The sequence below is a fragment of the Heloderma suspectum genome, chromosome 3 (genome assembly GCF_057233095.1).
Source record: "Heloderma suspectum isolate Gila_16-S chromosome 3, 16-S_ref, whole genome shotgun sequence".
Taxonomy (NCBI): domain Eukaryota; kingdom Metazoa; phylum Chordata; class Lepidosauria; order Squamata; family Helodermatidae; genus Heloderma; species Heloderma suspectum.
In genome coordinates, this window is record NC_139460.1 from 200,929,210 (window position 1) to 201,173,002 (window position 243,793).

Here is a 243,793-nt window from a genome sequence, read left to right on the forward strand (position 1 = left end):
GCACGCAAACTCAACTGCGTTAAAAAGTGTGGTTTTTTGAGGTCATTTCAAGTGGTGTGTGAGTTCTATCTGTGCTGTTAAATGCATGATTTTTCTCATGGCAATGGCTGCTGAAGTCATCAGGGGCTGAACATGCATCTGTGGAACAGCCTCTCAAGACGGCTGTGCCTAGAGATGGGGCAGGTGAGGTGTGAAGTGCGTGAGGTCAGTGGTGCTGGCATGGCGGGGAAGAGCTGTGTAAGTACCATGACCGAGAAACCAGCGTGATGCCTTGGCTGTGATTCTGGCCTTGAATAAGGGAGATCTGTGTTTAAATCTGAATAGACTTCTGGCTTGTTATTTTAATACCTCTCCTTTTTGTGGTTGTGTTTTATGAAATGGGGTTTCAGCAATTTGATGGTTATTTAGGTCATCTTTTGTAAGCCGCCTTGAGTTCACTTAATTTTTTTAAAAGGCAGGGCATAAGGCTTTTAAATAAATGAACAAACAAATAAAATCCCTCCTTTAGGCATGAAGTTCAGTGGGTGGCCTTAGAAAAGCCTCTCTCTCTCATATATAGACATAAATGCATAAAAGTTAATCGGCTGTTAATCTGCTGCATCTACTTTTGGTTTTGCCAGAACTGAAATCTGAGCACCGCATGAAGAGTGTTCCTTTCCTGCTTTTTCTTTACATAAATTCTAAGTGGCCCTGTGGTATAGCAGAATAGCACGAATACACAAGAGGAAGTCGTGCTTTCTTTCACTTTCACAGTTAAATGCTGCATTTTCCCTGCTCTAAAAAAAAACTCTCTGAAAGTGCTGGTTAAACACAGAAGCAAAACTGGAGGGTCACAATGTCAGCTAAAGAACCCATAAGCAACCATGAGTGGGGAATGATGAGCAGAGCACATGATAAATGCCTCATGTAGAAAAGCCCTTAGTTCCAGAGTGGCTGGTCATACATGCACATCACTGAATGCTACGGTCATGGTAATGCACATCCAAGTGCAAACCAGCCCCAAGGTTGAACACATGTATTTGTGAATCAGCCCTGCTGTACCAATGGTTCCTATGTCGGCCCATTGTTGTCCAATAACCCATCAAATGTAGTGCTCCACAATCATGGGCAGAGATCACTGACACCAAAATTGCCACCTTAGATCCTTTACTCCAGGTTTACCCAACCTGGTGCCCTCCAGATGTTTTGGACTACAATTCCCAGTATTTCTGACCATTGGTGATGCTGGCTGGAGCTGTTGGAAGTTGAAATCCAAAACATGTGGAGGGCACCGGGAAGGGGGATGCTGCTGTGCACACTTTCCTGGGAATAAGCCCCACTGAACACAGTGGGACTTACTTCTGGGTAAAGCTGCACAGGATGGCACTGTGATACTCTACCATTAAGCTACAGCCTGTCCATAGCTTTGCATCCATTTTCTCACCCTTATGTCCAAGAGCTCCTGATACAACCATGGTTTTCAACCATGGAGCTTTTTTTTCTTTTCTTTTTTCCCTGCATGAAAGGAAAAGTCATTCAGATCCCCATGAGAAAGAACAAGCTGGTTCAGAGATGAATGCCAGAATGTATTGCCAACCCTTTAAAAAGATGAAATCTTCATTAAAGATGTTAAGTACAGGAGCTTTTAAGGAAATGAGCATTCTGAAGATACCAAGGACCTTAAGCTGATGAATCATGACGTGTCCTTAACAAGAAAACTTTTCCCCTTACTGTGCAAGAAAGATCCTTAGCTAACTTACAATTGCCTCCCGGGAAATCTGCATCCAGGGCCAGCATCAAGGGTAGGCATAGCTGGGCACCTGCAGAGGGCCCAGACCCCAACACAGCTCCACTGACAAGAGCCCCCTGGAGTTGCTCCTCCTGTTCGCCATTGCAACCTGCTGGTTCCCCAGACAACCATGGTGGCGGGAAGGAGGAGCAGGAGATGCCACGGCCTGCTTGCTCCCTGGCTCTCTGCCTGGCAAGCAAGCAAGTGGTGTCAATGGTGAGAAAGATGGTGAGGAGCAATCGCAGCTGGGGACAATGGTGGTGAGAAGGTAGTATCACTGAGGGAGGGGGCCCACTGAGGGTGCCTTGCCCAAGAGCCCTCCTAGACTGGCTCCACCTGTTATTCTGCTATGTATCATGCATCTCTCCAAGGCACAGGAGCCCTGCCAGATCAATATGGTTGGCAATGCCGTGCAGCTCTTACTTTCAGAACTCAATCCATTTCTGATGCTGCCCCATAAAATTGCTTTACAGCAGTTAAAAACAGCTGTTTGTGTGTGGCAGTGAGGGTAGCACAGCCTCCCCCAACCTAGTAGCCTCCAGATGTTTTGAACTACCACTCTCAGAATTCCTGACCATTAGCCATGCTGGCTGGAGCTGAAGTCCAAAGTATCTGGAGGGTACCAGGTTGGAAAAGGTTGGGGTAGCAGATGGGGAACTTTCCTCACCACCATCGCTGCCATGTTACTCACCTTTGCTGCCTTCAGGATGGAGCCCCAGCGGGTTCCCCACTCCTACACCCCATCCGTGCTCATGAACTACATCTTATCCACATGCTGAGTGGCACCAAGAAAGCTAAGGGGGCAGACTCCTTACAGCTCACATTCCCCTAGGGCATTGCTGATGGGATGAACCATGCTACTGGGCTGCAGGAAGTGGAGGTGGGAGCCAGGGAGAGATGGACAACAGGGTCTGCTAGATCAGTCAGCAGCAAGCTGCAGGAATAAAGCAAACACACATGAAAGGAGATCTGGCTGGGTGGAATGAAGGGGGCAGGACAAATGATAGGCAATCTGAGTCAGGGAAGAGCTAGGTGACTTGGATTCCTGCATTGAGCAGGGGGTTGGACTTGATGGCCTTGTAGGCCCCTTCCAGCCCTACTATTCTATGATTCTATGATTCTAGGTAATGAACTAACTCCCTCTGATGGGTGTGCCTACATGGGTGGGTCTCCTCCCAGCACTTCTTTTTGAGTGCCTGCATCCAGGGTTCAACCCTATGCCCTCATGTGTGTTGAATGTGTGATGTTCCAAAAGACAATGACCGGGTTCACACGTAACAACAACCCAGAGTACAGGTTGATTATGGGTTGAGTACAGGTTGTTGAATTATGGGTTCTTTTCCTGGGTTGTTCATGGTATAGTTAAACCATAGTTTGCATGTAATGGCAACCCACGATTCAACAACAACCCATGATTCAACAATAACCTACACTCAACCTGTACTCTAGGTTGTTGTTATCTGTGAACCAGGACCATCTACAACCCGCACACACACCCCACCTTGATCCCAGTTTCTTTGACAGGTTCCATCCATGGGTAAGATGCCTGGGGTATAACAAGGGCATGCCTTTCTCCCAGGATCAGCCTAAGACATTTTGCTACCTGAGGCAAAGGACAACACAGCACCCACCCACCCCTCATTCCACGTACAGAAGCCTCCTCCAGACTGGTGGCCTCCAGAAATTTTGGCCCAGGGAGAATCCAAAGGTCCAGATTAAGAGACCTGAAGAGCCACATTTGGCCATGTGCCAGTGGTTCCCCACCCTGCAATATAGCCTTCTCTTGGGCAGCACATGGGTTCTCTGTGTGCGCTTCCTCTTACGTGAGCTCTGCTGCTGACTGAGCTTTGGGATGGGATGTCCATTCTTTCTTCCCTGTCTTTCCACCACAGTATTGTGCCCTGCTAAGGGCATGGTGGTGTCCGTGTGGCAGCCAGGCCTTGTGTCTGCTGGGGTTTGTGATGCCATGGAGGCATTCCACCAATGCCATCTGGGGATTAGTTCATTCCATGCTTGATTATGGCATTTGCCACAGCATGCTGTGATCGGTGGAGATTGGCGATGCTGCTACGGATGCTGTGGGAGTGCCCATCAGTGTCAGTTTTTGCATAACTGAGCTGAGATTCATCTCCAGCATTTGGACAAAGAGTAGAGAATCTCATGAGATCTTCATGAGATTTGCTTAGCTGTTCACCTAAGCCTTAGGTCAGATGTGGGCCGAATGTGGAACCTCTATCAGCCAGATTAGACACCTGGGGTGGAGGTTCCGCACCCCTGACCTAAGGGAATGGGCAAAATTCAACACAAAAATGCACACTCATGGAAATCTCTCTTGCCTAGATATAAAAAAGAGCTTGCAAATAGCCTTTTGGTGGTTGTCTGTGGCGAGTGACAGCCAACTTCAGGTGATCATGAAATGAAGCTTCACAAAAGTGTTTTGGGGGTGGAGAGTCTTTAGACCATGAATGACTGACAAAGAAATTTTGGGGGTAGTTTCTTCTTTTTTAAAATGTTGGTCAGTAACTTTCACAGATTTATTTGCAAGGACAAGAGAACATTTTAATACAAGTCCTCATCTCTATTACGAGACCACACAAGGCAATGCTGGGAATGCACTTTACTGACCCTTTTTAAAAGAACAATTTTCAACTGTGAAGCATCTTTGTTGATTTGATTTTTCCTTCCAAGGTATTTCAATGGCGCCAGCAGGGCCCCAGAGGACAACTGCAGCAACTTGTCTGGGGTCGCCGCAAAGCCACCCCCCCCCATCTCAGGTCCACCGTACATTGTTGGCCCTGCACATTGCTCTCCAGGGCCCCACAAACACAAACCCAGGCCCCTTCAACCTTGTGGGTCATGTTGCCAAGGTCCCCTTCCTTATGCCCACTCAATGAAGTCCACATAAGAATGACTCATCCATCGTCTCTAACCAAATCAGCTGATTTGATTTAGTAAGAAGGCTAAATTTATTATGCCCCTCTTAGCAAATGTAATCCCAGCTTCTCCTTGCTAAGAATAAGAATAATAAATGTCATCTCAGTTCCCTTGAGACGGGAGAAGCAGCCTCAGCGTTCTCCAGACACGACCTGCCCCGCTTCAAACCCACCCTCCCAACTCGGACATATTCCATTTTCATGATGGGAAATGGCTTTCTCTTTGATTAAAAGCGAAGCTGTAATCAAATAGAGTGCATTGTCAAGCAGGGGCCAAGATTCCAGCACTCTTGGCTGCAGCTCAACAAGAAGGCAGAGCCAATGTCTCCCCATCCTGCTGCCTCAGCCACAGACCCATTGCCGCTTATTGCAAACGTGACCTGCATCTCAACCACGGAGGGCGCCATTCACCGGTCTTGCTCTTTCCAGTGTCCTCTTGGTTTCTTCTTTGTTTTCTTGCTTGGAAGCTTCCTGGGTGATGCCTCCAGAGCACCTCTTCTTAAAAGCCCCAGTGTCACTTACTCATCCCCCAAGGGTCTGGAAGTATTGCTATAGATGAGGGCTCTGTACCTTTGTCGTGGTGTCCATGGCCAGACACTGGTAAAGGAATGCAGTGTTTGAGAAAAGGATGGGACTGACAAGATGTGGCAGCAAACACTAGTTTAGATCTTGTAGGATAGATCTAATGCAGGGCTGGGGAACCACAGGCCTGGAGGCCAACGCCGGCCTCCCAGGGCTCCCTGGATGGCTATGCCCCCTTCCCCTGGCACCAGCCCCAGTCTCCCAACCACCCTTGAGTTGTTTGTTTCCCAATTTTTGTGCAGTTTTTGTCCCTATACTAAAATGTTCACATGCCATTCCTAAGGCTTAATAGCAGTAAAAGCGTTAAGCTACAATATGCGGATATGTTTTGTGTTTTGGTCCCGCCCCCTTTTTCCCATTGGTCCCGCCCACCACTGGAATCCAGCCCCCGACAGCTTCTCTGAAATTGAATTCACCATTCACATCCACCAATTTGGAGGGCTTTAAAAGGGGGTGGACAAATTCCTGGAGAAAAAGGCTATCAATGGCTACTAGTCTTGATGGCTATGTGCTACCTCCAGTACCAGAGGCAGTGAGCCTATGTACACCAGTTGCTGGGGAACATGGGTGGGAGGGCACTGTTGCTTGTGGGTTCATAGTCATCAGCTGGTTGCCCCTGTGTGAACAGAATGCTGGAGTAGGTGGACCCTTGCTCTGATCCAGCACGGCTCTTCTTATGTTCTTAATAGGTCTGTGCATGGACCCCCAAACCGACTCGGAAGCCGCTTCGGGGCTTCCAAAGCAGGCCCAATTTGCTTCGGGCTGTTTCAGGGGGCCCCCGATCTGCCTCGGCCCTGAACCCAAAGCTCCTTACATGGGCCCTCGGGACGTGTGCCAGCAGCCATGACAAGGAGTCACCAACGACATCGCCGCCACCACCTCTGCCACCACTGTTGCCTCTGCTGTCTCCACCTCCACTATCGCCACTGCTGCTATCACCGCCACTATCGCCACCGCCACCATGATCGCCGACGTCACCTGCCGACGCCAGCTCCCAAGCCCTAGACACACGCCTGCTCTTGTTGCAGGGAGTCGCCATTTTTAAAATGGCAACTTCCAAGAGCCAGGGTGCATCCAGAGCTCAAGAGCTGGCTGCTGTGGCGATGATGGCGGCGGCGATAGCAACAGCGATAGTGGCAGCAGTGACAGCGGAGGTAGAGGCGGCAGAGGTGGAGGCAGCAGCAGCAACAGCGACAGCGGTGGCAATGACGACAATGGGGACTCCTCCTCGTGATGGCTCAGGTAAGGAGCTGGAGGCACCCGCACAGCCCGCTTTGACTCGGGCTTTGGGCCTCAGACTGAAGCAGTGCACAGCCCTAGTTCTTATGTTCTTCATTCAGCCCTCAGGCTGAAAGAGGTTCCCTACCTCTGATCTAATGTTTTCTTTCTTTATTGATTGACTGACTGACTGATTGATTCTGATATATACCTGCCTTTCAGTTCAAAGAATTCATGTGGCACCTTCCAATCACAAAACAAAAATGAATGCATCATTATAAAATATTGACTCAGTAGAACAGCAGATAATATAGGAGCACAATAGCAATGGCAGTAATAAAACAGACCTCATTATCTGTTAAAAGGCTGGGGAAATAAATCAGTTTTATCCTGGAGTCTAAAACTCAGTAAAGTAGCACCAGGTAAACATCACTGGAGATGGTTTTCCATAGCTGGGGTGCCACTGTAGAGAAGACCCTATCTCCAGTCACCAGGCACTTTGCCTCTGGACAGATCATTTTAGCACAGCCTTCCCAGATGCTGGGTACCAAGATGCTGTTGGACTATGACCCTCTCATCCCCAGACAGCACAGACAGTGGTCATGGATGATGGGCACTGTACCCATTAACATCTGGGGATCCAAGGGTGGGGAAGGTTGCCTCAGAGCGAATGGACAAGTTCATATGGGAACAGACAGTTATTTATGCTCTTATGGTTCCTCAGATCACATAATAGTGCTCAGATCACATGGTAGAAATGTTCCTGAACTGTTCCAGTTCAAATTGCAGGGGGTGCATTTATGAATTCTGCGATTAATTTTTAAGGAAATCCTTGGTTACACAGAATGTGAATGTCAGCATCCCAAGCTAGAACACATTTTCCTGGTGTCTAGTCTTCTGTCTTCAGGGAGCTCTTCACATGAGGAAAGTCATGCAAATGCCCAACTGAAATCTGATGTGTTACTGTCCAACAGGAGCTGCATGGCATGACTGTGCTACTTGTGTAGTTTAGCTTTAATACTAGGCCAAATATGGCTGACTGACTAGTGCTGGGGTCTCCAACATGGTGCCCATGGGCACCAATGTGCCCACAAACACTGCTTTTGATGCCCACCAGTCTCCATGCCCCTCCTGATTTTTATTCTATTTTTAAAGGTATTTTATTTAATATTAAAATGTTTTTTTAGCTGGGAGGCTGGCTTTCTGCAAAGGGAAGTGCTGCCCTCCAGTGCCATCTTTATTTGGGTCCATAAGGGTGGTTTTGTGTTTTGGAGCTCAGACCCCCATCTCTGCCTTGTACTTAGATTCTTGGCAAGTTACTTCTCTTTTAGTCTCATCAGTCTGCCTCCTGGGAAATGAATGTTTTGTGACCAGCCATGCCCATCAAGGCAGCCATTTTATGAATGGGCGAGCCCCACCTCCATGGCAGCCATTTTGTGAGAGTGTCCATGCCACACTTCTGAAATTCCAAATGTGCCCACCCACTCGAAAAGGTTGGGAACCCCTGTGGCTCACAAATGAGATCTGGCTGGCAAAGCCATTTTATCTGGCCCACAGGAACCCTTGCCAAATATTAATCAAAGGTTCAACCAGGGGTCTTTATTCAGATTTTGCATGTGATGCCCAAGGCAGGGATCAGTGCATGTGCTATGCAACTGAAGCCTAACCACACACAAATGGGGATTAGGTTTTCTGGCAAAATATGCATCCAGCCACTGAATTGCTAGAGCGGCTCACTGAGAAGAAAAAAGCTGGCCATCCCTGGTCAAGACAGTTTTGTTTTAAAACAGCAGGCTCCTACTGCTGTCCAGACCAGCTGCTTTCTTTTTAGCCTCAGCAGACTGCCAATGCAAGCAAATGAAGATGGTCTGGACACCACACTAATGGGGGGTGGGGAAATGTAGCATTCACTGATAGGGCTAATTAATTCATTTTCAAAAAAATGATTGATTTTCCAAATACAAAAAAAAACAAAGAAAGAAAAAAATTGCATCAAATTTAAGTCTAGTTGTTGACAGAGAGTAGTACATTTAGCATATTTAATTAATTTCAACAGTATTTGTCAAAGGGTTTTCTTAAATTAACCTAGTCATACTTCTGCAGCATAAAAGAATAATTTACAGTTGTTGCTAGTATGTGCTCAGCATCCTCCATTATGTTCTATGACATTACTTTAGAGCAGGGTTGGGCAGAAAGTAGATCTCCAGATGTTTGGGACTTCAACACCCAGAAGCCCTTGCCAAGCATGACTACTGGTCAGTAATGCTGGGAGTTGAAGTCCAAAACATCTGGAGATCTACTTTCTGCCCACCCCTGCTTTAGAACATAGGATTTTGTTTAGCCATTTGCTTCCTCTCAGCACTAGGTTCTTAGGCTGCAATCCTTTGCACACTTACGTGGGAGTAATCCCAATGAATACAGTGGTACTTTCTTCTGAGTAAGCATGCATAGAACTCAAATAGATCTCACTGGATTTTTAGTGCTTCAAAACCTGCATAGCCTGTTTGACTAGAGACCACAATGGGCTTTAAAAAATGAATATATGTGTGCACCCATGGGTAATAATAACAGTCTCCTGTTGCCTTCAAGTTTTTGAAAAACTTTGCTGCTCGTTACTCAGTCCAATTCTGATTTAATATTGCTGAGAAATAACTACATTTCCATTCTGCTTGATTATGAGTTTTGTGTAACTCAAAAGTTTGCACAATCCTATGGTAAGGACTATCTTTTGCAAATTTTCAAAATTTGCATAAATATATTCATAACAATGAATAGGACTATCTTTTGCAAATTTCATACATGGGGACAGCTTGTTCCACAATTGACACGTACCCTAGATCAAAGCAATCAGAAGACGCCAATACATTTAAAGCACTAACATTTTAAGGCAAAATGCTGAATTCAAAGTGGGAAGTCAAGTTTCAGACCTGAACGTTCACATTCAAACTGTGAAAAGGCAAAACGTGGAATTTTGGCAAATATTTGCAAATATTCATCCCAGCTGTGATGTCAACCATAACCCCTTGCTAGGGATTAAATAGGAACATTTTCCAATAAAGAACTTCCAGCTTGTTGGCAGCATGGCTGAAGACCTAGGGTGTGGGAATCATACAAGTATTGTAAATTGACTGCCTAATTATTGTGGTCAAGTATTCCATGAACAGGAAAAGAAGAACAGGAAGGCACCAGTTGTAGGGAAGGAAGGGAGGAACCCTTCCAGAGCACAAAACTATGTTCATTGAGCCCAATGCATTTTGTTTTAAATCCTTCTTCCGGGGCACTCTTAGGCACAACCAACTTAAGTCACTGATGAAATTCAAATGTACTGTGTATAGTTCTGCGAAACTCAAATAATTTAAGCAATTGACATAAGCTATTTAAGTTAGCATTTTTTTTCAATCTGCTATTTGTCCATTCTCTGTTTATAGCTGCATGGCATTATAACAGAAAATCTCCATGCATGCAAATGGGCATGCGGTATCTACAGAGAACATACACAGTAGTTAAAAATCTGAGAAACTTCTTGGGTGATAATTGAAATTCCACATACAGTCATATTAATGAAAACCTCAGACCAAACTGAAATTTTACATCAACAAAATATGAATGAATGCTTTGCTGATTAAATGGTAACTTGACAAGCTAACAATTCATAAGCAACAAAGAGTCCTGGGGCACCGTCAATTAAAGACTAATGCATATATTATATGCATTATATGTATATTATGCATATATTATTGCATAAGGCACGCTTTCATGTCCACTTCATCAGATTCATGAAGCATTATCAGGAGTTCAGACTATAGTCCATGAAAACTTATGCCATAGTATATTTGTTAGCCTTTAAGATGCCACAAGACTCTTTGTTGTTTTTGCTGCAACACACTGACCCCTCTCGAAATTGAAAAGATTCATACATTTTGCAACAAGAAATATGAAACCAGCAAATGACAAATTCACCTACTTGTTTTTAATGCCCTGCCTTCATTTCAATGGTTGTGTCTCGCCCACAAACAGATGTGAGACCTTTATTTATATTAGACACAGTCCCATTCATCTCTGATTGAGTGTAGCACCAAACAATAGTTTGCATGTGTAAAAGAGCCATTCCAAAATAATTTCCACAAATGGAACGTTCCTATCATCAGAAATCAGCTCCAAAACAAAGCTTTTCAATGGAGACAATTCACGTGATTGGTCGAGAAGACTTGAGCGTTGAGTGACATCAAGTGATGTCCATGGGAACCACACCAGTTGGGGTGGGGTGGAGCACCTTTCCTCATTGCAAGTTTCCAAATAAACCCCATGTGTTCTGGGGAAACTATCCAGCTCTCCTTCTTCCTGGCTGCAGTTTTCTTCGACACACACACAGAGCCACAGGCACAAACACACACACACAATGCTCTGAGCTTAAGAATGACCCACTTTGCATTCATACTCAAAGCAGTTCCAACCTATTCACACTGGCAAAACACATACACGAACAGTGGCTATTTCCACAATCACATAATAATACCAAACTCCAAATAACATGGCATCTGTATAATAAATGATCACTCCTGTAGTTACATAAATGAATTAGATTTATTTATTTGTTTGTTTGTTTGTTTATTTATGTATGTATGTAAGCAGGGAAGTCATAATTTATTACACAGATGCCATGTTATTTGGTATTAGATATTATCTAGAGCTTATGCCATAATGCATATTTAGATATTATCTAAAGGGCTGCCCATTTTCTGACCTTTAATACCCCTGGCAACCATCTCATTCTGCCTAAAATCAAGGCTGACTCATTTGCAACCGGAGCAGCTGAATTCTGCATTAGTGGGCAATGGCAGCAAAAGGGGGAGCAGGAGAGGTTCTGGGGACCCCTGGCTAGATGTCAGTCCACTCACAGTGTTAACTGTGCAAATGCAGCCAAAACTTTGCTTCCGGTATTTGGATTCAAACTTTTTTTTCTTTCGAAACTTTCGTCCCTTGACCCAGCTTAAGAAAAGACAACTAAGGAATGTACTGCCAGAGCAATTATTATAAGAGAGTATGGAGGGAAACGAGATTCTTCAGCCCAACAGACTTGACTCTGTTCACCATTTCTAATCCTCAGGGACCATAGCAATGGGACAGAGAGAAGGGGAGCTGCACAGGCATGATCCCCAGCCATGATATTCCAGGACCCTTCCCTGAGTGTTTAGCTTTCTTTTTGTTTTGTTTTCACTTAAGTCTAACCCTTTTACAGCACAATTTTATAGGAGTCTGCTCAGAAGACAGTCCCATGGAGTTCACTGGGGCTTACTCCCAGGGCAAGTGGGGAGAGGATTGCAGCCTTACTGATGGAAATACAAAGGAAAATATGCAGTCATTATTCTGTACCCAATCATTCAGTCAAAAAAAAATTGCCCTAACCAGTGTACCAGCCTGTTTACTAGCCAGCCAATGAGTGCAAAGTGTACTAGCTAGTGAGTGCAAAGGGAGTGGGAGAATTGATAACACTTGATAACCAATATTATTAGCACTTTATATTTATTGTTGTTGTTAGCTGCCATTAATGCTTTTAATGGTTCGGATACAGGATATTGGATAAAATGCCTGCTGACGTATTCAACCCCCCCCCTCTCCAACCCTGAGATTATCAGAGGAGGCCCTGCTCATCATCATGCCTTCTTTCAGAAAGTTGGAATACAGGTGACAAGAACTCAGGGCCTTCTCTGCAGTGGCACCCATACTTTACAATTCAGCTCCTATCTAGGAAGGTACACCTAGTAAGTTCTCTCCTGGTTTTAAGAAACATTGTAAAGACTGCTCTCTTCAGAAGAGCTTTTGCAGAGGGGCTGTTGAGATATCTGTTGATTGTCGTCTCTGAGGCTGCTCTTTTGTGATGAGTTATGTTAAAATATTTTACAGCACAATCCTCTGCAGGACTAATCAGGAGTAAGCCCTGCTGAGTACAATGGGACTTATTCCCAGGTAAGTACATATGGGATTGCAGCCTTAATAATATTTTATTCTGTTTATACTGTAATGTCGTTATCCTGTTAGCCAAGAGCGCTATTTGGGAATAATAAGTGGGACACAAGTCTGTTGTTATCAGTAACAGTAGCAGTAGAAGCAGCAGTAGTGGTGGCAGCACTAGCACTTTTACAGCACAGTCCTATGTTCAGCGAGAAGGAAGTCCCACTGTGTTCAATGGGCTTTAATTGCTAATAAGTGTTTAAGATTTGTATTTAGGATTGCAACCTTAGAGTGCTTAAGATGTTCACATGCAATATACAAAACAATGGGCATTTTGTCATTATTTAATATGGGACTGTATGCAAGCAGAGCATTTGAATTCTAGAACTGTAAGGAGAAAAAAACAGAAGAGAAGACACCCTTTTCTACAGTCTCTATACACTGCTTATCTAGATGTTGTGCAAGGTTTAAAATCTAAAACAATAGGGCCCAGAGCTTAAACCTGCCTGGAAAGCACATCCTCTGCCCTGAGAGCCATACCACTAAGCACAGATGGGAGCTTTGAGTTGTGGTTACTCAGTGGTAATGGATTAGGCCCTCTGCACATATTCAAAGCCATTCTCCTCTTTGTTGGGACTTCACACCGTAAAAGGCTTCCCTTTCCCCTTCACCGAGCTCCAGCCCCAGCCAGCCAAAGTTGGAGCTGCGGAGAGGAGGAACTGAACAAGCCTGTTTCTTTGCTTGATTTCTATGGGGCAGAAGAAATAATCTCAGGGTATCTGGAACATTGCCTATCCCAGAGACATTTCTAATTTGAGAATTTCTAAATAAAAGTGGAATCAGATTCTCACACTGTACACTCCTTTTCCAAGGTTGATCTGCTTCTGCTAGAGAACAAAGCCAAACCAAAAGATTGCCTTGCTGGATCAGACGAAGGGTTCAGCCTAGCCCAGTGTCCAGTTTCCAGCAGTGAGCAATCACAGAAGTGGGGTTGGAAAGCAACAACCTCCCCCCACCTTTTTTTTTTGTTAATCCCTAGTTCTCAGTGGTGCAGTGCTTCTGAACCTGGAGGCTCCACTGAGCTAGCACAATTGGAGCCAGTATGGTGTAGTCCTTAGAGTGCTGGACTGGGACAGGGGACACCGGGGTTCTAGTCCCCCCTTGGCCATGAAGCTCATGGGGTGACTTTTGGGCCCATCGCTGACTCTCAGCCTAACCTACCTCACAGGGTTGTTGAGAGGATAAAATGGAAGGAAGACCATGTGAGCCACGTTCTTTGCAAGAGGGAAGAGGGTGTGGTGAAGAAGGAGGAGGTCTTTCTGCCCGCACGCGCACTGTCCCTTTTGTGGCTCACACGCTGTGTACCAGCCGGGTCCTGCGGACCGGACGGTGCCTTTCCGTGCTTCCCCGTTCCAGCGGCCGCCTCCCCACTGTCTGCCGAGCAGCGCCCAGCAGCTCTGGAATCACCCCGCACAGACACACTCGGCCCGTTCTCCGAGAGGGGCTGCTTGCTCTGGACTTCGGGCTGTCCTCTTAGCAGTTGGCTGTGACTCCTCTTACTCTCACGAGGAGGTCAGATCACTCTGTCCTAAAGGAAATCAACCCTGGCTGATCATTGGAAGGACAGATGCTGGAGCTGAAGCGCATATATGTATGTGTGTATACACTTTCCCAGTAGCAACGTGTGGCTGTGAGAGCTGGGCTGTAAGGAAGGCTGAGCGCCGAAGAATCGATGCCTTCGAACTGTGGTGCTGGAGAAGACCCTTACGAGTCCCCTGGACTGCAAGGAGGTCAAATCAGTCCATCCTAAAGGAAATCAACCCTGATTGGAAGGCCAGAGGCTGAAGCTGAAGCTCAAATATTTTGGCCACCTAATGCGAAGAGAAAACTCCCTGGAAAAGACCCTGATGCTGGGAAGGATTGAAGGCAAAAGGAGAAGGGGCCGGCAGAGGATGAGATGGCTAGATAGCATCACCGATGCAATGAATGTGGACCTGAGCACACCCGGGAGAGAGCGCAGGACAGGAGGGCCTGGCGTGCGATGGTCCATGGGGTCACGACGAGTCGGACGCGACTGAACGACTGAACAAGGACTCCTCCATGTGTTAAATTAGCATAAAGAGACGCAGCTGGCCAAGGGGCCCCTTGGGGACTGGAGCTGAACTGCGCGTCACAACGGGGGAAGGAGGGAGCAGAGGGAGAGGGAGCCGGCCTGGGGCGGGGGGGGGGGGAGCAAAGTCAGCGCCTGCCCCTCCGTCAGCGCCGATGGCGCCGAGAGGCAGCCGGCGTTTCCGCCCAGGCTCTCGGAGCCAGCCAAGGATGCTGAGCTGCGGAGGGGAGGAGGCTGCGAGCACGCCCAGATCCCCCGGGGGGGAGGGAGCGCGGGAGATGCTTGCCCCCTCTTTTCTGATTGGACTGACGGACGGGCAGCCCCCGGCGCCTGCCGCCTCCCCGCCTTAGCAGGGCTGCTGCTCGCAGACTGGGACGGAGGAGGAGGGGGCGGCAGGCAGAGCAGGACTCGCCCTCCTTACTGCCGAGGAGCGGCCCCGGCGCAGCTCGGCCGGGCGATGTGAGGAGAGGAAAGAGAGGAGGGAGAGGAGGGGTGGCGATCCAGGGATCGGGGAGGACCAGAGAGGAGGAGGGAGCAGGCGAGCGAAGGCCAGCGAGGGTCTGGAAGGGCGAGCGAGAAGTTAGTTCGCCCCAAGAGGGGCGGCGGCGGCGGCGGAGGTGTGGCTGGCAGCGGCGGGAGAGCAGTCCGTCGGGGAGCAGAGCTCGGGGGGTCGCGCGGCTCTCGGGGCGAGGAAGGCTCGGCGGAGGTTGTGGCGCGCAGCTGAAGGCGAGGAGGGCGAGCGCGGCAGGGGAAGGAGAAATGGCCCCACGGAAGGAGGAGGAGGAGGAGGAGGGGGAGGGGGAGGGGGGGTGTTCTTAAGAAGGGGAGGACGCGGGGATTGGCAGGGTCGCCGGGGAAGGACCGCTGTCAACGAGAACCCGGAAGGAGAGGCGAGGGTGTAGAGCCTGGGACATCAGAGCCGGAGGAGAGGGGATGGACGGGGCGGAGAACTGAAGAAAAGGAGGAAGGAGGAAAAGAAAGGAGCGGAGGAGTAGAGGGAGGGAGGCGGTGTCTACCGGCGACTGCTGGAGCGGGAGAGGCTGCGGTTGCTCGCCAAGGCTCGCCTGCCCCCAGCCGCCCAGCGCCCCATGCCCAGCTAGCGCCTGCGGCTTCATCTCCGGGCGTCCCGCGGCGTGAGAGGATGGAGCCAGAGGCAGCCGGCCCGGCGGGGCCCCGCTCGGCCGTGGAGAAGCTGTCGGAGGCGGTGGGCCAGCGCACCAAGGCGCTGAGCAGCGCCCTGCAGGAGTCGCACCGCCAGCGGCGCCTCCTGCTGGTGATCGTGTGCGTGGCGCTGCTCCTGGACAACATGCTCTACATGGTCATTGTGCCCATCATCCCGGTCTACATCGCCGCCGGGCGCCAGCAGCAGCAGCCCTCCTCAGCCGCCAACGGCAGCGGAGGCTGGCCCAACAGCACCAGCAAGCCACCGATACTGCAGCCCCACTACCGGACCGACAACGAGGACATCAAGATCGGGGTGCTGTTCGCCTCCAAGGCCATCCTGCAGCTGCTGGTCAACCCACTGAGTGGCACGTTCATCGACCGCGTGGGCTATGCCATCCCGCTCTTCATTGGGCTGTCTGTCATGTTCCTCTCCACCCTCATCTTCTCCTTCGCGGAGAACTATGGCACCCTCTTCGCAGCCCGCAGCCTGCAAGGTCTGGGCTCCGCGTTTGCCGACACATCCGGGATCGCCCTCATCGCCGACAAGTACACAGAGGAATCCGAGCGCAACCGGGCCCTGGGCATCGCCTTGGCCTTCATCTCCTTCGGCAGCCTGGTGGCACCCCCTTTCGGAGGCATCCTGTACCATTTTGCAGGCAAGCGGGTGCCCTTCCTGGTGCTGGCCTTTGTCTCCCTCCTGGATGGGCTCCTCCTGCTCTTGGCCATCAAGCCCTTTGGGGACAGGACTCGGGAGAACATGCCCGTGGGCACCCCCATCCACAGACTCATGATTGACCCCTACATTGCAGTTGTGGCCGGGGCCCTCACCACCTGCAACATCCCCTTGGCCTTCCTGGAGCCCACCATCTCCAACTGGATGAGCAATACGATGAATGCCAACGAGTGGCAGATGGGCCTCACGTGGCTGCCGGCCTTCTTCCCCCACGTCTTGGGAGTCTATGTTACTGTCAAGTTGGCCGACAAGTACCCCCACCTTCAGTGGTTCTATGGGGCCCTGGGCATGGCTACCATCGGGGCCAGTTCATGCATGGTGCCTGCCTGCAGGAACTTCTGGCAGCTCATGGTCCCCCTGTGTGGCATCTGCTTTGGCATTGCCCTGGTGGACACTGCCCTGCTGCCCACCCTCGCCTTTCTGGTCGACGTCCGGCATGTGTCAGTCTACGGCAGCGTCTATGCCATCGCCGACATCTCCTACTCAGTGGCATACGCCTTGGGGCCAATTGTGGCTGGGGAGATTGTCCACTCCTCTGGCTTCGTGCAGCTCAATTTGGGCATGGGCCTCATCAATGTGCTTTATGCCCCGGTCCTCCTCACCCTCAAAAATATTTGCCAGATGAAACCCTCGCACTCAGAGAGGAACATCCTTCTAGATGAGGGGCCCGAAGGACTCTATGATACCATCAAGATGGAAGAGCGCAGAGGCAAGGGTAGAAATCTCCAGCCTGCAGGGGGTGCTAAAGAGAATAGTGTAGGCTCTTACCATAGAGACTTCAGAGGGGTTTCTGAAGATGACTCTTCAGACTATGACTATACTTAGAGGGTGGGTTTCGTATTACAGTGGGGAGATGGAGACATCTTGGCTGTTATCTTTATGTCCCAATGTGCCAATATACTACACTTTCACCTTTGTCTTGATGTGATGGCATTCTTCTTGACTACTCTCTCTCTCTCTCTCTCAGTATTATCTTAAATACCCTGTCAAAATGAAAGCTCCAAATAATTATCTAACACATGAATGGTGCATTTGTATCGATCTGTGATGGTTCTCTCCAGTTAAAAAATGGGAGGGTGTCCCTCCCAAACTTCCTAACAAAGTCTGTGGTGCCAAGAGGTTTTCTTGTAATGTTGTGTCTGACTTTGGGCTGGTTCACACATGCATGTACATCACTTGATTTCTTTACATCCAGTAATGCTATATTTGGAACTGATTCAAACATGCATTGGTTTTTCTACATTTGATTATGGTACACTTGATGGTTGAATGTGTAAAATGACTCCATTGAAAAACATTAGGTTGGGTCCAGACTTAGTCATGGTTAGAGTAGACCCACTGAAATCAATGGGATTTAAATTAGTCATGATTAACTTGTTCCATAGGTTTCAGTGGGTCTACTCTGAGCATGGCATAATTGTCATCTGAAATAAGTATTTGTGGTATTACCTTTGTAAGGGTCAACTCACATAATCATCCTTAGATGTTCCAGCTACCAAGTGATGCATGTGTGAAGAACCAGCCTAACCTGTATAAATATTTGTTTTAAAAAACAACACTGAAGTATTTTTAAAATTAAACAAAAAAAGGAATAAGTTGCAAAATACAGATCCAGGGACTCAATGAATATTGTACATATATAGATAGGTAGCTCTGTGGAAACTTTCCATCAGTTTCATATTTTACTGCCAGCAATGGAAGGCACATTGTATTTTTTTCTCCTTGGGTGGTGGAGGGTGGAATGTGTAACCATTGTTTTTTCTGTTGTGCTGCTATTCTGGTAAATGCAATATACAGTGCCATATTTTAATCTGAACCTGCTACACTAACATGGAGCTGAATAAATGATGTTCCAGGGCAACTGTTGTCTTGGTTTCATTGTTTGCATGTCAAGGCTAAGAATACAGTCCTAAGCACACTTACAGTGTGCAGTCCAATGCATATCTACTCAGAAGCATGCCCACTGAGTACAATGAAGCCTACTCTTAGGTAAGTGCAGAAGAGATTGCAGCCTTACTTAAGGAGTAAGGCTGCAATCCTATACCAGCATGGGAGTAACTTGAAGTCAGTGGGACTCACTTCTAAGTAGTTATCTATAGCATTGTGCTATTAGCCCTATTGATCCTAGTAGGACTGACTTCTGAGTAAAAATCCTTTATGCTCTGGCTGCAGATAAACCATCAGATGAGTTCTCTTGGGAGTTTCAACTGCACTGATTTATAAGTGCCACTCAGTAAATTTATAGGAAATAAAACTTGCTAAGAAAGGAGGGATTTTAGAAACACTGCTACACCCCAAAATACCAACTAGTATCATTGACCTCTTCCCACCCATCCATCCCAAAGCCAAAATATTGCATCATAGGAAGCAACAAAGGGGGGCACTATCCAATCAAAGCTAAGCAATTTTTTTTTAAATCACTCCTATCAATAGGCAAGTTAAATGCGAGTTTAAGTCTCTCCCGTTGAACGTGCAGTCCCCTCCTATTCATGTTTACTCAGAACCAAGTTGCACTGAGTTCAAGAACACTTGCCTCCTGGTAAAGTATACATAGGATCGCAGCCGTAGAAATATTTAACTTCGGTTGGATCCTCTTGGTTAGTTTTTTCATTTAAAATACAGGATGGTGATGATTTTCCAAGAAAGATTTGAAGGCAATCGAATTTTCAGAAATGCACGTTTTGGCTAGTATATCACTGTCTAATACTTAGGCCAATGGAAGAAATACATATGACTCAGCAAAAGCGCTTCTATCGGCCTCAGCAGGGAAGGGAAAGGATACGGTGAAGGATCAAGGATCAGAAAAAACTTGGGTGCTGCCCCTGCCCAACCCGCATTTATTTCAACGGAACTTGCGCAGGATAATTGCCCGGTCAGATGGATCGTGCCCATTTCATCAGATGCTGAGGCTGCTATCCTAAACACACACACACTAGGAATAAGCCGCATTGAACGTCGTCTTCCTTACTTCTGGGTAAACATACACAAGATTGCGCTGCAATCCTGCGCCTCTTAGTATGCCTGCTAGGGAGAAAATCCTATAGAGACCGGTGAGACTTATTTCCGAGTAAACCCCCTTAAGATCCCGCTGCGCCTCTCCCTTGCTGCAATCCTGCGCATCTTTGGGGTGCTTAAGACTGCAGCCCTACGCTTATTTCCTGGGAGTAAGGCTCAACGAATTTACTGGGGCTTACTTCTGAGCAAATATTATTTAGGGGTGTGGCTGTTAATCCCATGGGCTTCCGTGGAAATTGTCAACAACACCCAGCTCTTGATTTCAGCTTCCTCTGTAAGTCCCTCTGAGTTCAAAGGGGCTTACTTTCTAGTAAGGGCACAGGCTTGCAACCCCTGTCTTCTCAAAAGGCTGCGCTTTTGACAAAAGGAAGCAACTTTGGAGCGTAGTTTGGTCAATTTCATTCCGCTTCGGAGAGGGGTGTTAACTCCTCGCTGTCAGTTTTCCCTCCTCGTGAAGGCTGGGCAACCTGGCACTCTCCAGACGTTTGGGACTACAACTCTCATAATCCCTGATCATTGGCCATGCAGGCTGGGATTTATGGACATTTTAGTCCAAAATACCTGGAGGGCACCAGGCTACCTAGCCCTTTCTCCCCTCCTTCTCCATTTCCCGATATTCACGGATACGTTCCTGGCCGTCTCCCATTAATTCACTCCGATTTCGGTACCTAGAGAAAGAAGGAAACGAGCACATCGAAATGAAGACGGCACCAAACTAACCATTCCTCACTTTCCGTTTTTAAACACAATAGATTGGGTTTTAGGGTGTGGCTGAACTCTCCCAAGGGGGGGGGGAATCTAGGTTTGAGTCACTCACAGCTGGTTTGCAGACATCATAGGAAAAGCCGGTTGGATGGATGGATGGATCTCTTTTCAGCTCGATGGTTTGTAATTGTCAAGCTAGACTAAAGCGTACTTACGTAACTGAACAGGTTAAGGATTAGAACTGTTGTGTCGCGTTTCCTTTTTGCTCGCCTTCCTGAGAATGGGTTGGATCCAGATTTAGAGTAGGCCCATTGAAGTCAATGGGACATAAGTTAGCCATGCCCCATTCGAGTCCTATTGATTTCAATGGGTCTGTTCTACGCGTGAGTGAGTCGTGATCGAACCACCCAATATCCATACAGGGGCAAGATCAGATCAAAGGTCTCTCAAGTCCCCTGGCAGGCCGGCACCTCCGGAAAGCCCACGAACAGAGCCCACAAAGCCCACGAACAGAGTTGCCCTCCTCAACGAGCGGCGTTGAGTAACATACTGGCCCTGAACGTGGAAGTCACATTTAACGATCATGGCTAATTGAGAGGCCCTCTTCCAAATCCCTTTGAGCCCGTTTTATTCTCAAGGACTCACGAAATCCGTTTTCATTCCGAAAAGACCTAAATATGTCTTCTCGGAAGCCAAACCAATCGACGTAAACAAATAGATCAGCAGAAGATTGCAGCCTTAGATCCCCTTTTCCAGTATCCAAACCTCTGTGTGTGTGTGAGGGGCGGGGGTGGGGTGGGATTGAGAAAGTCAACCAGCAAGCATATAGAATCTGGCCACTGACAGCTCAGTCAACTCAGAATTAAGTCTCATTGAGATTTAGTCCCAGGTGAGCGTGCATAGGATCTCAGCCTAGATTCATGTTCAAGCTTTAATTTCATTTCGGAGCCCCGGAAAACCAACTACTTCGTTTCCCCTAGGAGCGCGGGGTCTTACCCGGCTCAGGACCGCCCCGCGAGCTCTCCAGCCGTAGCTCGATGTGATTCAGTCATTGCTTCACAGATCTGCAGGTTAAGTATTTTCCCTGCAGCTCCGTTAAACAAGCATTCGAAGCCGACCCATTCCGGGCCGTGTGGAACACTTGCTGGGGTCTCTGAGGAGCTCTTTGAGAATGCATGTCCAAGCGCCCTTGACAATGAAGCGCGTTTGCTTGTTTGTTTTGATGATGCGGCCAAAGACCTAGAAGGCTGGGGAAATGGACTGAAAAAGAAAGTTCCGTCTTGAATGAAAGGAGAGAGAGAGAGAGAGAGAGAGAGCGCAAGCTGAGCGACGAAATTTCTGCTCCAGTTTATTATTTGATCAAAAGAAAGGAGTTCATCCAAGCGCTTGAGTACTATTACATCTAAGGCTGGAACCCAATCCACACTTACTCAGGAGTAGGTCCCACTCAACTCAGTGGGGCTTGCTGTCGAGTAAACATGCATGGGATGGTAGTGAGTGATCCAGTCTCTAAGGGAAGGCACGTCTCTAACTTCATTGCTGCTGATGAAAGAGACCGGAGGTTCCGGAGGTTTGGAAAGGCCATTCCGCTGGAATGAATGGAGTGCTTTCTTGATCGCGGTTTGATCATTCTGGGATCCGTTTTAGTGGCAATGGCGGCGTTAATCCCAGGTTTAGCAAAGGAGTGGGTGGATCTGGACCTGGGATTGGAACGGTGAGGAGAAAATATGACAGGCTGGAACAATCACATCGACGCCAATGCTTCAACCAGCTCTTCAACTCCTAGCCTCTATTGAACGTGCATGTTCCGAACACGGCCTGTTCTGAAACGGGATTTTGAGGACTACAATTTGTGCGGGAGAAGGAGGAAGGTCAGCGGGAGCATTCACACGTTTACTCGGAAATAAGTCCCACAGAGTTCAATGGGACTTACTCCCCAGTAAGTGTGCGCTGGTCCACCGCTTTAATCGTGGTGGTGGTAGCTGGTTTCGGACAAAAGAAATGACAGAACCGCCTCTCTCTGTTGTTGGACTTCTGGTTGGTGTGGAAGACAATTACGAGCGTTTGAAAGCAGCCCACACACAACAAGGAACGTCACAAAGACTGTGTAGCATTCTTCCCCCAACCTGGCGCCCTCCAGATGGGGGGACTATAAGTGCCATCATCCCCAGACAGCATGGTATTAGCCGTGCTGGCTGGGGATGATAGCATTTGCGGCTCAACATATCCAAAGGGCACCAGACTGGGGAGTGTGGCTATTGTCCCACTCAGCTACTCTATGTAGTCTGAGGTTCGGGGAGCACAGCGTTGGACTTAGAAGAACTTGGGCAGCGACTCATTGTGTAGCCTCGAGCAAGCTTCCTTTCCCCCAGCCTCACCGCTCCCTGGAGAAAAGGAAATATTCGTGACATAGGGGTGCAGAGAAGGAGGGAGGGCTGAGCCCAGTAAGAGACAGCAGAGATCTTTGCATAAGTGCTATATAAACTGTTACTGCAAGTTTCCATGTGGAGGCTGGTGGTTCTGATGTCAGCGGGGCTGTAAGTCCGGTCTGGGTTCCAATCAGAACTCTAAAGGAGCTGTCCAAAGTGTTAAACCTATTTTGGAGTTAGGGATTGGGTTCAGCACCTTGGATAGCTCCTTTAGGATTCTGGCTGAAACCCAGAGCGAATGCATAACCCTGCTGACATCGGAGCCACCAGCGTCCACTAGTTTCCTTTACATTTGCAAACGCCAGTATCTCGGAAATATGCGTATGAACTGGGATGTTGGGCGAAAGGGTGGGGAGACGTCTTGTTTCTATCTGAATCCACTCCCAGTCTTCCTATCTGGAACCACCAAGATACGCACTGCACATCTCAAGCCTTTGTATTGACGATGGCTTCCTCCAAAGCGCCACATGGGAACTGCAGTCTGGAGGAGTGGGTGCTGAGATTTCCGTGTTGGAACACCTCCCCCCCCCCCCCGTTGCTGGACAAGGTGGGGACCATAGCAGTGGAGGCTGGTGACTCCGATGTCAGTGGGGCAGTGCATCCGCTCTGGGTTACAGTCAGAACCAACCAGAGCCCCGAAGAGCTATCCAAGGTGCTGAAACACATCCCCAAATAGGTCCAGCACCTTGGATAGCGTCCTTAGCTTTTTGACTGGTTCTGTTTGAAACCCAGAGCACAGTCATCGCCCCACTGACATCGAAGCCAAAAGCCTCCCCTGGAGCATAGCAGTAAAGCAGGTAAGAAGGAACCCCATTCAAACGTGTGTGTAGACCTCGCCCTGTCTTTGCTGAGAAAGCACCACCTTTCCCATTCTGCCCGAGAGGAAGAATCCTGTTTCGGTCGGAAGCCGAACCTGCTCTTTTAACATCCAAAGAAGGGGGTCCGATTAAACGCACGCACGCACGCATACAACGGGGCCTAGCGTGGCGGCCTTTCCCAGACCCGTCCCCAAAAGCGAGACCCCGGCGGGACAAGAGCCTCCCGCTCGGACTGCCTTTGGCCGCCGTCGGGTTACCTAGTTTTGATCAGCCACCGCGTCCTCGCCCATCGCAGGCTGCGCGAATAGGGAGGGCGGGGGGAGGAGTTTCGACAGCCGGCTCCGGGGAGGTGGATCGAATCGGGCAAAGCCCTCCAAGCACTCGCGCGCGCCCGTGTCCAGAAGACGCGCCAAAGCGCAACAGGAGACGCCCGGGTACCATGGACAGCGCCGCTGGAGGCAGCTGAGCCGCTTCCTTCTCCTCGCCGAAAGCCCGAGTTTGTCGCCGGCGGCTTGGTTTTGCCACTGCTTCCGAGCCGCGGACGGATACTTTGCCTCTGCGATCGCGAGCCGTCGAGGTGCCCCAGGTAAGGAGGGACCTTCTGGGGGGCGGAGTGTTTCCAACTCATCCCTGCGCTTTGCGCTTCCAAGGGTTGCATCTAACGTTAGCCCTGCTTAGAGTAGACCCATTGAAACGAATGGGACTTAAGTTCAGTGGAGGCTGGTGGCTCCCATTTCGGAGGAGTAGCGAATCCATTCTGGGTTTCAGTTGGAACCAGCCAGAACTCTAAAGGAGCTATCCAAAGTGTTGACCCTCTTTTGAGGATGGGGTTCAGCGCCTTGGATAGCTCCTTTAGAGTTCTGGCTGGTTCCGACTGAAACCCAGGATGGATTTACAGCCCCACCGAAATCGGAGCCACCAGCCTCCACTGCTTAAGACTTTAGATCGTTGGATGCGATCTAAAAGATGCGCACCGAGCGGGATTGTTCCGTGCACTCTTGGGCAAGTAAGTCCCCACTGGAAACCATCATGTTTTAGGGTCGCTCTGAGAAGGCGTCCTTTGCGAAGCCACGCCATCCCTCCCTCGCATCTTTATCATCCCCCGCCCCCGCACATTTCGAAACACTTAACATCAAAGCTGCAATCCTATACAGGTTTACCTGGGAGCAAGTCCCACTTAGTTCTGAGTAGACACGTGACGGGGGCGGGAAGCACCGTTGAGTGTTTCCTGCCCCCGTCAGTTTTGAGTAAACGTGTATAGGATTCCATTGTAGCTGGATTTCAGCTGATTTCCGCGCTCTTTGGTTTCAGTGGGACTCGTCAGCTCAGATCGCCAGACTTTAACTTAAGTTGGTTGTGGATCCGACTCTGGTTTACTAACTAACGTCCGGGGTCGGGGAGCTGGGCAAAGCTTTTGGGTCACCTAGTTACATCATCCCCACCCCACTTCCACCATCGCCCGTGGTCAACTTGAGGTGGGGAGTGGTGTACGGAGAGGGGATACTGGCAACACCTTTACTCGTTGAATTGTGTGTGTGTGTGTGTGTGTGTGTGTGGCGGGGGGGAGTTTATGTGGGGCGACGAAATAATCAGATTTGAAGCCTAGTAATTCAGAACGCACTTTATAGGAGAAGTCCACGCCTGGAACCCAATGGAAACCCGATTTTGGCCTATACATCCTTATGCGGGAGTGAGTCCCATTGAGCACGGTGAGACTTATTTCTCAGGAAACGTGCATAGGATCACCTCGTGTTGCTACTCCTTCTCGGTCCCATCGCTCGAACTGCGAAAGGTTAGAGCTGGAAGGAGTGCAGTCCTCAAGGCGGTTGAGGCTGCAGTTCCCAAAGAGTTTATTCCGGAAGAGTAGCCTTGAAGCTAGAGGGAGTCAACCAGCCTCGTGGCTAAACCGCTTTTGGGATCTGCCGAAAACCTGCCAAAGCCATCACTTTATTATACCCTGTTCAATCCTCCACCGCCATCACACACACACACACACACACACACACCTCTAGACATTCATGGCAACTGTTAAGTCGCTCTACCACATCCTTTTCTATTTGCACTTCGCATCAGCCGAGCTACCTTCGGAAGTGGTCGTAGTAGATTTCCTTTTCATTTAACGCTCTGATCTCCCGAGGGAGGAAAAACCTGAGCAGAACAAGGTTTATTATAGGTAGATTCCACCACCACCCCTTGTTTCCGATCCTGCCCCCTCCCTCCTCCCACCGCCCAGTGCTGAACTTGAAAACCTTTATTTTTACGCGCCCGGAATCTCTCAGCCTGCACTTCAGAGGTCTGGGGCAGCAAAGGTATCTCTCCACCACCACCACCCGCCCTTCTCTCCTATCCCTTCCAAACGGCGACGCTTTCCCCAACGCTCCATCCCGGGGGAAACTGAGAGGCAGCCAGGGTTGATCAAAGAGCTGCTTGGCTCCTGGCGTCTCTTTCGTTCTCCTCGCGCAGTCGTTATCTCCGGGGCTTGCATTGCACTTTTCACAAGGGACTTGCTTGGGAGTAAACACTCTTGGGAATGGGCAATTAATGCAATGCTATTGGTGCCCTTGGAGCTATCTTTTCGCTGGGTAACTAGTTGTGGAAATTACATTCCATCTTATAGGCAGGAAAATGTTATTTATTGTGATTGATTGATTGATTGCAGCACAGTCAATATACATGATGCCTGAAAGCAGCCTTCAGCCCAACTTGGTGCCCTCTAGTTGTTTCGGACTACAGTTCCCTTCAGCCCCAGCCAGCATGGCCAATAGTCAGGAATGCTGAGAGTTGCAATCCAAAACGTCTGGAAGGCACCAGGTGGGAGAAAGTGGCTTTGCAGAATAACAGAAAACATGATTCCTGCTCCTAAGCGCTTACATTTATGCTCTAAAACAGCGTTCTCTAACCTGGTGCCTCCCAGATGTGTTGGACTACAGTTTCCAGCATCCCTGAACATCGGTCATGCTGGCTGGGAATGATGAGAGTTGCAGCCCAACACATCTGGAGGGCCATCAGGTTGGGGGAGTCTGTTCTAAAAGGACTGTTGCCAGGCAAAGTTGACAAGGAGAACTGACAAGATCTCAAGACACTGAGGTTAGGTAGTGCTGGATGCATTCTTTGGGTTACTACTGCTCTTGCCATTGCTGACACCTCTCTTGCAAATTACCATTAGCCACTCCACGAAGCAAAGGTAGGTTTCCAGTGACCTACAGGCTGCATTGGATTTAAGTACTGGTTTTTAAATGTGACTGGAAGGCCTGCTCTCTAATCTGAGGGGGCTGAACATGATTACTCAATTATGAAGGAAATTTACTCTGCACATGCCCAATAGCATCACCCTCCTTATTGTTGCTGAACATAAAAGCAAGGACTGAGTTTGCCTTGGTGAGCTCTATCTAGCTCAGCTTAGGTACTTTCTAGAGGTAAACAGTTACTGCTTGACGCAGCTACCAAGGGGGTAAATTACCTTGCATGCACAAGCACTGAAACCTAGGTGCACAATACACCAGGAGTTTCTTCCTTTTTCTTGCAGTACAACTTCTGTTTTCTTTTGCATCATGTTTTAATTCCTGCCTACTGCTGAAGGAGAGGAAAGAAAGAGGACAAAGGATGTACAGCTAGTCAAGATACATTGCGACTCAACGTACATAGGCAGATCAAATGCAGACTGAAAAAATATTGAATAAGATTATTGCATTCTCTCTCCTTGGCTGACAACAGACAGTAGCTGAAAGTATTATGAGAGAGACATCAGCATTGCCTTTGGTGTGCACACACATGTCTTTTTGCCTGACTATCATTTCTTGCCAACCAAGTTTGGCAGGTTTTTGAAGTGCTACATAAACCTGCAAAACCTATTTACCGCCAAAGCCACATTCACATATCAATTACAAGTTTTTCCACAGGTATTGTCAGCTAAGGAAAACTGGTCCAAACTTGAAAAGTTTGAGGTTTGGGAACCAAGATAGATGTCAATAAGTATTACCGAGTGATGAGGGCTACATTTATCACTTAATGCATATGTTCATGCAAATTGACCTTTTGTTGCTCAGCTTTGAAAATTCTGTCAATGATTCTTCAACTGACTTGTTATTTCTATAGTGTGGAGGCTGCCAAGAGAAGCATGGGGGGGGCTCTTATCCATGATGGGGTCCCACTGCATTGTTGATGTATCAAAGATGCCTACCATGTGGATCATTCAGATCACATACAATAGTTACTTCCCACACCAATGTCAGTGGCACTGGTGGAGATGTGATGCTAGTGTGAAGGAGCCACATGGTCTGGGAAAGCCATGTGATCATCATTGGCATTTTTATACACGAATACCATTGGGATGTACGTATGGGAGAAGCCATTGTCCCATGGCTTCCATACAACAGAAGCAACCTATGAACTGGACTGTTGATCAATAGAATTCTGGTTAATTGTACTACTGCAGTTTCCCTATCCCAGCATTATAGTGTGTGTGTGTGTGTGTGTGTGTGTATATACACACACACACACACCCCTACACCTTGCACAATCCTTTTAAATCCACTCGATAGAAGCTTATTCTTCCCCCCCTCCCTTTGAAGGACTTGTATTCCTATTTTTAAAATTGTAATATTAATAGGTGATTGATTTCAAGCATGTACACTATCTTTTGTATGAATCTTCCATTCTTATTTACACACGTGTTTCCTGAATACAACAACAAAAGAAACAACAGCAACAAATACCATCTAGACAGTCTTGTAAGATTGTGGTTGATTTTTAATGTGACCTCTACAGATGCAATCCTATGCATGTTTGAACAGAAAAAAGTCCTACAATTCCCAGCATGCCCTAGCCAACCATATTGGCTAGGGCACTGGGTGTGGTAGGACTATTTTCTGTCTAAACATGCATAGGATTGCACCCTAAAAGTCTCCTCCCCTCTGCAATCAACATTATAGCCATCAACTAACCAGCCTACTCTTAATTTAATTTCCTCTCCCCTCTCCCCATCCCCTGACCTTGGTTACAGAGCCCATACTTTCCATAGTTCAGATGCTGCTGCAGATCCATCAAGCGTGCAAACCCTGAGTCTACCTACAGCATAATATAGGGACAGATGGCAAGTACTCCAGGGTCAATGTTGACAAAAGGAAAGGAATTCATGTGCAAGCAACTGTGATACCAAGAGAATAACTCTACCATGCCATTTCTATTCTCTCTCTCTCTCTTTCTCACACACACACACACACACACACACCTCTTTTGGGTAAGTGGATGAGGACGTATGCCACATTAACAGAGATCCAGCAATATAATCATAAAATGGAGATATGGCTAAAGATATTCTACCTCTCAGAAGTTCAAAAAACATTCCAATTAAGTTCTTGTAAGCCATCACCCAGGGTTAGCCCAAGGTATTTTTCTACCGGAGGCAGAGCAGCAAATGCTGCCTCCCAGCTCCAGTGTCAAGATCCATAGTACCCAAAGCCAGTCAAGTTATTTTGGCACCTGAGTCAGAAGATCCCACAAGTAGGATCCCTTTCATTAGTGCAGGCTCTCCCTTCCCTGATTCAGGCACAAAGGAGGAAAAAATCCAGCTTCTGGGCTTCCTCTCCTGGCAACTGGCTAGGAAGGGAGAGAAAGAGAAATGGGGAGGTGGGTGCGCTCTGGTCCCATGATAGCCCCCCTGAGCTTCCCCTCCCACAGTGGATTTACCTGTATCTCCATGATGCCGGTCCTGCTCACATTTGGGGGGGGGGGTCACCAAAAGGGCAAAGTGGTCAGTTAGGCCCTAATGGAAGCAAAAGGCGGGATGAAACACTGCAAGGCTGAGGTAACTGAACATAGAAATGGCCCTAACATGGTGACAATTCTTTCTGCTAACAGCTGCTTTATGATGGCACAGCAGTTAGGATAAGGAGGTGTTAACCATCCAGTATTGATATCACAGTCGTCGTCATCATCATCTTGCGGGATATTTTAAACTGAAGGGAAATACACATGAACTTGAACTGAATTTGAATTGAAGGAGAAAGTGATCAGGGATCTCTTTGAATTAGGAATTAGTTAACCTGGGGAGGATCATTACCCCAGATAGCTTACCTATGTATTTGTATCCCTGTACACTACAAACAATAATCCCTAATGCAATTTTTGTTTTCCCTTTACTTTTCTGTAACCTTAAAGTCATTGTTAAATGCCTCTCTCTCTCCCCCTCTCCTTTGACTAGCAGTACCACCCTAGGCATGTTTCCTCAACAGGCCCCACCTACTCCTATGTAAATGTGCACAGGATAGTAGTCCGAATCTATTTGGTTCCAATCTCACATTATCAAAGTGCTTTTTCTTTTTTTCTTTTTTAACTAGTATTAGAGGGTTATGGCATTTTCTCACCGCCAAGAGCAGTTAATTTGAATCAAACAATGATTTAAAGTTCAGATCGATCTCTCCTGTCTGTATTGGAAAGGCTTCCTCAGTCCTCCTCCTTCACTGCAAATTACTGCCATTGCTTTGAAGAATGGTGAAAGCCACAGGATCCTTTAAATGTCAGTTTCCCCATCATGGGGTGAACTGAAGGAATGGAGCACTGCGTGTGTGTAGCCTGCCTGATCAAAGCAGCTGGCATTCGTTTTACTCCCAATGTCTCCCTGTTCCTTTAAATCACTTCGGCAGCTGGCTATAAAAGCCATCCATTGAATTGTTTCCATTTGGCATAATGAAGTCCTCCTTTTACAACATGAAGTACTCAAGAAAGGAGCTGCTATTTGACATTTTGGACTGAAGGTGTACATAGTGGAGGCTCCTGGCTCTGAGGCATGGGGCGATGATTCCGCTCTGGGTTTCAGTCAGAACCAGTCAGAACTCTGAGAGAGCTTTCCAAGGTGCCAAACCCTATCTCCAAACCAGGTTCAGCACCTTGGATAGCTCCTTTAAAGTTCTGACTGGTTCTGACTGGAACACCACCCCACTGGAATAGGAGCCACCAGTCTCCACTGGGTGTGGAGATGGGTAAGATGGGTCATGCAGAAGGTAGATTGGGATCTACCGGTGTGGCACACCAAGTGATTTTCTGTGGATCAGCAAGGGTTTCCCCTCCCAGTGGCTTAACAATAGACATAACAACAAAAAGCCTCTGTTTCTTTCAGCAGCTTAACTTTGGAGAGAATCAAGAAGAAAGCATGGGGTGGGGAAAATAGGAGTGGATTTGTGATCAAGCTCCAGTTCTGGTTCTGAAAACAAATTTGCGGGCTGCGCATGTGTTCAGGGGCATCTTAGAATCATAGAATAGTAGGGTTGGAAGGGGCCTACAAGGCCATCGAGTCCAACCCCCTGCTCAATGCAGAATCTTGTTCTGCAATCCTACGTCTGCCTTTTTCTGGAGCCACCATTTTGCACCTGGCTTCACTGGATGGACCTTGGGGTTCTAGTGAAAAACAAAGTAGGTCTAGTAAGCCCAAGTCAAGGTAGGAAACCTTTTTGGGCCCATGGGCACATTTGGCAATTTGAGAAACGGCTGTGGGCACAACCACAAAATGGCTACCATGGGAGGCGTGGCTAATCCAAAAGGACAAGGGACTTGCCCAAAAGAATGAGTACAAGGCAGAGATGGGTGTCTTGAGCCCCAACACATTAAACAACTCCTCTGAACCCAGTTTTCAGTGCCAACAGAAACCTGATGGCAAGGTCTCTCTCCACTGCCCCATCCTTCTGCCAGTGAACTAATTCCCCCCCATCTCATTTTCTCTCTCTCACTCTCAGGGGAGTCTCTTCCTTTTCTTGGCTGGGAGGCTGCAGAGGAAAGCACTGGCCTGCAGCCACCTGCCACCTTCATTTCTCAAGCCCCACATTTGGCCTATGGGAAATTAAGATGGCAGCACTTGGAGGCTCTCACTTTGCTTTGAAGTGATCCCTCTGGTAAGAAAATGGGTTAATTAAAAAAAATTGGGAGGAGTAGGGCACCTGGGTGGGTGCAAGTGGGGGCTGGTGGTTCCAATTATGGTTGGGCAATATAGCAGCCAGAACTCTAAAGGAGCTATACAAGGTGCTGGAACTATTTTGAGGATAGGGCTTAGCACCTTTAGAGTTCTGGCTGGTTCTGACTGAAAACCAGAATGGATTCACAGCCCCACTGAAACCAGCCTCCACTGGTGGGTGCCAGCATGAGCACCACGTTGCCTTCCCTGGCCTAAAGTCTGCCCAGCCCTGGTGTAAGGTGTAGCAATTACACTATCATCGATAACTCTTGTCTTCATTAGTAAAGGACTTCGGCGTAACTCACCCACTTGCTTGTTTGACATTCTCTGGGGAGGGGGAGTGTTGCAGGGAGGGGAGGCAAAGGCCCCCCATAGGACCCTTCTGCGAGTGGGCTCCCCTCCTCACCACTGTCACTGCTGCCTAGTCCACACAACCTCCCAGAGGAAGAGATCAAGGAAAATTGAGGATGCTTCTCCATCTCCTCACTCTCATCAATGCTTGTATGTTTGGAGAGGTCAAGTGAACCGACAGCAGCAACAAGGACCACTTGGAAGGGAAGGGGAGGAAATTCTGAGGGACAGCAGTGGGGTCCCTACAGGGATGGGGGCTTTGGAATGAGCCCAACCATGCTGACCCCTGATGCTGGCTGTACATATCTCCTTTGTTGTTTGTCATATTGAGATATGAGGATGAAATCTAGTAAAGTATTTTGCAATACAATATCTGCCTTAAATATCAGAATACTGGACTGAAAATACTCTGACTCTCAAGATCGAATCCCAGGACTACCCACCCCACCTTATACACACACTCACTATTTGGGAAGTGTTGGGAAAGGTGTAAAACATTTTTATTTGTTATTTTATATCTTTCTTCCAAAAATGGTGTTCAAAGTGCTTAACAATAATAAAATACAGATTAAAAGCACAACATAAAAACAAATAATTAACAACATAAAAACACAGTAAAACAGGGTATATAATATGTTCTCTCTCTTGATCATTGAGGTATGAAATTTGGTATGTACATTTCTGGCATAGTTTTTAACTTCCCACTCCAGTGAAATGGATCAGAAGGGAGAAGTGTGCAGAATGTGGATAACTGGAACATTATTAGAGAGATTTATGGAGTTCCAGCCATGTGCCAGGTGCTGTATAGAATTTAGAAATGATCCAATTCCTGTCCAGAGAGCCTTCAGTTTATGTAAGACAGGCAAACAAGGTATGGGAAGCAATGAGGAATTTATAATAAGTAATGTGGAGAAACGTTAGTTACGTCAGATAGCAAATGGAGGAATTAGTTAAGTACAGCTAGACTGATTCAGGGCAAGTTTGGTTAAAAGAATTCCACTGCTATGCTGCACAACTTCCAGGGAGTGGGACATAAAACTCAAGCTCACTCTGAGCATTCTGGGAATTTATGTTAGCATAAAGGAGAATGGATATTTGGCAACAACAATGCAGAGAATGGAGGGAAGCTGTTACTTGATGCATTAACCTTTCACCTTGGAATATCTGTTTCCACATCTTGAGCAGATGTATACCCACAATAATGGTTGTTGAATAAAGTGTGGAAAGATTTCTGAAGATTGAGTATCCATAGCATGAAGTATAGTACTAACAAAAAAAATTAAGTGGGGAGTTGATGTCATCTAGAAAGGCCTTACAGCTTCAGTGTTTGCATGGGACACATTATCAGTGTAGCCATGTGTTAAAACTAATAATCACACATATATTTTTCATTATTATAATGTTATCACAATAAAACTAATTAGTAAAATAATACTAACCATCCCCTCAAAGAGCTCAGCACATAAACATACATAAATCTCAGAAGAGAAAAAATAGAAAAGAAGAAAAGCCATATGCAGTAGTCTCCAAACTTATATTAAGTGTGTGTGTGTGTGTGTGTGTGTATCCCATGTAGAAAAATGTTCTTATTCCCAAAAGCTACACTTTGCTGCCATTTTCCCATCAATGCCATTTTCCCCCACATCCAAATATGTAATTGCAGTGAGTGTCCACATGAACACAATGTGCCAGACTTTCCAAAGCCACTGTTCAACAGATGGGTTTATTTCTGTTTTTTCTCTAATTATTTTCATTTCTCGACCTAAGGTGTATGATTCTGCAATCACCTGCAAGTGTTTTCAATTTTTGCTCTCCTTCAAAAGGACCAAAAGTGACACAAAGATGCCAATCCTAAAGAAAGCCACAGAGAAGAAAGAGAAAGACACTTGCAGCCAAGATGAAATGGTGAATTACTGTTTCTGGAAAATAACATCAGAATGGGATGTTGAATAAAGGGCAATTGCTATGGGGGAGGGGGGGTTTGCAGGGGCAGCAGGTATTCCTGGTAGTAGATGTGTCACTCTTCATAGCCATTCCAAACCTGGAAAGATACATAAGTTTGCATTTAAACAGTACAACATGTCACATGAGGGAGCAGGGGAGACTGGGACACAATATGGAATGTATTAAAGCATAAGCTGTCAATGAAGAATGCTTAACTAAGACATTATCTGTATTTTATGCAATCGTGCATAAAATACAAGTAAACATACAATCCTGAGCATGTTTACTCAGAGGTAAGTCCCACTGACTTAAATGGGTTTTACTCCAGAGTAAGTGTGGAGGTGTGCAGTTTAGGACTGCAGCCACAAACAATTAACCAACTACATTTTAAATAAGTTTTAAAATGTAGCAGTGCCTTTTTGCATGAAATGATTTACAACAGGGGTGGGAAACCCAAGGGCCAAATTCCATTTCAGAGAAGCTCTCAAAGGCTGCATTCCAGTGGTGGTCAGGGCTAAAGGTGAAGCGGATTTGAAAATGGACCAGAAACTTCAGCTTGCCCAAAACAGGGCAGCAAGACTGTTAATGGGGACCGGCCAATGAGATCATGTTATGCCAGTACTTCCCCAGCTGCACTGGCTGCCAGTCCCTTTCCAGGCCCAATTCAAAGTGCTGGTATTAACATTCAAAGCCCTAAACAGCTTGGGGCCATGTTACCTGAAGGATCCTCTCCTCCCAAATGTGCCTGTCCAGACCCTAAGATCATCTTCAGGGGCCTTCTCCAGCAGCCCCTGCCTAAAGAGGTAAGGCAAGTGGCTACCAGGAAAAGGGCATTTTCTGCTGTGGCACCCTGGTTGTGGAACAAACTCCCTAAAGAGGTTCGCCAGGTGCTGACACTGTACTCTTTTCAGTGCCAGATGAAGACCTTTCTATTTTCCCAGGCATTTTTAGCATTTTAGCATACCAGTTTTTTTTAGCTCTGATGTCTTAAATCTACTGTTGCATTTTAAATATCTGCACTGCTGCTAGGTTTTACTCTGGTTTTATTTTTATTCTGTAGTTTTAATCTATTATATTTTATATTGTATTTCTGTTGTATTTTTGTGGTTTTAATTTTGTGAACCATCCAGAGAGCTTTGGCTATTGGGCAGTATAAAATGAAATAAATAAAATTAAAATACCAGCATATTGTAAGCTAAAGTTCTTACTGCCAGCAACAAAGCCTTAGCAGCTTAGCATTTCAACCTTTTAGAATGGGAAAAAACTGCACAAAAGCCAGGAAACCACCAAATGGTCAGTGGTTGGGGAGGAAGGATGGGCCCGGGGAAGAGGCATGGCTATCTGGGGAACCTCAGAGGACCTGATTTGGCCCCCAGGCTTGAGGTTCCCCATCCCTGATTCACAATCCATTAAGCAAATCCTACCACTCATTGTTAGAAGGAAAATCCATCTCTCCAAAATGTTGTTTTCCAGTCATTAAAATAACACCCCAGAACCTGAAATGAGTTTTTAAAGCAATAATTGGACCCTTAGCACACCGCTTCACTAACTGGCATTGCCTGTTAACCAACTAAAGTGCTAGTTGATTAATCTGTCAAGTAAACCAAATGCAGCTTGCAGCCCTAATCAAAATGTCTCTTGGTCCTTTAAAGATCTCTGCAGTTTTCTGTACTATGTTATTGACGCACACAGCTTGAAAAACTGTAGCAGTCTTTGAGGGCATAATCCACTCAGTATTGTATTGATTCTGGGATTCCAATGGTTATAAATGCAACATTGAGCAATTTTGAGTAGAAGCCAAAGGCACACCAGATAGGTTTCCCAAATTTCACATGGGATAGGATACCCAAGTCTTTGATACTTGCATAAGGGGGAGAATTTGACTCACGCCCTGGCCTGCTCATAGCTTCACTCACTGCACAACCATCACAAGAGAAGGTACATTGACCGATTCTCCCTTCTGTGCAACTATTTCAGAGACAGCCATCCTGCCCATATGGAATCTGATAGATCTGGTGCAGTTACCTTAGAACATCAAGATTCATGCTGAACATATAGTTGTAACAAAATATTAAAACAGTGCCCAATCACTGATCACCTGATATCATTTTAATTAGATAATACCCAAGCTTCCAGTCCCACCACTGCAACAGACATTGCACATGTACCTTCAGTGCATGAAACATTTGGTGTCGGAAGAACAGTATAAGAAGACACAGGTCATAGTGGAAAAGTTTGGAACAGCAGGAGGCCCAGGAGAGTTCCTTCAGCAAAAGCTTCTTGAAAGACGGGGAAAACTTGAGAACTGGGTAAGCCCACTGTTACTTAGTTCCAAATACCTTTTATAATATGTAAAATAGGCTAAGAACAAACCCTTCTCCTTCTACCACCACCACCACCACCCCGCTCTGGGATTGGCTGCTCTGATGTCATGGAATGTTTAGAAACATTCTAGTTACAGAGGAAATGTTGAAACATATTGCTACTTTTGTAAAGGAAATGAAAGATTAGTAGGGGGGATCATACTAAGCCTAGGGACATATAGTGCCATAAATTTTACCACCCATTGTTAGTGGTGAAAAGACAGAGGCTTGATTCACATGTAACAGCAACCCAGAGTATGGGTTGAGTATAGGTACCCATTGAATAATGGGTTGTTGTTGCTGAACTGTGGGTTGACATTAAGTGGGAACCCTGCACTGTAGTTTAACTATGGGTTGTTAACCACAAACACCCCAGAGTTCACAACCCAACAACAAACCATGGGTTCTCTTCCTGGGTTGTTCATGGATAACAACACATAGTTAAACTATAGTGCAGGGTTCGCATATAAAGACAAACTACGATTCAACAACAATTCAAACTCACCCATACTCTGGGTTGTCATTACATGCTGACTAGGAAGGATCTCTAGGATCATCTCAGGGAGGATGAGAGCCAGGCAGATGTGTGGGCAGATAGTCCAGAGGCAAGATGGCTGAATAAATAAATAAATCACACAAAACTTTGTATTTAGATATGTATTTTTGAATGTATTTTCTCTCAAATTTATTTATTCTCAGTTCACATCTCTAAGTCTATTTTCCTAAAATACACATTTTTATACACATCTTGGTACTTTTTTTGACTTGACAACTGCATCACAAAATCCAGAGAGGTGTAAAATCTGAAGGATGTGTTCTAATCCACAAATTAGTTTAAGAGGTGTGAATCAGGTTGGTTTGCTTTAAAACCCAGGCCAAGCAAAACCCTTGTACCAAACAAAACCCTTGTACTAAACCCAGCACAGAAGGCAGGAAATGTCACTAATCACACAGAGACACTCTCAGATTATTACATTAAATTAGGAACCCCATGTTGGCTGGAGCCCTGTTCTATAGTGTACATAGCAAAATGATTAATCCAGACCTGGATTCAAGTTAAGCGATCCCTGCCATACTAATTCTGCATTAAGGATGTTTCATGAATCAGGACATCCAGGATCTTTGTAAAGAGAATTATGTGGCGGAAGAAATCAGTTCAGTCTAAGCAGATTAAAAATGGCCATCCATTTCAAAGTTAATTCCATTAACCAATACATGTAATTACAAGAATAACAGCTAATCAATGCCATAGCAATAGCAGCAATATCTTTTTTGCCAAATGTAACCATGTCAGTGAAGATCGATGAGAAGTTTATTTATTTAAAATAAAATGGAATGTAGGGTCCCCTGGTTTTGCAACCAATGCAAATGAATACAGTTATAAAATTTGGTTTTCTAACACATGGGCCTTTCACTCTTAAAAATTGAAAGCTTCTTGCAAAAGGAGAGCAGATTTTAAAGGATATAAATAAGTAAATAAAAGTCTCGCTGAAGGAGGGAAGCAGGATACATAATAATGCACAATATTAGCAGGAACACTTTTTCTTCTCCACCTTTAAAAAGGCTCTGGCTGTTAAAATTAAAACCAATGGATGATACAAGCCAGAGGAATTCTAATTCAGAACTGGGCTTTTGCTCTTAAGATTCTAGGGCAGACTTCCCCAACTTGGTGGCCTCCAGATGTGTATCCATCATCCCCAGTCCGCATGGAGGGCACCAGGTTGGGGAAGACTGCTTTAGGGAATATGAGGGAAGAGTTTTGTTTTCAGCATCTGTTCTTACAGTAATGAAAAAAGAAGTCTCAAAGAAATTATATTTCAGCAGATGCCTAAAATTCAGCGGGGGGGGGGGGAGTACACAAATACGCACAGAAGTATCTTATATTGTTTGGCTATGTAGTCATGTATAAACTCTTTCTCTTTTTTTGGTAGGTTTTAAACTACTGGCTAGATGACATGTACCTCAACAACCGATTGGCTCTTCCAGTCAATTCCAGCCCAGCAATTATCTTTGCTTGCCAACAGTTCCAAGATGCGAATGACCAACTGAGGTAAAGTTTCTGCGGATTGCACTGAAGAACAATCCGTCATATTTTATTGCGGCCGAGTAGTAATAAAAGTCAAATGGAATTCCTCGGAGGCAGAACAAATATTGAAAGTGAAACTGAACATTCCACACATTTTGAGTAATGCAAGTTATTCTCTTAGGCTACCTGGACTATTTAATTCTGTCTGATTATCATTCATAGTGCATGGATTAATGTCAGAAATAGGTCAGAAATAGGTCAGAAATAGCTTAAGCAAATGGGAGAATCATCAAATGCCAACAACACTGGAATTATTATGAAAATCTTGGAATGTAGCTGAAATAGTTAAACCAGGAGTCCCCAGCATTTTTGAGCTGATGGGCAGATTTGGAATTTTGAGAGTGTGTTGTGGGTGCTCTCACACAATGGCTGCTAATAGTGGGCATGGCCAGTCAGAAAACACCCATTTCCCACAGGCAAACTGGTGAGGTGAAAAGAAATGTAATTTGCCCAACTTCAAGGCCAAGGAGTGGTCTGAGCTCCAGAACAAAAAACTACCTAGTTTCCTGCTTGAACACCCATGTCACAGAAGGCAAACGGATGAGGTCAGAGACACGTAAATTGGCCAAGAAACTGAATAAAAGGCTACAAGGCAAAGGTGGGAGTCTGAGCCCCAAATGCCAAATCACATATTTTCCCTCATGACGCACAACAAAATACATGTTTCACAGGAGGCACATTGATGATGCTCAGAGGAAACACACACACACCAGGCAAACCCATGCACACAGCCTCAGGCCAACCACATCCCAAAACAGACAAAACACACACTGCACAGTCAAAACACACCCCTTACTCCCTGCCATCTCTAGCCCCAGGATGCTCCCTACCACATCCCAGCCTTCCTTTTCTTTCTTTCCATGTGGCTGGGCACATTTCAAAAGGATGTGCTGAGCTGCAGACGCCTTCCATTTTGATTTTCTAAGAATGCCTCTAGGGATCACATGGGGCCCAGAGACATTCTTGCAAATAAAGATGGCTCTTGAGGCCAGTGCATCCTTTGTTGCACGCCAGCCTCCCAGTTAAACCATTTTTAAAATAAAAAATCATGAGAACCTGGTGGGCACCAAGGGAGATGTCTGTGGGCACAGTAGTGCCTATGGGCACCGTATTGGGGACCCCAGTTTTAAGCAGAGCTTTCTGGTCTAGACATGCAAAGGCAGAACATATTTTTCTTTCAAAATGAACTGTGTTCATTTATTACCAGTGGCAATTTGTGGAATATCAGGGTATTTTTTGAACTTTTTCCCTTTAGTATTCTGGCTCAGCTTATAAGTGGTATTAAAACATACTCTTATTTGTGACTGAAACTGGTGTTTTATACCAAAACGTTTCACATTTTAAAATTTGTATGTATGTATGTATCGAGAGAGAGAGAGATTTAAATCTATATATTTTTTAAATTTTCAAATCTATACATTTATAAACTGGATGTGCTACTGGTGGTCATTTGTTTTGTTTTGGAGAGCTTTAATATTACAATATTGTAACACACTTTTATAAATAAAACAAAATTTAAAATCTGTAGTAAGGCAAGTACTTCAACCTAACTGGGTTGTTATGACCAAAGTGTGTGGATTGGCTATAAGAGGAAGATTCTGTATTTTATCATGTGGAAAGCAGAGGTCAGCATTCATGCACTTCAAGGAAAATATATTCAGTGCGTTTGCACTCTTATAAAGACATAAAATGAAGATAGACTGTATGTGAAACAGCTTCTGCTGCTTATGATATCCTTTCGCCAAACAAATAATCTTTAGAGAGATGGTGCCCAGAGAACAGTTTCTGCTTTGCTATAACTTGCTGAACTGTAGCAAAGCCTGATATGCTACCAGAACTAATATGAGACGTTTGTGTCGCAAAGGTAAATGCCCCCATCCTTAGCTTAGAGACTCAGCAAAACTGAAGGGGTAAGTGGTAGGGGACAAGAAAATACAGACATGCAGGGAAGTTGTCCTGATTTCAAAACCCCATGTAGACAATGCCTGTTTCAGTGCTAAAAAGTGGAACTGGCTTGCAGGGCTAGGGGAGGTGGGCAGATCATTTATCATAAATGGTTACACATTTTATGCAGTTACACATTTTAACAGAACTACAGGCCCAGTCCTAAACCAGGGTTGGGGGACCTCCAGCCCTTGGGCCAAATTTGGCGCACCAGGCTGGCCCATCTGGCACAAGGAGCCTCAGGCAAGGCCCCATCCCTCCCTCTGAAGGCTAACAAGGAGAGGAGTCCCTGCTGTTATCTCCAATCACCAATCTGAGACAACAGCAGAGATTCCACTTAGCATGCTGTTTGCCTTCCCAAATGGGAGGGCGAGCTATGTACAAAGTGCCTCGCTGACCCTGCATCCTTCCCAATGGGGGAAGGTGCTGGACAAGTGAAGGGGCCTCAGTTGGGGTGGCTTCACGGTGTGCAAGCTTTCCCTGGCTGGGAAAAGCCCACATGCAGCAAAGCTGAGGAGCTAATGTCAGGGGATGTGGCCCGGCTCACCATCTGGCCTGCAGAGGGCTCAGTGGTGGTGGATTTATTAGGCACCCAACCCAAACAGAGTTCCCCCCGCCTGGCCTAAACAGACTGGATGTGCCACTGATTTAAACGCCCGATCCTATAGAATTTATACCAGAATATCTACCGTCGTAGCCAGAATAACTTTGCTTGTGGTGAGGTGTTGGCCTATTAATCACTATACCCTAAGCCATAGGTGGGCAGCTTCAGGTCATCTGGGGGCCAATTTCCAGCTCCTAGACCTTCCCTACCCCACAGGGTTCAACTAGATAAACTTCAAGGTCCCATTCAACTATCATTCTGTGTGGATGACATTGGTTGCCAGTTGGGTACTTGTAACATGGAATGGCAGCTTCTAATGCACAGACTCATAGAATACTAGGGTTGGAAGGGACCATCGAGTCCATCCCCCTGCTCAATGCAGGAATCTAAGTCAAAGCATCCCTGACAGATGGCTGTCGAGCTTCATCTTGAATGCCTCCAGTGTGGGAGAGCCCACCACCTCCCTAGGTAGTTGGTTCCATTGTTGTATTGCTCTAACAGTCAGGAAGTTTTTCCTGATGTTCAGCCAGAATCTAGTTTCCTGTAACTTGAGCCCATTATTCCGTGTCCTGCACTCTGGGATGATCGAGAAGAGATGCTGGCCTTCCTCTCTGTGACAACCTTTCAAGTACTTGAAGAGCACTATCATATCTCCCCTCAGTCTTCTCTTCTCAAGGTTAAACATGCCCAGTTCTTTTAGTCTCTCCTCATAGGGCTTTGTTTCCAGTCCCCTGATCATCTTCGTTGCCATGTGTTTATTCCAGCAAACAGACAAATCTGGGACTTAGGTCCACCACTCAGCCACTGACAGCTGTCTGGCTCCAAAGTAGTGGAGAAGCTGGAACTAACCATAGCATAGGATACCATACCATATGCATATTGCCTAAATAATGCATCTGTTAAAGATATGGTCCTTAACACTGTAACTTCCTGGCATTTGGGAGCCTGAATGAACATGAAAAGCCCTTAACACGGGCTTCAATTTCATGTTAAACTGGAAGTGTTTTGTTTATTGAATATTGTGTTAATACTGTGAAAGAATTCCAAATAACTATGTTCTAAACAGAGCTACATTCTTAGGTTCATAGAAGAGTAGGGTTGGAAGGGGCCTACAAGGCCATTGAGTCCAACCCCCTTCTGCAGGTTCTTCTGCAGTGTGCCTGGATTGTTTGTTTTTCAGACTTGAGGGTTACAATTCTGTGCATACCTGTACAGGTGTGTCAAGGGGCTTTCTGTGAGCAAGACCGTAGCCAACAATCCGTTTTCCTTACCATTAGCACCCTCTGACTACCTTACTGTTACTGAAATAAAACTAAGTAGAAAAGGCTAAGTACAAATGATATTTTAAAATGTTTTAAAAGCTAGAATCAGTGTAATTCTCTTTTGCAGAGATAGCATACAGAAACTTAAAGAATAACAGGAGCATACCCTACATGACAACATACTTCCTCTCATTAACTGAATGGCTTCATTGTGACAATTGCTTGCTAGTAAACTACGTTTTGCATCTCTCCAATGCAGGGGTGGGGGTGGGGGGCAGTCATACAAGAGCCCTGTTTAGAAACAGGGAGAACTGTGCAGTAAGAGGAAAATGAGGGAGTTGCTGTCCAGCTCCTAGGCAAAAGGTTGTCAGGATATTGATTTCAATTAAAAAGCACTTCAGAGGCCTGCTTCTTAAGGCCAAAGTAGAAGTGACAGGGGCAAATGTATTTCTTTTCACATGTCTTCCCAATGTACATATAAAGCAAGGAATGCTTCATATGTGAGCTGCTGCCAGTGGAGCACCTTTTTTCTTTTCTTTTTTTAACCCCTGTGGCGAGGAGGTAAGTTTTGGGAAATAAGTAACTGGTGGAGGAAGGTTTAAACTTCACCTCCCCACACACAGTGTTCATGATCCAGATCAGGGCCTTCTGCACTTACTTTAGAGCAGGGGTAGGAAACTTGTGGACCTCCAGATGTTTTGGCCTACAACTTCCATGAGCCCTCACCACTACCTATACTGGCAAGGACTGATGGGAGTTGTAGGCCAAAACATCTGGGGGCCAAATGTATATCTTTAAGGAGGGTGTTCCAGAAATGGGAGGCCACCACCAAAAAGGCCCTGTCTCATTTCCTCGCCAAGCTAATCATACCTACTGGCAGGACTGCAAATAGGGCCTCAATGGCTGATCTGAAGACTCAGGCAGGCTCAAAGGGGTGCAAGTAGTCCATCAAGTAAGTGAGTGGTGCACAACCTGTGTTCTAGCAGCTGCATGTGGCCCAAGGCCTTTACTTTAGCCACCCCAAGGGTGCCCAGACCCCCCCCCCACACACACACACACCTGTACTACTTCCTTCCCAGATATCTTCATTCAGACCACTCTTTCCCTGCCGCTGCTAGCAGTGAGGAAATACGCGTCTAGATCATTGGGATGTGTGTGTGTATTATGTATGTGCGCAAACATGCATGTGGCCCTGACCCTCAAGTCAGTATCATATGTGGCCCTTGGGGCTGAAAAGGTTGTCCACCCCTGAAGTCAGAGGTTTTTTTATTCTGTTTTAAATTTCTAAGGGTGGGTGCAATCCTATGTATGTTTAGAAAGAAAAAAGGCCTATAACTTCCAGCATGCCTCAGCCAGCTATGCTGCCTGGGGTATGCTGGGAGTTGTAGGACCTTTTCTTTCTAAACATGCATAGGATTGTGCCTTAAAGGTTTTATATTGTGTTTTATCATGTTTTATTTGGGGCTTTTAATTTTTGTGAACCACCTCAGAGCTTTGGCTATTGCATGGTATAGAAATTAGGGCTGTGCACCGCTTCGGCCTGAGGCCCAAAGCCCAAGTCAAAGTGGCTGCTTCAGGTCGCTTTGAACCCCTTCCGAGGTGAAGCGGAGGGGGCATGAAGCGACCCAGAATGGGTCAGGGGCTCTCCCAAGTGCTCAGTGAGCTTCGGAGCTTTGGTACCCCCAGCCCAGCCACACTGGCACTTCCAGGTCCTCACCTGAGCCACCAACTCCACCGCCATCATCACCGTCACCACCGCCGTTGGCTCTGCTGTCACCGCCTTCTCCTCCTCCGCCCCCTCCTCCATCATTGCCACCGCCAGCTCCTGAGGACTGGACATGCGCCAGCTCTTATTGCAGGGAGTCGCCATTTTTAAAATGGCAACCTCCTGGAAGTTCCTGGAAGTTGCCATTTTAAAAATGGCGACTTGCTGCAATAAGAACTGGTGCGCGGCCAGGCCTCAGGAGCTGGTGGCAGTGACAATGACGGTGGAGGAGGAGAAGGCGGCGGCAGCAGCAAGGAGAAGGCAGCCATGGAGGCAGTGGCAGCAGAGGAGGAGGAGGCAGCAGCAGCAACTTAGAAGGAGGCGACGGAAGAGAAGGTGGCAGCGATGAAGGAGGAGGAGGAGGGCAGCAAGGTAAGGAGCTGTGGGCTTGCACAGGGGCATCGGGGGAGACCCAAAGTGGGGTTCAGCCATCCAAATCCTGCCTCGGGTTCGGGGCCGAGTTGGGTTGGGGGGAGGGCCCAAATCAGCCCAAGCTGAATCAGGCCTGCCTCTGAAGCCACGAAGCAGCTTCCAAGTTGGATCAGGGGGTCCCTGCACAGCCCTAATAAAAATTTAATACATAAATACATAAACAAACAAAGGTGTGGTGGTTAAAGTGTCGGACTTCAACTGAAGGAGCCCTGGGTTTGAATCCCCCCACTCAGCCATCAGGATCACTGGGAGATTTGGGGCCAGTTGCTATCTTTCAGCCTAACCTATTTCACAAGGTTGTGGTGAGAATAAAATGAGGGAGAACCATGTACACGATCCTAAGCCCTTTGGAGGAATAATGGGATTAAAAAATGTTATACACACGAACGCACACACATATATATACAGACAGAGAGATGGGCACCTTACCAAGTGATCACATAGTAGTTAGTGAGGTACAGGTCCACCCCAACAGCCCTAACTTGATTATGATATATATGTACATCAACGTACAGAGTTTAACCGCCCCCCCCCCCCAAGTATAATTCATGCTACTTCTATCTTTCCCTTACAGGTTTGCTGCCAATCTCATTTCTGGAGCTCTTGATTATAAAGCTCTGCTGGACACGTAAGTGATTTGGTTCTTGTGAACAGAATCAGTGTTTTTGTTAGGAGCTTAAAGAGATGCAAGTGGGAGCATTTGTAGAGGTCCAGGGTCACCTTGCTTCAGACAGCAGTTTAAGTAACATTTACACTACCAGAGCAAGCCAGTTTTCAAAACTAGTTTGTCATCATCTGGGAATTGTGTTGAAAGCCCTAACTAGGGAGTAACTTGAAGTCAGGCTCTCTAAGGCTTAGCACGATAAGCTATGGACTGCTCTCAGCTCTGGAATCTGTTTTCAGCTCCAGGGCTCAGCCCTAGAATATAGGGAAAGTGCAAAGGCAGGAGCAGCTCTGTGCTTCTCAGCGGTGCAGTTCTGAACTTCTCAGCAACCACAGTGTGGTGGCACCTTTGTTTTTAGAAATTTACCATCAGTTTCCAGAGTTCCTTGGAGTGGGAGCCATGACAAATAAAGTGACAGACATTGTAATATAGGCATGGCCCTAACAGAACTGGGCCTCTGTCAAGTTAAGCATAAATTAATATTTTCTTAATGTCAATGTGTTTGAAGGGAAGAGTATAAATCTGCATCATAAATAAATGAATAAATGGGCCAAGCATAGTGGCTTTGGTGAGTTTTCATTTCAGTTGAAGTCCAGAGTGTGTCAGAACAATATCTATCATCCATTTGGGGCACTTCAAAGTTTGTTACCCTCAGCAACACTTCCAGCCCAACTTGGACCCTCTTGCATGTGATATGCCTTTCCCAATACCCCAGGCAAAAGTACTGCGCCACACAGTTGCACCTTCTGCGCAATGATACACATGTCTAACATGGTTGCTTCAGATCCATCCGATTAATCTTCATCAGCCTGGATCACTGGCTTGACCATGTATGTTCTACAGCCAACACATTGTTATTTTTGAGAACTTTTTGCAACTCAAGTCATTCCAGGACATTCCTTAAGAAACAGTTACATACATCTGCATTGATGAGAGATCATTTTTTTCCCAGCTGACTAGATAGGTGGTCCTCACCCTTCCTCCTTTTATCACCAACAAAATAATCCACTTAAAATAAATAAACCCTTACAGCCTAGTCTGCTTGTCCAATTTACAGAATTTTAAAAAATATTATTTTCCTACCTCTTAAATTATAAAAGGGAATGCAAAACTTCCTTTTAGATGGCAAATTATATACACAAGAACAAAATGAAGCTACCAGAAAGTAGAAATGTGAAGACTGGGGGGACAGAATAATGGGGTGCAGTTGTTTTTCCTGTTTTTTTTTCCAAGGAGGAAAAAAAATCCCTGGAAAAAAATAGGATTTCCCCCCAATATTTTCCAGTTTTTTCCAGACTTTCACATCTCTACCAGAGAGGCAGTTTGTTGATAACATTCTCAAATCCCTTTTTGTTGATAATATTCTCAAATCATCTCTTAAAAAACAAAAATATTGGTTGCAAACAGTTACAGATGTGGACCATTCTGACCATTTAAAAACACACACACAAGATAATACAGTAGTATGCTAATTTTTTTCTAGTATCTCACACATCTCCCAAACTTTAGGGAGCTAAACAGGCTTTTCCTGCCCACTTAGTAAAATAAGTACTTCAGCCCAACTCTACAAAAACTCAGACCTTCCCTTTCTCCCCATAAGGGGCCCTGACTCCATCAGGGACTATGACCTGTACAGTGCATGACAAAACATTCCTATTTCAGCTACGTGATTAGAAGTTCCAGTAAAGTGTATTAACCGAAGGCAGTGGAAAAGGAATGCATGCTTTTGTCCTTGTTTTACATGCATTACTATTTGCGTTTTCAGTACTCATCCACTGAATGCAAATACTGTTGCCTACTAAGTTTATAGGCATGGCAAGAATCATGAATTTCAGCTTTGGTATGGGGATCCATCTATTTTCCTTTACTGTAATCTTATTTTTGTATGATTCTAGCTGTGTTATGTATCTAATCTAATTGTAAACAGAACAAAGAACAGATTAGATTTCTTTTTCCTTCTGTCTACCTTTTTCTCTCTTTTTTTCCCTCCTCTTGCTCTGTCCCTCCAGCCATGCTGTACCTGTTGATTTTGCTCGTGGACAGCTGTCTGGTCATCCTCTCTGTATGAAGCAATACTATGGACTCTTTTCTTCCTATCGTCTTCCAGGACATACCAAAGATACCCTCGTGGCCCAGAAAAGCAATATCATGCCCGAACCAGAACATGTTATCGTTGCTTGTAACAATCAGGTGTGTGAACATCCGTCTCGCACAACCCTTTCAAAATCTGAGCCTGATTCATTTTGCCACTGAATCGACCACGCAAGTAATGTAACTGAGGTCCCTGCAAGGGAGCAAGGGTTGGGGAGGAGGAAAAATGGTTTCTTAACTGACACTGAGATCTTAATGATAAAGGGAGGAATATAAATGTTTTAACTAAACAAACAAGCAATAATGTAACAGGGATGGTTCCGTGGGTGTGCTTCCCAATTGCTCATGTGGATTAGAACCACTTTTTTAAAAAAAAAATTAATAAACTAGTAGTAGTGACTGGCCCAGTCTCACCTCAGAAGTTTCATGGCTAGGTGGGGACTCGTACCTGGGTCCCAGTCCTAGTCTGAGCCTCCAACCGCTAGAACACACCAGCTGTCCAGTTTGTTTACTGCTTAATCATTGTTTGTTGCTTACAGATGACCACTCTTTTGTAAACGAAAATGGTATACGACGGATGTTCCCCAACTCTAGTGAGGCAACATGTTGTGGAGATACACCCAATGACAATTTCTTTGCAGTGGCTTAGTGTAGGGTAGTCAACCTGGTGCCCTCCAGATGTTTTGAACTACAACTGACATAAGTCACAGTCAGCATAGCCAATGGTAAAGGATCATGGGAGTTGTAGTCCAAAACATCTGGACGGCACCAGGTCACCTACTTAGTCCTGCTTACGTTCAGGGACTGAGAGTGGCTCCACACTGTGTGGATGTGGCAATTTTGTTTGCCTCTGCCACACTGATGTTTCCCATTGCAACATACAAAGCAGAGGTGGAGAATGTATGGCCCTTCAGATGATGTTGGACTACAACTCTCATCAGCCGTAGCCAGCATAACCAATGGTGAGGGATGATGGGAGTTTCAGTCCAACAATATCTGGTGGGCCACACTTTTCCTTGATGTAAAGTAAAAACAGATGCACATCCTCGAACTTCCACAACATGTGCCTAGGAGCACTGATGGGGCCATGGATCCCTGACACATGTGCACAAACGCTGAAGGATGCACGTCTTGTCATATACACTTTAGGTATTTGTTGTGTGTGTCTGTCATTCATATTTCCTGCGGAGAAACACCAGTGTCAAAGAACTGTAGCTGTTATGAACACAAATGCTACATAAAGAAGCGTACAGCTACTCTGAGGGAAGAAGTTCAGCTAGCTGCTCACTTGTTAACTGGGAACAGCTATAGAAACATACCTTCTCAGTTCTTAAACAGCTACATTGGCTGCCAGTCTGTTTGTCAGCACCTTTAACACCCTAAGTGGCTTGGGACCTGGGTATCTAAAGAATCATCTTCTCCTACATCAGCCTCCCACAATTTATGATCATCGTTAGGGGCCCTCTAAGGCCTCCCACCTTCTCAGATTTTGCAAGGCTATGAGAAGAAAAAAGGGGGCCTTTTCAGTTTGGGGGCTGCATATGAAATGCCCTCCCTTGGGAGGACTCACCTGGTGCCAACTCACCTGGTTTTCTCCTCCTGAGGTAGCCTGGAGACTGGAAAGAAACCCATCTGGAGTGAGGGAATGGCCTAAGTGTGAGGGACTGCAGGGGAGAACCACAGATGAGAAAAATGTAACATATGAAGGGACTCATAAAGTGGTAAAGCTTTTCCTGGACTCTACCACTTCAGGCTCTAGGTGAGGGATCTTATGTTTGACTGCTCTCCTGTCTAAACACAAACAACAACACACTCCCCGTGCAGCCTGTCTCCTTAACATACAGTGTTCCTATGCACAGGATGTCATTTTTTTGGCGTGTGGAGGGAGGGGAATACAGCCTGCCCTCATTGTCTATAGTAGTATAGTCCAGAAAAGGCTTTGTCACTGGATCCTGCTTCTAAATATATAAACTGACTCTAAGAGACATTCTAAATTAAATAAGATAATGTTTATTAGAAGGTTTAGTGTGATCCAGCTGTTGCTTATGACCTTTCTTTAAACTGCTGTTGCTTTTTTCCGCAGTTTTTTGTTTTGGATGTTGTCATTAATTTCCGCCGTCTCAGCGAGGGGGATCTTTTTACCCAGTTATGTAAGATAGTCAAAATGTCAGAGAATGAAGAAGAGAGACTGCCTCCCATTGGTCTACTGACATCTGATGGAAGGACAGAGTGGGCCGAAGCCAGGACAATCCTTGTCAAAGGTTAGCAAGAACAAACCAAATGTACTCCATCTTCTTTCCCCATCTTTGCAACCATTCATACCTCAGAAAGATGCTTTGAATAGGATGACCACTTATGAATTGCCATGAGGGAATGACTCTCCAGAAAATAGTACAGTGACTTGCATAAAATTTGCATGTGCTAATTTATATGCATAGATCCAAATTTAGAAATAACTATTATAATTTAAATAGAAATAAAGTACATCCCACCATAGCGTGGAAGACTCTGACCAGGTGCTAACTGTCGATGGGCAACAGTTCTTAGGGTTCTTTAGCTTTAAACTGGAAGTGAACATGACAGCTTTTTAAATAGAAGATGCCTTCAAATAGAGGATAGTCCTCTGAAAAAGAGGACACATGGCCAGCCTACCTTTGAATTGCAGTTCTAAAGGCAATCCATCCTATTTAATTTGTTGATCGAACTGTTACAACAGCCATAAAATCCAGATCACAACAGAAATATTCAAAGCATTAAGCATATGATGAAAACATACAAATTTAAGGTTTCATAACATCTTCATTTTGTATAAAGGGCAGTCTCCAGCAGGGACAGCACCAGAGTCCAGTCAGCCCTTGCATAGTGCTGCCAAAGACCCCCCCTTTGCCTGACCCTTACTGCCCACCAACCTGCCCATCTGCTGCAGCCTCTCACCCACCTGCCCAACCACCACCACCTCCCCCAACTCCCCACCTGCCACAGCCCTTCAGCCACCTTGCACTGCCCCCACCCACCCACCCACTCACCATTGCCACCTCCCCAAACTACCCACCTGCCACAGCCCCTCATCAACCCTACACTGCCCCCAACCACCACCATCACTGGAGCAGCCCCTCGCCTGCCTGCTGCCACAACCCACTCACCCACCCAGGTTTTTTAGCTGGTGTGGTGGTGGGGAGTGGTGATGGGTGGGTGGTGGCAGTGGATGGGTGGTAGCAGCAGCAGCTCCTCCTCCTCTGGCCAGCCCTGGAGGCAAATTTTGTTTAGCAGCAATAGAAACCAATCAGACACTGCCTTTGTGGGAGACTTAGCCAATGAGGACACAGGAGTGACTAAAAGACCACTCTGTGCCATCATTGGCTGTGCCCCCCCAACGTAGAGTCCAATTGCTTTAGATCAATGCTACTCAAAATGTAAGAGTTTATGTTCTTTTAAAATGGGGCACCGTGGGGCCTGCCTGCAGGCTTGGCCATGGCTCTTCTTTTTGCTAATGAGGCTGTACAGGTGAGCAAGGAAGATGATGGCAGCTGGGGCAGGGATGGGCCCTTCCAAGCCTCTGGGCCCTCGGCACCTGCCCACCCATGCCAACCCGATGCTAGGTGTGGTCTCCAGTCAGACAAAAGACTCTGGATGAGAAATAGGCCTACTTCTCACAAACTGCAAATAAGGTGGCAAAATTGTTTCTGGACTGTACTGCTACTTTAATTTGTGGGGCAGCCAGCAAGGGGGGAGGGGCTTACATAATTGAATCCTTCTCTATTGAGATTCTGTAGATACAAGCCTAGATGCTAAGGAAGAAGATTCTAGTCTAGCCTTTCCCTTGACATGCTAGCTTTAAAAAGAAATTGAGTATTTTTATTCTTGGTATGGAAGAGCATTTAATCATGTAAACCTCTTCCTGGAGTCTGAAGTGGTAAAGCTCAGAAACAGCTTTACTTTCACAGAGGGAAGGACAAATCAGCCTATTTCCAGTTCATGTCAAGTCCATATGTATTCAATTGTAAGTCCATTTCATCCTATTTCTGCACCAGTCTGCAATTTTATTTACACAAAACACACACATAACAAATCACATTCATTTTTGTCAGCAATTTCCCCCAAACGACACATTTTGTATGCAACTTTCCTTAATGTGGACATTTTTGTATGCAACATTTCAGTCAAAAGCTGCATCATAAAATATGGCAAACTACACAATTTCAAGGATAACTGTGTTCCGATCTGCACATTAGTCCGGGAAGTGTGAATTAAATAAAGGTAAAGGTGTCCCCAACCAGTCAGGTCCGACTCTAGGGTGTGGTGCTCATCTCCATTTCTAAGCTGAAGAGCCAGCGTTGTCCGAAGACACTTCCGTGGTCATGTGGCCGGCATGACTGAACACCCAGGTGCATGGAACGCTGTTACCTTTCCCGCCGAAGCGGTACCTATTTATCTACTTGCAATTTCTTGCTTTCGAACCGCTAGGTTGGCAGAAGCTGGGACTGAAGACGGGAGCTCACTCCGTCACGCAGCACTCGGGTCTCGAACGGCTGTCCTGCCGACCTTCCGGTCTGCAGTTCAGCATCTTAACCATTAAGCCACCGTGGCCTGAAATAATAAGTTCCTTCAAAATGCAGGCCAAACAAAATTCTCCCACCTTCCTACCTCTGGGTCTGGCCTTAGTTTGTGTCCAGCAAATTGAAAATTTGCCCATTATACATGTTAACATTCAGTAATTGTGTTCACTGTGGACCAAGTCAACACCTAAGCCATACTGAATGTCTATGCAGCATAAAAGAAATAAGAATTAAACATAACAGAAATGGACAGTAACCAAGCAGTATTGGGTAAATCCATTTAGACTTCAATCCATTTAGTATCAGAGGCAGTATGCCTATGTATACCAGTTGCTGGGGAACATGGGCAGGAGGGTGCTGTTGCACTCATGCCCTGCTTGTACATTTCCTGTCAACAGCTGGTTGGCCACTGTCTGAACAGAATGCTGGACTAGATGGACCCTTGGTCTGATCCAGCAAGGCTGTTCTTATGTTCTTAAGACTTGAAACCCCCCAAACAGTTTATCACAAGCCCTCACCCAAGCAGGTGTGCCCACCCCTGCTTAAAGGATTATGCACCTAAGTGGAGAGCATATGTATAATTTGCAATCTTACACCTAACTGACTTGCAATTCTCCACACCCTGTCATTGCAGCTTACCCGTTGATCAGAACACAAAAGCAAGGTTCTCCACATTCCTCTAATGAACGATGCGTTAGCCAAAAGAGCTAGTTAAATTGCTGATCAAGCATGAGAATAATCAACAAAGTTCATTTCACCATGTTCTGTTGCCTGGGAATCATGGGAGTTCCAGTCTAATACATTTGGAAGGCACCAGGTTGGGGAAGGCTGTTCTACCGCTTCCAGGAATAAAGGGTTAGCAACCCATTACTGATCTAAAGACTGGTGTTACAGATTTCAGTGCTCTAAAAATGCACACACACACACACACACACACACACATACTGTGGTACCTTTTTGTTGCACGAGGTTGGAAAGATGTTCAGGCTCAGTTAACACCCTACGTGAACTGAGTGTGCACTCTGGAATGCCACCCCCCATATGACCAGAATGATCCACCACGCAAAGGCATTCCAAGGCAGATGTGGCAGGTTCCTCAGCAGACAAGTCAGCACCAAGCATGTCCGCTGAAAACAGCAAGTGTGAAAAATGATATAAACTAGGGGCCAGTAAGGTCAGACCTGCAAGCAGTTGATTGGAAGGGCCCATGGCAAAAATGCAGGCCAGGTCAGTCAGGATCTGAAGCAGAAAATAGACATCAGAGGGACCACCAGTAGCCACATCATCAAGCAGATGGTTGGGTTCATAAAGGTGACAGTCCACAGGAATCGAGGCCCAGGGGTCTGATGGCTACTCTTTGTCGAGCTGCTCAGAATAAGGAACCAAATGTGAAGCAACAGTTTATATAGGTCCAGGCAGGCTCCCATTGGCTCCCCAGATCACCTGACTCTTCTCAGTTAGGCTGATGAGCAGCAGTAATTCTGTCTGACCATCACACTGCAGCACAGCAAAAATCAGGCCAATAGCTGCCAAGAGAGTCAGGGGGGGAGGGAGGAATTTTAGGACCAGACAAATCAAGACCTTTCCAGCTCTCTGATTCTTGACTCTTAAGATGCCTCTTAAGACCTGACAAAAGATTGTTGATAGCTGGTAACATTCAGGGGGGTGTCTACAGCAGTGATTTACTGCAGGTTTGCTGCATTTGGAGGTTGTTTGGGGCACATGATGTCATGACCATCCCACAGCCATCCCAGAGTTTTGTGCCGGAAAAAATGTTTTTTCTGAGACTACTTTTAGTCCAATTGTTTTCCTTAATTTGGCTTGTCTGCACTTTTGCTGCGGTGTGCACCAACCCTCCACGTTTACTCCAGCATGTTAGCCCTGCCAAGGGGTGTGTCTTTCACCTGGCCATGACCTCACTGACCCTGGTCAAGGGATGTTTCCCCAATGTTTTCCCCGCCTGTGTTTCCCTAATGTTTCCGCCATTCGGGGGAGATTGTGGTTCCCAAGGTAGTTACTGGGGAACCCACAACTGCAAATTTAGAAGATACCCCTATTGCACTATAGTGTAATAGTGCATTTGTGTAGCAATACTTCTACCCCCTATAGCACTATCGTGAAATAGCACATTTGAACAGGAGTAGCTATACCACCTATAGCACTATTGCAAAATAGCACATGTGAACAGCTATACTCCCTATAGCAGTGGTCCCCAACCTTTTTGGCACCAGGGACTGGTCCAATTTTTCTACGGACCGGGGTGTTTTTTTTTCCGCTGGCAGACTTCTGGCCGCTGGGACGCAAATGGCGTCTGCATGTGTCCCTATTCTTTGCAGTAATCGGCTACGGAAAGATTTATGTAGCCTATTACTTGTAGAACAGGGACGCAAATGGCGTCCGCATAGCGGACGCCATTTGCATCCCAGTGGCCGGAAGTCTGCCAGCAGCCGGAGCCAGCCGGCAGCTCTGCGGACTCACCGCAGAGTGGAGCCAGCCGGTGCCAGCGAGGATTCCGGGGGGGGGGACAGATCGCCCTCCCCCCCCCCGTGGACCCAAGGTGAGCAGGTTTCGCACACCGCTGTGGCCCGGTTGCTGACAGGCAACGGACCGGTCCCGGTCCACGGCCTAGGGGTTGGGGACCCTTGCCCTATAGTACTCCAGCACTATCGCGAAATAGCGCATTTGAGCAGGAGTAGCTATGCCCCCATAGCACTTTTGTGAAATAGGGTTATTGCGAACAGCACATTTGTACAGGAGTGCCCATACCTGCTATTGCACTACTGCGGTTTTGGAGGGGCAGTAATTTTAAAAAATGGGGAGAATCGGGCATAGATTGGGGAAACAGGTGCTAACACACACTGGCCTGAGAAAGCAGAAAGGGCAGAACAAGGTGAGAGTGGGAGTGGGAGGGAGGGAACAGGGTCTCTAAGTGCTGATGTGGGTGAGACTCCACCCAGTAGCCACCCAAACAATACATGGTAAAATGCCGTGTGACGTGCCAAGACTAGCTTTGGGATAATCCAGGCTTTCAAGCCCTGTGTGTCCCCAGATGGAGCAGATTCGACTCCAGTAAAAACCACAGCAAAGTGGAGAGCGAACTAAACCTGTCACCGTGGAGATCCCCCCACCCCAGGTGATGTGTCTCAATAGGAGCTAAGATGGCCCAAGAAGCTATGGATGATGGGTCAAGATGGCTCATCTGTAATCCCTCCTACTAGACCAAGAGAAGGGGGGCTCAAGTGTAAACAAGACAGAAAAGGACAAGCCAGCAATTTTGGAGGGAAGACTGAAAAAGACACACAGAGAGCTGAGTTGCTGTCTGCAAAAATGCTATGGAGCTGATACCCCCACCCCACGCCAGAAACCTAATGGGGAAAGAAATATCCTATGGGATGTTAATACTCTGACCCTCCATTTATGCTGAACCTCTGTACATGTACGTAAACCATGTATCACAAAAACACCATAAGAACTGAGCAAGTTATACTACCTTCTCATGGTCACACACACACACACACTCAGTCCCATCAGGCACCTTGCCTGAACCAAACTACTTTCAAGGCCTAGTCAGGCCTACCTTCACACATGGAAACAAAACCCTGGGTAATTGTCTCACCCTGGAGTTCTCACTGGTTAAAGAACTGGGGTGCGAGGGCGTAACAGTATATTATCCTGGAGGGAAGACCCATTCATTGTACCAAACTAACTGTTTTATCCCACAGATTCTACAAACCGAGACTCGCTTGATATGATTGAACGAAGCCTATGCTTAGTATGTCTTGATAGTCCAAGTGGGGAGGAACTCAACGATACCAACATGGCTTTGCAACTTCTACATGGAGGCGGCTACAATAAAAATGGTGCCAATCGCTGGTACGATAAGCCCATGCAGGTAAGAAGTCACCATTACTGCACAGGGGTTCTTGTGATGCAAAGACAAACAGCGCCGAGGACTAACTACATGCTCAGCAGCAATAAAACGAATCCAGCAGCTGTGGAATAATACAGGAAAAAGCAGTTAGCAATCGTACCAGCTGCATAGACAAAATAGATACGGATATTTTGCATTTTGCACACCAGTACTCCTCAAAGGAAAAATTGCTTCAGAAATAAGCAAGGCAGCAGTAATAGAATTGGGGGGGGGGGGGAGTGGTGGCAGTCTTAATTAAATTCACAACCCCCAGCCTAACTCCCCCTTCAATTCTAGCAAATCGTGGCCCTCCTCTAACTTTCTGAAAACAGTCACCGGGCAGCGCCCTTTGTCCCTCTGCAATGTGAGCACTGTAAGGCTGTTGGATCTGGCTTATCCATTCAATAAGAGGACATCTTTTTGTCTTGGATGCATTTCTTACACCACAATCCTGTGCATGTTCAGCCAGAAGTAAGCACTACTGTGTTCAGTGGGGCCTAGTCCTGGAAAAGGAGATTGCAGCCTCAGTCTCTTACCCTGTTCAGGCAGTATTATAACCACTCAAACAAAGGTAATCACTAACGCACAGTCAATTCAACTGCCTTAATAATTTGTGAATAAAATTCTCCCTTGAGGACAGACTGGTGTTTGAAAAGTGTTGAGAAATTAAAGATACTTTCCCCTCCTCCACAGTTGGTACTCCTTTTTCCTGCTTACCTGTGGTGCAGAGCTAAGTTTTGAAGTGCAGGTGCTCATCATGGCAACTGCCCCAAAAGAGAGTGCAAAATGCGGTTCTAGCAGTTTTCACCTCCACCAGGGGCAGAGCTTTTGTAAAGATAGTGGGTTTTAATTGCCCATTCAAGACCAAGCCCCCGCCCACAATATTTTTCATTATAACAGGGAACAATATATTATTGCTGGGAAGATTCATTCCCCCTCCCCACCAGCTACTGTGAGGATTGCAGCTAAGCTCAGAGGAACAGGGAATTCTGGGGGATGGCAGATGATATTAGTGTCCCTCCTAATCAAAAGGTGCTGGGGTGTTGCCCTGCAAACCCTGGCACCACTAGAGATGTACAATTTTCAAAAACTTTTGAGGCCATGGAAAAAAAGTTTTTTTCTAGGGGGGGTCCGGAAAAATGGAAATTTTGGAAAAATTGAAAAATAGGCAATACTTTTTTTTTAAGTGCCCTTTACAGGTCTAAAGTCACTTTGTTGCTTTAAGACAGCCTTCCCCAACCTGGTGCCCTCCAAATATTTTGGACTTCAGCTCCCATCAGCCTCAGGAAGCATGGCCAACGGTAAGGAATGTCGGGCACTGTAGTCCAAAACATCCAGAGGGCACCAGTTTAGGGAGGGCTGCTTTAGGAACATAAAACAGGCTTTCTGTTCCTAAAGTTATTTTATATATGAGTTGGCTCATTAAGTTAACTCAGTAGATGTGTAATTATTGTCTGAATAGATTAGAACTACATTAAATGACTGCCCCGGCATCAGAAACACAGGACACTATAGAATAAAACACAAGCTGTCAAGAATGCTATCTATTGTCAAGAATGCACGATGGTGATGACTCTACTCACATGTTTGGAAATGAGCATAAATGTCTATCAATAAAATATACTTTAAGTCAATAATTTTAATAAGGAATGAAAGAACTAACGATACTGGGAATCTTACAGAGAGGATTAAAACAATATTTTTCCCCATGGCTTCATTATTTCCAGACATTTTACATCTCTAGCTTTTCCATAAAAGTGTTCTTATTACATAATTTTTAGAAATCATTTTGAGGGGAGTAAAGGCTGTGTAATAATATATAAATACTTTGTCTTATTCTAAAAGAATATATTTCATAATCCAAAGCTGTTCAATTTTTCCAATTGGGGGTGGGGGGGACCTCAGAAAAAAACAGAAAAAGGCAATTTTTTCTGTATTTTTCCTGGTCTTCACATCTTTAGGCTCTACTACACAACTGCTGCTAACTACACAGAAAAGCATGTAACAGAGCCCTCATGGTTTAAACACATACAGAGCAGCTTTGGGAAGGTTGCAATTTGAAGAAGAGAAGCAGTGAGGGGGAAGGGTGCTCATCACCCATGACCCTGCTCCAAATTACCCTTATCCAAACTGCTTTTCTCCCCTGAAAGATACCAAACATATGTATTCTTTTCTTTAAAAAAAAAACCAAGAAGAAGAATTGTATGTGACATGTAATTAGCTAATGCGGTCAAGGAGGAAAATTTCCCCTACTCTCCCAGGGCTGCCGTCCCAAGACATTGTCTGAAAGCGGCACGAATGCAGCCAGCCATCTTGCTGCAGATCCAGATCCAGTACATCTGTGGGGTTCATCACACAGGGGAAGAAATCTGCAGCAATAGTGGGGCTTTCTCCATCCAGTTTTATCGCAGAATTAGATAGGGCTCCATTACACAGTTGTTTCTGTCTTGTTATATTCCATTCCTTACCTTTTCACAGGGTGGCTACTTTTCTGCAGAAAGCCATTACACACACTGGGAGCATCACAAAATTCCCTCCCTGGTTCCTGCCTCTTTCCCTCCCCTCACAGTTACTGGTGGTTTAGTTGTGATTGACATGCAATGTGGGTGGACAGCAAGCTCCACTGAACTACCCAAACCCCACCCCCACAGGCACAGTTTTCCGGTGAACTGCTGGAATGCCAGCATGCTAGCCATTCTGTGTTGTGGAGTAAGCAGCCAAAGTCAGAAGCAAAGGTCAGTGCGTCACATGTAGTCACTGCACAGCAGCAAGCCAGCATGGCAGCAAGCCAGCAGATCAGTATACTGACACACCCATCACCCTGACATTACTGCCGTTATCATCATGACCGCGCTCCCAACAACCCCAAGCAAAGCAAGTTTTTCGTGCTACGGGAGAAGTACATGGGCAGGCCATGGCGCTCCTGTTGAGCAGGCTGAAAAAATACTGCATTTTTTTCCATTGGGGGATAACACAGGATAGGCAGGGGAAAATGTAGGGGAAGTCACTGGAGGATTAGAAAGTTGTGTAATGGACCCACAAACTTCTGTGTGTGGTTAATCATGAATGCGCGATAAATGGCAGAAGTAGAGATGCCCTGTATCTGCTCAGTACCTGGATGGGAAACCAGAGGGAAACCTTTTGTATGCCCAGCCTGAAGTTCATGAAAGAAGAGTAGGATATAAATTAAATGAATGAATATTCCACTCAGGGATGAACAAAACAGATTTGCCTTTCTCTACACTGACACTGCCTTCTTTCCCTGTGTTATGGGCATGATGCCATATTGCAACAGACAGAGAACAGGCCATCAAAGCACTGGGTGGGGGGAGCATCTAGGGTCTCCCCCTCACCCTTTGTCTCACGTTATTTTCAAGGGTTTGGGAATACCACCCTTAATAGTAATATTAAAACCCGATGAAGCATTTCTGCTACTTTAATTCCCTTGGTTTAACACATTACTGGTAAAATGACTTTACAGGGCTAGTTTTCTTAAATATATCTATGCTGGCTCTCAGTATCTTGTTGTCACTTCTTCCCGCTGGTTTAGTTAATACATTTAGAATGTCATCTTTTGGGAAATCCTGCATCCAGCTGCTCCTTTGGGTTGTGGACTTTGGCTCCCAAAAAAGGTTCCTACTGCTGTTGTTAGGATTCCTGGGGCAGTGTATGTAAAGTGTTTCAGTAATTTGCTAAATGTGATTAGTTAAGAAATGGCAACCTTTATTGCCACCCAGAAAGGATTTAAGCTCCATGCTAGCTGCCATGTGTACTTCTGTTGACTGAAACTCTATGGCCTACTCACCTATCACATTTTGATCACGCTCTTCCTCTGTTTTGTCCTCACATTCCCATGCTATCTGCACAACAACCCTGTGAGGTAGGCGAAGCTGAACAACAGTAGCTTGCTCAATGCCAGCCAGTGAGCTTCACAGCACAAACACATCTCCAAAAAGAGGACAAAAGAGGATCAGATGTGCATAAAATTTGCATGTGCTAATTTGCATATATAGATGCAAATTTGGAAAATACTGTAACTTGTGTCTCCCCATAACGGGGGAAGTCTGTGAACAGGTAACCTCTGTGCTGCTCAGTCCACTGTCCAGACGCTAAGTGTGGATGAGCAACTTCAAGGCCTGTGCTCTGCTTTAAACCTGATATGGACCGTACAGCCCTTCAAATAGGGTATTGTCTTCTGCTAAGTAGAACACATGACCACCCTAGTTCCTAGCCAAGGCCAGCACTCTGTCCACAACATCACACTGGCTGGCGCTCTTCAGCAGATGCGCACGCAATCTAACGTCGTCCCCTCCTGACCTCTGGACTGATGGGAAGCCTGATATTTGCTTGAGCAAGCTCATGTATGTTTGGAAACAGCATCACACTCTGCGCCAGGTGGCAAAATGTCACCCATCTCCATATACCATTTCCTTGCCTGCATCTAATTTCTTCCACACTCATGAGGGTCAGCTTGGTTTACCTACACCATGCACAGTGGGGAGAAATATCTATATTCATTTCCAATTCAGTCAAATGGAAAATCTTCAGTTAAGGAATCCATCATGAGAAGTGAGGGCAGGGGGGAGGACATATTTTTTTCTTTTTTCCTCACATTATTTTCAAGGATGTGGAAACAGTACCCTTAATATCATTATATTAATACTTGGAGACCGATGGGGGTGTGCATGGCAAGGTGGCTGGGAACGTGCTTGCCCAGCCAAGATCTGGTAGTGCAGATGGGGACTACGGTGCACGCTTGGTGCCTGATGTGCATCACAGCATAAAATAGGATGCACATCAAAGTTACTCTGCACAAGTGATTCTTGATTTAGCAAGGGAATTAACACAGATAAGTCACTTTCATGCTCAGGCCCAGCAACCATGAAGTGGGGTGGGATGGACAGACAAAGATGAAGGCAGGGGTTAGGGTGGCCCACTTTACAGAGGACAGTCCTCTATTTGAAGGTGATCTCTATTTGATGGGCTGTGCATTTCAAGGATGGCTTAAATTCAAAGAACCATAAGGAGGGGGAGCAGTAGGGGCCTTGAAGTTGCCCATCAAGGGTTAGCACCTGGAGATCAGACTGAGCAAGCACATAGGTCACCTGGTCAGTCTTCTCCACTATGGCGAGTTGTATTGTATTTCTATTTTTAAATTATAGTCTTTATTTCCAGATTTGCGCATATACATATACATTTGCAGATGCAAATGCAAATGCTACGCAAAATGGTGTCCTCTTTTTTGGTGACACGTAGATGGCCACCCTAGCAGGAATTGGTATCTGAATAATGCAGTGGGGGAGGGATGTGCCATTTGGGCTCCCATGCAGGCAGCCAAACATCTTGAACTGGCACTCCTAAGGCCTGCACAATTTCTGAGCCTCCAAGCCAAATTCATGCCAACAGCCATGTATGTTGTGTGGTAAGTTCTTGGTAATTGCTCCATTTTTGCTGTCCCAGGGAGGCAGCAGAAGCAGGAAGTCTATTGAACCATATAGTGCTGTGCCAAAAATGTCTTCCACATTTTTGGACCATCCTTATTCAGTTTGACAGAAAAGAAATTGCTTCAAAAACTGTACAAAGGAAAATAAAATTTCAGAGAAATTTTCATGAGGGGGGTGGGTTCTTGTGCTTACTTTACTTATGAGGTGGCTGAGGAGTATGTGTGAGTGTCCTGTCTTTCGTTGTATAATCATCTCTCCAGCAACCTTCCCAGTTTCCACACTTCAATTAAAGCCCAGGGGAAGACGTCATGAGCTAACTCCTCTGACATGGGGCCTGTTCAGATCAGGAAGTGTGGGCAGCCAGGGAGGCTACAGAGTGATGGAGAGATGTGTAATAGAATGTAAAAACAAACAAACAAACAAACACCAAACATATAGCAACCTCAGCCACCTCATGGTGATTAAGTAAGTTCAAAAGCTCCACACACAGAAATTGAAAAGAAATTCTAAAGAGGCCTGAGAAAGGCAGAAAAATGGAGCCTCTTTAATGGCAAAAGAAATTGAAGGGCAGATTTTGGCACAGCACTACCTGGCACACCACTGCATGACTGGTGGGCTCAGTACAGCTTGGAGGTTGGGTGCTGAGCAGGCTTGCCCTTGTTGGACAGAGGTGTGTGTGTGCGGGGGGTGAGTTAGTGAGAGAGTGAACATTTTAAAAGCCCAACTACATTATCTGAGTTGATACATATGCTACTTAAGTGAATTTTGTTTTCTTAAAAATTCAATACAAAGCATGGTCTACAGAAAAAACATATAGAGGGGGACTCTTTATAGGAACTACATTGCCATTGCTTTGAATAAGGTTCTTTTCCTCTGAACTAATATTTCCTCCCACATAAGTACTTACCACAGCTTCCAATGCATTTAGTTTACCTCTTTTTAATGCATTCCATTTTGTACCTATTTCAAACTTCTTTTTTTAATCTTTGGTGATTGGGTGCCAATTTTCTACCGTACGATTTCAATTTTTAAAAATGCTGATTTCCATCATCTCTCTTGGAACTGGCCTCAAAATGGTTGGCTTCATTGGATCAGTATCCTTTGCAAAGCAACTAATTCTTACTGCCTGATCCAGGTTGATTGCCTTTGTTACCATTTGTGCTCATGAGAATGTATCTGTGAAATCTAGGCCCACATACACTAATGTGTCACACATGGATATTTCAAACCACTCTTGCCATTCTTGGCCTGCCTATGTCTGAAGACAAAACCTGCATCTATGCCCGAGACTGGGAGGGCTGACTCTCATTGACTGGGATCCCAAAGGGAGTACAATATTCCTCTATACACAGACAGACAGACAGCACCCACAGGGGTCTTTACAATATACAAGTACTCCTCCCACATAGCAGTTTACCAGTTATGACAACAGGTGTTGTGCTAGTGTTTCATATTCGGAAGCAGGGCTGGCGCCAGCGGTAGACATAGTTGGACACCTGCCAAGGGCCCACACCCCAGCAGGGGCCCAATGACAAATCTTCTTCATCATTCTGGGCCTCTTGCTCTGGCTCAGGGAATGGTGGTGGGGTGAGAAGGAGGAGCAGTAGATGCCACTGCCTACTTGCTCACTGGCTCTCTGCCTGTCAGCCAAGCAAGTGGTAGCAATTATGAGAAAGAAGATGCCCAACAGCAGCTAGTGACAATGGTGATGAGAAGGTAGACTCACCAAGGGAGGGGGCCCATGGAGAATGTCTTGCCAAAGGCTCTCAAAAACCTGGAGCCAGCGCTGTTCAGAAAGCATTGCATTTACACGTCATTTCTGTCTACTTCTCTATGCCTGCTTAGTTTGTCGTGGGAAGAGACGGAGTATGTGGAACGGTGTGCGAACATTCCCCTTTTGAAGGGATTGTCCTGGTACAGTGCATCGAACATTTGCTCAAACACATGTAAGTCATTTCCAATTGTTTGCTACATCAATATGAGACCACTTTCTTCTCTCCTCTGAAGCATCCATTTTGATCTTGCTTCTTTTCCTCAGTTTGATCTGGGTGGTCCTTTCAGTGCATTCTGATATTCAGTGAAGCCTTGATGTCATTGATATTTAAATTTCTATTTTATTGTAGTTAATAATTTGCTTTTGTAAAACAATGCAGACATTTATATGCAGTGAAATCTATTATTATTATTATTATTATTATTATTCATTTTAGTATTTTTCATTTTTTAATACAATACAAAAACTAAACCCTTCCCCCCTCCATCTTGCCCCCATTCCCACCCATTTAGGTTTTCCCCTCCCTTCTTCCTATCACCCTGTCTTTAAAGAATAATGGTTTCACGCCTATAAATAAAATCGTTAAGCAAAAATGAGATAAATAGTTGCATAGCAAAAATAAATATTTTTGAAGGGTTGTGTAATCATAGAATCATAGAATAGTAGGGTTGAAAGGGGCCTATAAGACCATCGAGTCCAACCCCCTGCTCAATACAGGAATCCAAGTCAAAGCATCCCTGACAGATGGCTGTCCAGCTTCATCTTGCATGCCTCCAGTGTGGGAGAGCCCACTACATCCCCAGGTCATTGGTTCCATTGTCGTATTGCTCTAACAGTCAGGAAGTTTTTCCTGATGTTCAGCTGGAATCTGCCTTCCTGAAGAACCATAGGGGAAGGTGAGCTTGATGGCTGGGCAGGGATTTGACTCCAGCCTTTCCATCCCTCTCACCCATGCTTTGCTCTCAGGGCTGGCCCTACAATTGGGCAGAATGAGGCAGCTGCACCTCTCTTTCCTGGCCTGCTCTGGTTTTGCAATGGATCATATTACTGTGCACATAATTCAAGATTTTTCATTTCACCAGTCAGTGAAATGGCCTGCCAGACTGGGACTGAAAATATTGGTCAATGGTGGCATTCCAGTAGCAATGGAACGGCCATCTACTGGGTGCTTGGCTACATGCATTCATGACTTATTTGTCCAATGGATGTAGCTAACTAGGACCTCATAGTAATGTACCAAAGCATATATTAGCATTATCCACTCAGAAGCAGCAATTCACATAGATGCAACTGTAATGTGGAACAGGTCGCTCTGGCAGCATCAAAGAGCCTCCTGAAATCTGCAGCCATTAATCACAAATTAATTGGAACTATGTAACCCCCCTTTTTTCAAATTAAAAACTAGGAAAGAAGGTGCGAAGAAATTAGTCAGAGCAGATTCAGTGAGTGAACTTCCTGCTCCGAGGAGACTAAGGTGGAAATGTTCCCCAGAAATTCAGGGACACTTGGCATCGGCAGCAGAAAAGCTTCAAAGGTACAGTGAATTAATTCGACTCGCAACTTGGTGTTTTACACAAAGATAGTAGGGCTGTAAGCGTTCATCCATTTAAATGGTGGATTAATCAATTTAAACGTTAACTGATTAATGAGTATGGGTTGATTTTAATCAGTGAAGGGAAACATTCTTCAGTGGGGGTGAGAGTTAAAATGCACCATTGTTTCTTTTTTTGAGCCTGCATATTTTCTGGTCTGTCGGTCTAAGGGAGAATAAAAAAGAAAAAGAGAGAGATGGTCTAACAATGCTAGCTTTTGTTTATTAAATTATCTCATACTTCCTTCATGGCTCAGAAAGATATCTGCACTAAGATTTGGAAGTGTGTGTGTTTATTTAAGTTTTATCAATTAATTCACTGATTAATCTGTGAAAAGGCAGAGGATGATTCACTACAGTGGTCAGTATCCAACACTGATAGTCCTCTTCCAGTACTGACATGCAGCTAGCAAAAGTAACCTCTAGCAGTATGCCCTTAGCATTAGCTAGCACGATGGGTTTTCCAGGGAGACTCATCACACCAGCTTACACTATAGATGTACTGCTGGAAGTCGCTTACACTAGCGGTACATCAATAGCATAAGTGGACTGGCATGGTTAGATACTGCTTGATATCTATTGTTTGATAACCCTAAAAGAAACACATATCATTGAGCATATATTTTTCCTATATATTTTAGTTTTCTACAATTTGTATTTCTACAAATGATGAGCCACACAATAACCTGATAATAAATTATTTAATGACACAAGCCTATATTGCAACAGTCTTGTTTGCTGCCTACAAAAGCTGAAGGCTTAGATGCTGTCTGTGTTTTATTGCTTGGGTGCTGCCATACCAAATTAACTGCTGTATTAATTGCTAAGTATCAGCAAGTAAGGATCTTGCTAAATTCTGGCTATACAGAATTCAGCAGGTGAGCTGCAATTCTACACACGACAATACCACACCAAGTTTTCCAAAATTATTTCAGAACAAAATTCAGTTGTTCCACCCATCTCTAACTGCAGGCATACTTCTAAGCTATGTAATTAAGGGCGTAATCCTATGCATGTTTAGACAGAGAAAAGGTCTATAACTCCCAGCATGCCTCAGCCAGCATGGCTGGCTGGGGCATGCTGGGAGTTATAGGCCTTTTCTCTGTCTAAACATGCATAGGATTGTGTCCTAAGGCCAAACTAGACATGATGGTAGAGATCCATGACTCAGTCTCCCATGTCTTGCCCAACAGCAGCAGGAGGGCTTGATCTGGGTTGGGACTGTGCTGCTATCATTCTTCCAATGATAATCTCCCCCCGCCTCATTTAAAAATTACAGTAGTTGGCACCGTTATAGAGGGCTACTGCATCTAATCTTTTGTATGATATGCAGACAGGGAGCAACTATCCTAAGGTGAATGGAAGAAAAAACAAAAAGAGGGCTGAGTATCTCACAGGATTTGCCTCTACATTCTCCATGGCAATGTAGTACATATTATTATCACTGTGCTCCTGTCATATAAATAATGACTGCAAACATGACAGGAAGTAAATTGGATACGGCATTTAGTCTTTGCATTTTATGCAAAGGGTGGCCTCTGTAGACACGATGTGCTGTAAGCAGACCATGGAATAAGTCTAGACTTTCAGAGTGTGGAGAGAATGTATAGACAAGAGTGACAGTAAACAACTCATTTGGATAGGCAATTTGAATGGAAGTATTACTTTTTTGCATGTTCCCATACTGCCGCTACAAAGGTTGCTTCTTCTGAATAGCCTTTTATAACTCACAATAGACTCCTATGGTTTTTTACTGCACAGCTCTGAATGAGCCATGTGATAACTAGGGATTTGAGGCTGTGGCTAGGGTCCAAAGATCGCTATATTTGATATACAACGTATATTTTAAAATTACATGGGAAGTTCCTGTTTTAACTTCTGGTGTTTTTGCTCATTTTCTAGGATGGTGAAGAACCTAGATTTTATTGTTTATAAATTCGAAAACTACGGAAAAGAGTTTATCAAGAAACAGAAGATGAGCCCAGATGCATATATCCAAGTAGCACTGCAGCTGACATTTTACAGGTATGTGAAGCCAAATCAAACCAGCAAGCAGCTCAACTTTGAAATGTGCAGTTCAAGGGGAAAATGGATCCTCCCATCAGGGCAGACTCCACAGGAGCCCCAGACAAGAGACAGAAAGATGCAAAGGCAGCTGCCTTGACTGTAAGTAAGATTCCAAAACCCATATTGGTGTAATCCCTTTATTAGGCCAACCAAAATTTCCCCCAAAATGAGCTAGCTTTCGAGATCTTCAGATCTTCTTATCAGGCAAGATGTTACTATATAAAATGTAGTTTCCTCCCAACTACTCCGACCCAAACCTGCACTAATAAGGGTCTGGACAAGAGAGTGTCAGGAAACTGGCAGAGATTTCTCTCATTGCACAAGGATCCCACCCTTACGCTCACCTTTAGGGGACTGAGGGCCAAACTAGTTATTATACCATTAATGTAATTAGCAGTGGTGTGAATGATTTCATAAGTGTAAATTGCTAGTATGCAAGGGGGGTTAACCCTTTGTCCTCCCCATACTGTGGTCCTGATCCAGACTGCCCCCCTCCCATGCCTGCTATTTGCATCAGGACAAAAGCTCCCAGTGGCACCAGTCAATGTCATGAGTTATCACATAACCACTTCTCTCTCTTTCCTGGTGCCTTTATCTAATCTTGGCCTTTCTCGGGTTTATATGAAATTGCTCAGGTTTTGAGTCTCCGGACAAATTCAGGTGCTTTGCAAAATTCAGATGAGAACATGTAACCAGGAGTTCCCATCCCTGCCTAAGAAAGCACCCTGGAACAGACCTTTGGGACTTACCTGTTGATTCCTAGTGATCTGAGTATTAGGGCAGAACTCAGCACTGAAAGAAACATGGGGTTGCCCTTTTCAGGAGCAACCCCATGTTTCTTACATTGCTGAGTTCTGCCCTTTTCAGGGGCAGCCCTGTGTTGCCCACCCCCCCACCCCAAGTACAACTTATCCTGTGTCCTAAGGTCAGTCCACTGTGCACAGTACCCTGTGGATTTCACCCAGGGGTGGCCCTAGCATAGGGAGAATGAGGCAGTCACTTCAAGCAGCAGTTGCTGGGGGGTTTGGAAAAGTAGCAGCTCCCTGGCTGTTTGCTTTATTAGAGGACAGAGCTTTGAGCTGCAGGCAACCTGCACTCCACCCCTTAAGCTAGCCTGATGCCCTCAGGTGAGATGGAGCATGCTGTCCCATTAAAGTAAAATTCAATTGCCAGTCCAGTTGGCTTCTGTAGTTGGATAGGGGGGCACCATATTGTCTTTCACCTCAGAGGCAGCCTCTGATCTACATCACTCACTGTTGCTGGCAGGAATGGGAAATCGGCACAGTGATCTCAGAACATGGGAAAAGTTGAACTAGATGTTACAGTGGGGGAGGGAGGAATGTGTGAAATGGCCCTAAGGGCTGCCATCAGGTATCCCAGCCATCCCCAACATGGTACCCTCCAGATGTTTTAGACTACAGCTCCCAGACTTTCTCACCATTGACTATGCTAGCTGGTGCTGATGAGAGTTGAAGTCTGAAACATCTGGAGGGCACTAGGTCAGGGAAGGCTACAGTATCCCAACCGCTTCTCCCTCCTTGCTGCACCTTCATGAAATCCTAGCCTTGGCTCAGAGATCTCTTATCTAATTTCCCAATTTTGGGAGAGGGAACAGCCATTTTTGGCAATAGCCAAAATAAGTGTTTCTTATTTTATTTAATTATTATATTTATATCCCATCTTTCCTCCAAGGAGCTCAAAGCAGTAGATGTGGTTCTCTGCCACCCCCTTTCCATTTCATCCTCACAACAATCCTGTGAGGTAGGTGAAGTGGAGACAGAGCAACTGGCCCAAGGTGAGCTTGATGGCTGGGCAGGGATTTGAGTCCAGCCTTTCCATCCCTCTCACCCATGCTTTGCTCCCAGGGCTAGCCCTACCATTAGGCAGAATGAGGCAGCTGCTTCAGGCAGCAATGCTGAGAGGCATGGAGAAATGGTTAGGTATTGGAGAACAGAGCTATATGTATCACGCAGGCTGCTCTGCATAACCCTGCTGCCCTCAGGTTTGGTGGAGGATGTCTCCAATGCTGAAGTATGATTCAACTCAGGGCCGGCCCTGCCATTAGGGAGAGTGAAGCAGTCGCCCTGGGCAGCATATGCTGGGAGGCAGCAGCAAAATGCTGAAGGAGAGAGCTGTATGCCTGCACTTTGCCCCCTAAGCTACATGCTCCCTTCAGAGGCAGTGGAGGATGCTGTTCCATCAGCAGTGTTGAAGAAACAGTCGGATTTCCTGCATAGAATGGGAGAGGGCACTATCTTGTCCTTCGCCTCAGGCAACAAAATGTCTTGGGCCTGCCCCTGTTTGCATCAAAATTCACACACACACACACACACACACACACACACACACCGGGACTTGGTGGCAGACCGAGATTCTACCCAGGGGTCTCCTACCACCACTGCATCTCCTTTGGGCTGCCCTCAGACTCATAGCCCCAGGCAGGATCAGTCCCTCCACTTCTGGCATGCCATTAGTGTTTAACATTTGTAGCACAGTGACAACTGCTGTCAGGCAGGGAAGAAAACAAAACGCCCACCATGAGTCATAAACCCCCTCTGCATTAACAAGCTGAAGAGTAATAGGGCCTAATTAGCAGGCGAATCGGAGTATGAAGGCAAATTATCCACTTTGCCACTAAAATCTGAATAGAGCAAACATTCCATGCTTGAAGCATCATGACTTTAACTGGGAAACTAAATGAGAGGCCCCAGGGCCAAGTTAAAAAATTAGCTTTATTTAAAAGCAAGCATTTATCAGTGAAGCATTTACAACAATGGGGTGGGGGGGAATATGAAAACAGAGGTGAACAAAGGACATCCTACAAAATCAAGGCGTTCAGCTACATCTCTATTACCTGGTTCAGCTGCAATGTAGATAAATGGCTTCAAAGTTCTTTTTAGTGAACATGAGAGATTACCAGGTATATTTTTTATTTAAAAGGGGGGGGCAGGAAAGAGAATGGCAGCATGCACATTTCCATACACAGTTCTACACCAGGGTACTGAATGCTTTTTGGCCCTTGGGCAGAGGCACAGCCTAAAGTGGGTGGAACCATCTCCACTGCTGGCATGTACCCCCACCCATGTGCTTGCTTGGACCACATTTCCACACACACATATGTGCACAGACACACCCCATACACAAACCATTCACACACACACAAACATACACATCATTCACACACATCTTTTTCACCATGGGATCTAAATCTGAAATTGTACACTCTTCCACGCAATTGATCAAAGCATAGCCTGACCATATGTTTAGCCTTTGTGGGAAGGAGTACTCCTGCAACCCACAAATGGCAATGTGATGTCCTGTGTATGCAAGAAATGCAGGGGGCAAAAGGATAGCTAGGATGTCCAGTTGCACATTGGCAAAAAGGAGGACAAAAAAGGACACCATTTTACATACAAATTTACATATGCTAAGTTATATGGACAAATGAAAATTCATAAATAATTACTATAATTTAAACAGAAATATCTCCCCCATATTGGGGAAAACAGTGACCAGGTGGCCTGTGTACCCTGACTGCTGTCCAAGTGGTAATCATTGCTTGGCAGTGCCAAGGCCTCTGTTGTCCTTTCCTGGTGTTTTTTTTTTTTTAATTTTTAACCAGACTTGGACTGGACAGCCCTTCAAACAGAGGAAGCCTTCAAACAGAGGACTACCTCCTGACAGCCCTTCAAGCAGAGAACAGTCCTCTGCAAACCAGGACACAACGCAGCCAGTCCACAGAGAGCTGTGCCTATAAATTGGTTAGATACATCTTCCAGAAGGTCCACGCTGCCTCTGAAGACTCTGCCAATGGTTAACCACAGCCTAGTCTGAGGGCCCCACGGTGGAAGAATTACAGAGGAGAGGACTGTAATTTGTAGAAGAGGTGTAAGGAGACATTGTTTTGTCATTTCAACTCACTTTAACTTTTTTCTTTGGTTATTTTTTTTACTGCACATTATATAATACAAATATATCTTGTACATTTTGTAAATCTCACGGTAGGCTTTTTCACACATTACATTGCAACAAACACGTGTCCACACAACACACAGCTTATGGCAGCGTTCCCCAAACCTGGTGCCATCCAAATGTGTTGAACTACAGATCCAACCATCCCCAGCCAGCCCAGCCAATCGGCATGCTGGCTGGGGATTTTATTTATTTATTTCGTGTCCAAATCAAACTTTGCTCTGCCAAAATGTAGCCACCGCCACAGCTTTGTCATTAGCTTGCTGTAGATCGTCAACAGTACAAGACTCCGGCAGTAATCGACACACCATCAGATGCACTGGGTCTTGGGTTTCTCCACATTCACATAATGTATTGTCGTCAACCAGCAACCTGGGGATGATGGGAGTTGTAGCCCAATACTTCTGGAAGGCTAGGAGTTCACTGCCACTGTTATCCGCATACCCCCCATTGTTATCCGCATACCCCCCACTTCCGTCAACCAGCAACCTGGGGATGATGGGAGTTGTAGCCAAATACTTCTGGAAGGCTAGGAGTTCACTGCCACTGTTATCCGCATACCCCCCATTGTTATCCGCATACCCCCCACTTCTGTCAACAAGCAACCTGGGGATGATGGGAGTTGTAGCCCAATACTTCTGGAAGGCTAGGAGTTCACCGCCGCTGTTATCCACATACCCCCCACTTCCAAGCAGTAAGAAGCATCAGGTATTTCAGCACTTACCTAGGACTCCATTTCCTTTGAAGTTGTTCACTGGAGACTTATGACATTTATGTGATATAAGGTTTATTTTCAGATATGTACACACTGAGCAAAGGTTCACAGCATTAGCACTCCCAACAGATTCCAGGTCCCCACAGGATGTCTAAGGGAACCTATAGTGCCATGGGATTTCCTGCAGGGAACAAAGTCAGCTCTCTGCCTACTTTTCCAGCCCAGACTGACTTCCTGCTACACACACAGTTCCAGCCCAGACAGACTACCTGCTACACACACAGACTTCACTGGAGCCCCTCCCCTTATCTGGTGGGGGAAGAAAGATGACTCATCTTCACCCATCAGCAGTGAGTTCTTGGGCCATCCTAGCTCCCCATGAAACACATCACTAGAATGATACCAGCTATCAACAGTCCTTTAAGCGGTATTGCCTCAAGGCACCCACACCGATCAAAGGCTGCTTACAGAAAGTTTAGAGTTAAGGATTACATAGCTGTAAGGGATCCTGAATCTCTTTGCAATTAGGCACTGGGCTGTAACCAATAATAGTACATATACATTTTCTCAATCACATCACAGAATCATAGAATAGTAGAGTTGGAAGGGGCATATAAGGCCATCGAGCCAACCCCCTGTTCAATGCAGGAAGTCAAAGCATCCCTGACAGATGGCTGTCCAATTTCATCTTGAATGCCTCCAGTATGGGACAGCCCACTACCTCCCTAGGTAGTTGGTTCCATTGTCGTATTGCTCTAACAGTCAGGAATTTTTTCCTAATGTTCAGCCGGAATCTGGCTTCCTGTAACTTGAGCCCATTATTCCGTGTCCTGCGCTCTGGAATGATCGAGAAGAGATGCTGGCCTTCCTCTCTGTGACAACCTTTCAAGTACTTGAAGAGTGCTATCATATCTCCCCTCAGTCTTCTCTTCTCAAGGCTAAACATGCCCAGTTCTTTCAGTCTCTCTTCACAGGGCTTTGTTTCCAGTCCCCTGATCATCTTTGTTGCCCTCCTCTGGACCCTCTCCAGTTTGTCTGCATCCTTCTTAAAGTGTGGTGCCCAGAACTGGACACAGTACTCCAGATGAGGCCTAACCAGTGCTGAGTAGAGGGGAACTAGTACTTCCCAGGATTTGGAAGCTATACATCTATTAATGCAGCCCAAAATAGCATTTGCTTTTTTTGCAGGCACATCACATACAATTCCAGGATCCTTCTCGCTTGTAGTATTGTTGAGCCAAGTATTCCCCATCTGGTAACTGTGCATTTGGTTTCTTTTTCCTAGGTGCAGAACTTGGCATTTATCCCTATTACATTTCATTCTGTTGTTTTCAGCCCAGCACTCCAGCCTATCAAGATCGCTTTGAATTTTGTTTCTGTCTTCCAGGGTATTAGCTATCCCATCCAATTTACTGTCATATGCAAATTTGATCAGCATTCCCTGCACCTCCTCCTCGAAGTCATTAATAAAAATGTTAAAGAGCACTGGGCCCAGGACTGAGCCCCATGTCACCCCACTCATTACCTCTCCGAGTTTGAGAAAATCCCATTGATAAGCATCCTTTGAGTCCGATTCTGTAGCCACCTGTGCGTCCACCTGGTAGTTGTTTCATCTAGCCCATTTTTACCTATTTTGCTAATCAGGATATCATGGGACACTTTGTCGAGAGCATTGCTGAAGTCAATATATATTATGTCCACAGCATTCCCACAGTCCATGCAAAAACAATGGATAGGCATCTTCCATACAAGTGCAAGATAGCCAAGTTAGTTCAACCTTCTAGCATCTCACCCTCTCATTTGCCCAGTCAGTGGTTAAGGATGCAGCAATCCTTTCTGAGAAATGGTTAGATTCCCCTACACCTGTCAGCTCAGTTGTAGGCTGAATCAGGGAATCCTAGGGATGTACGAAAGTCACTTAACCTTTTCGAAGGATGACATTCGTGGGGGAGGGGAGGCGCTCCGTCCCTCCCCCCGAAATTCTGGCCGGCCGGCTCCACTCCGCTCCGCAGGGATTCTGCGGAGCCGCCGGCTGGCTCTGCCAGCGGCCGGACATCCAGCTGCTGGCAAGCAGGGACGCAAATGGCGGCGGCCGTAGCCACCGCCGTTTGCGTCCCTGCAGTCAGCCGTGATAGGCTACGTAAATGTTTACGTAGCCTATCACGGCTGATTTAAAAGAAAAAGAAAAAATGCGTGTATGCAAATGGCGGCGCCCATGGGCGCTGCCATTTGCGTTCCTTATTTTGGCACGTCTTAGTCTACGTAAACATTTACGTAGACTAAGACGGCGAAAATAAGGGGAACACAAATAGCGTAGACGCTACACTATTTGCGTTCCCCTTATTTTCGCCGTCTTAGTCTACGTAAATGTTTACGTAGACTAAGACGTGCCAAAATAAGGAATGCAAATGGTGGCCGCCATTTGCGTACGCGCGTTTTTTTTTTCTTTTAAATCAGCCGTGATAGGCTACGTAAACATTTACATAGCCTATCACGGTGTTTTTTAAAAATCTAGCCATGATAGGCTACGTAAATCTTTACGTAGCCTATCACGTTTTTTGTGTTTTTTTTACTGGAAATGGTGGCAGCGGCAGCCGGTCAGAAGACCGGCCGCCGCAGCCGCTGCCGCCGCAGCCACCACCGCTGCCACCGCCAGGAAGATCTGCCCAAGGTAAGTCCCGTCCCAGGTAGGGGGCGGGGGGGGCAGACCATTCCGCCACTGATTTCAGGGGGCTGAATGCGCTGGCATTCGGCCTCCCCGAGCTTCATGGCGGAATTCACTGACATCCCTAGGGAATCCCAATATATTTCCTCCAGGAAGATGATGTCAGTGCCTATATATTGGCAGAAAGAGGGAGGATTAATAGTGCTGGACCTTTCTACTCAAGTGGGCATAAAATGGTGGATATATCCAATATGGTGGCATAAAATGATTGGTACATCCAATATGGTGATATAAATGTTCAAGGCACACGTCAGCCCCTTTCATGGCAGACTTGTATGCCCTGGCACACAGTATAGGAATCACTGCTTTCTTTGTCATGTTTCCCTGTAGTCCAGGGGTGGGCAATTTGTAGGCAAAAACATCTGGAGAGCCACAACTCCCATCAGTCCTAGCCGGCACAGCCAATGGTGAGGGATAATGGAAGTTGTACGCCAAAACATCTGGAGAGCCACAAGTTGCTCACCCCTGCAGAGTCTAGTCAGAGAATAATGTGTTTTGTTTTTATTAATTTAAAGAAAATTAGTTGCCATCCTGTAAGTAAATGATGAATTGCACAACGATGTTATTACATGGCACAAGTGAAACATTCCTGAACTTATAGCAAACAGCTTTGCTGGCCTTGCTGTCAGGCATAAAGGATTTCTTTTCTAGAGCTGCATAACCAAAATGAATTCAGCCATATGTGCATCGATCCTGGTATTTAAGAAAAAAGGCGGAGGAGCCGTTGTGCCTGTCCTTCATATAGAATTCTATTAGCATAAGATTGCATTATTATTATTATACAAAGGAAAAGGAAAGGTTCCTCCTGTGCAAGCACCGAGTCATTACTGACTCCTAGAGGGACGCCGCTTTCACTGGCGTTTTCATGGCAGACTAGACTGCAAAATGGAAACCCAGATAGGCTATTTTTCTTTCAGACCTTTTGATCCCTCAGCGGGGAAAAAAACACTATTCATTTTTCAACCCACTGTAGATTGTACGGGAGACTTGTCCCCACTTATGAAAGTGCTTCCATACGCCGATTTCAAGAGGGAAGAGTAGACAACATCCGGTCTGCAACTCCTGAAGCTTTAGCTTTTGTAAAAGGAATGACAGATAAAAAACCATCTTTACAGGTATGTGGAGTTTCTCCTCCCACCCCATCTTTTTGCTTATATTTGGTGGAGGCCTAACCTGCTGGGCTGGTGCCAGCTGTAAGTGGTTTGTGGGGGAGGAGGGTTGGGCAAAGATGACCTCAGTAAGCTCGACCCCAGACAGGCCCATCTGCCTTTCACCACTGCCCATTTTCTTGCCCTTGTAGCTGGACCCAATCTATATGGCAGCCCAAATGAGGAGAGTGAGGTGAGCAGCAGCTGCTACTAGTGTCATTGCTCACTTACTCAGAAAGGTTACATCAGCCTCCCACAAACTCCTACCATCCAGATCTGTTGGGACTAAAACTCCCATAATCCCCCATCCAGCATAGCTGCCATTTTCCAGCTCCAAATCACACCAAACTAGCTGCTACACACACACACACACACACACACACACACAAAGCTCCAGATGTAAACACGCATCTGGAATCTTGCAGAGGAGAAACAGCTGGGGAGGGATTTTGTGCAGAAAAATGGCAGGCAGGGAAAGAGTTAACCACACGCACACACTCAAAAGTGGCAGCCTCCAAAGCTTCTTTTCTGAACAACGACAAAAAAGTCAGTCAGAGCATTGTTACACGCATTTATAATGAAACATGTACTCTCCCCTAACTAAAGCAATTCAGTCCTGCTCTATTTACAAATGACCTCAGCGGGGAGCTCTAAGGGCTGGTTCTGTACCCTCTCCGACTATAATTCTTCTATGGTAATTATCCCATGTCTCCTCCTAGCATTTAAACTCATTAAACTCTTACAGTGGAAAAATATGCAATATATTTTAGTGTTCCCATTGAACATTTCTATTTCCTTTACAACTGGAGATTATCGTTTTTCAGGGACTCAGTGGTATCATAGAGACATGTTTATCTTCCCTTCTTTGTCTAGATGTCATCTGTGATCAAAGAGGGCCTGGCATGTTTTAGAAACACGACCCCACTCTGTGAAATGTGCAGACAGACAAGACAGTGGGATGAGTGTGCTGCACACAATGGCGGCAATGCCTTTGTCATTCCACCTTCAACTGTGAAAAAAGCCACTCTGTCTCCAGCTTCAAACTGGAACTATCGCCCTCTTTAGGCATTCTTCTGCATGTGTGAGAGGGCTCAAAGTGTGTAGGTTAGAGGTGGGCAACTGGTGACCCTCCAAATCTTTTGGCCTACAACTTCCATCATGCCTCACCATTGGCTATGCTGGCTAGGAATTGTAGGCCAAAACAATTGGTGGAGGACCATACATTACCCCCCTGCCCCATTCTAAAATAAGCATTTGAATACATTTTGTTATGTCTTTTGACCTGGGAACTGCAGTGCTGGCTCCAGGTTTTGGAGGGCTCTTTGGCAAGACACTTTCAATGGCTCCCAGCAAGAGGCAGGGGAACAAGCAGGTTGCAGTGAGGAGAAACAAGTCCAGGGGACTCTTGTCAGGGCTCATAGTGAGGTGTGGGCCCTCGGCAGGTGCCAAACCATGCTTATCCTTGACGCCAGCCCTGGGGAACTGCATTGCAAAATTTGGAGAAGTACAACATCCAAAAGATAATTATGTTCCAATCCGCACATTAGTTCAGGATGTGTGGAACAGGTCAGTTTACAAAGACTAAATTCCACAGGCATCCATACTAGGAAGTGAACCAGTAAACGGAACACAGTAGGACTTGTGTCTGAGAAAACATGCATACTGTTGCACTGTTAAGTAGCCTAACAATGCATAGTGCTGTGTAATCAAAGTGTTGTTGTTGTTGTTGTTGTTGTTCAGTCGTTAAGTCGTGTCCAACTCTTCATGACCCCATGGACCACAGCACGCCAGGCCTTCCTGTCCTCCACACTCTCCCGGAGTGTGCTCAGATTCATATTCATTGCATCGGTGATGCTATCTAGCCATCTAATCCTCTGCTGTCCCCTTCTCCTTTTGCCTTCAATCTTTCCCAGCATCAGGGTCTGTTAAGAAATTCTTTCTAAAAATTCATTACGTTTCTTTTTTTGTCTACAGGACTCTGAGAAAATGCAGTGTTTTAAGGATGCAATAACAGCTCAAACCAATTACACCATTTTGGTAAGCAAAACATTGTTCTGTCTTGATTTAAAAAAAAACTGCTTTGCAGGTTAAGACACAGTAGTATAACCATGAAATTAAATTACTTCCTGCTTCTAAGGCCAAATGCTGGATTAAAGCATTTCTATCTCCCCACAGCTGCCAGCCTCATTCTATATATCTGGGGTGGGGAACCTCTTTCAGCCGGAGGGTTAAATTCAATTTCAGAGAAGCTCTCAGGGGCTGCATTCCAGGCAAAACGGAATAAGCCAAAAATACAAAAAAGGATCCAGCATATTTTATCTGAAAGCTTCTACTGCCAGTAAATAAGCCTTAGGAGAGGCACGTCAAGCTTTTAGAATGGGGAGAAAATTGCACAAAAGCAGGAAAACCACCAAACGGTCTGTGGTTGGCTGAAAGGGGCGTGGCCAGCTGGGGAACTCCAAAGGCCAGACTGGGACCTCAGCAGGGCCAGAGGTTCCCCACCCCTGCTATATGTCTTTGCACAAACTGTAAAAGCACACATTTTTTAAAAAGAAATCCTGCCCTTACCCAGTGCAGAATGTATGCTGCTCTATACATCCCAACAGAGCTGCATAAGCAGCATCTCTTGTTCAGACTGTGACAGGTGTGTAACATTGGTTCCAAAAGTGTTGGATTAAAAGATACCTATTAGCAGGCATATAATTTGTGACATGAAGGGATGCTGTAGAAAATGCGGAGTATGAAATATGAAGATTTTTGAGTAAAAAAGAGTAACCATCTGTTTTCATTTTACATCCCTAGGTTGTAATAACCTTCTGAGCTTATTTCCTTGGTTTTAAGAAAAAATGTTCATACACAATACTACTTACATGAGAGTCAAGCTACACAAACAACAGACTGATGTGGTACAGTTTTCTGTCACTTCATAGTGCAGGCTATATGTTTGAATGCTCTCCTACAGTAATAATAATAATAGTCTCCCTCCTATAGAAAAGTAGCATTCCAGGAAGAAGGCAAGACTGCAATACTCAACCTTTTTACCTGGAAGTAAGCCCCATTGGACTTAATGGGACTTACTTCTGAGAAGACATGTACAAGATTCTGCTGTTAGACACTTTCTCTCTGGCATGCAATTAATTCTCTATGTGTGCAGGAAGATTTTTATAGGAAAGAGCACTGAAATGTATGATCCTCCACCTACATTCCAAAGTGGTGCAATCCAATAAAATCTCTATCACGTGATTCTCTTCATCATATAGGCAAGATTACACTCACATATTCATTGAATTTTCTTTTGATCCTATACCAACCCACAGATTTAACTAACGTTTTCCTTGGCTGCCTTGTGAAAGAGGGATATTACTACTAGTACTACTACTGCTAAGAAGAAGAAGAAGAAGAAGAAGCAACAACAACAACACTTAACATTTACATACATGTCTACTCAGAAGTAAGTCCCACTGAATTCAGTGGAACTTACTCCCAGGTAAATGTGTACAGGATTGCAGGCTAAGTGTTCAAAATGCTTAACATGCATTGTTGTTGTTCAGTCGTTCAGTCTTGTCCGACTCTTCGTGACCCCATGGACCATAGCATGCCAGGCCTTCCTGTCCTGCGCTCTCTCCCGGAGTGTGATTCCATGGGGTTTTCTTGGCAAGAATACTGGAGTGGGTTGCCATTTCCTTCTCCAGTGGACCACATTTTGTCAGAACTCTCCGCCATGACCTGTCCGTCTTGGGTGGCCCTGCACAGCATAGCTTATGGCTTCACTGAGTTACGCAAGCCCCTTCGCCACAACAAGGCAGTGATCCATGAAGGGGTGACATGCATTATCTTGTTATAATCCCTTAATGAGGGTAGGCCTCATATGGCCCATCCTGCTTCTTCCCTAGGTCCTGCCCCCTCTCCTGCCAGTGAAAAGCTCTTTATCTTCATGGGGTGGGGGGAAGCAGGGAGGGTTTCTCTGAGCATCACCAGTTTGCCTTATATGAAATTGATACTTTGTTGTGTTTTGTGGGGGCAAGAGTATGATCTGGCATTTGGGGCTCTGACCCCCACCTCTGTCTTGTACTCAGTTTCTTCGCCACATGATTTGTCTCTACGCCTCATCAATTTGCCTTCTGTGAAATGAGTGCTGGATCAGAAAACTAGGGGTTCAAATGAGGGGGATTAAGCTTTGGAGTTCATACCCCACCTCTGCCTTATACTTAGGTTCTTGGGCTAGTTACTTTTTTTTTTTTTAGTCTCACCAACTTGTCTTCTGGGAATTATGTTTTTTGTGATGGACCATAACCACCATGGCAGTAAGTGGATGGGCAAGCCATTGTGTGAGCGCACCCACAACATTCTTTCAAACCTCCAAATGTACCCACTGGCCCAAAAAGGTTGGGGACCCCTGGGTATTGAGTTATTTGGATCGGAGACCATTATTAATCTATTTGCACAATGTGTGATGAAGTGCAACTTCAGTGTAAATGACAATGAATGCTTTCCTCCGAATTATCAAAATACATGACCGCTCTCTCAAAACCATAACAGAAGAATGTACTGGAGTGTGCTGAGCCAAGTTAAAGTGTTTGGGTATTTTTGGATGTTCAGATTCAGTTTCACTGATAACATTTCATGGGGATCTTATTTATTTATTTGTTTAGCAATATAGCATTTTTAAAAGTTATGGGTTGGATCCAGACTAAGTTAGCTGCAACATAGGTCCCACTGACATCAATTTGAAATGTTCTTTGAGACTAACTCAAGTCTTGTTGACTTCAGTGGGATCTAAGTGCAACTGACTTAGGGCATTTCTACACCAGCCTAAAATCCTGCATTTAAAACGGGGCTTTCTGCTTCCATTTTAAATGCAGGATCACAACTGACTCCCTTTAAACGCGCTTCCTTTCCCCCCTCCTCCCCATCTGAGTCTTCCACTATCTTTCATTGATCTCGCTCCTCTTTTTCCCCGCTTTAACTCTTTTGACTGAGGAAACGAAGCAGAACACAACGGGGTAATTTGATAGCTCATTATCTGCGATCTATTTAAAAGCAGAATAAAGAGCATTTAGTGCAGGTGGGTCACAGCGTCATGTAAAGAGCCCGCAAACTTCTGTGAAGGAGCAGTCGCAGGATAAAAGCCCAGTGTGAAGGAGCCCTTCGTCTGGATGCAACCCTACATTTATACCCTGGTTTTACATGGGGAGCCCAGGTGGTCTTTCTATCTTGGGGACTGTGTGAGTCCACACTTGCTTAGCTACAGCCATGCTGCAGCATCTGTTGCTGTCAGAGCACTTCGTCCCTCACCATGGTACATTAACGTACGAGAAATCTGTGCTGTGGAGTTAGGGTGGGATGTGTGCTGAAATGAACAAGTAATAAACAGCACCTCCCTGCAGACGACAGAGGGATTTAATTCTAGAAGTCAACATAAATTTCCTGTCCACTTTAATCATTTATATTTTCTACTTACTTTAAAGTAGTGTAGTTAAAAAAAAATGTAGCTCATCCGTCAGATGAGAATAACAACCAACTTATCACCAAATCAGGGTTGCCAGTGTTTGAGCTGGGCCTTTAACAGCCATTTGGTTTCCAACCATTAGTAGGCAACTGTGTTAATCTCCATGCTCTGAAAAGCTTCACCTGCTCATTCCTGACCTGTCAAGCTTCTGTTCAGGGTGCAAGAGCGAGCAAGCCAGTTAGCAATGGTAAACCAAATAGCTTTGAACTGAAAAGGAAAGAATACACATCTCAGGGGCGGGAGTGGGGCAGTGACCCAAACCACCACTTAAGGTTATTTAATTATCCCTTTGTTAGGGAAGCAATGCTGCTAGATTAAACTTGTAGCCTTAAATAATTTAATTTCTTATGGGTCCCCCCCCCGCCTGCGTTGACTCACCCTTTATTTTGTTAGCCCATCTCAGTCTCTTTCTCTTCAGACATGACATTAATCTAGGTTGAAAAATGTCATTGCTAAGAGCCTTATAAATCATGTTGGATACCAGCAAAATATTTCCATTGATCCTCCAGTTCATTCCTCTTGATTGGGGGGGGGGGAACCATGGCGACCACTCCTAGGTTTTATTATCCTTCCTCGCAGCTCACTTAATATGTGCACCAGTGGACATGCCAGATTTGGCTCCAGGGTACATGTTTTCCTAATGAGCCGTGAAAGGTTATTTACTCCTTCCCCTTCACATCATTCATCTGCCTAGATATTAGCAAAGAGAGGAACCATTTTGCTTTTCCAGAGTCCCATTCTTCTCCATCCCTAATTGCTGTGAATCTGTAAATCCAGATTTTGCCCCTGCCATAAACTTACCAGGTAGGCATGAGCAAATTACCATCTCTCAGCTTCAGCTCCCCCTCTGCAATATAGGGATAATCTTTCTGAGCTCTACCTTACGGGGTTGATGTAAGAATTACTGAGACAGTATAGCCCCCTTCAGGCATGATAGGGGGGACAGCGAGGATGAGCCCACTGGCTTTGCCCCCTGCCTTGCATCCCCATCTCAGGGGTTTTGGTGTGTACTGGGGAACAAAATGGTGAGAGACAGCCTATTTGGACACCCCAGGATAGTGCCAACTTACCAGATACCCCAGAGCGGGGTGTTGAACATAATGTGGGTGAGGGGCCAGCTGACCCTCCACTGAGCCCTCTGCAGGCCAGATGACATCAGTGGATGGGGACACTCGTATTTTTTAATCCCTAGCCAAAGCGCTTCATTTGCTCCTCCAGGTGGTGCATCAGTCTGGGACCCAGATTCATGGCACACAGGTTTTCCGCTGCCAGGGAAATCCCTCACTCAGCAAAGCCACCCTCACAGAGGCCTCAGTCAGGGTGGCTTTGCCTGCCCCCTATAGGAGAGGACACAGGGCAGGCAAAGCATTTAGCAGGCCACTCACCCTTCTAATTGGGATGGTGAGCAGCACACTAAGGAATCTCCGCTCTGATCATTGATCAGAGATTACGAGGTTCTTCTCTCTGCTATCCTTCAGAGGCTGGGAGAGGAGGCAGGGTTTGCAGGAGGGGAGGAGCCTTGCCCGATGCCCTACAGGCCAAATGGGCTGGCCTGGCAGGCCAAATTTGCCTTACAGGCTGAAGGCTCTCCATCCCTCTTTTAGAGGGCACTGTTGAGCTACATCAGAATATATGGCTTTGTCACATTGTTCCATCCATAGTTATTGGTCAATGTGAACTATGAAATGGTTCACACACCCATCGAGCACCCGCTTCCCCTGTGTGGGAGATGGGTATGCGAGCATCCCACACAGCTGAGGGTGCCGCTGAAAACACACATACCCCAGTACTTGCATTGGCTCATAGGATCACTGCTGGAGTACCTTACAGACACAAGGAATTCTGTTGACCGATTATCCAGTAGGCCACCTCAGCTAAGGAAATCACTCACAACAGCATATGAACCAACCCCTTTGGCATGGTAACTGTCCTGTAAGCAGTATGGTCCACGCAACTGAGAATGGGCATTCTCAAAACTTTCAGCCATAGAAATCGCACAGATCTTCTCAGGAAAGGATCTCTCCAATCTTACACTGCTTTACATAGATTTGTCAGGCTTCTATAGACAAGTCAAAATGGAAGTCCATTAAAGTCAATGGTAGATGGGTCTCTTTCCCTTCATTCTGACTTTTACAAGTATTATAATGTGCTGAATTATGCCTTGCATACCTGAAAACACATGCACAGGGTGGGGTTTGGAAGTACTTTGTTGATTTAGTCATACTTAGAATAGACCCCATTGAAATCAATGGAATTTAAGTTAGTAATGGCTGATTTATTTATTTATTTATTAAATTTGTTAATCACCCATCTGGCTGGTCACCCAGCCACTCTGGGTGATGTACAGCATATAATAAAACAGTTTAAAACAATAAAATTCTACAATAAAAATGTTTTCTAAAATACCCTAACCCACCCCAAATGCCTGCCTGAACAACCACGTTTTTAATGCACGGCGGAAGCTCATTAAAGAGGGGGCATGGCGGAGTTCCCTAGGGAGGGAGTTCCACAGAGTGGAAATGGGATTTAAATCCCATTTATTTCATTGGGTCTAGTCTAAGATCTGGATCCAACTGAGTTGTAAAGTATGGTTTTTACACTGACAGTGCATGCCATATACATGTCTCCTCAGAAGTTAGCCCCACTTAATTCAGTGGGGCTTACTTTCAGGTTAGAGGGTAAAGGATTGCAGCCTAAAACTGGAAAACTGACAATACCATCCACTTCAGCCAGGTAGCATGAAATTAAGTCCAGTGGTACCAACATCCGTGGGATGTATGTGCAATTTTGTACACGTTCATTCACACCCCATTTTGTACCATTGTGCCCAGGCTATTACAGGAATGGCAATAGACAATCACTTGCTGGGACTGCGAGAGATGGCCCGTGAACACTTCAAGGAACTGCCAGACATATTTACTGATGAAACATATTTAACAAGCAATCGATTTATTCTCTCCACCAGCCAGGTGAGTGAAATTCATACTGGGATTAGTCATAAAAACAATCCCCGTTATTCTCCCTGTGACAGGCATTATGAATCAGTGACAACCTTTGACGTACCTTGTGGGGGTTTTGTGAGTCCAACAGCTCTCAAAACATTCCTTGGGCTGTCATTCGTTATGTTTTTGACAACCCAAATTAGTAGCCAATAGCAATTAATTTGGGTTGTAAAAAAATGATAGTTGCATTCCTACATTTTCCAAAAGTTCTCTGTGTTTGTACAAGTGAGAGAGAAGCCACACTTCATTACATATTTCTTCAGGTTTTATGTGTCATACCCTAGCTGTATTGCTACAAGTGGTGCTAATTTCATAAATCCTGCTATCTCTAAGGGCCCATGGACAACTAACAGAGAATAGAGTCAGTGTTCACTTACACCCCATTCCTGAACTATGGCAATAACTTTCCTTAAATTTTCCCAACCCTACCCAATCCTATGCACACACTTCCCTGGGAGTAAGCCCCATTGAATGCTAGGCCTTGTGAGTAAATGTGGTTAGAATTGCAGTGTTAGAAACTCTTTCACAAAGCATAAGTCTTTAATACAAAGGTAAACAAAGCCAGAAACACCTGAATCATTGCATATGTTCAACGATACTTGCAGATTTATCACACTGATCTTAAAGTTGTATGCGTTTCCTTAAGAGCCAGTCCTGAAGTTCCAACAACATCAGTTCTATATAAATCATGCTGAGGTATCTATGAATATAAGATACTAAACTCACAAGTATTTTTGTTGGTTTGTTTCATCATACTTAAAACCAGTGAGCATAAATTGTGAGATGAATTTTGGGATAGTGGCAACTTTGCTTGTGTCTCCTATTCTTGCATCCAAAGCAAGCTGCTTGCTTTGCCCTTGTAGAGGAAACTGTTTGTTCTTCGGTCACTTGCCCATGAAGCCAGCCATACTGAACAGCAAAGGAGAAAGAAACATGGACTATGTGCAGGCAGGCACACACTCTCTCACACACATTCTGTGTGTGTGTGTGTGTCTGTAAGCAATTGTGTTTCAATTTTAAATCACAACTAGTCCAGCATTGAAAAAACCCAGGCTAAATTACAGTAGCCTGCTTTGTGCTAGGCTGCCCTTAATGACTACTCTAAAGCTTCAGCTGATGCAAAATGTTCTAGTCCCCATTCTGTTGTAGGCCACAAAAGCCCTACGTTTCCTGAGCCCTACACATACAAGTGACTGCTATCACTCTGACCTGATCTGTAAGATCAATGGGAAATGACTGTCTAAGTATACCATGAATGTCCCAAGTTAAAACTGCCCCTTAACTTTGGACTACTTTCCCCCTAGAGCAAAATGGGCAACTTCTGGGGGCCAGGGGGCCACACTGCTGGTCCCCTAGAAGCCACTAGGGGGCTGCACTCCAGCCCACCAAATTTGCTGGTGATTTTACAGGGAAGCAAGGCTTCCTGGAGGTTTCCGGGAGTGCAACTCTACTTGCAAACAAGGTGCATGCTCCCCATTCACCATGTTTCCCTGCAAAATTGCTGCAGTTTTTACCACCAGAGATGGCAGCAGGAAATATTGCCGGGGTGGGGCATTGGCTGTGTGTTGTCCACCACTGCCCTGGAGGGTATGTGCACCTTATCTTGCAGCAGTAATAAAATGTTTTTATTCAGACTGGCTTTTGGTTGTCACAGGGAGAACAGAATATTTATTTTAATTTTTATATTCATTAGATGCCCCACAACTTCTGTTCTTTTGGCAATGTACAATTACACAGCTTAAAACAATTTCAAAACAAACCAAATAATACAGCCGAACACTAAGATCCCACTAAAACAAGAAAACCAATTGGAGAACATATTGCTAGTCATCATAATCATGTCTCTAATCATACAGAACACTCAAAACAAACTCGCAGGGCTGGATCGCATCTTAACTGGCATAAAAGCAAAACACAACAAACATGTATATATACCACCCTTCGCCATATTCGATTTCAGGCTATGTGCAAAATAAAACCAATACAATAAAATGTAAGAGCAGACAATAAAAGCAGAAGACAAAGCTTAATATGGACTAAAACTTGCTCAATTAAATCCATTAAAAAAATTAAATGCCTGGGTAAATAAAAATGTTTTTGCCAGGCACCTAAGTGATAGCAGCGTTGATTCCAGGTAAATCTCTTCAGGGCGGGCATATTGTTACTCACCCCCAAGCCGCATTTATAAGAGACCTATAAATCCAATTAACTAAGGGAGCAATCCTATCTAGATAGGCGGCAGCCTCCAAACTCAGAGGCGACCGCCTATCCAAAGCAGGGCAGGAGAAGCACGGAGGGGCTCGTTCCCGCCACGTTTCTCCTGCCCTGCTTTTTTGCACATCATACATAGGATGTGTTGTACAGGCAGTTACGCTCTCCCCACCCCGGAACACCCCCAGCCATGCCCTTTTCTAGCCGCTCCGTGCTCCTCTTGTGAGTGCGGAGGATGGGGCTGTTCCACGCTGCCTCCGAGGCAGCATGGAAGTGGGAGGAGGTCGGTTCCCAGGAAACAACATATCCTATGGCCATCTAGCTGCTGTCTAGCAGCCATAGGATTGCTCCCTCCGTGCAGTAATTGCTTCAGTGTCTCTTATGCTCATTGCTTGCTAGGGTGGCCATTTATGAATCACCAAAAAAGAGGAAACACATCACCAAAAAAGAGGAGAAAAGATGAAACCAATGCACATAACATTTGCACATGCTAATTTACATGTATAGATGCAAATTTAGAAATAATTATTATAATTTAAATAGAAATACAGTCCATCTCTCCATGGTGGGGAAGACTGTGACCAGGTGACCTGTGTGCCTTGCTCAGTCTGCTATCCAGGTGCTAACTATTGATGGGCATCAGTTTTTATGTTTTTTGATCTTTAAACTGGAATTGGACAGGGCAGCCTTTCAAATAGAGGACACTTTCAAATAGAGGATAGTCCTCTACAAAAAACGGACTCGTGGCCATTCTTTTGCCTGCTTTTATTACTGTATATTGAATGTTACTGTTTTTTATGGTAAGCTGCCTTGGGGAAAACATGATCTTGAAAGGTGGCAAGGAAATATATTAAATAAATACTTAAATAATCAATTTATTGAAGCTGTACACCAGATACATAAGACTGGAAGAGTTCTGTCTTAAAAGGTAGTATTGGGGGCCAGTGGGGGGGGGGGCTTCTAATGCAATGCACAAACATAAAAAACCCTCATAAGTAATTTGATCTTGTCATGATGTCTGTGGGTTTTCAGACATGACTGAGTGTAACCAGAATACCACTACATAAATTCTCCAAGAAACTATCCATGGGCAAAAAAGTGAATCTGAATAGCTTTATGGCCACCGGCTGTTGCACAACAAATTTATCTGACAATCCTGTGACTCTATTAGTGGGACTAATGGCCTGTCCTGGGCCATTAAAAAAGCCAAATGGCATTTTTGAAAGCTCGTGTACAACAAAGGCAAAAATGTATGGATGTTTTAACAAAGAACATATTCACTAATAGGAAGCATTTGTTCCCATTACAATGTTACAATAAAAATTAGAGCTTTAATTAGAAAAAAGGGATTCAGATAATAGATTACATCAGAATATACTGATTCCTACACTCCCTCTTGATAATAAATACTAAGTGAAATGTCAATAACAATTCAATATTAAGACATGTAGGAATAAGACAGCAGTCTTTAACTACCAGTACCGTTCTAATTAAAAAAAGAAATGAGAAAATCAGACATTTTTAATGACTGCACCTTTTTTCCCAAATTCGAAGAACTGGGTGGGGGGATTCTTAGAGTTCTGTAGATGACATTTGATATTTAATAAGGATAAATGAGGTGATTTTAAAAAAAAAATACCCTGCCCTATTTTACCTATGGGTGAATGCAGACTAATTAAGTCCCATTGATTTCAAAGGGCTTACTCTAAGCATGACTAAGTCTGGATTCAACCCAGAAGCTTTACAAGAGGTGGGCAGGTTGTGGCCCTCCAGATGTTGTTGGACTGCAACTCCCATCATCCCTTACCATTGGCTATGCTGTCTAGGGCTGATGGGAATCCAAAACATCTGGAGCTCATCAGGCTGGGGAAGGGTGCATTAAAATATGCCAAAATACCTCAAATTAGGGTCAAAACATACATTACTTTAAATGTGTGTCTAGCAGCTGTGTCTTTTTCAATTTTTTAACTCTAGAGTAGACCAGTAGCAGCTGATGATGTTTGGAGCTGGTGGGGCCAGTTTCTTTCTTCTGCTTGTGCAGAGCATCCATGGCTACAACAGCTGTAGTAGGGCACGTATACAACACATATTGTACATTTTGTGTGTGTACGTACCTTTAGATAAGAGGTTCTCTAACTTTCTACCCCAGGGCCTGCTTGAGAGAGCTGAAAATGACTGAGGCCCATCAGTCACAAAATGATGTTGTAGGGCCAGAACCAGTCACAAAATGGTGACAGGTGGAGTTTGGCATAATCAGCTGGCAATTACTGGCAATCCATCATTTTATATTGATATCTAATCCCTCCTTGAAAACTGCTAAATTCTTTGCCACAGGTATTTCTTCAAATAAGATTAATTTAAATTGTTGGGGGTTTTTTAACTTGGAGATTGCCACGCAGCAACGCAAAGTGCTGCCCTTTATTTGAGTTCAAAAGAAGTTGTTGTTGTTTTTTAATTTTGGAGCTCAGACCCACCATCTCTGCCTTGTACATAGGTTCTTAGGCTAGTTACTTTTCTATTAGTCTCACCAGTTTGCTTTCTGGGAAATAAATGTTTTGGGACTGGCTATGCTCCCAGTGGCAGCCATTTTATGAATGATCAAGCCCCTCCATGGCAGCCATTTTATGAGAGTGACCATGACACCATCAACATCCCAAATGTGCCCACCAGCCCAAGAAGGTTAGGGACCGCTGCTCTAAGTAGAGAAAACCATTTATTTTATATTGTTCTTCTCCCCGCACAAGCCTCTCAGAGTCTTCTTAGCCATTTCCTGTCATTTCTTCTGCCCTTCTCCTTTCACACTTAACTCGTACCCTATCCCCAACAGCCAATTTCCTTCATCCCTCCTTCCTGCTGCTTTTACATTCACTTCCTCTTATAACACTTTCCATCTCTTATCCTGTTCATCTTTATTCCCTTTTAAAAAATATATGATCTTTGTTCTCTACCCAGCTCCTGCTGCCACACCTGCCTATGCAATGTGCATGGTGCAGCCATACCACAGGATAGTCAAGCAAAAAGGGCAGCACTAAGACCCACTTGAATGTTAGCCAAGACCCACTGGTGGGTCCCAACCCATAGTCTGAGAAACACAGAGATAAATACTGTATGCCAAACCAAAGCCCTTCACTGGGACTTCCCCCTGTAATGTATTTGTCAGAAGTATTAATCTGCCACTTCTCTAGCAAATGACACACTTCTTTCCTCATTATCACACTAATCTGCTACTTATCCCTTGTTTATTTACATTTTTGTAAATAAAATTAGGCAGCCCAAACATACCTTTGAGATTGCTAAATCCCCAAAAAGATGAAAGAGGGATGTCCCCTTACATAAAAGATTCAAAGCTACAGCGTCTGCAGGAATTAAATATATAGCGAACTGATATCACTTTACTCCATGTCTCCAAGTAACCTACATTAAGGGTGCAATGCAATCCTATGGAGATAGTCGGCCGCCTCTGAAGTCAGAGGTGACCAACTATCCACTGCAGGGCAGGTGGAGCATGGAGGGGATCTTCTCTGCCACGCTCCAGCTGCCCTGCATTTGCAGCTGGATGGCAGATTCCAGCTGTGTAGCCAGGGTGCCTCAGAGGTGGCGGGGCAGACAGTGCATAGGAAGCATCGTAACGGGGCAGGGGAGTTGCATTTGGCCCTATGGACGAGACTCCACTGGAATAGAGGCAGGGCTCCTGATCTGGACTGTAAAAGCCCCCCGCCCTCTGTGCACACTCCCTATGCTAGGGTCCCAATTCAGATCAGGGCCCAGCACCTACTGTAGAGTAAAAGAAGGGGGAAAAGACATAGCTGGTAGACATGCATTTAAAGTAATATCTTTGTTAGCCCTTACTGTGCATAAAAACAGTCTTTAAACAATAGCCCCAGCCCAGGAAAAGTTAGTCTCACCTAACTCCTTTTAAGATCAATGGGATTTCAGTTAGTCACAACTAACTTGCCTCACCCGATGGCTGATTTCAACAGGATTTAGGCATGACTAAGTTAGGAATATAGGAAGCTGCTTTATACTGAGTCAGACCATCTAGCTCAGTACTGCGCACACTGGCTGGCAGTGGATTTCTAGGATTTCACACACATCTTTTCCAGCCCTACCTGGAGATCCCAAGGACTGAACCTGGGACTTTTAGCAGTGTCAGTATTAGGGGAGTTTTAGCATACAAAGCATGCACCCCACCACTGAACCACAGCCCTTGGCCTGGCCTATATATTTCACAAGCAACATATCCAACTGCATGCCAAAATAAGAAATGAAAGTTTGGCCACGATGGAGGTATTAGCATGCTTAGGGGAACCCCAAAGTATGCAGGAGTACAAAACATTTTTTTTTTAATACCAAGGGGGGCGGGGGGGGGGACATACAAAGAAGCAGCCAGCAAGGACTGAGCACACTCAGTTGCCCCAAGAAGAATATCGAGTCCCAGTTGGAAACAAAAACTGGAAAATCAGGGTATGTGTGAACTGGCCTCCTTGAGTCTCTCACAACCCGGGGTAAAAAAGCTGGTGCCTTCTAGATATTTTGGACTACAACTCCCATCAGCCCCAACCAGCATAGCCAATGATCAGGAATTATGAGAGTTGTGTCCTAAAATAAATAACTCCGCTCTCTATAAATAATGCTGCTTTCTATTTTTTATCATTAATCCCCAGTTTTAGGTTTTTGCAATCTTTTTTGTATTTTAATCTTTGCATTTTTATTGTACATTGCCGCAAGCTCTTATTTAGTGGACAGGTGATTCAAAAATATTCTAAATAAATGATAAATAGAGAAGCGAATGTCTAGCTGGCTGGCACCCTGAAGAGGAGCACTCCTGTTAGGAATGACATTTTGTTGCAGTTCTCCAACTTGTGATCATTTTTTCTTTCTTTCTTTTTTTAAAAATTCTCTCTGACCCAGAAGGCAAGATCTGGGTTGCATTAGGCTGAATCATTCCATACAATCACTAGGGCTATCTCAACAGCACAGCTGACTTTTAATATTGCTATCTTTTCTTTGTTCCTGGAATCAGGTTCCAACCACCATGGAAATGTTCTGCTGCTACGGGCCTGTGAACCCTAATGGCTATGGAGCCTGCTACAATCCACAGCCAGAGCATATCTTGTTCTGCATTTCGAGCTTTAAAGACTGTCAAGAGACGTCCTCCAGCAAATTTGCTAAAGCCCTGGGAGAAAGCCTCATGGATATGAAGGAGCTGTGCAACAAATGCAGCTCAACTCAGGCAAGCCCCCCAGCTAAACAAGAAGCCCCCTCAACTTCTCAGCCTGGTCTTGAGCACTAACTCCAGGTGCTCTCCATAACCTTTTCCTTTCTTCCATTTTGCAGATGCTTCTTAAGGCAGAGCAGTGTTGCTATACAAAGGCAATCTGTAAACCGGAACCTATTTATGAAGGCCATTTTTCTTTAGCTAGGATTTTTCTACCTGTGTTTATCAGAGTGATATCTTAAATGATCTTCAAAAGCCGACATTTCAGTTCTGCACAAAATGAATGCACTAATTATCGACTGAAGAAAAGGACTTGTGTACAACTCAACTCTCTGTGTATGTGTTTAGAAATAGCCAGTTAACAATCAGTAGTATTTTAGGAGAGGTTGTAGACAGCTCAAGTGCAATATATCACCAAGGCAAACATTCTCATTGCTCAGAATCCAAATATTTCCTATCAAGGCTCCTCGCATGGGTCATCCCATCCCATCCCCCCCGCCACGCACACACACGCACACTGCTTTTAGAGATGCGTGTCTGCCCTTCACACTTGATGTGTTTACCATGGTATAGCCACAGCAAACATGGCTGCTGCATAAAATGTGAAGCAATTATGAGCCTTGTGTTTCTACTACTACACCAAGCGCCACTGAAGTAGGGTAGGATACAGATGTTTAATGAATAATGGACTTTGGGAAGTTTGGAAAGCCCAAGGAGCTACTATCTGAAAAATAATAGGAATTTTAGAAACCAGAGAGATGCTCTAATGTGTATGTACCCAATGGGCCTTTCCGAATCACCTCATAATCATTAATTTATGTAGTAACAAAGGAAAGTCTGCTAAAAATGCTTAGGTCCTCAAGTGGTTCAGCTTTTTTCCAATACATTTTCTTCACTGTGAATTTTAATTAGTGATTTTTGTTGTAAGAGAAAGATGTCAAAAGCCGCTACTACTTCAGCCAGCTTTGATCCAGGGGGGTTGCACATCAGGCTCCACTGCAAACCACTTGGCATGCTTGGAAGGGTGCTTTTGTTTTTGTGGGCGGCGGCTTCCGCACCCCTTTCTGAAAGCAGTGGCATGTACCTCCTGCTAAGCTGCATCAGTAATTAAACTTGTGGCCATTTCAGAAGTGTCTGGTGAGACAACAGGGGATGCTGTTGCAGGGGGAGGAGGTCCAGTGTGGAGATGCCCATGCAAATGTGTAGGGTCTCTCTTGGAAGCAGTACAGCACATGGCTTGCATGCAAAAGCAGCCCCAGTTTCCATCGCTGGCAAGGCCAGGAAATACTCCTTTCTTAAACCCTGAAGAAGCACTGCTAGTTGCTGTAGACAATATTAAGCTATATCAGCGGAGGGCAGCTTTCAGTCCGCGCTAGGGCCCAGTCTGGTCTGTGGAGAGTTGAGCACTGCGAAACCTGTCCCCTCCCAAAGCCCCTCATCCTGAAACGGAGCAGTGCAAAGGGGAATCCCTTTGTTGTCTCTGGAGATAAGCTGGGGATTCCCCTGTACCACTTCTGCAGCTCACACCCCAATTGGGATGTGAGCAATGAGAGAAGAAGGAGCCAGACGCAGCCAGGGCTTGCAGGAGTTGGGGCATGAGCAGCGTGGGAAGGAGCAGCCCCACTCAGCCAGGGCCCCAGCTGAGTCTCTTTCTCCATGCAGAAAGAGGCACAGCTCCTTGCCTGTCTTTGCATGGAAGGATTTTTTTAAAAAAAGTGGGCAGGGTGGTTGATGTCATGGGAGGGGAGACGCTTTGGGGATGAGGCTCTACCTGCTTGACTTCATTCGGCCTGCTGGCTTGGTCTGGGGGGGAGGGGGGAGTGGTAATCCAGCCCCAGGACCAAAAGTGGTTGCCCTCCCCTGAGCTAGATGGACCAGTAATCATCAGACTTGGTAAAACTGTTCTTCCTGTACTCTCTTGATCACACCCATTAATGTAAATGACCTATTGAACTGGTTTTTCGCATCACTACTGTCTATCTTAAGAAACTTTAGGATACATCTGTGTTGCATTGATTTTTCAGCTCTGCCACTGCAAGCCACTTGGCAGCTTGTGTTTATCAAACGGTTGATGCAGCGGACAAACTCAACACAGGGGATGAGTTGCCTCGCATAACATGGTATCTCCATTTTTTTCTTGGACTGCTTCCCACATGTCAGGTTTAATGCTAAAGCACTGATCAAGCAGCACAGGAAGTGCCAGACATGCCCTGACTGACTGATTTTGGCTCCAGAAATGGAAACACAGCTTAATATTAAAACTGGGTATCAATTAAAAAAACAAACAAACAAACTTCAGAGTGAGGGATATCTGTTCTAGCACCTTTGAAGTACTTCTGCCCAATACAATCCTTTAGTTTCTGGTTGAATTGGTGTCTGTGTGGAATATATGGACAAAACTCGTATCTGTCTGCTGTTATATGACACATGGCTGATTTCTGCACATGTATCTGTGCATCCTTCTGTGAACATGTCATGTAATAACTCTGAGGTTTTTGTGTGCGTGTGGATTTCAGGGAATCATCAGTACTTGAAAACTTCATTTAAAGCGAGCTGTATTAGAGCAGTAGAATGCAATTTTATTCTGCAGCTTTGAAATATATAACCACAGCATGTGTATCTATGCAAAAGTAATAGAAAATGTACACAAGTGTTTAACTACAGAACAGCAGAATGGGCCATGCATTAGAAGTGCTTTGAGACTTTTAACGGAGAGACTGAGCTTAGAAATATTATATTCATGTAGGTTTAGAGTTTACTCTATCAATAGAGGTGTCAGCCTTCACCAACCTGGTGCCCTCCACATGTTTGGCCTACAGCTCCCATCAACTCTAGCCAGCATGGTCAATCATCACAAATGACTGGAAATGTAGTCTCAAATATTGGGAAAGCACCAAGTTGGGGAGGGCTGCTAAGGAAATATTCTGACCCAGTCATACTTTGCCTCCACTGCGAGTTTCAGCCAAGGGAAATGTAGACCTTGGCAGCAGAAAATAGCAGCCAGGTACTACAGGATATAAGGGAAGTGTCCTGGGAAAAGGCAGATCAATTTCCCAGGACACCCTCATACTACCATAGGAAGCCAGATATGCAAATTGCACCACCTGGTCTGCTCCCACTAGTGACATGTAGTACATAGAATGTCCGTCTTGGAATGGGTAGTCCAGAGTTCAAATCCCTGCTGTTCACCCCTAAAGCTCACTGGCCCAAGGTCACTTACTTACAGCCAAACATACCCCACAGGTGGTTGTTGCAAGGAGAAAATGCAGTGGGGAACACGTGAATGCTGCCCTGCACTCCTTGGAGAAAGGGCAAGATAAAAATATTATCAGTCATCCTATCAGCTGTGTGGATTGTTGGAGGAGCCAACAAAGGCCGAAATGTCCTGCTTGTTTGTGTTTGCAAGGATTAGATACACCCAAACAGCCTGATTAATCCACTGTTCCAGATTTTAATAGCGGCAACTTTTCACTTTATGAACTCAAGTTTTACGCAATATAAATGTACACACACACACACACACACACACACATAGTATAAGGTCACGTCAAGCACTTTATTGAAGTTGTGAGAGTTTTCCAGTGGAGGCTTCACTCAGGGTCAGGGGGAGGTTTTTATTGGGGTGTGTGGGAAAGGGTAACCCCCCCCCCCGCGGTACAGTCCTGATCCTGGTCACCAATCACCACTCCACAGCTACCCTTTACAGTGGAAAAATTAGACTTGCTAACTGCATTCACAAGTCTTGTCTAGTTTTGGCCCAATATAGAGAGAAAAATAAAAATAATTTTTGTTCAAAGTGATAGCATATATGTGAGCCCCAACTTTACTCCTGGACATATTCAGGTGGTCTGTCTTGATGGAGCTACTGATATAACACCAAGTGGCAATATATCCCAACTTTTTATATTGTGTGCTACATTATATTTAAAGTTAATATTTTAGCGATATTTTATTTTTATACCATAGTATAGATTTATGGCAAATCTAAGGTGTATTTATAGTGTCACTGTTTAGTCTGAGCTATACGTTTAATGCTTCAAGTTATATAAATTATTCTGATAGACAATATCAAAGTGAACTGTACACACTATTATAAATACAGAATGCAATGATTACAAATCTGTAGTCAATAAAATTATATCAAAGAAAAGGTGTATCGATTTTATTTCGAACAAAACAGCAAATGTTTTTGCCTCATATTTAAAGGGAACTCACCAAAGCTGGCTTTTTGCTAGCCAATGTTTGCATATACATTACAGAGGTGGAAGAGAGATTCTTCCCCCAGTATTTGATGAGGGATTATGACTTCAGTTGACATCTGTGGTTCCAACCTTTATGCTTCAATACATTCCCATCTACCTTTATAGAATACTTTACCACTCATTTGGGGTCTTGCCACTCATTTATCCAGAAGGGCATTGCTGAAATGCCAAAACCAGTGGCAAGGCTCAAAAGGAGTAGTCAAGTATATCTAGTCTTGTTACGATCATTGCTGTGTGGTGTGCTGGTCTCAAATGAGGAGCAGATAGGATCCAAAATGGTTCAGATGAAACTTTGTCTGAGGTCCGCAGCTATTTCTCCCTGAAGTGCAAAGCTTGTTATTCTACCAGAATTGGTCCAGTAAAGAATGCCCTCTCTTGACCTCTCTCTTTAAAATGCCACACTGCCAACAGATAATTTCTCAGTACTACTTAGTTAAATGACAAAACCTACATTTACCATTAATTCGTAAAAAGGTGTTGTTAAGGCTGCCTGGAAGCTACACCTAGAAGCCTTGTTGAAGGACAGGCAGTTTGTGTTGTTCTGCTTCTTTCCCTCTGCTTGTAAGACTTGATGATCATTAGAATTCCAGCACCCAGCCCAGGAGACTTCCAAAGCAGAATGTGCAGTCTGGCATTGGCAAGCCCAAAATGCCCTTTGGCCACGCTAACTGGAGGGCAAATGCTGTCACCTCTCATGCCCCAGAGAACAGCTGGGAAAGACTGTGCCTGGAAAAAATGCAAACAACAGCTGCCAAGGAATAACAAACCCCACTCGACAATGTGGCAGTTTTGTGGGTCCCATGTTCCAAGCCTAACCAGTGGTGTGGTTGCGAATTTTTAAGTGCAGGAGCTCATCATGACAGCCCCCATAGCTATGCCAAGTCAAAAAAATGTGGGGGCAGTTATGTTGATCTATCTACGTATGTGTGTGCGAACACTCCACAGAGCAGCAGTAGCTAGCATAATCCTCAATTTATTAGGATCAGCTGACAGTCATAAAATAGTGAGCTGGCAAAAGGCAGTGTAGTGGTTAGCATGTTGGTCTTCAGCCAGAGAGACCTGAGACTGCATGAGAAAGGGAAAGAGAGAGACATTACATGTCCCCAACCAGTGTAAGACCACCACCTCAAGATTTTCCAGGAGTTTCATTGCCCAGCACCAGGGAGAAAATCAATTTTCCTCCAGCCGCTATGAGGATTCAGCTAAGCTCAGAGTGAACAGGGAAGCCTGAGAGCGGTGGCAGATGATACCATCATCCCTGCTAATCAAAAAGGCCTGGCATGTCAACCTTGTGTGCCCTGGCCCCAACACACCACTGACCATGACTTAGAAAACAGATTGCGAGACTGAACCTGAATGAAGTATGCCGCATTACCCAAAGTGGTGTGTTTTCATTTGTGCTCTGCCTCAGAATGTGTGTTCCGTGCCTGAGTGGCTAGGGAAATGCCCGTAGTCTGAGCATATGCAGAGTGTCTTGCCCTCACCACTACGTAACCTCTACCTACCCCTCTAGAATAAAGCCCCAGCACTTACCTCTCTCTCCCTCAAAATTAAGCACCACAGAGGTGGGTCTCAGCAGCTGTCCTTTGTGACATCACATTCCCAAGAGAGGGAACCTATAGACTTCACCATGGCTACTGTGGGTGATGCAACTGACACAACTGTAGGCTGCTAGAGAGTGGAGGCTGGTGGGCAGTCTCCAGCAGAGGCAGGGAAAGTGCTCTTGCCACACTGCTCTCCCTCACCTTGTAAGGCACAGCCCAGCTGGCTGGTTTCTGGAGCCTTCCAAGGGCTACTGACCGTCCCCTCCCTTAGCAACACTTGGTAGAGTGCACTGTGGCCTGGCCCAGCAATGCCAAAGAATGCACTGGTAACACTCAGGTATGGGCCGTATAGGAGCTGCGGCGTTGTGGAACACAGGACATTCCACCTTGAGGGCTTGCAAGGTGCGTAAGATCCACCCCATGGTGATGGAAAGACATGGGGTGGAGCGGGGTGGGGGTGGGGAATGGGGTGCCTGGAGGGAGAGAGGTGATGCCAGCGGCAAACAAACATAAAGGGAACCATCTGACCTGAATGGGTGTGGCCTCCTGGGCAGAAGGTAGACTGGGATCTACTGGTGGATCTCTGGGAGATGTGCACTAGATCAGTAAGGGGTTCCAACTGCTAATGGTTGAACAATAGAAATGACCAAAAAAAAATCCTCCCACAGCCCCTGCACCCCAAATCAGGCTTCTGGAATCAAGAAAGCTTGGGGGAGAAACCGCTGATACAGGTACAAAAGGAGTTTTGTGTTAGCTCTAATTCTGCTGCTGAAAGTGAATTCCTGGGCTGAGTCATGTGCTCGGAGGCCTCTTGTTCTGCAATCCTTTCCTCCTCCCCCTTCCTGAGCCACTGTTTTGTACCTGATGGGCCGCAGGATTCAACTGAAAAACAAAGTAGACCCCACTAGCCTAAAGTTGTCTCACTTCTGCTCTAGGAAGCCAAATCAGTCACACCTTCAGCAACAAAACCCCACCTCAGTAGATCTCTGAAAAGTGGATCACATGAAGATGAGTTACCTGGAGAACTTTCTAGCTGCCATGGAAGTCTCGTGTGGATTGATTTGTGTTGATTTCCTGTGGGTGGGTTCTTGACATTTTCCAGGGAAGGGCAGTGGCTCTGTGATAGCACACACGTTTTGCGCGCAGAAGGTCCCAGGTTCAATCCCCAGCATCTCTAGGTAGGGCTGGGAAAATTCCTGCCTGAAACCTTAGAGAGCCGCTGCCAGTCAGTGGCAACAGTACTGGGCTAGATGGACCAGTGGCCTGACGCTGTATAAGGCGGCTTCCTATGTTCATTTTATAACAAATGGATGAGCATCCAGTTACACTTAAGGTTGCCAAAAGTCTGTTGTTGTTTGCCAGCAAATTCTAGCACCAAAGCCTGAATGCCCATGAGCATGTGCAGAGAGGTCATGTTCCCCTGAGCAAAAAAAGGAAAAAGGACTGTGGGTAAATTGCTCCTAAGAATGTGCAGAATGTTTTTCCTAATGGGAAACAACTGTTTGGGGAGGGGGGCTGGTAAATTTAAATGTACTATTTCCCCCCTTTTCTTTGGCCACACTATTTTTTCTGGCTTTGCATACCCTTCTTTTGGATATTCTGGACAAGCCAGTAAGATTCTGACCTCTTGCCAGCCCTACTTATATTTGCTGTGGAGAAGGGGGGAACATTTTCATGGTTAAAAAAACACAAACCTTTGAGCCTCTTTTTCCCACTATTTCTGTGCACAACTGTGAATGTCTGTAATGCAGAACGTAAAGCAGAAGAGAGTCATTTTTAAATTAAGGATAGGTACTTGCCTTATGTTGAAATCACAGAAGGGGCAACTTTGAAAATCAGTTAGGGAGCAATCCTATGGCCAATAGTCAGTGGCTAGATTGTCCCAGGAACCGACCTCCACCCCTCCTGCGCTGCCTTGTAGGCAGCGTGGAATGGCCCCAGACTCTGTGCTAGGAAGAGGCGTGTCAGGGCGGGGAAGTCAAAAATGCTGGTATGACACATCTTACGTGTCGTCTGGCTGCCACTTCCCATGCTCCGAGGTCCCGCTGCTAGATAGCCAAAATCAGCTGTCTAGCCATAAATGCAGGGCAGCTGAAGCGCGGAGGGGACCATCCCCTCCGTGCTTTTCCTGCCCTGCATTGGATAGATGGTCACCTCCAAGTTCAGAGGTGGCCGCCCATTCCGATAGGATTGTGCCCTTAATGTCCTAAGCAAAAACTATTTTCTTGCCCTTTTCTGCATCGTTTCTACCTCTATAATATCCTTTTTGAGGTATGGTGACCACAGTTTCACACAGTACTCCAAAGATTATCATGATCATACAGATATGTATAAAGACATTACAATATTGGCGGTTTTATTTTTGATTCCTTTCCTAATGATCCCCAACATGGAATTTGTCTTTTTCATAGAAGCAGCATACTGGGTCAGTGTTTTCATCATCCCACCATAACTCCAAGATTGCTTTCCTGGTCATTCATCACCAGGCCAGACTCTATTAGCAAATATGTGAAGTTAGGATTCTTTTTGCCCCAATGTGCATCACTTTAGATTTGCTTACACTGACCATTTTTGCCATTTTAATGTCTATTCCCCCAGTTTGGAGAGATCCTTGTGGAGCTCTTCACTATCTTTTGTTCTAACCTCCCTAAATAAATTGGTATTATCAGTAAATATGACTACTTCACTGCTCATTTCAACCTCCAGATAACTGATGAACAACTTAAAAAACACCAGTATCAATATAGATCCCACTATTTACTTCCCTCCATTGTGAGAACAGTCCATTTATTCCTACTCTCTGCTTTCTGTTTTTTAAGCAGTTACCAATGCATAAGAGGACTTCTCCGCTCATCCCATGACTGCTAAGTATGCTCAGGAGTGTTTGGTCAGGAACTTTTGTCAAAAGCCTTTTCAAAGTCCAAGTTTTGTTCCAAAGCTGCTTTTATTATTCCTTCACACAACTCTCTGCCTCCCTCCCTTCAACCACAGGTGATGTCACCTTCCCCAAATGGATGCTGCTTTCCAGTATTTCCCAGCCATCCTGAGCCATTAGCCACATCTGCTTAACAGAAGGTCCCCATTGATCATTTAGCAGTATGAGTTCACTATATTGATGGGATAAGTATCCAATCTACAGGTAACAAAAGGTCTTTGAACATCTCAATCCTCTATCTATCCATCCATCCCTTTCATTTCTATCTTGCATGGAATAGAATATTTCTATTCCACATGGAAAGGTACTCAAAGTGACCTCCAGTAAAACTATAGCAGATCGTAAAACAGAAAATCATGAACGCAAACCAACAACAAAATAGTAAGTTGCACCAATTTCAAAGCATTTTCTCAAATAGGTATGGGTAGTAGCTCAAATAGGTGAGGGCAAGATCAAGTAGATCTTGTGATCAATTGGGAATTCAGGGGTTTCTAAATAAAGGCAGGCACACTTCCTTGAAAGACAACATAGTCACCAGTACTGAACATCTTAGTAATGTGCTGAGGCATGTTTACTGTATCCTAGAAAGTACCCTCAGGGCTAAATTAGACATGAAGTTAATTGCATGAATGTACAATTAACATACACATTTTTTTAATGTAAAAATAAAGTAAATACCAGCATGAGCAGCAACAGGACCACTCAGAGGGAAATTTCAACTATGGAAGGACAAACAAGCAATGTTTGCAGTTGCCCAGATTCTCCAAACATCAATTTAAAGCTCGGCTTTAATTTCCCCAGATTCTCCAAACATCAATTTAAAGCTCGGCTTTAATTTCCAGCATTTGTTTGTGCTCTTTTTGTTTTGTTCAGACAGGAAAAGTGCACATTTCAAATGGGAAAAATTCACACTTCGAACAGGAAAACTGCACTAAAAAAAAAGTGCACTAAAATACACACTTCACCCCCATAAAGTGTGTACATGTGTATTTGAGCACAAGTTCAGGAATTTGTGAACATTTTCTCCTGGGGTTGTGATCAAGACATGCTCGTATGATTTACGAACAGAAACAAATTCTCATACATCCCTAATTTTAACTTCCCCTGCTGCAGTCCTGATGAAAATCACCCCAATGAAACTGCTGTTAAGCTATTTGCATCAGGGGGGAAACCTCCATTGGTTCTACCCATTTAACATCCCACCTAGTTCAGCCTTCAGATCTCTGAGAAGCCCAGTAGACTGGTATTAAAAATTTGATGTATGGTGTTAGATTATGATGGCCTTATTTACACCTTCAAATCATTACTTGCTGTTGCAGTCAAATATGCAAATTTGAGCTAGTTCACAAAGAAAAGTCCTTTGTGGATTTTGCCCATTGACATTAAGGGTGCAATCCTATGGGGATAGTAGGCCGCCTCCAAATTCGGAGGTGAATGACTGTCCAATACAGGGCAGGTGGAGTGCAGAGGGGATCTTCTCCTCCATGCTCTGGCTGCTCTGCATTTGCAGCTAGACAGTCAATTTTGGCTGTCTAACCGGGTGCCTCAGAGCACAGGGACAGGGGAAGCTGGATGAAGCACAGGAAGTGTCATACCAGCGCTTCTGCAGTCTCCTCCCTGCCCCCAGAAATGCCCCCATTTTGGCCGCTCCATGCTACTCTTCTAAGCACGGAGTTGTGGGTGACCCATGCCTCCTATAAGGTGGCTGGGGAAGGGGTGGGGAGTCGGATTTCTGGGAACTGAGCTCGGAGCACTGGCTCCGAGCTCCATTCCCAGAAACTAAAAAATCCTATGGCTGTCTAGATGCTGTCTGGCGGCCATAGCATTGCACCCTAAGGGTACTATAGTTTTCTCACCAAATCAGGGGAGGCAACCCAGGGCTCTCCAGATGTTTTGGACTACAACTCCCATAATCTCTGACCATGCTGGCTTCGGCTGATGAGAGTTGCGGCTCCGAACATCTGCAGGGCATCAGGTTGCCCTCCCTGCACTAGGTTGTCAGTTCCAAAGAAGAGTGTAAGAGGAACAGAATGATCTCACATAAATACAAGAGGTGACAGCACAGGAGGAGGAGACCACCTTCTGTTTACCTTTTGCATTTTGTAAATCACACATGTCCATTAACCCTCTCCAGGAAGCGCTAAAAACAGTTGATGAGGACTCTTCGAAACTGTTGAACCATTTGCTAAAACCTCAAGAGAGCCTGCCTCATCAACTGGACTTCAAGCTGGGGCGCTTCCTGTAGTTCTCTGAGAAGTTAAATTAAACGTCAACAATTAGATCGTGGGGTGGGGGTGGGGGGTCACAGTTGGCTGTCGATAAATGCGGAACTTATTCAACAGTGAAGTGGACACATGCCAGCATTTAAAACTTGTAACTATTCAATTATAAGAAATAAAAAATTGTCTGCCTTTCCTGAAGGAACATAGATCCAAAAGAGCAAAGAGCAAAGAACAAAGCTAGTAACTACTGTTAAAACATGCACGCACGCATGCACACACACACGCACACACCAGGCTCTACTCCTGTTCCAGCCTTCCGGACCTGATTCCATCCAGATGTTTTGGACTACCACTCCCATTAGCCCCAGCCATGCTGGCCTAGGCCTTTGACAGTAGCCCAACACAACCATTAGCAGCTGAAGATTTTCTATCACATATCTATCTCTATGCCCAGCAAAGCTTTTCCTGCTGAATTTCTGTGTGTCGAACAACTGTTAAAGGCCCAGGAGCAGAGCCAGAAACAAGACAGCAGCCCCACAAATAACAGGACAGCAGACTGCAACAAGATGACCATATTACCCAAGGGGCAGGCTCCTATCTCTTTAAGAGCTACCTCTTTAAGAGCTAAGGGGGAAAAAAAGTTCTACACATAAGTTTCTCCAGCTATAGTGCTACAACACTATGGATACATAGGAGGATACATCTGCCAAATGAAAGCAACTGCAGTATTTCATAGGGTCCCTGTCAAGGGCAGGCTTGGTTGGGCACCTGCCAAGGGCCCACACCCCAGGAGGGGCCCACTGATTTGCTCCTCCTCTTCACCGTAGCAACCTGTTTGTTCACCGGCCTTTTGCTCTGGCCCAGACAACCGTGGTGGTGAGAAAGAGGAGCAGTAGATGCCATGGCCTGCTTGCTCACTGGCTCTCTGCCTGTCAAGCAAGCAAGTGGGAGCAAGGATGAGAAAGAGGATGAGGAGCAGCAACAGCTGGTGACAATGGTGGTGAGAAGGTAGACTCACTGAGGGACTGGGCCCATTGAGGTGCCTTGCCCAAGGGCACTCAAAAATCTGGAGCAGGCACTGAGGAGGACAAAAGGCCTATTACTTTTGGAACATGGCTATGTTAACCAACACAGTCAATCTAGTGAAAGACAAAAATGTTGGACTAGAAAGAAAAAGGAGAACTAGGTCCTTACCTGTGAGTTTTCCTTTCCTTGTCACTTCACTGTGGACTCAGCTGAGGTGACACCCCCATTTTAAAGAATCCTTGAAACTGATCAAGGGACTATCCCTTTGTTGTTGTTATCACTATTTTCTCTAATACTGAACTCAGGCAGTTGAGTGCTAGCAGGATTGGAGCCAAAATGGGGCCACTGAGAAACAAGAGGAAGGAATCAGCATTCTCAGGTGATATGCAAATGCAGTAATATTTTTTTAATGACAAAAGTGGAGCAACATGCCCTCCTCCCACCCAAAACAGCCTAGTGAGAACTGAGCATGCTCAGCGGCTTTCAAGAACTATAGAACTTTTGAGTGTGTGTTGGAAAAGAACACCAGGAAAGGGGTAGCTGGGGGTAATTGGCCTGGTTGAGTCCTTTACAATTCATCGTGACTTGGAGGAGGGTCTGGCTGCTGGAACCTGAATAGGCGCATTCTTGTTACAGTGTGAGGACACACTGCAACATATTGTTGCAGGCCCCCCTTGTTCAGGGATGGAATTCATAAAATGTGTATATGCTAATTTATGTGTATAGATGCAAATTTAGAAATAATTATAAGATTGTGACCTGTGTGCCTGCCTGTTCAGTCTGCTGCCCAGAGACTGATAGACAACAGTTCCTAGAATTCTTCATCTTTAAACTGGAATTGGATAGGGCAGCTTTTCAAATAGAAGACTGTCCTCTCTGAAAGAGGTCAAAAGGCTACTCTACCATGGGCAGGCCTGGCCTATCTAGCTATTTTAAAGGATAGGCCCCAGCTACCTAGTTAGGGGCCATCTTGGGGTCTTAACCCTTTATTTATGTTAACAAAAAAATAGCAGAAATATTGAGAATATTTTCAGTAATATGCTCCATGTGTAAATGGGTATTTTTTTTACCCAACCTTCTACAGACAGGCTAGGAAAAAATGCCCATTTTAAAAGAGCTTAATTGCTTGATAATATGCTACAAAAATCCATTAAGGAAGAAAAGACAATAGCCACACACAGTCTGCTGGTTGTTAGTGCTATGAGCTGCCTGGAAGCACACCTTCTTTCAGCATGCCCTGCTCCTAGAACAAAAAAGAACATTAAAAAAGATGACAAAGCTAATTTTATGCATATTTGGTGGGAAAGCCCTTGAAGGAGCAATATTGTGCATGTTTAGACAGAAAAAAAAGTCCTACAACTCCCAGCATCCTTTCAGTCAGCAATGCTGGCTGGGGCATGCTGGGAGTTGTAGGACCCTTTTCCTGACTAAACATACATAGGTAGGATTGTGCCCTTAGTTACTTTAGAGGAAAATGTTTATGTGCCATATCAATAATTACATGTTTCTATAACCTGTGACCCTCTAACAGTCCTGCTGAGTTATATAGATGAAGAGATAAATCCCGTAGGAGATGGTTCTGAATCCATTGATTCCTGCCAGAAACTGGAGTAATGTTATTCCCACTTTGAAAAAATGGTTGTGTAAAGTAAAGTTTAGAAGGCTGAAGAGATTACTAAACTAACTCAGTGTCCATTTAAGAGATGCTAGATGAAAGATTGTCTGTTTTTTCCAATGCCTGGCACCCTTTTATAGTCTTTATGAGGGCTAGATGCAACTTGGATATTGACATATATAAAGGTTTTTCCTTGTTATAATCTGATTAAGATGTGAGTTTAGCCAAATTTTGATAAACTATTTAATTGTTTTGTTTTACATGTTTACTAAGTTATTAGCTACCTGTTTCAAATGATATTTTGTGGGAGTATTAGATAATGTAGATAAATGCTATATTGTTTATATTATGTATAATATTTCCATATAGATTTTAATAAAATATTTTTTAAAACCAAAGGGGTCAGGAAAAGCAAACAAAAACAAACAAAAGAACAATTCAATAGGGATTGAACATGCTCAGTATGTGATGTTGGATGTCAACAGCTTTTGAATTTAGTAGCATTACCTGCCTACTAACTTTCTGCAGCTGTGTTGAAAGAAGATGGGCATCAGATAATTCTTGAAAAAATCCCAGATTGGAATGATGTGCAGCTCATAGTGAATGGAGAGATTGTCTTTCAGTGTAACATCAACGACTTGGATTTTGGTAAGTACAAATGGGGTGTACTTGAACCTATCTCATACTTGGTTTCTGTGTACAGAAAGGCTTTTATTTCTAAGAAATGTAACAAATGAAGAAACAGTTCAATGTAGATTCCATTTATGTTGTAAAGGTTGTCCATCTCTCTCTGTCTTTCTCAGGAGGTGATGGTCAGTTGGACCCACTTTGCCAAGAAGCTAGAGAAGCAGTGTTAAAAGCCTATTGAATAAGAGGCCCAATCTCTTTCTTACCTTGATTCACAATATGCCAAAGATTATGTTCTTCCATTTTTCTAATCAGCCTCAGTGTGATCTGACAGCATACCTTACGTCTAATAAAGAAATACTCTTTCCCCCCATTGCGCATTCTGTCATAAATCCTGTCTTTCAAATGTTTGTCTGATCCTCTTGCATCACCACAATCAAGGCTGGAAGTATATAGATGTCTGGTTTCCATCCTCCATGATATATGTATAGACAGACTACAATATTTGAAAAAGGAAATACCACATCTGGAAGTCTGCTCCATTCATTATCTCACCCTTCTTCCAAGGAGCTCAGGGCAGGGTACATGACCATTTCCCCGCTGTGTAGTAAATTAGACTGAAAGTCTAATCTGTCTCACCTAGCGAGAGCTAAGGGCATGTTTACACGCGATTGGTTTCACTTTGTTTGCAACTTTGTTGAGATGTTTCCCCAATCGCATCTTCTCCTTTTCCTGTTTCCACAGCCCTTAAAGATCTGGCTTATCATTGCTGTAGCCTGGGCCTCTGTGCTGTTTCCACTGAGATCTAATTGAATTATTTTCTTGATGGCTGGAGTCTGGGTTGGGTTTGATTACCTCATCAGTGTTCCCATCGCCTTGGCCATGTTACCAGGACAATGGAAGGAGAAGCTAATGGAGGAGTAGCAGATTTTTAAAAAGGAATCAGCTTTGCTGTGAAGAGAGGCTTCCCCCCTCCCCGCTTTCTTCTTTCTCCTGAAAGTCCAGATGCACCTGCATTTCAGGAGGAAGCCTCATTGAACACAGTGGGAATTACTTCTGAGTAGACACACATATGCTTGTGCTGGGAAAGGGCGGGGAGAACACAAGAAGGAAACCAGTCCTCATTTTAACCCAGAGGACCTCATTGACTACAATGGGAGTTACTTCTGACGAGACAGTAATGGGCTTGTCGTGGGGAAGAGAGCAGTAAGCACAAAGACAGAAACCAGGCCCCACTGTAACCCACAGGATATCTATAAGGAAGCTGTGAAGTACTTCCTTCCTAAGGCAGTTCATCAGAGCCTCGTAATCCCTCTTGGTCGCTTAATCGCACTTAAGGAATTGGGCTTTAAAGTCTGCTATTTCAATTGAGGGGGAATCTCTAAGTTCTGATGTGGGCATTCAAAGGCAAGCCTCCTTGACCACAGTGGGAGCTACTCCTAAGGGGACACTAATGGGTTTGTTGTGGGAAAGAGACCAAAACCAACCCACATTTTAACACACACAGGATCTCTATATGGAAGCTGTGAAGGAGTTATGTCCTAAGGCAATGGACTGGCGCCTCCAGATCACACTTAATTGCATTTAAGGAATTGAGGGCTTTGATATCTGCCATGTTGATTGAAGGGCTTCTCTGTTATTTCTGTGGCCTTTGAGAGGGCAAACCTCATTCAGCACAGTGGAAGAAAACACCCCTTGACTGGGGTCATGGGCTGTGTTCTAGTGCTTATTTTCAGTGATGTTTTAAAAGTTGGTCCCTTGGCATCTTGCTCCAAAATGGCGATGAAACTTCCAGAAAACAGGGAGGGAAAGGGCTGGGTCACTGAAGTCAGAGCGACACACCCACAAAGGCTGGGCTACATGCCCCATGGGCAGAACTATGATACCGAACCCAGTGCGGTTGTGGAAACAGGTCAGTAATGGAGCCGAAGTAAGCTGGAAAAGTCAGACTATACGCAGTCTCAGAAGAAGCGGCTTTTCCGCGTTAAAGTGTGGGACTGGTGCTGAATGGCCAAGACGTCATGGAAACACAGAGACCTCACTGCGCAGCTAGGTTGGAGTAAATCGCTGGTGGAAACACAGTCCAAGTGGCGATTTGAACCAATGGGTTGCATCTGATGTTAGTCCTACTTAGTGTAGACCCACTGAAATGACTGGGACTTAAGGTAAACATTGGATACAACCCCAGGTTTCCTCAGATTAAGCTCAGTATTCTATCCACTATACTGGCTCTGTTTTGTGATGCATCCCATAATTCATGAGATACGTTTGGGAGTGCCTCAAAGAAATATTCCTTAACCAAGCCTAGATAATAGCAGCACAATACTGTTCGCTCAGATATGAACTTTAAGCTTCAAGAGATGCCCTAAAATGTATCAAGAACAGTGTTAATTAAATTGCTTTACAGCTTTTATGTCTTGACTAATTGCCTCATTAAGGCACATTTCTCATCACTGAAATGGATCTGAAGTATCCTTCATCACTGAAGAAAATGTATCACTAAGTGCCTTTCCCCACTTCCTTCAATCTTCAGAACTGTTTGCAGTGGGGAGAGGGGGGACACACTTAGGTTTTAGCCCACTGTGTAGCAATGGTGCGGCAATCAACAATTGAGTGGTACTAATGGGAGAATAACACAATAACTCCAAACTGTTTTCTCCTTTGGAGTCAGACTCTTATATAATATTCCTAATTTCACAATTGCTCTAAGTGGCAGGAGTAGGGTGGGTGGGGCAGAAATCCAAATGTTTCACACAGGGAGAGCTTGCGTTAGCATTTGACAGAGGGAGAGGTTTACAAGACTGCATTTTGACAGAGCATCCACTCACCTATTTATTAGTAGAACACTTGCTTCGCTGAGGTGTGTTCTGTGTAGAGCTGTACACAAATGGCCTCTCAAAATTCTCCAGCCTATTTGAGAGCAGAGAACCTGCAGGGACAATTTCACCAAATTTCTCCTAGGAGAGGAGAAATTCTCGAACAGTTTCTCACAGATAAGGCTCACTATTGGCTGGGGTTTTAGCATAGCTTCTTTTTTCCTAAGGCTTTTTGGTTTATTGCACTGCTTCTGTAAGTGGCAACAGCATCAAATTGAGGCTTCTACTTTTCTGAGGCAGAATTTTGTATTTTTTTTGGTTGTATTTTTGAGCTTACATAATCACTGTGAGGTGGCCGAGGGTGCTGTGTGTGTTTTTTCTATTACACATCTTTCCACTGCTCTGTAGCCTCCTAGGCTGGCTGCACTTTCTGAATTGCAACAGTCCTATGGGAGGAATTACCTCATGATGTCTTCCTCATGAGAGCTTTAATTGAAGTGCAGGAAGCCAAGGAGGCTTCAGGATGCCACAGGGATTATTGTACAACGAAAGACAGGACAATCACGCACCCTCCATGGCCATCTCGTAAGTAAAATAAGGACAAAACCCCCAAACCCAACCCATGAGAATGTATCCGAAATTTCTCCACCTTTGAATTTCTTTTCAAAAGCAATTTCTTTTCTAGCAAATTGAAAGGGAATGGTAAAAAAAGAAATGTGGGAGAAATTTTTGGCACAGCACTAGTTTTGTGTTAAAGGCAGACTTAGACTTCATAGGCATGGAACTGCCACCACATATGGTGGTCTCATGTCAAGGCCTTTCTTTTTTTGCAGATCCATAAAAATTATTTGGAAACTTTATTTGGGGCACTTATTATACATAGCTGGAAATACAGAAATTGTCTCTCCTGAATATGAAGCTAGGAAACATTTATTTAATCCTTACAATAATTGTTTTACCACAGTCACTCAGTACTTCCTAGCTACACCTCTCTTAACTCATTGTGAGCTAGGTGTTTTCCATTACTTGTTGGACTTCACCAGTTCTATATTGTAAACACATTTTAATGTGTTTTTAAAGTATGTGTTTTCTTATTTTTTACTACAGGTTGTGTTTTTTTTTACGTTTTATGAATGTTAGCACCTTGAGCGCCATATTCTTGGTGGAAAGGTGAGGTATAAATCAAGTGAATAAACAAACACTATGTTGTAGCTCTTAAATTTCCATTATTAAATTATTCACAAACTATATTATATAAACTATAATTTATAATTTATAGTATATATTGATACTGCCAAGCGGAGCTATGAAGAAATCACGTCAGACTCTGAAGCTTTGGGAAGGAAACTCAAGAACTTTGGGGCCCAGATAGTTTTCTCATCCATCCTTCCAGTAGTTAGAAGAGGGATAGAAAGGGAATGAAAAATACTCCAGGTGAATGACTGGCTACGAAGGTGGTGCCGATGAGGGAGATTTGGATTCTGGGATCATGGGCTATACTTCCTGGAAGATGGACCGTTAGCAAGGGATGGGTTGAACCTCACAAAGGATGGGAAGAATGTGTTTGGCCACAGCATTAAAAACTTTATCAGGAGGGCTTTAAATGGAATCCTACAGGGAAAGGAGACATAAAGTTGGGGGTAACAATGGACGAAGGCTCATGCACCACAACGGAGAGAACAGGTCTAATAGCGCCCAATAATAGTCTTCAAAAACATGTAGGAAGAAAGCCAGACTATGAAGCACATGGTCTTCAATTTCTATATACTAATGCCCATGGTATGGGAAACAAACAGAACGAACTTCAACTCTTAAAACAGGAGGGAAATTATGACTTCATAGGTGTAACTGAGACCTGGTGGGATGACTCTCATGACTGGAATACAGCAATTGAAGGATATAACTTGTTCAAGAAGAACAAAAAGGGAGGTGGGGTTGCACTATATGTTAAAAATACATATCTCTGCACAGAAATACAGGAGGATGAGCTTGGTAGCCCCATCGAGAGCATCTGGATCAAAATAAATGGAGCAAAGAATAAAAGGAACATGGTGGTCAGAGTCTACTACTGGCCACCCAATCGAGAAGATGAGGATGAAACTTTTGAAAAGCAAATAACCAATGTTTCAAGGAAGCATGATGTAGTAGAAATGGGGGACTTCAATTTCCCTGATATTTGTTGGGAGACAAATTCTGCAAAACATGGCCCCTCCAGGAAATTCCTGACTTGTGTGGCGGATAACTTCCTCCTACAGAAAATAGAGGAAGGATCGGCTATCTTTGACTTGATCCTAACCAACAGAGATGACTTAGTGGATAAAGAAGCAGTTACAGGAACTCTGGGGGAAAGCAACCATGTTATACTTGAGTTCTTGGTTCTAAAGGAAGCAGAAGCTGAGTGTAGCCAAATGCATACCATGGATTTTAGGAAAGCTGATTTTAATAAATTCAGAACAATAAATAAGGTCCCATGGCAAGTGACTCTAATGAGAAAAGGAGTCCAAGATGGGTGGGAGTTTTTAAAAAAGGAAATTCCCAAGGCACAATTACAAACAATTCTAACAAGAAGAAAAGGTAGAAGACAACAGAAGAAGCCAATGTGGCTTCACAAAAAGTTTAGAGATGACCTGAAAACAAAAAAGGACACATATAGGAAGTGCAAGGAAGGCCAAGCAACAAAGGAAGAGTACAGGCAGGTAGCACAGAATTGCAGGGGTGGCGTCAGGAAGGCTAAAGCTGAGAACGAGCTGAGGTTAACGAGGGTTGCTAAAAGCAACAAAAAGGCTTTCTTCACATACATGCATAGTAAAAGACAGAGGAAAGAAATGGTGGTTCAGCTATTACATAAGGATGTCAAAACGAGAACAAATGACAAAGAAAAGGCAGAGGTGCTCAATTCCTACTTTGGCTCAGTCTTCTCCCAAAAGAGGGTCTATGAGCCCCCTGGCAAAAGCGAAGTACAGGCTGAAGGGGCAGGATTACAGCTTGAGATCGACAGGCATATGGTCAAGGAACACCTAATTACTTTGAATGAGTTCAGATCTCCAGGGCCAGATGAACTGCATCCTAGAGTCATAAAGGAACTGGCAGAAGAACTCTCAGAACCGCTGTCTATTCTCTTTGAGAAATCATGGAGGACGGGGGAAGTGCCAGATGACTGGAGGAGGGCTAACATTGTCCCTATCTTCAAAAAGGGTAAAAAGGAGGAACCTGGGAACTACAGACCAGTCAGTCTGACAACAATCCCTGGGAAAATTCTGGAGCAGTTTATACAGCAATCCATCTGGAAGCACCTTGAAAACAATGCCGTGATTACTCGAAGCCAACATGGATTTGTCAAGAACAAATCCTGCCAGATTAATCTGATCTCATTTTTTGATCAAGTAACTGTCAGGGTGCCCCTGTTGCCTCCTGAATCCTCCAATAGCCAGAATCAACACTCAGGCAAAAGGGCTGCTTTCCAAGGCTTTAATTCCATTCAGTCTAATGAAGTATACAGTTGTTAATTGCCTGAGACGCAGAGGAACTACAAAGGAACAGCCATCTAGAGGTTTCTGAGGATTAGGACGTCAGTTGATCTCCGTTTGGGAAAAAATGCGGCAACTCTCTGAACTTAAGGGATGGCAGATCTCCCCCTCACCCATGGGGCCTCGGGGCGCAGCTGTTGATGTCGAGCCAATCGGGCTGAGCGCCTAAGCTCAACTCCTGCAATCTCTCACTTGTGCCTGCGCCTCGCGTGTAAAAACTCAAGTTGTCCCTCCTTTTCCATGCCTGGGTCACTGTTGCTCCCAGGGCTGTGAGTGGGGGGGGGGCTCACCCCCCAGCTGCGCCACTGAAGTCTGAGAGAGTTCCTCTCCCACGAATGGTATCTCCTCCTCAGAATCAGAGCTGCCTTGGGACTCTATGGGCTCAGATACAACCCTGACAGTAACCTCCCTTGTGGACTGTGGGAATGCTGTGGACATAATATACCTTGACTTCAGCAAAGCTTTCAACAAAGTGCCCCATGATATCCTGATGAGCAAACTAGCTCAAAGTGGGCTAGATGAAATAACGATCCGGTGGATCCACAGTTGGCTATAGAATCAAACTCAAAGAGTGCTTATCAGTGGGATCTTCTGAAACTGGGGAGAGGTAACGAGCAGGGTACTGCAGGGCTCAGTCCTGGGCCCAGTGCTCTTCAACATTTTTATTTAATGACTTGGAGGAGGAGTTGCAGGGAATGCTGATCAGATTTGCAGATGACACAAAATTGGGCGGGATAGCTAATACCTTGGAAGACAGAAACAAAATTCAAAGTGATCTTTGATAGGCTGGAGCACTGGGCAGAAAACAACAGAATGAAATTTAATAGGGATAAATGCCAAGTTCTGCATCTAGGAAAAAGAAACCATGTATAGCTCCCAAATGCTGATGTATAGCTTCCAAATCCTGGGAAGTACTAGTTCCCTTCTACTCAGCACTGGTTAGGCCTCATCTGGAGTACTGTGTCCAGTTCTGGGCACCACACTTTAAGAAGGATGCAGACAAGCAGGAGAGGGTTCAGAGGAGGGAGGCAAAGTTGAACAGGGCACTGGAAACAAAGCCCTATGAGGAGAGACTGAAAGAACTGAAAGGCATGTTTAGCCTTGAGAAGACTGAAGGGAGATATGATAGCGCTCTTCAAGTACTTGAAAGGTTGTCACAGAGGAAGGCCAGGATCTCTTCTCGATCATCCCAGTTGCAGGACACGGAATAATGGGCTCAAGTTACAGGAAGCCAGATTCCGGCTGAACATCAGGAGAACCTTCCTAACTGTTAGAGCAATACGACAATGGAACCAATTCCCTAGGGAGGTGGTGGGCTCTCCCACACTGGAGGCATTCAAAACGAGGCTGGACAGCCATCTGTCAGGGATGCTCTGCCTTGGATTCCTGCATTGAGCAGGGGGTTGGACTTGATGGCCTTGTAGGCCCCTTCCAACCCTACTATTCTATGATTCTATGATATAGATTATATGACTTTATATTATTCACAAACCTATTGATGAATGCTTGATTGAACAGCCCTTTTTAGTTAAAAACAAGAAACATCAGAAGACATTTGACTTTCCTTTTTGTTCGTTCACAGAGCCTTTTGTTCTTTTTTAGGCAGGAAAGCCACAGTGCTAAGTAATGAAATAAAAAGCAACTGAATCAGTTTCAGAAAGTGTAAGAAAAGGTTACAAAAAGACACACACTAACATAGAGCTTTTATCTGGGGAAAAACAGACTATATTAATTTTTTTAAAAAAATCTGTCTAAGCAGTTTTTACAACTATCCTCTGATGGTAGTCTAGAAAACGGTTTACCCTGTTGATCAACTAATGCTATATGGGAAAACCTCCGTATGCTAATCAACAGACTCTGTCTAATTGTGGCCTGTAAATTATATGGCAACACCAAGGAATGTAGAGATCTTTAGGATAAGACATTAGTAACCTTAAGATATTAAAATACGTAATTTTACTGAAGATGCTTTCTGCAGTTATTTCATTTTCTCTTCCACTACTACTTGACTGTAATTCATTAATTTCAGTATTGTTCTTTAGTCATTAAAGGAGCAATCCTGTGGTCCCTAGGCATTGTCTGAGGGGCCATAGGATGCTGGGGATTCTCCCCTCTGAGGTTGGAGATAACGCTCCCACCATGGAAGGGGGAGTCAGAGACTCGACCCTCCTCCCCTGTCCCCTCACAGAGGACACAGAAAGAACCACACTGGCTGCCCTCTGAGGACAGAAAATCAACCTCGGAGAGGGGGAACAGGGGGCATTTCAGTGGATGGGGAGGGGAGGAGACTGGACAGGCCAGGATACAGGCTAACCCCCTCCAAAGCGCCATTGCTAGATGGGCAGAAAAGCCCATCTAGCGAAAAACACAGGGTGGGAGTACAGGGAGGTAAAGATCACCTCCACTGATCCTCCCTCCCTGCACTCGATGATCGGAAGCCTCCGACTTCAGGCGTTTCTGATCATCAAGGGAACAATCAATAGGATTATACCCTAAGTGATTTTGCAGTGAACATAATTGTTGCTTGGATAGTACAACATCCACCCTTCAGTTTCAAGAAAGTCAGCATGCCCCACAGTTATTTCACAGCTGGAGATTCCATGGCTCTCATGCTGTATTGTGATTTATGGAAGTTTTTGCATATTCATTCTTGCGTGTTCCAGACTTCTGGAAGTACAGCTAAGTCAAGCTTTCCCAACTTGGTGTCCTCCAGATGTTTTGGACTACAACTGTCATAACCCCCTACTATTTGCTGTGCACGCTGGGGCTGATGGGAGTTGTAGTCCAAAACATCTGGAGGACACCAGGTTGGGGGAAGGCTGAGCTAAGTATTATACTTCTACTTCTCCAATTACACTGATGAGTGGGGGGGGGGAGACAGACCTATATCTGCCACGTATGTTCTCTGACTACCTCTCAAGACCAGTTTCAGAACTACTGTTCTAACAGTAAATCAAACTAAACTAACTATTGTTAAGTCGAAATCAGAGGTTCGGCATAAGGAAAATTTTCCATTTAAATAGGGAAATATTCTTTGGGTTATTGTGCCAGCAAATGAGATATAAGGACTGGATTAAGAGAACACTATGTTAAGTCTCAATTTCCAGCTCGAGATGATGGCATCATGATCGGATCTTTGCTATGTCTTTCCTGAGTTTCAGCTTTAAAAAATCCTCTTTGAGACTGTCACGTTATCTGGGCATTTGCTACTAACCTACTTTTTAAGCTTTTGTTTTTGTTTTCTACATTTATATCTGCTTGTTGTGCTTTTGGAAGCAAGAGGGCCATGGCTACACCAAAAGGGAAGAAAAGCTTAGGAACGCCACCTACACCACCATTGCCCCCCCCCCCCTGCAAAGTTTTCTAAAGTTGCAACTGAGGGAGACGAGCTGCTTGTTTTGATAAAAAAATACTTCTTCGCAGTTACCTTTTCAGTCATAGCAGCTCGAATAGTTGAAACCAATTCAGGATTCCATCAATACTCTTCAAGGGTCTGTCAATTCGATATTTGTCTTCAAAAGATGGAGTCAAAAGTCAGTGCACTTGAAGACCAGATCACTGCTCATGAAACTGCAATGGATGCCTCTCACAGTGAATTCTCTGCTTGAATTTCTCAGTTAGAAGCCCTCGCTTGAAGAGGTAATCTGCATATTCTTGGCCTTAGAGAGTTGGCGACAGACCTCCGTCTTGCTGAGTTTATGGATACTTTTCTGCGTGAGTTATTGCCGCTGCCTTCTGATCTTCCACTTGATATTGAGCGTGCTTATTGTGTTCCTGGTTCTATGTGAGGTTCTAGAGCGAGGCCGGTTATTGTTCAGTTTCTACAGACCTCTACTAAAGAATATCTATTGCGTACAGCCAGGCAGAGAGGAGAGCTTCTGTGGGGACCAGCCAATGATAAGGTTATGTTCTTCCCTGATTATACTAAAGAAATTGAGAGACGGCTAGCACGCTGGTGGCAGAAGTCTCACTCCAAAGATGATCAGAGACAGGCTAGAGCCTATCACGTGGCGGTGAAGGCAGCAAAAAAGGAATATTATGCTGCTTCTATCACGTCTGCAGAGTGCTGTCCCAGGAGGCTGTTCCAAGTAGTCCGGAGCCTGGTCAGTCCAGTGGCTCCGGAACCACTGGAGCATTCTAATGCCTCCTATGAGGCCTTGGCAAGGCACTTTGCAGATAAAATTGATCGGATCAGGAGTGCTATTCCGTGCGCTGTGGATACAGTTAGTGAGCAAGAGGTGGTCTATGGCAAACTGGTTTTGTGGGATCGGTTCCACCTTCTTCCTTCTGATGAAGTGGACAAGGTGCTTTCATCTGTAAGGCCAACCACCTGCTTACTTGATCCTTGCCCATCTTGGCTCATTATGGGCTGCAGAGAGAGACTGGGTGAGGGGATCAGGGTGGTGGTGAACGCCTCCCTTGAGGAGGGAGTGATGCCATCAGCCCTCAAGGAGGCAGTGATAAGACCACTCTTAAAGAAGCCCTCCTTGGATCCCCAAGTTCTGAACAACTTTTGCCCAGTCTCGAATCTGCCATTTTTGGGCAAGGTGATTGAGCGAGTGGTGGCGATGCAGTTGAAGGCACACTTGGAAGAAGCCGATTATCTAGATCCATTTCAGTTGAGCTTCAGGCCTAGGCATGGGACAGAAACAGCCTTGGTTGCCTTGGTGGATGATATGAGGAGGGCTCTGGATAGGGGTGAATGCTCCTTCCTTGTTCTCCTCAACCTCTCAGCGGCTTTTGATACCATTGACCATGGTATCCTCCTGGACCGCCTGGAGGGGTTGGGCATTGGAGACACCGTATTGCAGTGGTTCTGGTCCTTCCTCTCTGGCAGGTACCAGAGGGCAGCACTGGGAGAGGAGGTTTCGGACCCATGGCCACTCACTTGTGGGGTGCCACAGGGTTCCATCAGGTCCACGATACTATTTAACATCTATGTGAAGCCGCTGGGGGCTATCATCAGGAGATTTGGGGTGCGGTGTCATCAATATGCGGATGACACACAGCTCTACCTCTCGTTCAAATCTTCACCAAGGTTGGCCGTAGAATCCCTGTCCAAATGTCTGGAGACGGTGAGTGGCTGCATGGGGAGGAATAAGCTGAAGCTGAACCCTGACAAGACCAAGGTACTTTTGGTGGGAGACAAGAGGAGGCTGGGGGATGTTGACCTGGTGTTGAATGGGGTACGGCTACCCTTGAAAGACCAGGTCCACAGCCTGGGGGTCATTTTGGACTCCCAGCTATCCATGGAGGCTCAGGTGTCAGCTGTGAGCCGGACAGCGCTGTACCAACTCCATCTGATACGGCGGCTGTGCCACTACCTTCCCGACCATCTGCTCCCATCAGTACTACATGCCCTGGTCTCCTCTCGTTTAGACTACTGTAATGCGATCTACGTGGGGTTATCCTTGAAGACGGTTCAGAAGCTGTAGCTGGTACAGAACGCAGCGGCTCGCCTGATTAAAGGCAGCTGCCGGCAAGATCACATCACTCCAGTGCTGAAGGAGTTGCACTGATTACCAATTGTTCTCCGGGCCAAATTCAAGGTGTTGGTTTTGACCTTTAAAACCCTATATGGTTCCGGCCCAGCCTATCTTAAGGAGTGCCTCCAGCAACACCAGACAGGCCAGTTAACAAGATCAGCCTTGGATGGCCTTCTCTGTGTCCCATCAGCCAGGACAGCTAGGCTGGTGAGGACGAGGGAGAGGGCCTTCTCTGTGGTGGCCACAACTCTGTGGAACTCCCTCCCTAGGGAACTCCGCCATGCCCCCTCTTTAATGAGCTTCTGCTGCACATTAAAAATGTGGTTGTTCAGGCAGGCTTTTGGGGTGGGTTAGGGTATTTTTAGAAATATGTTTTTACTGTAGAATTTTATTGTTTTAAACTGTTCTATTATACACTCTGTACATCGCCCAGAGTGGCTGGGTAACCAGCCAGATGGGCGATTAATAAATTTAATTAATAAATAAAAAGAAAGAAATCGCTGACAGAAGAAGACAGTCTACCAAGGCGAGAAATCTTGCAAAGCAAATCCATTTGCAATACCATATCAAATATTCTGCTACATTTTGCATTTTTTTCGAAGGCCAGATGAAGACGTTTTTAAACTCTGACACTGCAGAATCATTTCTCATTGGCATCAAAATTTAAACCAAGGATCTGCCTTCCTCAGCTCCTTGAATCCTTGAATGTCAAGGGGCTGCGAAATGTAAATAAGCAGAAAAGAGTTTTTTCTAAGTTAAAGGAGTTTAACACTGATATGGCTTTTTTACAGGAAACCCATTTGATGGCTGTAGATGGACACACATTGTGAAAGGACTGGGTCAGTGTGGTTTATGTTACAGATACTTCAACACGGTTTAAGGGGGTTGTGATTTTAATTTATAAGCAACTTTCTATTTCAGTTCAACGGGTGATTCTTGACACTGAGGAATGTTTTTTGATCCTGGTTGGGAAGTATATGAATAAATTAATAGATATGATCTATGTATATGGGCCTAATATTGATTCTTCAGTTATGTTTCATGATTGTTTTGCTAAACTGGTTGATATCGCTTATGATTGATTGTGGGTGGGGACTTTAATGAAGTCTTAGACCCTTTATTGGATAGGAGTACACCTCCTAAGGCCCAATCTGCTGTGAGACTAGCTAGCACTCCAAGCTTACATGATGGCATATGGTTGAATTGATGTTTGGAGAATTTTACATCGTGCTGATACAGAGTATACTTTCATTTCACCAATTCACCATAATTGCTTTAGATTATTTTTTAGACTCTGTATCTTTGGTATGTCAAATGAAAGACTGCAAGACGGACACATTAGTAATGTCAGATCATGCCCCAATATGTTTGGAACTGCAATTTTCTGACACTGCTAGGGACCCTGGTCTTTGGCACCTTAACGTTTCTCTTCTTAATTATGAGAAGGTTAAAACTCAGATGTTAGCTGAACTGACAGAGTATTTTAATACTAATGAGCGTACGGCAGGTTTGTGTGCCACTGAGTGGGAGGCCAGTTAAGCTTTTATAAGGGGCCAAATTATTGCTTATTCTTCTTACCATTTTTTTTAAAGCTAAACAGATGTTTTTAAATAATGAGTTGAAATCTCCCCTACTGCAGAACTTTATCGAGAGCTGCAGAATGCAAAGCATGAGTTGAATAATATTCTTTCACAGCATGCAGAATTTGCTCTGACTTCTTTATGACAAGTATATTGGGAAAATGGTGAACGTCCTAGTAAGATCCTTGCACATTGTCTTAAAAAGCATCCACATCAAAATGACATTTCAGCTATTAAAAGATAAGAGTAACAAACTATGTTCTCCTATAGATATAAACTCACAATTTTTAACGTTTTATTCTGATCTTTACAGCACTGGTAGCAAGATACCAGAGCAAATATGGAAGCTTTTTTTCCTCATATTGATCTTCCATGCTTAGATTCTTTGCAATGACAGCTTCTTTTGGCTCCTTTGCGTTTGGAAGAAATTATGAATGCAATTATGAATATGAAGACGGGGAAATCACCCTGTCTAGATGGATTCCCAATTGAGTGCTTTAAAACATTCTCCAGCCTTTTAGCTCCAAAGTTGTACTGCCTCTATAACCATATTTTTGAGACGGGCTCCCTTTCTTCATCATTAAATGATGCTTATATTACCATGATTCCTAAGCCTGGCAAGGATCATACCTATTGTGCTAACTATCGACCTATAGCATTAATTAACGTAGATATCAAAATATTGACAGCAATTTTGGCTGACAGATTGCAAAAAGTTATTGCTGCATTGGTTAGACCAGACCAAGTGGGATTTATTAAAAATAGACAGGGGGATGATAATCTTAGATTATTTGTTGATCTAGTCACTTTAAACTCTGAAAGAACCAACCAGGTGGCCATTGTTTCCTTGGATACATAAGAGGCCTTTGACAAAATTAATTGGCATTTTATTTTTAGCATATTGACTAATTTCAGTTTTCCTATAGAATTTTTTTAATGGGTTAAAATTACGTACTCGGCTCCAAGAGTGAGAGTAATGACTAACGGTTTATTTTCAGTGTGTGTGTGTTGTTGTTTTTTACCGGGCGGGGCACCAGACAAGCTTGTCCACTTTCCCCATTGATAGTCGACTTGTGCTTGGAACCTGTGGCATGTGCCATTAGACAAAATAATAGTATTCATGGATTTGTGCATTCTGGCATAGAATTTAAAATTAGCCTTTATGCTGATGATCTTTTGCTGTTTATTTTGAAACTCCAGTCGGTTCCAGCTTTGATGAAATACTTTCAGTGATTTGTCTGGCTATTCAATTAATTGGTCAAAGTCAGAAATAATGCCAATTGGAGATAGGGTATACTCTAGCGTATTAGCTAATTGCCAGTTTTGACAGTGCCCAGAGTTTATTACTTATTTGAGAATAATTATCCATAGTGATATATTAATGATTAAGTTAAATTTAAATAAGTTGATTAATGACACTTCACGAGAAATAGATAGATGGGCATCTTTAAAGTTGAGTTTATGGGGTAAGGTTAATACACTGAAGATGAATACTATACCTCGAATTGTTTACGTTATATGTGGGATCCCCTTACTTATACCTGACAAATATTTCCAAAAACGTAATGCTTTATTTCATAAATTCTTCTGGGATTCCTTTCCACCAAGAATATATTTGAAAAGAATGCAACTTCCAGTTAAAGAAGGTGGGTTCACCTTTCTGGATCTTGCAACATATCATCGGGCTTATCCACGTTTAAGAATAGGGAAAAAAAATGTTTCTGTGGCAGACCTGGACAGATAAAATAATCTTTATCCTGGATCAATTATTGGGTGTTGATGATGAGTTTTTGCCATTTTCAACTTTTCAAGATAAATTTGATTTGCCTACTACAGCTGAATGGCAGTATTTGCAGTTGAAACATTTGTTAGTATCTAGATTCAGCCCTGCTGCTTGTACTGCCTCGGAGTCTCCTTTGCTATTGGAAACACTTATTGAAGCTGACCAGGTATATCGACCCATAATTCATGTTTATAAATACTTATTATCAGTGAATAAATACAATACACAGGGTCTACAGCAGGAATGGAAGAGGGAATTGGAATGTCCTATTCTGTTTAATCAGTGGACCGTCGTTTTAGTGTCTGTTTCTGATATCTATGGACCTCCAGTTACGTCTTATTCAGCAAAAACGTTTGTTTCTGGTCTACTGGACACCACAACGTCTCTTAAACAAAGGTTTGTTAAAATCAGCTAAGTGTTCGAGGTGTAATGCAGTTAATGCTTCTTTTATTCATACGTTTTGGAAATGCCTAATAATTGCATCCTTTGGGGAGAAAGTTATCATATGGATAAACTTTGTATTGCTAGGCTCTTTAATATTTACTGATGTACATGTTCTCTTAAACCATTTACCTGCTTTTTGGAATGTAATACATGGTCAGTGTAAATTGATTTTTCACGCCATCTTGGCTGCTAAAATACTGATACTACAATACTGGAAGGATAAAATCACTGCCTATAATGCAATGGACTGAAGACTTAACAACACCTGCAACATTTGAAAGAGTGGTATATAGGCATCACTTGCAAATGGACTTATATTTGGATATCTGGTCTGCTTTTACAGAAGTTTGTGTGTAATCTATTCTTTTTTCCCTTTCCCCCCCTAGAATGTTGTAATACTTGAAACTGTGAACTGTAGAGTATGTTCTTATATCTTCAAGTTTTTGGTTTTGTTATGTTTTTGTTTTGTTTATTAAATCAATTTTTTATTATGAGTTTAAAGTCTCAACTTATATGCTGAAAATGGATTTGGGACTTTGTCTCCAAACTACAGCCAGACAGATATAGGGAGGGTGTGTGTGTGTGTGTGTGTGTGTGTGTGAGAGAGAGAGAGAGAGAGAGAGAGAGAGCGTGCACATGCAAGAACAGAAAGAAAGAAAGAAAGAAAGAAAGAAAGAAAGAAAGAAATAAATCAGGAGCAATAACATTTATGCAAGGAAGGCCAGGGAGGAGAGGGGATCAAGAAGTTAGAGCAGATTAGCAGGCCTTTTAGTTTACTCAATGCAATTAACTTTTTCAAAAAAAAAAACAACAACCCAAAAGGAGTTTGTTCAAGGAACTGTACCCAAGTAGCCTAGTTCCTTTTATTGTATTAAATTCTAAGACTTCAAATCAAAATACAGAGAAGACAGAGCTACAGAAAAATACAGGAAAGAAGATCCAGGAGATGCCAGCATTTTTCTGAATAGGATGCTAATGCCAATCCCCAAAGGAGAAGCTGTCATGAAACCACCATAAAGAAAACAGACTTTATATTCCACTATTTTTCACATTCTTGGATAGAATTTATTTTTTAAAAAGATAATGTTACAGTCCACAAACAACAATGAAATGGAAGCCCGCCATTTCCCACTTTTATGTCTATGTTAATTTTGCTCTCTAAATTTGTGCGTTCCCAGACACAAGGACATTTATCACTGAAAAGGAGACAGAAAATATTTCAAGTTATACTGAGATGGCCTTCCTTGTAAAAACAGAGCAAAATATATAGACCCATTATTATTTAAACTGCAACAGTCCTTCTCTTTGAAATTCTTATTTACTAAAAAATAAAATAAATCAACTTCAAACTGTTTTACCTTGGGTCTACTTACAGCACAATCCTAAGCATGTTCACTCAGGCGTAAGTTCCATGGTGTTCAATAGTGCTTACGCCCAGGTAACTATGCATAGGATTGCAACAGTAATTATTTAAGTAATCTCATTCAGAGCTAAATGAATGTAAAACAAGCAACTGCAAATTCCAAATCATTTTAGTACCTGTTAGAGTAGAACAAACTGACTCTAGCAAGCTTGTTTAGAGAATCCAAATATTAGACTGATGATATGATATTGAAATGTTTGGTTGATTATTTATGCTGTACTGAATTGTAATATTGCCAATGTTATAGGTATAATTTTTAAGCAGAATGGGATTTGAAGTTTGTGTAATGGAGTTTAAATTAATTTCTTTAAATAATCCTTTATATATTTTTCCATGCTTTTTTTTCTTCCTCCTTCTTCTGTTTTCTCTTTCTTTTCCGTTATTGCTGTGTCCTCTTAAGAATACTGTATTGTTGGGAAATTGTAGTTATTGATTAGGTTGTTGGTATTGTTTATTTCATTTATAAAGTTAAAAAATAGAATAAAAAGTATATAAAAAAAAGAGAATCCAAATATTATACCTACTCACTGCATAGGTTGTTTCAACTGTTTTGCAGCATTTAGGGCTTAAAGGAGAATGCTCCATATAGATCAGAGTCAACTAGTGCTAGATCTGAGTCTTGTTCTATAACTGTCTAAAACAGCGTTCCTCAACTTGGCACCCTCCATATATTTTGGACTTCAGCTTCCATTGGCCCCAGCCACCATCATCAATGTTCAAGAGTACTGGGAGTTTTAGTCCAAGACAACTGGAGGGCACCAGATGGGGGAAGGCTGATCTGAAACATACCTTGTGATGTTTAAATAGTGAAGTAGGTTTTCGTGCTGTTGGGTACACCAGGAAGGGACAAAAAGATCTCAGCATGATCTACAGCAGTGTCAGCTGTTGCTCACCAATAATGAAGTACAATGGTAACACATGGATGGGAATTTGTATTGAAATAAAGTGAAGCTGCACCTATTGATATCACTCTGTCCTTATTGTGACACAACTAACATGTAAAGCTCAAGTATTGGCAGGGCTGGAGCTCATGTTGGGTCCTTGACATTCTTTCACTAATTTTTCCCAGCCCCTAATGGGGAGCGGAAATAGTATATTTTTAGGGTCCTACTCTGTGCACCATTTTGAACAAATCTGTCAAGAATGCACACTATATTGGTTTTGAGAAGGAATTGATGGAAGGGGAAGATGAGGCTGCACCCTTTGATCTCCAGCTCCAGAGCCTGGAGACAAAATTAGTTGAAAACTGGGTTCACACAACACGCTAACCCATGATGGTTTATTTTCCAGAACAACCCATGATGGGTTAAGTGTGTTGTCTGTGGGTTGTTCCCCCACCCCCATGGTGGGTTATTTCCCCAAAATAAGCCACCCTAAGAACCGGTCTACAGTAGGGGTTATTTTACCTATGGTGCGCTAGCATGTTGTCTGTCACGTGCGTTACGGAGATCACCTATACAGCTGCTTGGCAAGAGTGCCCAAAAACGCTACCGCTGCTCTGTTCCTCTCAAGCAATTTCTGTTCCTGCCACAAAGGAAGCTGGGATACCTGCCTGGCTGGGCAGGAGGAATACAGGAGGAGGAAGGGCAAGCAGGGGTGAAATAAACTACTCTGTGTAGCTTCTTTGCCTGATTGTCTGATGGGAGCACAGTAGGTTGTTTGCATATCCACCTACCCAGCATAGCTTGCCACCCACCATGGGTTAGCGTGATGTATGAATCCAGCCGAAGTTTGATAGTATCCTGACCCAAGTATTGCTCTGTTTTTAAAAAATGTAGTTACAAACAGATGGAGTGTTTTGATTTACAGCTGTAGGCTGTGGACACACACTTATTTCCTAAATGGGCTCCTAGGGAATATATCCTCTCACTGACATTAGGGGCACATTTATTACATTTTAATCCTGTCCTTCATCCAAGGAGCTCAGGACAATATATGTAGTTCTCTCTTCTCCCCCATCTTATCGTCACAACAACCTGTAGATAAGCGGGTGTGGCAGAGAAAAACATTCTAAAAAGCCAATATTAACTGGAATCATTTTACAGGGAAATTCTGTATCTGAGCTTCTGTTCAATATCCAGGCTTTTTACAAAATATAATTCAAGGAGAATGCAATTTGCTTCTTTCTTGCTCTCATTAAACCTAACCTTAATGTTCTCTCTCTTCTCTTCCAGGATCTTCAATGTATTCTGTTCATTAGAGCTTTATTTAAAAAGCACACACATAATCTAGATCAGGGGTGGGCAACTCCTATGGCCACATAGGGTGTTGGGTAGGTGGCCAGGGGTCACACACCTCACACACACAAGCACCCAAATCCTACTGCAGATTACATCTCAACAATACTAGCCTGATTCTGCAGGGAAAGAGGGGACATGAGGAGTGATCGTGGGGACTCCTCTTTCCCTGCAGAACTGGGCTCCCACCAGCCCACCAAAGAGGTGTTTGGCAGGCTGGCAGAAGACTGATCTGCAGGGAAACAGGGCACACGGGGATGAATCCTCATACACCCCTTTTCCCTGGGGTGCATTGCAATTTGACAGCACTTTTGGCCCCCCCCACATGTGGCCTGTATGTTGCTCACCCCTGGTCTAGTTCTATGCAGAAGTGGGGCTGCAGCACACGAAGGTAATATTTGCCAAGTGCCAATTATTGGAGGAATATTTCTAACACATTGCATTATATTATTATTACTACTGCTGCTACATTTTATTCCACCTATCCCTATATAACATTGACCAACCTTTTGAGAATTTAATTGAAAATTAAAAGCTGGGCTGCAGTGTGAAAAAGTGCTATGAAAAGCTATTTTGACATTCAAAATGCTGAATCAGAGCTACTCCAAAATTGCATTTTAAACAGATCCATCATAAGACCTTTGTCTTATATTGTATTCCAGCATCACTAAAGGGTTACTATACCTCTGCACCTGTTTTCACTGTGTAGTTGTTGATTTAACTGACCAGGAGGTTTGCCACATGTGAATCTTAACAATGAAGTAGAAAGATGCACATGTAACTTTTCTGACATGACACTTGCACACATCTTCAAGCATAAATCTTTGTACACCTGTGTTAAAAAATATATATTATAATAGTAGCAATCCCAATAATTAGTTCTGGTAACTAAATGAAAAGCAAGCCCATTCTCTGCTAAGCTGCATGTTGTGTTTACGTATGCAGGAATGCAATAAAGAAAGGGGGGGTGCGCGTGCGCGCACGTACAATATGTCAAAACATTGCTGATTTGAGATACATGAGAAGATACACAAACTGCTATAAAACAAAAACCGATGTAAAGAAATACTATTAAAATACACATAATGGTGCAGTCTAGCTTGAATGTTCCAAAACAGAAAGCAAAAGACCTGTTTATTCTGTCTCTTCACTAAGAGGTAGCTGTGCTGTAATCCATAAAACTACATTAACTGGAGCAGAATTAAGGAGTGCCCTTAGCATTTACAGCATACACAATAGTTTAGAAGAGATGAGCTTAGCACAGTTTTTTGAAAGAGCAAACTCAACAAAAATCCTAAGTATTTTCCCACTGATATTTAATTTTATTTTATGGTCACGACCTTTCCTAAATACTATAATATACATGAAAATGGGACACTATATTACATTCAAAACATCTTCCCTTCAAATGCCTCCAAGTTGAAAGCTGTGTCCAAAAATCTTCTGAGTGACACCAGGTGAGTGTTCTTGTTACCAGTTGCTGGAGCAGCAGCTGGTTCCCGGCCAACATACCTTGAGATAGAAGAGACAAGGAAGTAGATGACAGAAATGAGAGAAGGACATTTTTTTGAAGTAGACATTTTTGAAGCAGACATACAGATATTTCCTATAAACAGTTGCTTATACCAGAGAGAAGCTAGCAATAACTTGCCATAGAATTATATCTAATCAGTTGTATACAACTTAAGTCCCATTCATTTAAATGCATCTACTCTGAGTAAGACTAACATTAGATACAACCCATAGACAGCACTAGTGTGACGTATGTGCTTATGCTATCCACTTCTTAAATTGGTAAAAACTTGTTCAGCCAACCTATCTTGTTAAGCTGCCTTAACTACATTGAGATATGGCGACAATATACAGCCTTGTCGTACTCCTTTCCCATTATTGGGATGAGAGACTGGTAATTCAAGCAGACTCATCTATACTATTTAAGTGCAGCACCCTAAGGCTCTATAGGAAGCGTAATAATCATCTAAAAGAGGCCTACAAAGGGGCCATTGCTCAGTGGTAGGCAGTGCTCTACATGCAGCAGGTTCTGGGTTCAATGCCAGGTATCTCCATTTAAAAGCATCTCAGGTAGCAGGGCTGGGAAAACCCACCACTGAAACCACTGCCAATCAAAGCAGTACTGGCTCATTTCGGAAGTCCAGATAGATACAGCAGTGCCTCATCTGCAACTTCTCATACATGTGTCAGTTCATGGCACTGCACGAAATGCAAAAAAAGACAAGCCATCCCAAATCTTTAAAAAACCAATGCGAGTATCCTTACCATATTGGTCGAGTGTGGTTCACAATGGTGCGGAAACGAGGTTTGACATAGTCATAATAACCTATGTTCTTGTGCTCTTCTTGACACCAGACAAGATCAGCTTTAGCATACTTCTCAATTTCCTCTTTTAACAAGTCAAAAGGGAAAGGGGAGATCTAGACAAAAATATGAAGATATTCTGATATATAGAGATTTCATGTATGTCAAAAGGTTCTACTAGTACGGCATCCAATGCATGTTTATTCCCCAAATACGTGAGTAATATCAGGTTCCACTGCCAGCAGGGATACCTGAGAATTTCATTTGATCCACATTTTGAAGCAACCATTCTGATCTGTATCTCCTGGGCAAGCGTATGGATTGTAAAGGATACAGTTTCCTTTACATTTTGCAGTTCCTCAAATTTTGTGTTGCAGTTCTCAGCTCAAAAAACATACCAAAATGCATATTTTAAGATGAAATATGTTTTAAATTGTGTATTTTGTGAGACAATGCATTGAAATATTATTTGAATATTATTTTTTATGCCCGCACCTCACTGGCATACAAATTTAGAATTGTTTGCACAACAAGTTCTCTCCATTCTCTAGAATTTTTGATTTACCTGTTCCAATCTGGTTATAGCCACCTCCTTTTCCAAATCCTGGTTTTTTCTGTCTTTAACAAGATCATAGTATACCTTCCCTGTACAGAAAATCACTCGCTTCACCTCTCCAGGAGTTTCAGCTGCAGGTCCTTCTTCAGGAATCACACGCCTGAAGGTGGTACCTAGATCCACAACAATGTTTTACTACAAGGTGTTTAGCTTGATGCTGAGACCCAGACTTAGTAAAGAAAATAGTAACAATTACAGTTTTCAATGCCACTCACTGTTCTCACTGATCCCTCCCTCTCCACAGTCTTATTCCTTCCTTGTTTGGATAGATACATATTCTATGGAAAGTGGTGTTCAGCCCATTCTGCATGAGGCTGCACTCCCCCTAAGGATCAGGTTCCCAGTCAGGGGGCTTCTGAGACCAAATGGCTTCCCTGGGATGTTTAATCTTGCTTTTACTGTCATTGTTTATTGGTTTATTAGTATGATTGTAATGTAAGCTGCTAAGAAAGATAGACAGACAGAGAGACTCAGAACAAATTCTCTCTTCCTTCATGATGAATTCATGGGGGCGGGAACACACATGGTCTCTGGACATGTGGTCTACTCAGAAGTAAACCACACTGAGTTCAATGGAACATTCCCCGATGTGTACACGGGGTTGCAACTTAAATCTCCTCTCCATCAAGGTGAGCTTCTGCAAAGGTTCTACCAGAGTTCTGTCCATATGTACCTCAGCCCATCACTATTGTTTGTGTCATGATGGCTCATATATGGGAGTGAGCCACTGAGATGCAGATCAAAGGAGAGAAAGGGCTATGTTGAGAGGAAGACAGGAAGCCTCTCAGCCTCAGATTGACCCCCTGGGCTGCTGGTTGGCTATGCCTAGGCTAGACTATTGTCTACCCTATACTCCATGTAAGGTTGCCCTTGACTGAGTTCAGAAGCTTGAGCTGGTCCAGGATTTGACAGCACATCTCACAAAAGGGGCATATTTATGGTTTTGTTTGCAGAAGATGGGATTTTTAAGTACACATCTCTATCTACTCACAAGCAAGGCAAAGAAGGATAAAAGTCCCAATTATTTATTTGGACTTTTTCTCTCACAATTTCTTTTAAAACGCCTGTGGTCTTGGTCTTGTCTTTCTGCTTGCTAGAGCATCTTTTTTTAAAAATTAAACAGATAAGTTATAAGAAAGACAGCACATAACAAATGTGCTGAAATTAATTATAAAATTGTACCAGCAAACACACCTGAGTAATGAGCCATGAAGGTTATAAATTGAGGTACTTTTATCATCTCATATTATATCATTAAAACCCTTGGGACATGACAATGCCATTTAATAAAAGTCAGTGAATATAGACAGAAAGCACTTTACATGTTTATGTTTAGCACTCTAAAGAAAAACATTAGTAACAGTCATCCTACGGTGCCTGGAATTCTATCATGTTTTGTGTTTAATTAGAAGATATCTCAGGAGGTACATGTAATTTTTGACATATAAATAGACAATGAAGCTCCTTTCTTCCATAGATTCCCTTCTCCCCATAATTTAGGGATTCACTCTCTGGTACTAACACAAAAAAATACAGACCCCCCTTTATAAAACACAAGTGGTTCCCAATTAGGATTTCTCCTAATTCCCAGATATCAGTATCAATCTCAGAATTGCATACAATTGCCTACTCAATAGGCAGAGGAACAAAAACTGTTGCTACAACTACTATAGTTTAAGAAAACGTCGCCTAGCATCAGCAGAGACTGAAAATACCCTCCACTGGCTGACAGGATTATGACATCACAATTTAGTTTTGGCAGCTACTGCTGATCAATTTGCAGTTGCTTTATTGGGTTTTCACTGCCTTTTCTGCCTTTTTGATAGCTCTGCTGTCATCTGTCAGGCATCAAAATCCTGTCAGAAGGCCTTTAACATGAGGAACTTGAACTATTTTCAATGGGAGGAAGATGGAGGCTCTTCCTCCAGCTAGTGTTACTGAGTTGGACCTTCACTGTGTCTCTCTCCTGACTTTTCTGATCAATTCGCTGTCGCTTATATGCCACAAAAATCTTGCCTTCACACAGCAGGTCTTTTGAGGATAAGAAGTTTGCAGTCCTTCTTTATGCACTCAACATGGGGCTACTCCTGAAGAGTGACCAGAAGTTTCAGTTGGTGCAAAATGTGGCAGCTAGACTGCTAGCCAGTGCACGGTGTCAGGATCATATTACACCTGTACTGAAAGACCTGCACTAGTTGCCAACTGCTTTCCAGGCTCAGTTCAAGGTGTTTGACTTTAAGGCCTTAAATGGTTTAGAACCTGGCTAAGGGACTGTCTGTCTCATTATGAACCTGCCTGAGTTTTAACATCTGCATGAGAGGCCCTTTTGAGACAACCATTACCCGCAGAGGCCTGTGTGTCAGTGTCAGGAACACGCAAAACAGCTTTTTCCTATGTTGCCCCCAAACTATGGAATGTACTCCCTCAAGAATTAGAATTGGATTCCACTCTCTTTGCATTTAGAAAGGGTGTAAAGATGAGTATTTTTAATTTAGCCTTTAAATACATAGTTTTTAATATTTTACTGTTTTTAATGTTCTTTTTATTGTTTTAGGGTTTTATTGTTTTAAATTGTTGTATGCCATCTTGAATACTTTTTAGCAGCTAAGGCGGTATATAAACATTAATAAATAAATAAAATACATAAAATACATAAAGTTATGTGGGAGATAAAGGGGTAGAATGAGGAAGTAAGGATTCTAGAAAGGTGGTGGTGAACAGAAGGCAGAGAACAGTATATCCAGGGGAAGGGATTAGTAGATTTGAGTGAAAGGAGACGCCATGGAAGCTGTGTAGTCTGATGTTGTGATTGTCTCCCATGTTGCAGGGGAAAACCCTGCAACGTAATGTAATGTACCAAGGGAACTGAGTTTCAGAGAGGCAAGGGGATAAAATATTTGTAAAATAAAATAACATCCACAAATGAACCTACCTGACACCATTTCATCAAAGCTGGATTTTGCTTCAGGGTGTCTCAGCAAGGACTTTGGTGTGAAGATAATAAGCTGTAAAATTGTAATTATTAGAACTCTTGAAATTTGCCATTATTCACTACATTCCGACACATTATTTCAAACGCAGAAAGAAATGTTGAATTCCATACAACAAAATAGTTGGTAGAATGCATGGAGATGAACCAGCGTGGAAGCACTCCATCTAAACTGACTTAGTTCTAATAAAATTAATTGAGATTTGGGTGCTGACCTTAGATGCTTCTGGAAAGTTCAGCCTACCCTAGTAACTCTTGGATGACTACAAATGTGTTACATAAATCAAGGCATAAGTAAATCAACCATTATCTAAAATGGGAAAGCAGCTTAAAGATTGTTTAATTAAGTAAAATCAACAAAACAATTGTACACAGGACAACGCAAAAAGGATATGAAAAAAAGAATATGAAGATATATTAATCATTTTTATGGTAGAGGCCTGGTCTCCCATCATCCAAACTTCATTACATCACACAGACCATGCTGCAATATCTTAGTTAGCACACTTAGCTACTTACAGGCTTCCTAAACGGCAGCAAGATCTGCCTTCTGAGGACATGGAAGTAACTGGCTGGAGTTGAACAGTTCACCACAATCCAATTGCAGTCATAGAGCTGGGAAACTTCAAAATCATCATCAAATTGCTGAAAAGGGACAGATCAGAGATATTAGAAAGTCAGCCACTGTTTTCAATCCATATGTTATATCTATTTAATTATCCTACACTTTCATATTTTAGTAGGAACAAAAGGAATTAGAACAGACCAGAAAACACTTGTCGCTGCAAAGCCATTCCACTTCAGAGTGTCAAACACAACCATTCAAGATTTATCTTCTATCATAACCCCGTCTAGGCCAGGCAAACCTATTGCATATACACACACTGCTGTGAACATTACCTTTGTAACCTATGTTTGACCATGCAAGGCTAAAGAGGACGGATATAATGCATGTGATGAACTTCCCCATTGATACTAGCTGTCAGAGCTAATTTATCTTCTCTATATTCCTTGACAGTCAAATAACTCCCAGCTTGGCCTTGGACTAGGGCAAGGAGGGCAACCAGAATTGGGGGGGGGGGTCCAATTCTACCCCATTAAAATGACTGAGAAAACCAAAAACCATGCACATAAGATACTAGGAGTCCAAGTGACCTGTTGTTTAAAGTTGGTAGTTACTCATCATGTCTACATAAGCTTAGCCCAGACTTTTTTGGACCATTTTGTATGAGAAAGGAGTATAGAGGCTGAAAACATACACAATATTTCATCTATTTTCATAGTAGACAAATTACTTACTTCCCTTTACAATACCACAAAATGGTATCGGGGTCAAAAGTACCCCCACGGGTTTTTAAAACGTCTGTACAAAACCAAGTTGTTTAAACAGTTTTTCCAGTTAAAACCTTCCTTGTGACCCAGCAAAACTAGTTTTCTCATCATAGCTTATCGTTTTGTCCAAAACTTACTGATACTTTATTATAATAAAACTAAAAGTGGTGTGGACACCTGTGATCAGATGGTATCCACATTTATTTCCTAACATGTGATCAAATAGTGGCTAGTAGTGGTTTTTTTTTTTTTTAAATATGGTAGACATTGTTTGCTTAAATGCCTACATTTTATGGAAACTGAACAACCCATGATGGTGTGAACATCCCAAAAGATGTCTCTTCCTAAGAGACCTAGATTGAGAGTTGATCAAACCCTGGGTTGTGTCTAGACACATAGCCAGCCAGCTTGCCTAGGACATCAAGAAAGTCATCCTCAGAGCAAGCAGGGCCTACCACTGCTGATACAAAGAAAAGAGGAAGGTGTTGTCCCTGCAGTTGACACAATAACAGAAAAATCCAATGACAACATGCTTTGTGGAACCATTTTGTCAGTCCTACTCATGCAAGGTGTGAAATGTTGCAGACATGCATAGGCTGCTCAGTTGGCATATGCTATAGTTGCAAGGTCTGCGAGATTTGTTGTTGTTATTACTTCTATGTCACAACTCATGATTATTGCCCTATTACACTTGTAAAATTGTTATAATTATATGTTAATGGTTATATTTTTTATCTTCAAAAACCATGGGGTCAGTTAAATCCCACATACCGTTTCTTTAGGTTTTTGTACTTCACATTGCGGGGTACTGTTGACCCCAATGACTTTTACTGGAAAAGGGAAGGTCTCAATGAAGACATTAAAAAAGTTATATTATGCTTAATAACTTCCATCAGGTATTTTATTTGTATGGCTTTCTTGAGGTACACATGACTGCAGTATCAGATTGGTATAGTCAAGTTTTCTGTTGATGAAGTTAAAATAATGTCCAATAGAGAACAATAGGGAACCTACAAAGAAGGATGAGGTGGCAGCTGAAGAGAGAGAGAGCTATGTGGGAAGGAAAAACAATAGACCTACTTACTGGGAAGGCATCAGGATCTTCGTTACTCATCTGAAGGAACCTCTCTGGCCTGGCTGAAGAATGCTCTGGGCCCTGATAATCACATCATTAGAGGAAAACAAGTTTAGATGCCTGTGAAGAATCTAGATCATACATAGCATTGTTATTCAGCCCACAAGATTCATTTGCCATCCTCTCCAGCACAGTGCAGTACAAGAGGCCACAACACCTAGCTGCAAAGTGTTGCAAAACAGATCCAGGAGAATGTTTCTTTAAAGAGACAGAACACTTGTGTGCCTGAATGTGAATGAACTGTGTAGAATTTGAAGAGAAGGTTACAGCTGTCAGGTTACAAGAGAAGGAAATCAAGAATCCAGTTCTAACTTGAGATTTCTGTCTCACAAGAAACGCAATACATTTGAATTTGTGACTGTGTTATTTCAGGAAAAAGTCCCCTTGACAGCACAGGGTGCAAAGCTTGTACGATGTTCAATTGTACCAGCAAAATGAGTACAGTACAAAATTCTTTTACTACGATATGAATTTCCTTTTGTCTGATAGGAATGGTTGAGTATAAGCTGTAACATTTATCACTGTCATCTTTGACACGGGTTTAGCAAGTAGACAGCCAACTACAACATGTGTTTACTGAATGAATGGGGCACATTGCAAGGGTACATCATTAATCAGAAGTAAGCCCCACTGAAATCAGTGGGGTTTATTCCCAAGTGTGCAGGATTGCAGCCTCAGCCACTAAAAAGCATGTTGGGGGGTTTATTCTCTCCTCAAGTCACTACATGTTTATTCCTTATAAAGGATCCACTGACACCCAGCTGCCCCTGTTTAAACAAACAAACAAACAAACAATCCCATATTTTTACAAAGATGCATTAGGCATCTGTGATTGTATAATCCTGATCACTGGAAGCCCTACCATTCCTTCCATTCCATGAGGCAAAAGTAGGACGATCCCATTGTGACGAACCCATTTGGCCTGTCCAGAGTTGATAAATTGGTCTATTATGCACTGTGCTGTATTGTGAAAGTCACCAAACTGAGCCTCCCAGCACACCAGTGCATTGGGACTTGACATAGCAAAGCCAAGCTCAAAACCTAAGCAGAAGGGAAAAGACATATTAGTGCACCAAGTTTTCTGCTATATCTATGTTAGACATATGGAGAACAAATTATGAAGATGAGTTACAATCTGGTATTAGAGGCTAAAGTAAATTGAGATAGTGACCTGTTTTGCCCAGCATGATAAGCCATGGAGGGTTGTTTCAGGGTAGCTTGTCCTGACATCCAAACCCAGAGCCATTTTTTCATCATGGGTTGTTTTCCACAAGCAAGCCACCCTAAGAACTCATGGCTTGTTGTTGGATTGTTTTCAGGGTGGCTTGCCATGATGTCCAACCCTGGCAGGGCAACTTCATTGTGGGTTGTTGGGAATAGCTATAGAGCTGCCTGACAAGAGCAGCGAAAACTTCTGCCACTCCTTGCAATCTCGCCATCCTCCCTCATCCCTTCTCAGTGCCCTCCGCCCTGTGCTCCTAAAATCCGAGATGAAAGGACACCAGAGAGTGTCCCGAATGTGTTCACAACCTTTTAAATTATTTTTTCAGTCCTGTGCAAGTGCACCCATTCAAAAGTCCCTGGCTATGAATTTTGTGTAATTTTCCCCTTCGTTTTACTGCTCTGCCATTATATTTGCTTATATTTACCGATCCCGCTCACTTGTCTGCCTTGAAATTTGCATATCTTTATCGGTCCCCCTCACTCCCTGCTCTGCCTTGAAATTTGTGCATCTTTACTCTGAAATTTGCATCTAAACTGACTGCATGCAGTGGGCCACATAAAATGAGTCCAAGGGGCACCACTACAGCCTACTCTCCAATAGCTGCCTGCCTTACCTCAGGTAGGGATGGCCTCTGAATATGATCTCATTTGTCAGGCAGCTTCATATTAAAGGAGACACTCTTTAGGATACTTAAAAGTCCCTGGGGCTTTAAAAGGTCAAAAACAGCACTTTTAATTGAATCTGGAAACAAATTGGGAGCCAGTAAAGATCTTTTAACTATGGGGTAATATGTTCATGGCAGTCTGCTCCAGTCAGCAATCTGGCCACTGTGTTCTGATGTTACTAGAACAGAGATAACTGCACCTAGGGAGGTCATCCGTCTCCAAGAAGGGAGCACCAGCCATAATTGGTGAAAGGCAATACTGAGGCCACTTGTGCATCCATCAGTGACACAGAATCTAAAAGCAACCCCCAAGCTACAAACCTGATCTTTAAGAGGGAGTGCACCACATCCAGAATAGTTTGCTTAACACTTCCCTGTTTTGATATATCATTAACCACAAATACCTCCATCTTTGTTAACCACTACATTACCAACTCCAAGCACCTGTTCAGGGCTTTCTCACCTGCATGTAGATTGGATTAGATGAAAAGGTGAGGTTGAGCTAGGTGTCATTTGTATATTGATGGCATGCAAATCCAAAACTCTGAACAATCTCTGAGGTTTCATGTAGATGTTAAAGGCAGCAGAGACAAGATAGAGCAGTCCCTCAGTACCATCTTCTAAAACCTGCCCACGAGTGGAACCACCAGAATACAGTGTCCCCAGGCCCTATCAAAAGCTCCCAACAGTTGTTCCCTGCTAATGCTATTGGAAGAAAACTTTCCCCAGGACAGATATGGTTCACTTTTTAGTGAATATGTACTTGTGTTTCTCTAGAATTAAGGAAGGATATTAGTAATAAATACATATATGCATACATATATACATACAATGTGGAAGATGATAATAATACTAAAATAATACTTAGCATTTACATATAGCACCTTTTAAGTGTCCAGAGCAGTTCATCAGCATTATCTCTGTAATCTTTTACAACAGCCATACAAGATAGGCCCATATTAACCCCATTTTGCAGATAGGAGGTAGAGTTTGAGAGAACAGTGGTTTGCCTAAAGACACCTAGTGAGTTAATGACCAAAGCAAGAACTGAATGAAATACTATGGCTCATACTCTAAGCCACTGTATTAAACTAGATGATAAAAGCTGCTCAACTGGACTAACAAATCAATCAATTAAAATTGCAGCTCTGGGAATAAACTCCATCTTTGCTTAGTTACGTACTATACTTTTTAAAGCACTACCTACATAGACTTCTGATTTTTCCAGTTATTCACAGGAATTATGTCTACATCAAAAAGCATGCACAGCACACTTAAGTGAATATAGTTTACAGCACAATTAAAAGACCACACAAGATGATGTGATCTATGCTCCTGAAACCTATCATATTCCAAGCTCAACCCCATCCCTTTGAAATGTTTATGTGGGACCCTCTTAGTAACTGAACAAGAATTTTTCCTCTCCATAGGAAGAGGTCTGAACAGCCATATAGCTAAATCTTAATTCTATGGCAGGAATTGGGGCATTAAATAATTGGTTTAAAAAATGGAACAAACATCTACTATAGAATATTAACTGGCTACCACGGCTCTTGTGCAGCAACTCTGCTGAGGCAGATTAATAGAAAATTGCTACAATAGCTCTAATCACAATGCTGCTTTGTTGTGCTATTCCATAATGTGAGATTTCAAGCAGAGTCAGATAGTTCACAAAAACATAATGAAATATAATATTAACCTAGTTTCTTTTTTAATGACCTGCCTTAACTCCAGGGTATTTCTTTCTACTCCTGCCATGTAGCTATGGCTAAAGCACTTGTTAGACAAAATGCCTCTTTTTCTCTCCCCTTCCTCCCTTCCTTGGACTGTATGCATTTAAATAGGTCATGAGATTGGCAAGAGCACAAGCATTCCTACAGCAGCATTAAATGATACCAGGTAGATATCATCATTAACTTACACCAAAGGGAGTGAAGAAAACAGAATGTCTACCTTAATAAAATTTACTGGCATGATGTGGTTGTGTAAAATTGCATTATTCCCAATCGAAGATCCTCAAGTGATGTTACTGAGGCATATCGATCACATATTCTTGAGAAATCTGAAAATAAGGGCTCCAGTTCCTACTTTTAATGAGATGTGATATATTACATTGGGTTCAAAGGCACACTTCCATGTGAGAAAGTCATTTCATTATTTATTTATTTATCTATCACATTTATATCTTGCCATTTTCCACTCACAGAAGAGCTTCTCTTTACTTTCTTAACACCTTGTAATTCTTTAGATCCAACCCACAGTTCATCTGTAAAAGTACTGCTTTACTGACTGGGTAGCCAGCAAGTAATATTCATCCCTGTTTCTTTTTAAAGAGGTCAGAACCATCAACAGCAGTGTGGCCAGTAGGCTGGCAGAAGGTCTTAGGTTGATTCTTGACCCTTTACTTCCAGGGCTCTTAAGCATGGCAGTTTTTGCCTCTTTTATTAGGATGACACATGGAGGTTAGTGGTTTCTACACACTCAGGTAGATCTGTGATGAGAGTGGCTGCTGATGCCACAAAAGTGCTTGTGGCTATCTAAATCATGAGAATGCTCCTCTGCCCCTAGATACTTACCTTACTATCCACAGAGGCCCCTTGCACCTCCCACTTTTTTCTTTTAGTTTACCTTGGGCAATGGCTAGACACAGTGGAAAGGAAAGTGCAGGCCTCCAGTCGCCCCACCCTCTTCGTTTCTTGTCTCCAGAATGCCTCTGGGTCCCATGTAAGCCAGAGGCATTTGTAGGAAGAAAAAGAAAGAGGGTGGGGCAGCTGGAAGTTGGTACTTTCCCTTCCATCCAATCGCTCAAACTGCCTGAAATGAGATGGAGGAATCTTGCAGCAGGAGAGTTCCACTTCCACAAGGTTCTTCCGCCTGATTTTAGGTGATTTCCCCCTCTCACCACAGCCTGTAAAACATAGCCTGAACTGTTCAAGAGCCCCCCCCCCCACTCTTTGGAAAGCCTTTCCGAGGGGTGGGCAGGGGCTGCATATGGAGAGGAGGGAAGAGAAAGATTGGTTGTGTGACCTCCCTTCTGCTCCTACAACCATTGGCTACAACCCTCCATATTTTTGTTTTTGTTTTGAATGTGTGATAAAACAAATAAAGCAGAGAAGTATTTGTAACGAATCATAAAATACTGAATTTTCTTCATAATGTTGAATTTACACTCTCTCGCACACACTCCATTCCTCACTCGGCCTAATTCAGAAGGGCTTCAAAGGGAATGGAGTATAGAAATGAGAGCTCCACATAATCACAGAACCAGAAAGCAGTAGCTCCTTGAACCTATTTGAAAAATGGGGAAGCACGAGAAAGGGTTTCTCATCAGGGGACTCAAGAAAGGAAAGGTAGGGAAAGAGTATGGAAAGAAAAGAGGGACAGTGACTAGAGAAGGTAGTCATTGGCAAAACAGAGGCAAGGGAATATTTGCAGTTGCGCATGAGGAATTGAGATGGGGAGGATGGAGGCAAGATGGAATTGGGTACTGGGCAGCATAAAGTACAAGACATAGCACAGAAGCTGAAATGGGTATGGAGGGGATGTGAAGGAGGGGTAATGTTTGGTGCACCAACCTTTATCAGGGTGCATACTTCACAGACATTTATTTATTGGAGCATTTCAAAGCATGCAATAGCATCTGGTAAACATAGTTCCTATGGGAGCACTCCCTGGTGAGTGCTTGCAGCTACAGTGGCTGCATTTTACAGACATTTTCAAGATTTGTTTTTCTTGCAGCTATGAAGGCTGAAAACATACATGATTAAAAAAAGAACAATCACACCATAATTCTAAAGAAATGCCCTTCATTGCCCAGGTTGAATCTATAGTTATTCTAGCTGGTAGACGTTTTCATCTTATTTGCCAAAAGGTCAAATGTTTCACATGGCTGATTTTGCTGATTCACTTCCTTACTTTAAAAAAAAAATTGTGCTTTCAAATTAGAGTCCGATTAACATATCTACGGTTTTATTGTACGTTGGTATGTTGTTTGCCAGCATGACTGCTTTTGGGCAGAGAAAGTAGCTTACAGATAAAATAAGTAAAACACATGTTTTACGATTTTTTGCTGAACAAGCTAGCAGGGGCCAACAGCAGAAAGGCAGAGTTGGATGAGATATTTGACAAGACAAATGCTGAACTGTGTGGAATATAGAACTGGATATTTAAATGTGGATAGTTACATGGACAAGGTTACTAAGGGCACAATCCTATGGTCCCTGGAAAGCATCCCAGGGACCATAGGATTTGTCAGAATTCCCCCTCTGAGGCCATAGACACTGGGTAAGGATGCAAATGAAGGGGACGGGGACAGGGACGAGAGGTGCCAAAGATAGGCAGAATCCTGAACTCTACCAGCTCCCTTCCCTGTGATTCAAAAGTGCATCTAGTGAAAACAGCAACTGAAAAGAGGATGGAGAGATGAAGACTGCTTCTGTCACCTCTTCTGCTCTGGCCGGCATCTGCCTTCTTGACACTGGAGTACTCCTTCTGTAGGCATAGGGTTGCACCCTGAGAAACTCATGACATGGTGGAATTTTAGTCACTGTGTTGTAAAATGAAATACTTTCCCCTTTCTGCAAAATTATTTTTCCTATGTCTATGTGATTAGTTATACACACACATGGGTCGGGGATTTAAAGTAATTACAAACTCTTGAATAACGAGAACAGCTCCCTATATTACAACTGTCTTTTAAAACAACAACAACAACACTGGTGTTACACCACTGTTTGCAGCAGCAAACATGTAATATACAGACATCACCCATGTGTGCACATACATCTTTAAATACTCATGTACAAATGTCTGAGGTCCACAAATTGCACGTGTGCTGCAGGAAATATCAATGTTTCCCACAGCAATTGTGCTGTCTGGAGTTGCCCTAAGTGTTAATTTGCACATACTATAAAGTAGGTACTATGACTTGTAATTATGGGGGAGGGGAATTTAATTTGACAATTAAATATCTGCCTACTGAAAACCAATGGGGGTTGGGCATTTAATTATAATATATGCCTTCAAGATTACCTATTAAATATATTACACCCAGGTAGCAGGAGTAATTGTTCCCCAAAGAGTAATATTTGCAAACATACTGGGCAACCTAGGAAGAAGTTATTAATAAACATAAAATGAAGTCTCTGGACTCAGTCTCTAGCTGTGAAAGAAACTCTCATTCATACCTTTAATTAGGAAAGTTTTATGAGCTCTCCAACTCCTGCTGACCAAAGGAGGACAACTTGGCTCTTGATATGCTCTGCACACAGTAGGCTACTGCTTCAAACCCACCAGCAAGCAGTCACTGACAGGTCTCATGTACTTGTCATTTGTGATTTATACTGTGGAGCCTAGAGCCTGCAGCCCATCCAGGAGTAATGTGTCTATGGGAATTTATCTGAGGCCTGGTTTATTTCACAGAATGTATATAAATATGGGCAAAGCATGCTTAACATGCATGGCACCAAGAAAAGGAGGCCCACCGCTATTATAATCTTAAATTTTAATGACCACACATATGGTTGCATTCATTCATTCATTCATTCATTCATTCATTTATTTCTATACCATCCAGTAGCCGAAGCTCTCTGGCTGGTTCACAAAAATTAAAACCACGAAATGTAGCATAAAACAATATAAAATATAAAAGCTTAAAACCACAATATAACAGTACAACCAGAACAAAACCTAGCAGCAATGCAGAGATTTAAAATGCAGTTTTTAAACACCAGAGCTAACAGACTAGGAAGGTAAAATGCTAAAATACTGGGAGAATAAAAAGGTCTTCACCTCGCACCAGAAGGAGTACAATGTAGGCACCAGGTGAACCTCTCTAAGGAGCTCATTCCACAGCCAGGGTGACACAGCAGAAAAGGTAGCCACCTGCCTCACTTCCTTTGGCAGGGGCTCACAGAGAAGGACCCTTGAAGCTGATCCTAGGGTCCAGGCAGGCACGTATGGGAGGAGGCAATCCTTCAGATAACCTGGATAAGCAGAATCTATCATTAATGTAGGGGGGAAAGCCTTATGCAATTGAATGTTTTTTGTAGAAATCTACAATTGCCCCAAATTTCATTTTGGGCAATTGTAGATTTCTACAAAAACACTCATTTGCATATGGCTTTTCCCCTACATTAATGACAGATTCTGCTTAATCATAATATTATTCCACCATAGAAAAATACAGCCTGGAAAATGTACACTTTTCTCATGAAGCAATTTCTGACAGGAAAAGCATAATTATGCTTCATATGCAAAGAACCATAAATAAGATAAACAAGGAAGCTGAGCTGCAGGTATAATGTCCAAAGAAGCTAGTATACGGTACCTTTACTTGGACTATTCAGCCCTACACAGAGAGGCTCCACCTGGGAAATAATGTGTTTACTATTACTACTTAGCATATGTTGCACATTTTTTTACTTCTGAAAACACTTGTCCTGTCCTCAGTCCTAAGTGGCAACTCAGACACTGAACCCAAGGAGGCAGTGTGTCTTGGGAAGTTCGCACATTTCAAAGCACATGATAGCTCCAGAGGAAATCATGGACTCCATGGGGAAGAAAATGTGGAAGTCAATAATGGAGACCTACCTGAGTGAATATCATAAGCCCTGTGCAGAATCCATGTACCAACTTGCACAGAACTCTGTGCTCCCTGGTAAATCCTTGCCTCACACATCTACCTAAAAGCTACAGAGTGCAAGGCTCCAGGCTAGAACACACACCCTGTGAAGCCATGTCCACCCTCACAAAGGGACAGGGCTTGGAACAATAATCCGGGCCTGCTCCTATACATAAGACTTCAATTGTAGTCTCTTTTTTATTGATGTGAGTCACTTTGGAAGACAATAATTGTCTGAAAAGTGGGATAAAAACTCGAGAGAGAGAGAAAGAGAGAGAGAGAGAGAGAGAGATCTGTGAATCCACACTTCTGACAATACAGCATAAGCGGGGAACTAAAAGCCCAAGTTACATGCTTTTTTGCTTTCCCTACAGGCGAGACTCCAACTGAGAGCAAAACAAAAACTTTCCAATTAAGCAAAAGTAACCATTCCAGGTGCCTGGCAAATATGCTGAATAGTCTGAATATGTGCAGGAACAGCAGGTATATGGCACTTATACTGTCCATACATGAACGCACACACAGACTGTATTTGCAGAGGATGTGAATTGTTATGAGCTATTCCTTATGCTAATTCTATTCAAGACGTTTAGCCAGATCTTGACAAAAATATTTCAATGAACTGCTTGGTTTCTGTGGAGCTAACCTCTGTGAAGAACCCATCTGTAAACTCCAGCGTATGTTCTGTTTCTCTCCACCAAAACATTAGAAGACCCAGTCCACTGGCCTTTCAATCTTTCATTAAATATCTCCATTACCTGCTCCCTGCCAGAGATCCATATTGCTTCACACTATTATTCTTTATTTCCAACAAGAGAAATTCATTTAAAAAACCCCATGGTCATGCTGTTTTATTATCTGCTGAAGCAGTGGAAATTTTTTGTAATGCTTGTACTGGAAGCTCCCTAAGGTATTTTTACAAAAAAAGGGGGAAGCTAAAAAGGCTTTCCTGGATAGGTTTGAGTCCAGTTCTATTTTTGAACAAGCATTAAAAGACTATTTCTACTGATTGCATGACATGGGTGAGAAAACACACAAGATGGCTCATTTTTTCAAAGCTTATTCACACATATGCTGCTCTATTAGAACATTGTGTCAATATAAAAATGGAAATCCAAACTAATCTCAGTCAAAAATACTACAGGAGTCTACATAGGATGAAAAATTTCAGTACTTATATTCTAGCTAAACGCCAGCATAGGCAATTGCCCTACACATCTAAATTACCTCTTCAAATCAATACATGAATCTTTTTCCTTAACTGCTGCTCCACTATAACAGTGAATTGTTAAACACCAGTGAGTTCTGTTGTTCAGTCGTTCAGTCGTGTCTGACTCTTCATGACCCCATGGACCATAGCACACCAGGCCTTCCTGTCCTGTGCTCTCTCCTGGAGTGTGCTCAGGTCCATATTCATTGCATCGGTGATGCTATCTAGCCATCTCATCCTCTGCCGTCCCCTTCTCCTTTTGCCTTCAATCTTTCCCAGCATCAGGGTCTTTTCCAGTGAGTTTTCTCTTCGCATTAGGTGGCCAAAATATTTGAGCTTCAGCTTCAGTATAGCAGTCAGGGTTGATTTCCTTTAGGATGGACTGATTTGACCTCCTTGCAGTCCAGGGGACTCGTAAGAGTCTTCTCCAGCACCACAGTTCGAAAGCATTGATTCTTCGGCGCTCAGCCTTCCCCAACCTGGTGCAACTCCCATCAGCCCAGCCAGGGCTGATGGGAGTTGTAGTGCAAAACATCTAGAGTGCACCAGGTTGGGGAAGGCTTGCTTAAAGACTAAGAGCTGCTCTCCCCCTTATGATCTTCAATCATAGAACAGGTCCCCCAAGTCATTCTTGTGAATAATTTCATAATGCAGCAACATTTATAACTTGAGCATATCTAATAGGTGGTGATGGTTTTACTTATAGGAATGGTTTTAAGAAACACTTCCACAAGTGGAAGTCATAATATGTGGCAAGTGGCCTCAACTCAATGATTCCCAAAAGGCAAGGGAGGGTCCCAAGTGTCATAAGAGTCTTGTAGCTTGACCTCTAAAAGGCAAAGTAGTATTAAGGACAAGCCAGTGTGATGAGGATATATGTGTATGGAAGGAAAAAGCAAATCCCTTCTGGGTCATAATGGGTTCAACTAATAGATTGGTCCATTATATTGAAATAATTTGGGATTTAAGTGATTAAGCAACCCCATCATGCATGTGTTCTCTACAGTAAACATTTGAAGGGGCACTGCAATGGCACTGTCAATATGTTTGGAGGTCTTCAGATAACAAAATCCTCAGATAAGAAAGTAGTGATGAACTCCCGCCCTTGGTGCTTTCTCTGTTTTCATATGACAGACACAGAGGTGTTGAGGAGCAGTGTCGGCTTGTGCTTCATGTTATGCTGTCTCCCGCACCTCCCTCTGACAGCAAGTTGCATGATTGTCAAAAATAGCAAGAGTCTTTCAATCAACATAAATGAAGCTGCCACTTAATTCAACATTATTTTCCATTAGTCAAGCGTTCTCAGGCAGGGATTTAAAACAAAACAAAACAAAACACAAAAACATAGTTTTTTGGAATAACAACATACCACACATTTTGCTATTATGTCATATTCAGTGTACTGAACAGATTTCCTCTTGCACTTAATATATGTCAATGAAACAAATAAGAGGATGCCAGAGCTGTTAGAGTCTAAGTGTAACACAGTCTAGGGAAGTAATCTAAAAGGTTAGCCTGCAATAATTCACCTTGAATATTTGTTAGAAAGACATAACATTATAATTAAACAAGCAAACATCTCTATATAGTATTCATTTGATCTTTGGGATTCCTGGGTTTTGAAAAGACTGGAAATAAGTAGTTATGCTATATGCACAGTCACATCTCACCATAAGGAGTTTGAATCAGAGTCATGTCATCATTGTCTTCAGAAACACCAATGCAGCACCATTCATTAGAACATTGCTTATACTCTTCTAGACTTCTTGGTATACTAGAAGTCTAGTATACCCCCACCCCAGATCACAAATCATTGCCATAGCTTTGTGGAAGAGCAGCTGCTTTGCATACACCAGGTCCCAGGTTCAATCCCTGGCGTCTCCAGGTAGGTCTAGGAAAGACTCCTGCCTGAAATCTTGGACAGCTGCAGCTGGTCAGTGTTGACAATACTGAACTAGAGGGACTCAATATAAGGCAACTTCCTATATTCCTATGTTCCTGTGTTCCTAGTTAGCAGTCAGTCAGAAATGAAAGAGATCTACTAAACTGACATCTAAAAGAACTTGATGGGGAGGTTAATATTTAACATAGGAGCTGGCTTTGCTACACCAGTAGAACACGTTCAGGCACACTCTTCTTGGCACTGCATTGGTGGAAGCTCCAGTGGTTTGAACACAGTTCATACCAGCACAGAACTTTGAGGATCAGGCTTCAGGCTTATTACAACTTCTTTCTTCCTCTGTCTGAACAGGATGGTATTGTTTGCTTCTCTCCAATGACTTCTAATTGTGACAAAAATGGTCCTCTAGTGTTCTCACCAACAAAAACAATAACTTTCAGATATAACATTGTCTAGGTGTGTAAATAAGTTATGAAGGCCAGCCTTCTGTTCCGCTTACAAGACCATTTGTCCTCTCCCACTCCCTGCAACCAGTTCCCTCTTCTAGTATCAATGGGCTTATTATCTAATTCTGGACACGAGAGAGTGCTCAACCTGCATCTACTTTAATACAAAGGCAAGCTATAGAATCTAAACACAAGTGAAACTAGGGTAGAGATCCACAACATCTTTGGACCAGTAGGGACTTGTTGTGAGTACAAAATGGCTGCCATCGTGGGCATAGCCAGTCACAAATCACCCATTTCCCAGAAGGCAAACTGGTGAAGCTGAATGAAAATACGCTCAAGAACAAGACAGAGGTGGGGTCAGAATTCCAATATGTTATTGATTACTCATTTCACAGAAAGCAAATGGAGGCTCAGAGACAAGTAACAGCCAAGAAACTGAGTACCAAATGCCAAATCACATACACGCCCCTTCAAAGCACAATGAAATACCAATTTCATAGAAGTTAAATTGGTGATGCTCAGAGAAACACATACACACACACACACACACACGACAAAACACACACACTACACAGATACACAAAACACAGGCAAAACCCACACTAAACACACACTCACACACTCCATGCAAAACGCACACCATATGCACACACACTCAAAACCAGGCAAACTCACACAATGTCAAAAACAAATAAACAAGCTAGATAACACACACTGGAAAAAAGAAAGGCACACTCCTACCAACACAGGCAAAATATATCCCTCACTCTGTGCTGTGCTCTACATTTTTCTTTTCAGTGGGTAGATAGGAACGCTTCAAAACAACACACTAGACTGCAGCCACCCATCATTTTTATTTTCTAAGGATGCCTCTGAGGACCAGCCTCCCAGTTAATTTTTAATTTAAAATATTTTTAAAAATCAGGAGGGGCAAGAAACCTGGCAGGCACAGCAGGAGGTGTCCATGGGCACCATGTTTTTGAACTGAGAACTAGGGAATTAAAGAAAGGGGGAGTGAGTGTCTGCAAGCAATGGAAATTACATATAGGTAAGATACAGAGACATAATATGGAAGTTCTTCCCCCACCTAGTGTTTAAGAGAAAGTAGCCCTTTAATGTTGGTAGGGAGAGGACAGCACACACACCCAGCCCCTATATAGCTGAGCTATATGCTAAACACTGTGCTATTGTGGCTTTACGTAAGTTTTGTCATTGTGCATCCATTTGCACAGAAGTAGCTGCTCTTCATAATGGCTAAGTCGGTGAGTCACAAAATAAGAAGTTAACACTATCTATAGAAGTCCCATCATTACATTACAAAAATAAATTCTATGCCCGGCTTATAGTGAAGGATGACAAGGACAGCGCTGAACGGTTTTCAGTATCTCCAACATACACTCTTCCTTTTCTCAGAAATGCTCTTTCACACTGTAGAGTAACTGGAAGGCGGTGGCTTTATCCCTGTGGCAAATTCCCAACCAGAATAACATTTCAGTGGAATTATTACACACTCGGCGCTCCTTAGTGGTTCAATAATAACTCAGCACTGGCCTCACAGCTCTGAACAGGTGCCAGCTCTCTGCTTCTGCACCTGCCAGAAAAACAATTTGGAGCTCCATCATGCAGGGCTATCCAATTCATTTTTACTTAATTAGCTCCTATCCAAAAGAATACTAATGGGAATTCCCAAACTGACTAAGAGTCATTTTGTTTGTTTATGCGAGCACAAGTTTAGGTCTGGTGTTTAGTTCTTCTCTTTTATCATAGCTGTCTTTACTTGCCTGGGAAGATGGGATGAAAGTAAAAAGGCAGTATAAGGCACGATGCAGGAATGCCTGGATAAGATGCTATTAGCCTATCTATTGCAGAAAATTAAACACATCGGTCCCACAAACCGTCACATCTATTAATAATAATTTCTTCCTCTCTTGCAGTGGTAACTCATAAAAGATGGGAATTGTTCACAGCCAAATTTCCTTCCATGGTTACTATTAAAAAATCAATCAGAGGGAAAGTAGAGACTTTAATCCTTAGATTTTCACCACCCCTAATAATTAAGCAACTGCTGCTGAAGCAAATGAAAAAATCCAAGACAGTTTTTATCAGTGAGGAGCCCAATTTCAACGTCAATATAAATACTATTTTTTACCAGCATAACAAATGTAAAGTAAGATAACGTGCATAATATCTAGCATGACAAACATTGTGGATCATTTCAAATCCTTTGTGTTAAGCAATTCTTCACTACTGGAACTATGTATCCCACCACAAAATATTTTAGCTGTCAATTCCCCATCTTTCTTCCAAGGAGCTCAAGGTGGCATACATGGTTCTCCCTCTCTCCATTTTGTCCTCACAACTCTTATTTATGTATTATATTTTTAAATTTGTATCCCGCCTTTTTTCCTCTCGCAAGGAACCCAAGGCGGCTTACATTATCCTCCTCCTCTCCATTTTATCCTCATAACAACAACCCTGTGAGGTAGGTTGGGCTGAGACTCTGTGACTGGCCCAAAGTCACCCAGTAAGCTTCCATGGCCGAGTGAAGACTAGAACCCAGATCTCCCAGCTCCCAGTCCAACACTCTCACCACTACACCACACTGGCTCTCTGAGAGATATGTAAGGCCGAGAGAATATGACTGGCCCAAGGCCATCCAGTGAGCATCGAGGCTGAGTGGGGATTTGAACCTGGGTCTTCCCAGTCCTAGTCCAACACCCTAACCACTACGCTGGTTCTGGATTGTATTTATAAAAATGCTTCCTGGTGGCTATTATTATTTTCATGATGCCCTGTTAAGTAACTCCTTGCTACATTTTACATTCAAATTGCAATAATGATGGCTGAAAACTCCTCTCCAGTGAGGCTGATGGAAAGAAAGCTAGGTTTTATATTTTATGTAGCAGCACAACTAGGATCCCAAGAGGTCTACTGTAAAGAGGCCCATATCTGGTAACTCGAAATGCAAGGTCACAGTTAAAAATAATAACACAAAAATCCATTCAGGTAAACCCAAAGCACAAATGATCCTTAACAAAGCCCCACAGTTCCAGGTAATCTCAAGGTCCACAATCAACCCAAGAAAAATTGTCAAAACTTACCTAAGACCCCATATTCTGAAAGAGAGCTATTGCATACAGTGTAGGGGGCCTGTTGCTCCCAGAGGTGATTCATAGGAACACAGGTCCTCTTGTCAACATCTTGATCATGGAGCACATGATGGCGATGGCTACAAAGGTTACAAAAACACAAGTAATTGTTTGAAAGATATTTAAAGAAACAGAAACAGAAGCAGCATGTATACAGTACTTTTTGAATGTTCAAAGCACTTCACATATGTTATTGAAATAACTATAATCAAGCAAGGTTTAGTCATGACTAACTTAAGTCCCAACAGATCTATTCTAAGTAAATATGACTAAGTCTGGATCCAACCCAGTATGTACAAATGGAGATACTGCTCATTATATATAGAAGACTACGTGGATTAACAATTTCTGTAAGTATGCCGACAGCATGGTTTTTTTTTTTAAGTAAAGCCCTTTAACGCCAAGTGTTCAGTTCTGACAATAGACTTAACGCCTTCTCTCTGCCACCACAGATAACTTTGGAATTGTTACTGTGCAATGCATGAAGCTTTTAGAAGTATGCAGTTACACCCCATAAAATATGAAGTGTGGAAGCCATTACACAATGGGGCTTCTTTCCTTCAAATTATAATTAGCTGCAAAATTCTATTACTCATTGCCTTGAGACATGTGCAACTTGTATTGTGCACCTGCTCCCACCTCCTTGAGCACTTCTCAGGACCAAGACTTGAAAGAGCTGAATCCTCCTTGCTGCCCACCCCTCACACGCTCACTGCTTAGAGCTCTCTAGAGCTCCTTTAATCAGCATTGGAATGGTGCACCAAGGAACATTATCAAAACAGAGATGACTGAAGTAATTACTGTAATCCATTAACTCCTTGGGCAGGACTAACTGAGTGAAACACACCAATATGTTCAAGCTCTACAACCACTAAAGAAAGAAGGGCGATTACCCCGATAATAGCTATTCTGTGGTGCATACCTGCCGAAGCTGAACAAATTACAGACAGAAACTGTTTCTTCTAATGCAGCTTAGCAAGAACTGTTCACAACTCTAAATAGAAACTAGTTAATATCATAAAACCAGGGACCAACAGTGTGTCAAAGGTTAAAGCACAACAACAGTGGGAGGATAATTGAGACAGCCATCTTAGTTGGCCTCTCTCCTCATAAAAACCTGTAACAGCTGATCTACACATTATGCAGAGTAAGGCTGTAGGCTTGAGACTGATCTCAAGATTGTAGACTTGAGACTGATCTCTGTTATTCTAGATCATAACACTTCAGGCAACAGGTGTGGGTGGGTGCAATATTTTTGAATGGTCCTCCATGTTGTTGTTTTTAAACTTCTTGTAGTAATCTAGCTAGGACATCAAAGGTTTAGTGTAGCCTTCTTGCTGTTGTACTAGTTTCCCATATCTATAGAGAGAGATTGTTCTGTGGGCGACCAGTCAAAAGTGTGAGCTCCCTTTTGTAATCTGAAGTGTCATCATTCAGAATTCTACCACTATCAGTCCATTCAAGTAATATGCGGATTGACTCTTAGTTGACAATTTTCCAATCTGTGCGAACAGGCTGAAAGAGAGGATAATTCAGTTATTACAAGTGGTACCTGCAACAAAATGCTGCAGTGTAGAGTGCTCCTGTTCAGGCTTCCAGACAGCCCTCTTCGAGGATACTCCATTTCTTCCCACTCTGGTTTTCTGTGTCCCCCCACTGCCAATAGACATTCAGTGTTCTGTGGCCACTGAGCAAGCTCAGTTCTCACTGAGCTATTTTTTGGGATCTCCCCACCTTTTAAGGTTTTTTCCCCTAAAGTTATTTTTAATACTTCTGCAAGCTGTATTAAAGCTGTATTAAACCCAAAGCCTGCTGCTATCTCCCTTTGTGTATAGATGGTGTAGTTTTGGCTACATAAGGATAGACACTCCAAAAATGAGTTTGCTGTTAGTATATATGATAAGCTACCAGCATAACACCCACAGGTAGAGAGTCACACAGAAAACTTTGACAATTTCCATGAGCACATCAAGATTATTATTTTTCTGAAGTTCTGAGTAAAACCCACAGGAACTAGGGTACTTTTTCTTCACCTTTCTGCTACTTAAATACAGGAATTCCCAGATTCCAACCTTGACACATTTCTTCCAAGACTCTGGGAAAGAGATCTTTCAGTCAGTCATAAAGTCTCATCTACTGTTTTTATGATGTTTATGTGCATATTTGTTTTTCTGAGTCTGAACTCTTTCCTTCCACCATCACAGTTTCTCCTCCTAACACCTCTTCCAGGAATTCTTTCAGTAATTTATCATTCACACTCATATACCATTGCCCCATGTAGTTACATCTTTTTTTCTTAATGCTTAACATATTAATGGTTACAAACAGCAAAATGTCCATCTCAAAAGGTGCACCTATAATTTCAATGGAGCCTCAGATTAGCATCAATTCTCAGTAGAATTAATATGACATTTTCTACCAGATGAACAGCCGCCATATTATAACAACTCACCTGAAAGTACCCCTTTCTACATCCTGCCCACTTAGCCGAACATGGATACCTTCTTTCAATAAAGACCCAAAAGCCATGTACTCCCCCAGGGCCCAATCAACAACGCGGTTCTTTGTCATGTCCAGTCGACCTTTCAAAATCCGTGAAAGTCCTAAATGTGAGATGGAATGGTGGGCGGTGGGGAGAAAAGGAATTAGTGGTTGCAACTCTCAAGAATTTACCAGGATACAAATTACTTGCTTCTATTTCCAAGGCAAAGACTAGACTACCAAGGAGACACAACCAAAAGAGCAAAAAAGAGAAGGTGACACTGATGGTCGTCTTGACTCTCCCCGCCACCTATTGGAAGCTTCTGCTATCCACACAGCTGCACAACAATCCGAGGAATTAAATTCAACTACAAAACTCACATAATTGTCTTCATATCATATCAATAACATTTCATATAATTAAGCTCCAGCAATATTTCTGTTCAAGTTCCTTATAACTTACACTCTCCACCTACAATATTACATAGTTAACAGTCTACCTATCATAGCTCCTACTTGGTAATCTTACACAGAGGCTCACTAAAACTGATACCCAACAATCATGGTATGTATACCTTACAGCTCAAACCATTAACACATTTGTTTTTAAGTAAGTAACATCACGTTCGGTAGAATCTATTTCCATACCAGTGTAATAAGACTGAAGGCTTCAACAAACATTGCTTACACAAACAAGTGCCAAAATCCAACCCATTCTGCATTTTCACTTTTCAGCTTTATCTGTATTACTACTTGATCCAAAATGGTTCATTTGCATGTATATGTCAGTGAAATTGCATTATTCATGAAATAGGCCACATACTGTTGCAACACTCTTGCCTAATTCATGAATTAGCCACATTCCCAGCTTCATTCATGAAATAAGCAAATCCATGCCTAATTCATGACATTTCGCAACTGAAGCAAAGTTTCTGTCTTATTCATGAAAAGCCTTGCATAGCTGTGCCTAACTGAACGACTGAACAACAACAATTTAGGCAGTGTTGTTAAGGCTGAATGATTTTGGCAAGACACTGGCTATTTCATGAAGCAAGCAATATTTCACTTATTTATGAATGAGGCAATTTCAAAACCATAGTATGGCTAATACATCTAAATCCCTATTAACCTAGCAATTGCCTCTTAAAATTGGAGAACTTTCCAGGTGTCCATAAAGAACCAAGCAGATGATTCTGTCTATGTACCATATTACGTTTAAGTGTTTCAGGAACATGGGTGTATATTTAACAAAATACTTATACAGCAAAATGCACTGCAACTCAGGCCAGAGCTACAAGCTGTACTTTGTATACAAGGCCTCCTCCAGATACTTCCTAATGAGTAATATTTTGATTTAATAAGAACATTTATGTTAATTACATGCCACTTGAACACAAAACATTCAAGATGTATAATTGAAAGCAGTGCTATAATAGCGTCTCAGGAATTTTAATTGTATAAAACTCCTGTTGATCAATCTCAGAGGAAGGAAAATAAATAAAGATAGGCAGATTTGATCATCAAACACATTATTCAAATCTCATGCAGCTCATCTGGTAGTTTGTTATTAGCGTGGCATAATGTGACTTTACAGACCCAGGTTTGAGAACGTCCCAGTTCAGGTTGCAGATCATACAGGAGAGTCAATTTGCTGGCTCCAAAATGCACATAGCTATTGATTCTCTTGGGAACTCTCTTTCCAGCCTCCTCCCAATTCCCACTATTTCTATGGTGGTAGCTTTCTGATCACATGCAAATGTTCTGCAAGCCATCACTTGAAAACGTTTTTCTTTAAAGAATACATTTTCACATGAAGGAATGCCAAGATATAACTATGCTAACTGAATCAAATGGAAATGCTAAAACAGTCAAAGACCAGTTGATCTACAATAGTTCCTAAAGGACACAGAACACGCCTTTGTCATCAATGGGCACACTCAGCCCCTAACGTTAATGTAACATTAATTAAACACTAATTCAAGTGACATAGTTTCTCTAAAGACTTTTGCACAATGTTTGCCAGACCACTGAAGTTAACAATAAACTTATGATTGCTTCAATTCAGTAAGCCTGAAAAATGATAATTAGCAAATCTCATTAACACTGCTTGTACCAACATTTAATAAGCTTGAAGGAAAAGTCAGATATGCAAGCATGTATGCTAGCTGCTAATGTAGTGCACTTCTGCTATGTATATCAACACTACATTTTAACTGGAGAAGACATAAAGGGGAAGAAATTACTTCTTTTCAGAAAACAGAAGGCATCCTGAACTGGGAGAAGCCGCAATCCACAGATAGAGATGCTACTCTTCTTGATGGTCTGAACACATGCCCAATCTTCAGCTCCGAAGAGCAAGGAAAGTCAGTGTTCTAAATACGGTAAACATTAAGGTTTCCTCTCACCTCCATGTATTTTAAATCCTTCAAGGGGCACAGAGCTGGCTACATTTCCAATATGGGTCAGCATGTCTTCAGGGATGCCAGTAGGAGGACAAGTCATACTCTTTGGTTCACCATCCAAATTAAAAAAACCTAAAGGGGAGGAGGGACATTTTGAAAAGTATAGAAACTAATGAAAAGATCCTGCTTGTTTACAGAAACCCCTTTCCATATAAAAATAATAACAATGTCCCTATTAGAAACAAACAAATGGGGACCTGCAACAAAATATTACAGTGTTTATCCCCAGCCCCCTAACAGCAGCCTTCCTTGTACTGGTGTTTGGAGCTTGTTTGGCCGGGGGGGCAACAACGACGACACTTTTTTTCTTTCCCACTCTCTTGAAAACCTCCTCTGCTATACTATACCAAAAGAGTTTATTGTATCTTAGCAAACTGCCATTGTACACAGCTGTACTATACAGGCCTAAAGGGCTCAGATTTGAGGCTGGCTGAGCACTGTAGTGCTATTAATTGGAGTGAGGGAGAGCAAGAAAGTGGAAAAGTGTCCTTTTCCCTTTCACCTAAAACTTCCCTATATAATGTAAGGATGGAGGGTGTTGTTGTTTTTTGTAATGTCATGGTACACATCCCCCAACTCTAATTCCCACCCAGAGCATACTTAGTATAAAACGTTAGGGTTTTTGACAGACCAGTTCTCTGTCCTCCCTCTCCATTCCCCCTCCTCCATGAATTAATATCCTCTACATTCTGAAGAATGTTGTACATTTAAAATATTGCCCTGCCAATGGCAATACAATCCATTATCCCCATACTTCAAGTTGGGGGAGGGGGGAAGGTTGTGCCTTAGAGACAGTAGCTTATGACAGCCCAACAATATATTCCACTGTTAATACTGCAGGGAAGGCTGAAGCTGGTTTGAATTTCCAAGCAAAGCTTCCCCATACAAAACACCCTCCAGATTACAGCAAATATCAATCAACTTAAACTGCCCCTCTCAGCCCAAATCTGGCACTCAGTTGCATGCAGATGCATTGTTGTCCACTGACCTTAGTTACAAGGCTGTAGTAAAGATTGAGACAATGTACTGAAAGAGCTTTAGTCTAAAAGCAATATATAAATCCCAAGTAGTAGTATTATTCTCAGCCCTTACATGAGTTACATGGATATGATGATTTGTTGCTTGTTCATTTATAAACTGGCACAGGGCTACTTTAGCCCAGTTTTGGGGTGGGCATTTCAGGCAACCCCGCAAACGGAGGCATGATTTCGGTGGGGAGTTGCAAAGGGAACCATTTCAAACTGTTTCAGGGGGAGGGGGCACTTACAGTGGTGGCACTAGTGGCTTCCTCTTTTCTTTTACGTTTTAAAAACACTGCTGGTTGGGCTCATGTTTCCCCCCTTCTTGCTTTTTAACCATATGAAAACCATCACTAGCACAATTTGATGGTAAATTTCAGAAGGAAACATGGCAGCAATTTTTATACAGTTAACACGCTCCGGGAGAGAGCGCAGGACAGGAAGGCCTGGCGTGCTATGGTCCATGGGGTCACAAAGAGTCGGACACGACTGAACGACTGAACAACAAACAGGCAAGAAAGGGAAGGGCAGAGAGCTCCTGCCGCTGCACCAACCGCATTTTTTAAACAGTAAGAAAAAAAGAGGTGGAAGCTACCAACACAGAGATCTTTATCCCCTGAAACAGCTTGAAATGTTTTTCTTCCACCCTCAAAATCACTGAAGTAGCCATCCTCATTTGCCACCTGGTAAATTGGGAGGCCCTTTTGGTTCAGCCCTGAGTGACTAATCCCAATTCAGCATTAATCATGCTTAAAGCATATTTAAGTAAAAATAACACTTCCTACCTGGCCAAGGTGAATCAAGCCAGTGTTTAATGTGTAGAATTTTATTGTCCTTGGACCTAGTATAAGCTTCTTCACAGATCTTATCATACTTTGCAATTTCCTCCTGTACAACAAGAAAATATCTTCATATGAAAAATACCGTAGCAGCAATGCATGGGCTAGTGACTATGGTTCCATCAAAGTACTTCTTCAAGTACTTGAAAGGTTGTCACAGACAGGAAGACCGGGATCTCTTCTTGATCAGTCCAGAGTGCAGGATATGCAATAATGGGCTCAAGTTACAGGAAGCCAGATTCCGGCTGAACTTCAGGAAAAACCTCCTGAATGTTAGAGCAATACAACAATGGAACCAATTGCCTAGGGAGGTGGTGGGCTCTCCCACACCGGAGGCATTCAAGATGAAGCTGGACAGCCATCTGTCAGGGATGCTCTGCCTTGGATTACTGCATTGAACAGGGGGCTGGACTCGATGGTCTTATAGGCCCCTTCCAACCCTACTGTTCTATGATTCTATGAAAGCAGTAGTTTTCAACCTTTAGAGAGCAATCCTATAGCTGCTAGACAGTGTCTAGATGGCCATAGGATTTTTTAGTTTCTGGGAACCAAGCTGCTTGGTTCCCAGAAACTGTGCTCTGCCACCTCATAGGCGGCACAATTCTTTCCTGTCTCCACGCTCGTAAATGCAGTGTGGAGCAGGTGAAAAGGGGGTGTTCCTCAAGGGCAGGGAGGGGAGGAGGCTACAGAAGCATTGTTATGATGCTTCCTATGTGCCGTGTGGCCTCCCCTCCTCCTGCTCCAAAGTCCCCAGCTAGACAGCCAAAATCGGTTGTCTAGCCACAAATGCAGGGTGGCCAGAGCACAGAGGAGAAGATCCCCTCCGTGCTCCACCTGCCCTGCATTGGATAGTCAGCCACCTCCGAATTCAGCAGAGGTGGGCCCAAATAACATTGGGCCCATAGCCATTAATGCAAGCATTATTTTTACGATATCCATCTTTCTCCATCAGTGACTTTCCCCTCCCTCTCTTTTTTATATTCTAACTCATCTTGAAAAGAAATCACTAATTAAAAGAGAAAATGATGGTGACACTGCTGGTGCAATCCAATTTAGGCTGGGAGGTAAACCATTTGTGGGTCCACTTACCAAGTGAAGATTAGTGTGCTGATGGAGCCACAAGTTATTCAAGTCAAGAAAATCAAAACTCTTACCCTTTTCATCCATTCTAACATGCCAACATGGATGAAAAGAAAAGGGATTACATTTATTTAAAATGAGATAATGGCCCAGTTTGGTTTAATCGTTTAAAGTTGGCTTCTGAATCTGGTTTGTTTGAAAGCCAGTAACCATAGCTCCCACTTCACATGTAAGACAAGCTATGGTTAACTGCAGTTTTCTGCACTATAGGAGTTGCTTACTTATAGAACCTGACTTTGCCCAGTGTCCCCTGATTCCCCCATTCCCGCTGCAGCCCCCAATCACAACACATGCCAGGCCTTTCCTTATGGTCCCCCAATTTTTGCAACCAAGGCACATCAACCAACTCTTATTGATACACTTTGGTCTCTGTATTTATTCACTCTATGAGATTATGACTCAGTTTGCACAATCAGACAGCCTATGGTTAACAAACCATGGGTTGTTCGGGAGTGTGCAGGACCTAATGAGTGTGCTGGCTCCAACCATTCACCTGCTTTCGCTTTGCTAAACAACCCAAGAACACCCCATGCAAACCCAACAGTCTACGTTGTTTAGGGTTAAAAAACCCAGAATTTTAACACAACAATAAACAGAAGCAACGAGCGCATGGAGGCAGCACACTCACTTGCTCCAGCATGGCCATGGATTGCTTAACCCACAGTTAGTTGTGACACGCAAACTGGGCCAATATCTTTGCTATGCTTTACCAGCAAGGCCTGCCCAAGATATTTTACTGTCTGAGATGGAGCAGCAAATGGAGTCCCCCCACCCCATTGTCTCAAGTTAAGGTATATAGTACTCAAGGGCAGCTTGGTACCTCTGGCAGAAAATCCCGCAAGCACTTCTCCTGCTCAGTGGCAGTAAAAATACAACAGTAATTTATTATAAATTATTTAAACAAAAATAATTTATTTAACAACAAATTAATATATTGAGTAACTGGTTGCCCTTTCATAACACTCAAAACCAGCTTCCTGTGGCAGTTATCTCACCCTACCTAATGGTAGGGCTGGCTCTGTAAGGAGTTCACAAACCTTGGTTGGCCACAGCAGCCAGGCATTGTTTGTGGTCACCACTGAGGCCAATTCTCCTGAGTCCTATGGCATGCGCAGAAGACTCTGGAGAGGACCATGTCTTCATGCTGAACTTCAGAGGTTTTGAGTTCCTACAAAGCACAGCATGAAGCCAGAAACAAAGGAAAGGATGATCACCGGGAGGGGGGGGAATAGCAGTCACCATGACAACCAAATCTGCAGACCCTTGTAAACTGGTCTACCTCTTATTATATCTCATTCATGGCTTTCCTTCTTTCTATTTATTATTCATCAGTTACATATTATTGCTCTTGCTCTTCATGGGTTTTGTTTGAAGTTCTTGGGACACCCAATAGATCTCCCAGAAGATAATTTATTTAAAAATATCAGAATTAATGTCCGCCTTATCCCTTACCTATATACAAAAAGAAAAATCAAACCAGAAAGCAAACTAGTTAAAACAGCAGGCTATAGCAGTATTACTTGTTATGTAATCAGCATCATACATTGCTGGCATAGTATACCTCAAACTCCTGCAGCGTTACAGTTCCATCAGCTATCAGCTTGTCAGCATACTTTTTCAGCACAGGCACCTGTTTGTGAATCTGTTTGTACATCAAAGGCTGGGTGAACATGGGTTCATCCATTTCATTGTGGCCCCGTCTTCGGTAACAAACCTACAAAGAAAAGTCTTATTTCAGTCAGTGTGAAATTGATATTATCATTGGCCTTCATTGCTTTCTAAAGAACAGTCCTTTCTAGAATTTACCTTAATAGTTCATACTTGCCAGCAATTTGCTCTTGAAAAGCTTTAGAGGCATGTAGTGGATTATAATTTAGCTGTAAAGAAAAAATTGCACTCTGCACAAACCAAGAGGCCCAAACACTGGGAAATGACCAGTTAAATGCTTCGTAGGTGGTGTAGTTGTTCCCTTTCTCTGTGCTCGTAAATGCAGTGCAGAGTGGAGCAGTGAAAAGGGGGCGTTCCCAGGGGCAGGGAGGGGAGGATACCACAGAAATGTTGTTATCCTTCCTATGTGCCATCTGGCCTCCTCCCCTCCCTCTGCGAAGTCCCCAGCTAGACAGCCAAAATTGTCTGTCTAGCCACAAATGCAGGTGGCTGGAGTGCAGAGAGGATCTCGTCCATGCTCCACCCACCCTGCACTGGATAGTCAGGCGCCTCCAAGTTTGGAGGCGGCCAACTATCCCGATATGATTGCGCCCTTACAATGCAAGAGGGCTTTCTTCTCTCCCCCCAACCCCTGCCTTTACTCTTTATAGTAGCATAGAGTAGTAAATAGGCATGGTCAAATAGCAGAAAACCAGGAACAATACAATCACATGGGTTGGAGGGGTTTTTTTTTAAGGATAAAAGTTTACTGAATACCTGTTTTTACTAAAACTACAAAGTAAGTAAGCAAAATAATTTGTATTTAAAAAACTCATGAGTAAACATCTAAAAAAACAGACTTGGTTAAAAGCACCTCCTTCCCTGTATCTTACATATCCCTATGAGTAGCCATGTTTTACCTTGGTTACTGAGAGTTAACATCTTTTGGCCAGCATTCCCCAACCTGGTGCTCTCCAGATGTTTTGGACTTCAACTCCCATCAACCACAGCCAGCATGGCCACTGGTCAAGAATCTGGGAGTTGTAGTCCAAGACATCTGGGAAGCACCAGGCTGGAAAAGGCTGCTTTAGGCCATATTTGGGCTTGAATGTTTTAGCCAGCCCCAGTGTAACATGGAAGTGTAACATCTGAGTTTGAGTGGGTGTTTCCCCTTAAGGATCATTCCTTGTTATATATCTATTCTTTTGACTCCACTTCTATCCTGCTGGAAGAGTCTAGTAGATTCTTTCCCTGGGAAATTCTTGATCGGAATCTGCTGTCATGTATGCGAATCCTAAGAGGTAGCACTTGGGAGTAACAAAGGTCTAGGCAATTATACATGAAGAGTCTTTCTCACCGCACTCCTGGATGAGGTGAGGTCACTCAAAACTAACCTTGGAGTGTGGTGTTGTGCAAACCAAAAAATTACATATAACAACAAGAACAATTTTCCCTTATTACCTATGGGATGAAATACACTCTACCACTCACATGTGGATGCTGAAAACAGATTGCAGGCCTGGACTTATCTCAAAATTAAATCCTACTGCTTATGCTCAAATCTGAACTCATTACATTCAACATGAACTTCAGGAGAAATGCCTAATTTGAGCAAAACTGGACCCTGTGCTTGACTGACTTCTAGATGCTATTAAGGAAAGGGAGCAACTTATAGTTAACATTGTGTCAACATGTTCAGAACTTACTTCAGAAAGAGTTCAAAGGACAAGATTCAAAGACTGCCTTGTGCACACACTTCAAGTATTTCTGTGCATATACAGGGTCATGCCAACTGTTACTTCCCACAGCAGCTCCTCAATCTGCGTTGGAAATTTTTCAGAAGGGTTGTGGTGAGAAGTGGGTACCTAAAAAGCTTCACTGTGCGCATACAAGGTAGACCATACGTAACCCTTTGGGTCTCCACCTGATAGTACTTACCAGATCTATAACCACATCTTTATTAAAAGTGTTTCTCCACTCTGCAGCTACGCTACACACATACATCACTGCTTCTGGATCATCAGCATTCACATGGAAGATAGGTGCATTGACCACCCGAGCAACATCAGTTGGATATGGAGATGAGCGAGCCATTCGTGGATCCGTAGTAAAGCCAATCTAAAATGAAAAATTTTACAAGTAGTATTTAATAGCAATTTCTCTCCCCCTCCCCCTGTGTTTTAACCACTATTGTTTAGGTTTGGATTAACTGATTTATTTGATTGGTGCTGGAGATAATGAGGACAAAAAGCCACAGGGTCATTCCATGGCAATTCATGGTCAATGTGGACAATGTCATGAAACGTTTTGCCTTCTAAATTCAGAACGACCCTGCAAAAACAGCAAAATAAATTGCTTTCTTTCTTCCCTTGACTTTTTCCATCCTTTTTGGCAACATTTTCTAAAATTCTTTGGTGTCCTTCTCACAAAGCCTTCCTGTACTCATTAGCTCAATGGCATGGAAGAGTGTCATGTGCTCCTCTACTATCTATTATGAAAGCAATAGAAAGAGACATGCCAAAAGGTATCTATGAAACCCAAATTCCTAAGGATGTTCTCTGCTTTTTACCTGATTGTTGACCACAACATGAATAGTGCCATTGGTGGTATATGATGGAAGATCACTGAGATGAAAGGTTTCATAAACCACTCCTTGTCCAGCAAAGGCAGCATCTCCATGTAAAAGTATAGACATAACCTACATGGTGAGGAATTTAAAAATAGCTGGTATAGTTACCATCAGCCAAGAAGTTTCAAATGAACACATGTCCCTAGTCCAATTACACTTTTTAATTAACATCGTATGATTTGCAAAGGATCTGACATTTCACTGAAATCACTCCAATGAAAGAAAGGATTAAATATGCTACCTGGGCCAAATTTGGCCTTTGAAGGTGCCATCTGATCTTCTAGCAGCCAACCAAGGGGTATGGATGAACAGCAACTGCTCAATATGACTTGGCAGCAAGGAATTTTGCCCGACAGGAGTTGGGACCTTCCCTCCTCCCTGCCCCCCAGTTCCCTTCTCAAAGTAGCCCTTTAAGGAAACTAGTTTCTGATCAGAGTTCCAATCATCTTTTAGAGACTTAAGAAACTGCCACTTTAAAGAAACATCCACAATAAATTAAAACTGAAAGGTTGTATCCAACTTTACGCCAGCAAAAAAACTAGGTCAACTAGTGCAAGCAACACCTAGCCTAATCAAGTCGTAATGAGTTGTGAAACTGCTTGCAGAATCAGAGTACTGGATCTGACACTTGCGCAAGGATGAAAACAGCATTTCCACAAGCAGTAGCAGCTCTGCACTAGTGGAATGACACTATTAGATACAACCCAATTACTTCAGAACTAAAGAATAGGCCAAACTGCATTTCACATGTAACTCTTTGTGTATCAGCTCAACTGAAATAAGAGCATGCTTTGAATATTGACGTTGTATCTTTCATTTTCATAGCTGACAGCTGCTGTAGACTGCTCTATTAGCAATGAGGTCAGGCAAAAGCTATTTTCCAAGCAATTTTACCTTCTTCCCCTCAGTATCCCCTCGGTAAAATTGCTCAGCTTTGGTCTTCCCTTGTACAACAGGATCTACTGCTTCCAAATGAGATGGGTTAGCCACAAGGGACAGGGTGATATTTTTGTTTGTTGCTCGGTTGATCCTCTCATGGTACATTCCCAAGTGGTATTTGACATCTCCAGATCCCTAAGATACAAGAATCTATGAACATTCATACACACATGTACCACCAGTATGGCTAGGTTTGGACATAATGCTAAACCATGGTTTGTTAAACTAAACTCTGCCTTGTTTGTACATCTGAATCCCATCCAGCCAACTATAGTTTAGGGCCAACAAGTCACAACCAGAAACATAGTTCAACATCAGTTTGTGAATCTCAGCTTGCATTAACTGTGATTTGTCATTACACCTGAACTCAGCTTAATCCTAGCTTGTCATTCTACCCCTGCTGCCCTCCTTGCTATAGAGATGAGAGGGAAGAACAGCCAGAAAATGAAACCACTCAGGCATCTAAGAGACCCTTGCTGATGCTTTCACAGACCCCTCTGTCCCTCCTCATTCTGCCTGCTAACAAGCCCCTTTCCTGCCAACTCCTTGCTAACAAGCTCTTCCTCTCCAGCTCAGTTGCTTAACTTTGCAGCAGCCCTGCAAGGAAAAAACCATTTAAAGGGACCACAAGCACTTTTACCTACACTAAGGAGGGATGCATGTTAAAAGCACACCTTTGGTCTTAGCAAGCTATTTCAAAGTTCAAGAGATGTAACTGCACTGTTTGACCTAAAAGCCTTCCCCAACCACCATTCCACTCACTACCACCCTCTTTTATATCATAAGGAATCAGATTATTGCTAACATCTTTTCTTCAGTTTGCTCATCAGTAAAGTTTTAGTACTAAAAAAACCCCATGTGTCTTTATTCAAAAAGTAGCCACAGAATGAAGGACGTTTGTTCAGGAGTTGTGGGACTGTATTTTGGTCAAGGGCTTGCTAAAGAAGACCAAAGAATTCTGGGGGGGGGGAGAGCATTTGTGTTCCCCACCCTGTTTCTGAAACTGGCCAACAGCAAGGTAAATACAATGACTGTCCTCAGCTGCCACAAAGTGCTTTGGTATAGCAGCCAGATATTCACAGAGGAGGTGAGGATAACAAACCAACATTATGCAAAACAAAGCACAATTTCTTTGTTTGTCTGCAAGTGGGATCCCAGCAATAAACTATGGAGAAAGCAAACTATGACTCAGCCTTACATCCAAATATGGCCTATGTGTTATTTCAAAGGACATATGTTTTACATATCCATAAGAGTCCCATATGAGTCTGAAAATGGAACCAACTATAAACGAACAATAAGTCTTAACTCTAGTTTTTACTGAAAGCAATCCAACTGAGAAAAATCAATCCCAATATGATACTATCCATCAATAGCATCTGACAATATTCTGAAAATAACAGAGTTGTATTGCATCTCACCTCATCAGCAGCTTCAAGCTTTGGGTCAAACTGGCAAAAGATCTGTTCCAGCTCTTTACGGATAACATTGGCCAAGACATTCAGCCTTCCTCTTGAAGCAAAAAAAAAAAAAAGGGGAGGTGGGGGAGAGAACAAACCAGAGAAGGGCAATCAATAAATATCTGCAAATAAAATTACATCCTCTGTAGAGGGTCAAATACAAAGTTCAATTTATCTGGTTCAGTACCATGAATGTATCATTTTAAGTTTCAACTAGCTTTTCCATTGATACTTCACATAATTTTCATCGCCAATTTTATTTACATAGCATCTGAAAATGTGCAAGACATTAAACAGATAAATAAAAAAGATAACTAGATCCTTGCTCAAACTGGCTTACAATTAAAAATATATAAACAGAAACAATAGGAATAGGAAACGTGAGGGAATAGGGAACAAAAATATTGGAGAAACAACAGTATGCTGAAACTTTAAAATTTAAGTGCGTTAAATTTATAACTTCTACAGTTATCCATGCTCTGGTAACCTCTTGTTTGGATTACTGCAATGCATTATACATGGGGCTGCCTTTGAAAATGGTCTGGAAACTTCAGCTGGTCCAAAATAGGGCAGTGAGAGTATAAGCAGGGACTGGTCAATGCAATCATATTATGCCAGTGCTCTGTGTTCTACACTGGCTTCCAGTAAATTTCCAGGCCCAATTCAAGTGCTGGCATTAACTTTTAAAGCCCTAAACAGCTTGGGGCCAGGTTACCTGAAGAATCATCTCCTCCCATATATACTTATGATCATCTTCAGCGACTACTAAGGACAGAGCCTTTCAGTCGGCCGGTTCATGCAATCACTGCAGCCCACCATTGCTTATTTAAGCCATGGTGGGTTGTGTTGTCTGCTGGCCACCCTTCTAAATATTCAAGCCACAGTGGGCAGGCACCGTAACTTATTGTGTCATGTGAACCGGGCAAGGATGGCTTATGTGAGGGTTAAACAATCCTCACATAACCCAAAACAGCTCATGGGTTATGCGATAGCTGTTTACATAAGCCACCCTCACCAGGTTCACATGACATGACAAGCCATGGCTCCCATCTGCTGCAGCTTGAATATTCAAAATGGCCACTGGCACAGACTGCAACCCACTATGGCATAAATAAATAAGCAACAGTAGGCTGCAGTGATTGTGTGAACCTGGTCAGTGTGTTGTGTGGTGTTGTGATTTTAGATCTTTCTCTGCTGATGATTTTTACTCTGGTTTTATTTTGTTTTAACCATTTAAAGGTTTTATATTATGTTTAATTACGTTGTATTTTAGGGTTTTAATTGTTGTGAACCTTCCAGAGTGCTATGGCTACTGGGTGGTATAGAAATGTAATAAAATAATAAATAAAATGCATGTTTTTAAGTTGATCTTTAAAATAAGAAATTGTGGTGCAGACTACTGAATTGTTTAGGCATGAACATCTCTCTGTACAAATCTGATCTCTGGCCCCAACAGCTACCTTTGAGATCATATTATATACAATCTCCTACAGCCAAGGCAAGTAATCTGCCTGTCCTATTTAAATAATTCTGTCTATCTGTCTGTGTGCATTACTTCCTTCCAGTTCTGGATTATGCCATTCAGATGACAAAAGCAATTCTTATTTGCAGAGTCCCGTGAATTCTAGGCTGTCTGATTTGATAAGGCTCAAGCCTGCCTATTTTGTCGGTGGGCTTAAAATTAACCCAGACCAGTTTCCAATTCTACTTCAGATTGTGAATTGACGAAGATATCCCTTAGGATTTTCTGTAACTGTAACTCACATTTTTAGCAGGCCTACACAGCCATTTCATCAACCTCACTGACACCAATGGAAGATTCCCTCTTGATGCAATTAACAGGTCCAGGAATGGTGGGAATGTCATAAGAGGACCATGGTGGGGTTGGGGGGAAGCTTAACCTCCTGCCCCACAGTCCTGACCCTGATCGAGCTTCCTGCAGCTCCTACATGTATTTCTAAAAAGATTCACACAACTTAAAGAAATGCATTTAGAGTAACGTATAGCTTCACCTTTATTCCATTCTATAGTCAATCTTTAAAACGGAGGTGAGCAATCTCTAACCAAGTTCACCAAGTTGTGCAAATGAATAGAGTGCAAATGAGTCCGCTCTAAAGTGATCACTATCATTAAAATAAATTAGGAAAGCAGTTACCTGTGAGGCATGCCCAATATAATATGTTCAATTCCCATTTCACTAGATTTATCAATGATTGTTTTAAGTGCAGGGATCATTACTTCACATCCTTCCAAACCAAAGCGCTTCTCTGATGACCATTTCCGGGCAAGGAAATCCTCAAATCTGTCCAGGAAGAGAAATTGAAGAAACAGGTCTAAGTTAAAGAAGTGAAGAACCAAGTTATTTATTTATTTATTTATTTAAACATTCAAGGATGTTTAAAATAATATCATCCAGTTAAATGGAGCATTGGACACTTACCATGAAAGCTCCCTCTGCTTTGATGGAATCTGTATCTAGCTCCTGCTCCTGGTCTCTCTAGGAGGGGTGTTTTCTAGAGGGCAGCTTGCCTTAGGGGAACACGTGAGGATTGGGGTAATTGAATCTGATTCCTCTAAGGAGTGGATGGTAGTTGCCCTGGGTTATTTCATAGAGGCTCTGGATTTTTGTGAGTATCTTTCATTTAGATACTTGTTTGGATCTTCGAGTGCTTTTTGTCATGGGGGGGGGAGATTCTGAAGAAGAAATCTCGTGCCTGCTCGTTTTCTGAAAACATCTCAGATTATTCTGCTTTAGTAGCTGATCAGTGAGCTTCTTTGATTCTCAAAGGACTGCTGCGGAACTCGTGAATTGGTAACCTCAACAGAGGAAGTATCCCCAAGCATTGGTTCCCTTGCCAATTTTGAGAAGCTCTAGTAACATCTGAGGAAGACGTCAATCTGTGCCTTTGTCCATTGCAGGAGAGGAGCTGGGCTAGTGTTCTCCTAAACCGTACCATCTGATGGAATTGCGTTGCCACGACTGCTGCAGAAAATGGTGCCTTGTTTTACTGCAAAAAAGTGGGATGGGAAATACTCTCCCACTGGTAGTTACCGGTTGTCTGGGGAACGGGTTCCTTACAAGACTTGTAGTCATGCACTGCAGTCTGATGGCCCCAATGGCAGCAGTTGTTGTCATGAATGGGCAATGGAGATGAATCCCTTTATTTTAGAGAGATAGTAGGTGATTTGCTGAGGCAACTCTTAGATGGAGTCCCTTTGGTGGTGGAAAGAGGTGTGCTGTAGTAGTAACTGAAAGTGGCAGACAGAGTCCCTGATATGGCTTTCATGATATTCTGTTTGCTTCTTACCATGCAAATATGCTTGTTGGCCAATTCTTTTTGCTATGGCCCAGCAGCCATATTTTCCCCCGTTAAAGCCATGGAAGTAGCAGAAACACAAGAAAAGAAAGAGAGACCAAAGAATACTAAGAGGCTTTGTTTAGGAGAAAAACTTGCAGAAAGTAAGATCCTTAGCAGAAAAAAGTTAAGAGGGAAAGGATATCCTTTAGAAGAAAAATATGTTAGGGAAGAAACAGCTCTTTAGAAGACATTATTGCTCTAGCAAGGAGCTCTATCCTGGGCAAAACCAGGGAAAAACTAGGGAGTCTATCAGCACTGATCTAATATAAAGAATATAGATCACACGATCCCTGCTTTTCCTGAGTGGCAGGGGGAATTAACCCACTGTTGGATGCCTCCCACACACCAGAGAAATGTATGTTTTCAAACAGGAAGATGCATTCTCAGAACCAAAACGCCTAAAGTTACAATCGCAATGCGGAAGCTACTTAAAAAGACACCTATTGGTTTCAACTGGCATTTAAATAGTTTTGAGTGGTATTATGCTAGTCTGATATCGTATGTTTACTACTATTGTTAGTTTTGTTTGTACACTTTAGGAAGCGATCTACCCTAAAAGGTGGCTTGTAAATATATTAAATAACTAAGTACTAAAGTGCTTGCAATATACAAAGTGCCTTGCCACAGGAATTGCCCGTCATGAGAAGAGATTCCACACCAACACCAGCTGCAAACAGCAGTGGCACAGAGACTCCACAGAGATTGTTATGAAATAGGTTTCTGTTGGTACTAAAAACTGTGCTTTCAATGGAATTGTTTAGTGTGTTGGGGCTCAGCACACTCCTCCCCCTCTGCTTTGTTTTCAGCCTTTGGGGCAGGTTACTTGTCCTTTACCACTCCTCCCATGGTGGCCATTTTGTGATGGTGCTCAGGACAGTTTCTCAAATTGTCAAATCTGCCCACCACCCAAAAAGGGTGCCAACCTCTGGGCTAAAGGGTGAGCCATCTGGCAAGCTGCTCTACCCGTTGTCAGGGCTGTGGCCAGAGGTATTCGAGTCTTGGGTGGGAGGGTATATTTTTCTAGCCCAAGTGCCTGAGGCCAGTTCCTTGAACTGGATCTAGGAGCTAGCAAAACTCGAAAGCTCTACACTCAAGCTTGAAGAGCAGCAAGCAAAAGATACTGTTTCGTTGATCAGGCAAGGGGAGAAGACCAGGCTCTTAGCATTCATACTGGACCTAGGCAATCCAGATTCTTTATGTTGTCTACTTGCAGGGGTCAATGTTGAACACTTCTATTCCCTTCTGTGCCTGAAGACAGCAATGAGGCCTGAGCACAGACAATCCCAGATAGTTCACTTAGCTAGGTCTTAGTCACAGCCATGAAGTTCCTGGTTCGCGCCACAGATTCCTGGACAGTTATGGCTATTGTGTGAAGCAGCTGCCACACAGAAGTTGTTTCATGTGGCATTTGTAACATGCAGACTGCCTGATGGAAAGCACCTACATGAGGACCTCACATTAGTTTCTTGCTTTTCCAGTGAAAGCGTCCATCGATCTTAATGAAAAGTCCCTGCAAAAAGCAGGCAGGCAAGAAAATATCCATCTTGTGCATATAGCAGGCAGAAGCAAATAATCATTTAAAGTAAAAGTAAAGAAAAGTAACCAAACACATTATCAAGAGAAAACATCAGCATTAAACAATCAGCAAACTTGAAATTTGCACTGGGTGACACAGCTCCTTAGACTGATGCTTGATTATTTGCTAGCAATGACTATACTGAAATCCACTACTGAAGAATCAATAACCAGAGAAATAAAAGCTACCCTTTAGTGACAGTTCTAAGTAGCATCTTCCTTTTTAATGCAAGTGCGCTAGAGGCAATGTGTACAGTTGAAGAGTCTTTTAACCAATGCTGAAAGCGAATTTATAAAGCTTAAAATACTGAACATAAAAGGGGGAAAGTGTTGTCATGATAAGTTCAGGAGCTCACCAAGATTATACAAGGACTGTTTATGTCATGGTGCCAATGAATACTATCTATCTATTATCTTCTGTTCTCCCAGGGGCACTCAACATGGCTGATACAAGATAGTTCACATAAAAACATACAGTAAAATATTAATACTCAACTAAAACCCATAACATATGCCAGCAGCATCATTGTCCCAAAACAATCTCAAACTGTGCTCTGTCTACAGCTTACTCCTTAATGTATTTCTCAGAGTGAGACTTAGGCTGCAGTCCTACCTGGGACCTATCCCCACTAAACAGAGTGGGACTTACTTCTGCAAGAACATGCATAGGATTGCACTGTTAATTCCTAGTAAGTGTGCTGAAGATTTCTCTGATTGTAAAGCTAACAATAATTGGCTTATAAAATGTGATTAATTTAATGTGAAGTGATTAATTTAAATTTCTGCTTTGACTTAACAGCTATTTATTATGAAACTATGAGAACCATGGACCAGGGCTGGCATATGCCAAGAATTAAGCTAGTTTACGTGATAGAGTTTACACCACTAAGTTATGCCAGTTTACACCAAGAAACTTCCCACACAGAATCAGCAGGCCAAACAAAAGAGCAGCAGCTCCGCTTGTGATCCATCTTGCCTGTTGAACTTGAAACTGAGCTACAATGACAGCTTTTTCCTTTCTTTTAAGCAACAATATATTGGCCAGAGGCACACTCTCTCTGCTTGCATTATTTCCAGCGCTTGAAAGTGACATCTAGCAATTGAGTCAAAGTGTTCATCACTATTTTTGGAACCCAGATTCCCTGTTATGTTAGGAAGCAGCACACACAAGGCAGTGAGTGATAAAACAAAAGTCTCTCTTTTATTAACATTAAAAGCTCAATGACCAGGTGAAAAAGTTAGTATAAGTGTTGGTCCCAGATGCTTCAAAGCATCAACTTGGTGAGTTAGTGCATACATAACTTAGCAAATCACAGTTCACAAATCAAGAGACAGCACACACACTTAATCATGGTTAAGGGAAACATCAGCACTGGCATTATCATAAGGTTTCCTATAATTTCTCTTAAATCAGGATCTGAAATTGCAGTTTAAAGTGGTTCAAATCCTAGATTAAGGGAAATATGTAGCCTCCTCTACAATTCCCTGGGTTCCTCTGAAAGCAAATAGGAATACTTCTAATCTGAATTCTCCCTGACCACAGCATCCCCCTTGACACATTTCTCCTTTCCCCACTTGTCCTTTACTTTTGCAGAGTTGCAAAATTCCAAGTATTAGACTCAGAATATGCATATTGATTGTATGGAAGACATGAACAGTTTGCCTGATCTGAATGCAGAATATAAGTTTCTCTAGTATAGAATTTTTTATTTTTGGTACACAGTATAGCCACAGCCCTCACAAACTGACATTATATACAGTGCCAAAACAGTAGAGTTGCCGAGTGCCAAAACAGTCCTTCTGGTTCTTATTCTGAATGAAATAGACAGATAGCAAGTTTCATCTAATTCCTCCTCCTGGCATTTTGTGTGTGTTTGAACTGGATATTTTCAGGCATCTTCCTGCTTTTTTTAAACAGGTCCTTCTAGCGTTAACCAGCACAAGCAGTAGGGTACAATTTGTACTGTTGATTTTTGTTTTGTTTCATTTACATCAGGAAGATAAATGAGAAAAAATTCTGTGTGACATATTGTTAACAGCCTGTCATTCAAATGCCATGTTAACTTGATTATTAAAAGTATCTGTCTCACATTCATTTCTCTTTTAATTAAACTTGGGCAGAAATGATCTACCACTGTCTCACTAAACAAACACCACTGCAGAAGGCAAATGTTATGTTCTAGTAATAATATAAAATGAACCTAAATGTTCTAGAGTAGACCAACATTAATTCTTATATTCATTAACTGTGATGTACATCAAGAGAACATGACCATATTTTGCATTGGCTTTTTGCTTCCGTGGGTTTTCAAAGGAATGTAATTAAATTGAATGGCACTGACGTTTCCCTTTCTCTTTATTCTACCTGATCCAAGCCTTTGGCAAAGGCCAGCATCCCACTTTACCTGAGAAACAGCTAGAACACTAATTTTTCTTTACTTAGAAAAACTCCTTATGGCAATATTTGAGAACTATTCTTTCAGGCAAATCCCATCAGGCACCTATATCACTCCTTCGAAACATACCTTGTCGACCGCACCAATCTAGCCAATAATGTTCGTTTTTCATCACTGCTGAATTTCATGACACCTGGAGTCTCAAACTTCTGCCGGATCCAATCACACTGCTCAACATCATTAATGAACATAAATTCTAGCCCAATGTGTTGACAATATGTATTCTGGATGGTAAAATGATACATTTAAAATAAGTACAAATAAAAAAGTAGCAAGGACAGGCTAAAAATCATACAGACTAAAAATACAGTACGATACAGTTTATTGTAGTGTTGTGACGAACTAAACCTCCCCCCGCTTAATTAAAACTACCTCTAAACAAAAGGGCATGCCCAGACATGTAGAGTCAACAAAATCCCCATACTATGACTCAGCCCTACAGAAATCACCTGGAAGATGCAGGACCAGGTTCTCCCAGGCTAGTGATTGATCAGTTTGAATTTCTCTCTCTGGGAGCTGCCCAGTCCCCAGAGGAATACCTTTGCCTTTATACAAATCTATGGTGCGGCCACACTTAGAATACTGTGTACAGTTCTGATCACCACACCTAAAGAAAGATATTGTAGAGCTGGAAAAAGTGCAGAAAAGGGCAACTAAAATGATCAAGGGGTTGGAACATCTCCCCTATGAGGGAAGGTTACAACAGCTGGGATTCTTTAGCCTGGAAAAAAGGAGGGTAAGGGGAGACATGATAGAGGTGTACAAAAGTGTGCATGGTGTATAGGGAGACATTTTTTCTCCCTTTCTCACAATACTAGAAGCCAGGGTCATCCCATGAAGCTGATTGGTGGGAGATTCAGGACAGATCAAAGGAAGTACTTCTTCACACAGCACATAGTTAAACTATGGAATTCACTTCCACATGAGGCAGTGATGGCCACTAATGTGGATGGCTTTAAAAGGGAGTTAGACAAATTCCTGGAGGAGAAGACTATCAATGGCTACTAGTCGTGATGGCTATGTGCTACCTCCAGTATCAGAGGCAGAATGCCTATGTACACTGGTTGCTGGGGATCATGGGCGGGAGGGTGCTGTTGCACTTGTGTCGTACTTGTGTCTTCCTGGTCAACAGCTGGTTGGCCACTGTGTGAACAGAATGCTGGACTAGATGGACTCTTGGTCTTGCTCTTACGTTATGCTTTTGAAAGAAACTTCCTTTGTCTTTGTGTGGATAACAAAACAGCAACATCAACCTAAGTTTTGTCAGGAAGTCCTAGGTCTGGGCCTCGTATCCCCCACCTACCCAGCTGAATGCCATTTTGGTGGGTTATTGTTAGGTTCCTGGTAAGTTTTAGTTAGCTAATGTTTATGTTCATTTTATTTTAAAAGCAAATGGCTATTTCTGAACTTCTCCCTGCTTAGTTGAATTGGAAAGTGGAGTTGAGTTGATCCCTTGCCCAGTCTGACAGTTGGCTTCACCCATGTACTGGACTGCTTGGCAAACAGACTAACCTGGTTTTAAGGAGTTAAAAAGAAGCTACCAAGGGGAAGCTACAAGGGGCCTGTCCATCTCAACATATAAAAGCTATAAGCTTGAATTCTCAAGTGGGCAGGCTAAGGGATATTAAAAATACACGTAAGTGATGGTAGTGCTACCTCTGAGGAATCTAGACGAGGGGTGACTTGCAGCCTGTTCTATCTCACAGGGTGGGGTGCAGACATTCCAGTTTGTCACTATCATCCATTACTGCTTGATGTTTAAAATGTAATATTCCTCTCCACCCAAGGAACTAGCTCCTCTTGAGGTCCAATGCAGATGTAACACGACTCAAATGCTCACCAGAAGCTGGCTGTAGAGTTGCCTCCTCCCAATCCTGATCTTCTACGCTTGCACTCAGATTTCTCCAAAAAAATCCTAATGTTCCTAATCATGTTTAGCAATGGTCAAACATAACAACAAACCACGGTTAAGATGTGGAGAGTATCAAAGCTCAAGAAGGGCATGAGCCCATGAACCACTCCTGATTTCTAAACTACTGTTAGCATTTGGATAGCATTATTTCTGGATTTTTCAAAAAAAAAACCCTGAATTAACTTAAACCACATACAAAGTCATACTGAGGTGCATAGTGCAATGATGAACCATATAATTTGTATATGAGACTCCAGGTCCAACCCCAGTCATCTTCAGCTAAGGGCTATCAATATACTAAGGGTGGAAGACACTCTTGTTTGGAGAACTGGATTAAAGATCTATTAACAGTACTGAGCCAGATGGCCCATCTTTCTCCCTATCCTTCTGTATTCCATAATGCACTTAGGAGTGACAGCTCATTGTTGCCAATGTGTTGGAAGTGGATTTCCTTTCAAAGTCAAGACCTACATTAGCAAGGTACTACATACACAACTTCTCCCTTGAATTGTTTATTGGAGACATTTGGAAGATAATACTAATACCTTTTTTTAATATGCTGACTGTATTTTGTACATTTCCAGGGAGTGAAGACTGAAAAATGAAATCACTGAACTCCATTTAGGTGAAAGGAGCAATACAAGACATTCCACTACACTGACCTCCAATCGTTTGATGATCTCTCGTAAAGAAAGCATAGTCTCATTTCCTCCTATGAAGGTGGTTGTAGGCAACTGGAACACTTTGTCCAAGTCAGTTTCATATAAGCCATAAAACTCTGTGGTGTGTATATTGATAGTAAGAAGACAGGAAGAAAAATCCAAAAATCAAATATTTGCCCAACAGCTCCCCCGCCCCCTTCATTAGATTTCTGACCTTGCTTGCCTAGAAAGAAATACCTTTAATCCCAACACAAACTGGGAAAGAGGTTTTTATATATTATATTGCTTGAGCTTAAATGGATAATGAACACACATTTGGTACATACCTGGAGATGTCTGCAACCCTGAGGACAAATTTTTCAAGGTATCAAGGGGAAGCAGGTTAATACACCATCTGATGAGCTAATGAAAAAGGAGTCTACTTGATCAAATAGACATGGCATGAATATACATCGATTCTTGTTGTATCCTTGCCATCTCTTTTGCAGTATTTCATATTATCTGCTTGTTCCATCTTTTTAAATTAATCTGTTAGCATGTTGGAGTCAAGAACTGTCACATGATTTTGCAGCATCTCTTAAAATTCATGCCAAATTATTGCAAATAATCCATTCAAAAACTCCTCTATTCAGGCTACTTAGTTTTTTATATGAATAAAAACATGCCATTCTTCCTTCAGCCACGTGTATAGGTCCTTTGTGTATGTATGTGCGTGTGTATGTGCGTGTGTATGTGCGTGTGTGTGTGCGTGTGTGTGTGTATATATATATATATACACACACATGCACTCATGCACACACGCACACACTATCATAAATTAATACACAAGAGTTAGAGGACTATCTCATTAAAGCGGAGTTGCCTGTCCTGCTACGAACAGGAGGGAATATTCAGTTTTGCAATGCTCACCTAACTGCCTGCTGCACTTAGTCATGAGACATTCCCCTCACCATGGATATTAATTTATTACAAACGAGTTGAAAATTCTCACCCAGTTTATCTATAGTAGTGATTAAATCCGATGGAATGAATGAATCCAGGTCTGCATCCAAGATTCCTAAGGGATCCAACTGAGCCACATGGTGTCCACGGATCTGAATAGGTTGAATTGGGTAAGAAGGGGGGTAGGAAAGGCAAAGAAGAAAACATCATGCTAACAGAGTAAATCAAAGGAGAGAGCTCACCGAGGTTTGTGCGATTACACAGTTCACTCATGGAATCATCAAAAGAAACGTCATTAATCCCAAGAGGGTCAAGCTGAGCTTTGTAGTGCCCTATAAACTGAAAATAAGGAGTACTGTCATTGGGTATGTGAACTATGATAAACCCTCCCTTATGCAGACTGACAAAATTAAGTTACTGACTTGGTTTGCACAACATAGTAAGTCATGTTGGGTTGTCATCATGGGTTGTTCCAGGGTAGCTTGTCGTGACATCAGAAACCAGAGCGTTTTTTCACTGTGGGTTGTTTGCCACAAACAAGCCACCCTGAGAAACCATGGCTTGTTGTTGGGTTGTTCAGGGTGGCTTGTTTTCAGTGAGGCTTGTTGTGACATCGGAACCAAGCAGGGCAACTTCATCATGGGTTGTTGGGAACAGCTAGAGAGCTGCCCGGCAAGAGCTGTGAAAACCTCTGCCGCTGCTCACAATCTCATTAGTGCCACCACCATCCTCCTCCATCCCTTGTCCCTCCACTCTGTGCTTCTAAAAATTGAGAAGAAAGGACACTGAAGAGTGTCCTGAATGCATTCACAGCCTTTTGTTCGGTCTTGCACAGGTACACACATTTGAAAGTCCGCTGCTATGAAATTTATGTAATTTTCCCTTCCGCTTTGCTGCTCTGCCATGAAATTTGCCTATATTTATGAGTCCTTCTCACTTGTCTGCTTTGAAATTTGCCTATGTTTACCAATCCCCCTCACTCCCCGCCCTGCCTTGAAATTTGCACATCTTTACTGAACCCCATCACTGCTCTGCCTTGAAATTTGCATATCTTTACCAATCCCTGTCAGTGGTCTGTAACCCATATGTATATCTCACAGCTAAGGAGATCAGTGGAGAGAAGCGATAAGCATGAAGGGGGGTGGGGCAGCCAAAAGCAGCTGGGGGCTTTAGGAGAAGGAACTTTCTAGCAGGTGTAATTACTTTGTGAAGCAGCCTTAAAAAAAGGTGTTTGCTCGCAAGGCAAGCCCCAAAGTGGAGGATGAACTTGACAAGGACACTGACAAGAGAGGAATATTGATATGCTGGGCTAAATAGCAGACAGGCGGACAGAAGCATCTGGGTGACCACTGTGTGAAACAGATGCTGCACTAGATGGACCTTTGATCTGATCTAGCAGTACTCTTCCTACTTTCCTACATAAAAAACTTAGTCCTGCAAACACTTATTTTAAATACTTATTTCTTAGTATGGACAATGGGCAGTAATATACGAAGTAGAAGGCATTTGTAGTAATGTTTGTCCACAAACATTTTCCAGAGGACTTATACTTTTCTATCAGCTTTTATCTTGATCAATTGCAAAAGTCAGAGGAAAAATAAGTACAGGCAAACGAAAACAATAATTCCGTATATAATATAACTTCTCAATGATCTTCTGCCAATTCATCTTTTTAATACATAGCTATTCCCATATGACAGTACACAAGTCATTTGTTTTGGCTATATCGTGTAACAACGAAAAAGTGATCTACATACCAAAATCCTCAAATAAGCATCCACTGTGACAACGTGTGTGTTTATATGTATAAAAAAGAGTTGCAAGAAATTCTTCATCACATTGATTTATCATTACAAGTACTGTGCAACAGTTGGCAAAACAGTTCAATTATTTTTCTTTTAAAAACATTAGCCAGAGGGCCCTATGCAAATCATTCATCTGACAATATTCTGATCAACAGGGAATTTATCAAAATAAAAATACTGAAGGGATTCACACACTAAGAGTATTTCAAAAGCATACAAATTAACAAGAATATGAATAAGTAGTCACTCATTTTCAATTATGCATCGTAATACTCAATAAAATAAAGGAGTTTTTCAAACACATTTTCATGCTGCAGAACCCGGATCCTATCCTATCCTTGCTATTTCTGTTCACCTCTAAATTGATGGGACAACTAGGCTATCAGACTCCTTCCTCCAAGTATGGACTTTCATAACATGAGAATGACCATTATTTCTACATCCTGCTTTATATTAGAATTGGTGGGCTCCTGCTCCTAAATTAAGGGTGCAGTCCTATCAATGATACCATTGTTGCTCAGATGCCTCCAAATTCAGGGGCTTCTGCAATTCCTACGCCCTGGAATTTTGAAAACATAATCAAACTCTCTGTCAGAAAGAAATCCATCCAAAGCAGGCATCAATCCCAAAAGAAATCCTACAGCAAAGTGGCAATCATAAAATTTACATCAATGGGCAAGGCAATTTGTACTTGCATCACATCAGTATTCTGGCAGAGAAGAAAAAACTAACCAGCATATAAAAGGTAGATTTCCTGCCTATACTGGTGCACAGCTGTCCATATTTTTTGACCCATCAAAAAGACAGATATATCATTTCAAGCTTCAAAACAGTGATCCGCACAGGACCCTGATGGTACAAGAAACATAGCCACCATCTTTTAAAGCTGGCTTAGCCTGTTTCCAGAATTTGTTTTTTGTAAGATTGCCCCTGATGGAAGAGCTCGTGGTTTCGAAACATGTTGGGATCAATAAAGAAGGTGAAAAGGTTCATTGGCACCTTTGAAAATACATTCTCTTTTCAAATTCTGTCCTGTTTTGGTGCTTTCCTTCTGGTTTTTGTTTGTTTTAAGTCATTAAAACCAGCTTGCAGTACCTTTCCTCCCTTTTTTCCTCAGAGAATTTTGAAAAGTAGAAGTTTTAAGGAGAAACAGTTTATACGTTCTTATCAGTATTAATCTACTACGTGCCTGACCTTAAGAACATATCTTAGTTCTTCAGATTCATTTGAGCACCTCTTTGTAGAAGTTTCAAGAACAAACATTTCCAAAGATAAACTATTAGTTCCAACTCTTATAAAAATGTTTAAGATTGATGAACTTTCTTGTTCAAGAGCTGTCTATCATTAAGGCTTCATCTTAATCTTTCCTCTGTTTCACTTCGTTTGACAAGCATACAGAGCAAACCTTGATTTCAAAACTAGAGAAATCCAATTATTCTATTGCCAGCAACAGGATGGACTATATTCTAAAAACAAAACACAGAACTGGTAGGTGTGAGAAATTAAAAGCTACAACTGTTTTCCATTAAATCATCTGAAAACAAGATGGCATATAAAACTGATGTCATGCCTTCAACACTAGAGAGAGGAATAAATGCTTTAAGAACAGGCAATTGCTTTAGATAATTATATTTGACACCTCACAGGGTATCCTAGATGGTTGCCATCTGTGGAGACCCTCTATTTCATCAATTTCAGGATTCCAATTAAAGAAAAGGCTTCTTTATGGGAGGGCTAATTTTCTTTCAGATTATTTTCAAACATCAACTCAGAAAAATGGCCTACCGTGGTTTCACTGGCTTATTTCAAACAAACTATAGTAGTAGTTAACATTAACCACAGTTTGCCAGTTCCAACAACAGAACAAACTGTGCTTAAGCAAACATTTATTTATGTATTAGATTTATTAGCTGCCCATCTGGCAGGCTACCCAGCCACTCTAGGCGGAATACAGTACAAATAACAACACGAAATACAACAAATTTACATTTCCAACATGGAAGTGAATGTTTAGGAAACCCTCCTAGTAGCTATGCTTGAAAGAGGGGAGGGCCCAGGAGATCACATGATCCCAAAGCAGTTTGTTCTTGTAATGTTAAAATATATAGTGTGCGAATGTGGCCATTATTTGGGCCTCAGGATTCTACTTAGAAAAAGGTTGGGAGCAGGCCTCAGACTTTTTAGTGGGATCTCGAAATATCAAGGTGCTTCACCATTCAAATAAACATGGAAACTCCTAACACACTCATGACTTTCTTCTCACAGTAAGAAAAGTAGAGCAAGGTCAAATCTCCTTTATTTGAAATCCTTTATCACTCAGTTTCAATTGCTGTATTTTCATGTCACGTGGCCAAATATAGCTATCTAAAGCAATCTTGCTCAGAGAAGAATCCTGGGGCCCGAACTAATCTCTAAATAGACCCCAAGCTTTCTTCTTTGCCCATTCACAAATTTTAAAAGGCCCTATAAACAGCTTCACAGTGTTGCCTACACAGACACTGCCTACACTGTTAGAAAAGCATTCATTAGGTCACAATTGTCCGCCTCACAATATTTATTATTAATTAATAGATTTATATACCACTCACCATATTTAAAAAATAATCTCTAAGCAGTTTAGCACGTCTAATCCACATGGTGGTGAATATTGTGGGATAGACAAGGGACATTTAGGGTGCAATCCTATGGCCACTAGTCAGTGGCTAGATGGCCATAGGATAGGTCAGTTCCTGGGAACCGACCTCAGAGCACACACTTCGAGGTCGGTTCCCTGAGAACGGACCTCCACCCCCTCCCGCGCTGCCTCATAGGCAGCATGGGACAGCCCCGCACTCAGAAGAGGAGCGCAGAGCGGCGAAAATTGGGTGTTCCTGGGGGCGTGCCAGGGCAAGGAGGGCGGAAGTGCCGTTCCAACGCTTCCTATGCATCAGCCTGCGTCTGCCTGTCCCGCTGCAACTTCCCGCGGCTAGACAGTTGAAAGCGGCTGTCTAGCCACGAATGCAGGGTGTCTGAAATGCAGAGGGAACAATCCCCTCCACACTTCTCCTGCCCTGCATTGGATAGGTGGTTGCCTCCAAATTCGGAAGTGGCCGCCTATCCCGATAGGATTACACCCTTAATAGTCATTCTTTCCCACCAGAAAAATGTGGGATTATAGTTCTGTGAAGGGGAGCTAACTAATTGTTAACTATTTACAAAACATTTTAATGAGAAAACTTGCTGTGCAAATGATGGCACGTTGCTACAGTGCACTTACTTGATATGCTCTGATTAATGACTGCACAGCCAGGTGATCTTCAACCAGTTTTTCAGCTTTACCTGGTGACTTAGTCAGCCCATGGCTTTGGATAAGTGATGTTTTACTGGCTGAAAAGTCTGGTAAAGGAGTTTGAAAGGCTTGTCCAGGATGAGTCCCAGTGGTAGCATTTCGGAAAAATAAATCCCAAGACTAAACAAGATGACAAAAAAGGGGAAAGAGGAAAAGGAGAAAATGGAGGGTGTGGGGGGAGAGAGAGAGAAGAGCTGTTTTAGAGCAAACAAGTTTTAAAATTAAAAAAACACAAGACAGGTGATAAATTTAATCCTTTCACTCCCAGTCCCTTTGTTCTCTTGTTCCATTTTTCTGCCCCACCCTATCATCTAGGTCCTAACCTAACATTCCACCACCATCCCTACTGAAGCCATCACCAAAGTGCAGGCCAGTGCAGGTACAATTTTGCTAGGATTAAAGGTCTGGGATCAGAAGCATGCTATAGAATTACTGTGTGCTCCCTCTTCCCAATCCCTCCCCTCTCACATTCAAATTCCATCTCATTAACACAGCTCTGTTATATGATCAATATTAACCATGACTAACAGCACAGAATCTTAAGAGTGCTCAGTTCTAAAGCTAGGTTCAAAGTCCCCCTGGGTAAAGTGTAATGTTGGTTTGACATAGGGTGGGAAAAATATCCAACCTATATCAAACCAAGAAGAGAGGAAGAACATGTTCCCATGGCCTATTCCTGACACATTACACTAATTGGTGTTACATTATGCTGCATCAACCACACATTTCCACTCCTTCTCTAACCTATCTTCTGCCCAATTCTCCTACCAAGACTGTAAGCAGCTCCACTATATTATCGCTATTCATACTTAGTAGGTATCAAACCAGTAATGGGATGGATATGCTTTATTTTTCCATGAAAAGTTTTCCATTTCTTAAGTTTATTAGTAACTATGAATGGATGCCAACTGCAAATATAATGTTCAACAAGTTTGGCAGTTTCAAAGCTGTAATTAACGTTTTTCAGGCGATTATCCCTAGCAAGGATGTGAGAGAATACATATGTGTCATTGAAAATACAGATATGTCTTAGCGTGAAATGAAACTAATAAGTAGTGACAGCAAAACTGAAGGTGCCCCAAGAACTGTAGTGGAGGAGAGTTGAACTCTGTTGAAAAAGATGAGTGGTTCTCAGCATATAATGTACAGTTCTTTGGGTTGCTAAAATTAATTAATGCAGCCTTTCCTAACCTGGACACACATCCAAAGCCATTAGAAACCTATATACTATCAATACAAGGATAACACCAGAAATGCTGTCTGCATTACAGAATAAATAACTCACTTTCTGAGACTTGCAAGTCAACTAAATGAACATACAATTAAAGAGGTGTTATTATCAGCTGAATCAATGTCAGCCCCAAACTGGATCATGCTCTGACCTAAGGTAGATCACACCAGCACCATTACCAGGGGGGTGGGGGGAGTCCTATGGTTAGTTTCAAAAAAAGGAAAAAGAGGAAGCACAAAAGAGGGAAGGAACCAGGGAGAGAAGTAAGAGAGAGAACAGAGAGGAGGAGAAAGTAAGAGAAAATGTGGAAGATGGACCTATCATTCCCCCTAACAGTAACAGTGGTTGAGTGCTCATCAGTTTAGAAGAGAAATGGAGCCATCCAAAAATATAGTTATGGTTTCTACATATTCAGGGGACTCCATAAATATGCAGAAGCACATAATTTCCAGAGGGGTACCTGTGTTGGCCTGTTGCAGCAAAAACAACAAAAGGTCTTGTGGTATGTTAAAAACAAATTTATTCTGGCATACGTTTTCATGGACACTGTCCACATCATCAGATGCAGAAGTATATAGTTTTGTAAATTAAAAGAAAAAATAAACTCCCAAAATGCTCCCCAAAAGGTCTGTGCGCTTCCATGACTTACAGTAGGGGTAGGTAGAAGATAGATAAGAAGCTACTAGTAGATCTCCAGGTGATCAGCAAGGGTTTCTGGCAACCAATGCTTTAACAACAGTGACAACAAAAAGCCTTTTTCCCCTCCTTAATTAGGCTTCTGAAATCAAGAACACATGGAGGGAAAAAGTAGATTTGTGTGTGAATGACCTGTCTGCAAGTTCCAATTCAGGCACTGGAAATAAATTCCTGGGCTGAGCATGTGCTCAGAGGCACCTTGTTCTGTAATTTTATGTTCACCTTCTTGTGCCACCATTTTGCACCAGGCTCTGGTTCACAGACCTCGAGGTTCTAATAAAAAACAAAGTGGGTCCAGTAAGCCTAAAGCCTGCCCACACTGACCTACAGAATGCTGATGGCAATCAACTCTATAGAGAGGGGAAAAACAAGTCTAAAGAAATCACAAGTCAAGTAGATTGTCTGAGTCTATTAGGGAGCAATCCTATGGCCGCTAGTTGGTGGCTAGACAGCCATAGGGTATCTTGTTTTCCGGAAACCGACCTCAGAGCCTGTGCTCCAAGGTCAGTTCCTGAAGAACTGACCTTCCCCCCACTCTGTGCTGCAAGAAGCCTGTGGCTCCTCGCTCGCAGGAGGAACACGGAGCAACCGAAATGGGGCATTTCGGGGGGGGGCGTTCCGGGGTGGGTGGAAATGCCTGTATGACACATCCTGTGTTGTACGGCAGTCTCCTCCCTCGCTCTGCCCTCCCGCGGCTAGACAGCTGAAAGCAGCTGTCTAGCTGAAAATGCAGGGCAGAAGGAGCGCGGCAGGAACGATCCCCTCCGTACGTCTCCTGCCCTGCATTGGATAGGTGGACACCTCTGAGTTTGGAGATGGCCGCCTATCTGCATAGGATTCTGCCCTTAGTTATGTCTACGGTTGAGAGCAGTTGAGGCATGGAATATTAGGGTGTCAGTTGCAAACAAAAGGAAGCAAAGGAAAATGGAGGGCTGAGGAAGAGAGGGAACTGACCTGCTAAAGCTTCTGACAGCTTACAGAAAGTATCTTGGGGAGGGGGGTGTTAGTGTTGGAGGGATGATTGTCCTGAGGTTAAAAAAAAAAATTCCTCCCTTCACTATGGAAGGGGGATATTTTTGAAGGAGAGGAAACAATTTTCATCTCTACATCTATGTGTGTCTTTCCCCCCACCTGCAGCACTTTATCCTTCCTCTACAGTGAAACTCCCTCTTCTCCCCATGCCACCCACACAAGAGGTTTGAACAGCACTATAAGGCTTCTGTTTCAGGCTGTCAGGAGATCTGCAGAAACACTGCTCTTAAGGAGTGGGGATACACAGCAACATTGTATTATGGGTCCTTATCATATGTGGGTTGAGTTAAAAATAAGTCCCATGTTGCAATTAAAATGTTGGTCCCAGATCTGAAAAGACTGATGGATTTAAACAGCTGACTATTTGTGTGTGTGTGTGTGTGTGTGTGTGTGTGTGTATGTATGTATATATATATATATATATATATATATATATAAATATATATATTTAAACTTGAAGGGTAGTATGCTATTGTGCCCATGCACTCACACAACCCACCACTTGCGCAACGGAACCTAGGCATGACTAAAAATAACCCAAAATGAGCAGAAACACTCATTTCCAGAACAGGGCAGGTCTATGGAGCTCACAGAAGGGAGCTTTGCTGACCTGCCCTGATCTGGAAACAAATATTTCTGCTTGTTTCTGGGGTTATTTTTAGAAGCACCAAAACCTATTGCATAAGCGGTAGGACTCATGAATGCAATGAAACCAGCAAAGGCAGAGCAGCTCCATTGGATACTGCCTGAAGATTATTAAGTTATTTGTCATGATCCATGATTTTGGTGAAATCTACTCACTTGTATTATCCTACTTTTTATAAATGACCTTAAGAGTTGAACATACTATAAACCCATCAGTTAGAAATAGCATATGGAGGAAGCAGTATTATTTTAACATGGAAAAAACTGGCTCTTAAATTTGAGCGACAATATGTTGTACTGGTAATTAATGCATTTAGTTAAATTCAAAAGACAAGGGTTGTCCATGAAATCCTATCCATGTTTACTCAAAAGAAAGACCCACTATGTTCAGTGGGGCTTACTCCCAAATAAGCTGCATAGGACTGCAGCATTCATTTATTACAAAAGCCAGTGATAAGAATGGCTCCACTGAAAAACTGTTTTCATATATTTTTAAGTTATTTTTTCCTTACCACATAGTGGTGATCACTAAAACCCTATAATCCTAGGAATGTTGGTTTCTAACCATTGACACTGCTGGGTGTTATAATTAACCACTGTTAGGTGTTATTTTAAACCAAATAATCTTCATCTCCAAGCAAACAAAAACAACAAAATCATTCATTGCACAATCATGGTAGATTGGTTGCATACTTGAAAACATGGCAATAGTTATGTACTCAATAGGCAACCAAGCAGTTTTTTCAATTAATCTTGTGATAGCAATAACCGAACCTTGTCAAACCTCTTCCCTATGATCTATGGCCCTGACACCATTCTATGAGCAGAAATAATGACACCTTTCGCAGGGCTTGTGTCGTTTCATTCCCACAGCTGTTTCAGATGTTACTTTGCACTAGTGGAGCAAAGGATTACTAGGGAGGAGCAAGAAAAGAGCAAAAAGCATCTTAGATCTAACCCAAAAGATTAATTGTGGGAAGGTAGTGTCTAGGCAATTGCAGTCCAATCCTAACTATATTTACTCAGAAGTTACACTCACTGGGACTTACTTCGTGGTAGAACGCTTAGGATTGCTGTCTTCTTAACGGGTGTATTGTATTGTTTATTATTTGTCGATAGCACAAAGGCCTTTACAAATACAGGTCACAATACGAATCTATATAACATAAACCCAAAGTGAAAATATCAAATAATGAATAGTTAAAAACAGAATCCAGGGGGCTATACAAAAAAATGCAAAGGTCAGGCCACAATAAAATAGAATAACCATACAAACATTAAAATGAATAACTTCATTAAAAACTGGCACTAAGAATAAAAACAGTATCATACAACAGAAATATACCAAACAAACAAGCTGGACAAGCTCATGCAACTTTATGTTATAGTAAATGATGTCCTTGGCAATTCACAGCAGATGTCATTAAAAAGTTACAGCAAATTTTTTGAGCTGCTATTGCAAAAGATGCAACCCTCATTGTGATAAATTTGCTATAGTCTGCCAGTTGATCACAAATGATTTCCACAGGAGACCTGCCAGCTCTACTTTTCAGGAGGTCCTCCAAAAAGCGGGTCCTAGGTTCCTCATACAAGGGGCAATGAAGAAGATAACTTACCATGTCCTCAACTTCCCCAAAGCCACAAATGCAGGTCCACTGAGCCAAACAGATCCTATTGTACTTCCCATCCAAATAAGCTGTTGGCATATTTTGAAAATGAAGGGCTGTAAAAGCCTTTCTGAGAGCCACAAAAGTTAATTCCTGGAAATACTGTTGTAAATATTGTCCTCTCTTGAAAAAACTGAACCAAGGTGAGAAAGCCTGGTGTTGGCTAGCCAGAATAGTTTCCTGGCAATCTGCTCTGAAAATTATATCTCTAATGCTCCGCTTATCCAAGTTAGTTAAGGAATTGCGGGGGTCTTCAAACTAGGCCTGAGACAGCACTAGCCAATGCTAAGCCCAACCACACTTATCAATTTGCTCAATACAAGCTTTGTTTTGCCAGATTCCCATCAGTGCAACTCAGTAGTCTTTTGCTGTAAAGGATAAGAACTTTGTCTGTTCTTGCTTTGATAGACATAATTCCAGCTTCAAGTCTTAGCAGGGAAGAAGGGACTCCCAGAGGGAGCACCAGCAGCTCTCTCAAAAAAGTATTTTGAATGGTTTCAATGGCTAGGGCATGACCCTGACCTCATATCTCTGCACCATAAAGAAGTTGGGGAAGCACTTTAACTTGATATAATTCCAAGGCTGAGCCCACCAGAGAACCACTGTTGCACCACCCAAAAGATAAGGTTGTTTTAGCAGTCCTCCTGGCAGCAAGCTTTACTGCCTCTATGTGGGGTTTCCAGCTGCCATTTGAGAAAAATTGTACCCCCAAATATTTGAAGCTGGAACATTGTTCGATTGTATGCTCATCAAGGCGCCATGTATGTAGTCATTTCCTTTTAGAAAAAACAATACTGGTTTTGGAATAATTATAAACAACTTCTCCTGTCTGCAGTTGTTGTTGTTGTTTATTCGGTCAGTCACTTCCGACTCTTCGTGACTTCATGGACCAGCCCACGCCAGAGCTTCCTGTCGGCTGTCGCCACCCCCAGCTCCCCCATGGTCAAGTCCGTCACCTCCAGAATATCATCCATCCACCTTGCCCTTGGTCAGCCCCTCTTCCTTTTGCCTTCCACTTTCCCTAGCATCAGCATCTTCTCCAGGGTATCCTGTCTTCTCATGATGTGGCCAAAGTACTTCAGTTTTGCTTTTAATATCCTTCCCTCAAGTGAGCAGTCTGGCTTTATTTCCTGGAGTATGGACTGGTTTGATCTTCTTGCAGTCCAAGGCACTCTCAGAATTTTCCTCCCGCACCATAGTTCAAAAGCATCTATTTTCCTTCGTTCAGCCTTCCTTATGGTCCAGCTCTCGCAGCCATAGGTTACTATGGGAATACCATTGCTTTAACTATGCAGACCTTTGTTGTCAGTGTGATGTCTCTGCTCTTCACTATTTTATCAAGATTTGTCATTGCTCTCCTCCCAAGAAGTAAACGTCTTCTGATTTCCTGGCTGCAGTCAGCATCTGCAGTAATCTTTGCGCCTAGAAAGACAAAGTCTGTCACACTACCTCCACGTTTTCTCCCTCTATTTGCCAGTTATCAATCAAACTGGTTGCCATAATCTTGGTTTTTTTGAGGTTTAACTGCAACCCAGCTTTTGCACTTTCTTCTTTCACCTTCGTTCATGAGGTTCCTCAGCTCCTCCTCACTTTCAGCCATCAGAGTGGTATCATCTGCATATCTGAGATTGTTAATGTTTCTTCCAGCGATTTTAACTCCAGCCTTGGCTTCATCAAACCCAGCACGTTGCATGATGTGTTCTGCGTACAGGTTGAATAGGTAGGGTGAGAGTATACAACCCTGCCGTACTCCTTTGCCAATCTTAAACCAGTCTGTTGTTCCATGGTCTGTTCTTACCGTTGCTACTTGGTCGTTATACAGATTCCTCAGGAGGCAGACAAGATGACTTGGTATCCCCATACCACCAAGAACTTGCCACCATTTGTTATGATCCACACAGTCAAAGGCTTTAGAATAGTCAATAAAACAGAAATAGATGTTTTTCTGAAACTCCCTGGCTTTCTCCATTATCCAGCGGATATTGGCAATTTGGTCTCTAGTTCCTCTGCCTTTTCTAAACCCAGCTTGTACATCTGGCAATTCTCGTTCCATGAATTGCTGGAGTCTACCTTGCAAGATCTTGAGCATTACCTTACTGGCATGTGAAATTAGTGCCACTGTTCGATAGTTTGAACATTCTTTGGTGCTTCCCTTTTTTGGTATGGGGATATAAGATGATCTTTTCCAATCTGTTGGCCATTCTTGTGTTTTCCAAATTTGCTGGCATATGGCATGCATCACCTTGACAGCATCATCTTGCAAGATTTTAAACAGTTCAGTTGGGATACGGTCATCTCCTGCTGCCTTGTTAGCAATGCTTCTTAAGGCCCATTCAACCTCACTCTTCAGGATGTCTGGCTCTAGCTCACTGACCACACCGTCAAATCTATCCCCAATATTATTATCCTTCCTACGGAGATCTTCCGTATATTCTTGCCACCTTTTCTTGATCTCTTCTGCTTCTTTGAGGTCCTTGCCATCTTTGTTTTTGATCATACCCATTTTTGCCTGGAATTTACCTCCAATGTTTCTAATTTTCTGGAAGAGGTCTCCTGTCCTTCCTATTCTATTATCTTCTTCCGCTTCTGCGCATTGCTTGTTTAAAAATAATTCCTTATCTCTTCTGGCTAACCTCTGGAATTTTGCATTTAATTGGGCATATCTCCCCCTATCACTGTTGCCTTTTGCTTTCCTTCTTTCTTGGGCTGCTTCCAGTGTCTCAGTAGACAGCCATCTTGCCTTCTTGGTTTTCTTTTTCTTTGGGACATTTGTTGTTGCCGCCTCCTGAACAATGTTGCGAACTTCTGTCCATAGTTCTTCCGGGACCCTATCTACTAAATCCAGTCCCTTAAATCTATTCTTCACCTCCATTGCATATTCATTAGGAATATTAGTGAGCTCATATCTAACTGATCTGTGGGTCTTCCCTATTCTCTTTAGTCTGATTCTAAATTGTGCAATAAGAAGTTCGTGATCTGAACTACAATCAGCTCCAGGTCTTGTTTTTACCAACTGCATAGATGTCCGCCACCTTTGGCTACAAAGGATGTAGTCAATCTGATTTCGGTGTCGACCATCTGGTGAAGTCCATGTATAAAGTCGTCTCTTAGGTTGTTGGAAGAGAGTGTTTGTTATGCACAGTGAGTTGTCTTGGCAAAATTCTATCAGCCTATGTCCCACTTCATTTTGTTCTCCCACACCATGCTTGCCTGTAATTCCAGGTGTTGTTTGACTACCCACTTTAGCATTCCAGTCTCCTGTAATGAAAATAACATCTTTGTTTGGCGTACTATCCAGTAGGTGCTGCAGATCCTCATAGAACTGATCTACTTCTGCTTCTTCAGCATCTGTGGTTGGGGCATATATTTGGATCACTGTGATGTTAAATGGCTTACCCTGAATTCGAATTGAGATCATTCTGTCATTTTTTGGATTGTATCCAAGCACTGCTTTAGCCACTTTATTATTAATCCTGAAGGCTACTCCATTTCTTCTGTGGTCCTCTTGTCCACAGTAGTAGATCTGGTGGTCATTTGTTGTGAAGTGGCCCATTCTAGTCCATTTCAGTTCACTGACACCCAAAATGTCTATATTTAATCTTGACATCTCCCCAATAACCACATCCAATTTGCCCTGGCTCATAGATCTTACATTCCAGGTTCCTATGGTGTGTTGATCTTTAGAACATCGGATTCGTCGTTCACCACCATCACCATCGGCTGCTAGTCGCCCTTTCAGCCTTGAGCTAGCTGCATCATCACATCTGGGGCTAGTTGAACTTATCCTCTGTTCCTCCCCAGCAGCATTTTGACCATCTTCCGACGGTATACCGACATATCTCTGGTTGTACTGATCCATTTAGTTTTCATGGCAAGAATACTGGGGTGGGTTGCCGTTTCCTTCCCCAGGGATTGTATTTAGTCTGACCTCTCTGCCATGACCTTCCCGTCTTGGGTGTCCCTTCATGATTTAGCTCATGGCATCATTGAGGTGCTCAAGCTCCAGTACCACGACAAGGTAACGATCTCCTTTGCTGAAGCCTGTCTGCAGACCAAACTAAATTTGTTTAAAAGTCTCCTTATACCTACTAGAGTGGTTGAGAGAAGGGCCATATCATCTGCATAAAGTAACATTTGTATCTTTCGGGGTCCCAAGAATAGAGGGAAGTGATTCAGGGAACTTAAACCTGGCACTAAACAATTCACATAAAAATTAAACAAAATGGGGCCAGTATGCAGCCCTGTCTAATGCCTCTTCTGGAGTTGACTTTTCCAGAAAGCACTCTTGACAGACCAGTAGGAACTTTCAGACCTGTATGAGGGTGGATTTTCTACACCAAAAATAGCAGCCGCTTATCAGTGTTTGTATGTGACAATTTTTCCCATAAACAATTTCTGTCTTTTAGATAAAATGCAGAGGTAAAATCCACAAAGACTACATACAGCCTACCTCCAAGCCTACTCAGGCTTTTACAAATCAAATGGGAGAGCACAAAACATTGGTCGATGGTGCTCCTTCCCCGCCAGAAATCTGCTTGTTCATCGATAAGAATGTTGTTTTCTTCTGCCCAAGATTCCAATTTATTCAACAGAAATCTTCTGTACACTTTAGAAACTATGTCCTAAAGGCTAATTGGCCTATAATTCTTAGGGTCTGATCTCTCGCCCTTTTTGTGCAGCGGAACTATTATGCTAGACCCCTACCCGGCAGGGATGACTCCAATGAGATTAATATGTGAGAACAACTTCGCCAGCACTGGGGCCCACCAGGCAAGACTGCATTTAAATACTTCTGGGGGGGAGCATATCTTCTCCAAGTGCTTTGCCGGATACCAGGTTGTGGAGTAAATGTTTGATCTCCAAGACTGAGACCGTGGCCAGTTGGGGAGATCTATACAAGTGGGATTAACCTCAACAGGGGCAGGTCCCTGATAAATATTTTCAAAGTGTTGTTGCCATAATGAACCAGGGATTTGAGATTCTAATTTGAGCATAGAAAAATGTAGCTCCAAATTGATCAAATTCCAAAATTTGACATTATCTTTTTGTCTCGTCTCCAATCCCAGCTCCATCCACCCTTGTCTAATAGACTCAGCCTTCTTCTTTTTCATTAGAGACTTATAAGATGAACGAGTTATAGTCAAAGTCTTATAATAGTCCTCTAATCTAGAGCACTTAAAACTGCGGGTAATCCCTGCTAATTCCTTCTTCATATTCTTGCATTCCCTATCATACCAGCTGGTTCTACCTGGGCTGGGTGGACAGGCATGGGGCCAGATTGTACCCAAAAAGGTTATATGTATTTGGCAATTTGCTGATAACCCTCCAGGACTTCCAAATGGCCCACTAGAATTTGATTTCTCAGTCCCAGTAAAGTCAGGCTATATAACAAGTCAGTTATCACTGAACTCATGGACTCAGGCCATTTGAGCTGTCTGTGGCCAGCAGTGACCATTTCAAAAGGATATGTACTTTCATTCTGAGTTGGCTTAGCTGCCAATTGAACGACAAGCTTGATAGGAAGATGGTCACTCTCTGGCAGATCTTCGACTGAGAAACTTTTTACATCTGGGATTAGATTCGGAGAAATTAAAAAATAATTTACTACACTGGCACCCCTAGAAGAAAGGAATGTGCAATGCCTGGCAGATAATCCTTTGAACTGCCATTCAAAATTAATAGGAAACACTTGTAACCCAGCATGATAAGGCTATGACCATTCCTGTTAAACTTCCTGTTTTGAGAATGCCTGTCCAGACAGAATAGATCATCCAGGTAAAAAGAATGAAATGATTAAACAGCTCTGAATTAGTTTGTCCTATCTGAGCATTTAGGTCACCTCCCAAAATATTGTGGGAATTGTCAGACTGGCACTCGTAATTTCCCAAGGCAGAGTCCAAAGATGACCACACATCTTGGGGTGACAGTGATGAGTTCTCTGGTGGAACATAAACATCAATACAGAAAAAAGAGGTACCATTACTGATGACCTGTAACATCTGGATGTTATCGTGCAGCTGGGGTTCTATCATTCAGCAACTACCCTCCAGTTCTACAGAAACAAACACTGCCAACGCACCACAGTAGCGGCCCCTTTTGTGACATCTGACAGCAGCTTTACAGAATGCCCTGTAACCCTGCAATTGTAGACAGGAAGCATCCTTCACCTAAGTTTCTTATAAGAAAATTATCTGAAACTGTTGTAGATATGAAATGAACTCTTTGTCAGCTATCTGGCCATGCCATCTGGAAATATTCCAAGACAGTATCTTTAAATCTAGGTATGTTTTTTCAAACCATCTGCCACTTAGTCAACAGTTTAAAGGGGGGAAATTGAGGGGTAGAGCCAATGTCCAAAGGAGAGAGCCTGTGGTAAAGTAAGAACATCCCTCTCATGAGAGCAAACAGAGAGTGTTGCAGGCAAAGTAGACCCCTAATGGATAATTCCAGTGCCTTGGGTGGCAAAAGCTTAAACCATGCTAACAAAGCAGCTTCATTGGAGGGCAACAGTTTTTCCAAGGCAGCCAACCCTCCATGCAAATGCAATTTGAACAGAGGTAGAGCATTCGCTTCACCCTGTGTCCTATCCCCTCTATTCTGATGGTAATTCAGTAATTCCTGAAGAGAGTTGAAATTAAACAGTAGCTCCTGTTGTTCAGGGGTAGTTAAACCCTGGAAATGCTTCACCAGGTGTGCTTCTTCCTCTGAGAAGTAAACTGTCAGGAGCGCCCTAGCTGCCTCTTGCAGTCCGCACAAATAGCCAACTCAGGACACAGACGACGAGGATTCTTTCCAAGACTTTATTCCTTTATTTCTTTATGACTCTTTCAGATACTAATCACTAGCGACAAAGCAAGGAACAGCACTGGGGAAAGATAGCACAGTAGCCTAAGCTCCAGGTAAGGCAGTTGGTCCCCGTTTGAAGGAGAACCATGGGAAGACCTGAAACATATGGGCTAGGGAGAGATCCTCCCTCTTTCCCTTGGGTCCTCGGGACGCGACTGTTGTTTGAGCGCCAAACGAGCGGTGCGCCTTTCTGCGCCCTCCATCTGTCGTCGCTCCCTGCGTCTGTGCCGAGCATCCAGCAAGCCCCCCTCCAGAGCTCTCTCACTGCCAGGGTCACTATCTATCCCAGGAATGCTGGCAGGAGGAGTCTCTGCCAGCTGCTGTGCTTGTGAGAGATGAGTGTGCTCCTCTCCCACGGATTGCTGTTCCTCCTCAGAATGAGAACTGCTCTGGGGCTCTATTGGCTCAGTTTCCACCCTGACATCAACCTTAATTTCAGCTGCATTTGTAGGTAAGGGGTGGCGCCTAGGGTGCAAGAAATGAAACACAGCCTGCTCCACAGGCTTCTTAGCCAACTGAGGAATTATATTTCTCACTAATTTATATAATGCTACTTGCTGTCTATTTGAGCTCCTAGTATTACCCATCCCAGTTTAGGTGCATTGTTTGTGGTAATCTCCAGAAAGTAATGTATTTTGTTCTCTCTCGGAGGGGGAGAGTTCCATATGCACTTGGGGGGCTTCCCACTGGAGCCTAACTGGGATGGGTTTAGCGATATTCCTGAAGTATCTGGTGACCAATATCCCCTTCTTCTCCAACACTGATCTGCAATTTAGGACATAATTAACAGTGCATATGTCTGCAAATGGGGCCAAAATTCTGGAGCTTGAGAGGTATTCTACTTCTATTATATCCGGGGAAATAAGGTCCTTAAGACCAGAATGTCTCAGTGCCTGCAAAAAGTCTTCTATTTTGTTTCTGTGAGTTGAGTGAACCTTGGACAGAACCAAATTTGAGAAGATCAGATGGCTGCTCATTAAAATCAGACAAGACTGGTCTCTATCATACAGTGGGGATCTTTGACGTGCGATTGACTGCCCCTGTTTCAAAACTAAGCCGACATGGTCTGTCTCCATACTGGATTCCTGAGTAATTTTGGACTGTGGTCTGGGGGAGTTCATTTGTATTTCCTCCCTTTTGAGATGCTTGACCTGCCTCACCGACTTAGCCTTCATTTCAGCATCCTGACTATAATCTGATACTGTTAATGGTGATTTAAAATTTAACCCTTTTGCCTTCTTGTGGACATTTGCTATATACACTGACAATTCGCCAGCCCCTGCTCCCAATCTTTTATTAAACGTATATTTAGTTTTCCCCAGATTCCTCCTCTTGGGGAACCTATTACCAGAATTTTGACTACTCTTTACAGCCCTGACTGAGTTGTGTTTTGAGTCAATAACGCCTGTCTTAGCTGCTTTGGGATCCAACCAGCCCACCTCCTCGACAAGGGCACTCAGATGAGGCAGCAGGGGGGCAATCTCCTGCAAACAGGAGGAGGATTTGTCCAAAGAGAGCTCTGAAATGAAGCTTTCCTCCTCTGTGGCTATAGTCAGTAGTTCCTTGTTCGCCACAGGAAAACCCTGAACAAGCAATTCAGCAAACACCTCTAAGTGAGCCTTAAAGCCTGTCGCCATCAACCTAATGTCCTGGATTTCCTAAAAAAGTTTAGTAATCACTTTGGAAGTCAGGAGACAGTGTTAAGAGAGGATCTCCAAACCACTGTCACGCAGGAATCTTGCCAAACTAAAGTGCTCTCTTATCCTGCTCCAAATGAGGGAATGAGGCATCAACTGGAGCATCTACGTCTGTTTTAACAGGGCAGTCCACCAAGAGTAGGCAGTTCACCAAAAGCTTGTGCCATAGGACTGCCATAGGACTGTCTTCCGAGATGTTGTCAAATATTGGAACAGGTTCTTTAAAAAAAAGGTGGGCCTTGCTGCGCAACTCTGTGTGCAGCTGGTGTAAAAGAGTGGGTTATAAAATCATCAATACAAAGTTTAGGGGAAGTTCCAGATGCAAAATTATCCACCCTTAATTTGCTCTGCTTCCAAGTTAAAACAATTTTTTAAAAATAAATGCCCCAGCCTGACAAGGAGAGAGAGAGAGAAAAGAAAAGACTTGTGCGTCCCTCATGCATCTTGAAGTGTGGCGCCAAGTGCACACTTAGCGCTGCACTTTACGCGCTGCAGAGGCACTGCCTCTGGCAGCTATGCCTTAAATATTTGCCAAGGGGAGGAGTAGCACATGGAGGTAAGGCTGAAGGACAGCTCAGGGAGCCAGCAGGAACCCAGGTAAAATCTCACAGCCTCTTGAGCCTCACCCTCTTAACAGATGTGAAAAAATAACATTAAAGAGGTAGTACAAAAGTAACATTAATGGGTTAGTACCTTGGATCAACTAGTGAGTACTGATGATGAGTTTTTATTATTCTTGGTTTTGCATGCCAAATACAACCTGGCTACAACAGCTGAATGACAATATTTGCATTGCAACGTATGTTAGAATCTAGGTTTGGCCCTGCCGCTTTTACAGCTAAGGAATCTCCTTTGCTGCTGGAAGCACTTGAGGCTGATAAGTTATATCAACCCACGATCCATGTTTATAGAAACTTATTATTGGTGAATAAATATGATATACAGGGTCTTAAGCAGGAATGGAATTGGAAACTGGATTGTCCCATTTTGCCTAATCAGTGGATTGCTGCTTTAGCTTCTGTCTGTATCTGAAGCATCTATGAATCTCAAGTTATGGCTTATTCAGCAAAAACTCTTGTTCCGTGTCTACTGGACGCCACAATGTCTCTTTAATATGGGTTTGTCTAAGTTGGCTAATTGCTGGAGGTGTAACACAGCTAATGCTTCATTTAACCATATATTCTGGCAATGCCCAATAGTTGTCTTGTTTGGGAAACAGGTTATTATACAGATAAACTTTGTACTGGAACACTCTTTAATATTTACTGATGTACATGTCCTTTTAAATTATCTACCTGCTTCCTGAAACTTAATGCACAGTCAGCACAAATAGATTCTCTGCTCCTTTTTGACAGCTAAAAGACTGACATTACAACATTAGAAGGATAAGCACTCATCTCCTATAATACAATGGACTGAACACCTTGCAACTCTTTCAACATTTGAACAGGTGGTGTATAGACATCACTAGCAAATGGATACTTATTTGGATATCTGGTTATTTGGTCTGCTTTTGTTCAAGTTTATATATAATTTTTGGAAAGCCGTATTTTCATTCTCACATACACACACACACACACACTTTATATGCATGCATTGAAACTGATATATTCAAATTTATGTAGCTACATTTTTTTTCTTTTCCTCCTTTTTTTGGTTTGGTTTAGTTTTGTATTGTTGAAATTTTACAGAAAACTTTTTTAATAATAGAAAAAAATAAAGGGGTAGCACAGCACAGATGTTGATTATCCCATCTACTTCTAGAGTTAGCTGTACATTAACACTCTCAACTACGAATTGCAATCTTATGCACATTAAGGCAAGTCTTTTACAGGTCAACCCATTTTAAAAGGTGCTTTCTTGGCTGTAGTGCTCCAACTCTGGAATATGCTCCCCAGGGAAGACTTTCCTGGTACCAACTCTAATGTCTTTCCAGAGCTAGGCAAAGACCTTTATTTGCCAGCTTTTTAGATTTCTGTTTATTATGTTAAGGTTATAGATATAGTTTGTAAAATAGAATGGCATTGGATACTGGGGGGTATTGGAGTTTAAATTTAATTCTTTAAGGGGGAGGGAGAGGGAGAGGTGGGGGAAGGGGAAGGGGAAAGAATCTTCTTCCTTTTTTTTCACCTCCTTTCCTCCTCCTTTTGCCTTTTTTTCCTTTTTTCCCCTTTCTTTTTCCTTCTTTTTGTTATTATGGTATCCTCATCAGAATATTGTATTGTTGGGAAATTCTAGTATTGATCAGGTTGTTGGTATGTTTGGTATTGCATATTTCATTTATAAAGATAAAATAAATAAAAATATATTCAAAAAAAAGATTTCTGTTTATTATGCATTATTTTGGGGGTTATAAATTTGTCATTCTGGTACTATTTTATGCTCTTTTTATATAATTAATTATTATATTTTACTGTTTTTATTTAATCTTAAAATAGCAACTCTGGAAAGCAGCTGCCTGAAGAGTGGTATATAAATTATCTATATAAAATAAGACCTGGTTTAAACATGGTGCTGGGGTGGGGTGGGGGGCGGAATCCTGTCCAGTGTGCTGCTCATTTGATCCCATGTTTAAACTGGGATGGTATTACCTGTGGGTGCAACATTAGCACATTGGGGATCTATGGGCTGGGTATGCTAACGCTGCATGCATTAGGTGCCAATGACCCATTTAAACAGGACATTGACTATATGGAATCTCGAATAGCTAAGTCTTTTAAAACACATGCAGGGCATCATGTTTAAGCAGGCCTTGCTTCAGAATAATCCCTGCTGAACTCAACAAAACTTACTTCTGAGTAAGCTTGCATCGAATCAGGCTATAGATATGTTCGCTACCTTTTTGAGGCTACAGCTGTGTCTTGTGATGTGGGCAAATATAACTCATGTGGCCTCAAGAGAGGTTCCACCACTGAAAAACATTTTGCTCAGTTTGTGTATGCATATTACTCTCTCCCCATGCAGATAATTTAAGTTTAGCTTTGTCGGAGTAAGCTTCCCAAAAGGTGCTTCTCCCAAAATTAACAGGTTTCTTCAGAGTATCATAAAACACCTGAGATGGAATCAAGCCATGTTTATATCATGCTTGTTAATATGGATAATAATGCTATTATGGGCACCAGGCACAAATTCTAGCATTTTATGAATACAGGTGTTTAGAAAGAAAGAAAGAAAGAAAGAAAGAAAGAAAGAAAGAAAGAAAGAAGAGAAAAGTGCAAATACATGGGAGTTTCCAGATGAGACTTTTATTGTGCAATCAGCCTGCCTCATTCGTGGAATTCTACAAGGGAATCCAGACAACTTCGTCTGTCATTTGTAACCATCCCACGTTTTCTCAACACTTCTTCCATCTTTTTTCTTAACAGAAAAAGTCCTTGAAAGAGGGAAAGATAAAATTGCTACATAATGCCTTTTGATTAGTAGTGCTGGGAGCCTTCCATCTGGAAGCATCCCATGTCTGCGGACAAACACTAATAAAAAATACAACTAAATGTTGTTAGAAAAAGCATTTGCTAACAGATTTTGCTGTATTTATATTATACTTTAACCTGTTGTTTTTAAACCAGCCTGAGCACTGCCAGGCTCTTCCATCCATTACAGAGCTGTACTATTATTTGGCTTCATATACAGGTTCCGTTCAGCCAGTAGGGCAAGGCAATAACCTATGTGCTGATATTCTCAATAAATCTAGCATCCCAGGCTGAGTGACAGAAAGCTACGCATCCCTGAAGCTCCAGGTGATTACAAGCAGTGCTTCTTATAATGTAGTGAAGACTTGTATTTTGTAGCAGGTTTTATACACATTTCAGCACTAACGTTTATGTCTTAGTCTTATTAGCCTGAGCCTTTATAAAGTCCTGTTAAGCCATCTATTTCTAAGTCCCGTTAATCACCAGTTACAAAACACCCAAAGTGTTATACGATAACAAGCCAGTTTTTAAAAAATACACAGAAACTAACATTACAAATGACTATGCCTGTTAGCAGTAACTTACAAAAGATACTGCTTTTAGAAACACAGAAGCTGCATTATACCAAGTCAAGTCATTAGGCCATGTAGCCCAATACTGTCAGCACTGACTGTCAGCAGCTCTTTGGGGTTTCAGGCAGAATTCTTTCCTAGCCCTACCTAGAGATGCTGGTGGATTGAACTTGGGACCTTCCATATGAAAAGCATGTTCTCTACCACTGAGCCTCTTCCCCACAAGGCATCCCCATTCCACTCTTCTTGTCATTCACACACTAGATTTTATATTTGCATTGAACCTATACATTTAGAGCAGGTGTGCCACAAATATTCATGCCAATCCAGCACACACTACAATATATATTCAGCCCCCACCCCATAACCTAGTGTAGTTTTGCCTTCAGCCTAATGAGCAGAGAGTACAGCAAAGAAGGGGCTACAGCATAGCCAGGCCTGGAGGACCACTATGTCTTTGCCAGGGGCAGTAAAAACACCTGCACCACTTGTGGCACATGTCACAGGTTAGCCACTTATGGGTTAGATAGTATCTTTTAAAAGACCAACCAGAAGTTTAAAGATGTCCAAAACTTTTGGGGTTCACTGTACTCTTCTTTCTGGCAAAATCAGTATTCAAAGTAGGGATGGGGCCATTTTTAAATTGGAGCTGAGGATGATGAAATGGCAAGATTGATGTCTAGAGTGCGTATAGCAGAAAACATGGGACAAATACAATCGAACACAGGTTAGAGCCCATCTCAGGATCCATTCTGTGGTGGTGATGGCAGTGAAAAAAGCTTTGCCACCTATGCATCTGCTTTTTCCGGTAGTTAGGGGTCTACTTAATGCAGGCACAGTAGATCATCAGGTTGAACTATCAAAGGCCCATTGTGCCCAGTTTGCCTTACAGTTTGCAGATAAAAGAATTCGTATCTACTCTAAGATGCCATAATTTAACAGAATTGGAGATGGATGAAGCCAAGGCACCATCTGGCCTTGTTGTTATGGATATCTTTCAGCTTGTACAACCTGAAGATGCTGACAAGCTACTTGGAAGGATTATACCCTTCACCTGCTCCTTGGATCCTTGGCCATTCTGGCTTTTGAAATCGACCAGGGCTGGGCAATCTCTATAGCAGGGGTAGGGAACCTTTTCTGATCCAGGAGCCAGATTGCACACCGTCCCCAACCAATTTGGCAGGCCAGATGACATCAAGGCATCACATCTGTCTGTCTGTCTATCTATCTTTAACATTACCTTATGCACACTTTTTGGATCTTCAAGCCATGCATAATACATTTCCTCAACATAACTTGAATTACTTCCACTCAAGAACGGCTCTGTGACTCCAGGTGAAACATAACTCCGACTTGGCAGAAACACTTTTCTGTTTACACTTTTCTTCACCAATGAACAAATGCCAGGATGTTTCAGGGTAGTGGCAATCAGCCGCAAGTGACTCATATTTGTTTGTTTCGTGGATCAGGGTCTATTGAAAGAAAACATTAAAAAGGAATTAGAAACACACCCAACACTCAGTAGGTATCTTGCAATTAAAAGCTTTCCTTTTTAACAGAGCTTATAATGAGAGATAAGTTCTTGTTTTGATGGCAAAAAGCCAATTCCTAAGAAATACGTACCAGTGAAAGTTACTGATTCTAACAAGAATTATTGGTGCACAGCTTTCTATAGGGCAGGAAGCTATACTTGAAATCTAATTCAGTAATATTCGTGTTTCAAGAAGACAGTGCTATTATTGCTCCTGCTTAATCCATAGTTTATTCCCAATTAATATTACAGTGACACAACCTTATATCACATATGTATCCACCTAAGTGATGCTTTCACAGATATTAATTTTTCCAGTTTTGGCTGAGAGTTTGTTTTGCAATGCTAGCCACCAAAAGACTTCCACAATTAAGGATCAGATTATTTTTAAAATAAAAAAATTAAGCTCAGTATACATTCTTCAATTATTACTTTTACACTTATGCTGCATATTCTAAACATAATTTTCATATTTGTGAGATTATTTTATCAAAAATGTAATGTAGCAGCTAAACAAGAAACAGCACCAGCAAAAAAAAGAAAAAAGGATATTGGAGGCTGCTGTCAGGGCTGCAACAGAAATTGCCTCATTCTGATGCACAGTTCATAGTATTTTCAATATTTATGCACAGCCGCTAGTAAGTTAGGACTGAAAACATCCAGACAATAGTAATGGTCAGAATTTCACAATAATTCTTCATTTTTTGATCCCTGTTTAAGACCTTTTTCCAATGGCATATAGCAGGATATTAAGCTGGTCACATACACTGTAACAAAGGGTGTGATCACCAGCTCATGCCAAAAAGAAGACTGTCAGACTGAAAAACTAAGTAATTAACAAAAGGTATAATTATGCTGTTTTCTCCAGTAGCTTATTTTTCCTTATTTTAAAACTTGTAGTTTGCCATTTTTGAGAATACCTATAGGAAAGAAAATAAATAATACTCATCATGAACATTATTTCCAGCATAAGGAAAAATAGGAATGAAAGCTTCCAGGTTTAGGTACCATTCTACAGTTGCAAGATTAAGCCTCACAGAATTGGCTAGTGAGTTCAACGCAATGTGAAGATTCAGCTCCCACCTCCCTCTCTTATTAGCCTCTTCTTGCATCAGTTCCCCATCTCCTCTACCCTTTTCCATCAAACCTCCTTAATTTTCACCTATCCTTCCTTCAGTTTTCTGTTCCTCAGTTCAACATTTACTGCAGGGGTCTTGGTGCCTGCCAAGACAGGCTACCCTTCCCAATTCATTTATTCTTCCTGACTGTTGGGATTGCTTCAAAGAGAAGCAAGTACTTCCAGCCACTACCATCTTCATTTCCATATATGCCTCTGGGCCCCTCACAGAGCTCAGAGACAAGATGGTGGGCAGCAGCATGCCATTCTGCAGCACACCCAGCCACCAAGAAAAGAAAAAAGGACACCCATCACCACTACCTGGTAAACCGGGGAGAGCTTGGTGAGTTGCAGGAGGGCTAGGGAAGGTAGTGTGAAGCTGGGGAGGGTACCAGGAAGCCAGGGGGCTGGGGGTTGGGATGGCAGCAGGAGTTGGGGGAGGTTTTCTGTGCAGGGTGAGTGTTCAAGTAATTTGCCATTTAGCCTCACCAGTTTGCATTTTTGTGAAATAGGTTTATTCTTGGAGCAGAAAACTGTGGGTTCAATTGAGTGGTTTTGTGTTCTGAGTCTCAGACCCTTTCCCATATGTGAAATGGGTGTATTGTAACTGGCCATACTTACCACAGCAGCCATGGTACCCATGACACTCTGTCAATATTCCAAATGGGCCAACAGGCTCAAAAAGCCTGGGGGACCCTGGTTTACTATATACCCTTTCTTTCGCCACCTTGCATCTCAGCTTCCTACCTCCCAGGATCTCTTTTCAGCCTTCAGTCTGTCTCACAAATCTACTGTTCTTACAACCTGTCTGTGGTTTTAATTTCATCCAAACTAAAAACATTCCCTTCTCTTAAAGAAACTGGATTTCAAACATTTTGACAGATTTATTCCTGAAAATTTGGAACATTACAAGCCATCACACCAGTGACAAAGGCATCACTGCACATATGCAATACAATATAGATATTTTGTTACCACAAATGCATCTATCATTATGGTTTTGCCTAAAATGACTCTGGGTGGGAGTTTGGAATTTGACAAAATAGCCAAGGAGAGCCATTCTATGGCTCCTAGACAGCATCTGGGGAGTCACGGGATTGTTCTGTTTCCTGACTCCAAGGTCAGGGGCAGGGCTCAGACCTCGGATCCAGGAAACCACACTCCCTGCCCCGTCCCCCTCATAGCAGGCGCAAAGAGAACCACACCAGCTACCTGTCCGTGCTTGGAAAATGGAGGGCGGAGCCAGGGAAAAGGGGGTGTTCCCAGGGATGGAGAGAGAGGAGGAGACTGGGGCAGCTGCGGTACGCTGTTTCCTATGGCCGCCCCAGCCTCCTTCCCTCCCCCTCCAAGGCGTTGCTGCTAGATGGGCAAATTCACCCATCTAGCAGAAATGCAGGGTGACTGGAGCATGGAGGCGAAGGCTATCCACGTAGCATTGCGCCCTTAATGTTCCTTTAATGCCTGTGGACATCCCGTGAGTGGGACATTTATCTGCAGAGGTGGAGTCTGAGACAAGTGTGTGGGAGACTGTGTGTGAGCAACAGCAATTGGCAGTTTTGAAAACACAGAGGCAGAGAGAACTGTGTGTTGGCTGAAGGGATTCAGCATGTCTGAAGCATGGAATACAGGGCTTCCCTCAAGGAACCTGATGCAAGCTAGACTGCAATCCAATACACACTTACCTTGGAGTAAGTCCCATTGAACTCAGTGGGGCTTACATCAGCATAGTCATGCATAGGATTGCACTGCACTTGGATCAGCTGTCTTGCAAAAGTGCCCTTTTTACATCTACTTTAATTTATCTCATCCACGGAAAACTAAACCCAGCAGCACTGCCCGTAGATCTTCTCACCCCTAACAATAGACTGAAGATTTGTTTCTTTTAGGCCTTCACATGTATATTACCACAAAAGTATTATTGTAAAAGTTACAATTAATTATCCTTCTGGGATATGTAAAAGATCACATTGTAAAAGAGATTACATTGTAATGATTATACATATATTAACGGCAGGGTGGATTCAGCTGGCAAATGCTTGGAGAATTCTTCATCTACCAACTGTTGACCTCAGGAAGAGGAAAATTTAGAGTATAATGCTCATGAATAAAATTATAAGCTATAAATTGTTATGGAAGGAAAGAGGCAATCAACAGAGACTTGAAAAAAAAAAAAGCTAGACTTTATTACTAGAATCAATATAACCTGATGAGGTAGCAGTATTTATCAAATTTTGTCTATTTTGTCTGACAAAAATCACATCATTTTTTAAATTTATTGTATTTTAATCCACCCAATAGAAAATGTTCTCAATAGCAAATAATAGCATTATTAATCTTTATATGTGAGTTATATATTTTGACTCTAAGTCAAAGTTATATATATTTAGTTGTTTCTTTTTTCCTTTGATGAATGTATTTGTATATTTTAAAAATAGCCAATTATTTTATAAAATTGTGTTAAGTATTATTGTAAAAGAAGACACTACCCCCTTCGAAGATCATTGGCTTCTAACCAACAATGTTTGTGCATGAGTAGAAGGCACTTCTGTTGTCATAAGACAGGCCTCACAATTTCACTAATCCCCCTGTTCCACATCCCATATTGCTCTAGAGGGTCCCCCAACCTGCATGGGCAGCCTTGGGGGGTGGGGGGTGGGGGCTGCAATGTGTAGAAGGGAAATCAGCAAAAATTGGGGGTATGAGTTTTATGAATGGAATACATGTTTTATGTTTGTGCAAAAGCACTTTGGATAAAAGCAATTGAAATTAACTTCCCATTTCATAAGAATTTTATGATTTGCACGGTGAACGAGAATTGCCAGATGTACAAGCTGGGTTTAGAAAAGGCAGAGGAACTAGAGACCAAATTGCCAATATCCGCTGGATAATGGAGAAAGCCAGGGAGTTTCAGAAAAACATCTATTTGTTTTATTGACTATTCTAAAGCCTTTGACTGTGTGGATCATAACAAATGGTGGCAAGTTCTTGGTGGTATGGGGATACCAAGTCATCTTATCTGCCTCCTGAGGAATCTGTATAACGACCAAGTAGCAACCGTAAGAACAGACCACGGAACAACGGACTGGTTTAAGATTGGTAAAGGAGTACAGCAGGGTTGTATACTCTCACCCTACCTATTCAACCTGTACGCAGAACACATCATGCAACGTGCTGGGCTTGATGAAGCCAAGGCTGGAGTTAAAATCGCTGGAAGAAACATTAACTATCTCAGATATGCAGATGATACCACTTTGATGGCTGAAAGTGAGGAGGAGCTGAGGAACCTCATGACGAAGGTGAAAGAAGAAAGTGCAAAAGCTGGGTTGCAGTTAAACCTAAAAAAAACCAAGATTATGGCAACCAGCTTGAGTGATAACTGGCAAATAGAGGGAGAAAACGTGGAGGCAGTGACAGACTTTGTCTTTCTAGGCGCAAAGATTACTGCAGATGCTGACTGCAGCCAGGAAATCAGAAGACGTTTACTTCTTGGGAGGAGAGCAATGACAAATCTTGATAAAACAGTGAAGAGCAGAGACATCACACTGACAACAAAGGTCTGCATAGTTAAAGCAATGGTATTCCCATAGTAACCTATGGCTGCGAGAGCTGGACCATAAGGAAGGCTGAGCGAAGGAAGATAGATGCTTTTGAACTGTGGTGCTGGAGGAAAATTCTGAGAGTGCCTTGGACTGCAAGAAGATCAAACCAGTCCATACTCCAGAAATAAAGCCAGACTGCTCACTTGAGGGAATGATATTAAAGGCAAAACTGAAGTACTTCGGCCAGATAATGAGAAGACAGGACACCCTGGAGAAGATGCTGATGCTAGGGAAAGTGGAAGGCAAAAGGAAGAGGGGCCGACCAAGGGCAAGATGGATGGATGGATGATATTCTGGAGGTGATGGACTCGACCTTGGGGGAGCTGGGGGTGGCAACAGCTGACAGGAAGCTCTGGCGTGGGCTGGTCCATGAAGTCACGAAGAGTCAGAAGCAACTGACCGAATAAACAACAAATCCATTTTTCAATTCTGGCAACAAAGGTGAGATTTTATAAAAGCACAAATCATCCTATGTCAATAAAAATGGATCAGAAGTCTTAAAAGAAAGAATGAGGGATGATTACTCTTAATAGAAAAAAAATGACATCGGTGTATGCCAGGACCCTAAAGTATGACCAAAGAATACAAAAGCAACAACTTGACACTGAGGAACTATCATCCTGAAAACTTGGCTGAATTAAACACTTTTTAACCCTGAAAATAGCTGGTTTTAGATACATTTATTTTTTAAAAAAATACACACTGGTTATAACACAAGTTAACCAACAATTATATATCTCATGACAGTATATTCTCATGGAAAGGACAAACATCATCAAACATAATTTACTACAAATATACGCAATAAGAATAACAATATCTAATCAAAAGTGAATGTAATACAAGTCATAAAGAAATTACACTTGCTTGGATCCTAACTAACGTAAGAAATAAACCTGTGTATGCAGATTTTTCCATACCCCTCTTCGGCAGCTTGCATTTCTTGAAAAGCCTTCCTGGAGAGTTGGGGAAAACTCTTGAACAGCGTGGGATGGGGAGTGGAGGGCGACTGGTGGAATTGCTCCAAATAAGGCAGACACACCTTCTATGAGCAGAGCAGAGGTCATACAAGGTATGACTTAGAGCAATTTCCCCCACCCCCAGCAGCCAACTGCACCTCATCCCACGATTTTCAGGGGGACTCCCGACCCTCCAGAGAGGCTTTTTGGGAGGCACAAGGTTCTGAGGGATGGCTCAGGAAAGTCTCCTTGTGTACACTTCCTTCCATTCACACTAATTAGGTTCCAAATCATACGTTCTTTTTTTAAGGGTTTATTTATATGTACACAGATGTCTTTGCCTACTTCATTAGTTGAGTCAATTTACCTACATGGATTTTTTGTGCGGTTTATATACAGAATCTGAATTAGGAACAATAAAAGCCAAGATTAACCTTAGGGATAAGTGAAATCTTGAAAAACAAAGTTTATCTGTTATATACAATTCAGCTGCAAATTAACAATGCTTCTTAAGTTGTTTAGCAAAGGAAAGACAACAGAAACATCTTTCTATTGCTTATCAGCCAACTTTTTTTAGAGTCCCTTAGAAATGCAAAGTAGTGTCAGTACCCCATTTAACCAATAATGCATTTACTAGATGGATAATCCACAAAGTCAAAGACAGGTTTGTTCCCTCTTATTACTAAAACAATTTATATTCAACATATTAACCAGTATCTGTGAATATACAAGTCTTCCATCAATGAAGACATGAAGCAGAATGGCTAAATATATCAGAGTGTAAATAAGAATCAAATACATTTTTGCTGGATGCTAATTTTGCTCAGTAAATCCAACCTCTTCTCATATTTTTGTTTTCCTACTGCCTACTCTACAGCAACACTTAGCAATGTAAGATACGCACAGTCACTAAGAATTCCAATCTCTTTATCCCTGGTTCTTCTACTCAAGATCAGCACAAAGAGCATGAGACAGAAGTTGAAACAGCTGTATTATTCCACTTCATAAGATCTCTAAATCAACCCTGAAATTAAACAGCAAGTTCCATTTGATCACATGGAACTGGAAACAACTAACAAGAAAATGTTAATTAAACCTGAGGTTATCATAGGACAAAAAAGTGTGTGTGTGTGTGTGTGTGTGTGAGAGAGAGAGAGAGAGAGAGAGAGACTGAGAACTGAATTGAAAAGAGACATGAAGTGAGTGTTTACCAAACAATAAAGGTGCTGTAATATAAATTGAAGTGGGGCAGCACTGAACAGCTGCAGGGTGTCAAAGCTGCAGAGCAGCTTCATACATGTATTTATAATACTCCCTAAAACTACTGAATACTGCAATAACCCAGTCAATTCCTGCTCCACACCTTCTGATGACAGAGATGATCTTGTTAATTTCTAACTTGCACCTAGACTCTTGTTCTCAGTCCCCCCAAAGGGAAGATTATGACAAACTCCTTCTAGTACCAGATATAGTCCTTGGAATGATATAATCTTTTTTGAACTCAGGTGGAACAAGCCAACTCCGCATATCATAGGTCAATAAATTCCCTGAAGCCAGGTTCCTAAGTGTACCAGTCAGTCCAAATACACAGACTGTTACCACTTTGGGAGAACTTGAAATCTAATTCAGGCATTGTAAAGAAGCATAATAATGGGCTTCACTAAAGTTGGGCTGAAATTACCAATTTTTCACTATATCCTAACGTCTGGTATAGAAATATCTACATGGTACTGTCCATCACAAATCTAGTTGCCCCACTATCATACAGCAAACATGTCAAATGGTGATGAATCCATTCACAAGACATTTTTCCATACAGATATTCAGCACAATGTTTCTACCACCCAAAGTCACAATCTAGTAAGAGAATGGTGAATTTGAGTCTAACCAAAGACAGATGCTGGTAGCACTCATTCTTATCCAAACAAAAGGGGAAAAAATCATATAGACCCAAAGCATGTATTACAATCTGAGAGCAAGCAACCACAGGTAAGTTTAAATCCCATGAAATATGTGTTCTATAGTACTACTAACATTTCCAATGTGTTTAATGCAAAAAGCTGAGAAATTTCTAACTAATACTACTGTTTTATTATTAGTAGCAATATACCTACTAATTAGTAAAACACTTACATGGTGGTTAAAAAAATGGGTAGAGCTAAATAATATCTGAATGTTCTAGTAGGCTGCATATATCTGAATGAGCAAGTTGGGAAACAAAAGATATTGGAGCACTAGCTATGCAGTGCCAGAGAAGTTAAGATTTTTCTCAAAAATGCACATCATCAGATAAACTATTCTTAGGAACTGTGCCATATGTTGGCAGTTCACAAATATTCATCCATGTAAGTCTTTGGTGATAAGCTACTGATATACCAAACTAAAACAAGTAGCTGGTGATAAAATCGAATGCAGGAAATGGTCATAAAAGTATTCTACACAAGAAGGCAAAGAGTTAATATCCAATATATCCTAGAGAACCTGCCTAATGCTGCTATGCTAAGCAAATTTATTTGAGATAAATCCAATGAAAATAAATGAGATTTCTTCCAGATACATTACAGGTTTAGGGCACCACAAGGAAAAAAAAACATTCTAGTTGCTTTAGCTCAAAATTATGGTCTAGTTCAGATGTAGCAGGAAACCATGGTTTCTTGCTACATGAATGAGTCTGCCTGAGCCGTTCCTTACAAGTGGCCCGCTCCTCTCACGTGCCAGATGAGATCAAATGTTTTCATTTTTAAACTAAGTCTAGCTCCCTGTAACATCTGAACTCAAGGAGCTGCGATTTGTTTAACCACAGTTAGTAAGAACAAGCTAAGATCTGAAACCACATTTTGATCCTGGCTTATTTTCATTAGCCATAGTTTAAACCAGAGGTGGCCAACTGTAGGGGTACTAGAGGCCATTTCTGCTCCCTGAAGCCCACCCCCCTGAGGGCTTTCCATGGGGAACCAGGAAAAAAACCCGGTTTGCCACCAAAAATTGGCAGCAAACCACTAAGGCAACCTAAAGCAGCCAAATCTCGCTTGTTTTCAAGTGGGATTTGGCCATTTTAGGGTTCTGTAGCAGTAGTGAACCACTACAGAAGCCTAAATTGGCCAAATCTCACTTCAAAACAAGCAACATTTGGCCACTTTAGACTGCCAACTGTTAGCTGCCAATTTTTGGCAGCAAACCAGAGATGTTTTTGCCCCCACCACAAATTTTGGTGGCTCAGCAGCAGCAGGGGATGGCAGGGGTCACAGCAGGAGGCAGCAAGGGGCACAGGCTGCATGCTATCCACCCCTAGTTTAAACAAACCATAGCTCCCTAAGTTCAGACATCACAGGTAACTGTGCTTAATTTAAAAATGGAAGCTTTTGATCGCTTTCTCTGGTGCACTAAAGAGGCAAAGGGGAAAACACACGTCCAAGGCTCACTGTGGCCTATTGCTCATTCATGTAGTGGTATACTGACATCTGAACCAGGCCAGTGTCAATAATACTTTTCATTTCACCAAAATTTGAACAAACATCACAATAGGCTTAGCCTCCTGGTATATCGAGGACAAATACATCTTATTGATTCAGGCTGGCTTTGTAGGACTGTTTTTTTTAATAGGTGCAAGTTTTGAGTGTATATATTTATTTCCTTATATTGGCTGGGTTGGCATATATGCATTTTGTTGCAAACCCTGGGGAAGGGACAGACTGGTAATAAAAATAAAACATAGATGAAAGACTTGTTCTTTTTTTTGTTTCAGCTTCATACTACACTTGCAATTTAATGCTATGAAATCATTGGGCTTAAACCCACTTAATTCTGCATAAAGCTTTGGACAATGTCCCTCATCCAAAGTTTCTGAGTAAGCTTCACTGTCATAAAGACAGGCCCTCTTAGCTCAGTAACTGGTTAAAGAACAGGAGGCAGAGGTTATGAATAAAGGGACAGTTTTCACAATGGAAACAAGAAGAGGGGTCTTCCAATATTGTGGTACTGTGAGTAGTGGTATTTAACATTCAGGGGAGAAAGGTTTGCAGAGGATACCCACAAATTATTCAGGATAATGAAGACGTAAGGAGATTGCAAGAGCTCCAAAAGGACTCTCCTGAAATAGGTGAACAGACAACAAAATGACAAACGTGGTTAAATATAAGTAAGTGTAAAGTGATGCATTTGGGGGCAAAAAAAAAAGCAACTGACAGGATCTAGTCTCGCTGTGACTCTCCAGGAAAGAGATCTTGAAGTTTGGGTAGAACAGTTCAATGAAAACATGTACTTGTGTGTGGACATGGTGAAAAGGGCAAATACCATGTTAAAGAATATTAGGAACAGCTGCACTATGAATTTATATAAAGACATGATGATACTGGCTGTTCTAGTTTCAGTATAATTATTTGCAAAGGTGTATTATAACTTTATTCTTTACAGAATCTCACATTCAAGTGCTAGTATCTGAGATGTTAGAACAAAGCAGAGTTCAGTAACAGCACTGGAGTACATTGTTTCCAAGAACAATGGCTATAGTCCTAAAGCAGATCTGGCAAATATATGTTGACAATTATATTTTAGTATTTTCTTAGGAATATACAAAAGGATGGAGCAGTGTTTGGGATAGGCACAGATATAGCTCTAGATGTGTCCAGAGTATACATACATACACACACACACACACACACATATGCATGCTTCATTTTGGATTTATTCTTGAAAAACCACCTAAGCAATACTGTATCTTTACCATCTAAAATTGTTTGTCATAACATTATATACCGTTTCCCCATCTATTTATCTCTTTTCCTTTTAACTTGCATTGGTGGGTCCACAGAGAGAGCAGATGACGCAGAGAAGAACTGCAAGGCCCTGAATCGCTCAGCCAGACATACACATCCCAGCCAGGTTACATTACTACAAAATTTATGTATCTTTCAAGGCAGAGATGACCCCATCCATTTAGGCTATATGCCTGGCTAGACTACATCTAGCGAAGCCCATCATCATTAACGTTCCCTCCTTACTCCAAGCGCATGCGACCAGGGACAGCAGCTCTGAGCACAGTGGCCTGCAATATTAGCTGCACCCTTAGAACCCCACCCCTCAATCAAGCATTCCAGTGTAACCCCCGTACGCGAACACACCCCAACGCGGCCTCCTCCCGGAAGGGCATCACCGCACCGGATCCCTTCCCAAGGTGACAAGGCCTTTCCCACTACGCTGCGGGGCCTTATTACTCCAGACGGAAGACATCTTCAGGACAGGAGTCAATGAGCTGCCATGACGACCTCTGAGGCGTTTGCTCAGACGACCCCCCTTTCCGCCGGGTCAGGAGCAGCGAAAGCAACGACCACCCGCCCATCTCTCCCAGCCCGCCAACCCCACACTTCGCCCCTCAGCGCCTCCGTTTCCCCAGAGCCGTCGTGCCCTTCCCCCACCTTCCGGTCTTCTCCTGTTATCTTATTCTCCGGCGACTCACAGCGGTATGGGGGGGGGGCGCTCTGTCGCCATAGAAACTCGCGCTTCCTCTTTCTCTCCCCCATCCCCGCCGCCCGAGGAGGTGACAGAGGCCTCGCTCATTCTCCTCCCCTCCAACGAAAGGGGAAAGGGGGGTGACTTTGAGAGCGGGCGGGCGAGATACCTGTTGCGTCACGTGAGACGCGCGAGCCGGGCGCTCGAGAGATGCTCGGCCGACGACAAAGGAGGCGGCAGGACCGGCGGAGGCGACGGCGCCGCCCCCGTCGCTCGCTGGGCGCGCTGAGGTAATGGGGCCGGGGGGGAGGAGCCACGCGCCGGGAAGTCGCTGTCCGCGCGCGGGGCGGTGCTGGAGCGGAGCAGGTCCCGCGCTCGCTCGCTCGCCGGGCCAGAAGTTGCTTCGCTCCCCCCGCCCCCGCCCCCCCCCCCACACACACAATTTATTTTTTGTGAGTACAAGCTGACGTCTGAAGCAGGCATAGTCCGCAGTGGTGGCCGTTTCCATGCTTAAGAGGAAGAAAACGGCACTTTTTGCGACCCCTCTTCCCCAGCGCCGCCCTTTCCCGTGTTATCTCCACGCGCCAGGCGCCGTATTGCTCGCGCGAGTGGCGTGCGCAGCTGTTTGAACTTATCAACCCTCCGCGAGGCCACGTCCGAACCGGCTCGCAGCCCCCTCTTCCAAAGCTTCGCTTCCCTTCAGCCGATGGGCCCCTGTCCGTCTTTTCCCTGGGAGCATCCCTCGCCCGGGCGGGAGTGGGTGGGTGGAGAAACGCCCTTTAGGGAGGGCAGTTTCGTTAAGACCACATGTGTGGTTCCTCAGGACGACCTATAAGTCTGGTTATTTATTTTTAGGCATTTTTAAGAGTAATCACAACGATTCGAGTTAAAATGCACTGCTTTGGATGGAGGGATTTTAATTCTGAATATGTGAAGTAAAGGGTTTTGAACCTTGTCTTTGAATCTCATTCACAATGAAATCTAGGCACAGAGAGACACAATTAAATGAGCTACCTGCCCTTTCTCTTTTCTTCTCCACCATGTGTACCTGCCTTTCGCTTTTAAGCCACCACAATTAATTCTGTTCATGGGATGTGCCTTTAATTTCCCTCAGTTCTTTTCAGCCCTGATTGTCCTCCTTCAGGCTGTTTCTATTCACCCACCCCTCTCTTTCTCTCTTCCTGCCACCTCCTCTTCCTGCATTTCTTCAGGATGCTTCACACATGAAATTTTTAGGGGTGTGTGTAAATCTAAGATTGTTGTGTGTGTGTACACCTAACAATGCAAAGTGTGGATGCTCTGAACATGTTTATAAATACCTGCATCGTACACTCATGAAGTAACCAGGATTGGTTACACCTCCCTGTTGGGTGTATCTTCTGTGGCAAACCACAGAGATCTTGAGATTGTGGTGGACAGCTCAGTGAAACTGTCATCCCAGTGTGCAGCTGCTGTGAAAAAGGCAAATTCCATGTTGGACATAATTAGGAAAGGAATCCCCCCTCCAACTCTACCAATATCATTGTTGTTGTTCAGTCATTAAGTCATGTCCAACTCTTTGTGACCCCATGGACCATCGCACGCCAGGCCTTCCTCTCCTGCACTCTCTCCCGGAGCGTGCTCAAGTTCATGTTCATTGCATTGGTGATGCTATCTAACCATCTCATCCTCTGCCGTCCCCTTCTCCTTTTGCCTTCAATCTTTCCCAGCATCAGGGTCTTTTCCAGTGAGTCTTCTCTTCGCATTAGGTGGCCAAAATATTTGAGCTTCAGCTTCAGAATATACCAATATCATACTGCCTTTATATAAATCTATTGTACAACCACGCTTGGAATAGGTGTATAGTTCTGGTCACCACACCTAAAGAATGATACTGTAGAGTTGGAAAAGGTGCAGAAAAGGGCAACTGAAATGATCAAGGGGCTGGAGCAACTTTGCTACGAGGAAAGGTTATGTCTGGAACTGTTTAGCTTAGATAAAAGGGGAGTAAGGGGAGACATGATAGAGGTGTACAGAATTATGCATGGTGTGAAGAAAGTGGATAGGGGGACATTTTTCACCCTCTCTCAAAATACTAGAACCCCAGGTCATCTCATGAAGTTGATTGGTAGGAGATTGAGGGCAGATAAAAATGAGTAATTCTTCACACAGCACATAGTTACTAAACTATGGAATTTACTACCACAGGATGTAGTGATGGCCACCAATTTGGATGGCTTTTAAAAAGGATTAGACAAATTCATGGAGGATAAGTCTATGAATGGCTACTAGTCATGATGGCTATATGCTACCTTCAGTACCAGAGGCAGTATACCTGTGTACACCAGTTGCTGGGGAACATGAGTGGAAGGGTGCTGCTGCACTCATCTCTTTCTTGTGGGGGTTCCGACAGGCAGCTGGTTGGCCATTGTATGAATGGAATCCTGGACTAGTTGGACCCCTTGATCTGATCCAGCATGACTCTTCTTATGTTCTTAATATAGCTGCACTCCGTTAACCCCATATTTCTGTGACTGTAAAGGAGGTTTTGCAACAACACTGCAGGCTGGTGCTGAGACTGGTTTACCACAATTCTGCATTGTAATCCACTGGTATTATATTCCTATGCTGAAAGTTAGGAACTGGAATGAGGCCAAGAGTAGCTTATAACAGTTCTATGGTCCAGTGCTGTTATACTCACATTTTTGGTTAGGAGTTCAGGCAGAGAAAGTAGCATATCAAAACCCTGTGATGTTGTCCACTCTTGTAATTGTACCCTTATTATACGTTGGATCTGTGACTGATATGACCCCAAAATTTACATGCCTAAGGAATAATAAGAGCAGAGATCATTTCCAGTTCCCTGTTTACTCACAGTTTAGCTGAGAAACATTGTTAAACTGAGCTTGGGACAGCAGCTTTTTCTAAGGGGGATTGAAGATGAAAGCATCCCAAAATGAGCTAAAAGGAACAAATCCATCTCAAGAGCCACTTTATGAATTTAAGCAACTTCCTCCTGCTAGGAAGTGTTTGGGTGCTCTGCAATGGTACTGACCTCCCTTGCTTTCATAATAGTTTTCTTTTCTTTTCTTTTCTTTTTCGCAGTAACCAGGTTTTTTTAGTACCTGCTTTTTTATATAGTGAACATGTTAAAGCAATTTCTATTTTTTAAAGAAGGAGTATGGTGTATAACACTAAATCATAATCCGTATAATCTGGAAAGTGTAACATGATGTAGCTTTTCTTTATAAAAGAGGCAAATAGAAATGATCCAACTAGTTTCCTTTTTAATATGCTTAAAATAATATTGAGATTACCTTTATACCTTTTCATCTAAGATCAGTATGTGAAAGAGAATAAAAAGGAATTACCTTGGACCTTGAGAAAGTGACTGCTAATAGGTAAAGATCCCCATTTGTAAGGAAGAATTTTATCTCTACATTATATTCTGCAATATTCAGCAAAATCACAACAACATAGCATTACAACATGGACAGTTATTTCTTTAGCTTCCTATCACAGCTCTTTTCCTTGACTTTTTTCCCAAGCTACATATTTGCTTTCATTACATTTGTTGTTGATTTTGCTTTGCTTCATGGAGCAGCAGAGCAACATCCAACCAAGGTCTGTCATCTGTAGAGCTGATTAAGATTGTCATCTCCTGTGGCATTAAAATGTATCACAATTTTTGTTGAGGTTGGAATGCAGTGGGAAATAAAGCAAAAATTCACCTGACCTAGAAAAGGAACAAAGGGAGTAAAAAAGCTCCAATTCATTCAAGAGAGCAAGTGTGTTACAAAAAGCATCAAAATAGCTACAGTGACAAGAATTTTTAAAAGAGGAAGCACCAAGGAAAGCTTTGTAGTATAATTTAGCAGCTTAGACTGCTGGCTATCATAGTACTGCATAGACCACACATTGAAGATAATTTGAAATAAGGGACAGGAATATTTCTAATAGGGGAAAACAACTTACAGCCTACTTCTGGGTAGCAATAATAATCTTCACTGAAAACGAATAGATGTCATTCCCTGGGAAGTTAAAAACAAACAGACATTGACTTCCATCCATTGGGATGCTAGCAAGAAGGAAGAAATGCGTACTGGAAGAATATAGTTTTGTAGAACTGCTACCTGGCACAAATGTGCAAGATTCCACATGTTGTTCAGTCAAGTTGTCAGTTCCACTGAACCAAACCTTCTTTCACAGCAGGGTTTTGATTTTTACTACTCCTTGGTGACCTTCATGAGCCAGGTCAAATGTATGATTTTGTAGAGCATGTGAGATGATTAACTGAGTGCCCCTAAGGAGAAGGTCATTCTCTAGTAAGTTCATTCTAAATGTTGGCAAATAACCAGAGAACTGCTTCTGCTTTAGGAATTAGATATTGCAGAACACTTAGGAGACCTTCCCATTGGCCATACCAGATAGCCTTGATCATCATCTGGATATACATATTAGCATTTATAGCAGCTTTTGTTTGCTGTGGAATAAGAGCTTTAGGAATGATATGTGAAAAAGAACTCTGCTTTATTTGTCACCCCAAAAGTAAAGATAGCCTTTATGTCCATAAGAACAATTCCAAAATCCATATTAGGACAGTACCTTCCTTAGGGCAGCGAAATGTCTCAAAATAGTCTGCAAGCTTTCAAGTTCTCCAGAACTCTTCAACAGGCTAGATGGTAAACAAAGCAAAAGGGAGGGAGCAGGGAAGATGGATTCAAATCAAGGCAATTTAAATCAGCAAGAAAAAAGATTGATTTAAATCAGATTTCCCATTGAAACTTTTCCATATATTGAACAGTGGTGCAAATATGGCCACTAAGCCTTGTTAATTTACAACTAAATAGAATCTTTTTAACACTGTTTCATTCTTACAAGCAGGCTTTGGTTCTCTTTGGCCACATTCAGACATCACTTTTCGCCATGGTGGCTTAATCAGCTACTCACAGTAGCTTATTTTTAAATAATCCATTATGCCTTACCACACAAATAGGATAATAAGATACTGTGAGTAGTTTATTAAACTACTTTGCATAATCTAAATCATCCCCCTCCCCCGGTCCCACTGCACTCCTCCCACCCGAGTAGTGGCTCTGTTTCACTCATTGACCAAGGAGCGAAAATCTCGATTGACTCACAAAGTAGCAAAAATCCTGGGTGCACCAAAAGGGCCTCCCCTACTCAGGAGGAACCTGATGCACCATCAAAACCCTGCACAATCACTCACCAGGGAGTGAAAGTCCCATGTGCACTAAAAAGGGGGCGGTGGCTATAAAACCTTGAGGGTTTTCAGGATCAGGACCAAACTTCATACACAGCCTCCCCTAGTCAGGAGGCAACCAATCCACCATAAAAATCCTGTGCGATTATCCCAGAGGAGCAAAAATCCTGAGTGCACCAAAAAAAAAGTGGTGGTGGCTATGAAACCTTTGGGGTTTGCAGGATTGGGACTAAACCTCATACATTGCTGTAGTGCTCTTTTGTTCATTTGCTAAAGTGCTATAGTGCTTTCTCGCTAAAGTGGAATTATGCATTTCTCCCCATAGACGTTACTGGCATAGAGGCTTTAATGTGTTTCCAATACCACAATTGCAAAACTGTGCAAACGCGCAAAAGTGCAAAGGGAAAAAAGGGGGCGGGAATAGGGGAAAAGTATGCTCACTTTTCGCCTCATCCCAGCAAACTGTCAGGCAGTTTATACATATAACTCCCTCAAAAAAACAGCAATGGCTGCAACCTGAACCGCTCTTGCCGACTCTGTAGGTGTGCAAAACAACCCGCAGTGCCGGACAGATGACACAATGTGTTGCCCCAGCCCTGGGTGTTGACCTCTCAGTTTAGAGGTGCCAAGATAGTGATAAATCAGACCCAGGTTTACTTACAAAGAGATAGTTTATTGAGTAACTTACAGCACGCAGGCGTACCCAATGGTTGGATCAGACAGCTTCTCTGAAACACGAGCCATTGGGTCAAATGGGTTTTATACCATACATGTTAGCAATCAGACAGCATAACAGCAGCAAGTGCCCCTAGCATTCATTCCCAGCATAGGCTAGAAGTGTTTGGTTCTCAGCACAGCCACCTGATGCTTAGCATAAACACATAGCTTCGCTTCCCAGGGACATCTTGTGATCGGCCTTTTGACTCATCTCAACATGCTCAGAGGCCTTCTAGCAAGGGAATTGCACCAGTAATGAACTTAAGCAAACATTATGGATCTGTAGGCCTCTCTAACACTACAAATGACTTGGCTACACTCCTGGGGCCAATAAACACAATAACCCATGGTGTGTTAAATAACCCCTACTGCAGATCATGGGTTATCAGAGTGGGTTATTTTGGCCAAATAAGCCACCATGGATTTAAAAATTCCTAAAAGATGACATGATAACCCATGATGGGTTAAATAAGCCATTGTGGGTTATTTAATCCATCGTGGGTTATCATGTCATACGAACCCAGTCCAAGTCTCATTGTGTAGATTTGTGTATATTTTGCATGCTTTCCTTTTTTACCTATAGAGGGAATGTCTTTAAAATATTCCCATATAGGGTCTTTCTTACGACCTGGAACAGGGCATGCTGGTGGTGCTCCCTTATGCAAGCTCCACTGACCTCCCCATTTCAGAAACGAGCATTTCCACTCATTTCAGGTTGCCTCTGGAATCATTAAAACATTGTTGCACAAGCAGTGAGTGCCACTTGCACAATGGAGTCTGCAGGGCTGGCTACTTGCAAGCAATCACCGTTGGGTTCTGCCCCTAAAATTAATCTCCAGTTTTGTTAATATAAATATTAATAATATTTGTTAACATAATTGTTTAGAGAAGATAGGTTATATGAAAAATAATGTGAAAAGGGGTCACTCTGAACATCAGTTCCTTAATTTGGGACTTGGTGATTATTTGTTGTAAGCTGTGATGACCTGCCAAGTCAGTCCCCTAAACCCAGGAGTATTCCCCGCCCCCCCCCCCCAGTTGAGCAAAAAAGCAAAGAAGCCATTGTGACTTGTTGGTACAACAACCTAACGGCTTATTCTTCTGAAATTTGTCATATTGGTAGTGGTTTCTTTTTGTATCAAATCATGATTTACCCAAGAACAATATGTAATGAACTTCCATTGAAGTGGGTTGAGTGTTATTGAAGTCCATGACCATAAAATTTATGAAAATGTGTACAAAAAACATTTTGGGAACTGGACTGCAACTTCAATCTCTTGAGGGGTTTGCCTCCATTTACTTCTCTTTTCTTTTGCTTGTGATCCATGTTGCTTTGTCTGAGCATATAGTACAGGTACTGAATCCCAGCTATTTAATATATCCTTATAAACTTTAATGCACTATTCTATTACAGTCTCTCAAAATCTGTTACAGCAGTTGACCTGCTTATTCATGCATTTCACTCACCTAGTTTCTAACCTGACTTTTATTTCCCATTGACTTCAATGTATAGTTCAGGTGTGGAAGAACAGAATGCAAAAATCCCAAGTGGAGAACAACCCTGAGATCAAATGCACATGAGTTTTAAACATTTGTACTTAGTACCTGTTTGTTTTAACATAAGCTCTTGGGTGACATTTTTACCACAAATAAAAAGGTTATGGCAACAAGCCTAGTTCCCTTCCATGTCCTGACAGTCTCTGATATCTACATACCTTTACACTGGCAGCATTCAAAGTATCTCCCCTCAAGTCACTGGAAGAGAGAAATGGAAGAAAAGCCCGATCTTAGTTAAAGACATTTTCTAAATGCTTTAATTGTCTTCCATTCTTTCAGGATAGTCAGTTGAACTAAATAACATCATTTCAACATTACCACAAAAAGACCAACATTGTTACATAATATTATACCTAGTATTGGAAACTAGTCACCAGTACAAAAGAGAGAAGTCCAGTAATCCTTTGATATTTTTTTTTTAAATCTGTCTGTCTGTCTATCTACAATATTTATATACTGCTCCACATCAAAAGATTTCGGAGTGGTGAACAACAAAGATAAAAGAATAAAACACCATTGAAACAATTAAAATTTAAAAAAAGAAACAAGTTATTTGATGGCTCTTTCTCAACCCAAAATGTTACAGAGGAGCTTCAGACATACTGAGCAAGTTCACACATCACACTAAGCCACTCTGAGAAGAAGCCACAGTGGGTGGGTGACTTGTCCCTTATTCCCGACACACAATTGCCTGCTTGGTGGCTTCCCATGGATTGTTTCTCCCTCAGTCCCTCTCCGTCCTCCATGCTGCCAGCATGTGTCCCAGGGGCCTTTGTGGCAGAAATCCTTGTTCCCTACATCACACCCTTTCTGCAATTGGTCTGTTGGGGTTGCCGGCTAATGAGGAAAACTCCCCCCCCCCCGCATAAGGCTGCAAATAGGAAATAATTTTCCGACCCCTTATGAAGGTGGGAACACGTTTGCAAGCTGAATGCACAATTGCAAAATTTTATTGGAAACACCTAAGGAGAAGTCCCTTTGGCAAGGCTTTCCACCTAAATCTATTTTTAACCATATTGTGGTAGCTCCAGGGTCCCTTATAACAGCTTAGCCTCCATTCAGCCTTCCCATTCTTGCCTGTCCAGAAGCTATTTTTTAGCTCTTTCTGGACTATACATTGTTCAGGAGGGCCTAGGCAACTTGAGGCTATTGCCCCATTTCTAAAGTTTGGAACCGAAGTGGGAAAACCCACAGCATTTTTCTAATTTCTGGCAACCAATCATGCAGTGAAGTCCTCTGGGTTCCCCTTCCTCTGCAGTCAGGTAATTATAACAAATCTTATTTTATTTCTTTTCCTTTCCTCCTAAATCAGGTGTGCACAGCCTTTTTGGCCCTGAGGGTCACATTGGGTATCTGCTGGGGCAGTGGAAGCCGCATATGTGTTCATGCACAGATGCATGCACATGCACACATTCACATACAACTCAAGTGCAACATATAACTCACACACACTACTTACTCACATACACACCATTCACACCACTATCTGGGGCTGCTCACATGTCACGCTAACCCATGGGCGGGTGGCAAGCTATGCTGGGTAGGTGGTTATGCAACAACCCACTGTGCTCCTGCCAGACAATCAGGCAGACAACCTACACAGATTAGTTTATTTCACCCCCTTTGCCCCTCCTCCTCCTGTAGTCCTCCCACCCAGCCAGGCAGGAATCCCAGCTTTCTTTGTGGTGAGAATAGACATTGCTTTAGAGGAGCAGAGTGGCGGCAGCATTTTTGGCTGCTCTTGCTGAGCAGCTCTGCAGGTGATCTCCATAACCCACACTGATGCGACAGACAACACACTAACCCACCTTAGTTAAAATAACCCTTACCTTACTGCAGAGTGTGGGTTCTGGGGGTGGCTTAATTAGGGGAATTAACCCATCCTGGGTGGGAAAAATGCCCCCCCCACATGACACACTAGCCCATCATGGGCAGCTCAGGCCTCTTACCCACTATGGCGTAACATTATGTCTGAATCCAGCCTCTCTCTCTCTTTCAGTCACATACACATGCACCACTCACTCAAATCCAACTCCTATCCAACAGGGTTTCAGAGCCCTGACACCTGCTTTGATCAGATAAAACTAACACTCCTCCCAGAAGCCTTTTTGCACCCCTGGCCTAAATCTATTCCTTTCCACCCCCACAGCCCACCATTGCCACCAGCACCCGCGCTTCCTTGGTCATATAGCCTACTTGGTCATATAGCCTTGCTCTGCCATTTTCATAGCACCACCTTCCCAGTCTTATTTGGCAAATGCTAGTTTTCCTCAATCTCTGTTTTTCTCTTATCCTTTCTAGTCAGGCCTATTAGAACTAGTACACTGACCCATGTGCTAGGAGGTGGGTGTGCTAATCAAGCCATTTTTTCTCTTCTGTAACAAATATGTATGTGTATCTTTTGAGAACAAAAATCTGTAAAAATGAAGTTAATGTTATTGGACTGTGAATGACTATTTGAGCTAACATCCCCATTTTAGAAGTACTTATTCCCCATTTTAGTAAGAGCATAGTGCATAAATCCACTGCATGTGCACCACATCTCTGCTTAAAGCCTCCCTTAGTCCCGCATTAGTTGTTCTATGTATATACACACAAGGTACGTGTCTGTGTGAATGAAGAAGTGTGGTGACAAAAAGCATGGCATCCACATTTGCATTCCTTGCCATTTACATGAGCTGGCACTCTAGGGCAACCTTCCCTAACCTGGTGCCCTCGATATGTTTTAGACTCAACTCCCATCAGCCCCAGCCAGCATGGCCATTGGCTTGCATGTTAATGTAAATTACATTTCTGTAATAGACTGTGTGTCTTTCAAAGGCTTTAGAAGCATTGACCAAACATTTTCTTCTTTGGTTATTGCAATTTCAGGCAGCCTTTAATTGGAATATTACAACATGTTGAAATTTCTGAGTGCTCACCCCTGTGTAAGGTTGCCAATTTGAAGCAGTCTCTGATTTTCAAATTCCCCTATATTTCTTGCTCAGGTCTTCCTATGCACTCACCAGCACTCACCAGAATACTTTTCAAGTGCCGTTCTACTGAGCTGCACACCACATTTCATTGTTACAACAGCCCTTATACATACCCCAGTTTCTAAGAGCCTTGGTCTCTTCCAATCCTATTTATGTCCATTAGGGTGAGAAGATATTAACTGTAGATTTTACATCCCCCTTGGGCTCAGGCAATCATCTCACAAGGAACCAAATTGCATAGGGCAGCAACTGACAGGTGTTTAGTGAGAACAAGGAATTTCTATGACAATTTTTTCCCAAGATCCTTTATGTTTTCTCCACAGCTTTTGTTTTTATTCTTACAGACACCACTATGTTTAAGCTATAAATATTTTCTAATAAGGCTTCTCCAGTTGGGGATGGGGTGGTAATCATATATGCTTAGATGATCTCAGAGGATACTGAAAGCTGATAGGTTCATTTTTGTTTAAAAATACTATATAAGCCCAGGGCTGTATTCCAATGATCCTTGCTGGTCCCATTGGGTCTCAGACTGAAATCACTTCTTTGCTGAAATCACTGTTCCATTGATTCCATCATCTGAATATATCGCCCTGTTCTGTTGTTCCACCATTCCTTTTTGGCTCTCAGACCTTCACCGAAATCACTTTGCTAAAATCACTTTCCAAGCCATGGAACCCAGGACTTTGCCAGGGAGCCTTCCCAACCCTTCCCCCCCTGAACACTCAGTTGCGGTAGCCTGAACCCTACTTTTGTTGCAGTAGAGCCCTGGCACATAGCAGCTAGGAGCCTTGCTCAAGGCCCCTTTCCTGTGGCAGTCACAAGGACTCCTCTGCGCCCCTGTTCCATCTTCAGAATTATCCAGTGGGATCCCTAGGAAGGTATTTTTCTAATTCTGTTCTATATTATGAAGGTCATTTCTGTACAAACTGTAGCTTCCCCATCCATTACCCACTTTCCTATTGTGTGTTTGTGTGAATGCTTGGAGAAACTTCTGTCTTTGGACCCAGTTTGTTCAGAAACCTGGCTACATAAGTTCAGCCCTTCCCTGGTGTACCAATGGAAGGGATTGCAGCCAGGCTTCCTTTTGGATTCCCCTTCCCTTCTTCCAGTTCAGTTCAGCCTCTATAGGATTTTGATAAGATAAGAATGGTTCATAATAAATCTGGAAGAAGACGAGGAGGACTAGGATAAGTGCATGGGATGCCAAGACGTGTGTGTGTGTGTGTGTGTGTGTGTGTGCTGAATTACCTTTCCCTGTAGCTCTACTGATCCTCACATGTCACTGTGACCCATTGCACAGACTAGGCGCCTCACTATGCACATGTCCTAAAGCAAATTAGCTCAGAACTCTTGTCCTCTCTCTGCTTTGTAATTGTCTTCCCTTCCCCAATCTCTCTCTCTCTCTCTCCCTTTCTCCAAGAAGCCATAGAACTCCAAATTGCTTAGATCCAACACCAAGAGTTCTCCAGACACCATACTCCTGACCATCCAAGACAGAGCCAGGCACACATAACCACAGCCTTGCTTCTAAGAGCAGCAGTCCGTGATTTGGACACCAAGCACTCTTTAAGATAACTTTCCCTACCTTTGAATCCTGGGAATGGAGTTGTGTGTTTGCTATTTGTCTTCTATCTCACATGTTTAATACAACATAATGTGTATGTAGGATTGTTAGCCATATATGAACTAATTAATCCCCTATTGAAGTACATATCGTGCCCGTTACCAACAAGCTATTTCCCAACATGATCACAGTGTACATTTTTATGCTTCTGTGACGAATAAACCCTTTGGAATAAAACCTCTGTGTGTGTGTATCACTAGAATAAATCTTCTAGGATCTGATGCTACTGCCAGTATTAAAAGATCATCTTACATATTTATCTCAGACAGTGTTCAAGTGTGAACATGTATCTGGAGAGGATGTGTATTAACAACTGGACATACATAAGCTGTCGGGAGTGCCTGTCGTTTCCTTGTAAGAGGAAAAAAAGGTGGGATATAAATGTAATAAATAATAATAATAAAAAGTGTATCTCTGAATTACAGCCTAAGCATGCATATTCAAGATCACTTAACATGTGTTGATCATCTCTTCACCATATTTTAATATCCCTTTTACATTAATAATCAGGATGGTAAAACTGGGTTTTTCTTTCTCTTTTGATGCATGCTTATGGGTGCAGTGGGAGTCTAAATTGAAGCAGGAATTGTAAGTACAAAAACAAGAAGTGTAAGTTATTCTTAATTTAATCAGAATCAGGACTAAAAAGATGTAATGATGAACATGTGAATTAAGACCCCACATACCGGCATGTACTGCTTAACAACACAATGGTCAGTGAAGATTGTTAACTTTGATTTTGTGTCCACAGTAGGAAGCCAAAGGGAGTGAATGGATGAAAGACACATACAGATTGGTAGCTTTTTTCTCTTTTTTTTTTCTTTTTTTGCTTACAGCTTCCATGAAATTTGGTGTAAAGTAGACAGACCATTTGGTGTTAACTGCCTGACTGCTGGCAGTGGGGTACTATTCCAGCCCACCTGCTGGGCAATCTGGGGAAGAACAGTAGCCTAGGGTGGCAGTTAGCATGAACCACTCATACTGCTTCTATTTCCAGGTTCAGAGGCAGTAAGTATGCCTCTGAATACCACTTGCTGGGTGTGACAAAATCCTATACATTCCAGTACAAACAACAGCACCATTTAGAAGGCTAGGGACTCTGGATAACTGCTGAGAACCCCCTGCATAGACCAATATCTTGATTTTAGATACAGTCTATTTTCTCAGTTAAATCTCTCTTTTACAATAGCCAATGGGACTGAACTGGCTCACTTTTTTGTCATGGAAGGTGGAACCATCTCCTAAGTAAGTTTCTGATTTGGTACCTTGACCATTTACATCAGAGATGGAACTAATTTTGCCTTTGGTCCAAAGTACATTCCATCTCAAGGAGGAGGCTAGATGGCTTCAACTGATCTCAGATTCTCATACATATGTGGGGTATTACCCCAGTCCCTTGTCTCCTTTTGGAACCATGCAAATCAAGTGATCAAAGACACTCTGAAAAAGACTAACTTGCTCCCAGCCCATCTTTTCTGCAAGGAACTTTGCACATGTTCTAAAACCTCCACTTAAGCAGGAGAAATATACCTATGTCAGAGTGAGGATAGCCTGTGTGAGATTTTTTGCCTTCATTTTTTCCACTGTGTGAAAAGCTCCTATATACATATATATGTATGTTGGTTTCATTGTTTAAAAAGGGTATTTCTATGAAATTTCTCACTAAAATCTACCCCATGTGCTAGTCTGCCTAAATGTTAAGCTATCCCTTGTGAGCTAAGGATATGTTAAAAAGGTTTTCTTAAATATTCTGTCCTCTGGGCTTTGAGAAAATAAATTAGTGGAATAACGTCCATTCAGGTCTGCCATGAACATTCCCCCCACCCCTGGTCAGCCAACACTGAGCTGGTCAATCAGAGGGAGGAGTGCATCCTTTTTGGGCTGTACAACCACTAGCAATCCCACAGTGGAAATGTCACAGGTGATGCCATCAACCATTACCAGCTGTCTCCTGCTCCCCTCCCTCTGCCTATTTATCAGCACATATGGGTACTTCTGTCAGAGGGCAGGGAACACCACTTGTTTGATGTATTACCCCATTTCCTTCATTCAGAATTAAGGTGACCAGTTCATTAAAGCTCATTAGGATTAATAAATTATTTGAACCCTTTGGTGCAGGGGAAATCATACATTATTTGCTCCTGAGTAATTAGAAAAGAAACTAGCATGCATACATAATATATTTTTGTTCTGTAATTTTTGTGAACTCCCTAGAGAGCTTTGGCTAGTAAGTGGTATAGAAATGAAATAAATGAAAATGGAATACATATTAAAATATGCAGGATCAGTGCATAAGATAGTCATGAAAAAATTTACAGTTGAGATTGCTGTGTTGCGATTAATACGAATTTAGAGTCAATATTGTGTTCTAGTCAAAAGATCCTAATTTTCAACACGTGCACAAGGTGTGGAGGTGTGGGAGAGAAATAACTCATGTTCTGTTCTTTTCTAATATTCCTTTGAAGAATATTCAACAAGCTTTTCTTCTTCTGTATGATTAAAGATCCATGCAGCACACTCTCCTTTTAAAAAGATTTCTGTTTTTATTCCACGGTCTTTGACGTATTTCCTCCAAAATTTTGGGAGGTGCTGTCCTGATTTTTTTTAATGTGCATAATTATCTTTCCAGGCCTTTTCCATTTCAACAAAACAACCAAATATGAACAATCAAGTACTTTAGCAAGAAAGAGAGTTCTCCATCAGCTCAAGTCCTTTGGTATTTTAAAAGTGTAGCTCACTTTGGGAGATTTTTTTCTCCCCCTTTGGCTAATGAAGCTTTTGAAGTCCCAGTGGCAGTGTCTGATTGCAATTGCTGAAAAGGTGCCTCACTTAGAGGTTTATTTGCACTAATCAACACCATGTTGTGCCTCAAAGCTAAAGTTCTCTTCAGAGGTAATGCCCCCACTGGGCTATTCTGCAAGAACTAAACAGCTTCTTCTGTTTACTTTTGTTCTTTGTGCCATATCTATTTTTAATGGAATGCTTTGAAGCCATTTTCCAAACCTGTTCTATGGGTAGAAGACTTGTAATTTCTTTTTAACACCTTCTTCCCACATCACCCTTCGTTGTTAATGTAAAGCATTCAAGGTCTTCAGACAACTCTCAGCTTAGATATTGAATCCATTAAAAAGACAGAGTGGTTGGATGGTAGGGGGTCATTATAGTAACACACTAAGTATCACCCACTCCTTATTTTCTTGATGGTGACCATTTAAAAGTCTTGCTTTTGCCATGCTATGTTTGATGGCATAGGCATACAGTTTTTCTACGCAATGAAGATGGCTCTTTCCCTCTGGTTTTGATTGCTATATACTTCTACAAGATGCCCCATCTTTGGTACAAAAAAATCAGGCTGTAACCTTTAATTAGTTTAATTGGTAATTTACAGTGCAATCCCATATCTATCTTCTCAGAAGTAAGCCCCATTGAGTGAATGGGATGTATTCCCAGGTAAGTAAATGTGTATGGGATTGCAACCTAAATCAACTAAGGGTGCGATCCTATGCATGTTTAGACAGAAAAAAAGCCCTACAACTTCCAGCATTCCCTCCCCATCCATGCACAGCCATGCACCCTAAAGCTTTTATTAACCCATTGATGAATGAATTGCCATCTTCATAAGTAACTCTGCTCATTCCCCCCTTGCCATCCGTTTGTTTCTTTTCCCTCTCACTTTGTTGTTCTATTTTGTTTGTAGCAATGTTGTAAAGGAAATGGAAAATTAATAGGAAGTATGAAGATGAAGGAGAAGGAGAAGTGCAAAGTTTAAGGCACAGCCTTCTGGAGTTACTGCACACTAGATGGAAGCCTCCAATCCCAGAGGCTTCTGAGTATCTTGTGCTGTGCTGGGATACTGCTGGGAGGGCAGGAGCAGAGAGATGGTTTTCGCCTCTGGAAGAGCCTCTGAACCCATCTAGAGGAGTCACATTAGTGGGGGCAGGGCTGGGTAGGCTACAAGATACAGCAGATCCTGGCCTCTCTCCTCCCCTCCCCATCCCCTGGAACGTCTACTTTTTGACCTCTGCAAGATCATCTGAAGTCACTTTTGCAGTTCTTTCCATGGTGGCTGCAAGGGGAGGGGGGATCAGCTCTCAAAGCCCTCTTCCAAAGTCATAAGGGTGTGGAATCTGAAAACTTCACTTTGGCAAGTGGAATCTGAAAAATTCTATGTCCCTGGGATTGCTATCTTATTTGATTAATTGGTGAGACTGAGAAACAAGCACATTTATTTACTTTTTGAGGGTATTCTTCATTCTGGTATGTTACAGTACCATTGTATATACTAATATTTCAATTATCTGAGTGCTGGTCCTTTTGTAGCCAAAATGTCACCACCCACGAACAAGAGGGAGGTATCTGCATTCTTAGGAGAACCCTTGGGTTTGCAGAAGTACAAAAAAATTAGAGGAAAAAAACCTGAGATGGAAAACAATCAAAACAGCCCAATGAAGACTAAGTGTGCTCAGTGGGCACAGAATGCTACCTGGCTGTTGTAGGGGAGTGGAAAATAGCGGTTGTGTGTGGGATGGAATGGAGTATCCTGGAAGAGGGTGGCATGGTTGGCTAGCTGGAGGAATCCATACTTCAACATGACCTAATTCTTACAAATCACATTTTCCTGGGATTCCACGTTGTTCCTGATGGAAAGTGAGTCATGAGGTCGTCACACTCTGATTTGTCCTGTGATTGTCCCAGGGAGCTCAGCAGACTGCATTGGGATGGTACAGTATGAAGCAGCCCACACTGCTTCCTGAAACTGAATCCAGTAGAATGTGCCCTTAATATTATCCTCGCCTGGCCTATGCAAATAATAAGGGTCGCATTAATTGGAAAACATCCAAAAGAATATCTCCAAAATCCATATCAGACTTCACAAAATATGGTGCAAACAGAAAACAAATAAACATTTCGTGACAATGGGACTTTTGCAATTTTTCTTTCAGCCAACCTTCGCTTTTCGACTTCTGTTTTCTACCTACCAAGAAACCTGTGTGCTTTGCCAAAGGACAGAGATTTTTTTTTTTAAGTGATGACTGTATTTTATATTTTCAAAAATCAATAATTGTTTATTTGTTTCTTCTTCCCAGCAACCCTTGGGAGGATCCCAGGTGCAACCTGAAACCATCTCTAGAGCCTAGTTTAAATGTCTGCAGCCTCATTTCACTTTCCACCTTAACAAAACGCATACTCCATGGCTTGAACATCAGTCACTTTTTCCCTCCCCACCCTGGTTTGCTTCATTTACCATCTTGCCTGATGAAGGATTCTGGAGAACTCGAAAGCTTGCACAGTATTTTGTGACCTTTGAGTTGGTCTAATGAAGGTATTATGGTGATGTGGATTTTTGAATTTTTCTTTTGACAAACATGACTACCTTCATTTTGTAATAATTGAAGAGACATGTACAGGCAAGAGAGAAAACAAACAACAGATTTAAGGCTGCACTGCAGCTTATGGAAATGCTAGCAAACAGAATTGGCGGACCTTGTTCTGGGAATATAGGATGAGACTTGTGGAAATGTTAAATAAACAGCACTATCCATTTTTTATACTTTCAATTCTAAATGGTGTCTGGTAAGGGCCTGGAGTTACCTCCACTCTCCTTACTGCACTACATGCTGCAGTAAAAAGAGCCCTGGCTCACAGCAGAAAAGATTTAACTCTCAGTGTTGGGACTGTGGCTCACAGCCACCCCCTGCCCTACAGTGAAATGTTTGAAGCTGACAGTTCATTCAATATCATAAAGCCACCAAGCATAACTGGCACAGTCTGTCATCCATTGCTTTCTGGCTTACATCTAAGCTAATAGGGAGTCTGAATTATGACTCTCCCTCCAGACAGGATGAATCTTTCAAGACAGAGTTGAGATCACTGACTAGACAGGAGCTGAATCGCCAGCGTGGTGGCGTGGGCATTACATCAGGAGACAGAAGGGAGTTTGCGAATATGCTGGAGGAAAAAAATGGCTGAACTCATACAGTGTTAAGTCCGCTGCTCTTATTGAGGTTTGATTTGTAAGTTTTCCATTCACTTTTTTAAAATAAAATTTTATTTTAAATTGTCCATCAAGACATGAGCTGCCCCTGTTTGTCCATATTCCAATCCATATGTTCTTTTTTGCCTTTATTTTTTCATATCCATAATGGTCTTCCAATTTTTAGAAACTTTTAAAAATACATGCAGCATCTCCCCTGGTAGCCTGAGGCATGTGAGAATCAACTTCAGGTGAACAAGCAGGGAAACATTAGTAAATTAGTAAAGAATTGGCTCTGTTTTGATCCTGGAAGCTGTCAATCAGCTGGTTTGGACAAATACCGAGGGTTAAACAGGCGCCCCCCGCGGCCCCCCGTGAGCTGCTTGATTGTGCAAGCTGGCCCACTGATCTGGTTCACATGATCACTGTGGGTTAAACAAGCCACCATTTCTAATCCTCAGTGTGTGTTGAGCATCATTTCCCTAATTACCCACCCAGGTACAGCTTATTGTGCCGTCTGAACCCAGGCAGCATGGCTTATTGGAGGGAAAACAACCCTCAAATAACCCAACAACAGGCCTTGGGTTATTTGAGGGTTGTTTTCCCTCCAACAAGCCATGCCACCAGGGTTTGACCAACACAGCAAGCCGCACCCAGGTGGGTGATTATGGAAATTGTTCCCTGATGCACCAACATGTGCCAAGTATTAAAGAAACCATGGTGGCTTGTTGAGTCACGTTGGACTGTGGTGCAGCTGGCCAGCCATTTTGAATGAGACCGTGGCTTGTCTTGTTATCCAAACTCGGCAAGGGTGAGTTGTTGGCGTGGTTAACAAACCACTCAGAACACATGGGCTGTTTTAGGCTTATGGGTGGTTTGTTAACCATGGCAACAGTCCACCCTTGTCAGGTTCGGATGACATGACAAGCCACAGTTGCAGCTTGAATATTCGGAAGTCACCTGGCATGCACCGGCACCCATCACAACCCACCATGGCTTAAACAAATAAGTCATGGTAAATAAACCATGGTAGGCTGCAGTGATCATGTGAACCCAGTCACTATGTCACAAATTACTAACATAGGTATGCAAAGGCAGGTAGGATAGAAATAAAAAGTCTAAAGTTGCACTAATAGGTTTTGTACACTTATTTGCTATAATGCCTCTGTTTTGATGAGGTAGATTTTTTACCTTTGTGTTTAGCTGCCAATAATTATGGAGGGCGAGTCTTATGCATGTTGACTTTGAAGTAAGTCCCATTGAGTTCAATAGGTTTGCATAAGAGTTCAGGCTTAGTCTGGCTCCTAAGCCCATTGACCCAGTCTAGCATAGGACACCAATTTGGTTAGCTTTCCTTAAAACCGGTTCTTTGTTGGGTCATAGGAACACACAATCCTCACCAATGCCACTATATCATGACAGTGGCTGAAGTAAGTGTCAATAATTTGAACATGTGAACACTTGAGGGAAGATGAAGGACAGGGGAAGGAAGCCTACTTTAGCCTCACTAAAGGAAAACTTACCAAAAGAAAGACCAAGATTAAGACTACAATCTTATGCACACATGTAGGAGTAAACCCCATTGAACTCTGTGGACTACCTTCAGAATAAACATGCACAGGACTGGACTCTTCTGTATATGATAGATAGTTCTACTTCTCGGATAGTTGTAAAGATCCCTAGTAGACTAGACTGAAAATAATTATAAGTAGAAAACCATACAATATTATTTTAGCTATTTTAAAATTTATGTTATAATTACATACAGATTTATACAGATTTATACAGATTAGAAGATTACCCTGACCCCCCCAATAGATAAATCTTCACCCCAAAATCTCAGTAATTAAAACTTAACTATACAAAATTAAGGTCATCAATAAATGACAAACATCATCATTATAGTCTAGACAATCCACTATATTATAGTTAGGTATTTTGTCTTTAAAGGCTTCCCGATACATCATATGGCTGTATCTTATCTTGTAACTTAGGGAGCAAACCTATGGCCACTAGTCAGTGGTTAGACAGTCATAAGATATGCTGGTTTCCAGGAAGTGACCTCAGAGCAGTTCTCTGAGAACCGACCTTTCCCCCCTCCTGCTCTGCTTCGTAGGCAACGCAGAACGACCCCACGCTCCGTGCTTGGAAGAGGAGCATGGAGCAGCAAAAACAGGGCATTCCTGGGTGTGTTCCAGGGCAGGGAAGGTGGAAAAGCTGGTATGACAGAAATGCCGGTATGATGCACCCAATGTGTCGTCTGGCAGCTTCTTCCACCGCTCCCCCTTCCCACAGCTAGACAGCCGAAATCAGCTGTCTAGCTGCAAATGCAGAGTAGTTGAAGCATGGAGGGGATGATCCCCTCTGTGCTTCTCCTGCCCTGCATTGGATAGGCGGTCACCTCTGACTTCAGAGGCAGCCACCTGTCCCAGTAGGATTGCTCCCTTACTATTCCAAAACATTACAGATAAGGACCATTTTCAAAAAGCTGTTATCACCTCATCTTCCTTCTCTAAACCTTAAAATATTTGCCAATTTAATCATGCAGATCAAATCCCATATTCCTGTCATCCATTCCATTGTTTATCTTGTTGCTCTCAGTCATAGGTGATGGTCTCCCCACAGCCATATTCCAAGGCTCAAAAATCTAGGGAAAAACTCCACTTCCACCATTGGTCCCACATTCTCCAAAACCAGTCCTGTTGTGTTTTATTACAATGAACCACTGAACAACACTGCAGCAAATATTCCTGCTCATCATACCTGCCCATGCCTCGATCGTTAACATCCTAGTTGTAGACAGCATTTGAATTATCATTTCTTCTTGTAACATGATAGAGTCTATATTTTAAGCAGAACAATATTGCTACCAGATCAAAAGGCAAGGTATAGCCAGTCATGACTTTTATAGTCTCCAAAATCATCTCCCAATATTCTTTAATTTTAGGATATTCCCCCCAAATATGAATAATGTCTGCTCCTGTAGACCCGCATCTCCACCAGACATCACTAATTCCGGAATAAATACAGCTTAATCTCTTAGGAGTGTCTTTTAAGGAAAAAGAGGAGTGTCTCTTTTGCCTTAAAATCACCTCTGTTGTTAATGTGCTGAGAAGTAATACTGGGGGGGGGGGGCTATCCTGCTGTTCCATTTACTGGATCTTTTAGTGGCTTTTAATACCATGGTATCCTCCTGGACCAACTTTGCGGGATGGGTATCAGGCACCATCCTTCAGTGTTTCTGGTCCTATTTCTAGCATCATTTTCAGAAAGTAGTTTCTGATTGACCTTCTGGCCTTCAGGCTGTAGGGTGCCATGGGGCATTATTTTGTCCTCTGTGTAACTTAACATCTATATGAAGCCATTGGGAGCAGTCATTAGGGGATTTGGAGCAAGTTGCCATCAGTATGCTAATGACACCCAGCTCTTAGTTCTCTGTAACATCTGAATCAGGGGTGGCAGTGCAAACCTTGGACCAGTATCTGGATGCAGTGGTGGACTGGATGAAGTCCAATAAACTGTCTGAATCCTGGCAAGACAGGGCTCTGTGGGTGAGTAGTTCCCATGTCTGAAAAGTGGGTTATTTGCCTGTTCTGGATGGGGTTGCACTCCCCCTGAAGGAGCAGGTGTGCAGTCTACAGTTGCTCCTTGATCCAGCACTGTCACTGGAAGCACAGGTGTCTTCGACGGTTAGGAGCACCTTTTACCAGCTTTGGCTGGTAAGACAGCAAAGGCCATTCCCAAACAGGGATAGCTTGACCTCTGTGATCCATGCACTGGCAACCTCAAAACTGGATTACTGCAATGCAATTTATGTGGGGCTACCATTAAAGTTAGTCCAGAAGCTGCAGTTGGTGAGGGATGCTGCAGCCCGGTTGGTAATGTGCGCAGAAGCACATTGCACTTATGCTGAAGGAACAGCAGTGGCTGCCTATGTTCTACCAGGCCATGGTTAAGGTGTTGGTATTTGTTTACAAAGTCCTAAACATCTCAGCACCAGGTTACTTAAGAGATCTCCTGACCTACCTGTCTGGCTGCTGTGCTCATCAGGAGATACCCTCCTGGTTGTACCTAAGATACTGGAGATTCAGTCCATGATGGCTCAGAATAGGGCTTTTAGCATCAGAGCACCCATTCTCTGGAACTCTCTACTAGTACAATTAGACAGGCACTGACCCTTCTGGGTTTGCTGAACCTACTGATAACTTACTTTCCAGCAACTTTTCCCAGAATGGTAATCTCATCATTTTCCGTGCTATCATGCTATTGTCTCATCTAGGTTTTATACAATATTTTATTATGGTTTTATACTGTATTGTTGTATATTGCTTGTAAATTTATTTAAATGTAAGCAATTCATAAACATCAGCAAATAAAGAAATAAGTGGTGAGCACCAGAATATCAGTTGTATTGATATATGAGCATTGATTACTATAAGTGACTCATTAGTTCCATTTCATATTGACTTGTCAACGGTTTTTGCTAGAGTAGAATGGAGACCATGGGCAGAATCTAGTGGAGTATTTATGCCCCTGCTGATTCTCTTGCGCCCCACCAATTCCTGTCCGCAAGCGGCACCCTCTGCTTGTGGAAAGGAGATTTAGTGCTTCCAGGGACAACAAAAACTGGGCAAAAATGCTTTTTTCTGGAACAGGGCAGGTCAGCAGAGCTCATATAAGTGTTTCTACTCAGTTCAGGGCTTCCTCTGGGAAGTGTTAAATCTCAGTTGCACAAGTAGTGGGTCCCACTTGTGCAATGGAATCACCAGGACCCACCATTTGTGCAACAGAATCTGTGGGGCATGAAAGAATCAGCAGGGGAATAAGCATCCCATTGGATTCTGCCCCATTTTAGTTGCCTATTGCTTAAAGGTCTGAAGCTAGTAGTAGGAGTGTGTAAAACCCCAGCTTTACCAAGGATTGTGGGAACAACTATGTGAATTCCTGTTTAAAGGAAACAGAAACATCAAATCAGCACTCAGGCTGTTGAGAAAGTGGGTACAGAGCTGGGTTGGCTTAAGGGGGAATGAATATAGTGATACCTACTCAGAATAAAGAACTGACAGTAGGGATGTCAGAGAATTCTGCCACAGATCTTGGTGAGGCCGAATGCCGGTGCATTCAGCCCCCCGAAATCCGTGGTGGAATGAAGCCCCCCACCCCCCCACCCCGTGAAAGGCGTGCAAAATGGGACATCTACCTGCTGCCCTTCGTGCTGCTTTGCGAATGGTGGCCGCAGCCACAGCCTCCATTCGCTTCTTCATTATAGCCATGATAGGCTACGTAAATACTTACGATAGCCATTTGCGTCCCTGCGGAAGCCATGATAGGCTGCGTAAGTATTTACGTAGCCTATCATGGCAAAAAAAGGGAACACAAATGGCGGCAGCTATGGCGGCTGCCATTTGCGTTCCCTTTTTTGGGGGGCCATGATAGCCTACGTAAATATTTACGTAGCCTATTACGGCAAAAGAGAGGGGCGCAAATGGCGTAGTGGCCACCATTTGCGCCCATCTCTTTTGCCATAATAGGCTACGTAAATATTTACGTAGCCTATCACGGCCAAAGAAAAAAAGGGAACGCAAATGGCGGCCGCCGTAGCCGCTGCCATTTGCGTTCGCTGCTTGTTTGTTTTTTGCTGTGATAGGCTATGTAAATATTTACGTAGCCTATCACGGCAAAATACAGAAACACAAATGGCAGCAGCTACGGCAGCCGCCATTTTCGTCCCTGTCCAGGCTGCCCAGCGGCCGGATGTCCGGCTGAAGGCAGCCCCGGCCGGCAGCTCTGCGGAATCGCCGCAGAGTGGAGCTGACCGGAGAGAATTTCGGGGGGAGGGACAGAGCGCCTCCCCTCCAACGCGAATGTCACCCTTCGAAAAGGTAAGTGACTTTCGTACATCCCTAGCTGACAGCTAGGGATGTCAGAGAATTCCACAACGGATCTCAGTGAGGCCGAATGCCAGTGCATTTGGCCCCCCGAAATCCGTGGCAGAACAAAGCCCCCGCCCCCCAAACCACAGAAAGTGCGCGAAACGGAGCACTTACCTGCTGCCGTCCACGCTGACTTGTGAATGGCGGCCACCATTCGCTTCTTCATCATAGCCGTGATAGGCTACGTAAATACTAACCGAGTATTTAACCGAGGCTAACCGAGGGACACCTTTTGCGTCCCTGTGGACGCCGTGATAGACTACGAAAGTATTTACGTAGCCTATCACGGCAAGCCAAAAAAACACACCAGCATACGCAAATGGCAGCGGCTATGGCGGCCGCCATTTGCGTTCCCTATTTTTAGCCGTTTTAGCTTACATAAATATTTACGTAGGCTATTACAGCGAAAACAAGGGGAACGCAAATAGCATAGTGGGCACTATTTGCGTTCCGTTTTTTTCGCCGTAATAGCCTACGTAAATATTTACGTAGGCTAAAACGGCTAAAAATAGGGAACGCAAATGGCGGCCGCCATAGCCGCCGCCATTTGCATATGCTGTTTTGGGGTTTTTTGGGCTTGCCGTGATAGGCTATGTAAATACTTACGTAGCCTATCACGGCAGCTTTGCAGGACGCAAATGGCGGCCACTATGGCAGCCTCCATTTGCGTCTGCAGCAGCCCGTCCATGGCCGGAACTCCGGCTGCGGGCTGCCCTGGCCGGTGGCTCCGCAGAGCCACCACGGAGCGGAGCCGGCACAGGGAGGATTCCAGGGGGAGGGACGGAGCGCCTCCCCCCCACCGCGAATCCAAGCTCCGCAAAGGTAAGTGACTTTCGTACATCCCTACTGACAGCACTAATAATTTGTATTGTGCCATTGCCCTCTACTGGACACTATTCTAACATGAGCTTTTAAAAATGTCACTCTTATATACTAGTAGCAGACTCATGCATGCCAATCTTTATGTCGCTGAAACAACACCATCCACATAAAAGAAGGAAGTATCAGCAGATTTGGGAAAATCCCAAGGCTTGCAGAATCATAGAATCATAGAATAGTAGGGTTGGAAGGGGCCTACAAGGCCATCGAGTCCAACCCCCTGCTCAATGCAGGAATCCAAGGCAGAGCATCCCTTACAGATGGCTGTCCAGCCTCATTTTGAATGCCTCCAGTGTGGGAGAGCCCACCACCTCCCTAGGTAATTGATTCCATTGTCATATTGCTCTAACAGTCAGGAAGCTTTCCCTGATGTTCAGCCGGAATCTGGCTTCCTGTAACTTGAGCCCATTATTCCGTGTCCTGCACTCTGAGATGATCGAGAAGAGATGCTGGCCTTCCTCTCTGTGACAACCTTTCAAGTACTTGAAGAACGCTATCATATCTCCCCTCAGCCTTCTCTTCTCAAGGTTAAACATGCCCAGTTCTTTCAGTCTCTCTTCATAGGGCTTTGTTTCCAGTCCTCAGATCATCTTTGTTGCCCTCCTCTGAACGCTCTCCAGTTTGTCTGCATCCTTCTTAAAATGTAGTGCCCAGAACTGGACACAGTACTCCAGATGAGGCCTAACCAGAGCTGAGTAGAAGGGAACTAGTACTTCCTGGGATTTGGAAGCGATGCTTCTATTAATGCAGCCCAAAAGAGCATTGGCCTTTTTTGCAGCCACATCACATTGTTGGCTCATATTCAGCTTGTGATCGACAACAATTCCAAGATCCTTCTCGCTTGTAGTGTTGTTGAGCCACGTATCTCCCATCTTGTAACTGTGCATTTGGTTTCTTTTTCGTAGGTGCAGAACTTGGCAATTATCCCTATTAAATGTCATTCTGTTGTTTTCTGCCCAGCACTCCAGTCTATCAAGATCACTTTGAATTTTGTTTCTGTCTTCCAAAGTATTAGCTATCCCACCCAATTTTGTGTCATCTGCAAATTTGATCAGCATTCCCTGCACCTCCTCCTCCAAGTCATTAATACAAATGTTGAAGAGCACTGGGCCCAGGACTGAGCCCTGTGGTACCCCACTCATTACCTCTCCCCAGTTGGAGAAGGTCCCATTGATAAGCACTCTTTGAGTCCGATTTTGTGGCCAACTGTGGATCCACTGGATCGTTATTTCATCTAGCCCACTTTGAGCTAGTTTGCTCATCAGGATATCATGGGGCACTTTGTCAAAAGCTTTGCTGAAGTCGAGGCATATTATGTCCACAGCATTCCCACAGTCCACCAGGGAGGTTACCTGATCAAAAAATGAGACATTCATCTGGCAGGATTTATTCTTGACAAAATACCTTAAGAAAAAACTCTAAGGGGGAGGGAAATAACCAAAAACAGTCCAGTGTGGACTGAGCATGCTCACTGACTACAGGACACTGAGTGTCTGTTGCAGGGGGTGGATCGGGGGCAAAAATGGAAAACTGGGGGTTGGGCTGGGAATGAAATACCCTGGTACAAAGCATGGCTGGCTAAAACATGAGGACTCCACAATGCAATATTTTGTTGCCGGTCCCACTTGTTGTAAGTACTATCTTACATTTATAGTTCAGTATCTGATCACTATGGATCAGTCTAGGTTTTGGACAAAAGAGTATTATAAGTATAAAGAGCAGAAAGTAAGTACTAGTTCCTCTTTACTTAGCACTGGTAAGGTCTCATCTGGAGTACTGGGTCCAGTTCTGGGCACCACACTTTAAGAAGGATGCAGACAAACTGGAGAGGGTTCAGAGGAGGGCAACAAAGATGATCAGGGGACTGGAAACAAAGCCCAATGGGAGAGACTGAAAGAACAGGACAACTTTAGCCTTGAGAAGAGAAGACTGAGGGGAGATATGATAGCGCTCTTCAAGTACTTGAAAGGTTGTCACAGAGGAAGGCCAGGATCTCTTCTCGATCATCCCAGAGTGCAGGACACGGAATAATGGGTTCAAGTTACAGGAAGCCAGATTCCGGCTGAACATCAGGAAAAACTTCCTGACTGTTAGAGCAATAGGACAATGGAACTAATTACCCAGGGAGGTGGTGGGCTCTCCCACACTGGAGGCATTCAAGATGAAGCTGGACAACCATCTGTCAGGGATGCTTTGCCTTGGATTCCTGCATTGAACAGGGGGTTGGCTCGATGGTGTTATAGGCCCCTTCCAACCCTGCTATTCTATGATTCTATGGACCAGAATGTCTGGTTAATGTTTCTTAATGGTCAGTGGCCAAGCCCTTTCAGTCACATCTTTTGTTAAGAGAATTACAAAGCTTTCTTATTCTCCTGCTGCCACATGAACAGTGATGCCATTTTCTATCCCAGGAAAGAAAACATTCAAGGCAAAGTCTTTGAAGAAAAGCAAACGTAAATGGAGAAGTTGTAGGTGAGATTGTCTTCTGTATTTCAATACATTTTCCTCTTTGGTGTTAGCACAAAACTTACTCTGGAATTCTTTACCACCCACTGTGTGACATGAACCGTCAACACATTAGTTGTTGTTTCCACTGGGGCATGAAAAACAGAGAAGATATATATTTGATATTCACAAATTTATCATATTGAAAAACAGTCTGCTACATATAGGAACTACATATAGGATGTTGGTTCCAAGCAGCAAGCCATGTCTGCAGTGTCACTGGAAAAAACACATATCACAAATCCTGATAGATGCCTTCAGAACAAAATAGTTATTTTCAAAATCATAGCAGGGTGCTGCTCAAACAAATAGTGAAATGGCTAGATTTCCAGCACTCTTTTCCACACTACATTTGCTTTGCAGGTCTCATGTTACAAAGAAAATGTCAGAGCAGATTGCTTGAATCAGCAGTTTTGAGACTTCCTTGCGTACCTTTCTTCAAAAACATATACTACAAATTCTTATTTGTGGGTCAATAGTAATACTCTTTTTAAAAGGACATGCCTAGTGATTAAAACTGAAAAACCTTGTTAAACACCAAGAAAACTGAGTTGAGTAAAACATTTGGCTATTAATAAACATTTTGATAGCATTAATTAAATTACGCTACTAAGATCAATGTTAAAATTAAAGTCATATAGTTAAATGTGTGGGTTTTTTAAAATAATTGAGTATCCAGGTTAAGGAAGAGTTTTGCGTTGCTTGAAAGCTCACATTGTTAATCCCGATAAACTGCATTGTCACAGCCTCATGAAATGTTCTGTTCTTATGGATTAGATTGTTATTGAAGTGCTGGTAAAGTACTGGTGTTGACCTATACAGCCCCAGTGGGTGAGAGGGTATAAGCAGAGATGACCAGAGGCCATTTATAGGAGCAATAAATTTGGAAGATTTATTTCAATCACAGCAGATAAAGAGTGGATCGGGTTTACCAAATGAAGGCAGATGAAAGAAATCAGATGAAAATAAAAGCACACTATTTGTTGTTGTTGTTCAGTCGTTCAGTCGTGTCCGACTCTTCGTGACCCCATGGACCATAGCGCGCCAGGCCTTCCTGTCCTCCGCTCTCTCCTGGAATGTGCTCAAGTCCATATTCATTGCATTGGTGGTGCTATCTAGCCATCTCATCCTCTGCTGTCCCCTTCTCCTTTTGCCTCCAATCTTTCCAAGCATCAGGGTCTTTTCCAGGGAGTTTTCTCTTCGCATTAGGTGGCCAAAATATTTGAGCTTCAGCTTCAGTATCTGTCCTTCCAATGAGCACTCAGGGTTGATTTCCTTTAGGATTGACTGATTTGACCTCCTTGCAGCCCAGGGGACTCGTAAGAGTCTTCTCCAGCACCACAGTTCAAAAGCTTCGATTCTTCGGCGCTCAGCCTTCCTTATAGTCCAGCTGTCACAGCCATACGTTGCTACTGGGAAAACCATAGCTTTGATTATACGGACCTTTGTCAGCAAGGTGATGTCTCTGCTTTTTACTATGCTGTCTAGGTTTGCCATAGCTTTCCTCCCAAGCAGCAAGCGTCCTTTACTTTCATGGCTACAGTCACCGTCTGCGGTGATCTTGGAGCCCAAGAAAATAAAATCTGTCACTGCTTCCATTTCTTCCCCTTCCATATGCCAGGAAGTGATGGGGCCAGATGCCATGATCTTAGTTTTCTTAATGTTGAGTTTCAAACCAGCTTTTGCACTCTCCACTTTCACCTTCAACAAGAGGCTCTTTAGATCCTCTTTGCTTTCTGCCATTAGGGTGGTATCGTCTGCATATCTGAGGTTGTTCATAATTCTCCCGGCAATCTTAATTCTGACCTGTGATTCATCCAACCCGGCATTTCTCATGATGTACTCTGCATATAAGTTAAATAAGGAGGGCAACAATATACAGCCTTGTCGTACTCCTTTCCCAATTTTGAACCAATCGGTTGTTCCATGTCCGGTTATTACTGTTGCTTTTTGACCCTCGTACAGGTTTCTCAGGAGACAGGTAAGGTGGTCTGGTACTCCCATCTCTTTAAGAATTTGCCAGTTTGTTGTGACCCACACAATCAAAGGCTTTAGCATAGTCAATGAAGCAGAAATAGATGTTTTTCTGGAATTCTCTTGCTTTCTCCATGATGCAGCGAATGTTGGCGATTTGATTTCTAGTTCCTCTGCCTCTTCGAAACCCAGCTTGTACTTCCGGTAGTTGTCGGTTCACATACTGCTGAAGCCTAGCTTGTAGGATTTTGAGCATCACCTTGCTGGCATGTGAAATGAGCACAATTGTACGGTAGTTTGAACACTCTTTGGCATTGCCCTTCTTTGGAATTGGAATGTAAACTGATCTTCTCCAGTCTTGTGGCCGCTGTTGAGTGTTCCAAATTTGTTGGCATATTGAGTGCAGCACTTTAACAGCATCATCTTTTAGGATCTTAAATAGCTCAGCTGGAATACTGTCATCTCCGCTAGCTTTGTTGTTAGTAATGCTTCCTAAGGCCCACTTGACTTCACTCTCGAGGATGTCCGGCTCAAGTTCAGTGACCGTACTATCATGGCTATCAGGGACATTCAGATCTTTCCTGTATAGTTCTTCTGTGTATTCTTTCCACCTCTTCTTAATCTCATCTGCTTCTGTTAGGTCCCTGCCTTCTTTGTCCTTTATCATGCCCATCTTTGCACAAAATGTTCCCTTGATATCTACAATTTTCTTGAAGAGTCTTTCCCATTCTATTGTTTTCCTTGATTTCTTTGCATTGTTCATTTAAGAAGGCCTTCTTGTCTCTCCTTGCTATTCTCTGGAAATCTGCATTCAGTTGGATATATCTTCCCCTTTCTCCCTTGCTTTTCGCTTCCCTTCTTTCCTCAGCTACTTGTAAAGCCTCATCAGACAGCCACTTTGCTTTCTTGCATTTCTTTTTCTTTGGGATGGATTTTGTTGCTGCCTCCTGAACAAAGTTACAGACCTGCATCCATAGTTCCTCAGGCACTCTGTCTATCAGGTCTAATCCCTTAAATCTATTCCTCACCTCCACTGTATATGCATAAGGGATATGATTTAGGTCATACCTGAATGGTTTAGTGGTTTTCCCTGTGTTCTTCAATTTAAGCCAAAATTTTGTGATAAGCACCTCATGATCTGAGCCACAGTCAGCTCCAGGTCTTGTTTTTACTGACTGTATAGAGCTTCTCCATCTTTGGCTGCAAAGGACATAATCAATCTGATTTCGATATTGACCATCTGGTGACGTCCATGTGTAGAGTCGCCTTTTGTGCTGTTGGAAAAGAGTGTTTGCTATGATCAGTGTGTTCTCTTGGCAAAACTCTCTTAGCCTTTGTCCTGCTTCATTTTGTACACCAAGGCCATGCTTGCCTGTTATCCCGGTGATTTCTTGACTTCCTGCTTTAGCATTCCAATCCCCTATGATGAAGAGGACATCTTTTTTTGTGTTAGTTCTAGAAGGTGTTGTAGGTCTTCATAGAACCGATCAACCTCAGCTTCTTCGGCCTCAGTGGTTGGGGCATAGACTTGAATTACTGTGATGCTGAATGGTTTGCCTTGGATTCGTACTGAGATCATTCTATTGTTTTTGAGATTGTACCCCAGTACTGCTTTTCCCACCCTTTTGTTGACTATGAGTGCTACTCCATTTCTTCTAAGGGATTCTTGCCCACAGTAGTAGATATAATGGTCACCTGAATTAAATGCGCCCATGCCTGTCCATTTGAGTTCGCTGATTCCCAAGATGTCGATGTTCAATCTTGCCATCTCATGTTTGACCACCTCCAGCTTACCTTGATTCATTGATCTTAGATTCCAGGTTCCTAAACAATATTGTTCTTTACAGCATCAGACTTCCTTTTCACCACCAGACACATCCACAGCTGAGTGTCCTTTTGGCTTTGGCCCAGCCGCTTCACTCTTTCTGGCGCTACTTGGAAATACCCTCTGCTCTTCCCCAGTAGTATATTGGACACCTTCCGACCTGAGGGGCTCATCTTCCGGCGTCATCTCTTTTAGCCTTGTCATACATTCCATGGGGTTTTCTTGGCAAGAATACTGGAGTGAGTTGCCATTTCCTTCTCCAGTGGACCACATTTTGTCAGAACTCTCCACCATGACCTGTCCATCTTGGGTGGCCCTGCACAGCATAGCTTATGGCTTTACTGAGTTATGCAAGCCCCTTCGCCACAACAGGGCAGTGATCCATGAAGGGGAAAGCACACTATAGAAAAAATTAATTTTAGGGAAAATATAAGGAACATTATGTGCATGGGAAATATGTGCAATGATTACATGAAAAGGTAAAATGTGGAACAACTTGGATTAAACTATATGATGAAGTGGCTCTTGTGTACAATATGCAAAACTAGCTGCAATTAGATCTTTATAGGATCCTACATTTATCCGTAATCTTCCACCAGCCCCCTACTTAAAGCTTATTATGTTTCCAGCTGTATAGCAATTCGGCCTAGAGGTTAAGGAAGAAAGGCAGCTACCTATTCCAAGCAGAGGAGAGAGACCCATGTGGGCTCAGAGATGAAAGTTAGTAGAAATCATTCTGATGTCCAGGGCGGAAGATCCAGGAAAAAAATTAATCCATGTGGAAACTGAGAAAAATGTTTTAAAAATAAGAATAGTGAAATCTGAGCTTCCCAAGGGAATAAATAAACTAAAAGGAGAAAAGAAGGAAAACCTATGAAAATTATGTCTATTCAAAATTATCTAGAAGCCTAAAATGCAGCCCAGGAAAAAATAGCTCTGTGTACCAATTAATCAGACCTGTTAAAATCCAGCACAGAAAAAAAGTTATCTGTAAAAATCACAAGGAACAGTTCTGATAAGGGAGAAGCAAAATCTCCCCCCAAAAGTAACTAAGATTAATCATAGCTGTGCAAAGAGAATATGGAAAACAGCACAGAAAACTTAAGCCGTCGTAAAATTATTGCAAACAAAAAGAATGAAATCTAATACCAGAGTTCCTTTTTTCCTCTGTGTTCCAGAGAAGAGATAAATTGCAGCACAAAAAGGCATGAGGCACAACTCACCCCCACCACATGTATGTGAAAAAGAGAGCTTATAGGGTGGCCATGTGATCTCTTTTACAGAGGACAGTCTTCTATTTGAAGTGCCCTCTGTTTGAAAGGCTGCCCTGTTCAATTCCAGTTTAAAGATGACGAGCTATAAGAATTGTTGCCCATCAACACCGTGCACCTGACCAGGAAGGGACACAGGTCACCTGGTCATAGTCTTCTGCATTACAGTGAGATGTACTGTATTTCTATTTACATTATAATAATTATTTCTAAATTTACATCTATACATATAAATTAGCATATACACATTTTATGCAAACAAGTGTCCTCTTTTGTCTGCTTTTTTTGGCCACCCTAGAGCTGAAACTAAGATGGAGTATAGTGAAGAACTGAAGCTTCTCTCTATTCCCCCAACACTTCTTTCTGCTTTCTGGCTGGTTCGTTCTCTTTCTCCCCTTCTTTCATAACTAAAATTCAGTTCTGTACCGTTAGATGTCAGGGCAGGGAGGATATCACACCATTTTTCATTACTACCCAGAAACAGCTTCCAGTTGCTGGGGAACATGTGCGGGAGGGTGCTGTTGGACTCATGTCCTGCTTGTGAGTTTCCCATGGGCAACTAGTTGGTCACTGTGTGAACAAAATTCTGGGCTAGATGGACCCTTGGCCTGATCCAGCATGGCTCTTGTTATGTTTTTATCTTTGTCATAGAGCAACTGATATAATCTTAGGATTTTGTTACTGTAATTTTTGTGAATCTCCCAGAGAGCTTTAGCTACTGGACAGTATAGAAATGAAATTAATTAAATTAATAAATTTTGTCAGGGTACAATCTGAGTCCAGAGTCTAAGAAGCATCAAACCTGGTATATTGGGAGCCCAGATGGAGGACTCCTAGTGCTAATTAGAAGGTATGGTGCAGTTATTCCACCTTTTTCCTGTAGCAGATTTTCCAGTAAGAGAAATGCCAGAAGCAGTGGTGGGGAAACTTGGGGGGGGGGGTTACAGGTGGAAGACGATGTTGTCTGATGCCCCATAAAATTCCATCAATAAGGCAGGACGATGGTGCCATCAAAGCTTCATCTGGAAGCACTCCCTGGTCTATTGTTCCATGGCTTGGCTAAGGCCTACTTACCACAGCAACCATTTATCTGTCTTTTCCCTCATTTCAGAATCCAGAGGTCCAGACCAACAGACATCTGTGCCCTCCCTTCCAACAGGAAACAGAAATGAGGTGGTTTATGAGCCACAGTTCTGTACCAAAGATGTCTTCCATTCCATGCCATAGCTGTGTAGGCCATGTCTCCAATGCCCCTGGATCCCCAAAACAGGACCTAATACCTGGGATCAAGGTATATGAAGCGCTGCTTTCTGTACAGACCTGCCCATTTGCTGAGGTTCTCGTAGAGACCTTGCGCCAGGTGCCCCTGCCTTCAGAGATTAGACAGCTGGCCGCTGGACACAGATCCTATTCTGTAATGGCACCCAGGTTGTACAATATTGTATTTTTTGAAATCTGATGTTGGCTATCATGAAGACTGAATTGCTGAAAGGCAGGGTAGAAATGTTTTGAATCATAAATAATTTCCATATGAGCAATGTGTCTTAGTCCCAATGCCATTGTTATTTACTCTTTTGGTATCGAAACTGAAACAATTGCTGCTCTTCACCAGTGTCATATCTACTGGGCCTTCACCACAGCGATTCAGGCATAGAGCTACATGTCCATGAAAAGTCATGGCCAATAGCCACTTCCAGTTTAGTACTGGAAGTTCAGACTTGAGCCCTATATTTTCTATGAATGTTACTACTTTAGAGTGTAATTGTCAAAGATCCATGGGTACCTCCATGTTGTCTCCTCCTATATGAGAGACAACAAATTTGTACTTTTTCCCATATAAAAGGTGTTGAAAGGTTGAACCTAAATATACGTAATAATATCCTGCTTATAGCCTCTCCAGTTCACTTCTCAATTTTCCATGGACTATAAAAGTAAAGCACTCCTTCATAACCTGAATTTGCAGAGGGTCAAGTAATTATGAATGAAAATGTCATTTTGTTTATACGAATTCTGCTTTCAGACAAAGATGAAGTTAAGAAATCCCTACTTCTGGCATTTTATGAATATTATTTCTTCTGAAAATTCCTCAGGCAACAGCAGAAATAATGACTTTAAATTCCAGCACTGTAATTACCTTACAGTGTGAACATTCTGAAGATGGAGTTAGCACAAGATTTAATAATAGTATTTGTTGGGTCCTTTGATGGGGGTGGAAGAGAGAGAAGGAATTTATGCAATTACTCCAATTTATTTTTGTGACATTTTGTTTTAAATCCAATCAATTGGTGGTAGAACAAGGAAAAATGGTGTCATTTAACAGAAGAATACAGTTGTTCCAAATGGCTTTCTTAGCATTTAATTTTGTAAATTGATGCTCCGTAGCAAAGAGGTATT

General features: G+C 43.2%; 4 protein-coding genes and 1 long non-coding RNA gene across 6 annotated transcripts; 4 read left to right on the top strand and 1 right to left on the bottom strand.

The window, feature by feature from the left end:
• Positions 1 to 15,704: 15,704 nt before the first annotated feature.
• On the top strand, positions 15,705 to 17,285 carry SLC18A3 (solute carrier family 18 member A3). Its single transcript, XM_084841873.1, has one exon. The coding sequence runs from the start codon at positions 15,705 to 15,707 to the stop codon at positions 17,283 to 17,285; it is 1,581 nt and encodes a 526-aa protein (XP_084697999.1).
• A 16,280-nt stretch (positions 17,286 to 33,565) lies between these two features.
• Positions 33,566 to 90,795, top strand: CHAT (choline O-acetyltransferase). The gene is made up of 14 exons (XM_084841874.1): positions 33,566 to 33,628; positions 35,785 to 35,976; positions 37,962 to 38,080; positions 44,698 to 44,751; positions 46,797 to 46,977; positions 48,962 to 49,139; positions 55,157 to 55,326; positions 62,634 to 62,734; positions 63,968 to 64,096; positions 66,056 to 66,178; positions 74,606 to 74,747; positions 76,755 to 76,817; positions 83,121 to 83,258; positions 90,526 to 90,795. The coding sequence occupies exons 1-14, from the start codon at positions 33,566 to 33,568 to the stop codon at positions 90,793 to 90,795; spliced, it is 1,923 nt and encodes a 640-aa protein (XP_084698000.1).
• A 6,039-nt stretch (positions 90,796 to 96,834) lies between these two features.
• C3H10orf53 (chromosome 3 C10orf53 homolog) lies at positions 96,835 to 105,323 on the top strand. The gene is made up of 3 exons (XM_084841875.1): positions 96,835 to 96,928; positions 104,853 to 104,972; positions 105,128 to 105,323. The coding sequence occupies exons 1-3, from the start codon at positions 96,835 to 96,837 to the stop codon at positions 105,190 to 105,192; spliced, it is 279 nt and encodes a 92-aa protein (XP_084698001.1). The 3' UTR covers positions 105,193 to 105,323.
• A 16,311-nt stretch (positions 105,324 to 121,634) lies between these two features.
• On the bottom strand, positions 121,635 to 209,263 carry OGDHL (oxoglutarate dehydrogenase L). Of its 2 annotated transcripts, none has more exons than XM_084845296.1 (23): positions 209,129 to 209,263; positions 197,546 to 197,777; positions 178,438 to 178,629; positions 173,426 to 173,528; positions 172,435 to 172,550; positions 169,930 to 170,084; positions 164,626 to 164,772; positions 162,432 to 162,522; positions 160,966 to 161,145; positions 160,012 to 160,140; positions 159,381 to 159,560; positions 157,357 to 157,509; positions 154,602 to 154,704; positions 152,741 to 152,869; positions 150,307 to 150,457; positions 147,807 to 147,934; positions 133,498 to 133,676; positions 132,585 to 132,656; positions 130,688 to 130,813; positions 130,112 to 130,184; positions 127,129 to 127,292; positions 126,525 to 126,679; positions 121,635 to 125,759 (listed from the first exon to the last, which is right to left on the bottom strand). In XM_084845296.1, the coding sequence occupies exons 2-23, from the start codon at positions 197,750 to 197,752 to the stop codon at positions 125,636 to 125,638; spliced, it is 3,057 nt and encodes a 1,018-aa protein (XP_084701422.1). In that variant the 5' UTR covers positions 197,753 to 197,777; positions 209,129 to 209,263; the 3' UTR covers positions 121,635 to 125,635. The 2 variants fall into 2 exon arrangements, with proteins under 2 accessions (XP_084701422.1, XP_084701423.1); XM_084845297.1 differs by lacking the exon at positions 173,426 to 173,528 and adding an exon at positions 173,619 to 173,715 and having other exon boundaries at positions 209,129 to 209,246.
• Positions 208,965 to 243,353, top strand: LOC146350621 (uncharacterized). Its single transcript, XR_014789331.1, has 3 exons — positions 208,965 to 209,249; positions 236,236 to 236,296; positions 242,511 to 243,353. It is a non-coding gene; the product is annotated as an uncharacterized LOC146350621 (long non-coding RNA).
• Positions 243,354 to 243,793: the final 440 nt, after the last annotated feature.

Excerpts from the sequence above, each read along its gene's own strand:
- SLC18A3 (XM_084841873.1), top strand. The coding sequence starts at position 15,705 with ATGGAGCCAGAGGCAGCCGGCCCGGCGGGGCCCCGCTCGGCCGTGGAG.
- CHAT (XM_084841874.1), top strand. The coding sequence starts at position 33,566 with ATGCCAATCCTAAAGAAAGCCACAGAGAAGAAAGAGAAAGACACTTGC. Across the intron at positions 64,097-66,055 it reads GCAGCAGAAAAGCTTCAAAG|GATGGTGAAGAACCTAGATT; the intron begins GTACAGTGAATT and ends CTCATTTTCTAG. Across the intron at positions 66,179-74,605 it reads CTGCAGCTGACATTTTACAG|ATTGTACGGGAGACTTGTCC; the intron begins GTATGTGAAGCC and ends AACCCACTGTAG.
- C3H10orf53 (XM_084841875.1), top strand. The coding sequence starts at position 96,835 with ATGCCAAAGAATGCACTGGTAACACTCAGGTATGGGCCGTATAGGAGC. Across the intron at positions 96,929-104,852 it reads CCACCTTGAGGGCTTGCAAG|CTGTGTTGAAAGAAGATGGG; the intron begins GTGCGTAAGATC and ends AACTTTCTGCAG. Across the intron at positions 104,973-105,127 it reads CATCAACGACTTGGATTTTG|GAGGTGATGGTCAGTTGGAC; the intron begins GTAAGTACAAAT and ends TGTCTTTCTCAG.
- OGDHL (XM_084845296.1), bottom strand. The coding sequence starts at position 197,752 with ATGAGTCACTTGCGGCTGATTGCCACTACCCTGAAACATCCTGGCATT. Across the intron at positions 154,705-157,356 it reads TAACGCTGCAGGAGTTTGAG|GAGGAAATTGCAAAGTATGA; the intron begins GTATACTATGCC and ends CTTGTTGTACAG. Across the intron at positions 152,870-154,601 it reads GCTTGATTCACCTTGGCCAG|GTTTTTTTAATTTGGATGGT; the intron begins GTAGGAAGTGTT and ends CCTCCCCTTTAG.